Source organism: Chlamydotis macqueenii, chromosome 6, assembly GCF_036417535.1.
Source record: "Chlamydotis macqueenii isolate bChlMac1 chromosome 6, bChlMac1.mat, whole genome shotgun sequence".
Taxonomy (NCBI): Eukaryota; Metazoa; Chordata; class Aves; order Otidiformes; family Otididae; genus Chlamydotis; species Chlamydotis macqueenii.
This window is the reverse complement of record NC_141561.1, coordinates 31,092,514-31,380,871: the sequence shown is the minus strand read 5'-3', so window position 1 is coordinate 31,380,871 and position 288,358 is coordinate 31,092,514. Positions and strand designations below refer to the sequence as shown.

At 41.5% G+C, this 288,358-nt stretch overlaps 2 protein-coding genes across 2 annotated transcripts; one reads left to right on the top strand and one right to left on the bottom strand.

The window, feature by feature from the left end:
* Nucleotides 1-5,605: 5,605 nt before the first annotated feature.
* On the bottom strand, nt 5,606-45,691 carry BOLL (boule RNA binding protein). Its single transcript, XM_086751183.1, is given in 20 exon segments — nt 5,606-5,719; nt 8,678-8,752; nt 9,622-9,747; nt 10,000-10,047; nt 10,849-11,021; nt 13,177-13,252; nt 16,013-16,067; nt 17,822-17,913; nt 21,052-21,192; nt 27,085-27,159; nt 28,681-28,806; nt 29,846-29,893; nt 31,108-31,179; nt 33,167-33,294; nt 35,457-35,532; nt 37,226-37,280; nt 39,291-39,382; nt 40,995-41,135; nt 43,893-44,613; nt 45,651-45,691. Coding segments are annotated over 20 exon segments (2,475 nt in total).
* Nucleotides 45,692-58,163: 12,472 nt separating this feature from the next.
* Nucleotides 58,164-260,282, top strand: PLCL1 (phospholipase C like 1 (inactive)). The gene is made up of 6 exons (XM_086751488.1): nt 58,164-58,626; nt 216,998-219,469; nt 221,679-221,882; nt 232,448-232,523; nt 236,334-236,443; nt 258,521-260,282. Exons 1-6 carry the CDS (start codon nt 58,363-58,365, stop codon nt 258,701-258,703), a joined length of 3,309 nt encoding a protein of 1,102 aa, XP_086607614.1. The 5' UTR covers nt 58,164-58,362; the 3' UTR covers nt 258,704-260,282.
* Nucleotides 260,283-288,358: the final 28,076 nt, after the last annotated feature.

The window sequence follows — 288,358 nt, the reverse complement described above, 5'->3', positions numbered from 1 at the left end:
CCTATTTTACTGTAATTTTTACTGTTAAAGAACTATTTTACAACCATACAACTCACATTTTAGAACCATGTTAAACACAGAAAAACATTTCAAGAGAGCCATGTGTTCTGCTATTTTTTGCTCAGTTACCACTGGAATGCAGTTTCCTCATTGACTTAATAACAGCTATTTTGAAAAATGAATTTCAGAATACAAAGAACTGCCAATTTAATATGAAAAATGTAAACAGTTTTTCAGGGATGGTGAATGGATTTCTGATGCTTAAGATCAGAAGCAGCAGCAAATAAAAAACCGTTCGCAAACTAGAGAATTGTACTTAATGCAAGTAAATAGTCCTTGATCAAACAGAAAAATACAGGAGAGAGGTAACTTTTTCGGTAACTTTTCTGACTGTCTGCATGTTTTTATCCAGTGTTATCTAACAAAGAATGTTATAACTTGCATTTTGCCATATAAACAGAACACTAAATAGACATGGTTGCTAGAAATACTGTTAACAGCTAGCTCAGTAGAAAACAAAAGATACCAGCAGGGTATCTAAATTCTAGAGAGTGGAAGCCAGAAAATTAATTTAGTTTGCCAATACGTGAATGTGACAAGTAGTGCACAAAGACGATTATTTGCCGTTAGCTACTGAACCTCCACAGGGCACAGTCCTAACCTGATGTGTTCCCTCCTAGCACGTGCGTAAAGCCTTACAACTATCAATGGGAAGCCGCAGAAGACCAAAGAGAATGATACCCTTCTCCAGCCTCCAAAATCAGTGAGGGATCACGATCTTAATAGCTGCAGTTAACTAAAATGACTTCTGTATAAAAGCATAGGAATTTCCACATTATGGAAATTTTAAGTGTCAGGAGAATACTGTGTAGTTTAAGAGATTAAAAAAGTCATGAATGCTAGAACACTAAGATAATGCAATTTTAGGCACCACCTGAGGAAATCTACGTAGTTCTTTCTCAGTGTATATAATTTGTGTATCCCTGTAACGAAACTACAGAAGTCAGTTACTGTGCCTCAATTGTGTGTATGGAAGGATTCAACTACTGGAAGCTTAAAGGTTCAGTTACTACTGATTGATGTTATGCCATCATCCTTAGCAAGCATTTTGAAGAAAGATGAACCACAGTATCAATGGAGAGCCCTCAGTACTTCAACAGTGACCTACGGTTCCTGGACAAAAGTCAACATTCAGAGCTTTGTCTTGGTCTCTTCTAGGTTTCTCAAATCAAAACGGAGCATTCTTATGATCTGGTGATACAATCATAACCAACAGCACCTCCAGACTGATGTTACAGGCCCCACAGTAGAACACTGCAGGTATAATTCTGTGCCTAACACTCAATATCCTTCCAAATGATCACGTTCACGCGCAAGTGAAAACAAAGTAAATGTGCTTTGAAGCAAAGGCCATGTGATCAATTAATTATCAACAATCTAATATCTGTATCAATTAATGGAAAATAAACTACATTGAGTATCTGGACTAGAGCCACAATCTGATGATACGTAAATGCACAGTATTTGCACACTTTCAAGCAATTAGGTCAAAAGATTTTCCTGTAAGCATTTTTTTTTTTTTTAATATAGTACTCATTGCAAAATTTACTTCTTGGATCTCCAAAGCATTTTAAAAACAGGGAAGTCATGTTTGGTAAACAATCTGTGATTTCTAAAGACAAGGACTTGGGACTAAATTTTCTGAATCCTGGGTCAAATGTGTATTTGTTTAACGATACAAGAAATAAGGCTCTATCAGAACACACAACCTTTCTTCGGCACCTTCAGAGATATGACTTAATTAAAAAAAATTCTTACATAATAATTCTTCCATAGAAATGAATTTTTGTTACCATGTGCCAAGATTTCTGTAACATATTTATACTGATGAATTCTAAAATATAAAAATCAAATAGAACAACTGGACACATGTTTTTAGTGATCCGGACTGGCTAAGAAACATGACAATCTACAGCAGATGAGTATTCCCCCCCTCAAAAACAGGCTGAGATCCCCACATATCCAACAAACAGTCTATCTTTTTTTGATACTTATTGGTAAAACAATCCCCCACAGCTGCTATGGTAACAAGTTTTTAAAAACACAGACTATTGAATTATACTTGTGTATGTTCTTTTACCTAGCAAGAGGTGTAAAGTCACCTGAGGAAACTTGCAACCAAGACGGTCATAGTACGTGGCATCTCCTTTCACAACAATTTTAAAACAGGGTAAGAACAGAACCAGACTCCAGCTCTCTGCCTGCACAATAGGAAAGATGCTATTGATTGCTAGAACCTTTAAATACATTTACATCCTACACATGGACAATTTACTCACTATAATGCCTACTCCCTCAATGATTAAAAGAAAAAAACGCCAGAAGATATAAAAAAATTGAAAGGCTCAAGAACATTTTACACACATAAAGACCTCAGTGCTACATAAGCAGTAAGCCAAAGCTTGCACTCCTATTAACTACACAGGCTGTATGTTAATCTTTGAGGAATCTGACTTTTACAAAACACAGATGGAATCCTAGTTGAGATGAGAGAAGGGAAAAAAAGGAAAACATATTCCTGCAGTTGAGGAGAAAGTAGTATTCCATCTCAACTCGTGATACTGCCAAGGAGTTCCTAAATTTTGCACAGACAACAAAAGAGTCAAAGAAGCAAGAAGTCCTCAATGGTCTTGTAATGGTAAAAAGTCAGTTCTCTCCTTTTTCTATTGCTAAAAACATACCATAAAATCAAATTTATTGCTTACCATATGCAAGAAAAATGCCAGCCTCACATGAGGATAAGGAATTATTAAACTAGTGGTCCAAATTCTGTTTTAAAAACATATTCCCAAGCACTAAAATGACACATAAGTAAAACATTTTATAAAAGTAGAGAATATTGACTGCAAAAAAAAAAAAAAAAACAGTAGACAACCTCTACTGGAATTGAAACAAAAAGCACATAGATTTAAATAAGCAGATTTTAAAACACAGCACATGAATGCTGTCAGTATGTAAGACAACAACTTTTAATTTGTAGTTAACAGATCTTTTAAGTTTATGTAATCCAGAAATTAAATGCTAAATTTTCCCTTTAATAAAAGTATGCTGGTTTCCAATCTATGTTAGTAACCAAAGTTTATACAGTAGGTTATGTATCAGAAATCACAATTTTGTCCTGTAACAGTATTTTTATTAAGAAAGGAAATGCAGGATAAAATGGTTTCATGTGTTTCTACCTATCCAAACCACAAAATTTTATTTTATTTCTTTAGAAAAAGGAGTGGTATTTTAACTTAGGCATTTTTCAGGCAAATGTTAGAAGTTAAAAAGAACATATCCTCCATGTGCTAGGTATGTTAGCAAAGCAGATAGCTAAAAATCTGTTTTACAGAATCTGCAAAAGGTGGTATCAGAATTTTATCTTCCATTCTGGAATCTTCTCTAGGATGAAAATGGGAACTTCATGTATATCGAGGTTTCAGACTCACAGATGAGTGTTGTAAAAAATTTCTTCTCACCGAATGCGACCTTGATTCCTAAAGAGAGAAAAATGTTATGTTGTTTCCTCTATTTCAAAGTGCATCCCATTTCCTATAATAATGCTTCAGTGGAAAGTTACAGTCCATTTTGACATTGCATCAGCTAGACAGACAGTTCAAACAGCAAAATCAGATTTCCATGACATACACAGGTGAAATCAATAGTAGCAAGAAATATCTTCCTTTATTTACAAGTATGGAATCTTAAAATGAGTTCAGAAAGAATTTACTTTAAAAAAAAAAAAAAAAAAAAAAAATCAAAGTTATTCATTCATCACACAGCCTTAGTAAAGTATGTCAAGCTATTAAAGCAATTGCATCCTCCTTCCAATCAGATAGGGAAACTTTATTGTTATAATATGTTACTGTACACAACTATTTAACCAATTCTATTTTTTTACTTTTTCATTCTCTGTAATGTAGATCAGAGTAATGTGTTATTATAGGAATTTATACCAATGCTTACAGTATTTCTTCAGTAGCTAAAACTCAGATTTTTAAAACTAGAGCTGAATAACTGATAGATGTCATATTTGTAAACTAATAAATAGGCAATGGACCATGATTAAGTAACTTGTCAGTGGATACCACTAGCTGCTCACAAAAGGATGACAAGATCCAGAAAACAGGGCTATTATTTTAGGTGCTGGCAAGAAGAGTTTTTAGAATACTTCTACTATTCTGTTTATTCTTCATAAGATCAAAATCCCTTATAGTCTCCTTTTGTATCCCAGCTGCTCTGTATCCCATTTGTGGAACTCCTATCTCTCTACTTAACCAATCTGAATCCTTTCTTCCCATTCCTACTATGCCATATGACAGATTCAAACTACCTTTGTTTTCTAACCTATTTGCTTAGGGCAGGCCTTTTCAGCACTTTAACTGTTTTTTTTTGTTTGTTTGTTTTGTTAAACATACTGATTTTTTTACCCTCCCTTCTGGCTCTCTAACATCAATATCTATGAGCTTCACATCAAGTCGTGCATTGCTTTCCTAAATCTCTAGGTTCCACGGCCATCTAGTGTCAGTCTCCCTGCCCACTTTAGCTTTCATTACATCAACCTTACAGGACTTCAGTCCCAATCTATTTCTTTTACTCTTTCTTTAATTTTGAACCCTATTAAAATACAGAGGACACAAACACGTTTTCTCCTCTCTACTGCCTGTTCCCAACAGAAGAGCAAAGAACAACACTCAGTTTCACACTGGCAAACTTCTATTTTTTAAAAGGCACATCTGGAGATAAGTCACATAGACATGCACAGACAAGAAGTCCCGCCTTAACCAAGAGCAAATGCCTGCTACAAATCATTGGGCTGTTTAAAGGCTAGCAAATAAGAAACTGACATGTGTGGAAAACATGTATTCTTGTACAGCTCCATTTTATTAAAACACTAATTTTTAAAAGAAGTGTAAGCAACTAAAAGCAGCACATTTTTCACAATAAAAAACACAGTTAAGCACTTGCCAGAATATAACTCCATGAACTGTAAATCACACAAAATAGGGAAAAAGAGAAAAGGAGAATGTTAAGTTGTCAGTAAAGAAATTAATAGTTTCTGGGACAGATGTGTGTTTTGGTATTATAATGACATTATAATGAGCAAACTCAGCTACAGGACACGATTTCAACATCACCGCTGAGATAGCAGTTGCGATTCATCTTCTTTGATAGCAGCTATGTGATTACCTTTGCCAGTCTTGGTAAAAAGGATGAGCCGTGGTACCTCCACGCCACTATGTTCCCCATTTCAAGGATGTTGTACATCCTGTTAGGCCAGAGTCGGCTTTGCCCATGGCAATTACACTCTGTTCCCACAAGTAGCCTCTTACCTCAAGACTGTTTCATTTATGTCACGATTGTAAGCTGAATTTTGGGAAACAGTATTTTTCTATTCCTCCCATTTCTGCTGTTTTTCCACAACATGATTATCCCAGGAGTGAATGACATGGATTATATAAAGTTTGTTTTACATAATAGAATTGCTAGGAAATTTACAAACATGAAGGAAGTAGCTAAGTAATATTGCAGACTATGCTAAATTCTATCTGAGCATGTTTTATTATTTACCAATTTGTAAATAGCAAGCATTGTAATAAAACAACTGACTCCAAGTTTCACAACAGGCAGCTGCCAGCTGGAATGTTGATGATGGATCTCAGCCACATGGGAAGGACTGGACAAGACAATCAGTATAGGTAGACTAGAGTTGCTCAAATGGCTCAATATGAAAATGAAATGACTTCCACATACTCATTAACAAAAGATGCTATAACCCCCAAAAGTAAATCTTTAAGTACATCTTTAAGTAAATACAAAGGATCACTAGTAAACACGTGATCCAGGGGAGAGGATTAGTAATTTTGATTCAAACCTGATCTTAAATACCAAATTTGTATCTAAAAATAAATTATAGTTGGAAATTGGGGAATGTTTTCTTCTAATTTTCATTTAAAACTATTTTAAATTATATACTAGAAGTTATAGCAACAAAGTGCTATTGAGGTGGTCAAACAGAGAGAATGAAAAATGAATTAGAGAACTGCCAGAACTGGAGTTTAGTTAACTACTAAATGGTTTACCTGATTAATGAACTGAGTTCTCTTTTTATACACCCACAACAGCAATGGAAACACTGGCTTAGAAATCTGTGATTTTCTTCATCAATAAAGACTTATTTTATTTGCTCACCCTTGTGACTTCATCAAAATATGACTGCAATGCATGCTGTGTTTTAAGCTGGACTTGAAAGCTGCAAGAAGCCTAGAACTGTCAAAAATATCTGGATACTGGCTGTACTCATCTTACTCTCACCATATGGCTTAAATCATATGTTTATTCTTAATGCAATTCCTAATACAGGAGAGGCAATTAGCAAACTACTTTTAAGGTAAGGACCTTATTTTAGGCACCTGCTCTCTCTTCCATGGCCACTATTTGGTGATTTTCAAGCAGCAGAAACAGTAGTTGGAATATTTTAGCAAGACTCCAGCCAGCAGGCAGTATTTTTATGCAGCTGGGGAGCAGGTGGTAATGACACAACCACCTACTTAATGCATAGCACTTTGCTGTCAACATTTGCTTTTTTTTTTTTCTAATCATTGTTGAGTGCTCAGCCACAATGACAGACAGAATACAAGTGGATTGTATTAATTACATGTGGAATATATGCAAAATTCAAGTGGGTATGTGGAAAAGGTAAGGTGAAATGTGAAAAGGAAGAATTCTGTTCCAGAACTACTAGTTACTACTGAACAAAGCTAACTAAATTAATAAAAACTAAAACCAGTCAAAAATTACGCTGCATCATCTTGTAATGAATAAAATTATCAGAATTCAGTAAGTCTTTGTAAGGGTTTAACTACATCTGTGAATCTACCTGAGACCTGAACAGAGGAGAGTGTCAATTATGAGTAAAACAGAAGACTTCTGAGAAAATTGTTAAGAATGAGCAAGAAATACAGTGAAGGAATGGACAGGATTAGCAATCTCACACTCAGTTTCCTCAAGTTTAAATCTGCACTGTTAACACAAGTGAGTGTGAGAAAGTACACGATAAGAATAAGTAACAACTCCTTGGCCTTGTGGATGAAAAACCAGAAGATATGCAAGAGACAAGCGTTACATCACAGCAACTCCCTTGTTTTCGTCGTTTGAGCTCTGGCCAAGCTCTAGAGGGGGGGCCAACAGGGTCACTGAAACCAGATGATCCCGAATTTTGGAATAAAGAAAGAAAGGTGTTTATTTAGCACTATAAAAGCATGGACCCTCTTGCGCAGTGGATGCACTGCGCAGGACGTCCCAATTGCCGGGACAGGCTCTCCAAATCCTCACTGCAACTGGGGCTCCCCAGTCACTGTGGATCTGGATGATGGTCACGAATTAACAGGGCAATTGGTGATGCACCTTTCCTAATCACTATACTTATTTTCACCTAGTAATGGATTAGATGCATTACCTTTAAATGCTATTGCTGTTCATCTGTTGGTCATCTCTACTAATCCTTTATAACCTTCTCTATTTGAATAAATCTAGTGAAAATTTGGTGGAGTATTTTGGCATTTGAATCTTTTGTGCTGATCATGCTGTGCGGTAAAACACTGTGTTATACCAACTCCCTTTTAAGTATTTCTTGAAAATATGAATCACTCAGGATTAGTATTCTCAAATACATATTCAGCTTCTCTTTTTTTGTTATTGGAGTAATTGCATTTTATTCCAAGACAACACTTAATGTTACAGCCCCCTCTACAGGAAATATTTAGTAGATACTGTTACATAACAGTGGGAAAAAAAGTCTTCTCTTAGAAGAAATGTAAAATAAATGAAAATCACATATAAAAGAGCCTATAACATGCTTTGGTTCCTTCATATTTAGTCTGTTGTTTGTAGTTGAGTAGGCATCTTTTACAGAAGAATAAGCGCTGTAGTATCAAGTAAAAACACCGATACCTTTAGTTCTTTGTTATCAGGCAAATCTAAGCCAAATCTAGGTTAGACTTTTTTTTTCATATCTTGTGCTGAAAACCTTAGCAATTTAGGCAAAATGACCTTAATCTGGGACCCAAATAACCCCAACCAACTTGCATCAGGTGACATGGAAGAATCACATTTTCAAACGGCCGTCCAAAATCAGGACTGCATAGAAAAACACTCACAGGTGGGCCAACCGGGACAGTTTTTCATGCTCTGTCTTCCAGAACCCCACCTTGCCACAACATGAGGTGCTTATCTGAGGCTGCCAGTCATGAACTCAGCCTCTCAAGATCCAGAGACACAAGGACTTCTAACCATCACTTCAAACAACTGAACAGGGTTCATTGTTTTCTCTCAAAATACTTTTCTACTTAGCAGTTTTCTTTGAATCTCAAGTTTCACAATCAACTACTCTTTTTAATATGTTTTTTAGTTTCCCCAAATAGTTCCAAAACAAGTAATACTTATGTCCTCTGTAACAAAGCCTCAAGTGAAGAAAAAATTCTCAGTTTCTCTGTAATCTCTCTCTTTTTTATTAATGAATTGACAAATAAGGAAGACTTTTTCATCCCTGCCCCTCTTCTCTTACCATCCCCCTTCAAGAAAGGCAACAGTAAGACCACAGTGCTTATGTTAACAACCTTAGTTCGATACTCACAGGTGCAGGCATGGCTATGGCACTCTGGGTGTAAGGCTGGTGATGCACTGTTTGAACTCCATGATCAGCATACAGCTGCTATAAAAAAAAAACCAAACACAAAAAGTGAACCAAAAAGCTTGTTTCATCCTGCAAAAACATACCATAAATTTAGAATTCCTTAAACCTTCAAGCTGGGGGCTACTTTCACCTAAACTACTGACTTTTTAAAACACAACATTTCAATATTTAAATCTATATTCTCCCCACTGTATCAAATCTTGGTAAATTCCTGCCAAAAAGCACTTTCCTTGACAGTAGTGGCACACTTCTCTATAAATCCATTTCACCCAGCTCTAATCAACTTTATAGTAAGTTTTTCTGTAGCCAGTTATTTACGGTCATCTTCAATATCAAATTATAAAGAAATCATCATACCATACACACTAAGAATCTCTTAAGAAACATTAGAAATGCCATTGATAGAGAAGCAAAAAAAAATATTGTAAACAAAAACATATTCAGTCATTCAACTACTCTTAACTCATTCTGACCTTCAGAATATTTAGAAACCAGCTTCTACTCACACAGAAAAAATATGTGCCTCTGGGAACTGTTATGGCTTGGGCAGACTAATCCAGCGTTCTGAAGAGGCTGACTCTCGTTTTATTCAAATGTTATTTTCAAAAAAATCAAACTGACTAGTCTTTATACGGCTCTCTATCACACTACTTGTGATCTTATAAAATATTTCAGAATCAAAGCATCCTCCTAGAAAACTGCAAGAGATACTCTAGCTTGAGGACAACTGAAATGATCTAATAGCAGCAGCAGCGGTGTGGGGGTAGGTACACGGAACAATTGATATAAGTGCTCTGAACTGCCTGTGCTTAAACTAAAACATAGTATTTTTCAATTGTAGATAAACACTTCAAGTGTAAGTAATTTTTTTTTCATAAATATACCTCAGGAACTGCAGCTTCCACCAGGAGAGGAGGAGGTACACATCCATTTTCCTGTGGAATCCCTATTGGCTGATAAATGACTTCAGACGGTTGTAGATACAAGACTGGAGGTGAAGAGACAGGAGACTGAAATAAAACACATTAATTTCCTAAATTACATTATTTATGCACTATAAACACCAAAGCTTATTTTACAGTTGTCTTTGCTTTGAGGCTTTTAGCCTCAAACTATTCAAAGTTTGTCAACTGGCAAGATTTCCACATTAAGCTCCTCTGCTACAGAAATCACAAAACCGACAGTCTCCACCCAGAATTACTAAGTCAGTAATTTTAAGTGCTTCCTAACAGTAAAATGCTGCAACTATGAACTGTATTTACCTGTGGAACGGACCACTGCCATTGACCTGGAAGACAGTGCGCTGGTGCCTAAATTCAAACAAAAGATATTACTTGTGTGAGTAAGAACACATGCCTACACACACTAGAATTCCCAACATACTAGAATCAAGCCTACAATCAATTCTTAAATTCAGAAGAAGAAACATGATTTTTGTATGTCCCCAGATAATTCAGGAACATAGTTTTGTCTACTTCCACTCAGCCTCTGACTGTTCAGAGTCAACGGACACAGGCTGGAACACTGAAAATTCTACCCAGTTACAAGGAAAAAAAGTCTTCTACCATAACAAGGGTCAAATATTGGAAGATGTTGTCCAGGAAGGTTGTGGAATCTCTATCACTGGAGATATTTAAAATCCAACTAGACAAATTCCTGAGAAATCTGATCTAACCAGCCCTGCTTTGAGCAGGAGTTTAGCCTTGATGATACAAGTTAAGGATGGTACTAAGCCAGCTGTCTAGCAACATCAAATAAATGTTTAATTTATTACATTTCCACACAGTTACACAGGCAGAATAAATTGTATTCTAATTAAAAGAAAGTTCAGCCGAGAACACCTCACTCACGATGAAATAATAAATGGAGCCAATCAAGGGTCGTAAGCACCAACAACTCCTTATAAAAACAAAACTCCTCCTGGGGTAGGGCCCACACCGATTCTGAACTATCCTGTCCTATAGGTCACATCAAAGCAAAAGTCCCCTGCAGAAGAACAATAAACTTAGAGTAATAGTTTAAAAAACCCCACAAAGTAAAAGACTAATATAAGGAAGCCATTTCAACATACAGCATGAGGCACAGTCAAAGAAACTGAACGCAAGAGGGACTTGAAAACACCGCACTCATCCTACATACAAAAATAAACTACTTACTGGCCATGGCTGCGCAGCAGGGGCAACTTCAGATGTCTGAAAGTAAGCCACTCCATTATGGTAAGTATAAGGATAGCCACTTGAAGTAGTTAAGTACATTGTGCCACCTTCTGGTACTACAGGAGAACCTGGAATTAACATTTCACACTTTACTTACTAGTACATTTTATTTTTTTAGAAGAGATCACTTCTGATCTTCAGAGAAGCAAAATACTCAAAGAAAAGCACATGGGCCAGTGTGCCTACTGCCATCTCAACTCCCTCTCAAACACAAAATCAGGAAAGCAGATGGTCACAGGACATCTCCAGAGGAAGGGATGGGAAGGGGTGCAGAAGATGACATCCATACAATAAACAGAGGGAACTCCAGTTACCAGCAAATACACACATTTTTTAATCTTCCAACGTCCAAAGGTAACTTCACACTCTAGATTTTCATTGGTAACCTCACATATTCGTATTTAGCTGAAACAGGATCCAAGCACTAAAACCGGAATGATTTCATTATCAAGTGCGGTCTGGTTTCTCAGCACACATAGACTGTGTTTCTGTGACGGCACGCTGCCTGGCAAAGCTAAAAGCTCACACCCAGCTGTCAGCAACAGGGACACTTCTCAGCAATGCTGCTGCTGCAGCGGAGCACGGTCTGATCCCAATGCAGAGTTCCATCTACACAGCCCCCTAACGGGTACCGGCAGCAAGCACTGTACGAATAAAGGGAAACCTATCCCTGTGCAGAGGTTGTGTCTTTCTCAAACACTCCCTTTGAGATTAGCTAGGCTCTATTTCTATCGCAGTTTGTGTTTTGCAAGGGTGGGGATGGGAGAGGACTTCATGTTTCTCTAGAACTTCATGTGAAATGCAAAGCAGCAGCTTTCTCAAAAAAAAAAAAAGCTTTTGAGGTTTTTTTTTCCTCTGTTCTGCCAGGACTCAGAATTAAGAGACACGCCCCTCTTCTATCAATACACACATGCAGCTCAAGAGTCCGAGGAAGGAAGCACCACAAGTCAGGCAATGCAAGTGAGAAAGTCCAAGTCAAAGACAGAAAGGGACATGAAGCACAGTCAAAAAAAGTATGTTACCCCTGGATGATCACTCAGCAAAGATGATGCTGAATAATTTCTAAAGCAAAGAAACTATACAGTGGGAACAAAGCATTCCACTTCCCCGGGGCAAACGCTATCCTATGCACTTACAAGGGAGAAGGGCAAACCTACGCACAAGGGGCAGGTGATAGAAGGAAGTTTCCTGTCTGCAGAAAGTGTGTCCACACCAACAGCGTTGCTGTACATATGAATCACTTCTAAGCAATCCCGTGAAAGTAACAACTAAAGAAAGCTTTAAAATTAAACTAAAATTCTTCTGTATTGTCCCCAGATGGCAGATGAGAAAAAAATACTTGTTTGTTTTTTCACTCTTCCAAAAGGTACCATAGGATAAATACTGAAGGAAAGTTTCACTTCATGCCCTGCTGCCCTTACAAAAGGATTGTATTTCACAGCTCACACATAGCCCTTACTGAGGAATAACAAAACAGCCCTGCTATGCCAAATCTTGACACTTCTTGTCTTAAAAGTTGGAGATTTACATCCTACATTTTCAGTAGTGTATTACAGAAACGAGACAAGGTCCTGGTAGAAGGGGAGGGCATCTTCTCTAGGAGACCCAACTTCACGTCCCCCAAAAGAACATCCTAACAGCATACTCGCTCGAGATACAGAAACTATCATCTGACAAAATACCCCACATCAATACTCCTCTTATGTGCTCAGTCTAAACAGTTTTTTGCCACAGAAGAAACATACAGCATCTAGTCCATTATCGTACAGCAAAGAACTCTTAAGAGCCAAATGGTGACTGCAACCACCCATTCCTTATAGGTTCTACCAAAGAAAGCAAGATGCAACCGTCCTGACGGATCGTGCTAATATAAATAAACTGGTAACAACCCAAGCAACCACCACAGCCTGCTTCATCCTGTAGAATCTGCCTGAGGACAGTTTCAGTGTTTAGTTTGGAGGTTCTGCCTGGCAACTGAGAGAAGCTGCCATTCCATTTGCTCCCAGATCATCTTTTCCAAGAAAGAAAGTAACCAACATTAAAAGAGATAAAGGAACCTAAGATCATCAACCTGTTTATTTTGATATTTCCACGGGCATGCATTTACTTCCACTGCAAACCAGCCTGAGCATATTCCACACGCAGCATTAATGCAGTGCACGACCAGGCATATCTTGCTTAAAAACATTCACGTAACATACAAGTGTGCATGAAAATACATACCAGGACTCCGTATCTGTTGTTTTCTTACTGCTGGACCAATGTTCAACTTCTTACCCTTATAATTAAGTTTTTTAGCCTACAATTAAAGAAAAAAAACACTCACTGTTTATTTTCTACAGATATCTAAGCATCTGAGAAACAAAAATCAGAAGTAGACAAGGCACTTAGTAGGTTTCACCCTTCCCTGCTTTTTAGTTACCATGCATCTCAAAAAAACCCAAAAGCTATATTAACTCCTTTTATATCATAACCATAGACATCACACACAAAATTAATCATCAGTAACTTCACGTGTTACTTCCTCCGCGTGAGAGGAGTGCCTCTTGACTAAGAGCTGATACCTACAATTGTCAGGAGATTTTTTTTCCATTTTTTGTGTACTTACCCCTTTTATAAAAGCACATGTGTTCACTAACTGACAGTTTAAACTATAAAGATCAATTTTTTATTCATGATCATGACATGAGTTTACAAGAGATGAATGGAACAAATAAGTCTACAAAAACTGCCAGATTAAAATGACCGAATGTAAAAAACTCCCATATTCACTCAGGATTGCCTTAAAACTTGCTCACATCCAGGCTAACAAAACATAAAAGCATATTAAAACAGATATCCCGGTAAGGTTAAACTATTTCTGAATATTTTTAAAATAAAAAAAAAGTGCTAGGCACAGACAAGTAAAGCTACACTGTCTTTCAACTCTTTCGCTTACAACAGCAAGTGAGCATCAGGTCCATCAGGTCAACTCAAAACTTGCCTTTGTTTCTAAATCGACACTGAACTCACTACTTATTAGCATAATGGCAAGGAACACGGAAGATCAACAATTTGTTTTAGGTGTCGGCATCTCTTTAATATTGCTTTGCAAAACCTACACGGGTTCTGAAGGCCTGCTTCCCTCAACAGCTGCATAAGGGAGAACGCACACTAAACACTACCACGTTACATCACGTTTTCAGAGCTGTATCTTCTCCAGAAAGGAGACAATTACTTCTTAAAAGAGGGACATAGAAAGAAACACAGTTCTAAGTCACATTCAACAGAAGGACAACAGTCAGGTAGTCGACACATTTTCTTAATTTAGGCCCAATTTAGCATAACACTTGAACACCTGTATATCATGCAGAGTCCTACCTAAAAGATTTAAAGTTGGGAAGATGCTAAACTATTTTGTTGAATCTGGAACTTCATAAACATAATTATGACAAGCAGGCCTACTTAGGCTATTAAACACAGAGCAACTCCTACGAAACAGATGTGCATTTCAGTCAAACTGCATTCCAACACAGACAATAGGAAGATGACTCTTCCCAGTGTAATGTATTTCACCCATGTGATCCATCAGAATTTAGAGGTTTTTTTTTAATATACACCTTTTACAGTTAAAAGAAACATCTAATCTCTATGGACCTCTTCAAAGCATTTAATACAGCACTGCATGAAAAATTATACATGATGCTACAGAAAGAATAGACTAATAGGACAAAATGTGGTGAATAAAAAATTACTTCAGACAGATAGAAAGGTAGCACTAGTAGCAACAGCATATGGCCAGAAAGAGAATGCTGATGAAACTCCTCACAGTCTGTTCTTGATACTAAAGCAATGTAATACTTTCAAGGGCTGCAACATAAAAAAAGGAATTTCTGGAGATATTACTCATGATAGAAAAGCAGGATGCAAAAAAAATCAGTGCAAAGGATGATCAGAATATCATACAACTGATTTTTTCACTTCATATTTCAATTTTTTCTTATTTGTTTCATTCATAAATTATTAAAGCCTAGAAACTTTCACCTTAAGATGTCTCAGAAAGACCTAGATGATAACTGTCTTTAAGATGAATGTGAGAGAGCAGTATGATGGAAAGATGAAACAGGTAATAGAATTGTTAGACATTTAAATTACTTACAGTAGATATGAAGAAAAAGCATTAGCATTATTGAAGGAGACACCAGTAAAACGTCACACGGAACAGCCTCATTTTACAGTGATTCTCAGTACCATTGGTATTCTTCCTGTCTATACTCTCTTGGCTCCATATAAGCATATTTTTTGAAAACACTGTGAAATGTCTGAAAATGTCCTAGATGTTATTTACATTTTTAATACATGAATTTCCAACAAAGGATCAGTATTTCAATATTTTAACCACCTTTACATTTGGGAGAAGGCAATTTGCAAGCCTCAGGTACTATTTTCTACGATTTTTTTCCCCCCCACACTCAGATACATTCACAAGTATGAACAGATGCTGACCAACAGATCCCTCCAATACCAGAATGAGGAGCACACAGGTAAAACAAAACAAACTGAAGAGCTAACATACAGCTGAAGACCTAACCATGTCTCAAAGGAGGTTCTACAAGGAGTGCCAAGACAGCAGTACAGCTAAGAGAAAAAGCAAAAATGACATGACATAAAATGAGTTTCTCTGTTTAAGACTTCAAGGGAACCAAATTATTCCTGAAAAGAACTGAGTCAGCTCTGACAATCAAACATGTCAGAATAAAAGACAGCAGCTACCTTTCCCAACTTCCCACAAAATCTTGACAGCAATGGATTCTCCAGTAAAGCAAACAAAACCAACTGGGAAGGATATAGTCTTTATAGCTCCATACCAGCAACTCGCTTCCCTAGTTCCAGAGGATCTTACTATAAATCTTATCTTGCATCTCCCTAAGCCACCTTCTTAACTACACAGACCAAACTTAACAGAGCTTGAAAGGAAGCTGGCAAACAGAAGAGGAGCAGACAAACAGGGCTACTCAGCATCTAATATGAAATAAAGCATTTAATTTAAGAGATCATCATAATGAGGACTACCACTTACCTCTTGTAAAATCTCCTGTGCATCTTCTTGGGTTTCAAAAGTAATGAAGCCATACCTAAATAAAAATTACAGAAGCTAAGCCTTGGAAGTTCCTACTTACATACACTGCACATTATTACTTGATAGATGATAGTACAAGTGACATCAAAAGGTAAACTAATGGGGAATAAAAAAATCAATCGTAGAAATAAAGACTGCAGTAACACCTGAAATCTGAATTTAACATCCTTGTCACAGTCTGCTTACTAATACATTTAAGTACATGGTCATATATTACTGTGCAGTGAATGAGTAGCCCATGTGGAAAGCTACGCAAAACTCTCCTCGTTACTCAGCATACGTCTTTAACTGCATGAATGTTAAACAAAGAGATTTTGATCTGAACTCTCACTTGTTATTGGTGCCCAAGACGAGATGCTTGGGATGTTATTTTTTTTTTATTATACTGAACTTCACAGCATAGATCCCACCTACGTCAATGACAACAGTGAATGCTCCACAACTCCACAAGCACCATCCACCACATTAAATTGAGTTTTCAGAAAAAGCAGCAATGCAGAGACAGCATTTATCTGTAAATTATCCTTGTCATTCTTGACATGGCTAGCAATAAACATGAGTTCTGTGGTGACCAAGGATGAAGTATTCTCATACTTCGTGACACAGTATGTCTCCTTCACTGCACCTCCTCTAACTGCTGCAACAGATCAAATAGGCTTCCCGCCTATCCTAGTGGTCCGGTAAGTCTCGGACAAGCTATACTCTTAAATCCATGGGCTTTTCTATTTTGAAAAAAAATTCCATATTGCCTTCTCTAAACAATTTTGGAAACGTTCTCAAGTCCAAAGAACACAAAAACTATTTTCCCAGCTCGTGACATTACCTACAGACTTTTCACTCTACGTACTATCTGGGCAATAAACTAACAGATAAAGTTAATGATCACTTGTCAATGAGAAACAACAAAGGCTGTGCTTGGATTTCAACAGAAATCCCAACACCATCGAAAGTAATTATTTTCCAGCATATTTACTGAGACACATATATTGGCAATCACAACTGCATAACAACTGGATATTCCTGCGTTACCGTATTTTATGGACACAGGTACCACAAGTCTCAGCTGCTTCTTGAAATTCAGTAAGAGGGCAGGAGGTTTGGTGACTGACCTGTGACCAGGACCAAGCCCAACAAGCCATGCAGGTGTATACACTATGCTAACACCTGCAGCTCAGTGTGTAATTTGCTGATATATGTTAAGCGCTGATAGCATTACAATTCTGAGATATAGACACCACAGGCTTACTCCTCAGAACAGAATTGTACCCTATGTTCTTGTTCCAAAAATCTTCACAAAACCTCAATTATTGCCATGCACTCCAGCACAATCAGGTGTATCTCACCTCTTCTTCCATTCTTCTGCTCCCTTCCACACTGGCTTTCAGTAGTAGAAATACATACGTTTAACAACTCAATTATCTTTTTAGGATTATTGTTGTCATAAATTCAGTTAAATTCCTATTGTCGTTAAAAAACCTGAATGGACTATTGATTTTTCCCTAGTTCCACACAGCTTCACCTTATAAGAAGATGACTGTAGAGTTTTACAGTTACGGAAATTACAGAGACATTCATATGAAACGGTAAAGGGCAAGAGCAGATTTTTGCATACATGGAATAACTGGGAACATCAATGACATACAATTAGTAATATTCCAAGATATGAAAATAATAAGCAAGTTCACTATACTCTGCCAGCTTTCTGTTATCGTTTCAATTCCCACAAGATGCTTACGCTACTATACCAACCCCTTTGATACTCCAGCTCTGTCATTTACTATCTTCACTTCTTTCACACTGCCGTATTGAGCAAAAAACTCCCTCAGATCATTCTCATTAGCCTAGCAGAGTAAATCAAGAAAGGAGAAAAAAAAAAAGAAAATATGATTTGTACGGTTAGTTAATGAATATCTACCATAAGGCTTTTAACACATATACTTTGGATAAGTTTGCTACAAACTAGTTCTAACCCTGGAGAGGAAGAGAGAAGAATGAGCACATATGAGCCTCACAGCAGGAGAACAGCATCCCTGTTTCATTACTGCAATTCCACATTCAGCAATAAGGCTAGAAAGCCACTAAAACATTAGGATTCCTTTCAGTGGTTTTACGTAACAACTGTCCCTTTTACAGGTAAGGCCACTGAAGCAGGTTTACTAGATCTGAATTTTACTTTCTGTACATTACATACTGGAGTGCTCTTACAATATGAAACATCACTGCAATGTTTTCAAACTTCAGAAGGGCAGAGCTTGTAGGTTTCCATGAAGGATTTGCATAGGTCACATACAAAAAAAAAAAAAATTCCCACTAAACCACTGTGACTTAATGGTCAAATCCATCTAATATGCCATGATTCCTCTTTCTAAAGCATATTTAATAGAAGACTCTGCAAATATGCACAGACATACCATAGGAACCCCATTACAAATTCAGTAAGAAAAGGCCCTTTTACTGGAGAATCTTTTACATCCACTTGGAGTAAACTGTTCCCTACGGAGCATGCAGAAGACAAGTTCCTATTGCAAAGTAACAACAGATACAAGTGCACTGAACAGATAAGAAATACTTCAATGTTTTATTAAAGCTCAGTAATTGTGTCCTCTCCTTGGAAACTGCCTGCACGGGTTTTTGAGAAACTACCCACTGTGGAAAGGCTAAAAAAAATTCTGTATGGACTCCAGAACCACTCTCTCGAAGAGATGACCACACTTTGCACTTAAACAGAAGTGTGAAAGCCGTGTATATAGGAAAACATATTCAGCCAAACAACCGATAGCTTATAGAAAATAATTCTACAGCATATGCTAACATATTCTCACATTCTTGAGTAACAAAAAGCACGCACAAAGTACAAAAACTCATAGTGGAGATTTTCCTTTCCCTTAAAATTTTCTCCAATGAACATAAAAACGTATCTGCTTCGAAATGAAAAGCTTAGAGATAAAATTTCCCATTTCTGGGACATTATTTCCTCTAAGATCCACATGTGACATGCAGCTCAGTTGCTCCACAAAACTGGGAAAAAGAACCTATGACAAAACACTTGAAGGCTAAAACACACCAAGAAACAACCTCTAAGATTCAGAGGGAAATTTACAAGTATCTGGACAAACAAGGGAGCTAGAAGCTTTCCAGAAACACACTCAGGATTAGCCTTTTCCTGCTTATGACAGGGAACAAAGGGAGTAGACAAATTCTTAATAAAGACTAATGTTAAGTCTTCACCTATGTCAAAGACACATGGCACATACCATGGAAGAAAGAGCTCTTCAGACCAGTATAAAAATGTACCCAAACTGTAACTGCTCTTACTGAATTGTTTGTCTAAATTTAAGAGTCGAGGCCACATGTTTCCTCTTACAAATAGGAATCACCACTACGGTAACAGACCAGATGGAAGCGTCTGGCAAAATGATAAAAGAGCTTGCTAGAAAGCATGTAATGTTTTGTTGATTGTCTCCCTTGTCCACAAAAATAAATATATAGCTTTAACACACCAATCCCCACCTTGACTCGAATAAGACCTTTGGGAAAAAGATCAACAAAAACCAATGCTTTTTTCCCCCCATAAGATGCCCAATAAAAAACAATCCAAGACTGAGATATATCTCCTATAAACAGAAATTTAAGGCTCTACATGATATCAAAAGTCATAGAAAATGGAAGAGTAGCTAAAAAGCCTACAGAAGCTTCATTCCTTCTATTTCCTTCCCCAACAAAATCCATCTTCTTCATACTAACACATACAAACATGCTTAAATCCTCTGTTGTTCAAATTAAGGTTCATGAGAGATTCTGACCTATCAGCGACGGAACCAAAAAGTCAAGAGAGACTTCCAAAAGAACATGAAATACAACAATTAACAAGAATATTGATATGTTATGCAGAAAAGTGTTTTAACCTTTGAAATCGCAGTGAAATAAGAACATAGCGAGACAGGCCTCTCTACAGCTCAGGTAATTTGCTTACCGTCAATGCAAAAAGCTACTGTGCCTCTTTGCTAAAGCCCAAATATACTGAAGACCTTGTACAGCATCTCTTGAATTATGAATGCCTCCATTTGAATTATCTCAGCCAAATGAGACAGAATATCCTGGAATTTCTTGTATTTACTATGCAAAATAGCCTGAGTGAATTGTCATTCCTCCTCCTCTTCATCTGAACCAGTGCCCAAAGGGGCCTCAGCCTAGGAGGATTAAGGCAAAGAAGATACTGCTGGTGGGAACAAACAAACAGCTAAGCAGACCAACAACTTTTCGCAAAAGTCACTGACAACTCTTTACGTGAAGCGCTAAGGAAGAAAAATGAGAGCAGCTGGTATAAAGGCCTGGTGCATATCCCACCACAAATGTTCAAAGCGACTGCACAATGCAAGGATGGCTCCATATTCACTGCTATTTGAGGCTTTTAGGGCATATGCAAAAGCACAAGCATTCTAAGAATTAAGATCAGTACTGCAAATTGACCACAGCAGCTCTAATACTTGTTTTAAAACTAACACTTGCTTTAAGAAAACTATTACCATAAGCGAGGAATACATGCACTGTAGCTCCTTCTTTGTATGCACTAGAATAAAAGCACCAGAGGAACTGAAGGTACGGACACTTGCTCTGTTTGGCATCTATAACCCTGTCTTTACAGTTCATTACATTACGCTAAGCATTACACAAAATTAAAAAAAAACCTCTGCACACTTTTCTACAATAAGCTCTCTTGATTACAAAAGCCACCTTATCGGAAGAGAAAATTCTGAAGAACCAGTGCACCAAAAGCCTCTGGTAGCTAGGCGTACAGAGTCAGCTTTGCAGTACAGTTACGCAGACCAAGGCTTAAAGCTTTCCTCTCTGCTCTTGATCTGAATATTAACATGAAGAACACCTAAACACACACGCATGATTAGGTCTCATTTTTTCCTACTGATTTTTATAGGGCTACAAATTATCACTTACTAGTAAAATTAGGGAAAAAAAAATACCTTAACATCAATTCCTCCTACAAAGATGGAATTGGGAGTAACTGTTCCAAACCTTGGAGCACTGCTCAGATTATTTAACGCCACCGTCGACGCAGAGTTGGGAGATGAAGATAAAGATTCTGTTTGCGTCTGACCTGCGGTCTGTCAATTGAAAGAAAATATTCTCAGGCAGTGTCAGTATCTTACACGTTATAAGCTACTAAATCAAAAAAATTCTCAACAGCAAATACATACAGTTTTTGGGGAGGCACAGCAAACGCAGAACAACTGAACATTAACCATGTATTTTTATTCAGAATGCAGCTGAAAGTATTTAAACAAAAGCTTAGTCTTAACTAATTCAGAAACTTACTGAATACATGATGGTCTGAAGTTTGACTTTTATTTTAACACCTCTCTGAATCACACGTTTAGGGTCTAATCCCTCGCACTTTTCCAAGTGCAGAGCACCCATCATTCCATCACATAAAATCAACAAGCTCATGACAACTGATGAGAACAGCATTTGAAGACTAGTCTTTTAATTCAACACGCTCTTGGCCTACAAACACAGTGCACAGTGATCCCAACAGAAATTCTCCCTGCAAAACAGCCACCAGATTGCTCATGCCCCAGCAAAGGAAGGGAAGGCAGTATGGAGGGAACTTCACGGAAACCATTTAGTCAAGTCTGCCTGATATTTGAACTTCCACCATGCTCACACCCGTGGATTACGAAACAATACAGACTCACATTTCATTGGAGACCCTTCTCAGAACAAACTAATACTGCCTTGCAGACTCAACTTTAACTCTGAGATGACAGCTCTAAAGCAGCCACATACCACTGTCCCTAACTGCCCTTATAGGAACTGCACTAGAGGCTTCAAGACCACTTTTGCTGTGGGTTGGGGGTTTTGTTCCCCACACCCCCACAACTAAAGTTTACTAAAACCAGTCCAGGGCTACAGTGCCATGACAGTATCACTAAGGCTGCAGCCCAAAGCAAAAGACAAGCAGCGGGTGCAGGCTGCAGATAATAAAACTAATAGTAAGCTGAGCAGTGAAAATCAGAAGTAGGAATCTAGGGGTCTCAGCCTCCAACCTTTCCTTTGAAAGGATCACAAGAGAAATGTATCTTTTCTTACCATCGTGCAACTCTTAAAATTTGTAGTCAGGACCAACAAAGCATATGCAAGCATATTTTAAAAACAGAACGCTACTGAGCTAGTAGCAAGTTCTTTCACTTCTTGCGGTATCTGTATCTTCTAGACTCTCAAAAACTAGAGCAGAAAATTAAGTGCTCTTGAACAGTTCTCCTCACAGAATCTCTCTCTCATTTACACTGTCTGGTTTACTTCCTGATTTTGCCTCTCCCACTATTCACAGGACAGTACTTTCTCCACATGGACAGCATTTTTTCACCTTCGCCTTTAACCATTCCTGGATAAAACCAAATCCCTTATCTTTGCGACAACACACACAAAATGGAGGCTGACACGTAAAGTGTAGTGAGAAATGGAAGATGAATAATGAAGAAGACAGTCAGGAGAAAAGTTGTCTTTTTGTTTGCCCTGCAAGCCCTTCTAGGATTATTTGATATTTCCTTAGCTATCTGACAACTGGTCCCATTAATTCTGAGTAATGGGTTAACGTCATTGCTTTGGATACCTTAAAGACAATAAATCCACCTTAGTCCATCCCTTTTTAGTTTTAGGGAAAACTAAAACCCTTTCCAAATTTACTAAAATTACGTAGACATTAGGGATGAGGAAAAACCCCAGATCTTTAACCTGATCTATTCAGGAGAAAGTATGTGTTCTTCCTACTGGGAACACTACCCTAGAGTAGTGCCTCACCTGGAATAAAAAAAAAACAAAACCAAAAACACTTGCAGGCTAATTGCAATCATAATCCCTACAGTCCCAAATGCTTTAGAAAGGATCTTTTCTGCCAAGAACAACTTTTTAAGAACAATGAAACGCGTTAATTTCTTTATCTCTCACACCAAATACAATCCTTGTATAATAATCTGGCAATTGTATACAGCACTAAAATATCTAAATTTAAGCATAAAGTAAAATTTTAACCTATTTGCTATCCATATCTAACACGCATAACACACTTCATGTCTCACATGATATTAACACTAGGCATTGTGAAGCTGCAGTGACTATAGACACAGGGTGGACTATGTGGAACAATGACCGGGGGTGGGGGGATATTAGTTTCTCTAGGGTTTATCCTAATAGAAGAACTCCTAGGATAAAATGCAGTTGCTACTTCCAGGAAAAAATGTGGCTGGCAGGCTTGCTACAGCAGTTCCCTAAGCAACACACCCTGCCTCCCCCTTAGCACATGCTAAGAGGAGTGGAATGAACAGAATGGAGGGTGGAGCAGAGCGGAGACACTGTGGCCAAACTCTGTTACACTCCTGCAGGGACGGGAACTTCATGGTACCTGGTGGCTAGTAGGCTGTATAGTAGCTGATGAACTGCATTGCAATTGTCAAACAAGAAGAATATCAGTTGCCGAGACAAGAATTGTGGTGAAATTGTGTTCCTTAGATTAACTTTGCTCATTATGTTATTGTAACACCAAAACACACCTCCATACCAAAAGCTACCTGCCTCCAAGACCACCCCTCACTGAGTACGCATTCTGAACTTCTTTTTGTCTATACCTTTAAAAGCAAAGTAAAAAAAATTTACACCAATCCTAAGAAAGGTATGTATGACTAGAGTCACTCAAGCTCCACCTCAAAGTAAAAAACAGTATAAAAATGACTTAAGAGAAGAAGGATATTGAGGAAGACCTCCATTGGAACGTTGTGAACCAGTCAACAGGCCGACCCTCTCTTTCCTCCCCCGTAGGGAAGCCTATTGGGCAAGAGCTCTGTGATATGTGCGCTTAGATACACAGTCAGTATTTTATAACAAGCTATCTTTGAACCTTTATCCTGTCACAAACATATAATAAAATTTGTCTATAAGTTTCAAGAAACTTTAATATTTGACATAGGAGATATAAGTGATTTGTGTTAGTGTCCCTGCCCCTGAAGAGCCCTGAATAGGTTAGATGAACACCCTCCGACCTTGCAGGCTGCCAAGAGAGATTTGCCTCAGTGATGCTGCCAGCATAAGCCTGACAGGCTAGCCAAATTGCAAAGGGTTCCAGGAAACTCCCCTTCTCCTTAAACGGAGTGTGGCAGGCTGGTCAGGCACAAGGGTCTCATCTCTATTGGGAAACCAGCAGGCTGGTCAAACTGAAAAAGGTTTGAGGTAACACCCCTCCCTGTCCTCTATCAATATAGTATTATGTCTTATTGTGATACAACTGAACAAAGCTAACTAAATTAATAAAAATTAAGACCTATCAAAAACTATGCTGCATCATCTTGTAATGAATAAAATTATCAGAATTCAGTAAGTCTTTGTAAGGGTTTAACTACATCTGTGAATCTACCTGAGACCTGAACAGAGCAGAGTTTCAATTATGGGTCACAGAAGACTTCTGAGAAAATTGGTAAGAATAAGCAAGAAATACAGTGAAGGAATGGACAGGATTAGCAATCTCACACTCAGTTTCATCAAGTTTAAATCTGCACTGCTAACAGAAGTTTTACTTCTTCCTTTATCCTATCCCAAACTTCTTGTATAGGTACAAGAATTTGTGCAATTGCTTGAAAAGCTGGTCTGAAGAATTGATGTAAGGTTTAAGTTAGCTTTTTGGGTGGTGGAAGGGGGGCTTCATCTTTAACTACATCAGTTCCCTGATCTAGTTTACCATATTGCCTCAAAACCAACCTTTACCAGCACAGGAAATTGGTGATGTGGAAAAAGGAATGAATTGCTGGGTTATGCCAGCTTTGGCTGTGAAGTCACTTCTAAAGCTCTGAATAAACAGAGAAAACATTGTATCAGGAGATAAGTAAGAGCCTGAATTTGCAGCTCATTTCCTGTGCCATAGTAACCAGACATGGTTTTACCATGCATGCATATATTCTACTGTAAATTTACACATTATCACTTATTACAGAGTAAACTACTTTGCCTTTGCTATAAGGTAAAACATAGTACTATGGCAATTACTCAAGAATAGCAAGAGCTACCATGCTCTAGATCTACCTTGTAACTTCACACTATCTTGTTCATATAGCCTTGGTCCTAGGAAAGATAGTAAAATTCAAGTTTCAAGGTGAAAAAGATTGTTTCTCTATTTGATATATTAAGTAGGCACTTCTTTTTGATTCTGAGACTATTACTGCCATGGTTTTTCTGTTTTTTTTTTTTTAATTGTTTTCATACACTGTTAGAAAATGGAATATAAAATGGGCATTATGATCACTGTGTGAAGTGACCCGGCCTTACTAACAGGCCTGAGCCAGAGCTGACCCATGGATGATCTCTATCGCATTGCTATGGTCAGCAGGATTCTGCTGTTTTAATTGTAACTTCTTCAGTATACACAGAGTGTGAGGAAGTATACGATAAGAATAAGTAACAACTCCTTGGCCTTGTGGATGAAAAACCAGAAGATATGCAAGAGACAAGCGTTACATCACAGCAACTCCCTTGTTTTCGTCGTTTGAGCTCTGGCCAAGCTCTAGAGGGGGGGCCAACAGGGTCACTGAAACCAGATGATCCCGAATTTTGGAATAAAGAAAGAAAGGTGTTTATTTAGCACTATAAAAGCATGGACCCTCTTGCGCAGTGGATGCACTGCGCAGGACGTCCCAATTGCCGGGACAGGCTCTCCAAATCCTCACTGCAACTGGGGCTCCCCAGTCACTGTGGATCTGGATGATGGTCACGAATTAACAGGGCAATTGGTGATGCACCTTTCCTAATCACTATACTTATTTTCACCTAGTAATGGATTAGATGCATTACCTTTAAATGCTATTGCTGTTCATCTGTTGGTCATCTCTACTAATCCTTTATAACCTTCTCTATTTGAATAAATCTAGTGAAAATTTGGTGGAGTATTTTGGCATTTGAATCTTTTGTGCTGATCATGCTGTGCGGTAAAACACTGTGTTATACCAACTCCCTTTTAAGTATTTCTTGAAAATATGAATCACTCAGGATTAGTATTCTCAAATACATATTCAGCTTCTCTTTTTTTGTTATTGGAGTAATTGCATTTTATTCCAAGACAACACTTAATGTTACAGCCCCCTCTACAGGAAATATTTAGTAGATACTGTTACATAACAGTGGGAAAAAAAGTCTTCTCTTAGAAGAAATGTAAAATAAATGAAAATCACATATAAAAGAGCCTATAACATGCTTTGGTTCCTTCATATTTAGTCTGTTGTTTGTAGTTGAGTAGGCATCTTTTACAGAAGAATAAGCGCTGTAGTATCAAGTAAAAACACCGATACCTTTAGTTCTTTGTTATCAGGCAAATCTAAGCCAAATCTAGGTTAGACTTTTTTTCATATCTTGTGCTGAAAACCTTAGCAATTTAGGCAAAATGACCTTAATCTGGGACCCAAATAACCCCAACCAACTTGCATCAGGTGACATGGAAGAATCATATTTTCAAACGGCCGTCCAAAATCAGGACTGCATAGAAAAACACTCACAGGTGGGCCAACCGGGACAGTTTTTCATGCTCTGTCTTCCAGAACCCCACCTTGCCACAACATGAGGTGCTTATCTGAGGCTGCCAGTCATGAACTCAGCCTCTCAAGATCCAGAGACACAAGGACTTCTAACCATCACTTCAAACAACTGAACAGGGTTCATTGTTTTCTCTCAAAATACTTTTCTACTTAGCAGTTTTCTTTGAATTTCAAGTTTCACAATCAACTACTCTTTTTAATATGTTTTTTAGTTTCCCCAAATAGTTCCAAAACAAGTAATACTTATGTCCTCTGTAACAAAGCCTCAAGTGAAGAAAAAATTCTCAGTTTCTCTGTAATCTCTCTCTTTTTTATTAATGAATTGACAAATAAGGAAGACTGCCCCTCTTCTCTTACCATCCCCCTTCAAGAAAGGCAACAGTAAGACCACAGTGCTTATGTTAACAACCTTAGTTTGATACTCACAGGTGCAGGCATGGCTATGGCACTCTGGGTGTAAGGCTGGTGATGCACTGTTTGAACTCCATGATCAGCATACAGCTGCTATAAAAAAAACCAAAAAACCAAAAAAACCACAAAAAGTGAACCAAAAAGCTTGTTTAATCATGCAAAAACATACCATGAATTTAGAATTCCTTAAAACTTCAAGCTGGGGGCTACTTTCACCTAAACTACTGACTTTCTAAAACACAACATTTCAATATTTAAATCTATATTCTCTCCACTGTATCAAAGCTTGGTAAATTTCTGCCAAAAAGCACTTTCCTTGACAGTAGTGGCACACTTCTCCTCTGTAAATCCATTTCACCTAGCTCTAATTGTAACACTGTGTAAAAGTGCAGATGAGCATATTGCAATGTAATCCCAAGCATTATCACACTTCAAACATTTACACACAACTAATACACAGGCTTTTCTTGGAATTTTACACCACCCTCTGAATTTCCACATACTGCTTCCTTTAGCATCAACAAATTATGTACCTGTGAACTGACAGCATGTTATATCCAAATACTGCTTAACTAATTTCATGGCTTTTCTTAGGGCTCACAGAGTTCAAATTTCTCTGTATAAAACGATACTGGATGTATGAAATAAAAAAGGTAAGAATAACAGTAATAAGATTTATGATTACACAGCAAATACCCAGATTAATGCACATTAAAAAAAAAAACAAAAAAAAAAAGAAAAGAAAAAAAGAAGAAGAAAAATCTCAACAACCAAAATCTCATATTCCTCAAGACCTTTGCGGGGAAATTAAATTACTCAGATGTGTCAGCATTTCCTAACTAAGATGTTAGAAATACAATTTCTGGAACTTCTCTTGTAGCAATAAAACGTCCTTCAACTTCTGTAAAAATATTTCATTTGTATCCTAATGTACTAGTTATTTTGGTATCCTCATTAATGAGGAATGAATTACCAAGACGAAAAGTACCAATCCATCATAATACATTTTCAACTTTATAGTAAGTTTTTCTGTAGCCAGTTATTTACGGTCATCTTCAATATCAAATTATAAAGAAATCGTCATACCATACACACTAAGAATCTCTTAAGAAACATTAGAAATGCCATTGATAGAGAAGCAAAAAAAAATATTCTAAACGAAAACACATTCAGTCATTCAACTACTCTTAACTCATTCTGACCTTCAGAATATTTAGAAACCAGCTTCTACTCACACAGAAAAAATATGTGCCTCTGGGAACTGTTATGGCTTGGGCAGACTAATCCAGCGTTCCGAAGAGGCTGACTCTCGTTTTATTCAAATGTTATTTTCAAAAAAATCAAACTGACTAGTCTTTATACGGCTCTCTATCACACTACTTGTGATCTTATAAAATATTTCAGAATCAAAGCATCCTCCTAGAAAACTGCAAGAGATACTCTAGCTTGAAGACAATTGAAATGATCTAACAGCAGCAGCAGCGGTGTGGGGGTAGGTACACGGAACAATTGATATAAGTGCTCTGAACTGCCTGTGCTTAAACTAAAACATAGTATTTTTCAATTGTAGATAAACACTTCAAGTGTAAGTAAATTTTTTTCTAAATATACCTCAGGAACTGCAGCTTCCACCAGGAGAGGAGGAGGTACACATCCATTTTCCTGTGGAATCCCTATTGGCTGATAAATGACTTCAGATGGTTGTAGATACAAGACTGGAGGTGAAGAGGCAGGAGACTGAAATAAAACACATTAATTTCCTAAATTACATTATTTATGCACTATAAACACCAAAGCTTATTTTACAGTTGTCTTTGCTACACATAAACAAAGATAAACCTTTAAAAGAAAGCTTCGCATTAGCCTTCGATAACCTAAAGAAACTAAGTGACAGGGACGTGGGTAGGAAGGTCAACTAGCAGGATAAAAAAAAAAAAAAAAAAAGAAAAAAAAAAAGTCCTTTAATGACTTTTACATATTTTTCAGGTTTTATTTACATTTTGGAGACCACTGTTAGAGAAATCCTGAACTTTCAAGATCACAGAAAGATAACACATTTAATTTTCTCTTGCAAAAATGCCACAGTAAAAAACCAAGTATTTTTGTTTTAAAATAAACCCACAGTATTTCGCTAATTCAGCGCCCAGATTTCAAAGCAGCAGACTGACACCTACACACATAACTGGACAAGGTTGGCTGCTACTGAAGTAATGACGATGTACTGTAACAGTCGAAGCTTACGGTACTCGGTCCTGCTTTCAAGCTTCAAACTATTTCAAGTTCCTCGACTAGCAAGATTTCCAAATTAAGCTCCTCTGCTACAGAAATCACCAAACCGGCAGTCTCCTCCCAAAATTACTAAGTCAGCCATTTCAAGCTCTTCCTCCTGTTTCAAGGGTCTGCGTCTATCTCCAATGAAACATCACAGTTCGTACCAGTTAACGAGCTAGTTAATAGTAATTTTTCCTATCAGGCAAAACATGGCACTTCTCACCTGCATCTGAGACTTATTAGACAATTTAATACAAGCATTTAACAGAGGAAAGGCGAAGATGCTTTCTTTACACCAGACTTGTATCTGACGTTTCAATAAATGCTATTTTATGCCTTCTGTTGTATCAGAAAGTGTTGCAAATGCATTGTTAAAATACAGCAATGAATATTTATTTCAACAGTGTTGTGAGCAGGGGGAAATTTCACTGTTAGGTAAGTTCACTGTACCTTTAAACGAGATGCAAACTAACAGCATAATGCTGCAACTATGAACTGTATTTACCTGTGGAACGGACCACTGCCACTGACTTGGAGAACAGTGCGTTGGTGCCTAAATTCAAACAAAAGATATTACTTGTGTGAATAGGAACACATGCCTACACATACTAGAACTCACAACATACTAGAGTCAAAACCATCTCAAATCTACAATCAATTCTTAATTCAGAAGAAGAAACATGGTTTTCATAAGCCCCCAGATAATTCAGGAACATAGTTTTTTCTGCTTCCACTCAGCCTCTGACTTCGGCATTTCATAAGCTTCTAAAATACTGAAGCATCTAAAGAAGGATGCCTAACTATGGTTTTAAAATAGAGGGAGGTAGAGTTAGATTAGATATCAGAAAAAAAAAAAAATACAATGAGGGCTGTAAAACACTGGAACAGGTTGCCCAGAGAGGTGGCGGATGCCACATCCCTGGAAACATTGAAAGCCGGGTTGGATGAGGCTCTGAGCAACCTGACCTAGTTGGGGATGTCCCTGCTCCTTGCAGGGGGGTTGGACTAGATGACCTTTGAAGGTCCCTTCCAACCCTAACCATTCTATGATTCTACGATTAATTAGGAAAACAGAAGATATAAAATGCAGTTAACTTCCCAATACACATTAAAACCACGGATATACTGCACAAATCCAGTAATGGATTAGAGGACTGGAGAACAGACCTATCAGGATGCTGAGGGAATGGGGTTTGTTCAGCCTTGAGAAAGCCAAAGGTGGGAGAGGGTAATTATTGTTGGCTACAACCACCTAAGGGGGGTAGGGCATAAATATGACTGAGCCAGATTCTCAGAGGTGTGCAGAATCAATGGACACAGGTTGGAACACTCAAAATTCTAACCAGTTACAAGGAAAAAAGTCTTCTACCATAACAAGGGTCAAATATTGGAGGAGGTTGTCGAGAGAGATTGTGCAATCTCCATCACTGGAGATATCTAAAATTCAACTAGACAAATTCCTGAGAAACCTGATCTAACCAGCCCTGGTTTGAGCAGGAGTTTGGCTTAGATGATTCAAGTTACAGATGCTACAGTTGTCTAGCAACACCAAATTTATTATATTTCCATGCAGTTACACAGACAGAATAAACTGTATTCTAATTAAGAGAAAGTTTTCAATTAAGTTAAAATTTTGTTTTTATTATTATTTTGAATAAGTATTACTTTTTATTTCCCAAGAATAAACAGACCTGAGACAGTGCTGCAAATAAGAGCGCATGGCTAGAAGAAATACTGATGACCTGAAACCCATTTTCAAAGAGATACCTGATAGTGGTATGTAGGAGACTGATAAACCGGTTGAGCTACCATCACAGGGGAACTGGAAACAGAGCGTGACTTAAAAAGAAAAAAGTTATAAGTCTTAATGCAACAGTTTCATAAGTTGTCAATCCTATTAAGAACAGTTCTGAAGTACTACAATGTTGAACTACCTCCCCTCCCTTTTGAAAGTGGATTTACTGAGTTTTAACTTACACTTAGATTCCTCAAAACCACTGTTTCTAAGGGCCTACACTAGAAATGAAACAAAAGTCTTTGACGTGTTTACTCAGTCCTTTCCAGAAAGCATGCAGCCCATCACTATCTAGAGATGCCAAGGCCATCCACTATCCTGAACATAGGTTTATTCTTGTTAACACTTAGGGCAATCTGAGTTGTCACCATTTCCACAGCCCAAACTCCATCTTTCCTTTTCCATTCCCTTCCTCACATGAGCCCCAGCATTCATTTGATTTGACAGTGAGACAGTTTAGAGAGCTAAACCAGCTAAAAACCTGCCTGGGTTTTGCAGGGGCCCAGTTCACGGTCAGAGAAACACCAGTGAAAGAAAGTGGGGCAAGAAATATGTGGCCACGGTAGAGGACAAGATCGCACTGTGAATTTCTTAGTTCTGATTAGTGAAAGCTAGCATGTGAAACTCCTGTGTCATGAAATTCCCTCACTCCTGCAAACATTTAGGAAGGAACAGCTCCAAAATGAATTGATTCTACACTATATGAAAAAGCAGAATGCAAAATAGAAAAAAAAAAAAAGACCCAATCTGCACTGTTATACAATGCACAATACAGACAAAAAAGTATTAATACCTTTAACTTGATTAATGTTTTCTGTATCATGAAATTTTCACGTTTTTTTCCCTTCACTTCTTTATATAGGTACTTTCCTAATGACGAACATTAAGAATATGTAAGTAATTGAAAGCAAAAGAGGCAACACTATTTGTAATTGGAAAGTTTGAGTGATTTTTTGTTTTGAAACACAGTGGATCTGAGCTAGGGCACCAGAACCAAAGTATTGTTTTTTCCAAGAGGCAAAGTTCTCTAGAGGAAGTTCTCAAGAGGAAGTTCTCTAGAACTATAGAGCATGAACTTCAAAAAGGCTTTCTAAAATATATGAACAGGTGTTTATGTTTATCCTCTAAAGCTGAAAAGCCTCTGTTACAAGAGCAAACACCTTAGAAGTTAAGAGAAGTGATTAAAACAGAGGTTAAATACCAAGAAAGAGATTTTATAGTGCCAAAACAAACAACAAAAGAATCTATTACTGCTCTGATCTCTGATTTTGGAAAGTTTGTTTTTATTTATTAGTAATTCTTCTACTGAGTTTTCCCACCAATACATGAACGGATTTTCCATTCATTTATAAAGATGGTATGTATACCCTCTGTGAATGCTGCTTTTACAGAAATTCTTAAAGATGCATCCTCTAGGTAGGATCATTCTACATAGGCACACATCCTCTGTGCCTTACGCAGGCCCCATCAGTCTTGCAATCCTTCCCACTTATAAAAAACCTGAAGTGATTGAAAATTCCTTCTTTCTTCCCGAGAAATTCTGTCCAAGTGCCCCAAGCCTACTAAAGCCAAACAATTAATCTATTGAATTATTGTTGTCCTAAAAAAAAGCAGGATGCTTCAAAAAAAGTATGTGAATGACTACAAAGTTACCCAATTTCACTTCTGCTTTGTTGATCTAGTATTACATTCTCTTTTCATCCTCAGCATAATTGTTTGCACCCAAGAACATCTCACTGGCGATGGAATAATAAAGGGTTATAAGCACCAACACCTTATAAAAACAAAACTCCTCCTGGGGTAGGGCCCACACCGATTCTGAACTATCCTGTCCTATAGGTCACATCAAAGCAAAAGTCCCCTGCAGAAGAACAATAAACTTAGAGTAATAGTTTAAAAAACCCCACAAAGTAAAAGACTAATATAAGGAAGCCATTTCAACATACAGCATGAGGCACAGTCAAAGAAACTGAACGCAAGAGGGACTTGAAAACACCGCACTCATCCTACATACAAAAATAAACTACTTACTGGCCATGGCTGCGCAGCAGGGGCAACTTCAGATGTCTGAAAGTAAGCCACTCCATTATGGTAAGTATAAGGATAGCCACTTGAAGTAGTTAAGTACATTGTGCCACCTTCTGGTACTACAGGAGAACCTGGAATTAACATTTCACACTTTACTTACTAGTACATTTTATTTTTTTAGAAGAGATCACTTCTGATCTTCAGAGAAGCAAAATACTCAAAGAAAAGCACATGGGCCAGTGTGCCTACTGCCATCTCAACTCCCTCTCAAACACAAAATCAGGAAAGCAGATGGTCACAGGACATCTCCAGAGGAAGGGATGGGAAGGGGTGCAGAAGATGACATCCATACAATAAACAGAGGGAACTCCAGTTACTAGCAAATACACACATTTTTTGATCTTCCAATGTCCAAAGGTAACTTCACACTGTAGGAGATTTTCATTGGTAACCTCACATATTCGTATTTAGCTGAAACAGGATCCAAGCACTAAAACCGGAATGATTTCATTATCAAGTGCGGTCTGGTTTCTCAGCACACATGGACTGTGTTTCTGTGACGGCACGCTGCCTGGCAAAGCTAAAAGCTCACACCCAGCTGTCAGCAACAGGGACACTTCTCAGCAATGCTGCTGCTGCAGCGGAGCACGGTCTGATTCCAAAGCAGAGTTCCATCTACACAGCCCCCTAACGGGTACCGGCAGCAAGTACTGTACGAATAAAGGGAAACCTATCCCTGTGCAGAGGTTGTGTCTTTCTCAAACACTCCCTTTGAGATTAGCTAGGCTCTATTCCTATCGCAGTTTGTGTTTTGCAAGGGTGGGGATGGGAGAGGACTTCATGTTTCTCTAGAACTTCATGTGAAATGCAAAGCAGCAGCTTTCTCAAAAAAAAAAAACCAACGCTTTTGAGGTTTTTTTTTCCTCTGTTCTGCCAGGACTCAGAATTAAGAGACACGCCCCTCTTCTATCAATACACACATGCAGCTCAAGAGTCCAAGGAAGCACCACAAGTCAGGCAATGCAAGTGAGAAAGTCCAAGTCAAAGACAGAAAGGGACATGAAGCACAGTCAAAAAAAGTATGTTACCCCTGGATGATCACTCAGCAAAGATGATGCTGAATAATTTCTAAAGCAAAGAAACTATACAGTGGGAACAAAGCATTCCACTTCCCCGGGGCAAACGCTATCCTATGCACTTACAAGGGAGAAGGGCAAACCTACGCACAAGGGGCAGGTAGGTGATAGAAGGAAGTTTCCTGTCTGCAGAAAGTGTGTCCGCACCAACAGCGTTGCTGTACATATGAATCACTTCTAAGCAATCCCGTGAAAGTAACAACTAAAGAAAGCTTTAAAATTAAACTAAAATTCTTCTGTATTGTCCCCAGATGGCAGATGAGAAAAAAATACTTGTTTGTTTTTTCACTCTTCCAAAAGGTACCATAGGATAAATACTGAAGGAAAGTTTCACTTCATGCCCTGCTGCCCTTACAAAAGGATTGTATTTCACAGCTCACACATAGCCCTTACTGAGGAATAACAAAACAGCCCTGCTATGCCAAATCTTGACACTTCTTGTCTTAAAAGTTGGAGATTTACATCCTACATTTTCAGTAGTGTATTACAGAAACGAGACAAGGTCCTGGTAGAAGGGGAGGGCATCTTCTCTAGAAGACCCGACTTCACGTCCCCCAAAAGAACATCCTAACAGCATACTCGCTCGAGATACAGAAACTATCATCTGACAAAATACCCCACATCAATACTCCACTTATGTGCTCAGTCTAAACAGTTTTTTGCCACAGAAGGAACATACAGCATCTAGTCCATTATCGTACAGCAAAGAACTCTTAAGAGCCAAATGGTGACTGCAACCACCCATTCCTTATAGGTTCTACCAAAGAAAGCAAGATGCAACCATCCTGATGGATCGTGCTAATATAAATAAACTGGTAACAACCCAAGCAACCAGCACAGCCTGCTTCATCCTGTAGAATCTGCCTGAGGACAGTTTCAGTGTTTAGTTTGGAGGTTCTGCCTGGCAACTGAGAGAAGCTGCCATTCCATTTGCTCCCAGATCATCTTTTCCAAGAAAGAAAGTAACCAACATTAAAAGAGATAAAGGAACCTAAGATCATCAACCTGTTTATTTTGATATTTCCACGGGCATGCATTTACTTCCACTGCAAACCAGCCTGAGCATATTCCACACGCAGCATTAATGCAGTGCACGACCAGGCATATCTTGCTTAAAAACATTCACGTAACATACAAGTGTGCATGAAAATACATACCAGGACTCTGTATCTGTTGTTTTCTTACTGCTGGACCAATGTTCAACTTCTTACCCTTATAATTAAGTTTTTTAGCCTACAATTAAAGAAACAAAAACAAACAAAAAACACCTCACTATGAGTATTTTGCACACACATCTAGGCATCTGAGAAACAAAAATCATAAGTAGACAAGGCACTTAGTAGGTTTCACCCTTCCCTGCTTTTTAGTTACCATGCATCTCAAAAAAACCCAAAAGCTATATTAACTCCTTTTATATCATAACCATAGACATTACACACAAAATTAATCATCAGTACCTTCCTCCTCATGAGTGGCAAGCCTCTTGACTAAGAACTGATACCTATAGTTGTCAGGAGATTTTTTTTTTTTCCCATTTTTTTTTGTGTACTTACCGCTTTTATAAAAGCACATGTGTTCACTAACTGACAGTTTAAACTATAAAGATCAATTTTTTATTCATGATCATGACATGAGTTTACAAGAGATGAATGGAACAAATAAGTCTACAAAAACTGCCAGATTAAAATGACCGAATGTAAAAAACTCCCATATTCACTCAGGATTGCCTTAAAACTTGCTCACATCCAGGCTAACAAAACATAAAAGCATATTAAAACAGATATCCCGGTAAGGTTAAACTATTTCTGAATATTTTTAAAATAAAAAAAAAGTGCTAGGCACAGACAAGTAAAGCTACACTGTCTTTCAACTCTTTCGCTTACAACAGCAAGTGAGCATCAGGTCCATCAGGTCAACTCAAAACTTGCCTTTGTTTCTAAATCGACACTGAACTCACTACTTATTAGCATAATGGCAAGGAACACGGAAGATCAACAATTTGTTTTAGGTGTCGGCATCTCTTTAATATTGCTTTGCAAAACCTACACGGGTTCTGAAGGCCTGCTTCCCTCAACAGCTGCATAAGGGAGAACGCACACTAAACACTACCACGTTACATCACGTTTTCAGAGCTGTATCTTCTCCAGAAAGGAGACAATTACTTCTTAAAAGAGGGACATAGAAAGAAACACAGTTCTAAGTCACATTCAACAGAAGGACAACAGTCAGGTAGTCGACACATTTTCTTAATTTAGGCCCAATTTAGCACACTTGAACATCTGTACATTACGCAGAGTCCTTCTGTATGAACAGATCTTGACTGAAAGATCCCTCCAATACATTCCAGCCAGAACGTGGAGTACATTCCAACCAGAATGAGGAGCACACATGTAAAACAAAACAAACTGAAGAGCTAACATACAGCTGAAGACCTAACCATGTCTCAAAGGAGGTTCTACAAGGAGCGTCAGGACAGCAGTATAGCTAAGAGAAAAAGCAAAAATTACATGACATAAAATGAGTTTCTCTGTTTAAGACTTCAAGGGAATCAAATTATTCCTGAAAAGAACTGAGTCAGCTCTGACAATCAAACATGTCAGAATAAAAGACAGCAGCTACCTTTCCCAACTTCCCACAAAATCTTGACAGCAATGGATTCTCCAGTAAAGCAAACAAAACCAACTGGGAAGGATATAGTCTTTATAGCTCCATACCAGCAACTCGCTTCCCTAGTTCCAGAGGATCTTACTATAAATCTTATCTTGCATCTCCCTAAGCCACCTTCTTAACTACACAGACCAAACTTAACAGAGCTTGAAAGGAAGCTGGCAAACAGAAGAGGAGCAGACAAACAGGGCTACTCAGCATCTAATATGAAATAAAGCATTTAATTTAAGAGATCATCATAATGAGGACTACCACTTACCTCTTGTAAAATCTCCTGTGCATCTTCTTGGGTTTCAAAAGTAATGAAGCCATACCTAAATAAAAATTACAGAAGCTAAGCCTTGGAAGTTCCTACTTACATACACTGCACATTATTACTTGATAGATAGTACAAGTGACATCAAAAGGTAAACTAATGGGGAATAAAAAAATCAATCGTAGAAATAAAGACTGCAGTAACAACTGAAATCTGAATTTAACATCCTTGTCACAGTCTGCTTACTAATACATTTAAGTACATGGTCATATATTACTGTGCAGTGAATGAGTAGCCCATGTGGAAAGCTACGCAAAACTCTCCTCGTTACTCAGCATACGTCTTTAACTGCATGAATGTTAAACAAAGAGATTTTGATCTGAACTCTCACTTGTTATTGGTGCCCAAGACGAGATGCTTGGGATGTTATTTTTTTTTTATTATACTGAACTTCACAGCATAGATCCCACCTACGTCAATGACAACAGTGAATGCTCCACACCTCCACAAGCACCATCCACCACATTAAATTGAGTTTTCAGAAAAAGCAGCAATGCAGAGACAGCATTTATCTGTAAATTATCCTTGTCATTCTTGACATGGCTAGCAATAAACATGAGTTCTGTGGTGACCAAGGATGAAGTATTCTCATACTTCGTGACACAGTATGTCTCCTTCACTGCACCTCCTCTAACTGCTGCAACAGATCAAACAGGCTTTCTGCACAGAACGCCTGTTGTACCAAAACCCCTCAACTCATTTACAACAAAATCTAGGGTACTTAATGTGGCACTGCCTGTGCAAAAATAAGCATCTGATCTTATAACTAAAGTCTGCACCGTAATACAAATGAACAAAAAAATATTTTTTCCCCAAAATTAACTTCAGCTTTCTGAATTTTGACAATTTTTTTTTTCCAAATCTTCCAGTAGTTTTGTATACCTAATATCTTAAATTCATGACTTGCTTATCAGGGTCAGATTTCAGAAGATACAAAGATGACCTCTGTCATTCCCGCTGGTAGGTCAAATTTGGCAATTCAACATATCAGTCTTCGGAAGCATTTCCATGCTTATTTGAGTACAGAGCTCCAGGAAGTCTCGGACAAGCTATACTCTTAAATCCATGGGCTTTTCTATTTTGAAAAAAATTCCATATTGCCTTCTCTAAACAATTTTGGAAACATTCTCAAGTCCAAAGAACACAAAAACTATTTTCCCAGCTCGTGACCTTACCTACACAGACTTTTCATTCTACGTACTATCTGGGCAATAAACTAACAGATAAAATTAATGACACAAGCTTCTAAGTTCCTTAAATCACTTGTCAATGAGAAAAAACAAAGGCTGTGCTTGGATTTCAACAGAAATCCCAACACCATCGAAAGTAATTATTTTCCAGCATATTTACTGAGACACATATATTGGCAATCACAACTGCATAACAACTGGATATTCCTGCGTTACCGTATTTTATGGACACAGGTACCACAAGTCTCAGCTGCTTCTTGAAATTCAGTAAGAGGGCAGGAGGTTTGGTGACTGACCTGTGACCAGGACCAAGCCCAACAAGCCATGCAGGTGTATACACTATGCTAAGACCTGTTCCAAAAATCTTCACAAAACCTCAATTATTGCCATGCACTCCAGCACAATCAGGTGTATCTCACCTCTTCTTCCATTCTTCTGCTCCCTTCCACACTGGCTTTCAGTAGTAGAAATACATACGTTTAACAACTCAATTATCTTTTTAGGATTATTGTCATAAATTCAGTTAAATTCCTATTGTCATTAAAAAACCTGAATGGACTACTGATTTTTCCCTAGTTCCACACAGCTTCACCTTATAAGAAGATGACTGTAGAGTTTTACAGTTACGGAAATTACAGAGACATTCATATGAAACGGTAAAGGGCAAGAGCAGATTTTTGCATGGAATAACTGGGAACATCAATGACATACAATTAGTAATATTCCAAGATATGAAAATAATAAGCAAGTTCACTATACTCTGCCAGCTTTCTGTTATCGTTTCAATTCCCACAAGATGCTTACGCTACTATACCAACCCCTTTGATACTCCAGCTCTGTCATTTACTATCTTCACTTCTTCCACACTGCCGTATTGAGCAAAAAACTCCCTCAGATCATTCTCATTAGCCTAGCAGAGTAAATCAAGAAAGGAGAAAAAAAAAAAGAAAATATGATTTGTATGGTTAGTTAATGAATATCTACCATAAGACTTTTAACACATATACTTTGGATAAGTTTGCTACAAACTAGTTCTAACCCTGGAGAGGAAGAGAGAAGAATGAGCACATATGAGCCTCACATCAGGAGAACAGCATCCCTGTTTCATTACTGCAATTCCACATTCAGCAATAAGGCTAGAAAGCCACTAAAACATTAGGATTCCTTTCAGTGGTTTTACGTAACAACTGTCCCTTTTACAGGTAAGGCCACTGAAGCAGGTTTACTAGATCTGAATTTTACTTTCTGTACATTACATACTGGAGTGCTCTTACAATATGAAACATCACTGCAATGTTTTCAAACTTCAGAAGGGCAGAGCTTGTAGGCTTCCATGAAGGATGTGGAACGCTACGGTGACAGACCAGATTGAAGCGTCTGGCAAAATGATAAGAGCTTGCTAGAAAGCATGTAATGTTTTCTTGATTGTCTCCCTTTTCCACAAAAATAAACAAATAGTTTTTTTTAACATGCCTCTCCCCACCTCGACTTGAATAAGACAAGGTAATTTGCTTACTGTCAATGCAAAAAGCTACTGCGCCTCTTTGCTAAAGCCCAAATATACTGAAGACCTTGTACAGCATCTCTTGAATTATGAATGCCTCCATTTGAATTATCTCAGCCAAATGAGACAGAATATCCTGGAATTTCTTGTATTTACTATGCAAAATAGCCTGAGTGAATTGTCATTCCTCCTCCTCTTCATCTGAGCCAGTGCCCAAAGGGGCCTCAGCCTAGGAGGATTAAGGCAAAGAAGATACTGCTGGTGGGAACAAACAAACAGCTAAGCAGACCAACAACTTTTCGCAAAAGTCACTGACAACTCTTTACGTGAAGCGCTAAGGAAGAAAAATGAGAGCAGCTGGTATAAAGGCCTGGTGCATATCCCACTACAAATGTTCAAAGCGACTGCACAATGCAAGGATGGCTCCATATTCACTGCTATTTGAGGCTTTTAGGGCATATGCAAAAGCACAAGCATTCTAAGAATTAAGATCAGTACTGCAAATTGACCACAGCAGCTCTAATACTTGTTTTAAAACTAACACTTGCTTTAAGAAAACTATTACCATAAGCGAGGAATACATGCACTGTAGCTCCTTCTTTGTATGAACTAGAATAAAAGCACCAGAGGAACTGAAGGTACGGACACTTGCTCTGTTTGGCATCTATAACCCTGTCTTTACAGTTCATTACATTACGCTAAGCATTACACAAAATTAAAAAAAAACCTCTGCACACTTTTCTACAATAAGCTCTCTTGATTACAAAAGCCACCTTATCGGAAGAGAAAATTCTGAAGAACCAGTGCACCAAAAGCCTCTGGTAGCTAGGCGTACAGAGTCAGCTTTGCAGTACAGTTACGCAGACCAAGGCTTAAAGCTTTCCTCTCTGCTCTTGATCTGAATATTAACATGAAGAACACCTAAACACACACGCATGATTAGGTCTCATTTTTTCCTACTGATTTTTATAGGGCTACAAATTATCACTTACTAGTAAAATTAGGGAAAAAAAAATACCTTAACATCAATTCCTCCTACAAAGATGGAATTGGGAGTAACTGTTCCAAACCTTGGAGCACTGCTCAGATTATTTAACGCCACCGTCGACGCAGAGTTGGGAGATGAAGATAAAGATTCTGTTTGCGTCTGACCTGCGGTCTGTCAATTGAAAGAAAATATTCTCAGGCAGTGTCAGTATCTTACACGTTATAAGCTACTAAATCAAAAAAATTCTCAACAGCAAATACATACAGTTTTTGGGGAGGCACAGCAAACGCAGAACAACTGAACATTAACCATGTATTTTTATTCAGAATGCAGCTGAAAGTATTTAAACAAAAGCTTAGTCTTAACTAATTCAGAAACTTACTGAATACATGATGGTCTGAAGTTTGACTTTTATTTTAACACCTCTCTGAATCACACGTTTAGGGTCTAATCCCTCGCACTTTTCCAAGTGCAGAGCACCCATCATTCCATCACATAAAATCAACAAGCTCATGACAACTGATGAGAACAGCATTTGAAGACTAGTCTTTTAATTCAACACGCTCTTGGCCTACAAACACAGTGCACAGTGATCCCAACAGAAATTCTCCCTGCAAAACAGCCACCAGATTGCTCATGCCCCAGCAAAGGAAGGGAAGGCAGTATGGAGGGAACTTCACGGAAACCATTTAGTCAAGTCTGCCTGATATTTGAACTTCCACCATGCTCACACCCGTGGATTACGAAACAATACAGACTCACATTTCATTGGAGACCCTTCTCAGAACAAACTAATACTGCCTTGCAGACTCAACTTTAACTCTGAGATGACAGCTCTAAAGCAGCCACATACCACTGTCCCTAACTGCCCTTATAGGAACTGCACTAGAGGCTTCAAGACCACTTTTGCTGTGGGTTGGGGGTTTTGTTCCCCACACCCCCACAACTAAAGTTTACTAAAACCAGTCCAGGGCTACAGTGCCATGACAGTATCACTAAGGCTGCAGCCCAAAGCAAAAGACAAGCAGCGGGTGCAGGCTGCAGATAATAAAACTAATAGTAAGCTGAGCAGTGAAAATCAGAAGTAGGAATCTAGGGGTCTCAGCCTCCAACCTTTCCTTTGAAAGGATCACAAGAGAAATGTATCTTTTCTTACCATCGTGCAACTCTTAAAATTTGTAGTCAGGACCAACAAAGCATATGCAAGCATATTTTAAAAACAGAACGCTACTGAGCTAGTAGCAAGTTCTTTCACTTCTTGCGGTATCTGTATCTTCTAGACTCTCAAAAACTAGAGCAGAAAATTAAGTGCTCTTGAACAGTTCTCCTCACAGAATCTCTCTCTCATTTACACTGTCTGGTTTACTTCCTGATTTTGCCTCTCCCACTATTCACAGGACAGTACTTTCTCCACATGGACAGCATTTTTTCACCTTCGCCTTTAACCATTCCTGGATAAAACCAAATCCCTTATCTTTGCGACAACACACACAAAATGGAGGCTGACACGTAAAGTGTAGTGAGAAATGGAAGATGAATAATGAAGAAGACAGTCAGGAGAAAAGTTGTCTTTTTGTTTGCCCTGCAAGCCCTTCTAGGATTATTTGATATTTCCTTAGCTATCTGACAACTGGTCCCATTAATTCTGAGTAATGGGTTAACGTCATTGCTTTGGATACCTTAAAGACAATAAATCCACCTTAGTCCATCCCTTTTTAGTTTTAGGGAAAACTAAAACCCTTTCCAAATTTACTAAAATTACGTAGACATTAGGGATGAGGAAAAACCCCAGATCTTTAACCTGATCTATTCAGGAGAAAGTATGTGTTCTTCCTACTGGGAACACTACCCTAGAGTAGTGCCTCACCTGGAATAAAAAAAAAACAAAACCAAAAACACTTGCAGGCTAATTGCAATCATAATCCCTACAGTCCCAAATGCTTTAGAAAGGATCTTTTCTGCCAAGAACAACTTTTTAAGAACAATGAAACGCGTTACTTTCTTTATCTCTCACACCAAATACAATCCTTGTACAATAATCTGGCAATTGTATACAGCACTAAAATATCTAAATTTAAGCATAAAGTAAAAATTAACACCACCATAGCCAAAATGTATTCCTTACCTCAAACATCTCAAATTTCACCTTCTCCAGGCAAGTTGTAAGAGTTGTCTTATTAAAAAAAAAACCAACCCAAACCAAAACAAAACAACAAACCAAACACCAAAACCCAAAATGGAAGAAATGAGGAATTAAACACACCACTTGCGAATTCCCAATACAGTAAATCCCAATGAATTTTAAAACATTAAAACCTGTGTTCTGATCACTATCTCCACATCATTTCCTCTCTTTAATGCCAGCACAGCAGTAAGAAAACGGTATCCAGAAAACCTTTTGCAAGTTAGTCGCCTAACCATTTTTTGTTTCTACAGATTGTTAAACTGACTTTTAATCTTTTTTTTTTTTTAAACTGGTATGAATATATACATTCATCAGTACTTTTACAGGTTATTTAGTGTGTTTGACAGCTGCTCTTTACCAGAATTCATAACTTTTCATTTTTATGCTCAACACACCCACAAGCAACAAAACGCTACAGAGGCCTGGTGATTAATCCCACCTTACAGCCTAAACAACCGCTTTTTGAGAGCCTGTATTTGATCGTGTCACAAACCAAACACCCACCCTTCCCAAACATCCCATTCCACTACACACCCAGGACAACGGGAGCGCTTTATCAGCACCCTAAGCCCCTCCCAGCGCGACGCACCATAGAGGAAATGGCGGCCTCCCGCCAGGTTGGGGCCGGGACAGGGCCGCAATCGCGGCGGTTTGGCGGGAAGGCTGCGCTTCCACCCCTCTCTGCTCTCTCCCTGCAGCGGCTCCCCGGGGAGCCGGCCTGGTCACCCTGCCGCGCCCCTCACCGCGCCGTCGGGCTCCATCTGTCCGTCGCCGCAGCCCCAGCACGTTGCCGGCACGCGTCGCGCTCCGCGGCTCCGCCCCGTGCCCGGCCGACGAGCACCAACGGGAAGAGGCCTGCAGCGGGGGGAGACCCAGCCTGGCGCTGCGGGCTGAGGCAGGGGTCGGTGACGGGGGAACGGGACTGAGCAGTCTTTCTTCGTCTCGCTCCCCCGCCAAGGCGACTGCAGCCGACCCCCCGCTGCCCAGCACCCCTCCTTCCCGCAGGGAGATCGCCCCCTTCGCAGATATGCGCCCTCTCCTCGGCACACCGGGGGCCTTGTCTCCCCTCGCAGGATTCCTGCGGCGGGCGGCCGAGGGTGCCTCCTCCCCCGCCCCGCGGTGGCGCCGTCACTCGCCGCCCGGCGCGCCGCCGGGCCGTGGGGCGCAGCGGGCCTAACGTGTGGTGTCGGGACCGCTGCGCTCTGCCGGGGACCGGCCGCTTCCCGCCGGCTTGCCCAGCTGCCCGTGTCCCGGCAAATCACAGGCAGCCTGTCTTCCCCCCCCCCGCCCCTCCGCGGGTATGGTGTCACTGGCGAGCCCGCACATGGGAATAGCAGCCGGGGCCAGCGTCCTGCCTGCTTCGGATGGCAGTTCTGAGGAGGAGACTGCCGCTGCTCACCATAGGAAGGGTGCTGTGAAACCTCGGGGCAGCCCAGGAGTCTCTCTCTAGGCCGGTCCCACCACCTAAAGAAGCAGGGAATAAATCCTAATTAGGTTTTTATCCCCTTGACTAGGGAGTGAAACAGCGAGGAAAACTGGGTCATGAATTTCACCTGGCCTCAACAGGAGATATAAAAATGCCCAGTAAGGCTGTTCCCTGGGTCTGACTCATCAGGCCATACTTGATGGAAGCAAAAACATAGTGTAGACTTCATGACTGTCAGTGTGAAGAAGTGATAGTCCTTACTTCAGACCCAAGAAACTGAAGTAGGCAGGCTGCCCTGAAAACAGCTGTGCAATGGTAGGCCTGGCATGACCTTAGAGACGTAATTTGGGGTCTGCTAGCAGATTAGTCTAGAAAATAACTCACCTTCATGACTACTCCTCAAAATATTCCAACTCTTTTTTTTCAGCCCTTAGTAAACTGGAGGAGAAACACCAATAGTAACACTTGTGTCAGGTGTACTTCTGTGGTCATTCAATGAACAGCACTACAACCAGTTCCGTAATTTCATCCTGCTTGTAAATGCAGATTGCCCTGAAAACAGCTCTGCTGCTAAACAGGTCTGGAAAAAAGAGTGATTCAAATGTCAAGCTCATAATCACTGTAGTTACAAGGTACAACCTGACAAAAATCCTTGATTTGAGGATGGCAAGAGCTGAAATGCAGACAAATGTGTGCCAGGAGAACTACCCCAGTGGGAAAGCTGCTTTTCAAAGTGATCAAACATTCAGTCTAAATTCACAGCAGCTTAACTCTGAGATACAATGTCAGGATCACTGTAGTGTCAATTTATCATTGGCTACTCTCCTGTTTCACTTTTTTTTTTGGGTGCTTTAAAAAAACACTTCAAGGAAGATTAACTTGATAATGTCTACAGTAAAATATGTTTTAGTTTAATTCAAATATTTGTGTCTTGCTTAAGTTTGCTTTATGCAAATTATACCGATCCAACCTAAACCCAACAGCACTTTCCATATAAATTACATCATTTAACTCTCACTGAGTGTAGGCTGGGCACAGACCTGCAGTCCTTACAAGACCCTACACCGCTCCTTACTTTTCTGGTGTTGCTTCAACATCTACCAGCTTCTGCAACATTGTTGTTACTACAGGGAATAAAAAAAAATAAAAAAAATAAAAAGACTTTCTAATAATTCCGTGCCTCTTAGTAGTGACTTTTTTTGGCTGTCTGAGAAAACTGTAGGAAAATAAAGGCAATTTTAGCAGAACTGATGAGATTTTTAGAAATGGTTGTTTTGCAAGATTCCAGAACTCTGCTGAATTGCGTTCATTGACTTTTATGAATACTTACCAGAAAGCAACAAAGCTTATCCTAAGAACAGCACTACATTTTAATGATGTGAAAGGCAGAATAGGCCAAGCCTTTCATGTGCTTCCTGTCTTGAATTGGGGAATTTAAAGTCAGAACAGCTGAAGGAATATAGAAACATTCAAAGACATGAAAGTGCATTTTGCATAGTTTTAATTGTTGGATCTTGTACATTACACCTCCTCTTCAAGTTAAAAAAAAAAACTGCCTCTGGGATATATACATTTAAAATAAGGCAGTTACGACAAAAATAGGAGTTTTGCAAATAGACTAGAAAGATTGAGCTATTTTTTGTTCTAATAATTTAAAAACCCAAAAACCTGAAAATCCAACACATCTGTAAATTTAACAAGATTACTAGCAGAGCTGACAAAAAGTGTTGCCATGCATACAGGCATTAAATATTACAACAAAAGTTGCTGGGCTGCCCTAGCACTGTGTGGCTGCTTCATTAAGGGAATAGTATCCTGGCTGAGGAAGTCACTCTCAAAGGAAGTCAGGAGGGTATCTCTTTTTCCTGACTCCGTGTATCAGCAATATATGCAGCATGAAATGATCTCTCCTACTGCTTTCTCTCACAAGTTAAAACGCAGTGCTGGACAAGAACAAGAATCTGACCGTGCTGGTTCCTGTAGGCTCTTGCCTTTTGTCCTTTTTCATAGCATCAGAGAAAGTCAGAGGTTAAGTGAGGAAAGATAAACTGAAAAAAAAAGCAAGAGGGAAAAATAGGGACAAAAATTATTTGGGAGGAGAAAGGAGGAAAAGAATTCTCCAGGCACAAAAAGACAAGGATGATTTTATGAGCAATACATGGGCCTGGCAACAGACTATTTCACTGATTGGTTCCCTGACCTTGGAAAAGACATGCTACCTTTTTTTGCTTTTGGAACAATCAAAAAGTCAAGAGTTCTTATATATTGAAGGGTTTTGAAGAGGCCTTCTGAGAGAGTTAACAGTGCTTAGAAGAAAATGATGGTGGTCCCCTAATGAGTGCCTCTGAATACAGAGTGGGTACTGGGGGGCTCTGGCAGGGTACTGAATACTCGAGGTACTGCAGGACTCTAGAGTGGTAGTGGGAAGGCTCTGAGAGGTACTGGGGGCACTGAGAGATATATAGGAGCTTTAGGGGGTACTGGGTGGCTCGGGAGTCTACTAGGAGCACTACAGGGTACTGGGGGGCTCTGTTGGACTCTGGGGGGTTCTGAGGACTGGGTACTGGGTGGGTGAGTGGGGTTCCCATGCTATTTCCTATGGCTTCACCAAGCTGATCTCTCTAATCCTACCACAGTTGCTCATGTTTGCTTCCTGTTTCCCATTTTCCCCACCCTTCGCGATGGAACAGGAGACCTGGATGGTCAGTACACTGGACTACTCTCCTGATACATACCCCAGGGTGCTAGACTGTTACTACATAACAAAAGCATCCTCATTCAGTTCATTCTTGCCATTATTAAGGATGATTTCTGGCTCAAATGTATCAAGGCAACAAGCAATTTCTTTCAAATTTGAAGACATACTTAGATTTTGTAGCTTAGTTTAAAAATAGCTTACTTTTCAAAGGTAATGGTCAGCATGACATAGGTTATTGTAACTAAGACTGACTTGTTTTCTGTCTAACTTCAGAGTATGTATGCTATATATCAAGGCGCTTGCGTGCATTTTATTTTACATGTCTTCAAGGTGAAAAAAACATAGAGGAAACTGCTGCATAAAAGCTCCATTGCTGATGGAACTTGTGACAATTAAAATATGAAAGATAGTGTTAAAAGTGCCAGATCTGGAAAAGCATTTAAAAATGTAGTAGAATCTGTATTTGAACCGAGTAAAATTGTAAAGTTTATAATATCTTTAATAAATGTGCCTAGCAAATGGAAGAATTGTGTTAAAATCCTTTGTTAGATCTGATATGTAGTTATTAATAGGAAATACTACATAGGCCTACTGAGAAATCGGATTCCTTTTTGTATTATAAAAGCATAGTCCTCCAACAAAGCACCATAGATATATGTCACGTGGAAATATTAATAGATCTCCAGTTAGGTGGGTGAAGAGAAAATTATCAGACTCCTCATTTATTTTAACTCAGTGTGACAGCCTTGATTGGCTTTTCCTCTCATTTTCTCCCTATTGTGTTTCCTTTAGTCAAACAAAAATTTAGTGCTTACCCTGGCTTTGATAAATTTTAGGGTTTTCAATATTCTTTTGCAAATGTCATAATATTATGTTTTGCATGTTTCACTGAACTGAATCTAAAATTCTGCAGGCAGAAATAAATTAGTAGAAAATACTATAAACAATTTACATGTATTATGAAACAAAAGTGGGAAAAAATACTTGCAAGAAACATAAAGTATAAGGCTTTGCTTGCTCTGGAAGTGTAAAGCTACATGCACGTAAGTGCAATTTAACAGTATCTGTACACTGCCATGCTGTTAAAAGGGTCTTCTTATAAGGTAAACAGGTTCTTTTCCCAATCCATTTGATTGCCACCAGACAAAATGGCTCTGGGTTCTAATCCCACCTTTCACAACTTGATTCTTCAATTGTCATTATATGTCTAGGTGTAGATTCCAAATAAAAATTAAAAAAAGAAGTAAAGAAGAATCTCACTGTAGATAGGATGTTGCTGATCTGTTCCACATACTTGGGGAAATTTTTAAGAGTAATTTTGTAATTTTCTATGGTAATATTCTATTCTATTTTTTTTTATTGTGTTTTGGATCCAGTAGTCAAAAAGCCAGGAGCTTTTCTCTCTATTGACTTCAGTGATGTGAAGTAGAATGGCACACATAAATACAGTAAAAGAGCCAAGCCCATGACAATTTATTGTTGACCATGACAATTTTTTTTCTTTATTTATTTTTTCTGTGCATGTAATTTACTCTTTACATGCAGTTTTCCAGATTCAGATAAGACAGCTGATTCTGTTTTAGCAGCTACCTCATTTATGGGGGAATACTTGTATATATTCCTACACATTTTTGTTGCTTTTGTTCTACTATCTGCTACTTAAAATTTCTATATATAAAAGTGAAGGAAAAGTATAACATAACATAATTGCTATTTCTTAGAAACACCATTCTGAATAGTTCAACATAGCAGGAAAATGATCAACCTTTACTTCATTTTGTCTTGTCTTTTCCACACTATACTGTATAGAACTGGAATGGAATATATACCAACCTACCATCTACCTTTCTCCTGTGAATGAAGAGCTTCTGGAGTTGCAGCCCCAACTCCCATCAATTCAAGATGGTTATGAAGATATCAAAAATATCAACAAGTGTTGTCTTTTCCAGTTTTTTCCTTCCTCCTTTACATGAGTTAAGTACCTAATAGGAGTCAGAAAAGAACCGAACTGGGGTGAAGGCAGCTGAGTACAGGAAGAGAAGTTTATGCTTGGTCTTGATCTATGTGTTATGGTTCGATGTATTTTCCATGTCAGTTGATTGAAATGAATTCGGAATTTAATAGTGAAAAGGAGAATTGCAATGGTAAAATACCAGCGGCAGTGATGAAAGAAGTACGTTTTACAACCTCAGACTTTGATATCCTTTTTTAAATACTTGGTTTATGATATTTATTAATCAACTTCGGAGAAATAAGTCTGGCTAGCTTTAATGAGCAACACTACATCATAATCTACTTCTATAATGAAATAGAGTATTTTAGCTAGAGATCTCAAATAACTATACAAAGAAGGCCCCCTCCTCTGAAAAATTCTATTATTTTTAAAATATTATTAGATATGCAGGAAGAACAATAACTCAAAGCACAGATTTTTTTAAAAGGATTGCTTATCTTTCCCTACTTGACTTAACACTAAATTTGAATTGGTTTTATGAAACATGAAGAGATTTTTCCATATTAACATTGCAGTTAGAATCAAGCTTTACAAGATCACTTATCTGGCCTGTGTGAGTGATTGGGGGATTTATTCTTTGTTTCTTTTTTATTTTGATAAATTTGCAATTCACTCTTTTTCTGCATTTTGTAGAATACAATATCTTCCTCTGGCATTTGTGAGCTCTGCAACAGTTTTACCTTTTGCTTTCCATTCAAATCCAGGCTTTCAAAGTATTTGGACTCATATGTAATTTAAATGCAATTTGATTTACTTGTAGTGGCTCTTAGGAAATAATTCAGTGTAAATTTTGGCTCACACTATGGACGCAGAGATTTACAAACCAAGAGACATCATTCTTCCTTTCCTTTTTCCTATCCTCCCCAAAATCACAATCCTTTGAGTAGTGGACTGTTCAAGTATGGTTTACTGAGCCTTATTATATATAATATCTGCTCATAAAACCACTTATTGGCATCTTTGGACACCATGGTTGCAGAGCATATACGGGAAAAGTCCTGCTGTCTTTTGACAGCAGCATAGCCTGAAGAGTTAGTACACTAGTTTTTAATCTCCCCAAATCTTGCTACTGAGTCTGACTATATATCTGAGATTAGATGAAGAGAGGGTAAGTGGTTACAATTAGAGGATTCTTCCAAATCACAATGTAAATAGATGTCTTTTAAGTTTGCCCGGCACAGGTATAATTTCCACTTCTATTGTAGATTTGTCTGTAAATATCTGCATTTGGGAATAAAACTCTCCTAGCCTTTTAATTGCAGAATGCTTCGCTTTTGCTAATCCTGCTGTAAGCTATAGTGGGAATTAGTATAGGCTACGGATTTTAACGACCAGCTTATTTAACCCCACTCAGAAAAGATATCGATAAACAGTGGTTAACAAAGCTTTCAATTTATGCACATTAATACTCCCACAGTGGCAAACTTCAGGAAAATAACCTTACATAGATTAGTCACCAGCCTGTCTTTTCTATGTGCTTAGAATATCTTCTAACCTGAAATTAAGGAACAAGACATTTTGCCATAAAAGATTAAATATACTTCATCCCTGATGGAGAGTACTTTGAATCTTCTTAAAATCCTGTTCAATTAATATCAGAGGAATTTAGGTTATTTTAAGGATTACATTTTGATCATAATTATATAGCATATCTTTTTTTTTTTTTTCCTTTGAGATGACTCTCTCAAATGAATTGAGAAATGGGCCAAATTTGCATGCATGAGAAACAACCAAACATAAAAAGTTTTTAGCAAGTTTCAAATCCATCTATCTAGCCACTTGTGAGTTTGTATTTGGAAATACTATCAAGGACTAGGCCAAAATCTGCCAATAACTTTAGTTCCGGTATAAAAATAACAGACTTTACAGGGTACCTTTTCTCTGCTTGCATCTACTCCCACTTTGAGCCAGTGTAAGAGCTATCAGAAATACTGCTGGGAAACACTGCCTTGACTGTTTTTCCATAGGAAACCAGCTTTCCTTGAAATGAGGCAGATGTGGGTATAGCTTTTTACGCTCTTCCCTTGGGAAGCCAGTCAGGCACAGGAGATCTATAGGTAGCAATGTACCTCCAACACTGACGTACCTTGGGTGCACCTGGTTTAGCACTTTTGTTTGGATCAAGGTGCAATGTCAAAGCAAATCATTCAAACTTATCTACTTGGTTCACATCATAGAGCAGTTTCTGAGTGTGCAGACTGACAACTTCTCGGTTGAAACTAAAAGAGTTGTGCCCCAGGAGTGCTGCCACTGTACTCTAATGTGCAGTTATTCTATCCATGGGACTGGACTAGGGCTTTTCCCAAGTAACCCCCACCCAAAATGCCTATGGTGTGGATGTCAGGCTCTCAGCACCAATGCTTTCCCTGTACAGATCCACTTCTATTAGATTATTTGGTACTTTTTCTCACATCATTGTTAGGAGCATCCAGAAAGAATTCAAATGAGCAGTTTTTTCTCCTGGTTGAGCTAGTGCATAGCCCCTCAGTGGTTCAGGCTGCACATGATTAACTCGTTTAAGACCAAACCTAGCTGAGCAATGCAAAATCTTTCAAAGCATACATCTTAAAAATAAGCTTGTGTGTCTGATTAACAGGCAGAAGAATAGCCCAGATTCTATGCTTGATTTACTGACCAAATTGCCTCTATAGTCTTGAACTGCCAAGTTAATCTGAATATGGCTACTGCTGACCTTGCTAGCAATTTTCTTCTGAGGTGGCAAGATTACAGACCATAATGGTAGCTTTTTAATTAGGATATTACCAGAAGGCTTTCTAGCTTCAATAAAAAGAATTCCTGGCTAATATTTATCATTTAACACTAATGCTGCTTCCTCAGCAGCTGCGTAGTTCATGATAATCCAAGTGTTCCCAAAAAATTGCATGTAAGTGCATGGGAACCATGGTGCCACATATATTCCTAACACTGAAGATATCAAGGCGAGGACATGAAAGGCTGTGACACAGCATGCTGGCATGAAACTGTACCTGTTGGTAGGTAATTACCAAAGAAAGGGGGAAATGGCACACATCTATTGGATCATACTGTTCATTGCAGTTAACAAGTAAGTTCACATAGCCTGAAAGGTAGCAACAACTACAACTGGATTTCTGTGCACGTGTCACAGCCAAAGAAACACTAAAAGCAGTGATCAGAGGAGTTAAAAAGAGCACTGTGAAAAAGACAGTCATTGGTAAGTGTTCTCATTAAATGGAATTACCACCTACCTTACACAAGAGCCATGATTATTAAGTATCATTAGACGTGAATAAGAATTAATCTTTAAGACTCCTCCAAATCCTCAAGACAATTTGTGTTATAATGTACAGAACATGCCTTCTCTTCCCTCCCCCAAACTTAGTAACTAAACATGGGGAACTTGAGAAAGTTTCACTAGTTGCACAAATTAATAAACTATGTTTTGCCTAGGTTGTAGCACCACTTCTGGGATTATCTGATGCTGCCTATTAAAAACCTTATTTTCAATTTACTTGTTAACTTCCCAAACTTCGATCACTTTGGCCAAAAATTTGGAGATGGGTGTATGACTCAGGTTTTGATTCTTTGTTTATGAAAGGGGAGTGGATTATTGTCAAACACCTACCCTTAAAAATCAGAACAGGAAAATATTTTTTAATTATTTACAAAACAGAAACAACATGTGACCTTTTACCATCCTCTCTTAGAAAAATTCACCTTCTTTTACAACTGATGCTGAATTTGGTAGAATCAGAACCTTCTCTAGGTTGCCCAGAGAGGTGGTGGATGCCACATCCCTGGAAACATTCAAGGCCAGGTTGGATGAGGCTCTGAGCAACCTGATCTGGTTGGGGATGTCCCTGCTCCTTGCAGGGGGGTTGGACTAGATGGCCTTTGAAGGTCCCTTCCAACCCTAACCATTCTATGATTCTATGATTCTTATCAGGGATGTGCTCTTTCCTGTCTAAAAAAATTTTGTTCAAATGTTGCTACCTGCTATGGCTCTGAAAAAATCGTTTACAGAATCTCTAGATCTCAGTTTTACTCCCCTGTTCATGCCAGGCATTACCTAACCCAGGCTCCATTCAGTCTTCTCTGCAGCTGTGGAGCAGTTGTGCTGTATCACGGCGAAAGTCAACCAGCAGAGCCACGAGCAACGATGTCGTCCCTTCTGCTTGCAGCGATCCATCACTACACCCAGCTTGAGGGTGAAGGAAACTGTCGGTTGAACACACAGAGGTAAGAGCTGAGCCTACAGGAGAGGAAGTAAATGAATACAGCAAGTCCATGGAGGGAGCAATGAAAGAAGTACCCCCAACAGTGACAAAAAATGCCACAACCATTCTAGCAAGGGTGTCCAGTAGTCCTCTCAGGTCTCATGTCCAGAGTGGTCCAGGGCAGCTGGTGAGCAAAAGATGACAGTAGTAACTAGGAGGCTCCCAGTAGGGGAAGGAGGGAGGAGAAGACGACGCTGAGTGCCAGAACACCTTGCTGCAGCTCGGAGGACAAGGAGGTGGGTGATGATAAAATGTCATATTCCAAGGAAGGTGAGAAGAACTGGAATAGGGTTTGAGGTGAGGAAAGCAGTCTCATTCACAGGGATTATCCCATGCAGCGAGAGAAGCTGTAATCCCATAGCATTTTATGTGATTGCAACATTTGCACCAAAGGATATTAAACTGCACTGGGACTCCTAACCTTAATTCTGATGTTTGCTAACTTTTGAGTGGCTCTTTGCAGTGCTAATGATCTTTGCATGTGCACTGATCTCCATACAGAAATCAATACGTTCCATTCCAAGGGCTTGGGCCTGTGTCTATATAGTAAGCAGTGGCTGTAAAATAGAATTAAACGTGACCTAATTGAGGTCCTGGTTTTACCCTTTCTCATACTTAATTGGCATATCTGTTTGGGAAAACAATACTACTAAAAGAAAAGATTATTCCTCGGAGCTAAGAATTGGCAGGACTCTTCCATAATTGCAGTATTCTAATTACTGAAAACACTGGATTAGCTTGAAATTACTATCAGATACTGAAAAGAATTCATCAGTGACTTCAGCTGGGACAAGAACATCGTTAAGATAGAGGCATATCACAAAAGTACTTCTTGCTAACTTGGAGAAGACACAACATTAATTCTACCTAGAAAATAAAGCAGGATGTATAAGTATAATGAGACTTTTTCAAAGTAGGAGGCAAGAAAAAAAAAAAAAAGAATTAACAACAAAAATTGAGAGGCATTGAATCAGGCAGTGTAAATATTTTTAAAAATTTAACAAAAACTGAAAACCTATCCAGTATGTTTTAAATTAAAGATTACGACCTTTTGACTGTATTTTCTTTTTACTGACTCAAATTTGCTTTTTTTTTTTCACCCCAGCCTAAAAACTTAGTAATTGTTTTATAGGCAAAATATGACTTGGGCTTGTCTTGCCAAAACCTGAGGGAAGCTTAGCAACAAGTACATCTTGGTATAAATAAATTATAGCATTAGTATGCTTTTTTTGCCTTATAATTCCATAGTCAGGATATAACAGCACAAACAGATACAGTAACCACTGAGACTTTAAAAAACCCATTACTGTTCACTGCTTTAAGAAATATTGTTTTTTCAACAATAGCTTTGCCTAAGTCTCATCAATTCTAAAATGAATTACGATTTGGTATCATGGTGAATGCATACTTGAAGAAGTTACAACTTGTTCCCTATTGCTCTTGTGCAGTCTTGCAAATTAGATATTCCTGGCATAGGAAAAGATGTCAGTTTTCACACTTCATCAGCCATGGTCAATTGGTACAGGAGCACCACTTTCAGCTCCCAGCAGAACACTTAATTTTAAGAGTTTCCCAAAATGTGCTATCTATGTGGAAACTATTGGCTTATGTAAGCTATACTCCAGCACAGCTCCAAGATGACTGTATTTTCAGCTGGTTTATGATACAAAATACACCCACTAAGGAACAATTGTGTGCCTCGAGGATGGAGTAAGCTGAGCGTACAAAAACCCACATTAAAATAGATACTGCAGGCACTTGCTGACTCTTGTGTTCAAACACAAATAGAATTTTTTTTATCTATCACCTTGCCTTTCTTAGCTTGAGTTAATTTATTGACTGTTCTTGAAAGTCTGTCCCTACCTTTTCTCAAGAAATTGTAGACAACACTACAGTGTCATAGTATAGTGAGCTGCATCAGATCATCTTAAAACTGAATATGGATACCTGTTAAACACACTTACCACTAAGCAATCTTGATTTTTTTTTTTGTTTTACTTTCGATGCAAGGACTTTTAGTGTAAAGCTTCCTTTTGTTAACTTTTTTTTTTACTAGGTAATAAATGTATCAAAACCACTTGCTCTTTTTCTTCATAGTGGTTCTTCACATTTACAAACAGAAGCAGACAGATACAGATGCCTCAGAAGCATCCAGAGATGCATAGTCAAAAATATAGCACTAAAAAAATAGTCAACTTTTTATTCTCTTCTGGAGAAAAGTTTAACTAAACTGTCTCTTAGCTATACTATACATAACTCTAAAACCTCTGCATCTTGTGGACAGAACAAGTATGATTTGTTTTCTGTTCCCTGTAGGCCTGATGTTTATGAAACTTAAAATCTGTAGGTTCCCTGTAGACCCTTTTCAGTTAAAGACTTACAAAGTTAAAGGTTGCAATTTAAGGTGAGAATTCAGTTACTTTAAACTTTTGATCTCAGAACACAAATGCATTTGACAACAAATCTCTCTCTAATTTGAAATGTGTAAGAAGTTTCATAGAAAGGATGAAGTTCTTTAACTGTCCAGCTGTGTGCAACATGCTACAGTTTCTGGTGGATGCAGCAGATACAGTTATAAGAGTACTTTGCAGTTCTCAAATAATTAAACTGGTGATTAAACTTCATATGATTTTACTAAATATATGAAAAAGCTGCAGCATATTTCTACTGAAAGTAACAAGTCCCCCTAATAACATACTGCATGGTAATTACCTCTTCCACTGTCTTTAAATCAGTCTTTTTAGGTCAGTCTGTGTGACAGTATGTAGATATATAGCCATAAGCTTTTATTAGTTCTTTTTTTTTTTTTTCTCTTTGTTGCAATGACTCTGTATCATGTTCTCTCTATTGTACAGTGCAGGCTGGGGTTGAGTCCTCCACTCCCCTTACCAGACTTTTCTCTCCAGTATTTAAGATAAATGTTTCTTCAAAGTGAATATTTTGTATCTTCTTTTAGGGTTACTTATTTCGTAGCCTTTCTCACTAAAAAAAAAAAAAAAAAAAAAAAAAAAAAGAAAAGAAAAGGAAAAACCACAAACAAACCCCAACTGTTGTACACATGTATTATGACATATTTTTTACATCAAATTTAGATGGAAGCTCATGAAAGAAGTTCAGGGTATGTGGAGCTATCCCTCAATTAGCACTTTTCGTGCTGAAGATGATAAATGCCTTGGTAACCTTGACAGAAGTTCTGGGTTTTTTTATGTGTAATTGTAAATATTATACTGTGCACAAATAAATATATATATAAATTTAAGTGACAATTATGTCCTGTAGTCAGGCATTTGTTATTAGCTAATGACTGGTTGGGGTAAGCAGGTTACTTCTTACTCTTTCCTGCTTAATCACTGACTGCTGGCAGGTGCAAATTACTTTAGAAATCAGAAAGAAATGAAACTTTCCACTAAGTTATATTGCCTTTAAAGCCAGTAGCTGTAGTTTTTGAATAGTCTTACATCTCCAGTGACTCTTAGCCCTACCCTTCCTATTTTTCGTCTTTGTATATAACCTCTTGCTCACCTGTCTTGCCTGCTTTCCTCTTTCCCGCGCTTTTACCCTCGCCGCACTCCGCTGTACCGGGTCTCTGCTGAGGTCTCCACGCAGATCATCTCACTGTGACTGAACACCCCCTGCAGAACTGTGAGGGACAGCACCACCCTCGCACTAACCCTTCATGGCGAACCAGGGCTCTTGGCCTGGCTGCCGGGGGATAGATAACCTTTCCTGGATGGCTCCTCTCCTCCGCCTACACGGTCAGGCACCGCACCCGGGACCCCGCGCTACCTGCTGCCGGAGCCGCTCTGACAGCGGAGCGCGGGAACCTACCGCCGCTCTCCGCCGGCAGCGGCGGTCCCGGGCCGCCCGCGCCGCCAGGGGGCGGTGTTTGCCCCTACAACAGCGGCCGCCGCGCGGCTGTGAGGGGCGCGCGCCCCTGCCCCGCGCCGGCCGCCGCGCGCCGAGGGGAGAAGGCGGCAAAGCCGCAGCCCCGCGTGACTCGGCGTGGTCTGGGCTCGTTTTCAAGCGGCGGAGGGTCCCAACGCGAGTCTTGTCTCTCCCGTCTTTTGCCAGAGCCGCCCCCGTTACACTTCGCAGTGCTCTGCCGGCCCGACCTCAGCCACCGCGGCCTGACCTGGCAGCGCCCGGCCGCGCTTTTAACGTGAGTGCCTCCGCACCGACGCGGGCTGCGGGACTTGGGGGGGAAGTTAACCTCAGCCTCCTTCCCTCACACGCTGCTTTCCCTCTGACGTGGGCGCAGCCCAAACTCTCCTAAAATATAAAATACGCGCGGGGAAGCATTCGAGCAACTGTCCCGGCACGCACGCTCCCCACGAACCGAAGAGACGAAACAGGCCGGCTCATTCCGCGCCCCTCTGCTCAATGCTGCGATGGGGTTTTATAGCTCCCCCGCAGCCCTACCTGCCGCCGCGCGCAGCCCACAACGCCCATCCAGGCGTCCCGCGGACACGCCCCTCAACAAGTCTATTGGCCGCCGCCGCAGCCCTGGAGGTGCCACCGCAGCGCTGAGTGGTCCGGTGCCCCGTCCGTCAACGCCGCCTGTCAAAACGCGCCCGGCTCCTGTCACAACAGAGCGGTGCCGCGGCGGCGCTTTCTGCCGTTCCTCCGGCACCGCGGGGGCTGCCGAGCCCCCGCGCGGACACTCTCAGCTGCGGGGCTTGGGCATGGCTCCTCCGGGGAAACTTGGCGCTGCCGCCGCCGTGCCGTGAGAGGAGCGCCGCGGGGCGCCGTCTATTCGGTGTGGGGGTACGCGCGTGTGTGTGTCAGCGCCCCGGAGAAGTGGGCACCGCTCGGCGGGGCGATGGCAGAGGCTGCCGGCAGCAGGGAGCAGCCGGCGGCGGGCCGTGCCCCTCCCGACGGCGCTCACCGTGCCGAAGAGGAGCCCGAGCCGCCTTCGCTGGACGCCGCGGGCAGGAGGCGGGAGCGCCGCAGCGGCGTCTCGGCCGTCGGTACCGCCGAGCGCTTCCCCGGTGGCGGCAGCCTGGGGCCGGCGGCAGCCCCCGACCCCGACGCCTGCCTGCTGGAGGCGGCCAAGGCCACGCCGCGGAGAAGCAGCATCATCAAGGTAAGGGCGGGAACGTCTCCGCCGGTCCCGCCGCCGCTGGGTCGTCGGGGCTGAAGCCGCCCGCCGTGGGAAGGCGCGTCCCGGGGTCGGGGCGGCTGTGGGGGCCGGGGGCCGGAGGGATGCCCGGCCGGCCGAGGAGGAGCGGAGCGGGCTGTGGGGCTGCTCCTGCCGCCGCTGAGTGGGGCAGGGGTCGCCCCCGCACTCGCGTGGGCCCCGTGGGTTTCTCAGCGGGCAGCTCCTCATGGGGCTACAAAGTTTCTGTGTAGCAGCTCGTGTCTGTTCTTATTTTGTATTTATGAAGCATCTGGAGGCAGAATAAATAGCTGCTACGGCGATGGTTTTCTTGGCTCTGGAGTAGCCAGCTATGCCGTGTCATAAATCCACAGCACGCGTGTTTGGAGACTTGAGCGTAGTACCGACTGCTGGGGAACGGCACCGCGCGTGTAACACCCGTTAGGTGACATTAACGGGTCGAGCGTGATCCTAACACTCTCCGTCTTTCCTATAATCCGGCAAGGAAAATGGCCTTATGGTTTTGTTTATCTGTGTGGGCTTTTTTTTTTTTTCCCAGTTTAAGAATAAACTCTGTGGTTTCGAATTAAGTGGTATCTCCTTGCAAGTGCGTAGGCTCATCGCTAGTTTCTGGGGAGACGATGAATGAAGTCTCCTGGGCAAACTTCATTTCGCATGTGGTCACACGTGATCCTCCTGTAGCGATTTGCACTTGGAAGGCACCGGGAGAGCAGTGGAAAGTGAGACTTCGCTTCTGCACACGTGTGAAGGCACTGGGCAGAGCTGTAGCTTAAGGCAGGAGGCAAAGAACATGCTTAATTCTTACAGCTTGGTATATTCATTCAAAGGAGGAATGGATAAACAAAATATTTGCTTTTTGCATTTTAAAACTTTGGCATTCAGAGGAGACGAGGTAGTTACATGCAAAATAGCCTTTAGGATCCTTTGAATGTTTCACCTTGAAATATTAACCCATTAAGTTCAACGAAGCATTGAAGTGTGGTTTTACTCTTCTGAAGGCATCCACTGAATGTGATGGGAATGTTTCCAATCTGAAGTTACATAAATGCTTTACTAAATCAGGACCAACGTTCTGTAAGCGTTCTGGTATGGAAATTGTACCTTCTCTTGGAATTGTGTGAAGGTTTCAAAAATACGCAATTTTGGATTTAAATTAAAGAACATATCATTGTTTTTACAGACTATACCAGTGCTATGTGGTAGATATGTTTTAATGTCACAAATGGTAGGTAAGTTTTAATGACTGGGTTGCATTTTCACTTCAGGCTGATATTTAGCAATACTACTGAGAGTGATAATGATCAATGTTCCAACTGGAGGAAATTTCTTGAGATACCTCCTGGGATGGTGTTTATCAGCAAACAGATTTCTGGTAGAGATACAAAGTATTAATCTTGTTATATAAGGAACTGGTAAGGCCTTATCTGAAATACTAGGTAAACTCGGTTTCCTATGCTTAGGAATGGTGCATTCAAACTGGAGCAGGCACAAAGAAGGATAACTAGGATGGGCTGGTGAGGTCAATGGATTGAGTTTGGTATGAGGGAAAACTTGATTTCTAGGATAACATTGCCTTTAGAACAAAGGATGCCTGTGCATAGATCCAGTCTGGAAACTAGAAAATTATTCCAATCACTGTAAGGGTGTGGAATGGTTTTACTATAGAAATCGAATGAAAAAATACCATTATTCATCTTAAATTTAGTTGCTAAGCTGATTAAGTAAATTAGATAATATGGTTCTGTCTGATAGCAGGTATCTGAACTTGAGAAATTGCAGGCTGTGCATCTCTAAGGTATACTGTTGGGACCTCATACAGAGCATTACGTTTATTTTCCCACCAGGTTGTCTCAGTGGTGTATAAAAGTGGTTTGAATCACAGTTTTTCTTTGGCATTATACTAGTGAATGGGAAATACTTTTAACTTGGGATAGGAATTCAATAATTTATTTGTCTGCATACTTCAAGAATTTCTGATGTCCTAGCAAATGTTCCTCAGGTGTTGAATGCAAAGTTTAGATGGAATTAAGATAGAAAACTGCAACTGATTTTACCTTTTCTGTTTTTTTCAGGACTTTACCATGTAGTTCTGCTTAAGCATTGTATGTTTTGCAGGGGAATGATTTTTACCATTTTTTATTATATTTATTTTCCTCTAAGAAGCCTATATGTTCATATAAATCCATAGTTGGAATAGTATTCCATAGCTTTCTTTAAGCTGATCTTACCAGTTTAAAAAGGGGGTTTAAGAAAGCAAAGGAAGTTGTACAGTCAGAGCAAACTCTTATTCTGCACGAGTTGAACACTCTTGCCTGGAGTACATTTCTCTCCCAGTTCTTAGAAGTGTACTTTAAACATGAGTGACCTCACTGAATTAAGCAAAAAGTTTGAATTCTATAGATTTAGACGATCAAAGTATACTTTTAACAGCATTTTTCCACCTGTCTTTTAGAACTCTGCAGATTTCAGGGTTAGCATCTGAGAGCACAATTCCAGTGGAAGCCAGACTTGCTTACATTGGAGTGTTTTGGCATCCACAGTGTAACTGTGAAGTGTAAAGGACTGAACAGGGACTTTCTTAAAAAACCTTTCCTGCAGCAAATTACATTTGGCATATACTGCAAGTAAAATATGAACTAATCTTCAGTGCATTCATGTGCACTATATTTGGCCTCAGAAACAAGATAACTCGTTTATATAAAAAGAACAAAATGTAGCTGGAATATTTTTATTTCCATTTTGCTTTTCTAATGTTCACAGCTTTGTAGAGTGAGGTAAATTTGAAATAGCATTAATGAGAAATAGTTGTAGCTGCTTTTGTGCTTTAGAAAATTTCCCTAATACGTGTGCATTAGTTGTTGGTTTTCCTGTGGGCTTGGTGGATGGTTTTTGGGTTTGGTTTTTTTGTTTTTTTTTTTTCAGTGCAGGGAAGAGGTAAATGGTCTTACTACAGAACTGGAGCAAGAAAGGGTTTTTGCTGTGAGGAACCTGAAGTCAACAGAGTATAATGGCTGGGAGACAAAATTAGAGGAGGGGCAAGAGAGCACAGAACTTGACCCATTTTCAAAGAAGCCTAAAGATGGATCATGCATTGGCTAAATTATTTGCCAAGTGTTTCCTTTATTTTATTTTTTTTTAATGAATAATCCAGGGCCAATTGTTTGCAAATAAAATGCTAATTGCAACCACTTTTAGGTCAGGAGCATCGAAGGTCAGGAAGACAATGCTCGAAGAACTGGATTTCTTCTTTCTTTATATGTAATACTTTGCAAGCCTTCCTGTGTGGGGTTCTAAACAGAGTTGACTGTTGTTTTCCTTCTGGCATGTTCCTTCTGACATTGCCTCGTACAGGCATTTTAATAAACGGGTAGGAAGGCTGTGTAATTTGTTATGTAACGCCTACTGAAATATTTTGTAACTTTTAACCAAAATATTTCCCTGCCAGTTCTTATCAGGCTTCTCTCTCTGCTTTGTTTGCATGCACTACAAACTTTTGGGACCATGGGGGATTTTTTTTTTTCCTGGATCTTTGTGCGAAGATACTGTAGCAGGTAATGCAGCTCTGTATTCTGTTAGTAACAGCAGACTATGCCCACGAAGTGAACTTGAAGTAGGAACTGCAGAGTCAGACTTGAACTTCAGTCACGGTAGAACTATGAGACCTTTCACTGAAGTTCTTCCAAAGACTATTTGCTTCTGTTTCATGCACAGATTTTTTTCTTTAAAAGCCAGTTGAGTTGTCCTTGTTTGTTATATACTACAAGTCTAAGAGCTGCAAGGATTAGGGATTTGCAATTGAATTCATCAGCGGAAGTGTATCAAGATAGCCAGCTGTCTTGTTTCAAGAAGCTGTATTTATCCCAGTGACATTTTTAGCTTTTAGAACCCCCCCCCCAAACCTACAATAAAAAAGAATGAAGCTTTGTTTCTTTCAGCCTGTGTTCTGAAATGTGGTGACAAAATTTAAGTGTTTTAAATACATGATACATCTCTCTATGCAACATGACAATTCAAGAATTTTTTTTTCAGAAGACAGTGAAGTTTTTCAGGACTGTAATGATTCTGCAGTAACTCTTACTTAGCTTTTTGCTTTGTAAGCTTACATTTGGATACTTGCTCCTTAATAACCTAAAACTATGACTATGTAAGATTCATTAAAGCTGATTAATTAGTTGATAGCCCAATGGTGATTTTACCACAACTGTATTATTTGGGTTATTCATAACTATCCTAGAAAAAGAGGAAAATATTTAGGTAGAGAATACATTAATGAATGCAGTAGAGCCTGAAAAGGTATAGAGAAAGGCATGAGTGCCATGCCTAGCCATAGAAATATTGCCGCAAAATGAGAAATTAATCTTGATCTGGAAAAAGGTACCTGGCAGGTGTATTTTAGATGTATATAAGTTCCCAAATATTGTGGAGAGAGAAACAGGGAATTGATATTCATTGTCTTCCACAGATTGTGGAGGAGGGGAAACCCAGTGATAATTATATAGCAGCATGTTTAAAATAAATGAAAGTATTTTCTGATGCAGCATGTGATTAAATCATGCACTTTACAGCCACGGAAAGCTGTGACAGTCAGAAATGTAAATGGGTTCAAGCAGGTTCAAAATGACAAATTGATGGAGGAGAGCTTCACAGTGCCCCAAAAGCATCTGGCTTACAAAGCCCCTAACTTGCAGGCGGTTGAACACTGGGAAGCTATAGCAGAGGATTGATGACTTTGTACTTTCCTGCTTCTTATCTGTCTCCCCATGCCTGTACTCCTGTATCTGGGACACCAGCCTAGATTGACCTTTATCTAACCCAGTATCTGCTTGTTGAGAGAAACTTAAATATACTGTTAAGGACACAGAAGACTGTTTTTCATTATTGCTAGTGTAAAAAATTCTTAGATATGAAAATTATCTTGTCTGTTAATTAGTTATTTAGAATTAATTATATATATATATATATTTGCCAGCTTTAGAGAGAGAAGCATCTTGGAGATACTTTTTTTTGATTGCTGTGGCACAGCTGTTTGTAGTCTTCACAGTATTTTCATAACACTGCACCTGTATTCCATACACCACTGTTTTTTCATAAGCACCTACTTAAGATGGGTTTAAACAGAACCTGTACTGGTTGTAGACCAGCTTTTGTCAAATGAATTATATCTAGTAGTTAGTATCACTCAAGATGGATAGGTTTCCTATGAAACTGTTGCATTTGTCGCTAAGATACTGTCTGATGGAGGGCAGTAGGAATTTCAGACCAGGGTTTAACCCCCACCTCTTCCCTGAAAACAAAGCAACATTGGTAGGTCCAGTATGATTGTGCCTAAGATGACAACACTGTAGTGAGAAGGATTTAGGTCTTGTGGAATTTTTTTGTGTCAAGCTATCAATAATAATTACCTGTAGCAATGGAGACCACAATCCACTGAAGACTTAAGTGTCTAAAATGGGATTCAGGTGCAGATTTAGGCATGTGGGTCCCATGAAGCTGTCCTGAGAGGTTACCTAGCTACTTATACCTTTCAGGGATCTAAGTTTTGCCAGAAAATTTTCTTACAGAGATTTTTCTCTTGTGCAGGCCCAAAGTCACTTACGCTTGCTCCTGAGCATCTTAGTATGTACCTTGTACCCAAGTCAATCCATCAATAATAGGTGAAGGTTTCTTCCCATTCAATTTCTTGGAATTTTTCATGTTTAATTTAGACTTCTGGTTTCTGATTATTTGATTTGCTACAAAATACAACAATTCTGATTTCCAGCCAGCTCTCCACTCAAGTAAAAAGTTATTTAAGGTAACTTCTGCTTGAGGAGAACTTGAGGCCTGGCTGAAAGTCTGTGAAAAATCACTAGGAGCCTTTACACTGGCTTGTGTAAACTTTAGTTAGTGCTTTCAAGAAAAACGAAACCCCAACAACTTACATCCAGGACAAACTGCTCCTATTAAAGTTTATTCCAAATTTTTCTGTTATGCTGACTGCTAAATCTGGAGTAGTTTTCTTGTCAATTGGCTCCATATAGCACATAATGTAACACAGGCCTAGTGATCTCATTAAACACGTGAGTGAAGGATACTAGGCACTGTGTTTGTAGTATCTTTCCATACAGGATCATAAGAGTTAAGATTATTTGCATATCTTCCACTGAAATTACCTAAAGGTGACCTTCTTCAAACAGGTGGAACAATATCCTTTCTGTAGGATACCAGCAAGTCCAGTGATCTGCAAATACAAGTTCTGGCAGGTCTTTTCAGGAAGTTGCTTGATAGGTTTTCTAGGTAAGAGGCAGGAGCTGTTATGGTCCTGAATAAGAGATGAAGTTGCTGATACTGCTTGATTTGTTTTTAGTCTGCTATGCGCACAAAGCCTATTGTGCGGAAGTACATAGATAACGATTGAAAATAAAGTTCTGTTGGAGCAACGGCACTGGTGGGTAGAGCAGCGGCAGAGAAATGCTTTCTACTCTTTTCCAAATGTGTTAAGCAGCTGTTAATAAAGCTAAGTTTTCATATCTGTGCAGAGATGCAAATCGTGCTTCTTATGATAATATTTTATTCATTTTGTAGTTCCACTGAGATCAACTCCATCTGTAACAAAAATGTTTTGTTTGAGTTAATGGTATATATTTTTGTGTCCTTCCCCACAGTAGATGTGCAAATGCAGGCAGTTACTGTAGAACCAATATGGCATCCTCTGGTGAAACATTTAGCTGATCATGCTCATAAACATAATGAGCATACTTTTTTGTTTCCAGGATGCATGTGGTAGGTGTAATTTTTTGTAATACCTTGGCAATTTTTCTAAGAAATGAGGAATGATGATTAAGGTAACTTTTTAATCAAGTCTGAGTAGTTCCTAAACTGTCATGTGTGTCAAAACCTCCGAGTCATGTTGGCAAAAAAGAAAAAATAAGCTAGAATACATGCATACTAAAAGGTTAAGTTCTGCAGAAGGCTAAATACCTTTACCAAAGACTAACAAGTTCTGCAGAGTGATATCTTTGTATGTATTGATGTAGAAGTGTATTTACAGTCAAAGCCTTGGTCTTAAATCTTTCTGTATCATAAACAATTTTGGTTTTGAAGCCTAATTATCTACAGTACTGTCTTCTGGTGGAATTTTTTTTTGCCAGAAATTTGCAGTTTAGTGATTATTGAGCCACTTCCTGAAATGTGTTTAAATTACTGAGATTATTGCAATGACTTATTTAGTTATGGTTGATTGTTGACATGTGTATTTATTAAGTTGAAAGTCTCTGACCATTGAGATTGTGTACAGGCCCTAAATTAAATTATTAACTGGAATCAAACTGAGATAAAATATTGCCATTCCAGAGCCACTTATGTAAACAAAATGCGTCAAATAATGTTATTGTGACATGGCTATTTAAAGGCGCATCAGAGTCTAAAAGGTGACTGACACGAAAGTATTACTACTTCACTACTGTACTGAGAGGATTTAAAAAAATATTCTAAATATTCTAGCTGTAAATGTATAGCATGGGGGTTTGATTCTCCTCCTGAGTTGCATGCTCAGGGGAGCACTGATACTCACACTGTGTCTTGGATAATCCTAGCAAAAGGAGCTACAGAAAACATTGATTGTATTCATACTGCTTATCCCCTAGTGGTTCTCCATCCTGCTAGATCTCATCCCTCCTGGTTGACCTATGTCATGCTGCTTTGCTACATCTTCAAGGGGCAAAAGGAGCACGTCGTTGCTGCCCAGCACCTTGTTCAGAGATTAATACAAAGTGGAAATGAGTTTGAGTACTATAAAGTTGTCGTGTATGGATTTGCATGGGTGTGAATGACTACAGAAGAAGCAGGGTGGTGGATAATTATGACTCCAAAAGCATCATTCTTTTCGGAAAGTTTGTTTTGGCAACTTGGATACAACTTCTGAATGGGCAATAAGAATCTCTGTTTGGTGTCTACTCAGTGTGAAGCTGGCTACTTAATTACACACCTTTCAAATAAGTCTAGAATCAGATAAAGTACAGTGCTCATGGTTTATTATTTTATGGACCCAAAGTCTTTCAAGCTATGTTGAGCAATGATCCTCCCAGTGTAATTTGTATCTAATTACCTGTATTTATTATAGGCAGGCATAGCATGCTTTTAATTCCTTAGGCTGTTTTGACGGTTTGCTGATCTGTTTTGATTGTAAGCTAGAAAAAGTTTTATTTAGCTCTTTCAGATAGTTTGAGGGGAAAACACAACAAAAAAGGAATTGCTTCTATAAAATGTGGGGTGTATTCATGGTCTGAGGGGCCTGCTGCTTATGCAAACATAGCTATATCCACTTTGCTTTTGTGTATGCTGGTGGACCTTTCTCTGCGTTTTGTGTTGATGCATCTTCTAGAAAGTGTATCGGCTTAAACAACCAAACAAAGCAAACCTGACCAAAACCAAAAGAGCAACCAACCAAGCAAAAACTTCTGCCAGGAGTATAGATGAAAAAGACGCATGAATTTACAAAGTTCTGTAACATCAGCTTCTGCTACAAAGTAAATGTAAAAATACATTTTGGGGAGTATGTGTGCTGTAGTGACCACGTGAGAATGCTACTCAGTGGTTGAATCTTATCCTCTTCATTCCTCTCTCCTAAGTGAAGCTCACCACCCATTCTGGAGCAACTCCAAAGCCATTTGGGCATCTCCTATTAAGCTTTCCACACCCCCATCGTGTTTAGGCAAGTTTTACCATTGTAAATTAATATCACAGTGGTTTTTTAATTTTGTTTTTGTTGTCAGTATAATTTTTTTTTGAGAGAAGAGATATTCTTGGTGGATTCTGTCTGTTCTAGCCTACTGTTGCTATTTGCTTAGAAGAATAAAAAGCATCATGTTTTATTTAACATTAGATTTTCTCTTAAATCAGTGTAGGCAACTCTCATTGAAAATGTAGATGAGTTCTGAGTTCTTGCATTGAATTTTTTTATAAGCTGTACTTTTGTTTGGAAGAGTCATGCAATTTGATTTTCTTTGTTCTTTTAATTTAATTTTATATCAATTTTCATTAATATCTGATTAGAAGTTGCATTTTGCTCAGCTCAAGTAACTGCTGATCTCTTCAAGCCACAGCTATCAGAAGAGAGCACTATGAATGAATTACGGTAAGATCTCTTTTCTTTTTCCAAATGAGATTATGTAGGAGCTTATTAAATTAACAAATGTAATAGTTTAATAAAAGAATTATATTCCATTGGAGTATGACACACCTCCAGGCTACCTGATACAAATACTGTAATAAAAAATTCTCTGAGCACTGGCTAAAAAATGGACATTGGAATTCATTTAACGTATGATAAAAGACTTTATGCAAACATTTGGTGTTCTGCAGTAGATGGAGCCCAGTTCCAGAGACTGCTGGGAAGCTGTGTAGCCTTCAGTGGGAATGCTGTGTGTGAGGTCTGCCAGGGCTGGCCTCGCTCTGCGGGTACCAGCTGGGTCTTGGCGCTGGGGTAAATACAGATTTGTCCTGGGAAATAGGTGTGGATGCGTCCTGAAGGAAGTCTCGTCTCCTAGTGTTATGTAAAATCGGTTGTACTTGCGTATGGTTTGAAAATGCAAGTCATAGTATATATAGCTTGTGAATTTCTTTCTCAGAGTGTTATGATTCACAGCGGAAGTTGCTCTCTAAAGCAATGCAGATTTTGAATATAAACATAGTTTCTGCTGTCTCTGAAATCAGTGGCAATTTCCCATTGTAATCAATGGAGGAAGAATTGGGCTGAACACAAATACCCAGTCACTAAACCCAGTTATTTTACTTTTTTTTTTCCCAGGCTCTTAAAGACTTAAAATGTTATTAATTTTGTTATGCTGATTCAGCTTCTAGCTAGATGCGGTTTGTTTGGCAAAACTGTATTGCTTTTAAACCTGAACAACATTACTACTGAGAATAGATTTTAGGGGATTGTTTCCAGATAGCAGTTGCTCTTATTAGAAACATTAAAAAAAAAAAAAAAAAGAGAGAGTTGCTATTAGAGCTGAGGAAAAAAGATAGAGCTGACTTAATAAACAAATGCACTTACTGTGAGTTATTTGCTCGGCAGTGCTGCTGCAGGGTCTGTGTGCTGAATGCATATTAACAATTCTGCTCATATTCAATACTTTTTTTTTTTTGCTACATCTTTATGGATGAGAGGGAGGCACCTTCACACATAGTGGTGAGATACACGCGTCTAATGGGCAGGAATAGTGCGTACAAGTAATTCATTTCAAGGGACTAGTCCAAGTCTAAGTGAGATCAAATCAGACCCCATTCATCAACTTCAGAATATTCTCCCGGTTCTCTTGGTTGCCAAGGGGAAGTGTTCCCTGCAGCAATACTTTCCATCTTTGGATACTTGCTTTTTTTTTAAAAAAAAAAAAAACAACTATTCTATATTACCTAAATTATGTTTTATTCTCATACTGAGCATAGATTACATAAACCAGGACTGTGTTGTCTTTCTGCAGAAGAAGCTGGGTTGCAGCAGTAGAGGGGGAGGATAAGTAAATTTTTGGGGTTGGGAGAGTGAAATGCAACTGTGCTAAGCAGCGTGCTTTGCCGAGGATCAGTAGCCTTGCTGGGAGGGCAGGGGTGAAGGGAGCAGGTAAAGCTTACGTGATAGGAAAAAAGGTTCATTTAATGAAGGGGTTAATATCCTCATTTGCTTTGACTAGTGTAAAGACTGTAAGTATATTTAACTGTAACAATGTCCCATGTGCCATGAAATGCTGACCTACAACACTTGTGAGGAAATCTTGCAACTGTTGAAGAGTCCTTAAGAGGACTGGTCCTTTGCCTGAACAGCTCACCTTTCTGAGGGCTAATGCCCAGACTCACGCCTAGATGTCAGCTGATGCTGGACGGATGATGAGACAGAGAGCAACAGAGAGTGTGTTAAGCGGGAGGACTGCGGAGCAGTGCAGAAGTGAGGTGCTGGGAGGCCGCACCTTGTTGGTGTGCACCGGTGGCACTGCCTATGATGTCTGGAGAAGGGAGCAGTTTGGTTGCTTTTCAAAGAATCAGGACTTACATTCTGTGAAGTAGAAACCCTGAAACTTGGATCCTATTGCAGCACCTTGCCTTCCAAGTAGGAGAGGACCACACATTTTTCTTAGCTTTCCTAAGAAAATTGTCATATAGCTGGTGTCTGGCTTCTACATATCCATTCTCTGCAAAGAGGGAAACTGCTTATTTCCTTCAGACCAGCTTTTAACTTCTCCAAAGATACTCAGCTCTCAGCTTGAGTAAACCGAGCTATATCCTACTGCAAATGCATTTGGCATCATTTTTAGAAATGTGAGGATTTGAAAGGAACAGTGTGGGCACAGTGTTCCATTCACTGGGTGAGGAGAGGAAAGGCTGGCTTTCTAATGTAAAAAGGCTGCAGCATTTTCTGTCTTGTTTGAACAGGTGTGAGGCAAAAGACATGACCCTGCTGTGATGCACCATTTATGTGGTGCAGATGTGGTATAATCCAGAACTTTTTATTTCATTTGAAATGCCATTTACATTGTTTACCTATCTGTACATCTACTCAGGGATTGCAGAATGTCTCTAACTTGTGTTGTGGCATATTGCAGCCAGAAGCACATATTGCACAGTTCTCCAAATATCATTCAAGGAAAACACTGAAGTGTTTACATGTCTGGATATCTGTATGTTCTAAAGAACATCGTTCCACTTGCTCAGTTTATTATCTTCCCATCTATTTACCTACGTATGTATCACATATACTTTGCTTGCTAATAGAAATTCACAGAACATGTTAACTTGACTTTTTAGGCTAAACTTTGCATTATTACACAATTTTAGCAGTGGGATATGGTAATGTTGTTTCCTTTAGTGAACCGAAGAGCTAAACTTCATAGTTATTGCAAAACACAACTTCTAATCAAAAGGAAAAAAAGTCTATTTTAATTCAACATTGCAGCAGATACACATGTATAAGAAGGCAAAGTATGGTTTACATTGCCAAATAACTTGCCTATATTGCAAGTACTTTTTTTTTTTTTTTAGTTATCTCCTACACTTTTTGGCCTACTATAAATACAATGGTTTATTCAAAAGGATTTTCTAAAAATAAATTGTGTATACACAAGTCTCGATTTTAAACTGACAGTCATCAGGATTTAGCTAAAACCAAAGCTGGTGTTAGGTTGTCTATATAGAGATTTGCATTAATTCTTAATTGAAGTAAGGTTCTATGTGGACAAAGGCCAAGGGCCCTTTTCTTGGAAGATGGAGATGAAGGAGTGTCAGAACAACCAGTGGACGCAAAAGAGCAAACATCTCATCCATGGGGCAGTGGGTTTACTTGAAAACTGGTGTGCTTACCTTCAGCCTGAGCTGGCAGTTTATGCAAAAAGCTGCCCTTTGTATTGCTCTCTGAGGAAGAAGTGATGTGCAGGCTGTCCTGTGCTGCTATGGCAAGCTGCAACACAGAGCCCTTCCCCGTGCCAACAGAATTGTTTGCACACAGGTATTGCAGGCCTGAAACTTCATTTATTCTTATTTCGGCCTGTTGCATTGAAGTAGGATTTGATCCATACTGTATTTAGGTGGAAAAGTCTATTCAGGAGTCTTTGACAAAACTCGTGGTATCAGAAGTGAACGTTATCTTCATGAGTGGTGAACATTGGCAGTGATAAATGAATGGCATCTTTCAGGATAGGACCAATGAATGCCTCCTGTGGAGAAATACAGTGCAAATTTGTTTGCGTTTGTTCAGAAACTTTGTCCATTTCCAGTTATGGGTTGATATCTGAATCCATGGGCAGTGTTTGGGTATAACATTACATTACCCCTTTGGGTTTATTATGCTCCAATAAAGTAATTAATGGATAAGTGCAAATATGGAAGAAAATTATATGAAAGAGAATAATATTGTAGAAAACATGTAAACAGGCTGCGTGTTTGTATAACTTGATATCACTAGTTATTCTCAGTTAGGGATCTTGGCTGCTTAGTAATCTGTACACTAGATTTTGCTCTGTTGCAAAACTGGAAGAATTCCTCCCTCTTCCATGCTTTTGAAAATCCTATTTTTTGTTTGTTTGTCTGGGTTTCTTTTTAGTGTTTTGCCACTGCATGTATAATGCATGTTTTGGTTGCTGTATAAGAGATTTTACTATGTGAAGAAAGTATTGGGGTACCTGTCACACCCAGTTGTATTGTTCGGTTGCAGTTGCACTGCAATTATAATTTTAAATCCTTTCTAGAAAAGGCTGGAGAAGCTCATTTCACAGGCATTTAAGACCCCAGGCATCGCGGAGGTATTAAGCATCCTTCTGGAAGGACCTGAGATGGCTGGAGACATTACAGAGCTGTTAAATGAGCTTCTAATGATGTCAGATGAGCTACTAACAACCAAAGAATGCCAAGCTTTTCTCATCAATAGCAGTAAAATAAGCCAGGCAATGCACTAGGGAGAATTACTGCTCTTCTCAAGTGGTTGTTTAACTTTTAAGTTAAGATAAGCTTCATGGTGTTTCCAGTGATAATAATGATTAATGCTTCCTCTGCTGTTAACTGTTCTAGGTTTGTTGTTTTTTTTTTTTTCTTGGTAGAGTTTGTATACCTCATGAGAAGTTTATCACTATCTCTCTCAGCAGGTGATTCCAGCCATGCCTAGCTGCTTAATTAATTGACTCCTAACAAATTACTCATTATTGATTGATTGATGAATCCATTAATGATGGATTAGAGTTGGGTTTTACAGATCTGTCTGAGTGCCTTCTTCCCTGAGGACACCACTGCACTTTGTTCTGGGAGATGTGAAAAGAAGAAAACTTGAACTGCCAAATAACTGCACCTAGAAGCATTTAGAGAGTTGGAGGAGAACAGTCTAGGAAATAATTCCCTTCTTTTTCTCGCTTTAAAGTATGTTGTGCTTTGTGCAATAGTGTCTGTGCTTGTAGGGAAAGGGCTACTTGGCCAGAAGAGAAAGTAGAGCTTGTGGAGAGTTAACGGCAGGGATCTTTCTCATGTAATTTCATGTAAATATTCTGCTGGAGAAGATGCTGCTTGTATTAATTACTGTAGTGTATGTTTGGAGCCAAAAGAGATACAGGATGGTGTTAGAGTATCTATTATTACCAAGGCACAGGGAGATTCAGGATGGTATTGGAGTATCTGTTAATATACACTACAAAGGGTATTGTGGACCTACAAAATCTTTCCCTTGGACTGGGGCACAGGGAATGGGGAAATGTGTCATGAATCTAGTTCAAATTTTTTAATAATGATCCTCCTTATTTTTTTTTTCTGTTAGCAAGGATAACTTGTGTGTGAAAGCTTCATCTTGTTTAGCCATACTTTGTCCATTCTGCGAAGGCAAGGTCTGGCGTTAGAAGTCGAGGACAGAGGAGGAGGGCATCATTGCATGTCTCTGCCAACTCGGGGGAACCAGCTGGATGTGTAGAGCAGGGGAGCAGTGGAGAAACCTTGCAGTGTAACTTAATGAGGCCTTGATTAAATATTTCTAACCTTTGCCTGAGTCTGACAGCCATTTTTAAATAGCTGCTTTACCTCATTATACAACCAAATGCTTCTCTTTCCCATTTTTTCCATCTTATCTTGCCACTTAAAAATAGAACATTTTATTGCAAAACAAATGGTCATCAGTTAATGGTGAAGATCATTAATTACATTGTCAAGTTAAAAAAACATACATAAGCAACCATAGTAATGTTTTTTTTTCCCTGTATGTCGGAATTAAAACTATGCTGCTTTGAAACTATTGGGAATGTGCTCTGTGTTTTCCGAAGGGCTGCCCCTTGATTTTGATCTGTGGCCTTGCCTACGCTGGGAAATTATTGGGAAATGGAAGACAAATGGACTAAAGATGTAAAAACAACACCTAAAACTCCAGATTAAATCCCATTTAATGACTGTCAGAAAAAATAGGGCTTTTAGTTTACCGTCATTGTGATTCCCTGCTAGTGCAGGTTCAACTCTCAGTAACATATGCTTTGATTTCATGCATTTAGCCATATTTCTGTCATATTTCTGTGCTGTTCCTGAGTAGTTCAAAGTTAAGTATTGAACACGTTCTTTCACTGCTCTCAGGGTGCTGCCTGAGATCACCTTGTACCGCTGTTACCATATCAGGGTTTGCCAAAACTTGTGGGAGCCGTGGCACTAACGCTGGACTAGTAAGAGCAACAACATCATGTTCTCAACGGACCTGTTGAGTTTGTTTTTTCTTTTTTTTTTTTTTTTTTTGATTGTGCTTTTTAAAACTTGTGTTATATTTGATAAAAGTATGGAGCTGTGATTACTCTTTCTGTAGTAGGCTCTACCAGTGTCCCAAGACTTCAGAATATGGACTGAGAGTTTATGTGTGAAAACTAACTTTGGATGATGTAGGAGCTACTGTACATATTTATTTTATTCACATACTACTGTTTAAAGCGATATTATTTTTGTTGCCATAATGACATAGTGGTGAGTCTTTAGTTCAAGTGTGTAACAATAATTTCAGAGATGAAAACCCCATCGTTTTTCTCTTTGGGTAGAAGTACAAGGTGTTGGACAAAGAAGATAAAGTGCTTTATGTGCATTTAACTTTAAGATTGATGGTAAGAGAAAGACAGGCAGACACTCTCTACTTTTAACATTTACAAGGACACTGTGCAGCACAACAAAAGTTCAGGGTTTTTTTTTTTTTTTTTAATAAGCTTCTTCCCAAAAAGCAGTATGGTCACAAAACTGATTAAAAATAGAAGACCACAGAAAGAAATGAGAAGACACAGAAAAAGCAGCAAAGAGATTCTTTTATTGAATGAGAAAGGAATCTTTATGATGAAGGAGCATCACTCTCCAGAAGGATGAGACTTTGAAACCACTGCATTAGAACAGAAATGAAATTCCTTTTCTCTTCTTCATCCAGCTTTAGGGAGGTCAGATTTTTCTCTCTGTTTTTGCAAATAGTGAGGACGCAATGTCTCTTGTGCTGGGCTGCTTGGTGGCAGCCCCAGCCTGGATAGCCAGTCTCCCTGCTGGCCACGGCCGTCCAATCCGCCTGTCTGGAGGGGAAAGCATTGCTCCCTTCAGAATAGCTTTTACTGAAATTGATGGTAACACCTTTGTCACAAATATTACAAATATTGCTTGTGAGGCAAGTTGTTAGTTACTCTTATAGCAGCAGTTAGTTTTAAATCTTAGGATATTTATGTCGTTATCTTTCTGCAAATGATTCTTCCTTTTTGCGTATAAGGATGGAAATTATATATACGTTACTCTCGTAACAAAAGTAAAAGGTGGAAGAGTCTTGGATGCTGATCCTAGTTAGTATTCAGTATTCATGTTTTGCTGGACTGTTGTCCTGAAGCTATTTAGGTTTCTTATTTTTCTAGACTGATATCTTTAGCCCCAGAATTTTCCTTTTTCAGTGCAATAATGACACTTTCTCAGCTTCATAGTTCGCTACTGTTTTACTGAAGTCAGTTACTGGAAGTACCTTTTTTTTTTTTTTTTTTTTTTTTTTTTTTTTTTTTTTTTTTGGCAAAGCTGAAGCAATTTCACCTTGGGATTTGGCTGGCTTTGCTGGAATCTGTATGTTCTCGCTGGGTTGGATACCTTCCCTTTGGACTTCCCTCCCCTCCTGGAGCGGCTATATACAGCGTGGCAGTGTGACAATCCAGTCAGGTCATAAATAACTCTTGACAGAGGCCTTGCTAGAAACTTAATTTCTTGGCTTTTTGGGAATCCCTCACTCAGAGAACCAATCCTCTTCCTGTCCCATGGTTTTGATTCTGTTTCTCAAGTCTTAACTACTCAGTTTATTGCTTTTAAAGGAAGCCTTCTCCTCCCTTCTTTTACTTTTTTCTTTGTTTGTTTGTTTTTTGAGGTTTTTTTTTGTTTAAAGATTATGATACCAGTGTACAATCTCTCTCTCTCTGTGTGGAAGAGGACTTCTGCAGTTGTGCTGAAAACCACCCAAGGAAAGGATGGAACTGAGGGGAAAAGACATTTCACAGACATGCTCTTGATTGCTAGTTCCTGAAATCGAGACCCCCTGCTGCAGTGAAGGGGATCAGAACTACCCATCGTTTCATTCTTTCCTGCTCTGCCCTGTCGAGTTGTATCACAAATCAATTTATTTGTCTTCCTACATTCCCTTTGGAACTTGCCAGCATTATTAATACTTCATTATTTTGGAAAGAAGCCTCCAAACTGTGTTATATTTTATGGGTCCTACAAATTATAATTTCTGACTGTAAATAAAAATACCAGGCTCAAAATATTTTCACATTTAAATTATCCATACTTAAATGGATGAGGAAAATAACTGAAGGATGCAGGTAGTATTATGCTAATCAGTTTTATATAAAACAATAGCAAGAGCTGCAGTGATTGAACAATGTAATGAGTTATTTGAATAACATGTTTGACAAGTGATTAAAAAAAACTCAACCTCCAGTTTTTAGGAGGAGAAATAAACTTTCCTAGGAGGTTTACTTTGGATACAAATTGAAAGGGATTTCAGAATGATCACTTCTGCAGCCAAGCAAAAATATCATTCCTTAGAGGCTACTGTTACCAAAAGTCAGCAGGTTATTATTTTACTTAAAATCTGTGTAGTTCTGTTTCATTTTTTCAAATATGTCTTGTTTTATAAGGTTACAACCATGGGAATGGAAATCTGCTGTCTATGAAATAGCTATTTCTGCTGCTTTTGGAAAATATGTTGACATACATGTTTCTATAGAAAAGGTGGATTACTTTCTCAAAACTCTTGAGACTTTCTGGGTGGTGAAACCTCCTCCTCCCACAAGAGAGACCACCAAGAGAAATATACTTGGTGTTAGGCAACAAACTGCCATTATGCTGGATGTTGCATAGAATGTATTGGGTATAAATTTACATATTGCCAGAATATACACATTTTGAATTGGTAACCTGTTTTATTCTTCAAAGATTCTCTTATCTATGAGAGGATCTGATTTCCTGAAAAACCTGAATTTTAGTGGGCTGTCACATCTAAATAACATCTCATTGAAAAATAATCTCATTAAAAGGTGTAATTACAAGGTAAACGAAAAGGATTGGGAGGACTCAGAATTAGTGTAGTTCAGGTTTCAATGGGGTTTGAGTGTTGAAGTGATGCTTTCATAGAATGAACTGCTTGATGAAAGAAATAACTATCGATCATATTCTTTCTCGATCTTAAGTTTTCTTCAGATCCATTAATGATGTGATCCTACAGGCCTGTCTTTTTCCTGCCATGTATCAGCAAGATCCTTAATAATGGAAATTTAAGCGTACATGTAACTAATTGCAGGATTGTGGTTGAACATCACTATGAGCCAGGTTCTGCCTGGGCCTTATGGAGATTCAGTGCTGTGTTTTCACTTGTATCACTGCTTCCCATAGCACATAGGGGACAAGTACACAGTCTGGCTACTCTGCCTGAAGCCACTGTGACCTACAAAAAGGGGAGTGAAGTGTCACACACAATATGTGGTTCTTACTTTATTTTCTCATCTCTAGACTTGTTTGGAGCAGAACTTGACAGAAGTGTTAACTGAGGCCTGTAGAACCAAGCACTGAAATGTTTTTACTGTAACAACCTAATTCCTCCATATTCATCACCTTGCTTTGCAGGTTTATTTCAGCTCTAGATGGCCTTCAGTAGCAAGTAATCCTCTGTATGTATGCAGTAGGCCAGCATGAAGAGAAGTTTAAGCCTACATGCATTTGCGACACGTTCTTTTTTTCTACCCAAATCAAAACCTGGGACTGAAGGTTATAGTTTAGAGTGAGTAGAAATGAGAATTGAAAATTCTGCAATTTACCCTGGTTTAATTGCTTCCTGATGCTCATTCTCCTGAGTGTTTTTGCATGTAAAAGCTGTCATTTCTTTTTTTTTAAGGTGAAGAAATATCAGCTAAAACAATCTCCTCCCTAAAACACCCCCCTAAGTCAATTCCAGTAATGACATATAACTAGTAAAAATAGAAGTAGATTTCTCAGTTCTTTTTTTCCTTTGAAGAAGCAAATGGTGTAGATATGAGCTTAGAACATTTTAAAAAGTTTTAACTGATGCTTTAATTTGAGCGATGGAGCTGTAACTGTGTCCCTTCTTATGAAGATGAGTTATTCATAACTAACTTCCTATTACTAATTTTTGCCACCAGCACGTTATTTAAGGCCAAGAAATTCTCAAGTCCTAACTGCAATTTCTAGTTACACATTGACTTTTTTTTTTTTTCCCTTCTTCCCCCTGAGTCGCCATTAGAACAATTCAGATAATCAAGGGGACATATTTTCTGGAGGCTTTCATTTTGGGAACTGTATTTTCTCATTTCTAATTACCATACTTGGATTGTGTAAGGAAAAGCTGTGCAAAATACATATTGCAGAATATTCTAAGCAGGATTTTCTTGCTGACGTCCAGTTGCTAATGCTGTTTGTGACTGTCTTTTTGAACTTGCTGCCAGAGAGGCGGATGCTGCGGAGTTCGTAACTTCTGGCAGAGTCTCTGTGGCTCCACACTTGGGTGGGGAGGCTGTTGAGGGAGCTGTGTTGGTGCTCTCCCTCCCGCAGTGGGATGGTCAGCCCTGCTGAGCGTGAGGGGACGTGGCAGTGAGTTGAGGGTATTTGAGGAGCAACTTCAGGCTCTCAGGGGTAGGGATTTGCAGTTGTAAGCCAGGAAGGATGCGGAGGATGTTGTTGTGGAGCTGTGGGGATATGGGGCAAGGCATATAGGACGCTCAGTTGTGTTCATTCCTAAACTTGTTGTTGCGCACAATGACTTAAGTGACTTCCACCTCTAATTTTCAGGATGTTTATTCAAAAGTGTCATTTCTTATCTTTCTCCTGCTAATTTATTTTGCAGTGGTTTATAATGACCATCCCAATTGCCTTGATTTTCTTCTCATGCAGAGTTGCTATGGTTGGCCTTGCCACAGAGTTTATGCACTGAAATGTCCTTTTGCTCACTGTCCTTCCAGATGCTTTCTTTTATGGTAGCTATTTTCTGATGATCCAAGCCTTGTAATAGTTAAATCTGTAAATATTATTATTGCATCTTTGTTAAGCAACATACTACTGAAGAACATTTTATGACAGTGTTCCAATTCCAAATAAAGGAAGGTAACATCCTTTCCCTTTTTTCCTGGGAGCTACAGAATTTCAGATGTCAAATATACTTCCAACTGTAAAGCATTATTCTAAAGCAATGCACTGCTTTCCATTAATTTAACAGAGTGTGATGGTTTAGAACAAATACCCTCCCTTGGGTGAGTTTCCTGGCAATTCTTTTCCTGTCCAATAGAAACCATTGGGTCAAATTAAGTTTAGATGCAATTAATAGTTCTCTTACACAGTTACAATTTGGGCAAGGCATATTTTATGCTTATTATTCCATATTAAGATATTTTAAAAATCCAATTAACTGCAAACACAAAGAAAATGTTTTATTTCTCAGTTTATCTTGTAAATATCAGTGGAAACGGATTGCTTCCTTTTCTTTAGCTCTGTTTTTAGAGGGGTTGAGGAGGCCAGCTTTTCTTGTGCTGGGTGCGACCTTCCTCTAAATACTGTCTCAGTGATTCTTCCAAGGTCTAGAGAGGTCTCAGTGCTGATAGATGAATTATTATTTCCTCTTCCTGTCTTCATTTTGTCCATTTTGTTGTGAAAGTAGGAAGTAGAGATAACTGCAGGCTTGGTTACAAATGAAATCCTTGAGGCTTTTTATGGATGTTGTTTGTATTAAAATACTCTTATTTAGCAAAACTTTGGTTTTGGGCTGTTAATCCAAGAAAGATGTCTAAAAGGCTGGGCCTTCTGAGAGTGTTTTAACAAAATGTTTCTGTATTTTCATCAAGAGGAATTAGAGATTGGGTTTAAAGGATAAGTTTTCTGGCATCAGTGAAGGATAACTGCTACTGTGCTGAAGGAACCTCAGGATAACTAGCTGCGGAAGAAACTGTGGGATCCACTCATTGTAATATGCTTCTCATTGGCTTTCAGTCTCCTCATCACTCTCTCGATAACAATGCTAATAGTTTTAAAAATGTGTGAAAGAAAATAGTATAATGTAGCAAAGATCTCACTGCATTGGCAGGTGATCATAGGCCCTACTGTAGTAGCAGTGTTGAGCCTTGGAAAGAAAGCTAAGCCTGGGGCATTAAATTCCTATTATATAAGTTTCTATAAAAGTCAATTTAAAGGATAAATCTGGACTAGATAAACCTTTTTGGGAAGGCAGCTATGTTATAAAAAGAAGATGATGCAGTTCTCTCAAATGGTACTTCTCTGAAAAATCCTGGTTCCACATAGATTCAGAATTTCTCACAGCTGTGCATCAGGGATATGTGAAGGAGGAAACATTGTCATTGGGACACAGAGGTGTTAGTCTGTAAGTACAAAAATAGCTCATAAATATTTTTATTCCTACCCAAGCAATTCATGTGATGTAAACAGAAGCTTAATATGTTCTGCTACAGAGTGATACAATGTGGACTAGAGTACTTTGAGAAATGAGAGGCTTATCTCTTGGATTACTCATTCTAATCATGGCAATGGACTTCTAAAGCACCAGTTTTGTATGCATGGGTCCATTCTTTGCCCTCAGTGTCTACCAGACTACCTCCCTCTGAACTTGTGATGTAAATCACTATGGAAGTAGACTGAGCCAGATACTGCCTTCCTTTATCCACTGCAAACTTGTGGATGCTTCAAAGATATTAATGGAGGCAGCTGCTTTTAAAATAAGAGACAGGGCATTGAAACAGTTTGCCCACATGGAGACTTAATGTCATCTTTAGGTTGCTTACACGTAAACTGTCTTTTGGCAGTTTTACTGATCAATTCTAATGTTGGATTAGAAACATTTCGTAAGTGTGTGGCTCTAGTGTCATGATAGTTCAGGTTCCAAGGAGAGTCTTCTCTGTGCTCTGGTGAATGTTTGAAAAAGAAGGTACGTCTTTGATGCAGAATCTGCACACTCAGTGTTTGAATGCAGAGGTTATTCTTGGGTGCTGCATCTTTTTCTGTTAATGTGTGCAAAGATCTTGTTTTCAATATGTCACCTTTGTAAAATCTTGTCACTTACTATTCCTAGAAGCTAGAAAAGTCAGCTCTGATGTATGCCATCAGCAACAAACACTCTGGATTCAGTAGAGCTGGTTTGTTGCTGGCCCATAGGAGTGTTCCCAAATGATCTACAGCCTTTGTGTATATAAACAAGAAGCAAAAGGACCCCCCTGTTGTGGGTGGTTCCCTTCAGAAAGGGGAAGTAGCAGAGATGGGACAACTTCTTTTCTATTTGTCATAGTGGGACAGATAATTTCATAAAACAAGCATAAATATTTGTATTTTAAACCCAATATATTATTACGGTTGGACTAGATGATCTGAAAGGTCTTTTCCAACCTAAATCATTCTATGATTCTATTTAGACATATCTTTGTGACACTCATTTTCTGAGTTGGCAATTTTCTTGATTGGTCAAAAAAGTGACTGTATGTGGACAAATACGTATAGAAAATGCCATTGTAAAGGATAAAAATCTACATGTTTTCATGCAACTTTATAACCTTGATCCTGCACATATTTGGTAAGAAGCCTCTTTTTCTAGAGGTAAAAAGTACATTACATGCTCCAGTGAAAACTGATTTGATTTGAGTGAGTTAATACTCTCAGGATAAAAACCACAACACTTTATGTGAATTTAGCTACATATAGCACCCATTCAGCAGTGAAACTGTTCTCTGTGTGTGATGACTATATGAGATGTGCAATAAGTAAAGAAAGGGTGCGAGATTGATCTGCCTTACACAAACATTCATTTAAAACCCAATGTCTTTAGATCTAAAACAAGCAGATGCATTTATTTAGCCTTTTTCTGATATCAACACAAATGATTTAACAGAAAATAGAAATGTGAAATGCTGTATGATCTAAAAGTGTCTTTGATGTCACTTGGGTCAGGACTTAGCTTGGAGCCTCTGTGTTGTGAGCCCATATGTAGCAGATCACTTGTTTATGATTCTTCACACATCCAAAGTCAAATGGCTCAGTATGAGACTAAATGAATGAGCGTGAAGAGTACAGACTCGATCAGCATTACAGAAATTATTGGCACTTTGGATACACAGACTGCATAAGTACCTTTTGGCCCAGCTTCCAGGGTGTACATGGGCCTCTCGTGCTTCTACTGAACCAAAACACAAGGAAAAGATGTTCAGTGTCACTTGGGGTGGGACCTCTGTGGGAGGGTGTGTTACCCTTACGGTTTTAATGAGGCTTTGCAACAAGCAAGAGCCACAAGAGAAGTATCTTTTTCTTTACAAATAAAAATAAATATAACGATTACTTCAGTGTTAGAACTGTTTTCCACTGAGTGTCAGTGGTCTTAAGTGTGGAATAGGCTTGGTAAGGAAATTCAGGCTTATGAAAAGTTACTTTGCCCTCTTTAAAAAAAGAAAGCAAACAACAACCCACTTCCTTAATCTGTTTCACTGCACACTCTGAAGCCTGCAGACAGTTTTTAAGTTCACAACTTAATATTGCATTTGGGAAATTCATGGTTAGTTGTGATAAAGGAGTGTAATTTTTTTGGCTCAGTGGCAATAACTTGAATTTGTGAAGAAGTGGCATAGCTTTTAGGAATAAGCAGCAGGTTAGAATTTGAATTAACTATTTGACTCATCTCAGCCATTATGTGTCTTTGCCCAATTTTCGTACAAACAGGTTAAGGGTGAAGTACTGCAAGAGGAGCAGTTTTGCAGCTTGTTAGAAAATTGAGTACTAGGCAGATAGCAATGTTTTCCCAAAGGGGAATTTTTCTCAGTCTCAAATCACAGAGTTCATCACATATAGAAGTAGCACCTGGGTGCATGCTTCAGCTGATGCATGATCTGCAACATTGCTGAGGTTACCAACTAGCATAGATGTCGAAACCTGAACGGTAAGCCACCATGGCAGATGCAGCTCTGATAAGGATGTTGCAAATACTTAGAGGAAATAATTTTCATCAACATTAATGATTAAAGTATAGTAATGGGATGAGTTTAGTAGCAGCTGCGGGCAAACAGGATTTGTAGATTTCTCTCCATTTGTGGGCATTGTAAAAATAAACTGGTTTGCATGCAAGACTCACGGTTCAGTAGAAAACTTACTGTAGTGCTAGCAGGGAGGACTTGCAAGAAACTGCCAGTAGTTCTCAGAAGAGCTCAAGGTTCATGTATCCTGCAAAGCTAAGGAGGGATGCCCATAAAGCTCTTAATTACGGAACACTCAGTTAATCCTAATTGTTCTGTTCCTCAGGCTGTGTTCCAGCCTTATCAGCGGGGAAGCAAATCATCCTTGTCTCTAGACAGGCAGAGAGGAGAACACGCTATGTCATTCTCCAGTGAGAAAAATGGTGGCTTTACTTACCCTCCAGCTCAGTCTGTAATGCTCCAAAAGAGAAAAACCAGTGGAGCTGAAGACTTCTCAAAGACACTCATGTCTATATTTGAGGACAAATCTCAGGCTTTTCTCATGCAGTTTCTGTGTCACTCCCCAGCTCAGGAGGTGAGCCTGCAGCTCTCCAAATGCAGGGGCTGTTCTGCATGCACAGCTCCTGCCACAGTACATACATGACCTGGAATAAGTCCTGAAGGAGTGACCACAGTATTGATAACAACTAGTAATTCCAGGCTTTGCCTGCCTGGTCCATGCAAATTTTCAAACAATTCACTTCTGCATCAGTATTTGGATGGGTGCAGGGAGAGGTTATATGTTTCTAAAAACGTAAGTACAAGAAGTTTAAAATTTTTGCAATTATAACAGCTTTAAGTCTGAAATCCATTGTTTAATATTTATTTGCCATTTTTATCACATTTCCAAAGCAAAGTGACAATTAAAATTAGGGCTGACACAGTAAATACTGCTCTATGACAAGCTAGGAGAATTTCACTCTCCCACTCAGCTGGAGTGAGTAATGGGTTTTGATGGGTGTGTAATATACATCATTAAGGATTTTTTTCCCCCTTTACTATTGCTGTAGGGATGTGTTCTGAGCTTGGATCAGTAAGTTTTCCTACTTTTCACTAAATGTTGCTTTACTGTTAGTTGCAATTCTTACCTATGAGAACCTGCTTTTCAATGGCATTAATGACAGAAGTCGCGGCCTCTTTGTTCACTATTACTAATTTCCTATGGCAAAGGCTTTTTTTCCCTTGTCTGATTGTAGAGGTGCTTTTCGCTGTCATGGGCACAGCAACCAGTTCAAAGCTGCAGCCTCCAAGGGTGCTTTGCTCTCCCTCTGGGTCAGTTCATGCAGGGGGTGCACGGCCATGGACAATCTGCTTCATCCTCAAGTATGAGGATACCGTGTCTTTATCTACTGTTAGAGGAAAAGACAAGTTCAGTGACTGCCATAAACCTCCATGCCAGCTTGAACCTCTTGAAGCTTTGGCTGAAGAGAATGCGTACCGTTTTTGCAGACATCCCGCTGCAGTGTCTCTTCCTGCAGGCTGATGCTTAGAGTTTGCAGCTGTAGGACCAGGCTGCTGCAGGCACCCTTGACTGCAGAGGAGTCTGCCTGCGGTGCTGTCTGGCCTTGTGGGAAGGCACGGTGTGTGCAGGGGCACTGTCTAGCAAAGTCTCTTGCTGTGTTCTTTTACTGGGTACGATATGCCATGTTCTGCCCTCCGCTTTGCTTTTTTTCCTGCTCACCCAGGTGCAGAAACTTTCCTACGCTTGACTCCTTTTCCTTTGATTAAACCAGTTGACGCATATTGCCAATGTAGCCAGCAGTGGGGCTGGTGAGACCCTGCCATGGTGGGGGGCAGAGAGGAGAGAGTTTTTACAGATGCTCTCATGCCTTTTCGGGCCATGTGGGGTGATTTTCATCTGGCTTTTGCACCAAGAAGCCCTTCTTTGAATTCTGCAAGTTACAGTGAATGCTATCTCCAGAAAAGCATTTTCATTAATCCTGTTGCCTTTACAGGAGATAACAAAGATTAAATAAAAGAAGTGGTGGAATGTGGTTATTCCAATGTAATGCTGGGCTTTAACGAGGAGTCGGAAGGATATTATTATAATAGAGGCTACAACTGTGATTAAGAACCCACAGAAACCTCTTTGATAACACTGTTATTAGTCTGCTGCTGTTGCTGGATGAAAGGTTGGTGCAGACTGCATAGTGAAGGAAAAACGGTAGGGGGATTGTTTCTCATTTGTCATATTCTGTCCAGCCAAAAAACTTCACCATTTTATTTCAGATCTGAAAGCAAATGTAGCCGCAACAGATTTCATACAAGAACCCTTGCTGTCATCAGGGTTTTGTGCAATATTTCCTTTTACATGTGTATGTGCAGACTGTTTTGTTGAACAGCACGGCAAGAGTTTTGGAATAAAAATTTATAGTACAAATTAAATACATTTTGGGAAGCTGACACTTGAAATGGAAATAGTGGAGGAAAATGAACATATTGAACCACCCACTTACTGCTTACTCATTCTGTTTCTTGACACACTCAGCTTCTGGTGGGTTTGCTACAGCACAAAGATTAGGAGAGTTGATTTTTCAGTTTCTGTCCCTTGCGTTGCTGTTCACGCTTGGAGTTTCATGTTGAGGATCTTGGAAGTCTGCAGGGAAGGGCGGACATCACAGATGGACTTCCTGCTTTGCAGTTTTTGGTCATGGGATGGTATCAGCTGTGTAACTTGAATAACTAAGGAGTTCTTTAGCTCTTGGCTATATGTGTAGTATTTTTTTTTTTTCAATAGAAACAAATTCCAGAAAAAAAAGACATGCTCCAGGGCCTGATTCTTACAAGCTTTCTACAAGTGATTGCACCCCTTGTCCACTTCTATGGGAAAAGAACTTGCAAGAACAGCAGCATATATTTTTCACATTTAAACAAGCTGAGCTGAACTTAACTAATACATGACTCCCTATGTAATAATGTGTTACACACACAAAGCTCTTTCAAATGCACTTTGGGTAAGATGGCAAAGTCAGGCACTCAAAGTGTAGGTCCTTGTGTGCAGTTGTGCCTTTTAAACATTCTCCTGACCTCTCTCCAAAGGCAATTTATTTTTTATCCTAGCTTTGCTCTTGGAACTGCCAAATTATTTTAATACTTTTAAGTTTTTTCTTCTTTGAAAGCAGGCATCTGATATGGAAAATTACAGCGCAAAGAGTTGAAAGCTGGCAAGTGCATAAGCAACTGAAAAAAGGCAAGCTCTTGCTACTGAGTAAAATTAGCAGTAGGTGGTTTCATCGGATTGGCCTTCAATGTGCATGACTTTTGAACATACAGTTCAAAGAGAGCTAAAAACATTTCCTCGACAGTCTATATTTAGTCAGCATTTACCTAACAGCAGTCTAATCTACTGAAAAAATCTTGATGACAGTCTCAAGAAAGTCAGCATCCATTTGTTTTCTCTTTCAGTGTGCTCACAGCCTGTGTAGGTCAGACTGATACCCTTGGATTCTCACTTTCTTGAGTAATGTATTTGCATTAACATTGTAAAGCTTTTGCATGATGAAAAGAATATGAAATAAAAAGCATTTAAACTCAACTGCAAAAGGCCCCTCCATCACGTCAGCTTTAGGAGAGTATTTCTCATTCCGTTCAGTCCTATTGTCTCTGAAAAATTCTGTTTTCTACTGAAGTTTGAAGGGTGAGCAGGGTAGTAACTTTGCTTACATGCATACATGACTTTCCCATTTCCTGCCTGTAGACTACAAATCAAATAGCAAATAGAAAACTCGGTGTGAAGAATACAAAAGAAACATGCTGTTGAGCTTCTGAAGTCATCTTTCTCTTCCAGAACTTTTCTGGGAAGCACGGCTCAGTCACCAACAAGCACTGGTTTACCGGATCAGACAAATGTAGGCCCTCAAAGGTAGCATTGCCAAGAGAAGCTGGGTGGCTCTGGTAGCAGTGCATTGAGAATCGGGATGATACTTAGACACAACTCAGTTCTGTTGAGAACAGAATTTCACTCTCAAATGATGCTGTCTTTCTTTTAAGGCTAGAGCTGATTCTTTTTAATGGTTTGGGAGCAAAAATAAGACTTTTATACAGTACCTACTCTGCATACCCCAAGGGTAGTGTATTTTCACAAGCATGTATCATTTAGGTGAAGTAGAGGTATTGTGAAGTTCTTACAGAACTTTCATAATCTATATACCAAGGTAACTTTTAACATAGGGACAATACATTTGCTTAGCACTAACACCTTTTAACAAATTTAAGCAATCGGATTAAAAAATAAGGGAGAATGCATTCACTTTTTCACTTCTCAAAGCCCTAATGGTTTGGTTAAAAAAACCACCCACAACTGGTCAATATTTCTTCACCTTGATTAATGTTGTGCTTAGCTTGTTTCAGGGAAACAATTAGCAGCTTCTTCTGGGTGCATCTATCTTAGCATTTCAGCTCAGAGCGCGAGTGAGCATGCTGTTGAACCGAGCTTCCGGGTTGTTTGCTGTTGCTGAGCCTTGGATCTCGCTGCGGGGTGGTCTAGGGGAGCAGAGCCAGGCTCCAGGGAGGGCAGGGGGGTGCGAGGACGCTCTGCTCCCTATTGATTGTCCAGCCTGGGACCAGATTAGAGCTAGTCCCAGCAAAGCCCCTGGAGTGTGGAGGTGGGGCGGCGGGCTGAGGCCTCAATGCACTACTTTGCTCTGCAAACCTGTTCTACTTGGCCCATGCTGCTTTGCTGATGTTCATGTTTGCCTTTTGAAAGGGTTTTAAGGGTAAGCAGAACTAAGAGGGACTACTGCAGTATAATACATAAAGGAAAATCTTCTGTCCTGGTTCTGGCTAGGACAGAGTTAATTTTCACCTGAGCTAGGAGAGGAGCTGGAGCAGGTGTCACCAGTGGCTGGGCACACAGCTGGGACAGGTTACCCAAATCAGCCCAAGGGCAGTTCCATCCCATGGGACACCGTGCTCAGGGTATAAAGTGGGGGTGGTGTCGAGGGGAGGTTTTGCTGCTCAGGAGGGAGCTGGGCATCAGGATTCCCTGTGAGTTACTGCACTGTAAATTACCTACTTAAGAATATTCTGTTATTGGTTTTGTTTTAGGTTTCTGTTTTCTTTTTCTCTGTTGTTCTCTTAAACTGTTTTTATCTCAACCCAGGAGTTTTGCCTTTCTTTCTTTCCTAATTTTTCTCCTCATCCCATTGTGGGGGGAAGTGGGTCAGTGACTGCGTGCTATTTTAGCTGCTGAGTGGGGCTAAACCACGACATTTTCAAAGGATATTTGTGGTACTGTTTCGATCTTGTGTGCACAATTATTGGCAAGAAGCTATTTTTATTTTTCAGTATAGATACTTGGTAATAATCACTGGTGTTTTAAAGAAAAATAACACTTTTCACTAGTAATAAAAATCTGAGGTAATTTTGCCAGAGTGCTGCTGAACAGCTAATTTTTCAAACTTAGTCATTTGAATGTAGTGTAGCTATTTCTTCTTCAATTATATAGAAGTTTTATGATGAAGCCTGAGTTATGCAAAGTTTTAAAAATGTGTTTATTAATAGATTTGCTTGCTCTCTTTGGCTTAATGCAAGTAATTAGACTGTTATTAGGCTGCTAACGTAGAAGAGAAAACTATTGTGGAGTGCAGTATTGCTTGAGGAGATCTTAGACAAGCCATGCATACAAAGTTAAGGGTACCTTGGGGACGTCAGTGCTTTGCAGGATATAGCTGTTGCGCAGCAGTGTCTTGAAAAGAAGCAAAACCAGGAAAGCCAAAATACCAATAGCTTTACTCTGTGTTTAAGGTCAGCATGGAAAGAATAATCAGGTGTTGAACTTTCCTGGTTTGGGACTTGGTCCCTGGGCAGTCACCAAGGTCTGAATTTGAGCAGTTGGGTGAGCTTAGTTTGACTATGAGCACTTAGACATCAAAAACATAACCTTGTCTACTGCCCTCACTGCAGGAGCTTGGGGGAAACTTATGCCACCATTTCGTCTGCTGAGGCATAGTAGGATTTTGCATGGTCAGTTGGGTCGGTATTGGGCTGTTTTGCTGAAACTGAGGTTGAGTACCTCAAAGCAGCTGCTGAGATAGCGCTTCAGTGTAGATTGTGCCCCAGTGCCATGCCTTGCAAGGCAGCTGGGGGCACTGGGAGCCTCCCATTTAGCAGGCTCTAGCTCTGCCCACCTCAATGAGCCTTGAAGACAGAAAGTGTAGTAGGGTATCACAGTGCTGCTTGACCTGGATGTGTCCCTTCTCCCCTGGCCTTTTCTTTTCTCGTAAGAGGGGGGAAAAAAAAAAGTAATTGCACTCTTCTACTGCTCTTTCTTCTAAAATATAGTTGTACCCCGACCTTTACCTTGCCATGTCTTGAGACTGTTTCTTGGATAGCGACTAGCTAACTGAGGAGATGTGTGTGGTGGCTGCAACTGTCTATTTTTTGATGCATGAGGAATAAATCTTCAGTGTCAGGGAACTGTTAGCTCCTGCATGTACCTTGAGGCCATCTGCCGAAGGAGGAGAAAGGAGGTCGATAGTGAAGTGAGCAAAACAATCCCAGAAATCTAGATGAAGATAACTTGGTTTTCTGGTGTGTGACGGGGGGGAGGTAGCTGACTGCTTTGGTGCAGACATCAGATGGTCTATTACATACTTTTATTTGTTCTGCAATGCTTCACAATCACAGCAGAATTTAAATTAAAATTTGTTATAGTGGGTTAAGTGCTAATGTAGCATAAAGCCTGGTTTTTGGTAACATGCATTCTTTTGACTTACTTGTATTGTACACACAGGCAAGAAAGCGATTTAGTCAAGTCTTTTTTGAGTGTTCTTGATGGGGGAAAAAAAGCCTTTAAGAGACCTATTTACTTTTATTATTATTGGCCTGTCTTAATACTTTATAATCCTTCAAAAGTGCTGGGATAAAAGCAAATTGGTATATAGCAATGTATTGTCAAAGGTTTCATTCCTCATACTAGGGGAAAAAAAAAGAGGTAAAGCATCTAAGTTATTCTCTCTGATTTTTGTGGGTTTTCTTGCAATAACTTTATCTCATTTGAAAATTTTTTTTTTTCTGCCTGCAAGCTGTGTGAAAAAAACATATACAGCAAAGGAAATTGATTAATGCTCCTCAAGGGAGTAGTTCTGGCTATGAACAAACTTGTCAAATGCAGAATGTAAACAAACTGAAAATTTAAGATTTCCACCTGTCTAATCATTCTTTGATGGTAATATTGGAAGGAAACCTGTGATAATAATGATATCCTTCCCCAAAGAGGTAGGAGTTTAAAGCCGCTACAGTACTGTCTCCTACCAGTGCTGCACTAGCACCCTGTTTCTCCTTTTCTTATTCCTCCAGCCCCCACCTTGGATATTATAAGGTTGGTAGGATGCAGCATGGCCTTGGAGAATTTACACTGGAAGTGAGGCTGATTTCCTCTATGAACAGTGGGGTTCAACTCTTCCTCACCTGCTTTCTTGTAAGAAGTGTGTCCCATGTCTCCATAAGGATTTTGTTATGGTTAGTAGGTTGGGTGTAGACTACGGATCCAAAACGTTGTGTAGTCAGACCTCAGATAATTGTTTTTCTTTTGGTATTTTCTCTTTCCAGAGTGGAAAGAGACTTTTCATCCTGCTCGAGGGAGGGAGGGATCTTTGCTCCCTCCTCACAGCAATGTGGAGTTGTGGACTGGCTGCCAGAGCTCTGTGCAAAGGTGCTCCGCTGCATGGTGGCAGCTCTGCCAGCTTTCTGGACCTGATGAGAGCCTCTGGGCAGAGCAGAACACCTGCTGTGTTTTGATTTTTGTATTCCTCTTGGCTGCAGAGGCTGAAATATTAGTATTTTGTTTGCAGCCTGGCAGAGGGAGCATGTATATTAAAGCATAGTGGTTTAGGACTGGCTCCAAACTTGAGTGCAATAACTATCCTTCATATTTTTTTTGGCTCAGGATATCTGAGTTAAGACCAGTGTTAAACCCAGTCAAAGATCCATAGAAAGCATTTCCAGTTCTATGTTTGTTAAATCAGATGTGTTCATTTGCAATTCTAGTTTTTCTTCCTTCCTTGAGGGCAGCCAACATAGCAAAGGTGAGTGATGAACAGCCATTTCCTGAGACTGCTGTTGTCTTCCTTGGGTCATTTGGCAGCAAAGATGTGTTGGCCAAATGGTTGATATTTGTGGAAGTAACTTGGAGCCACCAGGGCTTGGGAAGCTAGGCAGTCGTGAGATCCTGGCTGCTTCTGTGCGTCTGCCTTCCTGACTGCGTACACCAGGCTCTGTATTGGCTCTAGCACAGAGATTAACCTTAGAGTGGAAATTGCCTGTCTGGACCGATGGCGGAAGCATCACGGCATTTGGATGTGCAGAAGCACTGCCAAATGAAGATCCAATGAAGCGTGGTACTTATGTGTCCACTGTGTAAATCTGTATGGTCATAGTCAAGTTGTTTACTGAAAATATCTCTTAAAAAAACCTCATGATAAAAATCTAAAGAAGCAGTGTCTGCAGCTGTCACGCATATATTCCTAAGGAATAAAGTAATCATTGTATACCTTAGGAGGTGCTGTTTATTTCTCCAATTTAACGTGAACTGTGAAGGACAAAGAAAGCTCTTTGCTTTCTTGTTTTGTTTTTGTTTTTCTTTTCATCTTGGGTAAAGGAAATAGAGTTTGCAAACATTTTTGGTTTAATTAATAGCTATGAATAAGAAAGATAGTGTGGCACTGTCACCTCTGCAGTCCTTGTGACTTCATCTCATATTTACAAAGGACAATGTTCAAACCTGTGTTGCTCTATAAGTTGTTGTGAAGGCAGTCAGCAGGAACTGACACAGGTTGTTCTTGGTGGTGAGGGAGATGGATGGGAAACTGAGAATCCTTTTGTGGTTGCTTTGCTGCTTGAAATTGGAGAGACTGAATACTGCGTGCTTCCTAATGACTTCTGCTTCCTCCCCCCCACCCCTACAGGTTTTAAAATATTTAACTTGCTGAAAGACTTTGGTTTGAACTCCTTGAAGTGGGAAAGCACTGATTGTTGGCAAGTTCAAGTGTAAAATTGGTTGTAAGTACTCGTGGGGGAACAGTGCAATGGAGCTGAACAGTACACTGAAAATGAGAGTACTCTAAATCAAAACACATTTGTTATTTGATGTTCAGTGCTGGTTTCTAAGAGCACAGCTAGTAAATACTGGAGACAAAGTCAATTTAAGTCAATAAAAAAAAAATCTAATTGTAATTAATTTGGGCTGGATTTTGAATTAATTCCTTCTTCCAAGGTACTTTACCTTAAATTTCTATTTTAAGGTATGGATCACTCTTCCTTGGATGTTTCATTAACATGATTGTATGGTGCTTTTATATGGCTGAGGTGAATCAGACTCGGATAGATCTTAACCACTACATAATATAAACTATGGGAAACTATAATTAAGTAATTTTGATTCTCAGAAAGGAACAGGTAAATGTGTATTCTTTTCTTTGTGTTTACACACATTTGAAATAACTTTCTTTGAAGCTTTTAAAGAGAGGAATTTAAAGCAATGTTTTGGGAGAGCTAAAAGTAAAGTTAATATTACTGCTTAGGGCTTGCTTTTGCCTGGTCAGGATTACCAGATGCTCAAATTAATTTCATTTATTGCCGCAGCTTTGTCTGAACCCTCTTTAGAGGTGAGGGTTAATCCACTGAAAAAATTAGTCTGGTCTCTATTGTATGCCATTAAGTCTTGCAGAACGGGTTTGGGTTGTTGGTTATATTCCATCATTCCTATTACATTAAAGAAAAGCGGTATTTGGGGTATGTAGTGGAACAGTCTGATTCCGTGCCCCCACATCATAGCATACAGTGCCGAGGCATTTTTCTATTTGTGTAAAGCTGTGCTGGGAGCACTGTCTTGCAACGCTGGAAGCTTGTGGCAGAACTGTTTTGCATCTTTCTTTACAGCTCTGCACACAGTGCACCCTCTCTGGCTCTTCTCCCTCCCTTGTGATCTGGAACAACATGCCGGATGTTTTTCCCCTTACTATTTCCATTTAATTTCTGTTTGCTTTGTGAGAGCCAGGAAAGAAGTGCTGCTGCTCCATCTGCCGCGTGAGCAGGTGCCCTCCTTGGCCTGGCTGGGGGATGCTGTGCCGGGCAGGGTCCTCCAGGGCTGGTCCATGGCTGCAGAGCAAGCATGGCTGTTGTTCCTGTTTGCTCAGGGAGGCAGCTCTCAGACTTGTGGAGGGTTTGGACGTGGGATGTTTTGCCATGTGTGTTTTTTTTTTCTTTAAAAAAAAATATCCATCCTCCACTCTTTAGGTGAGTTTTAATCTCCCATAAAGATACAGCTTTCCCTACATTAAAGGACCATCAGTGGGGTGATGAAGTCAGCTCTTGGAAGGGAGAAAATGGCAAATTTAAGATTGCCCAGGTAGTCACGCTATGGCTTATCATGTGTGTACATTTTAATGTGCTCTCCTTTGTGATCACATTGGCCACATACAATGTTTTCTAAGACTCCTATTTACCCAGCATATGGGAGGGACTCTTTACCTAATGATCAGCTCGTCAGTATTTTGTTTGTCATTGTTGTGTATGTACCCCAGGCTATTTTTACTACATGCTGTTGAAGTGATGTTTTCAGGGTAGGATTATTAACTAACTCATGAGCTTCCCTTTCGTTCTCATTAGTATAATAGCTTAGCATTGCTTAGGCAATAATTACTTTGCCTTCCTCACCTGCAAACTGAGGGGGTATCTTTAATTTTATAGACAGAGTAACTGAGGCATGGAGGACGTAAGTGTAACTTAGAATGCCTGATCTAAAAGGCTTTTATTTTGAACAGCCCTTAGTATTACATGTCTTCAGGAATGGATCAAAGAAAGGGTCATCGCATTTTTGACTCATGCAGACAAAGAAGTGGGGGCTGGATTTCTTTTTTTTTCCCTCTAATGTAATTTTTGTGAATTGCAGATCTGTCTGATTTGAAATTCAGCTGGAGAAAGGCAACATTTAATTTAAACAAGGTCATATAGTGGAGAGTGTTAAGGAAGCTTAAAAGTAGTTAGTCCCATTGATATTTAGGTCTCTGTTTTATCAGGAATGTGTTTGTGTCAGCTCTGAGCTAGCGATGCTCTGCACGCTCACTGGGGACTGTGGAGTGGGCTGGCTACTGCCCCCTCTGAACCAAACCAGGCCAGAAGTACAATCCTTGCAACAATGAAGTCTCAGAGACGGCATGAGGATGCTTCCTACTTTTCCCTACTCTGAGTGTTGTTTGCTGGAGCTCCTAGGCCTTTACAGATGCATGGCACCAAGCAAGGCTGGCTAGCCCATGGTGTGGGAGTGGGTGCCTTGGGCACCTCTCTGGGCAGCCTGGGCTCTGCAGAGTGTGGTGCAGGGTGGCACCGTGGCCTGATGTTCCTCTGACCCACCTCGGGGGAGAAACGGCCTTACCATCTCGGTTTGTGTGATCTCATACTAACTCTTCAGTTCAGCCAACCAACCGTAGTATTGTTCTCCTAGGACCTAAATTGAAATGGTAAAAATTACACTTGACTGTGGGGATTTTTCCTTACAAAATGTTTTGGTTTGTTTTTTTTAAGGGCATGAGGACTCAGTGAAGGGGGCCATAGAATGTCTCAGTCCAGCCTTGTGGCTGTGACAGTGTGAAAATGGATGTAGTTAAACGGGGACCAGTTAGATTTACAGTTGCTTTAATTTTTCTTTTTGCAGCTAGAAGAATGTAAAGGGCTTCAGTGTAAAGAAAAGCCATGACCAGAGTGATCTAGCTTGCCTAGTTATGAACACTTTCTGACTTACAATATACTGCCCATCCAATGCAGAAACATAAATCATAGTTCTCCTTAGTGAACCATGTTGTGAAGGCCAGTGTATATGGTATGACTGTATTAGCATGTGCCCTTGTGAGTAAATTGAGAGATGTGTATTGCCATGACATAAAGAATTGTTTTTGTATGCATTAATAAGTTAATCTTTCATGTAGATTGGACAGGTAAGGACAGCTGTTTGCAGGGCAAAACAAATTAAGCATAGGTATTTTGTTCCATTGATTTCCTTCCTTATATCCTTGATTTGTATCTTGTCAAGATTTCACAGCACCTGTACCTATGCAACTGTGTTGGATGTGTACTTAGCATCTGTTTGTTTGGTGCCAGTTTTTGTAACTCAGTGACATTTGTTCTTTCTATTCCTTTTTAAGCAACAAGTACAGAAAAATAAATAAGTTGAAAAGATCACAAACATAAAGAAAAAGTACAAAATTCAAAGATAAGAGAATCTAAAGTATAAGTATTCACCTGAGACAAAGCAATGGGAAAGGGAGTGGGTTTTTTTTCACTACACTATACTTTACTGTAGTCCATTCACTGTTTGAGAAGAAATAAATTAAACCAAGTGTGAACTTGATATATCTTGTTTTGTTGTCAGTGGCAAGGCTGGACCTGATGGGAATCTGAAGAGGTACCTTGTTTTGGACTCCAAAGCTCGTTTTCTACGAATCCCAGGACAAAAAAAGCAGCAGTGTATGGGTAGTGCCAGAGTTGCAGTTCCTGGTGGAGGGGTGTGATTCTATGGTGTTCAGTTTCGTCTTGGACAACAGCATAGGAAGTGTGTACAATGGCAAGCACTACTGCTGGTCAAAACTGGCTTTGCTCTTCTGGTAGTTGGGTAGAGTGATGACTTTGCAGTCAGCCTCATCTAAGACTTGGAAGATAGGTCTCCTGAGGGGAGCATTTAGAATTTATTTTCCCAAAATGATGTAGGCAGGCCTCCAGCAGATGAATTAAAAAAGATTTTTTGACAGATTAAATAGGAAATTAAACATTGTATTTATTAGATAGTCTTTTAACATCATGAATTTGGGCGTGTTGTTCTATTATTCTGCACCTTTCTGCATAGGTACCTTTGTGACAGCTTTGAGTAGAGGATTGGTGTATAGAGGAAAACTGTTATTGAGGGACAGTCACGAGTGAACTATTTCACGTGGCAGAAAGGAAGAAAGACATAAATTGCCTACCTACAGATTTCCAAGTCAGCAAAACATAGTATTTGCTGCAAATGCATAATTTTTTTAACACAAATTTATTTCTGAAGTGCTGTCTATGAGAGGGTGAGATAATGAGTATGTTAAAATATAACTTTGTCTTGTGTTCCCTCTCAGCATTTTGTGCTCTGTAAGTGGCATTTCTATTCAGTGTTACCAAAGCCATGCTGACCTTGACAAGGAAACTCAAGGAAAGAAAAACAAAATATGTGAATGCAAAATGTAGACTCCCTTGCCTGACAGGTATATTGAATAACAGAATCCAGATATTTTAAGAGATTGTGAATGAATCAATTGTGCAGTGCTAGTGGGGCTTAAGAGAAGAAAAAATTTCTTCTGGGTATTGGCAAGAGTTGTGTATGTAAGGTTTGGGTGTAGCTCTGTGTGTAGTATTGATGGAACCTCACCAGAGAGTTGTGTTCAAGTTTTGGGCATGGTTTAAGAAAAAGCAGTTTCAAAGTTGTTGAAAAAGAGGTTGCTGAGGGGACTGGAAGACTTAATTGTGAGGAAAATGGGGAAATTGCTGGATTTGAGTTGCCTCTGTCCTGAACTTGTGTGCTTCTGGCATGCAGTGACCTTGGAGCTGGAAGGCTGCTGTTGTGTTACCAAGGGTTGCGTTTCCTCGACCTTTCTAAGGATGCTTATAAGGAGGTCAAATCACCTTCCCTGCCTGAGGTGCTATCTGCCTTTACACTTGGGAGACCTCTCACTGAATCACTCAATTTTTAAGGTACTGAACCTTTGGTAGGAGTGTTGCTTCTGAAGTCACAGGCACCTTGCTGTGAGGCATTTGGGAGGCCCAGTTCGGTGGCTTTCTTCAAGGTGCTGCCTGCTGTAGCAGATGGCACGTCTTCTCTTCGTAGGCAGGAATAAAACTCTTCAGTGAGTCAAGTCACTCATTTGCAGGAATACATCTCATTTTGGAGATCACAAAAGACACACAAATTGCAACTATAAGTATCAAAATGAAACAAAATACACTAATATGCTCCTGCAGCCACTGATTTTAATAGTAATTTACAATTGTTTTTTCTTAAGTCCCCATTCCACCCACCTGATCCTCAGGCTTACAGTTCCCTCATGGCCCCAGTTCAAGAAAGCAGTTAAATATTGTTAACAAGGTTTGTTATTCAAGACAAGCCTTTTAATATTTTCCTAGTGTTAAACCTCATGAGAAGGGGACTTAATCCCCTGTCTGAACTTTAGCACGTCCTTTTCTATTCTGCATATGGATGCTTTTTAAATTGAAGCCGGATTGGGTGACTGTGTGGGGAAAAAAATACTACTTTAGACCTCCTCTGATATTTTGTATAAAGAAGAAAAATTAACCTTTAACATGAAGGCTGGTGTTCCCATTTCCCAGTTTTACCTTTTTATTATTAATGGTGTTGTTGATAATAGTACCCAAAGATCTTTGCAGTACAGACAGAGGTTACAGTGCTAAAAAAAAAAACCCACGCAGTCAAGTGTGCTTTGTCCTTCTCCTAAGAAATCCCTCTGAAATGCCCTGGCCTGGGCGCAGGAGGGAGGTGGCAGGGCTGGAGGGGTGGGTGCGCAAGGGAGCTCCCCATGCCTGCTGTGCACCCCAGCCCGGCCTCACTGCCCCCTGCCACGCTCCCCAGGGCAGCCGTCCCTTCAGGAGCGGGCTGCTGTGGACCAAGATCACAGTGTCTCCTGCTCCTAAATAACTGTGTGTTAATTAGGTGGGTTAACAGTCAGTCCTGTTGCAAATGCTCTCCAGTCCTTCTAGCTGTTCTGGTTTTTTTTTTTTTTTGAAATGAAGATGGAAGTATTTGCAATAATTTTTCTCTTCCAAAGATACTGTTTATGCAGTAGAGCTGCAGACTGTGCTGTTATTTTTTAAATAAGAAATCACATACCTCAAAGTTTCTTAACGCATTGCGTACCCAGTGAAGTGAACCAAGAGCATGTAGTTATACCATTTGTTAGCATTCAGTGCTGTTAGGAAGATGTTGCGTACAGGTGAGCGATTGCTGTGCAGTTGCTCACATTTTGATTAATGTACATATCCAGCTGGGAATATTTTCCTGCCTTGTTTTTGCACTGCTTTCCTTTTATTTTAGATTCAAATATCTGAATCACGAAAGATACATGCTGCGGTGTAGAAGCCTGGAGTTCCTAAGACTCCTGTGCTGTGTGTTGTATGTGCTGTGTGTTGTATTTCCAGTGTGGGAAAGCAATGAGGACAGACACTGTGTTTTGCTCTGCTGCTGTCACCCACCCAGGCACGCTGTATGGGGAGAAGGAAACTGTCCTCGCAGATTTTAAGCAACCTTATGTTTCATTTTTTTTTTCTCATTGGTTTTATTTCTCAGAAGAAAGGGCAAGAAAAAGCAGAGAAGAGATGAGAGGGTGTTGGAAAAGCAGGAGAATGGGGGCAAACTGACCAAGTGTCTGTTCCGTTAATGTACCCAGAAGCCCCATCAGAGTGGCACACGAAGCTTTAGGTGAGGGTGGAGAGCTCTGTGTCTCACTGTAGGCATCCTGCCATTTGAAATGAGGAGGTGCTCAGCTAGGTTGCTGGAAGGGGAAAACTGCTTGCAGTAAGGAGGCAATGGGGTAGAGGAGCTTTGGAAAGAGATTTGAGTACTAAGGTAGAAAAGCAAATAACCTGGAAAATAACTTTAGCTGCTGCTGTCCAAAGAAAAGAAGAGATTTTAGCAAGGAAGAGGTATGTCAAAAGATGACGTGACAATGAGGGTAGTCTGGAGAGACAGAACTAATGCAGGAGATAGAGCTACAGGGGCAAGGGCTCTTGCAGGTTTGATATGTAGGGGGAGAAGGAAGGCACTACAAAATGAATAAGGTGGATTTACCAATTCACAATTTTTTACATCGTGTCCCTTTTAAGTTCTACAAGTCTTACAAAACATAAATCCAGAGGGAAATTGATTTGTAAGGAAGAGCGTGAATGAGCGCACATCACACTCTCTAAACAATTGTCAGGGGGAAAAATGCAAGATGCGTTTGATTTATAATCTGCAGAGAAGACAGTTGTCAGTGGAGACCTTGATAATTCTCTTACTAGTGTAATAGGAAAACTATGTGTTCATCATCTAGGGAATCAATGCCTAAAGTCCACAATAAATGAGGCTTTTGCTCACTTGAGAGACTGCTAAGTCTGTGACAAACTGGCAATTAATGTCATTAGTGATTAATATTTGATTGTTAGAAGCTGTATTTAATGATTAATAGCAACATTAATGTATAATTATAAACAAAGTTAATGTCTGTAGAACAATTTACTGGCTGAGGAGAAAATTGGTTTCTTCCTGTTAAATATCAAGTTAATGCTGCTTTAGTCAGGGATGTATTTGCAAGTAGGCAGCATTGTTTACTTGTAAAATCAAGATGAATTTGAGAAATTGCCATAAACACATTTCACAAAAGTAAAGCTAGATAAATAGAGTGGAAAGAGAACCTGAAATTTTTGTATTACCTCTCTCAATATCTGTAAGTGAACTTAGCTTTGTATTAATGTTTTTCTCATCATGGCTCAATGAAAATGAGCATTAAAAAGTTCATTAAGAGGGAAAATTGCTTTCAAGTCAAATACTTCAAGTGTTTTGCTAGTCTGTAGTGAAGAAAGACACACACTCTGATCTGTGATTTTTTCAGCCCATGCAATTGCACGTTAGTTTCTTTCATGTAACTTAAATTGTAAATTTCCTACTCTTAGATTCTTTATTTTATTCACAAAAATATTATTTATGTAAGGATTATTTTTTGATAGTACAGCACAAAATGAATGAAATCATACACATTTTGAGCTGATTTTTCCAAAGCTGTCATTTCAATAATCAAAATTGGATTGCTGTCCAAGGGACCCTAATTTGTTTTTCAAACAAAAATACTGAAGAAGCACAACTCTATGCAAGAGAAGGCGGTGCCATGGTGAAGAGAATATTGTGTTTGCATATTTGTTTAGCTTTTCAATACACAATCTTATCCCAGACAGAAGGAGTGTCTCTAGATATGTCTACCTGGTTTAACTTGGAAGGACAGGGTTTATATTACAGGCACTCTGGAAACTAGACAGGCAGGTCACCTTTTTGAATTTAGATTTAAGAGTTTTTAAGCAAGATTTAACAATCTCTAACTTGAGTGTTACGATGGGTTTGAGACTGCATAGTGAGCTGCTGTAGGTATAGAGACTGTCCTTTGTTGTATGTATTTTTCTGATCTTCATAAGGCAGCCAGGCAGTTCTTCTCTGCATTGTTCTCCATATACGAAGCTGGATGTTGCGTCGTAGCAGTGCCAGTGGAAGGGACAGTTGATTTCTTTTTCTCAAAATTTCTCAGATGTAGTCTTTGCATCTGGCATATTTCTTCAGGCCTTCCCAGGGAAGGCATTTAGGCTCAGCATGTGTCAGTGCATGGGAAGTACAACACATAAGCTTTATCTTGGGCACTTCCAAAAAGTTCAGGTGACCTTGGGTAAGTTGCTCTTCAAGATTTTCTTTCCTCTCCCGCTCTTTGCCCTTGTTGTTTGTTTAGCTGGGATGGTATCTTCTACTAACCACAATGGAAAGCTCATCTTAAATTGGTCGTTAAAAAATTACTTTAATGCAAATGAAAAAGAGGTGTTTTTTTTTCTCCTCTTTAGTTGTAGAACATTGACCATGAAAGGTGCTAGCATTCTTTTGTTTTCCTTCTTACTTCAACTACTGTTGGGCCTTTCCCTTTATTTTGGATCAGAAAGCATCTACTTTATGCAAATGTGTGATACTTCCAGTTGTTGATTCAAGGGGGAACAGGGGGAGAAAAAAAGAAAAAGCGAGGTTGAGCTAGTCTGATAAGCATTCAAAGGTGTTTTCTTACTGAAATGAAGAGAAACTGAATTTTTCATTTTGAGTCAAATGCAGTGTTTCTCATGTGTCAAAGTAGTTTATTCTGATGTATATGAAGCTAATTGTGTTGACATTTGCCAAAATGTATTGGTTTCCCTTTCAAAGGGAAAGTAAAGTTCTTAGGACAGGGCCAGAAGCAGGACAAAGTGGGTCCTTCACAGCCAGGGAGGGCTGGGGTCACTGGGTAAAAAAGGGAACAGTGGTTTGCAGGTCTATCATTAATTTGAGGATGGGCAGGTGTTTATTACATGAGCTTGAAAATTTAATGTTGTGGAAATGTCAGTAGAGTTTATTTTGGAACTGCTGGAATAAACTGTTAAGGTTTTTTTTTTGTTGTTGTTGTTTTTTTTTGTTTGTTTGTTTTTGTAATGTTTTGCTGAACTTGAACCAAATAAGCTCAACAGTTTTTTTTTGTTGCTGCCAGAGTGTTTGGCAAAATTCACCTATATATGCCTGTTTTTGTTACCCTGAAGTACCAGTCCTGACAAAATGAATTGCCTAAAAGAAAAGCTGAAAAATATTGTCTGGTTCTCATCTTATAGGCAAATGCCAACTGTCTTTTCTACCAGCTGTGCATCTTATAAATTAATTCAGTGGTTACATGAATTAAAAATAAGACTCTGTGTTAGCATAAAGCTTTGAGTAATATTAAAAAAAAAGCTTTTCTTCTCCATTGCACTTCCTTGCTTGTAGTACACACAACACTAGTCATTGAACAGTAACAGTACTGAACTGATTATATTCACAAAGTAGTTGAGACTGAAGAGTTAGAAATATGGAGTGGGAATGACATTTATAGTGTTGGCTGTGAAATACTCATGGAAATCCAATTCTTTCATAAATATTAATTTGACACTGGTTTAGCATTTAATAAGTGGAATTGATCAAGATGATAAAGATGCTTTATTACATCTGGATAGCCTTAGGAAATATTTCTATCTGCCATTTTTAAAAGAAGTGTGAAAGATGAAAAGGTTTTAAGTTATAAAAAGTAAAAGAGGATTGAATGTTAAGTTAATTGGGGTTTAGAGTATATAAAGTAGGGCCAAATTCTTCTCTATATTTGCATAAATGGAGTCAAACCCCATTCTGAATGAGAAGGGAGCACAACTTAAGTTCTTTCTAAATTTGTCAGATGTCTTCAAGGCTTCATTGCCCCAAATTTGAAAATGCTGCAGCACGCAGTCAAATCTGCTGGTTGTTTGTGTTGATGTTAACAGTTCTCATTATAAGGTAGGCTACATAGTAAGCCTTTGTTATATGCTTAGGAGTGAATCAGATGGTCACTACCACTAATGGGCTGCTGAAAGGGGACCTAAGAGTATTTAAGAAATGTTAAGCTGAGTTACTTGTGTGTCTTTGATAATTCTTGGGTGCAAAATAATCCAAGTACATGAGTTGTGCAAGCATAAATGTCTTAGGCTGTGAGAAAAGATAAAACCAAGAAAGAATATTAAGGGTAGAATAATACTATTTAATATTCTTACTGTATTTTCGATATCCACAGCATTCCAGAAATGTTGATCTTTGTAAGCCCCAGAGAGATTTCTTGAAGTAATACTTTGCCCATTTTAGAGGAAGGGGAGATGTTGACTACCATTCTGTCCTACTTGATGGGTCTCTTGTTCTGAGCAGCAAACCAAAGTAGCTTCAGTGTGAACTTCCTTTGGTGATTTATCTGCATACGTGGCTTCCCACCCTGTTCCCACAGAATCAGAGGTCTGCTTTCAGAGGTTTTTGCACTGTTGTGAAGTGCAAGCCTGGTCTGGGGTGAAATCTTGGTCTGTACTTGGAGTCTCTATAAAATTTAATGAAGTAACTTCATCTTTGTTTCCTTGTTAAGTGGACCTACAGATTTCCTGAACTGAGTTTCCTGAGAGACGACTATTTCCAGAGAGAGGAATGCTTCCAGAATTGTTCTTAATTCTTTGTTTCCTGTTGTTACTTTTTCTTGCCACATTATTTTATGGTATTCTCCAGATCATAGGTTTGTTGTCATAGTGATAACAGTAATCTTTGTAAAATAATAACATGATTTAATTTTTTTGACAGCAGGAAGAGAAAGTAGATCAAGTTGTTGATATGCAATATCATAAGCATTCTGCTTGGCAGGAAACTTGTACAGATGAGAGGACTCCTAACAAAAACCAGACTTATCTTCATGGGGAGATTTTAATCAAGTTTTACATTAATAAAGGCTAAGACTGTTTAAAGCTGTTGTTTACTCATCTATTCTAAATCCATGCCTCCTTTTTTTTTATGGCACATAGTACTACATCTCCTTTAAAAAACAAAACAAATCTCAAAAACATCCAAAACCAAACCCCTAAAAATCAGAAGTTAAAAAGATGTTCCTGCAGTGTTCCTTGGTAACTGTTGCAGTTTAACGTTTTAGTTATAGCCCAAGAGCTCAACATCACTTCAAACCTGGTACTTCTCTAGTAGAGAATGGTCTCTACTCCCAAGAGCTTAGAGTCAAAGAGAACAGAGAAAGCAGATGTTTGAAACAGGCACGTAAACTGGGGTCACTTCAGACAAACCTGCACGCTCAAAGCTCGCAGTACTGGCTTCTATCGTAACTTCCTACTAGTGCAAGGGTCAGTTGGTCCTGTTATAGGTACAGTGGTTTAATCTTATTTTCGTATGAGTAGTCTGTTCACTGTACAAGGCAGGCAAAGCTACCTCATCCAGGAGATAAGTTTATCTGAAAATTCACTGTTTTCTTGTTATGCTTTAGTTATATATATCTTTTTATTTATTCTGAACTTTAACCTCTTGGTTCAGTTTCTTCTTCCTGGGCTTACTTCAGGCTAATGACATTTAAGAAAAGATTTTATTTAAAGTCTCAAATAAATAGCACAATCTTGTGAGAATGCACAAGAGAAGTAACAGCTGCAGATTGATCCATGAGAAAGATCCTTCCAGCTATGCTGGGACACTTCTAGTATGATGGGAATGCCTGGAGGGGTCCTCTACAAAGAGAGTCCTTTTCAGCTTGTGAATTTGTAACCCCTTTTGGCTTCTTAGATGTAAATGCTGGGAAAAGTTGATTTTCTTTAAAACCCTGAGAGAGGTTCTTCTAACAAGGTAAGAAATGTGATGATAGGAACCTCACTGTGAAGTTGCAATTTAAGGCAAACCATTTATGTCACCACTGAAGGCAGCTACTAAGTTAGTCCTGAACACTCTCCTTACTTAGTTTACCTTGAAATAAAACTGATGTGACTTGTCTCCACAAATGTCATCTTGCAGGAAAACATACTCTTGCTGTCAGTGAAGAGCAGTGGTCCGTTCCTCTTCCACCAGAGAGCCCAGGGCATGCTGTGCTGTTGCACTGCAACACCCAAGTCGTTGCAGCAGCTTCTTCCTGAGAGCATTTAGCCAGTGAGTTCCAGTTGCTGTGTTGTCCCTTTACCCCTGAGGATAGTATTTAGTGTTACTAAAGTGAGAGAAGGGATTAGATGGTTTCTGTTTCACTATGAAGTCTAATAATGTTTGGGTTTTTTTTCATTTAGGAGGAAAAAAAGGTTTGAGAATTATCTGAGTTGTATTTCGAGAAAAAAATGAGCCTCTTGCATATTCCTCTCAACTGTGAAACATAGTTGGCTGGTACCCTGTGCTTATCCTGGCTTTTAGTGCTAATGGTCTCTGAAAACACTGAAGAGTAACATTTACTGCAGGATCAGAAATCCCAGACATGCATAGTTTGGTTCTTGACTGATTGTTATAAAAAGCATCTTTGTAGGAATATGAGCAGACTATATGCCAGAATGCCTGTTTGTTGTATTTCTTTATCACATTCTTTGAACGAATGCTGAACTTGATAAATTTTTGTTTAGTGTATTGTTTTTGTTCCCGATTTTGCTCCCCCTTCTACCTCCACTGAAACGTGGACTCAGTTATATTTGAATTTAGCTATTTAGATAATTTATTTCTCTCAGAATATCATCTTAACATGAAAATGAAAGTAGAAGCTATTTAGAGGTAAATGTGGATAAACTAACTATAGTGCTAAATTTGATCACATGGCCTTGAAAATAGAAGAATTGTCAACTACTCATTCTTTTCATAACATTGCTATTCAAATGTTCATGTGCTACCTTGAATTTGAAAGCGAGAGAAAATATTCATATTCCTTAGATTTTCTGAAAGTTCTTAATGTAACTGATAGTTTTCTTTTGTTGGGTCATGGACAGGAGGTGGCAACAGGCAGGTAATTCCTTGTTTGGGCAAGGTATAAAAATAACCACAACTGCTTGTTCTTCTGGTTAAAATACACTGTTAAATGACATTTATATTTATTGTCCTTTTCATGATCCACTTAAGATACACATGAGTGAATTATTTACAAGCGGAGAACCCTAGGGACAATGTGGCTCAGAAGCAGGCCTTTTATCTCTAGGTTGAAAGTTCAAATTCAACCCAGTTTGGAAGGCTGTTTTAGCATATGGTAAACTGGATAGTTAATACTGTCATACGGCTAAAGCTTAGACTTCCAGCAGGGTTCCCAGGCATCTGAGAGAGAGCTGAGAATGGCCAGGGCACTGAACACTTTGCTTCTCTTTTCACTTGGGATGTAGTGCCTTGGAAATGAGACCAGGGCAGTATTTAAGACAATTCCCACTGCTGTACCAGTGTATCTTGGTCATGAGTCCAGACAGACCCCAGCAGCTGGAGAAGAAAGAGAGGCTTGAACTGTGATCACATTAACTCAATCCTTGTTTCTATGAAGTAGCAAAACGGTATTTTAACTATAACTGAAGGTGGACTTTGCCTTCCCAGTTGTACTGCTCTACTTTCCAGCCTGCAGATTAATTTTAAGTTTTAAAAGTATTTCTGAAGTGAAATCTGAATATGAAACCTCCTTTTAAGGGCCTCCATCTTCAGGTAAATTGGCTGAGTACTGTGTCCATGCATGATGCTTTTAGTTTTTTCCCAGATAAGGCTTTTTTTTTTTTTTTTTTTTTTAACAGTTTTATATAAATCTTTGTGGATGCAAAAAGTATATTGAGAGGTAGCAGAAAGTGACTGTTCAGTATTAATCTTCTGGTTAATAATTAAAATAACAGGGAGAACCATTTGAAATAAACACTTGTTTTTCTTCCTGTTATGACTAGATAAAACTTTCATAGTATCAAGCAGTACAGAAGACTACAGCATTCAGAACTTAACCACTCGTCAAGGCAAGACCTTGTTATTACTCAGACTGATTTGCCATCTACTAGATTTTAATCTGTAGGTGTTCATGTAAGAAAGCCATCAATAATTGGCAGTACACTGGTGATTACAGGGTAAGGTCTTTTTTTTTTTTTTTTTTTTTTTTCTTCCTTCTTTTGTTGCAAATTAGCTCCTTCAGAATAAAACCTAGTTAAAGTAATGCTGGTGTACTAGTCCAATAATATCAGTTTACAATGTAGTAATGGATTAATTCAATTCTTTGGGTTTTGTAGTCAATACAACACATACTGGTTTCCATTCATGCATGCTTTATGAATGTGTAGCTATGTGTGTTAATGGGTTCACATAATTGTACGTCTTGTTAAAACCAGGTACACTAGAATTTGCTCTGTTGGAAGGACAACTGCCTTGAAGTTAAGACTCCAAAATCAAGAATTTAATTTAAAAAAGCAAATGTGTTATAATTTTATTTAATTTAAATGTAAATGTGAAGTGCCAGATTATGATAGAAAGTGTCTTCTTCATTCTTCTTGTTCTGCTTTTATAGAAAGTAGGCAAGAAAATAGGCTAAAACATTCACTCAGCTCTTAAAACAAACAAAACCTGACCAAACTCCCCCTAAACAAACAAAAAACCCCAGACCTTTTGAAGACTTTCTCGAAAGTACTGCTGTTTGAGTAGACACCAGAGAAGAGGAAAGCGGTTCGGAACACATCTAAGATGACCCGTATCTTGAGCATGGAATTAAAATGGTAGTCTTGACATCTTGTGCATTTTGAAAATCCAATTAGTGGGGAAAAACATGGTTTGAGCCATGCACATAGTTTGTAGGCTTGTCTGATTTAAAATTGTGTGCACCTGTTAAAATAACTGAGAACCAAAAAGGCAAGGATTTACACAGGTTAAAAGGCTTGCAAAGTAGAAAAATCTCTATGGCTTTCCTTATTGTAGAGCTGAAAAATAGTAGCGTTGAGATAAAAAGAGTTTACCTACTGCTGATTTTGCAATGGAAGGTTTATTGACTTTTCACAGGCATCAAATAAGTGTTCACATGCTTTTTAATTTATTGTCATGCAGATGAGCCAAAGGGGTTTCTGTCTCTCAATGCAGAGCCTGCTCGTACTATCAGAGTTCTTCGCAGTGCTCAGCTCAGTCAGCAGCCTCACCCAGACTGATTCAAGCCCTGATTATTCAAAATTCAGCCATGGGCCTGGGCTGCAGTAAGGTGTGGACTGCTCCAGGAAGGACAATTAACTGTCTGTGACAGGGCTCTGGTTGTTGGTGAAAACCAGACTCAGCAAAGGCATTGGCATTTTTCCTCGCCACGTGTATGAGCTTTGAGAGCAAACTTGGGATGGCAGATTTGCCAAGCTGCGTGCCTGTTCTACAGAATACCAAGGAACTGCATTGGCCTTGGTGGAGATTTGAGCATTAACAGTAGAAGCAAAGTCTGCTGTGGAGAAAAACTTTTGAAGATCAGTAACTGCTGGGATGCTTTTGCTGTTTAAATATTTTTTTTCATTTCTCAATACCAGTAGTTTACTAATACTTCTGTTTCATTTAGGAAGACAGCTCACCAGCATCCCTTACATAAGTCTATCTTTAAAAAAAAAATCATATTTGGAAGATGTTTTGAAGAATTCCTTTACCCATTTAAAAGGAAGTAAGTGGAGACCAAGGCAGTCAAGTGTATTTTGCAGGATGACAGCCCTGCTTTTGCAGCTGCAGCTGCCTGGTCCTTTGAGCTACCTTTTTTTTCTGGTGAAAGTACGTGCCATACTGACACTGGCCTAGCACTTTGAGACTAGTATAAATCACATGTAGGAGAGGGCTCTGAACAGAACAGAAATGTTACAAGTAATCCTACTGCTGCACTTCGTCTGCAAACTTGTCTTGTGCAGGACTGGCCCTGCTGGTTCTGGGAGAAGATAAAACTGAGAAATTTCTCAGAAATGTGTGTGCACTCGCTTGTGTATACACAGACCTGCATCAAATGTTTTTTCCATGTTTGGTGATGGAGTTTCTGCCAGACCATTTGGTACACATTTAATCAGGGGTTAGAAGAGAAAGGAAATGTCCTTGAAAAAACTTAAGCAGTTAGAAAACACTTTGAAGTTACGTTGCTGTTGCTTTCTTCTTTGATCTCCAGATGTACCAGTCATTTCTATTCCCATGCATGCAATTATTAATTGCTTTTATATTTAATGCTTTAAGGGGGAACACTGTTTTACCTTTAATCAGCAATACAAGTGCTGTGATCCCATCGGTTCACTCTAGAGCAATAGAACTTACTCAGGTAATAAGATAATGAGCGTTAGTTTCCTAAAGAATTGTGGCCCTGTTGCAATCACTTGTAACAGTGAATCCTCTGCTTGCATGCTGTTCCTTCTGCAAGGTTTAACCTTAAGATTGTACATTACAGTACCTCATTGTAAAATACTACAATTTGTATTTATTTTGTCTATGGCAGGGACTTTCCCAAAGTAAAAGAGGAGTACTGTGGAAATACCCAGATTCCCCATGTATGGTTAAAAAGAAGGGGCGGAGGGGGGAAGTTGTTACTCATGCCCTCTGTTACAGTGATTTGTTTCCAGGATCCACCATAAGCCACACTTGCAGTGTAATTCTTAAATATTTGCAATGTAAAAGGATATACACAAACAGTTTAGCACAAAGACCCAATTTTATAAACAGTTCTAGAAACTAGACCACCAAAGTGAAATCTAATCATTGTTTCAGTCTGAACAGTGTCTTCTGTAGAAATCGCCCAATTTCAGAGAAGGGAATAGAGCTGCCATGCAAGCCAGTAAAATTCTCAAGAGGCTAATGATTTGTGAAACTCCCCACTGTCACCCAGACTACTGACTCAAAGAAATACTGACAGATACAAATACAATGCCCTTCATTCTGCTTGGAACCACTTTCAAATGGCTGTGGACTTGGGCAAATATTGCTGAAGGTATTACACATAGGTCACACTTTGAAATTTGCTAGTTTGAGGGCTACAGCATCATGTTAATAACTAAAAACTGAGAATTTTTTTTAAGTCATTACATCACTTAATGACCTGTGCTTAGATTTGACCCCCCTACTCTCAATTTACAGTTCTTTGAAGTGATTTCTCTCTTATTTGGAATAAAAGTGAAATAGTCTAAGGATATTTTTTGTACTATTTTTTTCATACAAGCAATGCGGTTCACTTTGTGGTGCTTAAAAGCCAGTAAATAGTACTGACTTTTCTTTGCGACAGCAGAATGCAGCAGTCGAGGCTGTTTGCCCTGAATTATAACATAGACTGTGGGATTTGATAAGAAGGGACTGTGTGCAAGCAAGATAAAATTATGTCCTTGGGATTATACTAAAAATACGTTTGAAAACGGTGTTTTCATGGCATGGTTTGATTTAACCTGTCCTTGAAGACATCACACCTCTTATTGCCTGGTACTGCTTTATCTTGCTTCACAGAGGGCATACGGGGAAAATAAAGCACAGTGATAATGGTCAATGTCCTGTGTATCTGAAGCTTTGCAAGCAGCAGTTGCACACTGTGTTTATAACCTCAGGCACTGCATGATTTTTATACTTGTCCCTGCTTGTCAGACCAGGATTCCCACTGGGTGTAAGGGCTTGTTTGGGCTTCTCTCGTAGGAAGCATAGAGGAAATGATGTCTGTTTTTTTGAGCACCTTGCTGGAGTGTTGCCTTTATACCTGTATTCTAGAAATGACAGTTGGCTCAAAGTTAAGGTAATTTTACTGGAAGAAATAGACACAGGAGCACTCCAAAATAAACATAGCTTTTGATTTGCATTTAAAAAAAAATAATTGGAATACTTGCTGCTTGTAGCTTAATGAATAAAAATCAGTATGAAGTAAGAAAGATTTGACTCATTTTAATCATAAATCAGGGGGAAAGATTGTTTACTCTCTTGTAATCACCATTATACTCAGGCTGTGGGTTCCTATATATCTGAAGTCTTTCCCAGGGTCTTGGGGCATGCGTAAATTGGCTTACAAATGTTGAGCCATAAACTAACATCCATCTAGTCAGGTAGAGGGAGGAGAAACCTACATATCTTGCTCTGGATATGTGAGATGTTCCAGACATGTAAAGCCAGATTACATTGTTTTTCTTGGTTAGAAATTAATTGTCTCTTTTTTTAAAGAAGGGCATGCTCAATTCAGCTGTGTGCCTGGAACTGAATTACTGTTAGTACAGAGAAGGATTCAGTATCATAAATGTGGTGTGTTGTTGCAATCAGAATCTGGAGTACCTGAGAGGAGGAAAAAAAGCACCAAAAGTTTGTGCTTCCAAGGGTATTCTAGAGTGAGTTTGTGGTAAAGATGATTCTGTTTCTGGGTGTGCTGTTATTGCATCTTTGAGTCTTCAGGGATTTATGTAACAACACTGTGAAATGAATAATTTGAGACACTTAATTTTTCACTGCAAAACTTTTTTTTTTTTTTTTTCCTTGGGATAAAATTGGGTAGCTAGGGTTATGTGATGCTGCACAGACTTCAGATGGTCATGTCAGATGGACCTTGTGCATTTTAACTAGTAACACTGAACATATCATGGCCTATGCTTGGATTATGTGATCTTTGAAATGGAGCTAGTAAGTATTTTATGGACAGCAGAACTATTTTAAGATTATTTGAAAAAAATATACTTAGTCTGTGACAGGAATTAGATATTACTACTAAAGCACATCTTGTGCTTAGACAACTGCAATAGAAATGGACCTACGGTCTGGCAAGCATTCAGAGGTGGTTGTGATGGTGACCAGCCAGTTTGACTTCTAAGAAATACTGCTGATGGTAAGACAGAATGACAAGGAGTCCTATGTATACATCCTGCTTCTGTGGGGCTTCTCAGTCGCCCACCCTGTGCATGATAATGACTAGGTCTAGCACTAAATGAGTATATAGTATCTTTTGATCTGCAAGGAGGGAACAGTGTTTGATCTAATCTGCATTCAAGGAAAGCTTCCCTTGGCTTCATCTGGCTTTAGCTCAAAGCGATGAGGTTGGAGGGAGACACAACTGTTCCCTTCCCTAAAAGGTTTACTCAATTAACAATCTCTTATTCTTTCACTTTATCTTCTTGTCAGCTAATAACATTGTTTGCTGTTCTGTAAGGGAAGCTCTGTTGCTGTTTAAATACTTCTGCAATGCTAATAGGAAAGAGTAGGATTTGGTGGTGTGTCCCTTTTTCTAGTTTCATTTTGAGTTACTCCCCATTCCTATTCATCTTCCTTCCACCTCTGCCAGTTACTATGAAACAGTCAGTCTTGTATGAAACGAAAATTAAAGATTAGAGAGATTAGTAGGCAACAATTATCCAAAGCCTTTCTATGAGAGCCATAATAAAATTGAAAGTCTTTTATGTAATGCTCTGCATCCACTGAAGTTATTCCCTTAAATAAGGAAATGGAGTATTACTGTCAGCATTTGTCGTGCATGGTGAAATGCTGTGAATTGGAAGGAGTCCAAATGGTCCAAGTCTGTGATGCAGTACTACCAGGGCCCTGTAACTCGTGAGGACTACAGGGAACAGATTTCCAAATTTTGTCCCAGAGTCAGCAGAGCCCGTATTCATTAAATGGAGATGGAAACAAACCTTTCAAACTTCCTTTTATCGCTGAGCTGCATTATTTTATTCTGACTTAAGCAATGTTTGTCTTGCCTGCTGTGGCAGGAAGGGCTAGAGCAGGAGCTGGTGGAAATGAGGAGCGAATGGCCTGAAACTGCTTTGGGGAGTGAGTGCTTGTTGGGCTTGACTTGTTTAAAAATGTTGTACGTGTTGTAAAGAAACAGTCAAATGTTGCAAGCGTTATAAAGAAACAGTCAAAGCAGTATCCATTTAGGATAAACTATTTAAGAAGCGAGTCTTTCTGGCTTCAGCATCTCCAGAGTAGCCTGGGCTGCAAGTTGGGATGGCAGTAGCCCTGTGGGACAAAGGTGGCTGAGGGGCTGGCAGTGGTCAAAAGTGGGCAGAGAGTTGGAGAGAGAGTGGCAGGCCAGGAGCTACCTTCAGCTTTCCCAGAAGAACAGAACAAATTTGGAGTGAGGGAAAGACCACTGCCTTGTTGCCTCAGTCTTCTCCCTGCTTTTTCTCTTTGCTGCTCTAGGTGGATGAGTTGCTCAGACTGAAGACCTGATGTCAGGCAGGGTAGCGTGTGGACCAGACGCCCAGTCCATGGAATATTTCTAAGGGATCTGTTGAAAGGAAAAGCAAGTTTCCTAGTCAGACTTAAATATGCTTCAGAGCATTCACACTGCCACTAGAAAAAGCATAGGAGTCTAGATGTTAAAAAGTTTGAAAACAACTGTTTATCCACAGCTGTTTTGCCTGGTTCTTTCCTGTCAGCTTCCAAGAAGTTCCCTTTTCTGCCTCAATGAGACGTGCCTGTGGGAGATGAGTGGATACGCCATTTCTGCGTGTTCCCTGCTACTTGTTGTCTGAATAAATCTGTTCCTCTTGCTGTGGGGCTGAGTGGGGCACATGCCAAGATGCAATCAGGGTTTGCGTCACTGGAATAAAAGATCAATCTGACTCAGCATTTTTTCTTCTAATGATGTGCTTGCTGTCTCCATCCCCCTCAGGCTTGTGCTCTGAGCAATGTGATAGCATGTATTTAGACTTAATTTCTCTTCTACTTACTTTAGCATTTAAGATGTTTTTGAACGCCTATGTCAAATGTAAAATTGCTCCACAGGCTGAGAGTGACTGGATTGTGGATGTGGCTGTTGTGACTAGCACTGCCTTCACTTCCCTGCTGAACACAAGTCATTCAAATGCTATAGTAAATGTTGAGAAGAGGTCTGAGCTTTAATTCCTGACAGATTTTCCCCTCCCACACTCTGTGCCTTTTGAGATTCCAGTTTTGCTAGAAGTCATAATTACTTACAAGCTACCTTTATTCACCCCAGGAAGCAGCAGATGAACTGAAGTCGGAAGGTGGCTGCGTTCAGACCACTGTCCTGATCCTGGAACGGCTCCCCACGTCAGAGGTACTTGCCTAGCTCCTCGCACTGGCAGGCAGAAATCCCCTGGGAGCTCTTAGGTGTGCAGTGTTCCTGAGAAACAGGTTGTTCATCTGGGATCCTACCTTAAGTTTTTGAAATATCCTCTCTTCATCCTAAATTGTCTTATTGAATTCCAAGATGAAGTTGAATTTCTCTCAGCAGCTTCTCTGCACTGTAACAGAAGAGTCAAAGGCACCGATAGGTGATAAGCAGTTCTGTCTTTTGGGTTTTTTGAGGAGGGGAGAAGCAGAGCCTTTTCAGAGAAGAATCAAAATGAATTTAGGTGGTTAGTCTGTAGTACAGCTTGTGGCTTTTATCTCTACTTATTTGTCTGACTTCCTCATCGTCTTGCTGGTTTGGTTGTCTTGATTTTGCAGTTTCAAAATACAGTAAACTAAAATGACCCCATTCAATGTTTACTTGGTTATAACAACAGTTTGTCTTTCATTCTAAAATCCCCATTGTACCATAATATGCAACCGAGTGCAAAAGAATTAATCATGACAAAGAGGAGGCAAAACAAAAAGCCCTGGAGTACACAATAGGCCTAAGCAATCTATGGTGTGGTTTTTCTTTGCTAATTTTTTTCTAGGTTTTTTTTATCTTTCCTTTATTATTTTCTCCTTGTTGGCTTGACAGAAGAGGCTAGAATGGGAAGGATCCAATTTTGACAGAGGTCTATTTAATTGTCTCCTCTGAGTTGTTGTCTCCTCTGTTTGTAAATATAGTGTAGCCAGCACTTGTGGTATACTTTACTCAAACTCCGTACCAACTATCTTTTTGTTCGTGTTCTAGCCCTTGGTTTTCGGAAGTCTGCCTCCTTTCCTAGAACTGCTAATTTCATTTCACATGCTGTATTAAAAGCCTTTTTTTGTTTAGAACTATCTTAAGGGCTTAAAATATTCCTGTATTATAATTCTGCTTATACATTTTCTGAATAATGCATCTCTGACACGGGTTTGTTCAGATTTGTCTATGAAGGCAATCAAAAAACAACATTTCTTAAGAGCTATTGTAGTCTAGTTTAAACACAATATATAGCAATTTGGCATTTCATTGAATTATATGCAATCATGTAGTTGAAGCTGTTTCTCTTGTGTGTATTTTTTCACAGCCCTCTGAATTTTTTTTTTTCTTAGAAAATCTGCCTCATTCATTTGCAATTGCAAATAGCTTCACTGCAACAGCACCCAGAGGTGCTTTAATAAAACCAATAGCAACTTATTAAAAGATGACCATAAATCAGTAGCTATCCAGAGTAGAATTAGTGGTTTGGAAATATTCCAACTGAAATTAAAATCACAATATTGCCATTAAGTTTATTAAGAAAGTATGTTGTGGAGATGAAAAGCAGAAAAATGAATACATATAAAATGTAGCCAAGATGTGAGAAACTGCTATTATTAAAACATAAATGCTTTGTGTCCTACATTGGTAAGTAATTATTCCCCAAAAAAGAAATGCCAGAGGATTCCACTAATGCGTCAGGAACTTCCCTACAATTGATTTTTACAAGAAGATACTGGCTACTTCAGTAAGGAGTGACTGTAGAAAAGAAAGGGAAAAGGTAATGCATGTTGTATTGTGTGAAACATGGATTGCTAAGCATTTATGGATAAAATACAAGAGGCAAGGCTGCTGACAGCCCTGTGCTTCAACCAAAGTCTCAGGTGCATAAGCGGCTGGGCTGGACTAACAAATTTCCTTACCAAACTATTACCCTTTTGAGCGGCAGATCCTCAGCTGCTTGGTCCACTGGAGTTGCAGTTATTTAGACCACACAACAATCTGGATGGAATTTCTCTCCATGCTAAAAGGAAAAGCACAGCAAAATGACTGGGAGGGATTTATGTATTCTGGGTAGTAGTGTTGTAAAGAATTCATCTACTTGCACTTGGCTGTTACTACACTATTACTGTAGTAATATAAGTGCCTCATGGGGAGGGCGAGGGAACCCAAATTGTTGGAATACTACTGTCCCCTGGGTTCTATCATATGGATGTTATTGAGGAGGTGCTATCACTGTAGAGGACTTCTGCACAGGTCAGTGAAATATTTTAAGTTGAGAATTACCACCAGCCTCTGCATTTGATGCCTGATCTCTGCTGGAGGGAAATGCAGACATCTAGAGTGGGAGGAAGCTATGGTGTACCTTCTCCATGTCCTCAGTCTGGCTGAGGTTTCCCACCAAGCCTCAAGCAAGCATAGATACCTGTCTTCCAGGCTGGTGCATCAGGAGCAAGACTGTTTGTAGACCATAGCATTACTGACAGAAATTGCAAATACATTTAAAGATGGAGAAAATGGCAAAATATGGCAACTTGAGACATGAAGAATGTGAATAATAAACAATGAAATTCAGCCTCGTACGTAAGCAAGTGTATTTGGTAGAAGTAAACCAAAGCAGACACTTAACTGGGGCAAGGCACTTGGCAAGCAATAATGCCAACAGAGACTTAGGTGAAAGATAAATGAGAATCTGCCTGTAGCTTATAGACCTGCTTTGTAAAGTTGTGGTACCTGCATTTAAAATGCTGTTTTATTTCTGTGCTTTTTCAGTGTCAGAATGACATAGACTAACTGGAAGGAGTTTAGATAAGAGAGCAATAAATAATTAAAATGCTGGAGGGAAGTCTGAAGAAAGAAGCAAGTACAGATTAACTTTGGCAAAGTGTAGACTATGGAAAGCTATAAATCTACACTCCTTTGAGAGTGATAGCAAGGAATGGAGCACAGCATTGCTGCTGGGTATGTGTGAACAGATTCTTCTCGCTGTTGGGTATGATGAAGCTCTGTAGGCCTGGGTCTGCAGGGCTCTGCCTAAACAGGTCAGACAGCAGGAGCGGGGCCTACGTGAAACAGGAGGATAGACAATCATCAAGGCTAAGACAATGCAAAGCTCAGGAGATACCAGCTGCTACAGAGTGAAATGAGAGTAATTCCAGTGTTTAAAAATGGTTTAGCTTAGAATTAGACTAGAGGAAGCATGATAACATACCAAATATTGAGAAGAATAATGTACAGGGGATGAGGATTTTTTTATTTTGTATTTTTAAAAAAAAAAGGCAGAAACTGGGAAATGCAGGAGATGGACTACAGCTTTTCTTTCTACTCTTCTGCATGGAGACATTTGCAGATATTCCCCATGATACTACAGGAAATGTTACTTGGAGATATTTTTGGGTTTGGGTTTTTGTTTGTTTCTTTGGGTTTTTTTACAAGCTGGAAAATGGACAGAGGTAGATTGAAAGTACACAACTGCAATTTCATTACTGAAATGAGCTGTGCTCCCACAGATTGAATGGGCTTTTCCTTAGGAAAGTAATTAAGGAAAGAAGCAGACTTGATAAAATAGCACAGTGATTTAAATCTGCTTTTAAAAACTATTACATTGCAGTAAATCTTGATTGAAATTAGCAATGTAAGTAATCCTGATGTTAAAACTCTTTCTGCTGTGGAGGCTGAGAGTCTTGAGGCAGTCTGAGGTTTTCTGTTTTGCATAAAGTTTGCCACTAGTAAGGTTTTTACTTTTTTCCTAACAAAACAAAGAAAATATCCAACTCCAGAGCAAACAAGCTTTTCTGCTAGCTCAGATGATGTGTGTTGGCTGCCCTGATGCCTATCTAGGGTACAGCTGAGGGGTCCCTGTGCCACGCCTGGGGAATCCCACAGTGGTCCTGCCTGCGCCCATCCACTTGACAGCCAGCCGTCTCTGGAGACTGCCTGTGAATGCCTGCCTTTCATCGAGCTGGGTGACAGCCACATCGTACCTCCTTCTTGCAAGACACGGGGCTGGCATAGTCCCTAATGTTGTACCCATGTGGCAAAGGCACCCCCTACTTCAGTAGGAGACAGAGGAAGCAAGATCTCCTCCACAATCTTCAGATGACCTGTGGTGTTTTATTGTGTGTGGCTGGTGCTACCCTGCTCTTACTTTTTATCTAATGACAAAGAGAAACAAAACCAGTGCAATAATCTTTGGTCTGCTAATACTGTACAAGGTCTGAGTAATGCTGCCTCATCTGTAGCTTTCTGCGATCCCTTTTCTGCTCCCCAGAAGGATATGTATACCTCAGAGAACCCTCCTCTTGCCTGCAGTCAAGGTTAAGGCAATAACCCACTTCTGTGATTGAAAGACATATTCTAGGACAGCTGCAGTCCTAGGCTGGAACTGAGCTGTTGAAGTGTGTTTTCCTACCAAAGGCACTGACCACAGGCTGAGCTACCATACAAGATAAGATTGAGTTGAAGCCTGTCCATTTTTGGAGCAAACTGAAACACTCATCTGTCTGTCTGCCTGCCACAGCCTGTACACTGTTGGCATCAGTGAAGAATAAAGGAAAACAGAAGAAAAACAAGAAGCGTTTTGGATGAACAGAGAAGCACTATATGAATCTGAATACCTACATCAAGTACTTAGCTGCACAGCCTGAGATTGTACATGTATCTGCTGTCAGACATATGTAGAAATGAGAATTAATACTGTATGTTGACCAATTCAACTAAAAGTAATGCAGTCCACCGCTACCTGTCCTTTCCTGGGTGGATGGAAGAAGGAGCAGAGTTAATGACTTTGATCAATTATCTGTCCCTTTGCTGAAACTGTGAAAGAGATGCTGGTTATTCTAGGCTCATTGGAACCTGACTCATACAAACTGAAGTAGTATTACCACTGAAAATGTGTCTTAGGGTAACAGCGTTGCTGGGATTAATCAGGGGACAGTGTGAATGGGATCTTTAAAACCGATGGTCTCTCCACACCCACCCTCCTGGAAAGGTTTACAGTGAATGGCACGACCTAAAATGCCTCCTCTTCAGATCATAAAAATGGGACTGCCGTGAGAATGCTGCATTGTTTTAAATGCCATTAGCCACTGGGGATAGTTGTGTGTGGTGAGGATCTGGAGGGTCTTTGGTGGGAAACCACCTCTAGGTAACCTATGGATGTCTTCTATGTCTGTGATAAGTACAGTGACAGGTTAAGAGTGAGAGAAAGGGCACTTGAGGACACTGGGACACAGCTGCTATAAATCTCAAGCACCTCAAGGTATTTGTGGAAAGACTGGCAAAATCTTAAGTATGTGGTATTTGCTGCCACCATCTAGTCATTCACAAGAGAGCTAGCAGTTCTGAGATAGATTGGATCAGGTCCTCGTGGCTCATAAACAAACAGGACTTTTGGCTGTTACACAACATGGAGATCCAGTAGTCCACAAAGTTCACTGGAGTATTACTTGTACTTTATGCATAGAGGAGAAGTTACTTGGCCTTTTCTGAAAGTGGTTTGCTTTTCTGACCTCCAGAGTTAACACTTTTTCAGTTTTCTTGGCTGATTTATGTACATAGAGATTCAATAACCAGGAGCTTACAGAACTGTGTATCACTTATGCTGATAAATGTTACGTCATTAATGGCTTGGGTTAAGAGTTTGTGTTGCTAGTTACCATTGTTTTGGGTTGTTTTGTTTTCCCCTCCACTTCTTTCTTTTTAAGAGAAGTAGCATGTGCGTGCTATACAGGAGGTACTCCTGTTGTTTGTTCATACATTTTTCTTCACATTCCTCAAAAATGGAGCAGTTATATGACCTCAGGATGTTGTTTCACCCTGAAAGACTCTGTTGAGACTTCCAAATATGTTTTGCTATTTGGCAAGCTCTAACTTGTTTAGTGGGTGTAAAAAGTTCAAACTGATGAAACTGCCGAGAATAAACTCAAGATTTTGAACATTTTTGTTTACTATAACTTCCCATGTTAGAATCAGCTTTGTTCAATTTGGTTTGCTGCATATTGCCAAGGAAAAATCTAAGGATGTTGGATTGTGCAAAATGTGTACTTGGAGGGTATATGTTCCAGAAAGGTTAGGTATTTATAACAGATGTGTGTGTGTTTCAGAGCATAAGAAGATTAGTGTGCTTTTCATTTAAATACTTTCTTCAGTGAAAGCAAAATAGCAAAGGAAGATAATGTTGGCAGAGACCAGAAGTGAACAGGATTGTATCACATCAGAATTATACCAAATCTGGATTGGCTGCCTAAACAAATATTTGCAATGAAAAAAAACTTGTGCCTGTTGGAACAGACTGTATTCAGGCCTTTTTTTGGATTTGCAAGGTGATTGAGGAGATGGTTTATGTACTTTATTTTACAGTTGTTTTTACTGTTATTGGACAGTGCAAGAAAAAAGCTTCAATGTAAAAGCTTAGGAATTTTGCCCAAAGCAAGTACCACAGAAAATATTCCATCTGTGTAGAGGCAAAGGCATAGATACTCATGCCGTGATCCAAAAAACTAAGCATGTGCATAGTTTAGAAACTGTTGTAGATTATTTTAAAATTATGTGTATGCTGAAGGAATCTGCTGGACTGGGGATTTCTGCAAGCACGGAGTATCGAAGGGGGCCACATGGAGCGTAGCCCACCCACTGCTTCGCATTTGTATAGGGGGAACTACAATCCAAATCCTTTCATGTGAGGGTGCAGACCCCTTAAAAGTCTGAAGAAAACACTCTAATAAGAACAAGTTTGCCATAGCATTTGCAGGATCCAACTATATCACACACTGTCAGGGCTGTTCACTGTGACTAAATGCCACCAAATGCTCCAGGGCTGCTGGAGGCAGGCAGAGCAGCTCCAAGGCTTACTCAAGGATTAGCCCTTCCCATCCTTCAGCTAAGGCTGTTAGTATTAAAAAATCACAGAAAATCTCTTGCTTGCAGTGCCAAGTTGGAAAGGATAATTTATTAGCACTTATTATTTATTCTTTAATAAAGGGAATTTGTTAGTTCACAATTTGAATTTGCATAATTCAATTATACTTGTTGCTGAGATGTTTCTTATGGTGTAGGTTTGTTTTAATTAGTGGTATCAAGTCAGAGTTCAGTGGCCTGAAGGCAGGAGCCAGTTACCTCATTTATTTGTTGTTTTGAAAATGTCAAGCAGAAATGATGACTGTTTAACTTTTTTCTTTTTTTTCTTCCTGAGGCAACAAAATTCTCTAGTTGTTGTGGGAACTCAGAGGAGTGCGTATTATTTCCTTTGAATCCCTTTAAAAGAGAGAAGTCACCAGAAGTTTTTTATACAGGCAGTTCTTCCCTTATGATGCATGTAACTTTGTTTTTAAATGTAATATTCAAGTTACCATTATTAAACTACTGGGAAATGAATAGTGATGCATTATTAAAAGAAATTTAAGTGTTAACTTTTTAGGTGAACATATTATTAGTCAACTGTAAGCCATTGCTTCAGTTACTGCTGGAAAATGTAATAAAGATGCTCATTACCATTGATGAGCCTTTAAAAAGATTCAAGTGACTGAAATTTATGTCTCTGGGGTGGTTTACAGGGATGCTCTTGTCTGAGCCTTGAGAAAGGCTGTGCAGGGGCTAGGAAAGCTGTTCTAAGCATTAGAGCTTAGAATGTGGTCAGATAGCTCCTTCCACAAAATGGCTATGAAATATAAAATTATTGTTTCAAAGGGAAACGTGAGTGACTTCAATCACATAAACGACTGGTGTTAAGTGAGGCTAGTAAGGACTAGTTACTCTGGTTGAAAACTGCACAGGAGTCTACTCCCTCAGTGAACTGTAACTCAGCAAACGCAAGTCCTGTTTCATACAGGGCAATGCTATGGGTAGATGTTACTTTGTTAATGCCATCGTTAAAATGAAGTCCTCTGCCTTGGAGAAATCTCAACTTTGTAGCAAGAGACTTAATAATTTTTCTGGCCTGGCCTGCGACTCCAAGCTAGCCAGGCCATGGCTATTGCCCAGTGATGGAGTGGATGCTTCAAAGTGGAGAAAGGCACAGCTGAAGCTGTGCAAGAGCTGTGGTTTTGTTGCTGGAGCTGTAGTGCTGAACCTTAGGAGCACCGGGCCATTGACACTGCTGCCTGGCCCCTGGGTGCTCCCTGCTGTCTTGGGCAGAGAAAACCCAGCTGAGGCAAAGCTGACAGAGCGTCTGGATTGGTTTCAGCCTAGAAAATGTGTTAGCTGGTTTTTCATCTCCAAAATTAGCATGAAAGGAACTAATACATGGCAATGGAACCATTTTTTCCTAACCGCAGAGGTTTGAGAAAGACTTGACAGTTTCTATTGCAATTTGCTCTGGCACATTTCAAAGTGTTAGGGTATGCCAGTAAAAAAAATAATGAACAACACTGAGGCTTTAAATCAGGTTGCAACTTCCACATTTAAATAAGTCACTCAAATGTATGTTTAACATAAACACTGGTGTCAAAAAAAAGAAGCCTCCTTTCACCCTCCTATTTAATACTGCTCTTGACAGTATTATATTGTAGAAAATCCTAGACAGACATAGCACATTTGTCACATTGCTTAAAAATGGTGCTAGATTATTTCTGTTTTGCTGGTGGCACAGTCCTCTTACATGGCAGCTCAACCAGTGTGAAAACAAAGACCTACACTACCCAGAAGACAGTGGGAATGGAGAAGAGCAACAACTCCTATAGGATAAAAAACATGTAAGATAAGACATGTTTCTGTCTTAGAATCATAGACTGGTTAGGGTTGGAAGGGACCTTCAAAGGTCATCTAGTCCAACCCCCCTGCAAGGAGCAGGGACATCCCTGACTAGGTCAGGTTGCTCAGAGCCTCATTGAACCTGGCCTTGAATGTTTCCAGGGATGGGGCATCCACCACCTCTCTGAGCAACCTGTTCCAGCGTTCTACAACTCTAATTGTAAAAAAAAAAAAATAATCTTGCAGCTTTGTGATTCTCCAAGATAAACATTGTGTCTTTCCCATCATGTTTGATATCTTTTGATATACACTTCTTCCATGAACTTGTCTGATCACTTTTGAGCCATTTTATGCTTAGGGATCTAAAGTACCCAGGCAGTACTATGGAAAAGCAGCAAGAGACAGGAGCTGACTCTTGTGCTTTCCAAGTGACTTGTGAACAATAGGAGGTAGTTGTTAGAAATAATGCCACTGACTGGCAACAATCAATCTGTGATGCTGTTTTCATTCTAAGACATGAATCAGTGAAAAATGGAAGCCTACAAAAACAAAGGAGGTAACGGACTTATCCATCACAGATGAGACCTCAGCAATACAGCGTAATAGGTGAATTGGCTTATGCTTTTTGTTTGGAAAGGAGAAAATTTTTTTAGGATATTTGGGCAAAAGGTGGAATGTTACCTTATTAATAATAGTCCTTCACATTTCCAAGGGTGCATTTCCACTCTTCAAACTCTCTTCTCCAGAGAAGTACTGGATCAGATCTTAAGAAAAATACTTTCTGCTCCTCCCGCCCCTAACATGGCAGTCCAGCAGAGGTGGGGTATAGTAGGCACACAAAGGTTTCTGCTAGAAAGTGATGGTGCTTGCTTTTAGCTTTCTTAACTTCTGGGTTTTGGTTTTTTGTTTTTTTTTTAAAGACATTCATAAATGTAATTTTCAGAAAGTTAAAGAATATTTAAAGCCAATGTATGCTGACTGAATTTCATGCTGAAGTGCAGAAGTGCTGTGATGCTACTTGTAGCACAAACAGCTCATTCAATTTAAGAAGCTTTAGGTATTTTTACAACTGTCTCGTTCATACAATTTTCCCCAAGAAATCCCAGCAATGCAGACCTGATTATTGAGAAGTCTTTTTCTGCATGTTTTCAGACAAACAGCTAAGCAATGACATCCAAGTAATTCTGTTTGTGGAAGTTTATACAAACTAAGCTGTTGCTCTTGTTATGTGGTGAATCCTGTACAGGGCTTAAATGACAAATGTGTTCAAGTCCTCCTGTGGTCACTGTCCCCACAGCCCCCAGCATTGCCTCACCATGACTGCAGAGGAGTTGCAGAGCATTGAGTGGAGGCATCTCCTCCTCGTTGGGCCAGGCCTGAGATGTATGCACATGCTGAAAACCCGAGTGCACTGCTATCCTGGCCCAGAGATCGAGCTTGGTCTACCGCAGCGCCACGTGTCCCTCTGACTGGGCTGCGTTCTCGGGATTTGGTAAGGTTAGCAAGCCTTCCTTTCTCTAATGCTCCATTCTTTTCAGTGGGCCCTCTGGGGGATGAGGAGTAAAAAGAACAACTAGACTTTGTTAATGACTGAGCGACCTGCTGTCAGTGCTATTGCTCGCTGGATTAAAAAGCAAATTGATAAATACAGTAGCAAGTCTGATGTGATCACCAAATGTACTTTATCTGACAAATATAGTTTGAAGTGTTTGTGTAGTTAGTCTTCCTAAAAAAGTTATTTATGGCATACTGCGTAGTACCATAATTAAGGCAAATTCACTCTTTATTTCTCTGCGTTATTGAAGTTACCGAACTGTGAGAGCTTATCAAAGCTGTGGGTGCAGAGAAGTGTCTGCTGGCTGCATTTAGATGAATCCTGGAACAGAAAGCCCTGAGGAACAAGGTCTCTGAGAAGTATTTTGGGGCCTTCTCCTTCCCCTATTTCTGCCTTACCTCATATCATCCCCTTGCTCCCATTTCTGACAGTTGCTGCCTGCAAGGAGAGGGCTCCTGCAAGGAGAGGGCTCTGCCAGCACCCCACTGAAATTCTTCCGATCTGCACAAAGTCATGGTTCTTGCTGAGGTTCTCCAAGCACGTAAAAGTACTTAGTTATTCCTGCTCAAGAGCTTACTTTGCTTTCCTTTGGGTATTTGTTATATAAAACAGTGGGAAAGATACTCACCTGAGTAGTGATTTTTCTGAATGGTGTTTGAATTTAAATGCTCTGGAGGCAAATGATAAAGTTTGAAGAAGAAAATCCAGATCTGCTGAATGCATGGCCATAGCAGATTTGGCAGTGACTTTTATGGTACAATAGACACTGTAAGCATAGCCTATTTGTCCAGTGCAGTTTCTATATTTTAAAAAAGGAAAAAAAAAAAAGAAAAAAAATGCTCTACAGTGCTTTTAATACAGTCTGCTTTTTAAAAAATTTTGTATTCATATTGACAGTATTTAAAGGTGCATTTGAAACTGCACCGAACTATTTACATTTTTGTTACTTTCTGATTTGTAGTTCTTGCAGATACTTGTTGATTTCTTTTCTTTGCTCCCAGTGATTTTGATTTATGCATGAAACTGCAATTAAATACTTAAGCTAATGCTTGCAGAGCTTGGCTTAGAGGAAAAGTACAAATATTACCTCAATTTTATTTTTAAAGGCTTTCAGGATCGTTTCTTCTTTGAGTCTAATGTGTTAAAAATGGAATGCAGCCATTGAAAAAAGAACAATAGTTTCTTCTAGCTACAAAAATGAGGCATTGATTTTGGTTGGTTTGCCTTTGCCCTATAAATTTTACTTGTAGACTCTTTGAATAATTATTTATCCACTTGATGCATGGTATTCCATTTCAGTGACATTGTTTAAAAATGTGAATTCTTGTTTATGGCATATTTCATTCTGACAGGAGTTTACAGAGACTTCTGTAGATATTTGTCAGAAAATATTGACATAGAGGTGAAATAGTCATTGTCAGCAATTCTTTGCTCCACTGGGTATTATGCATTGTTCTAATTGCTCCTTGCTTATAAAATTGCATGCTTTCCTGTATCAGAAAGCACGATGCATTTCTGAGATCTGTTGGTTTGTGGCTGTTCCCATGACAATAGGATTTTTCCTCATCCTCTTTTTGCCATGTTCTGGCAGGCTGTGTTGAGAAGGCTGAACTGGGGGTGAAAGATTCTCCCCTACCCACGTGGCCCTTTCTTTTTTTTCCTTCCCTCCTGTGAAGATTGCCCTATCCCCTCTAGTGTGTTAACAGCTAATGACAAGCCCTGATGCTGACAGAAGCAACGTGATCCCCAGCCTGCAATGCCAGCTGCTTTGGAGTTGGGAAGAGATCCAATTGCTCGGAGCAGGCAATTTTGCAACAGCAGCAGTAGTATTGGATTGTTTTGGGGTCTGTATGCAGTGGAGGCTCTGCTCTGTTACTGGTTTCATCTTAGATGTCTAGAGATAAAAGGGCCAACACATCAATTTTCATTATCTCTCTTGCTTGAACGTGGCAGGTGGTCATAAGATAACTGGCCAAGGAATAAAATTAAGTTTCCACGTTTCAGTTTATAACTTGGAGCACCCCAGAACCACAGGCTGCTTATTGAAAATGCAGCCTTCTGCAGAGTCAGACAGGCTCTCCAGTTCCTCCCAGATATGCATGGAGCTGGCATCCGGCGGCATGAAACAGCATACAAAGGGAGAGCACGTCAGGCTGACATGCTGTGCTCATATGTCAGTGACGACTGTGTTGAGGGGTTAATGAGTTAATGGAAAGCTGCCCAAGCTGCAAATCAAGGGACCATGTTCACTGAGATTGTGGGAAAAATGTTTGATCATGCAAACAGTGGCACACAGGTTGGACTTCTAGATTGTATAGTTTCTATCACATGGTAACAGGAAAGTGCATGTCTTAGTGGAGAAGTGGGGAAAGGGAAGGTTACACACAACCATCTTCTGTTTTTACCACTTCCTGGTAGCATTTAGTTTGATTTTCATACTGTATATATTGACTGGTTAGTTATCTGGCTGTGATTCAATCTATATCCTGATACTGTTACTAAGAAATAATATCTTTGTGAATTTGTCTAAAGCATTTTATGATTGTGGACATTGCTCTGTTTTACAGAGAGGGGAAGTTAAGCAGAATGAAAATAACTGACTTTTTTTTAGGTCATACTGAAGCTAGAGGCAGAGTTAAGTTTCCCTGTAAGCTGCAGTTCAGTGCACTGGCTGTTTTGGCTACGTGACCTCTCGGAAAAGAGGCTTGCCAAGGCAATAGAGGCAGTCTGGGAAATTAGAGCTGCAAGCATAAAAATTAAAAAGGTTTGCCACTTTTCCCCAGCCCCTGAAGAGTGGATCCCACCTGGCATACAGTGTGGTGAGAGATAGGGGAGAAGACAACCCCCTGCTCAGGAAACAGCTCTTCCTGTCAGCAAAACTTCAATGCTAGTTTTTGTTTGCTCTGGAAACGTTTGGCTTTCCAGAAGCCACTGGGTGACTGAAGGCAAGAAAGTGGTGTGTGTCCGCTGCGAAAGATTACCTGTATTCAGGCATCCAGAAGATCTAATTAGGTCTTTATTTCTGGAGTAAAAACCACTCAGTAGGGTTGTCAGGTGGCAAGGTGAGGACAAATTATAACTTGTTACCTTGTGGTGAGTCATGTCATGCATATCACATCATGCTGCAATAGTGAAGAGCACAGAGAGGCACGCTGTATGTCATGGACTTGCCTTGTGTGCTGAACTGGATGTGAGTTCACCTTTGGTAATCCAAAAGGTTCTCTAAAAATGGATCAAAAAATGTTCCTTTCTTTAGGGGGGTGGTGCAGTGGTGATGAGAGCAGCTCTGTATGTGTTTGGTAACTGTGATATGATGATGTGGCTTATTGGTAAAAAGCAGAAGTAACAGGTATATAAATGGGGATTTCCAAATTCCAAGAGGCTATAATTTTAGGGTTTGTGTACCCCTGAAACTGCCACCTCCTCTAAGTTCTGTATTTTTCCAAGAGATGATGTCATTTTATAATGTATCTTGCTGCTAAGTGAAACGGTTGAGACTAATGAAATGATTGCATAATGCCATTGAGAATGTGCTGCAAAATACTTGGAAGATATGCCAAAAAATGAGCAGTCGATTGTGACTAACTCTTGGAGCAAGAGCATTGGTTATTAAAAAAAAAAAACAAAAAAAAAAACCCCCAAACAAAAAAGAAAAACAAAACCACAAACCAAAACCCATAAAACAAAAAACCAACCCTGTAGAACTTTCCTTTGAATTATTAAAAAATAAACACAAAAGAACATGGAATCCAAACAGCTGAAAGATTAAGGCAGCTTTTGATAGCTGTAAAATGGAAGCAGCCTGCAGGACTGTAGAGTAATTGGAAAAGTGATGGTTGTAGCTCTGCTAAGAATATATACAAGATTAGGCTTAAGCCTACTTAAAACCATACATGATTGCCGTGGGATTGGTTTTGAGGTGGAGAAGAGGTTGTCTTCCTCATTGTGAACTAGTTCAACTGCAAACAACACACTTAACTTGAACAAGAGCTTCTGTTTCCAGAATCTGGCTGCTTCTATGAAAGCCAATTTAGATCATGTGTCAGCTTGTGTTTGTAAGAGTAGCAGCACTGAGTGCTTCTGGAGCAACACAGAAGGGCAGAATCTGTAAGCAAACGATCACTGAAGAAGAGTGGGTTTTGCTCTGCCGCCTTGCAATGCTGTGTGTTTCAGCTTGCTTTGTGAATAGACTGAAATACTGCCTCAGGCTTGCATTTGTCAAAGTGGGTTGTATCCTCTAGAAGAGCTGTGGGAAAGTTTAAAGGAGTGCATAAAGTGTTTAAATTGATCAGGAAAGAGCAGATTGTTGTTAACTGGCTTCACCTGCTTGGTCTGGTAGGAGCTGGTGAGTAGCTGCACTTGCGGCTTATAACTGCAGGTGGCTTCTGGTTCCCTGCTCTGGAGGAACTGAGCTGCTGCCATCTCTTCTGAGCCAAGGAAAAGGGAAGAGATTGCACAGGGCAAGGAGTGGCTCATAGGCAGAAAAGCAGGGGAAAGAGTCAACTTTGAAAACAAAATAAAGCAAAAAAAAAAAAAAAACAAAACAGAAAAACCCCAAACCCACTGACTTAAGCTACTTTGCATGTGGATGTTGCATGCAGGCACACACTTATCTGGAGTGATGTTTGATGTTGGTACAGTCATTGAAAGTTTTTTTTTGTTTGTTTGTTTTGGTTTGGTTTTTTTGGGGGTGGCGGGGGGGGGCTTGCCCCTCAATAGTTACATTTATCCCTTGGGGCAAAGGCGTATGTGGTTGGCTTGGTTCCTTACTTGTAAAAGACATTCTTACTCTGTGTCAGTAAGCTTGCCTGATAAGGTAAACTGATAGTAGGTGGAATGAACTTATGGATGGTTTACTGAGCATTTGAAGAGAGTAGTCATAAGATCATTAGTAATTATACTGGCTTTGAAATAATTCCTTTCTGAGTAACTGCTATCAGCAGGTATAAATTGTTAGACTGAATCTTGTGATTCAGATAAGTGTGGATTAGAAGAAATTAATATTCCAGAGAAAAGATGGAACAACTGTATTTATATAGAAATCACAACATTTCATGTGATCCACTTTACTGGATAGCATAAACCAATAAATGTGGCTTTTATATGTTGTTAGAAGAAAATTACCATAACAAATGCTGTGAGTTAACTCTGAGAAAACTATATTATCAGTAGAGCTATGCAAAAGGGTTGAGATGTTTAGCACGTGTAACAATGTATTTCTTCATCCTGTTTTGATGTGATTAATCCAAAGCAATACAACACTAACCAATAAAATATATAGCGCAGCTAACGTGGGAATTTTAAGTGGAGTAAAGCTGTATAGTTCCATTGGCTTTTACTGGGGTTATGCCAACTTTCTGCACTTGGGTATGTGGCCAATGATATTTTCAGAAACAAAATAGAGCTCATTTAAAAATGAGTATTTTGTGAAGAAAATACATTTTCTGTACTAATTTTGGTCTTGGAAGGTGCTACAAGATAACTATGGAAAATAGTCCAGCTATTTGTTGAAATATTCCAGCTACTAGTTCGGGAAACTTTTGCTTGAAATTACATTATCGTTTACTTAAACTGATAAATGAGTCTTGGCAAGAAGAGATGTTCAGGGCTCAGCTCAGACAAATGCAAATGGTTCTTGTTTTCAGCAGAGCCATGACCGACAGGGAAGGAACGGAGCAGTGCTCCCTGTAGTTAACACAAAGCGTTACTGGCATTGAACAGTCTTTCACAACCTTGTTCATCAGGAAAAATAAAAATGTGACATAGATATCATAGTAACCTGACACTCAGAATGAGACATACTTAATTAGTACTAAAGCTGTGTGAGTACTTCGTGACATTATTCCTGGAATTGTCCTTTGCAGAGTTTGTAGTTTCTCTATTAGTTAGCTTAGTGTACGTTTTTTAAAGAGCACTTTTAACCCTCTAAACAAGGTCACTTTTCCTTTAAGTATGTGAGCAATAACACTCATTGTCATCAGGAAGATTTATGTGCACAGTGAGAACAGACTGTGCAGAGTGTAAAAGTTTATGTTTTAGAGTCTTTCCCACACACAAAGTAAGTTTTAACCAACTTAAAAAAAATAATTTTAAAAATTGCCAGTGCAGTGAAAAGTAGTAAAAGTTATCACTGTCTCTGCATGTAGTTACATTGTGAACCCATCTCAGAAAAACTCTAGGAAAAATTCGATCTGTACCAGAAAACCTCTTCTGCCAACAGTGTATGAGCCAGTTTTTAAACAATGCATGCTATTTGGAAAGAAGATTCTGGACTGTTTCGCCACCAGTTTGGCCTACCTGTAGAAAAAAAAACCTAGAAAAATCATTAGCTCCGGCATGTGCCAGCAGCAGCTCGCAGTGGTGCCCTGCCTGGAGGGGCGGGGATGCAGTGGGGGAACAGGCCTGGGGGCAGGCCATGGCCTGGCAATGGCTCAGCAGGGGTAGGTCCAATGAGCCGGAGGTTTCCTCACTTCTTCACGCAGGCCAAGGGGCAGTTTTGTCCCTTAAATGCAGATGCTTTAAAGCAGCTCTTAACAGACCCTTGAACGATCTATAACCCAATAACATTAACAGACTGGAGAACCCCTCTTTTCAAAAATGTGGGGAGGGCAAAAAAGGCCTTATGCAGCTGCATTACAGAAGTGAGTGTTAAATCACACTTCATATACAGAGACAGATGAGAATTGGGTGACAAGAAGGAAGAGGTGCTCAGAAAGGAGGATCTCGGGGGGGAGGGGTGGGGGGAATAAAATCAGCAGGCCTCAGAGTCATTAAATATGTATAGCTCTGTAGCAGTGAGACAGTTCCTTGGCTCTGAGCTGGGAGGGGAAGTCTGGAGAAGATCAAGGAGCAATAAACAGCATCAGTTTATAAAGGACAAATTCTGCCCGACAGATGGGCTGATGGCGATTTTATAAAATGCCATGTGCTGTTTAACACCGTTATTCTGTGAAGGCAGAGGTGAGCTGCAGAGGTGGTTAAACTCAGCAGTGGAATTAATTTGCTCACACTGCTTGGCAAACCAAAGAAGTAATGTAAATGGGAGAAAGTTTCTAGAGAGCTTAAAAACACACTCGAGAAATAAAATGAGATTTGTAGTGGAAAAATACAAGCTGACACATTTAGGGGGAAATAATATAGAACACAAATATTCTGTGAAAGGAGAAGACCCTTGGAAAGCAGTAGTGTTGGAAAGGGTCTGGAATTGATCATGGGAAGGAGAAAAATAGGAGTTTGGTGTGCATCAGGAAAGACAAGCCAGTATCTCTGTCAGATTGCCTGCAGGACTCTGGATGACCCTGCTGTAAGCCAGACACTTTTCCCAAGATTAGCAAGGAAGTATAATTTTAGAATCAGGATTTTTCCATATTTCAATGTATTTTTTAATGAGTGGGCTGTTGGTAGAAAAATTTCTACCAGATCCATTTTAAAAGTGTTTAAGTTGATATGTCTGAGGAGCTTTGTGGGTAAGGTCTTTAAAGTTCAAATGTTGATCCATAAGTACGGAACACTTTCTAAGTTTTCATTTTTATAATGGAATTTCTTTCAGACAAATGTCTGGTCTACAGTGTGTGACTGTCTTTGTGGAAAGGGCCTCAGCTATGTTCAGTATAGCGCAAAAAAAAAACCCGGATACTTGTGGTTTTGCATCCAAATTGCATACTATATGATTAGTGTGAAACAGGCATTAAAATAAAAGCATGAAGTTGAGAACATAAGAAGCTTCTGCTTGAAAGACTTTGTTATTTTAGAGCTGTAGCAATTCTAATTAGCAGACTTGTCCTTCACAGAGAAGAATATATCCAAAGGGCATGGCTGCAATCCAGCTGTAATTGCGAATGTTTCTTATATTCAGCAATCACAACTGTTGCCATTGAGAAACAGAGAATGCATTCACCGTGCAGGGAATCTTAGTGAACTCAGCCCTCTAATGAACACTTCACTATGTAAGTAATTTTACTACCCAGTGTTAAGCAACATGTGCAAATACATTTCCAAGGATCAGGCACTTTGCAGAAGGAGGCAGGTGTGGTGTTGACTTTCTCCCAGCATCTCTGTGCAGAAAACAGTGTTCTGTCTCAGTGGTCCCCCAAATTCTACTTAAGTTTATGAAGCAAGTCACATTGTCGCAGAACAGCGAATATCTGTACTTCATAATTCTGATAGTATTTGAGGGGATTCCCAGGGTAGTGGATTTTCTTGTCGACTTGCTAATATGATTGTTCTGAGGTTGGAGTTGGGTAGCGATGAGGGCTTCTGTTCAGCAGCCCAAAGCCAAATATTTGCATCAGTAGCTGACTGCTGTTCATCCTGCTGGGAGAGTGGAGGGTCTTTCACATGTAAACTGGGGAATGCCGCTGCTAGGTATAACCTCACAGAGACAGCTCTTGCTAAGCACACACATTTGGGAATAGAGTGGGCTAGATAATCCACACTTTTTTCCTCCCTCTTCCCTCCACTTTTTTTTTTTTCTTCCCACCCTGTTGCTTTCTCACAGGAAAGAACCCGTCTCCTGCCCGTGATCTGATTTTGGAAAGAAAGTGGTTCAGCCCAAGCAGGATAATCTCTCTGCATTTTTTTTGGATTGTCACTTAGAACAGTTTCATCATGTTCAGACAGCTTTTATGAATGTGCTTGCAGTCTGAGAGCATTTTCAGAGAAACGTTATGCAAACATTCAAGTCAAGATATAAAACATCTTTAAGTTAGATTTTTAGACATTACAATAAATATAACTATTTTTTTTTCTTTTTTGGGGGGTAAATGTAACTTGAGGAGATAGGACAGGAAACTCTATTGTCAGTATGAGCCGTCATTTAAGTTCAAAAACACCAAGTCGACAGCTCTGCAATACAGTAGGAAGAGGGTTGTGTTCTGAGGGAGGCATTTCAACTGCTTTTACTTCGTATTTGCTAGTGAGAAAAAGGGAGTTGCCTTAAACTACTGATGAAGGGTAGTTTTGCCAGCCAGTGTGCTGATGCTGGAAATATGTCGCAGCTTTAATCCTGGTAGTGAAGTTGCGGGCACATCCAACTGTTTGTGGAACTGGACGGTACCCACAGTGCAGGTACTGCTGCGGTGTGTTTGCTAACTGTCTTGAACTGTATTAGAGAAAAGGGTCTGTGACAGTCACAGTATAGGGCATTCAGAGCTCTCCTTTGGTATTTGTGTATTTGGCATGCGCAGATTTTGTAGCGACATGTCTGTTAGAGCCCTGCGACCCCTGGGTTATACCCGCAGAGTTTAGATCCCTGGTGTCTGCCTGCGTGCTAAAAGGGCTTTGCCTTGGCATAGTCAGTGAACCGTAGTGCCACTAGATTATGTGATCAGAAGAAGGGGATAAACACAGGTGAAGCATTTTACTGTGTCCAGCTCTGGAGCCCCCAGCATAAGGAGGATGTAGACCTGTTGGAGCAAGTCTAGAGGAGGCCACGAGGATAGTCAGAGGGCTGGAGCACCTCTCCTGTGAGGACAGGCTGAGAGAGTTGGGGCTGTTCAGGCTGGAGAAGAGGAGGCTCCAGGGAGACCTTATTGAGGTCTTCCAGTTCCTAAAGGGGGCTTTATAAGAAAGATGGGGGAGAAACTCTTTTTAGCAAGGCCTGGTGTGATAGGACCCAAGGGGTAATGGTTTTAAAAGAGGGTAGATTCAGACTAGTTATTAGGAAGAAGTTATTTACAATCAGGGTGGTAGAACATTGGCACAGGTTGCCCAGAGAGGTGGTTGATGCCCCATCCATGGAAACATTCAAGGCTGGGTTGGCTGGGGCTCTGAACAACCTGATCTAGTGGGGGATGTCCCTCCTTCTTGCAGGGACCTTTAATGGTCCCTTCCAACCCAAACTGTTCTATGATTCTGTGATTTCAGATTGGTACTTGTGGTCAAGTTTAGTTCTGCAAGGCTCTTGTGCAAATAAATTAATGACGATGGACTTGGTAAGTACTACATAGAAAATGTTTATAATATTGAGAAGGTGATTGACCATTTGCATAAGCATGGTTACCTTCCCAAGGTAACTGAACAACTCAAATTATAAGTCCTGCTAGGGCATGGCCTGTAGCAGTTTCTCAAAATATGGAGGAAATACTTCAAGTTATTCAGGCTTATACTTGTAATAAAATAAGATAAAATCCCATACTTCTATCCCAAAACCTCAATCTATGTTTTCCAACTAGCATGTATTACAAGTGGTTGTCTTTTGAGGCAAATGTTTTATCTGTTTTCTGGGGCTGATGGTCTAACTTACATGAAATGGAAAAAGATAATTCCATCTATTGACTCTGTGCAGCATTTTATCAGACTCATTAGAACTGAATTCACCATCTGTGCCTTTTTGTCAGGGTCAATAATAGCTTTTCCTAAGCATTTATTTGTTAGAGAGCTGTTTTTCCTGCAAGGTGGGTAACCTTAATACCTATGCGAATGTACATTTTGGACAAAATTATGGGCTAGTTGTTACATTTTTTTAAAAGGCAGGGTTACATTTTTTCTAGTTATGTCTTTGTAAAGAAGTTAAACTAATTTTGTGAATGAATTACTTTAATTATTTTTTCTTTGCTTCTGTGCTGTCTGAGAGAGATTGTTCCCAGAGCACCTTGTGCATTGTGAGGCTTTCTTAAATAGACTTTGTTAAAGCTGGTAAACCAGAAATGTCACTTACGAGTTGTATTATGGGCTAGAGACACCTTTAATTGGAGCACTGTGTCCCACGTTTGCATCAGATATTGGATACAGCTGCCTTGTGGTGTACTACAAAAGACAACTTAAGATTCTGCTGTGTGCCCGTTTATTCCTGCTTGAATTTGGCAGCTTTAAAAAAAAAAAAGCAGCAGTTGCTTTTGGTCACTACGAAAATAGCTCTTTGGTAGAGCAGTGGGGGTTAGCATTGAGCCCTGGATGTACCTGTCAATGTTGCACTTTCTCCTTCACTGCCTCCTTTTAAAGCTCTTCTTATTGTAATATCTTCGATGCACTTCCTTTGCCCACTCTTCCCAATTTTGGGATGATTCTGGATGTCCTTGAGGCACAGGTGCTTCTGATGAACTTCAGGAAAAATAATCTCTGTGGTCACGTTCCTCCTCCCCAGCTCCAGCCAGATCTGGCTGCTGCTTTTGCTCATTAGAATGAGGATGCAAACAGCAGCAGATGCCTGTTGGTGGTAATTAGATGAAAGAAATGAGTACTGTGAATGCTGCAGTGAGAGGGGAGGTGCTTCCCAGACAGGTTGGAGAGGGATCATTCCAATTTTTAAGAGCTGTTATTAGGCTTTCCATAGCCCTGCTTTTCTGATTGTTTTGCCAATTAAGAAAAAGCACCTCCTCTCTTCTGTCCTAGTGTCTTTCTGTTTCTTTCTGACTTTTAGATGTCCCACATTCCCCTCTCTTCCTATTTTTATTTCACGTGGCTCTATTAGGCATTAGTCAGTTATTAATCTGCACTCTTGTGTAGTGGCAATCACTTGGAAACACCAATTTCTTCCTGGCTTTCAGTTCTCAGAGCATGGCCTCATCTGCCTGGGGCCACAGAGGCGTAAGTGACCTTTATTGCAGCCTGGGCTGCAATAGCTGTGTTTCAGGGTGACTCAGCTCCAAACTCGTCGGCTGGCTCTGGCTTTTGAGATAGGCTGTCTTCTCCTGTGACTACAGGAGGTAGGAGATGGCTGGGCAGAGAGACAGGGAGGAAAAGCTGTTGGTTAAGAAGGAGCAAAGGATGGGCTGCCTTACACAGGTTGCTTTGCTGGGCTCAGGGAGGGCAGTGGCCTGGGTATTGCCGCTTCACATCCTCAGCCACAGAAAAGTCATTCTTGGATGTGGAGAGGCTGTGGAAGAGTGAGCCTGGGAAGGGGAAGGACATAGTGATGTCTTGCTTTTTAGGCCTGGTAGCCTGTAAATAGGCAGAGGTAGTCATAAATGGCAAGATGACTGTTACGGCAGGGCTACAGGAAAGGGATGCCATAAACAGTAGGGAGCCTCAATGCCATCCTCTTCTGCTTTATCCAAATTGACAACTAACCTGTTGGGGCAGGCTTCAACCCTACTTTATTCCTGTCTCAGGATGAGATGGGAATAATTTGCATTTAAGATGCTTGCTTTTTTTTTTTTTTTAAACATGAAGCTACAAGTAAATGCTCCATTGTGTATTAACACTCAGTTTTTTTGAAAACTGTGAATACAGTGAAAATTCTTTTTGTGTTTAGTGGGAGTGCGCAAATTCTACTCTAGCCAGCTGGTTTTGTGTTTTGCTATTACTTTGCAAGTTTCTTAGCCCTCAAGTGGACTTTATCAGCAGCTATGTGTGATTGCAGTGTTTAATTCCAGCTGTGGAAAGCCCTCCTAATAAGCATTTTTGTGTGGTGTTCAATCCTAGGCTTTTCCTCTTGTGCTCTCACTGTACAGGTTGGAAATTCCTCATCTACGTGACCAGTTTCCTATTCCAGTTTGCCTGTTACAAACTGCCTGTTTATAACAGGAGTGCAAGCACTCCTCTTTTTTTCTGTGCTGTTACCCAGGAGTGTGCCCAACCAACACAGCTCACCTGACAACTTTTCTGCGTACAGTGGGAGCTGGTGTGTCCCATGCTGGCAAGTGCAGCTTGGATGAGGATGTGTGCGGCACTTCATAGGACAGCATGGGATTCCTGGCCACTGAGAGGCTATTTCAGCTTAGATTTTAACAGCAGCCTTGTCCAGAAGGCAGAAGGCTTTGTTGGTAAGCAGAAATCAACTCCCTCAGAGTAGCTAGAAGGAAATACAGATACTTATTTATGAGTATCTGTACAGGGGGACAATGCTTTTACAAAGGCTGGGATAAACAGAAATTAAAAAGGCTGCACAATAATCCTGTTATCTACCTTTGTGTATTTGGGTTAGATCTCTAGGCTCCTCTCTCCTGGCAGCACGTTAAGGGCTTCCTGGTGGAGGCTTTTATGTTTTTTATTTTCATCGAGGTATTGTGCTTGCAGAAGATGATCTGGATCTGGGGAGACTTGGCTCCCTTCTAGGCTTCCAGGTCAGCCGTGAGTTTTTTCCAGATGCAAAACCTTCCCTTGGGAATTTCTTAATCCTTATTTTGGTTGGGAAGATACTTTGGTGTCCCTCACAATAGTTAATTGGCTGCCCTTTTTTGCTGGGGGAAATTATGAAGTCCCTTGGATGTGGCTGGATGAGATAAGACACTGCCCAGGCTGTTAAATAGAGTCTGTTCAGGGTGTAGCCAAGCAGAAGAGCCCTCCTTAGCAAATGAAGCAGAATGACAGTAACTTTTTCTTTCCAGGCTATATGATGACCAACTCTCAGAGCAGATCGTTTTTGTGTTATGAATCCTATGTCCCCTATAAACACTTAACTTGCTAATGACATTTTAGGCAGTTATGTAACTGGGCTGAAAGCGGCAGCTTGCTTTGGGCTCTTGCCTGAGGAAAGGAAAAGTACAAATCAGTATGTTGTGAGCCACAGCTTTCAGAAGAATGGTTATGTCTTTCAAGGAAACTAATTGAGAAACGCTATTGGGTAACTGATCTGTCTGATGTATTTAATGTAAAGTTCAGTAAATAAAGATGCTGAGTAGGACAGTGTATCATTTTATAGTGATAGTAATAAACCAATCCAGCAAATTCTTTCTGCGTTTTTAATCCCACATACTTGGTTTGCAATACCCTACACTCACAGGATTTTCTTTTCACAATAAGCCATTAAGTGCTAGTTATCACAGAGGAGTTAGATCTTCCCACAAATTGACTTAGGGGAATGTTTTAATGCATCCATGGCTGTATCCTTGACTGTCTCTCCTGATGCTGTAAGTCGAAAGCAGATGACAGCTGCAGATAAAACATGACATAGTGTATGATTCACCTGGGACTAGAAGAGGAACCTCTGAGAAACATACTCCCTCTTCGGAGAGAAAGATCAACATGTACCGTTGAGTTTGTCACTTAATGAGCTTCCTTCGTCTGCAGGTCAGACCTGACATTAACTGAAGTGACTTGGAATAATTTTGATCGGATGGCTAAAAGGTCATATGTAAAATGAGTTTTGTGGTCACAGATGACTTTCTAATGGATTACAAGCTTTATTATGAAAGCATAGCGTACAATCAGTTTATACTTACAAGGGGTTCTGACTAAGACTGATTAGGTGAAATTAAAAAAAGCAGAAGGCCAGGTTGAATTTCTATTAGGGTTCATGGGGCTTAATTTTTTCTTAGACACTGAGACTCCTTCAGTTTGGGGATTATCTCCTAAGCAAAATAATCACATTCCATCTAGGGGCGTCTGAAACCATATGCTGGAAAAAAACCTCTCAAGAGCAATCCAGCAGTAGTAGCAAAAGAGACTGAATAACCTGAAACTGTTTGAAAAGGCCATGTTTACCATGTCAGCAAAGAGCACACTGCAAACTCTGGCCTATTGTAATTATTTTGCTCCTAATGTACAAAAATACTGCAATGCATCAGATATCTCCTGATAAAAGCTGATGTGGCTGTGCTATGTTTCTGTCCCTTGGACCTCATATTAACGTAGAGGGAGACAATTTTCACCTTTTATTTTTACCTGAGATGTTCTTGCCAGTTGTGCAGCTGACAAGGACATGGGGGTTTGTTTTCTTTGGTCAGAAAACAAGACTCTCTTTTTCATGTTTGAAAACCCATCTAAATCGGGATATACATGAACCTCTTCCTTCTTACCACTAGTAGAATTAAGGCAAAATAAGTGTTCAGACAGAAGAATGTAGTATTAGCATAGTAAATAAGTGTTCAGACAGAAAAATGCAGTATTAGTGTAGTAAAGGACACGCAATAAAATCCTGTGGAAGGGTTGCAGAACCTGGTTAATGGCTGTAAACATTTTACATGCATGTTAATCCCACAGACACTGCTGGCTGGTTAGCTGCTCACATCTTTGCAGCTGGGTGTTTGTGGAGGGAGTGACTATGGGGGATTTGCAGTTTTATGAAAGCTCATTCCGGGGAATGTGACTGCTCTTGAGGATCCAGTTGATGTAGTCTCACCGACCAGGGAGTGAATGTAGCACCAACTTGAATGGAGAACTGCGTTCTTGAAAGTCAAACCTGAGTCTGGTTCCCTTTGAAGCTGTTTCAAATTAATATTTTCAGATTCCAAGGTTGACAGTCTTTGTTCTGTAGCCTTTTTTGAGCCTTTAGGTCCTCCTGACTATATAAAAGGCTGTATAAAAGCACATATGTTTGCTCAGTGTTTAGTCCACAATTGCTGAAGTAATTGCACAATCTATTTCGTGTATTTATTCAGATATGATATTTATATTTACTATTTGGTGTTCCTGCAGCACTTAGATCTGAATTAAAATTATTTCATAATTGGCTTGTATTACTAGGTAATGATGAGATATGGGAATAGCTGTATTTTAATCTAAAGGATATTTGGGTAATGTTTTAAGAACAAACAATTTATTGTCTCGCACTTTTTAGAACAAAACAGCTAATTAATGTTCATTTGAAAGTGATTTTCATTTGTTATGGTAGGTCATGCTGAATAGTGTGTGACAGCATGACTCAAGTTTTTGTAAATTGCACCCATATGGTTGGCTTGTTTTGAAAAGCAGTTTGAAAAATGATATGGACCAAAGCATAAGTGTCTACTGCTCCTTTTTCCTTTACACTCTGCAGAGTAGAGGGCTTGTTTTTGGAGTGCCTTAAATTAATTGTTATTTAGAATCAAAAGTGTAAAAGGTTGTGTGTTGTTTATACATTGTAATTTGTTTGTTTATTTCTTATGAGTGCTAGTGAAAAGCATGAACCAGACATTGAAAGCAGGCAGTTTCTGTAGAGGCTGATCATGGCTAGTGAGCCTGCATTAAGAAACAGGTTTGGCTTTAGAGAATAATTATAGGGTACTCAGTAAATGTTCCACTCTTCCCACGTGCAGTACTCGTAGATCTGGCTGGTGGATATTTACTGAAAGAGTTTAGGTTAATAGAGCATAGTAAATGAGACGATTAATCAGAGGATACAATGAAACTGTAAAAAAAAAAATGAAAAAAGCAAACATATTTCTAATAAGCTTTTCAAACTCAATAGACATCTACTTTTGACTCAGTAGACCACTGTCATAAAACTGAGAAGCTGCAGAGCTGCCTGGGACATGAGGTAGAGGAGACGGTTGACAGTCTTTGGGTGAACATCTTTAGAAAAAAAAATTAACTTTTTGCCTGAGTAGATGTTCTTAGGAGACAGTTCCCATCTGTGAGTTTTTTATTCCCACCCCTCCCCCTCCCTCCCCAGTTTGTTTAGAAGAGATGAAAATTTGAACACTTTGTCTTTCTAGTAGACCAAGAACCAGACTGTTCAGGATTTGGACATCAAGGACTGAAAAACTTTATCGATGAAAATGAGTGATTCTGCCAAGCAAGTGTTCAGAAAAAAAAGCTTCATTTTCAGATTCTTTGAAATTTGCTACTCAGCAGTGGATACATAGCAAATATTTCCAGACATTTTGTGTCACGAGCATGGCAGAGCTTGTGTATCAACCTCTGAGGAGTGCTGGAGAGAGTAGCTGGGAGAGGACCCTTCAGTGGTGGCTGTAAGCAGCAGGCTGGGAAGAAATGCTGTCAGCCTCCCAGGCCTGGGAAGCCCCAGCCATGCTTTCCTGGAAGTAGAGGTCTGGACCCTTGGCATGCTTGTGCATAGAGCATTACAAGGGTCTTAACAAGCTAACTGCTTTGTGCTTTAATTTAGGGTCGAAATGTGGAACAGTCTAGCATGTTTCTGTTGCAGTATGGCATATAACCCTGAAAACAAGGTTTTAAAACTTGTTTTCAATTTTCTTTAAAAAATAGAGTGCAGCAAATAAAAAGAATATAGTGGCCTGTATACAGAGCTTTCTATAGGCAAAACCGTTTGCTGCTCTGACCTTCATTTACAGGATTCATTTATCACATTAGTGGGAGGGCTGGGTTTGGGTCACCTTGTGGGATCCTTCAGACATTCATCTTACTGTAGGTAGTACAAGCCATATAAAATGCTCCTGGATTACAGGTCCCATAATAATTGCTCATAATCTGCATATGGTGTGAAACTCAAGATGCCTTTCTGAGCTGACAAGCAGTGAGGGAGGAAACAAAGCACAATAGCAAACAAAAGGTGAAGAGAGTCCGTGAGCACAGCCTGCAGATCTGTGCAGGTGACTCCTCTGTTAGTTCACAAGTCAATTTGACCTGTTTTAGGGCTAGATCACAGCAGAGCATGTGGAGAACCTGTGGCTATTTCTCAGCTGTGGTGCTGCCTATTTCCTGTGTTGTCTCTTTTTTCCACAATAGAAATTAGCAGTTATCTTATAATAGTGAAACAGTTATGAAGATTGACAAGCAGACTTTCTGTCCCCTCTCTTACGTGCTCTAGCTTGTCCAGCTGTTACCTCGTATTAGTAGGACAAGATCCAGGGTCTATTAGACTGGGCTGTGGGGAAATTGAAATCTATATTTATTATGCCCAAACCAGCCAAAATAGGCCAATAAGGTAGAGACTGACTGCAATAAAACCTGCAATGTAATATGATGACAGCAGTGGAAAACAATTCCACTTTAATTACAGGCTAAAGAAACATCCTTATTTCTGGTTTTGAACAATGTAAAACAATTTCCAAATTTTCTCTGGCTTTAAATACTAAATGGAAATCCGATCAGTAGAGGCTTTCACAAATGTGACACAATGTGGAAACTTGGAATATTTTATGCGTATAATAAGGTTGGTTTGTTTTATATGGAAAAAACATTCACTGCTCCTGCAGTGGCAATTTATATTACTGCAAGACTGCTCTCTGGATGAAGAGTCAGTTTTGCTTGCAAGTGGAAGCAAGGGCTTAAACTGCCATACTATCTTCTTTGTATTACTCTTACATTTAATTTATTTGTAATACCACATGTAGTGATTTAGACACAATGTAGATCTAACAGCACTTCATTAAGAATTTGGAATCTAATCCGCTAAGAGTTTCATATAAGACTCCCACCATATTTGCAGTGTTTCCATACATAACAAGCAGAGAGGAACAAGCTGTTTGGCAGTTCAGTTGTATTCCCCCTGTGATGGGGCATCACATCTTTGCGGAGCGCTTTTGTCAGCTGTGGCTGGAGGTGTTGGGGTAAATGGGTCTTGCTCTTCCTCTGTCCCATCTCTCCCTGGAAAACAGGCAGGTCATCTGGGCACCTTGTATGCCTCTCCGTCTCTCACAGCCAAGCTGGGGAGCTGAAGGGAGAGGGTGCTGGAGACCTGGCTAAAATAGTAAGGGTGACGGACAGATTAATGCCAATTTTTATCCTTGAAAGGAGGAGTATGCATCTAGGAGCAAAAGTCTGCCTTATGTTGGTCTGAAGTGGTGCAACCAGCCTGTCTCCTGTAGTGCATCTGCCAAGATTTTAAAAGATTTTATTTTCCTTCTAAAATAGAATTATCCAGAAAAACTTATTTCTGCCTTTGCAGAAATTACTCAATAACCATTTTAAAGCCTAATGCTTTGTGCTGTTTCTCCGCAACTGGATTTTGTATTAACAAAGAGAGAAAAGACAGTCTCCAATTTACTGCATTTTCAGCTGAGACTGAGGAGTAATGGGGAGCTGATTTATGGCGGTGAGATGTGTGGAGAAATCTTGTGCTCCGTAGAAGTCAGCCCTCTGTGTGCAGAGAAGGTGCTGTGTGACTGGCTAGTGCTCCTTTGAGGGTGCAGCTGTAAATGGGGATGGCTGGCTGGGGTCATCCCTACTGTGATGCAGTCCTTGAGACAGTTTATAAAAATGTATGAAAAATGAACTCTTGTTTCAAATGAAAATGGGAGGAAAAAAGGGAATAAATGGCCGATTAAAATGATAGTTTTTAAAAGCTGGTTTTGGGGAAGATAAAACCCCTTGAACTTGACTAAACATCGTTTTAGTAAAAAATTGTATTGTAGTGGGGAAAGAAAATATGACTTAAACATTTGTAAATGTCCAATTAAGCTTCCTCAATTCATAATTCTATAAAATTGGTGAGCTTACTGGGAAAACTCTCCTTAAACATGCTGGCTTTCAGGTAGATTGATACTTCTTTCAAATAGGAAATGGAGACGTTAAGGTTGAAGAAAAAGTAGTAAAGAAATGGTGCAAATATATTCATCAATGTCAGTTCAGATGGCACAAAAGGTATCATTAAATTGACCCTGGTGAGTAAAACCCCACTGTTATAAGCTTTGACTAGTCCCAATGCATCTTGCAAAATCGGGCAATCTTATGAGCACTGAGGCTGGACTTCTCTCTGGTTGCTGGTATTTATGTGTAGATGTTGCTGCCCTTGGGTACGTGAGGACGTTGGGATACCTGCTGTTGTCTGCTGAAGATGCTACCACTAGAAAAATGCTCTTCTCTCAAATAACTGTTTTCCTTTAATGTTAGAGCATCTACTTTCTGCTTTGCTTTTTTTTTCCTCTAGCTGTGCAGTGGGTTGCACAGATGGCCCAGCATAAGGAAGAAGGAAAGTAAGGATGATGCTTTCTGATGGATTTATTTGTGTATAAGTCCCAACGGAACTAAGTATTAAATAGCTTCAGTTTTTTTTTTAAGTTGCCATGAGTATGCAGAAGACTGGGCACACATCACTAAAGCTGGATTATTTTTTTTTAGTAGATAAAGTGGATTTTAGTCTTAAAGTGGATTTTTAGTAGAAGCTTGTAAATGACTGAACTTGAGTTTCTGAAAAGCATAACATATTGGAGGAGAAAAGGAAATGTTGGTTGGGTAGGAAATAATATTTAAAAAGAAATCTTGAAGCTGCTGTTGCGACTAAGAGATACAAATTGCCTCTACCTATGACTTTTTATATGCAGAGGTGTTTGAACAGATGATATGAAGTATGATTGGCTATAAAACCTACCTGTCTCTCTTGTGAGCAAGTGATGAAAGTCACCAGAATGCTGGTGGTCAATACCCGCTGAAAAGCAATTGTCTGCTAATCCTCCGTTATAGGCTTTAGCTGTCTGGTAAATGTCAGGAGGAATAGGCTGGTCAGAAGGAGGTTAAAGAACTCACCTCACATCAACATAGGTTATTATACTTACATTTTTCACTTCATTTTTGTTTCCATTGGGGTCAACTGCTCAGCTATCACAGGGAGAGAGGGGGATATCTTTCTCTCCAGTTGCTTTCACCGGCATTTAAAATGCAATCACTGTTTTTATATGCTTTCTAGTGCAGATACATCTTGGCTGAAAACTCACCTGAAAGCAGTATGTTTGCAAGCAAAACACTGGAGATGGGCTCTGAACCTTTAAATATACAGAGCTAGTCAATATTTTTGGCATTCTTACAGTCAATGAATTACCTCTGTCAGTGAGTGATAGTGGTTAAGACGCTGTGGAGTTGCAGCTACAGGGAAGAATGACGTGTTAGGAAAGCGTGACCTTCCTGGCATTGCAATTTGGGCATTTTAACTTCCTCCTTCAGCTACTGGAGGGGATGAAATGATCCCTCTTTTCTTTGTTCTTAATTGCTGATCTTGCAGACTCCATCCATAGTAACTTATTGTGTACTTGGGTTAGTCTAGCTCATTGTACAGTTACATAAATGCTGGAAGAGTGCAGGCAGTGGGAATACATTGCTAAAGGACTGGGGGCAAGGCAGAGGTCCTTTCCTTCCCCTGCTCCTGTCAGCAACACCAGCTTCAGTGGGAGCTGGTTTAGAGTCCTAGAGTTTGGGAAAAGGTGCTGCTCTTCCTACTTTTTCTTTTGTTTCTTGTTTCTGGCCTCACCTACCACTCTGTGTTCTCACAAGCCACAGGTTGAAGTTGATGTGTGTTTTATTTATTTCTGTGTATCGTGTGCCCCCTCAGTGTTGCTGGATCCTTCCAGATCTGAATTCTAGATGTCCGGACTTTATTGATAAGGTGATAGGCAGCACTGGAGGTACCAGAGATACCAGCAGTCTCTGGAAGAATCCCACCATTCATTAACATTTGTAAATTGCGTGTCTTTTACCTACCAAGATTATTAACTCATGTTTTGTAGAGAGAGTTTAAACTCTGCAGAAAAAAAAAAACAAAAACAAAAAAAATGTGGGCTTGCTAAAGGAAGCTTCCCAGGTGTAGGTAGTTGAGAAAATTGATTTTTTTTCTTTTCATACTTAAGGAAGATTTCTATTCAAGGGGAACTTTCCTGAACATGTCCTTTCTTTGTAGTCTACTTTGGTTTTCAGAGTGAGATAGTTTAATTGCAAACTGATGCTTGACAGTGGAAGCTACTGTAACTGAAATCACCCATCAGTAATGTAAAGAAGACATTGCAGTCTTGTCTTTCTGGGTATCTTAATGAACTGAGGCACAAAAGCATAATCTAGTGGTGTCTAAATATAGAACATAATTTCTTTAGAACTTGAAATACTGATATCCTCTAGAGACGTGTTTGGCTGTTGTCAAGTTGTTCTACAGTTGTACGAGCATGTAGGCAACTTGGTTTCTGTGTAGTGTCTGCAGTATTCTCTCATATTCTTCTAGTTCAAGACAGAGGTATATACAGAGGAAACTGGAAACAATGGCAGAGAGATTTTGGTCTTGTTTGCAGAAAAACAGTCTGGTTTGGAGCAAGGAGAATGAAAAGACTTCCTAAAAAATCAACAAAGTATATGCTACGTGTGGGAATGTAATTAAGTGCTTTGAATACAGAAGAGGAAGCTTTAAATGCCTACTGACTCCCAAACAGAATGGAATTGGTCCCACAGGTTTGCAAATAGATCAACATCTTTGGGTACCAAGTCAAAGAAGTTGGTCAGCCCTTTAAGAAATGGAGAATGCGTGGTATGTTTGGTGGGACTGAAGGTGCAGCATGCGAGAGGTGAGTGAAGAGCTCTAGCTCTGGAAAAGAATTATGTGAGTTCAGTGCCTGTGAGAAGGCTTTTGTGGTTGCCTTAATAATGAACTACAAAATAAACCCTGCAGGCCATTCAAAGATGGAAAACAGTTGTAAAGGATGTGCTAACCTTTACTTACAAATATATGCAAGAAAGTACATTCTATTCAAGCTTTAATTCTAAGAGATGCTAATAAGAATGAATTATATATGGAAAATATTTCTATCTGTAACTGAATCTTCTTTTTATTATGTATGTGTTTCCACATGTGTGCATCTCTCATACTGATAAGCATGGTCTGTTTGCATGTGCACCTTATGCTGTTTAAAATCACAGGAACATACGTTTTTAAAAAAGTGAATGTGTGATTTGCTACATAAATAGCCTTATTGTCCCAGTAATTGTTTTGTTTTGTTTTTTTTTTCAAGTTTAAGTTGCTTATTTTAATAAAGCATTCAATTCAGAATGATCATTTTGCACAGCTAAGGTGTAAGTATGGTCAAACCTTTGCTAGTAATTAGCTTTTCTTATTACCAGCTAGGAAGCTTGCCTGGGGACCTGAGGCACTAAATTGACATACTTGCCTTATGATACAGAGATGGATATTTGTTTTTCCACAGACTTACCTTTCACGTTGTTGAAAATATATTATTGATCCATTTCCAAAGAGTGAGCAGCAGAAAGAGCAGAGAAATCAGACAGTATGGGGCTCTACAACTTGATAATAAAAGGCTCAGGTCAAAGAATTTGAACTCTAAATGCTGTTAGTTTTCATCGAGTGACTACCAGGGTCATGATGCAGGATGGTGGCAGGGAAAGAGGAAGAAAGAATAAGATACCATGTAGAATTGCAGGGATGTATATTTTTGTATTTGGTGTAAGCAGTTGACGTGAACAGGGCTGTAAAGCTATGGTATATGCAGCCGTTATGTTTTACTGAGAGATGTCAAGCAGAGCTCTGGTGCAGAATACTGTGAAATGATTAAAATTCTCACGTGGTGGTTAATATGCTTATCATCAGTATCCTTATTTGAGCTTCATGACTGTTAATCACAGGAGGCTGCATCGTGATTAAGCCCACTGCATTAGTTGTGAATAGCTCTCCTACTTGAAACGGGAGGAGATGAAAAGACATGAAGGGATAGCTGGCTGGAAAACATAGCTGGCAGAGGGATGAGGTGCCAATTGAAGAGTCAAACTCTTGGTTAATCTAAGCAGGCACAGAATTAGATTGTTGTCCTGGAAAAAGTCAATTAGATTGTTAGCATGGCTGAGTGCCAGGCTGTTTCTTCTCTCCTTGCTTCGAAAACCATGGTAAAGTGGGAAACATGAGTGAAATGTTAAGACCTGTGAATAAAATCTCATTCTGTCAGCTCCTATATAGCTGGTATTTCCCATCTGGAATCAGAATGAATGGGTGAATGGTTATTAATATGTAATGAGATCTTATGGAAACAATAGCATTGCAAGCAAAGGAAAAGAGTGATTTAGAGAAAGGAATCATTCATGCGAAAGGTAAGCTTGCCATGCTGGCATGTTAGTGATAATAGGTCAGGCATGGTCCTGAAAGCTTGTGCCAGTGATTTAAAAGATGGAAACAGCAGGATGTTTGGATCATGAAAGCAGATGCCCTCCTGACATTATGCTGTACCGATTCTCTTGTTACACTTCTCTAGCTTTTACCATCTTTTCTCATCCCACTGTAAACTGCTTGGGACAGAGGTCATCCCTTTTATTTGTGTTTATGCAAGAGAGGTTCGGTCTGTACTCAGACTGAGCGGTGTGCTGCTGACCATCCGGTGTCTGGGCTGGATGAGTGTTGAGTCTGACCCATTCATTGCCCTTGTGCTGTGTCACATTGTCAGAGCAACCCCATTAGAGCTTGTGTCCCTCCTGGGCGAGGGAAACGCTGGGAAACCACCTTGCTCCATGGAACATCACTCTTTCAGTGATTACACAGTATTCAGTGCACGCTTTGTGTTGTACTGTACTGTTTATTGAACAGCTCCATGACTTTGGCTTGATCACCAAAGAATTTAGAAGCTGATCATTTCTGATGGAGCTCGCCTTTACTGTAGCATCATGTACCTTAAACTCCAGTGCACAAATAACAATACATTGTGGCTTTGCTTACTGGAAAATGAATAATTTCTTTTAAATACAATTTAACATATTTTTTCCAAGCTTTTATCACCCAAGGACTGTACAGTGATGGAACCTGAACTTGCTGTGCCCAGTCTTAAAATGGTATTGTTTCTTGTTAGCCACTGAAGCATATCAAAATGGTCGAGCATCCATAAAACCAAATAATAAATCAAACAAGAAAATTTAAAATGTACATAATGTGAAAACAAATAGTAGGCTATCAGTGCAGGCAGTTCCAGGTCAGTATTTACACACAGCAGCAAAAAATGTGCCTGATCACACTGGGTTTTCAAGTCAGGGTGAACAAAGGAAGTGCAGCAGCTGTAGGAGAGAGGCCATGACGAGACATGAAGTTCTGTTCTGGGCCTGCCCTCACTGGGGATTTGAAGAGGTCCAAAGATGGTGTTTTGTCACAAAACTGAAAACTTTGAGGCCTTCTGACCACCTCCCGTGGAAGCATCCATCATAAGTTGCAAGTAGTGCCTTGAGGAAAACACCCAAGACTTGCAGCTTCTCCGCATGTGTGTTTTTCTCAGTTACCAGACAAATGTGGTGTTCCTTGGCACGCCACAGTGCTGGCTTAGCATACAGATGTGTCCAGGTAAAAATCTGTCACTTGAGGAAGCTGCAAAGACTAGGCAAATGAAGAAAAGGCAAATTAAATTGTTAGGTATTAAGCTTAGGATATAAAAGGGACAGGGTTACTTCTTAGTTTGCCAGTCTTGCTCAGATGATTTTGCCATACAAGCTTTTCCAGTGCTGTTTCATCAGCAGCATCACATAGTATCTGGGCTATCTGCAGATTGTGCTAAATTTGTTTCTTAAATCACTTTTGCTGTTCCATTATGGACACAAATAGTCAACTAGTATATACCTAGAAGAATATGTTAATGATTCTCGTAATTGCCTCTCGCTATACACTACTGCATTACTTGCATGATATCTTCATTTTTCCAGCACTTTCACAGGTGTCTGCCCCGTTCTCCATCTGCACAGCAACATTTCCCTTGCACGCTTGAACTATGTGTGAGGGCACTGGAGGCTGAGCAAAGCTGCAGGTAGACAGGAGCTCTAAATCCATGCCCAAATAGAAAGGATAGAAAACACACACAAGTGCTCATTTAAAAAAAAAAAAAATTCTTTTCATACAACTCTCAGATTTCAACTGCCCTGCCCTCCATCCCTCAATGTGTTACCTTTCAAGTTTGCATGAGCTTCTAAGGTCACTTCTACTCCTAAGATCCAAAGACTTTTCACAGTTCTCAGGTGAAACTATGGTGGATTTCAGGTATTTCAGAAAAGCTTCATGGAAAGGGATTTCAAGCGCTGGATTCTGAATATAACAGAGCAGAAGGTGGTAGGCTGGGTCTTCAAAGTGTTATGTGTGTGTCCTGCCCCCAAACCAGCAAGTGAAACAGATTCAAATGCATGATGTATACTCAGAAGCAGAGGAAATATAGATGCATGACTGTGTAATGAGGATTGCTTCTTGTAAACAGTGTGGCACGAGGGCAGGGATGCTAATTAGGCATGCAAATTGAATTTCCAAGGATTTCAGAGCAGGGAAGATATCTGAAAGCAAGCCTTGATTTTCTAGAAGATAACACGAATGTTTTGCCTTTATTAGTTATCAGGATGCCTCTAGGAATCTAGATTTAGTAGAGTTTGGAACTTCTGAGGAGCATGGGGGAATGTGCCAGGGAGAAAGTGACAGGCTTTCAGGCCTTACTGAAAGGGCAGATATGTCCTACATGCTCAAAAGTTTATAAAAAAAGAATTTAAAAAAATAGTTTCTTTTTTTTTTTTTTTTTTTTTAAATGAAACATTTATGACTTGATGACTGACACTCTCTCACCCTGATCAGTGCTTTGCCAGACTGTTAAAGGATTTTTTGCTCAGCTGAGATTTACTTGCATGAAGCTGTAGTGGTGGGTTCTAACTAGAGGCAGAGATGCTGACACACCTTACCTGTGGTTTAAAGAAATTGCAGCATTTGTAACTTTCCAAAGGCCTGCGGCAACTGGGAGAGCCTCAGCCACAGTGATCTGTCACTGTCATTATCTTCCCGTTGGTACAGAGCGATGAGAGAGGGCTATTAATCATCCTGCCTAAGGCCTTGGAGCATGTGGAAATGCATGGAGAATTACCACAGCATCTAAACAGTCAACATGGCAGGCTCTGACAGTAGCTCCCTGCTTTAGGCCTGAAGTAATGACAAATTCATCAAAGTCTCTGGCTTCTTTCTCTGGCCCCCTTTTTCCTTCTAGGCTGATGTTGGAGCTGCCACGTTTTCTCCTCTTGAGAAGATGACAGTCAATTTCTTGCTGAATCCTCTCCAGGAGCAGTTAGTGTGGCATGTGGGCTAGTTTTGGCAGGAGGGACTATGGGCTGTTTAAGTTTGTTGTAGGCATGGGCATTGAGGCAGTGCAAGTGAGGCAACAGCAGAGGCACCTTTCTTCCTCTGTCTTTAAGGAGCCCCAGGGGTGGGATGAGAGCTAGTGCTGGGGGTGAACATGCTAGGTTATCTTCAATATAGCTGCTGGTGATCCGAGTAACTTAAGGCTGGAGTTAGGGTTTGGTAAGGCTAAGTCTTGAAAACACAAGAGTGGGACTTTGTTTCTTGCTAAATCTTCTGTGGTTCTCAGGCTTAGAATACGGGTGGAATTGGGAAGAAGAGTTGTGTTAAACTTTGTTGGTGAGGTCGGCGACGATTAGCGATTTGGGCACTTATTACATTGGCATTAGTGTTGGTGCTAGGGCTTGTTAAAAGAGGATGGGCAATTGTAAAAGTAGCAGGTCCCAGAGGTGTGGGGTGGGCTGGCTTTGGCATGTTCGAATAAGCTCTTTTTTTTTTTTTTTTTTTTTTTTTTTTTTTTTTTTTTTTTACAATTTTGGGTGAGAGAGGTTTCTGTCCAAGTCTTACGTTGTATGCTAGGGTGGGTGAGGAGATGGCTGACAACTATGAATGCCATATTTATATATGAATGATATTTGTTTTCTTATTCCAGATAAAGTTCAGAGTTGTGGTTGAGAAGACGAGGGCTTGCCGAGTAAAAACAGAGAAGCAGTTCAATATAGTTTTGAATCCTGCATGCATCACATTGATAATGTGAATGCTGGTGACATCAAACACAAATGTCTCGTATCATTTTGCAAAGGTATTGGTGATTTAGGTATATTTAGGAGTAGGATTCATGTTCAGGTAAGAGAAAAGGTGTGATAAAAGAAGCAAGGTGAAGTTTGTGTTTCTGGAGGAACTTTCACGGTTTGCAGGGTCAGGTTTGGGGGTGCTGTTGGCACTGGTGAATTTGCTTGTGCTCAGACAAGTGTGCAGAGACAGCAAGGGCTAGACTTAAGCTCAGGATGAGGAGAAAACTGTATTAAAAGGTTGGTTGATCACAAGGTTCTGAGGAGGTGATGGAGTTGAGATTAAGCCTGGTGCAGATCTCACTGGAATGGGAATTAAAGTTTAGGAAAAGAAAGATGGAAGAGCTCATGTTCTTGTTGAATCCTGTTGGGCTGCAGGATTAGGAAAAACACTTTTGTGAAAGGTGTATAGATTGTGATTGGTTTTGTTGCAGGTTTTGTTTCACCTATTTGGCAGAAGGGCAAGAGATTTCATAATGAAGGGCCAATTTTTAAAACATATGGAGTGATTGTGTTCATTGCACATTATGAACGGGATTTCACTAATCTTGGCAGAATTTAAAACATATAAACTACTGTGAAACAGTAGAAACTGTATTGTAAGTGTAAGCTTTACAAACTGTAGATAAAAGGTGCCAGAAATATAAAGAATTTCATATTAAACTTCAACATATTTTATGTTTCTGTCTGTTCTGAATTGTTGTTCATATGGCTGGATATCCATGAAGCTCTATATTTCCTATAAACTTTTGTTGTATGTTACTTTTTCATAAATAGTACTCACTCCTGGCAACCAAGCATACATCTGAAGCTTTCTCATAAAACCAAATTTATTCCTTATACTGCTGTATTGATTTAAAGATATTTAAAAGTGAGTACATGAAATGATTAACAATTTAATTGAGTGTAATAGGAAGCCTGATGCTTTCTGAGCCTCATTGCTGTTTGCTCTCATGCTTTCCAAGGCTTTTTAGTTATTATTGTAAAGATCAAATCATACTTATTGTTTCAGCAATATCCATTAATTTTGCTTTTGTGAAAGCTTAAAAAAAAAAAACAAACTTGGAGCCTTAATGAATGTGTTGAAGTGAAATACTGTGGACTGCTTTTAGGTCAGTACTGAAAATTACTCATCTTGGGTTTTTTAATATAGCTGATTTTTACAGCATTACTGCACAATTACTTGTGCTTTGTTTATGTAGTTTTGATATTTTTGTGTATGTGGTGTCTTATTTCCAGCATGTAGCATACAACCAATGTCTGCTTTGAAGGCCCTGACTTTCTTTAACATCTACAAATCAGAGGACAATATCTTTCTTGTGTTGAAGGGTTTCAGAAGAGGAAAAAACAGACTTTCCCCTATCCTTTTATATAATTCAGAAAGTTTCCTACAGTGCCAACTAGTTTTGTTTTCCAGTGTGGTTTTTTTTCTGAAAAATTCATGTTGATTTGCTGCTAATGAATTAAAGTATGAGAAAAATCTAAAACTTTCTCTAAACCCAGAGATGATGAGAAACCATATTTGAGCTAAGCCATAGTGAAACCTGCCCATGCACATGCCTATGTGTTCTCATGGGATTTTTTTCTGCAAGGAGGGACATGTTATGTCTCACCTCAAGGCTGCTAGAATGAAAGATTTTTTCGCTGTCGCATACCATGATTTCGTAAGATTTGAGACCTTGGTTTGCTCTATATTGTAAACACATAAAATGGCCTTTTGTCATTCCTGTCTTGGGGCATGATATACAGCACAGTGCAGAAAAAGAGGAGCTTTGTCTCTGTAGAGCCCTTGGCCCTTTTTCTTTCTTCTTTTTTTTTTTTTTTTTTTTTTTTTTTAATATATAATAATAATGTAATAAAATCTATAGGCTGAATCTGATGACTGCTAAGGATGATGGCAGTTTTTGCTCTAGCTCAGAGCCATGCCTTTTGGCACCTTCATTGTTAAGGGATACGCAAGTTCTGGCTGAAAATGCAGAAGAATCATCACAACTTATCATCTTCACAAAACGTGTGAAGCCTTAGACTTTCTGGTTGATTCCAGCTACAGAGTTTAAAGTTCATGTATCCATGCAGAGTGCACAGGTTAGTGCCAAAGGTTTATGTTCAGGCATATGGGCTCTTTTGTATGTTCTGTTTGGTCTGTAGACAAACAGCAGAAGAAGGAAGGTGCATTAGCGTGTATTATGTATTAGTATATATGTCCATTAGTACAGCAAATTGGATCTTGACTCCAGAGAAGTAAGTTGGATTACTTTACATCTTCCATTCAAGAAGCAATTGAATTTATTCTCTTGACTTTCATGGTACTTTGGTTAACATGTCTCAATTTTTGTCTTATGGGAGATGAATGAACCAAAAGAGTGTCTGCTGTCATCACAGACACAAGACAAAAACTTTTGTTTCTAACAGGATGCTGAATTTCACAGTTAGAGACTCTACTGGGCAGAATAAGCTCTGGCAGGACCCTTCATGCTCCTCTGCCATCTACTGAACCACTGATGGCAAATGAACATGTGCTGTTCATTGGGCAGCTCTTGCAGGTGTGAGGTAATGGGAGGAAGATAGCTATGAGTAGGAGCTTTCCCAGAGAGACTTCAGCTTTCTCTGTTGGAAGGTGTTGGGTATCTCAGTGTGTGCGGTAACCAGGGCTTCTGCAGCACCTTCTGCAAAGCTTGCCCATTAATTCCAGAGAAGCACTAACTAATTTTTGCTCTTCATTAGTTTCCAAAACAGTAATTGGCAGATAGAGCTTTTGGAAAGGAACCTTTGGAAGGTCCTTTCATTCTGTAAAGTGTACAATAGCATTTCTTCTCCTATTAGCCCAGCCTGGGACTTTGGGATTGTGTTGAAACACACATGGTGTGAGTTTACACTTCTTTCTGTGCTTGCTATGGCAAGACACAGAGTGGCTTCATGCTGTATTTCTGAATTTATCTTGTAAACTGGTAGAGTATAACATCTTCCTGGAGACTTTCTGCTCTCCTACTGTGTGTACATGTTTTGGTTTTAAAGAGGTTTATGTATTTTGAAATCTATGGTGCCAGGGTAATTTCTGCTTAAATAGAGGTAAGGCACAGTATTGGGCTTATCTGACTGTCACATCTAGCTGTTTAGAAGACAAACATGTTGAAGGCCATAGAAAGACAGTTGCATTTATTTAAAAATAGGGATGGCTCTAAAATGCCAGAGGTATCAGAATGACTTATGTTATGCTTATCTTGAAAAGGTCTTTGTTGTAATAACTAAAGTTTCAGTCCTTCTCTACAAATGATGTCTGCTGGAGCTAGTGTAGATCTGACTTGAATTGTCTGTTTGAATTTGACAACCAGCAGTGTTTAATGTTTTCCTAATAAATTTAGTAGGCAAACTGTAAGCAAGTTAAACCATTTGAAGGACTGAAGTTCCCTCACAGCATTGCAAATACTAGGTTACGATTGCTTTGTAAAATTTCTTCAGCTGGTGTCAGTACTGATGGAAATGCTTATTGTAGGTGTTCCTGAATTATATTTTACCTAAATTATGGTCTCTTTAAAATAAACCAAAAGATAACTGAAATGAGGAGAGCAGTTGTGTGTGCCTACAAATTGAAGGGGCCAAAGCAATCTAGAGGGTGAAAATATTTGAATTCTAGACTCTGCTTTGTTGTAGGCAAGTCACATAATTTCACTGGTACTTCCTAGCTTATAAAAGACAATGAAGTAGAGGAGATAATCAATATTTCACTGACTATCCAAGTATAAGAATGTTTATTGAGTGAATGTATGTGAAGTCACTGAGATGGAAACCATATGGAAGTGACTGTGTTATTAAGGTTGTCGTTATTAATAAGACTGACTAGAACTGCCCCTTTTGATGATCTGCTCCTTTATACACAGAGAAGGTTTTAACTGGGAAGAGTGAAGAGAACTGGAATTTATATCCACAGAGACGTAATACTAGTGAATTTAAAGAAATACTGTCAAATTCTGGGCAGGTAGCACTGCCTGTATACGCAGCTTGTTTGGGGAATGTAAGGCCATTAAATTCTGCAATTACTCCAGAGATTATTTAGCAGAGGTAATGTTCAGCTTCCACAGAGCATCTGTCATAGCTAGAATTAATAGGGGAAAGAAAAACAATAAAAATTTGCTAGTTTTGAGTTATTATGGAAATTAGGTGAGGGGAGGAGTGGTGCTGCTGAAAAGAGCACACTACACCTTCCTGGACCAAGTTCTGCAGCACTTACTCAAGCAGAGATCCTTCCCTAAACAGGATGAAATAATGATCCCACCGGAGTAAATGACGGTCTTCCCATTGACATTGGTAGAGGCAAGATTTCACCCTGTGGCTTTTGGAGAAGGAAGAAAGGAAGGAGCAGTTCTTGTAAATAGGAAGTTGTACTGCATGGAAGATAATAATACCTACCTTTTCTCTGGGCAGAAAGTCTGTGTTACCAGCAGATGTAACTGTAATGGAGATTTCCCCCCCCCCCCCCCCCCCCATGCTGTTTTCTTTTATGCTGCAGGACCTAGCTTTTCCGAGATAGTCCAAGTGACTCTGTACTTGACATGATTATGCTGCTTCAGCTCTGGGTGACTTCATGCAGACATGGTAAACATGAAACAGGTTTTCAATCTTTTTCTGTTTGCGCACCTGTAACAGCTCTCCAGTGGAGAGGCAGATGTGGATAGTGAGCTTCCTGCAGCAAGTTTGCTTTTCTTAGTAACCTCTTGTGGACTCACAAGAAGTAGTCTGTGAGGTCTGTAGAGCATGCGTGGAGAAAGACACCAAGCTTCCACAGCTACTCCCTCCTGTGTCAAGCATGCCCCTGAGACAGATTGTCAGACATATTACAGCCCAAAGCCTGCAAACACCAAAGCTGGATAAAGGAGGGGTAAATTATGTTAGCGTTGCCCCTTTCACGACAGAATTATAAATTACTTCTATGCAATTCCTAAATTCAGATTTTCATTTGTGCAAGCAGGAAACTGTTTAAATCATCACCTAAATTGGACGCGTACGTTACTTAGTGTATACATGATTTAGCAGTGTTAGCATGCCATCAAGTAACTGGCGTATAAAAGAATTATTTTTATGCTATTCTGAATATTTGTAACTTGAACAGGAGAATATTAAAGAAGCATAACATCCTTATGTAGCCTGACTATAAAAGAGGAAATAGGCTGGTGACAAAGTTACATTCACAGTGCATGAACATACTAAGCACTGGCCTATCTTCGTAGTGTGTGTTTTATTTAAAAGCAATAACTAACACAAAACCCCTAGATAAATTTACATTTTAGTTCCTCTGTGCTATGGAGGACGTGATTTTATTTTGTTGGTTTTTTTAAATGGCAGTTTTTGTCTGGCAGTGTTAGTGCCTGGTGGAAGATGATTGAAGGAGGCTGGGGCATCGCCCAGATGAGGTGATAGGCATGAAGGTGGTCAGCTCCACAGGGTCAGGCTGCAGCAGGGCTGTGAGCAGAACCCATTGCTTGTGTCAGCAGGAGTTTCTGGTTTCAGGTTTATATCTAATGGAAGAATTTTGCACATGGGAATGCAATAATGTTCTAAAAACTGCTTTTAAAACTTCCAGTATTTGATGGGGAGCATTGCTTTTTCAGCTATTGAGTACTGTGTTGTAGAGCTCTGCTGGCTGGCTTAGATTTTCTTTAAACTTTTTTTAGAAGGGTTATCATAAACTGTTAAATTCTGCAGAATTTTTCTGTTGCAGAAGGACTGCAGATTTTGATCTAGTCTTCATTAAAAGGAAGTATATTAGTTCATGACTTGGAACTAGTCTTGTATTTCCATAGAAATAAAAGGATCCAAATAGCATGCTACTGAAATTAAAAGCCATAGAAGGACAAATTCAACCAACTTATTTTCCTGAACATATTTGGAAAACAGAGGGAAGAGATCTGTGAATTTTTAAATTTGAAGCAATGTGACAAGAAGCTTGAACTTTCAGTCAAACAAGCATGTAATTAAATTTCTCCCTGCTCCATAATTTTCTATTGTACCCTTGTTACCTTTTTTGTCATATCTATTTGCATCTTCACAAATCCAAAATATCTTAATTTGAATAAAACAAAAGCCTATTCATGCTTGTACTATTCATGTGGTTTAATTGGTTTACAAAATACAAATGTTCTTTGAAAGAAACTGATTTGATTTCAAGAGGCTGGTAGCTGTCTGTCATATGTGGTCCTTCTGCTCACAAAAGGCGAAGGGACAGAACTAAACATAAATGGGCTTGCTTCAACTTGCTTTGTTTCTGCTCCTGTTTTGGCTGAGCTCTTGCTGTTGCTTAATGAATACAGTAGAAAAATATTCTTAGGGTTGTAGCTAATTGCACAAATGAAAATAGTTTTCCACATGTTAAGTTTAAATGGAGAACTGAAAATACTTTTGAAATGCTCCGCTTTCCCATTCTAGGTAATATCAGCGTGGTCTTAAAGACTGCAAAAATCATGATGCTCTTGGAACACCTGGATGGACTGTTACAGTGGTAGAGGTAATAGTGGCGTATACCAATGTCAGATGGGATTAGAATGAGATTTCAGATTATTTTGATATTTATGTGATATGTAAGAGAGATTGAGTAGCTGGGAAAAAGTTCTTCTTAATTCCAAATTAATTAAATTTGTATTTAATTAAAAATAAGAATCAGTTGAAGTTAACTTCTGATATTTCATATGGAATAATCTGTTAAGTAACTATTTGTTAATGTGAACCAAGGTTTTTCACCCCATGTGTCTCAGTAGAGGCTGGGTGGAGCAGGTGACAGAGACGAGTGCTGGGCAGGAACCCCTGTCACTCCATTGTGATCAGGGAGGTATTGCAGTTCCTGAGCACAAAGGGAGGATCTGTGCAGGGTGACTGGGAGTAGCAAAGACTTTGCAGAAATAAGCTTCAAGTCAATAGGACCAATGGAAATGGAAAATCTGGCCAGATAAATAATTCCTTGTCTAGGAGTGGGTTTCTGTTTTGGAAAATCACGTTCTTTCAGTGCATTGTAATATCATCATTGCAGATGTCTTCAGTGAGCCCATTGCAGATGTGTTCCTGGTGGAGGGGAACTCTTATCCCTCAGAATACACTTCTTGGCTGACCCCAGAGCATCCTGCCATGCAGTTGCCCTGCAAGCGGTGACGGAGCCTCTGTATCGGTCCCCAGGCATGGTGTCCAGACACTCAGCCTCCTCTGGAAGCTGGGAAGGTGTTCCCACTCACGTCCCCTGCGTCTGCCCAGGTTATCTGTCATGGATCTCTGCAATATCTTATCTGCAGCTGCAGGTGTGGGAGGAACAGCCCTTGGTGTCTCTCTGTAACAGCTCTTCCTTGGCCAGAAGAGGAAAATGATCTTTCTTTCAGTCCCTGCTCCCAGCTGAAGTCACTTCTTGGGGTACCTGCAAAAAGGAGGAAAGGGATGCAGCCCTGCAGGCTTTTCCATAGAGGAAGGTACCTTCTAGCAGTAGCTATATAACAGCAATAGGGCAGTACAGGACAGGCTGAACACCTCTGTGTGCAGGATGTCTGGAGCAGTTTCAATACAAAACAAGGAGCTGATGTGGAGACATGTTAGTCAACTCATTAAACTGATCCAGGAGTCTAGCTGCAGAATTATATTTTCTTCTCCAGCAAGAACAGCATTTTATGGTGTGGGTAGTTACTAGTCTGTTCAAATTTGTTATATGTTCTCCAATGCAACTGTGCAGGGCCCATCAGCAGACTAATATTCATGTTGTCTTTGGGGCGCGTTTGAGAGTGTGGGAATATTTGCAGAGTCTTTCAGGGAGGCTGCCTGCCACTGAGCTATCTTTAGTGATGTCATCTCCTCATCTATGTGCCTTCACGAGACTATACCCAGCATTCACAGGCTAAACTCAGACAGGGAAACATGGGGAGCTGTCAGTCAGGTCTCTCTAGCTGTCAATATTAGTTTATGTTTAAGCACAGACTGAAGGGCACAAAAAGGGGCATTGCTGGCAAAGTAAATCGAATCATGGTTGGTAACAGGTTGCAAATGCTGTAGAGAACTGAGAATGGATGGGCAATGGAATTATAAAGCAGAGGGGAGCCTCTGAAGGATACAGAGATAATAAAAATGGAAAATATTGGATATTGGCAGCAATAATCTGAACTCATACTGTGTTACCTCAATGGGAAAGTACTTACATGCCAAAAGGAAGTTTTATGCACAGCCTAATACCGTGGTAATAGGAAAAAAAAGAAAAATATATTTACACTGTCAGTTGTTGCTCTGTATTTCCATAAATTCTGAGGCTACTTTAAAGAAAAGATTACCTCTACTGAACTGCAGATTAATTAGTCAAGCTAATGAATAATTAAAGTCTTGAATTTACCCAAAGCATCCCTTCTCAGTTTATATACTTTGCTAATAGGAAAGAGCAGACCAGCTTCTTGTTGCAATTGGAGTTTTTTCAAAGCAAAAGTCCCAGTTTATGCTTTACTAACTAGATCAGGAATTCGTGATAATGGATTTGGCAACCTGCTGAATTGTCAACCTTTTACCATCTAGTGCTTTTATTGTACAAGAGATTTATTAGCTGAACCTTAGTGAACGTGTTTCATCTCTTGACTTTCACAGAAGAAAAGAGATGTAGCAACAATTATTTTTTTAATTTTCCTTTGCTTTTATTTGCCATGTAAAGCAGCTTGCTTCACCTTTTCTCTTTCTATAAAGCAGAAATCAGCCTGGAATATTTGATCAGTGTAGATTTTGGAAGTACTTTACAAAGATGGAAGTAGAGTTGCTTACTGGATACTTACTGATGGTAGTAAGAGCTGCTCACATCTGGTCATCTGTATGGATGTAATAAATACTGTGTATGCCTATGGGAGAGAGAACTGGAAGGAAGCAGGTCTGTACCCCACCCAGTGATGCTAAGAAGGCTCTGTATTATGCAGCTGCTGATAATCTCTGAGCACCTTTGTGTCAGTTTTCCCTTTATATGCTGCTAACTCACACAAGCATAAGAGGCAGTGAGTCAGGGGGCGAGTGCTTTGGGGGTGAGTCAGCCTGCCTGTCTGACCCCAGGGCTGACCGTGGGACATGTCCCTCTCCTTGACACCAGAGCACTTCCTTAGGTGGTGAAGAAAGGGCTCTAGCAGGGTCATTTTCTTGTGGTTGTGAGTGAGGCTGCTCTGACTTCTTGGGAGAAAAAGAAATGGGACAGCTAGGTGGAAAAAAAGATCAGGTTCAGCTGTGACTGCTGAAGAGAAGCCAATACCATGTCTAGGACTTTGTTGAGCCATGGAGGCTTTGATGACCTGAACCTCTGGTACTTTGGGTCAAAATTACGTTCTAAGAGAGGTAATGAGTGTAATTAGTAATTCATGCAATCAAATAATTCTGTCCCTGGACCACCTCCATGCCATCTCTTCTGCAGAATGAGAAACTTCAGAGCCCGCTATGCAGCTGGAGCCAGCTGCTGCGCAAGTTCATCCTGCAAAGGATAGGGATGGCTGGCACTGGCAGGATAACTTAGTTTTAAGTATTGATCTGGAAGGGTAAATTTTGCTTCTGAAAAGCTGGTAACCACCCTGGGTTCACTGGTAACTTGGTGAACACTGCTTTTTTGGGGGGTGGAGGGGAGACTTTGGTAGTTGGAGTGGGCTGGTGAAAAGCTGTCTTTCTGCTTCTCTGAATGCAGCATGTACAGAGTAGTGCTCTGCAGAGTGGAGGGGAGTGGACTCTGCACATCTGAATTTGATTTGACCACTGCCAATGAAAAATGGTTAATAATACTGCCACTGCTCAGTCTTTTATAAGACCATTCAGAGACATCTTCTAAAAGCCCTTTTCTGGTGCAGGCAGATTTGCAGGAACATAAGACTGTCTTGTTCCCTAAAGGTTTTCCTTCACCTGCTTAGATATAGTCCTCTGATGTTACACAGTTGCTATGGAAATAAATGACATCACAGTTTGGGGAACATGGATTCATATGAGAAATCAATAAACTAGAGCAAATGAATTGTCAGACAGCTATATTTCCTTCCTGTCTTACATGGAAAAAAAAAAGGAGGTGGATGGATAATGAGAAAGTTTGGGTTTTTTTTTTTTAATATATATATATATATATTTTTTTTTTCCCAAGGAAGTATGTGTCTTCTAAGCCAAATGTCTGTCAGTTCTTCTAGACTTCAGAAGAGCTATCAGTAATCCCCTGTACAGGGGGGGGGATGTACAGGGAATTAAAGTCAGGAAGTTGGTAATTTCCCACTATTTGCATCAGGTCTTTTGTTCCAGTTATTTCTGTTTCATTTTCTGTTTGGTACCAGCTGGACAGTAGAATACGTTAAAAGGGACTGGGAGAGATGCAGTCAACTCACTCTGGGAGATAATTTGGATTCTTGCAAATACAGCATTGCCGCTGACTCTCAGCCTGCCTCCTGTTCCCTTCCTCATTATCCTCCCCTCTTTAGATGTCTTCATCTCTGCTGTCAGAAAGCTAGGTGCCACTGCTACCCCCCTTATTTGGGGAATTCAGTACAGCCCCTGCTGAGCCTGGGGTGCTGGAGATCTGTGGCACTTGGCAGCCCTGCTGGGGCCCAGGCAAGTTATTGTGGGGATTTTACATGTAAGATATCTCTTCCTAAGAATGAAAAGGCCTTCCGTCTTCCCAGGGTAAGTGTGGGTGGAATGCTGGAAAATGTAGGAGAGCAGGTAAAATCTGTGCTGTGGTGTCATCTAAGTAGTGTCAGTGCAATAGTCCTCAGGAAGAACACAACTGAATGAAGGTTCCTAAGGTAAAGCATGTGTCCTAAATAGCTGTTTCTGACACAGCTCATAAATTAAGGAAATTAAATTGCAAGTGCTTTAACTACCAGAACACCACCTCTAGAGTAAATGTTAAATCTGTAGTTAAAATAAAACTCAAAACTGTTTAAAAGCCTAGATAAATTAAAGTCTATTTTGTGTGTTGTGTATGAAAACAACTATTATAATCAGAAGTCACAGAACCAATATTTTGCAGATGGCAACATTTTTTATTGTAACACTGGATCATACTAGCCAACATGTGGTGGACAGTCTTAAAAGGATTAGCAGCAAGTTCACTCCTTCATAGGAAGGTCGAGCAGGGAGACCGTGCTGCCTAGTGGATTTCCTGTCACTTTCTGAGGAATTAGCCAGCTCTTGTTGTGACTGGAGCGCATTTGAATCCTTGGATAATTTCTGAATGAATCAGCCGCACAAGGACAGCGCTTTAAGAGGTGGAGTATACCCATGTTGTATGTCCCCATCTGTGCAGCAGTGGGCTGTTTTCCAATATTTGCTTAAACAAAAAAGCAAGCTTGGACTAAAATATATGTAGAGAGGGAGTCCAGCTCTGACAGGATGTGGCATTACAGCTGAGTTGTCAGTATAGGACTGCTGTGGTTTACGGCTGAATGGAGGAGTTCAGCACTGCTTAAGGTGTAGTTAATCTTTGTAAGCATTAGATTTATCACTTACCAATTTTATAAATGCAAAGGAAGGAGTGAGAATATTGCCTGAGTGTGTCCATTGCGGTAGCGTGAGCTGGCAGCAGAAAGGAGGTGTTGCGTACATGTAATTTTGAACTTAGTAATTTGAAAAACTGCCAGGAGCACTACACAATGGCGTGAGGGTTTGGTGTGAAACCTGGCTTTTGTAACACCCCTTAAGAGACTACAGATTTTCCAGCTGGTGTGATTGGGCTCCCCTTAGTTTCCCTTCTGCGGTAACTTCCCACCCCATGTCCCAGAACAGCATAGCAATGACTGCTGTTCACTAGTCCCAGACTGGAGTGGGGAACCCCACATGAGAGGGCTGAGTTTGTAGCATTCTCCTATTTTAAGCACTGGGAAGAAAAATATTATTGGGAGAAATTTATTTGTGCAAAACAGGCACTGAAATGTTTAGAAACATTTTGCTAAGAACAAGGTCTTACACATTATTGCCTGCCGTTCTCTCCTCTCTTCTTTGGAGTTGCATAAGATAGCAGGAACTCATTTTCTTTAGTGTCTTTCCATTTAAACTGCTAGTACTTTAAAACTTCCGTCTGCAAGATCGCCAAAGTATCAAGAGCAACCTGCAGGGACGTGGCACATAGTTATTGGCAGAGGTCAAGTCCTGTCTGCTTCACACAAATAGTTCTATTCAAGTCAATAAAACTACTTGTGTGACCAAGGCAGGCAAGATGTGGCTCACTTGGGAGATAGCTTTTAATAGCAGATGTTCACTTAAGAAGCAATGATCTTGTTGTCTACAAATGTCCTTTGTAATAAAGAAGAAGAGAACAGAAACTGAGAAAAAGTCTTGAGGAGCAGAATAGCTCCCAAAGTGTATGTTTTTCATGAAATATCAATTATTTATGAGGGTTTTTTTTCTGTAGCATCTAACTAGTCCAGATGAGGAGCACTAATGCAAATATGATCAGTGAGTTCAGAGAAACTGCTTAAATAAATAAAATGAGCACAGTTTTGCTTATTAAATACAGAGTGTTTTTCAGCTTTTTTTTTCTAGAATGTCAGAGTTTGAGTGTGCTCCTCCAAGTGAGAGGAAGGAAAATAACAGATAAGGCTGGAAAATGCGAAGGATCAGAAGGCACAGGTTTAGCTAATGATAGCAGTAGGTGCAGACTGTGTGCTGTCTTGGAAATGACAGATACAAATACCCCTAGGTTTGTAGGCGAGAGCAAAGATTTAGAAAGTTTGTGCTGCAACGCTTCAAATTTAATTGTACACTCATTTCTGTTTTGGTTTCGAAGAGAGACTGGAAGTTTTCTGGAACAAGAAAGGAGTCTTGTTGCTTACATGATGCAAAAGATGGGTCTGAAATATGGTACATTGTTTACTTTCTTTTTCCTGTGTGTCTGTAAGACTAACAGAAGGGCATCTGATGCCTCTTCTAGCTGCCTTTTAGAATTTTTTTAGACCACAAATGACCATTAAAGGCACCAGACAACATCTGTGAGCATATATAGCAGTAGCTGGTGCAGCTGTATCCAGGGGAGAAGGCACAATCAACTCAAAATAGTTGAGCAGGCAGCTCTCGCTTAGCCAGGCAAGGTCCTCCATCCCCTGGGGGAGATCAGTCCCCAGCCCCATGCTGGGTCAGCTCTGCCGGGTGGTAGCCCAGCCAGGCGCCTGGCGAGCCAGCACTGACAGGCCTGGCAGAGGTGGAGCAGTGATTGCAGTGCAGTGGCTTAATGTCCTTTATCAGGTTACCTGTTAATGCATGCAAACGCCTCTGTAGGATGCGTGTGTGTACACACGCACACACGCTTAGAGATGAAAGCTAACTTGTGCAGAGAGCAACTTTCTGATGTTGGAGGAGGAAATGATGTTAATTAGATGTCACATTTTGGAAAAATTAGATGCCAGGTCATTGAGTTAAAATACTGGTGCTATGTAAAACAGAAAACACGAGTCTCACGATTATTTCTAGGAACATTACCTTTATGACTTGTTTATATTCTGGTTGTTTCTGGAAGCCCTAGTCAGGATGCAAACTGCATTATGCCAAGTATGTTTATGAAGTACTTCAAAGCGGTCCCTTATTTAACGAGTGTTGGGTTAATCTCTCTTCCATATCCATATGTCAGAAGCCACAATTGCTTGTTCATATATGCACAGGACTATATATACACTCCCAGATTTATGTGCCTACACAGAAGATAATGTGCTTGTACAGAAGTAGCTGTATCTCTGAGGTAGTATTTATAAAAATTACATCTTGAAAACTATTTTGTCTGATGTATATTTAAGTAAACACAAGAAGGAGATGGGGATTTGTTATAGGTGACTCAATCCCAGGAGAGAACAGGCTAAATGGTGCTTTCCAGAGAGCTAATTAACATGGAAGGGAGATGCTTGGTATGATTATAACCAATGTACAGAAGCAGCAGAGACGCGCAGGGGCTATTTCTCCTGGGCACTCGAGCCGAAGGACAGGATGTCTCCGCTCCTGCGGTGGTGTGCGTGGCAAGGGAAGGTGGCCCTGCGTGGGAGCAGAGGTGGCGGGGCAGTGTCTGCTTAGGTGTGTTTAAGTCCTCTGGTGCTGAGAAGTAACACCCAGGAGAGCTCAGGGAGGTGGCTGTGGCGCTCTCTGAAGCAATAATGCTGATTTTCAACAAGTCTTGGGAAACTGAGGAAATTCCAAAGGCTTGTAAGACTCTCAGGCTCTTCCGTTGTTTAAAAAGGGCCCAAAATTGTAACCCTAGTTAGTAGGTCAGGCTGATTTCATGTTAGCTACAGCCTGACAGGGGTCAGTTTGTTTGGGACTCTGTATTAATTTAATACTCCAAAGTATTAAAGGCTAAAAATATAATTCCTACTTAGTATGGTTTAACCACTGGTAGATTTGTCAATTTGTTTTTTCTTTTGATAGGGTTATATGCTTTAATGATTAAAAAAAACCCAGCGATTATATAAGATGCTTGGATTTCTCTAAATCGTTTGAACTAGTAATATGTGTCTTTTTGATTAAAATAAAAATCCAAAAACCTCCCATTGTATCGAATTAACCTTCTAAGTGGGCTTAAAACCCGAGATTCTGAAATGAATTTGTTAACATGTACATATTGAATGATGAGACCCATTCCTGTCTTCCCATGCCTATTGTTGATAGTGCAGGGTCTTGTTGGTAGAGTTTGCATATGGAAGTGCAAGCAAGTAATGTAGATGTCAGGTTGCAGAATTATGTAAATCACTTTTGTTTTCATTCAGCCAAAAGTAAAGGAACTAAGAATGCCATTTCTATAAATAAGGTAAGAAATACTGTAATTGTCATACATTAATATTCACCAAGCAGGTTCTAGATCTAACTTGAGCTATTATAAAAAAGAATAGCTGGGTGGGGACATCTGTGAAGAGTGTATGTCAGCATCTGCTCCAGAACAGCTACGTGTGCCAGTCAGAAGGGCAGTGGGTAGATGCTGGGCAGGCTCTCCCCAAACCACCTGCCTACTTTGGCAGCTGTATGACACCAGGGACAGCAATGGAGTTTCAGTCATGGGCAGCCACTTTAACTCTAGAGTGCAGAGCCCAGCATGCTGGTGGGCTGCCATGGATGTAGTTGCAGCTCAGTGGGTAATTAAATCTTCCATTCCTAGGCTCAGCACTGACATAAAAATAATAATTAAAAAAAAAAAAAAAAAACGGCCGAGAGAGAAGAAAAAAATGGTAATTCTACCCTGTCAAGACCGCTACATTGAGCACGAAGTACTGAGATGTGCAAACACTCTGACTCTGCACACTCTTTGCAGGAATGAAAGTTTAATCAATACTCTTCTAAGAAATTGTTAAATAGAACAAGCCAGACTGTCATGGGTGTAATTTTATTAATTGAGTTGGAACTTTAGACTGGGAGAGAAATGTGTCCCTCAGGTGCTGGTGGATGTTGATTCCCTCCAGCTATTATGCCACAAGGCATTTACTAAATATTGCTTTGAGGGATGTGAAGTGAATTGTCAGCTCTTACTGTACTTCGAAATCTTCCCAGTCATTGACTCAGTCTGTGACCATAGCTGGCCATCTCATCTCAGTCAGGTTGGACTGTTCTTAGTGGTACTAGAAGGGCACATTGTGGGTGACAGAAACAGTCCCAGGTATGGAATGGCTTCTAAACAACTACAGAATTCCAAGGTCAAGGTTCTTCATACCAGAAAAGAGACTACAAAAAGTAGATGCATAGCTCTACAAACAGTGAGTGTCATGAACAAAATAGATTGGAAACAACCACTTATTTTTGCTGGTAATAAAGCTAAGGTACCTTAAATGAAACTGTTGGGTGGCAGTTTCAGGACTGAAGAGTGTACATTTTTTTCGTACAAGAAGTAATTAAGCTCAAATGCATTGCCAAATATATTTTGACAAGAATGCCAAAAGCAGAGCTGGTTCCAAAAAAAGGAAAATCATGATATAAAAATTGATTTGGAGCTATTAAACACAAAAATGCCATTGCTAGCCCAGGAAGTCTCTCAGTCATAGACATCAAAAAGTTGTCCAGAGAACCTGTACTGGAAGAGTGTCACTGGCCGCCACCTAATGCTGTCCTGTAAGGCTCCCATGTTAGCAACTGTCAAAGAAAGCATAGCAGCTAGATGGACCTTTTGTTTAACCTGCTTTGGCCATTGCGTTGTAATCATACAGAGATTTCTGAGCGCTTGAGAAGCTTGGGTAGGGCTTCTTTTTCTTTGGTATTGACTTTGTCCTCCTGAATGTGCACTGTCATTAGAGAAGAATGTTCTCTATTTGCTTGTGTGGGCTTACACAGACATGAAAAATGAAATTTATCTCGAGGTGTAAGCATCCTGCCCTCAGGAGAAAGGAAGCATCCTTCTCTATTGCGAGGTCCCGCCACTGACTTCAGTGAGATGATCGTCATGACTAATGACTTAAAAGCAAACTATTTGATGCACAGATATTGGAGGCTGAAGGGGATATATCTGAACAAAACACATTTTGGTTTTTTTGCCTTATCAGCTGGGTGAGTACAGATGTTTTGGTCACAACAGGTGGCCTGAAAAAAGACCCTAACTCTAGGAGGTGAGCATTTAGATTGTTGAAGGAAGAAAACAAAGTGTGACACCAGAGAGACTTGGTATGGTCGTTCTTTTTTTAATACAGACTTTTCTTTTTTTTTTTCCCTCTCTCCTTTCTGGCTGCATACTTTTAGAGAGGAATATTTTCTCCCCTTTTGTGGAGCTGTATTAGTTTTTCAACAAAAGGCACATGGGGCCTGACAACACAGAGATAAAATCATACTGAGCTGTGCTTCCTGGAATGTGGCACATCAAACAGGGCTTTGTTGGGTGGTTAAAGAGCCTACTTCATTTGGATGCTATTTTGACAGAACACATTGTTTTCAAAGACCCTGGGAATTATGCCCATAAAATGCATTCAGCGGTTACATTTATGAGGCTCAATTCATCACTGGTATGGGTGTTGTCTGGGGACCTTTAAAGGCCAGACACGAAAGCAGCGCTGTAATCCTCACGTTGAATCTCATCTGTTGTACCGGGCTCTCTCTCCCGGTACAGCACGTCCACTGCTGTGCGAAGAGGGCTGGAGGTGGGCGGGGGTCCAAGAAGGGGGTCCCCTTTGCCTCGTGCTGCTGGAGAGAGGGAGCTTGTGTTCTCTTTGGAGGGGGGTTGGCCAGAGGCTTAGGGGTGGTGGGCTGTGCTGGATGCCCATCAAGAGGAGAGGCTGCGGTGGTGGGGAAGGGTAGAGGCTGCGTCCCCCTGCATAGGGCAAGTTGACGGGCAAGGCACTAGCCGGGACTGCAGCCATCTTTTTTGGCTGGTGCTCCGGGCATGATGCCTGGGACCTCTGGCTGAGGACAGCAGGTCTTTCCAGGCTGACAGGGCTCAGCGCTTCTCTTGAACTGGCTGTGTGTTTGTTGGGTGGATGGTGGCAGACCTGACCAGCAGGGCCAGTTCCTGGGCAGGAGACGGGAGGAAAGAGATCAGTCTTGCATTTAATTCAGAGTATACTCCCTTTATGGATGGTATTTTCCATAGAAATTTACTCTATTGTCCACACTGCCTTTTCCCCTAGCCTGTGGTGGGGTGGGCTTGAGGGTGCCAATTTAATATTTCTATATAACACTTCACAACAATACTTACAATTATCAAAGCCATGTATAGTTGTGCAGCGTGACATAAATATTGTGTAGCATTACATGTGTTCTATGTAAGGCTATAGATCCTTCCTCCTGTGCTTTGCCTACCGGCTCTGCTGAAATGAGGGCCCCAGCTCAGAGTGCTATGCATAATTACTTTTATATTCCTTAGTACTAATTCCTAAAAGATGACAGTAACAATATTTGACAGCTTTAGGGAAGAACTGTCATCTGATCTATTGGTAAGTACTGGTGATGTGTTTCGTGAGTATTATTAAGTAGGAAGAGAAGTTAAATGCAGATGGACAATTTCTGAAACTCCTAGAGAGGTTCTGTTGGTTCTGTGGGGCACAGTGTCCCCTGATGCTCCTTCAGGGATGCTGCTGGCTCTTACATACAAGTTTGCACCATCAATAATTTTGTATATTGTAGCTCACAATGAACTGCCAAAGATGAGCTTTCATGTGGATCAGTCTCCTGCTTTATGATGCTGCTGTAGGGTTCCACTGCTGACGCTAGAGAGTGTGTGGAAGTGTTTGGTTTGGGGCTGGGGGAGATATGAGTGTGAGAACAGCTCATGCAGGAACAGTCTGGGCTTGGATCCAGTTTAAGGCCTCCCATGGAACTGCACCCTCTGCATTTATGGTGTGACTGCTCGCTTCGGGCACCACCAGCTGTTCAGAGCCTGGGGAGATTAAAGCCTTTCCCTTTTTCTCTCCAAGATTTCAGAGCCTCTAAAGTCTAGGGAAGCCCTGAACTGAAGAGTATCACAGACTTCTGAAATTAATTGACACTCTCCTAGGTTATAAGTGGAATAGAGAACTAGCAGTATGTGCTGATGTATTTCTTAAAAGGCTTTGACGGTATGAATCTGGTTATACCAGATGAATCTGTATTGCTGTATTGAATCTGTATTGCTGTATTGAATTTGCTGTATTGCAGCTGTTGGTTGCATATGTGATGATTTTCTTTTTACTTTTAACATCTTTTGACTGGCAAAAATGACCAAAAAACCCCAAGTTTAGCTAGAATGGAGCTACCCTTTCAAAGAAAAAAATGAAGTTGTCTTGTTCTTGGCATAGCTTTTTTCATTACCTGAACTGGTACAAGCTACACAACTTGTTTGCAGCTGTACACTGTATCTCCAGCCAGCACAGCTTTAATGGTGGCCCTGCCCAGAGGTATTTCCCTAGTGTACACGAGATGTAAGTTTTCCTTATCTCTCTGTCTTTGCAATCTGCCTACATGATTTGACTAAAATTCATGTCTTCCTGCTTGCATTTCTTTTTCTTTCTTAGAACTGGTTTTTGGTTGTTTGGTTTTTGGTTTTTTGTTTTTTTTTTTGTTTTGTTTTGTTTTGCTTGTGGGTTGTTTTGTTTCTGGTTTTGTTTTCTGAAGGCAGATGATGTAGTATAAAACCTCAGGGTTTCAAATCTATACAGCAAAGTCTTTTAGCAGTGGTGAGAAATCCAGCTTACTCTCTTGGCAAGGGTGAGTGCCCTTGGGCTCTGACACCTGGAGATGCTGTGTGTCAGGGCATAGTTTTCCTTCCAGGTGTATGCTATAAAAGGCTGTAGCCTGGAAACTGACTGTCCTCTTGTGAACACTGAGGATTTGGTATCTGTGCTCCAGCCAAAAGAGGAGGAGAGCTTTCTGGATGCCACACACTGTAGCACAAGGTAGGCTTGTTATATGGTACAGCAAGCCAGCTTCTGTGCTCAGAAACACACAGTTGAGAAGGAAACCAGTTGGTTGGGATTGGAAGATAAGCATTGAGCACGCAGGGTGTCTGGCATCGTGCACCTCGTGCTCTCCAGCGTGACCCACGGTTCTGGCTGGCTCTTTTGGGTCACAGCAGGAAGGCATCTCCTGGAGAGAGGGTGGGTGGTACTTCGTGAAAATCAGGCCCCTCCAGGGTGTGGCAGGGAAGGTATCTGAAATAAAAAGCTCAAACTTGTCCATCACTTTTGAAGTTAAGGAACTTAATGAGTTTATATTAATTTGGCCCCACTTAAAATGTGTAAGCATAAATATGTTATGAGAAGCCTTAAAGCTAAAACTAGGCACAATGTTTTGCAGTGCTAATTAGTGAATGGCAGCATGGAAGGGCTGTGTCTTGTCACCAGGGCACATCTTAATTCTGGTTTTACAGTAGAGTCTCCTTCCTTTTCTGCTGGTCCCCTTACTTTCCTCAGTGGTGGGGGAAAAAAATACTTCTTTCTCCCATCTGATGCCGCAGTCTGATGGATCTGAGGTCGAGCTCGAGGTATGCCTCCTTTGTGTGTGAATTAGGTCTTGCCTGGAGCTTACAGAGTAGCCTGGAGGTTTGAAGCACTGTTGCAGCACTTGGTCTCTGGTGATGTGAACACAGGCAAAAATACTGAAGTTCTTCTAACTGGTTCCTCATGGCACTGCTGTTCGCACCACCACACTAAATGGCTTCTCTTGCATAGAAATCCTGTAAAATAACCAGCTCCAAAATACTTTGACACTTAGCAGTCTCTTTACTACCAGTGGGTCAACATAGTGCTTCTATTTGTTGGTTTGTTTTGAGCAGGGAGGTAAAAGATTATATAGTAAGATGGAATCTTTTAAACATAGCAAGTAGGTATTAGGGAAAATAAGTGATGAAGTCTATAGCAACCTTGAATTAAAACAGTGACAGAGTATATTTACCACTGAAGCTGTACTGGGCCAAACAGATTAAGTCAGCTTAATAACTTGCTTTCCAGAGGGCCTTACTTGTAGAATTCTTGCTTGTCCAGGGTTTTTGTTTCAGTGCTGTACTCGGATTTAGTGTTACTTCATGTTAAGTGTGTGATTTCAGATCTTCTGAGCTGTTTATTGTGTCCTTTTGGCTAATAGAAACAAACTGAATCATCTTTATCTATTTTAGCAATGCTTTCTCTATCTTAGCTAATGAGATTTCCAGGTAGATAAATCTTGAATTAATTAACAGTGTTTACAAACCACAGACCTGGGTTGGATACCTGAGAAGATAATGAGAGGAAAAGGAAAGGAAAAAAAAAAAAAAAAAAACCAATGTACTGAAAGACAGATTAAACAACTCCGTGTATTTTGCAACACGTATAACATGGTCTGCAAAAATGTTGGCACTGCACAGCAGAGCATCCTATGAATAAGGAGGGCCTGTGTAACTAGGAATCACCACCTCTGCACTTATATATTATGGTACTGTTGTTATTTACATAATTACACTTTTTTTTTTTTTCCAGTAGGAATCTCGCTTATAGTTTTATGTTGATTCCTGTTGCTTTAAATACTTCACTGTCTGCTGTGGTACTAATGATGGTACAAGTGGTAATCTGATGACTTTGGATAAACAAATTGATTTCTCTGGCTCAGCAGATTTATCTATATGAAAAGTTAATCATGTTTCTCAGTGATGTGATGTAGTTTACTTGAAAGAGCTCTCCCAGAGGGATCGCTGTGAGCTTACTGTCACCTCTGACTGGAATGTGGACATCTGGAGTGGCATGAGACACCAACCTGTGCACAGAAACCTCCCAGGTTTGTGGAGAAGTGAGAGGTGGAACACGGTCTGATTTGCTTTGCTGAAGGAACTTAAATTGCATAAGGAGATGGTGATGCCTTGTGCCTGCATACAAGAGACTTGTAAAATTAAAAGTAGAATCTATTAGCATAGGGATACCAGGAGAAAACAAAGTTATTTTTAAAGCTTCCTTTCATTTAGAAACTATTTTTGAAATGCTAATGGTGGTATATTTGCCTTGTGCTGCTGTATCATAAGCAAAACTTGCAAATGCTTAAATGCTATCCTATTTTGACACTTGGCAACTTCAGCTCAAATTCTGCTGACATGTTTTTACAGCTTGTTACTACACGCATTGAAGCTCTAGCCTGGATAAAAACTTAGCATTATGAATACATAGGTGTTTGGTATATGAAGTGTCTCTTTAGAGCCCAACAGAATGGTTCACTTGCCACTGATGCAAGATGCCGGTGGTCTGTAGTCAGAATTTTGGCAGAGGACCGTTGAACTGTACCCTGCGGTATTTATTCTGAGAGCAATTAAAAGGCTTTATGTTGAGCTTTTGCTTGGAAGAAGATTTATAAAGATGTAGTGATTATTTTAAGAGGTTTTTGTACTTTGCTGATTCTGGGTTGAGTACAGGAACGACTCTGAACTAGAACAACCTAAGTCCCTGTGAACTTACCGCATACTTTGGAGTGGGATGTTTTGCTAGGATGGTGACTTCCTGCACCAGGGAATGACAAGAAGTCCTCAAGAGGGAAGTTTTGTTGCCTGTTTTAGTGTCCTTATTGGAGAATCTTTCCCTGGCAAAGCCAGGAAGTTTTCAGTCTCTACAGAGCTGGGCAAACAGGAGACTCACTCTTCCACTCTGGAAGTTAGAGGCTGCTTCTGGAGAAGCACTAGCTTGTAGGAGAGCAAGCAGCCCACTGAATTGCAAGATGCTGAGTGCATAAGTACTTCACAGAGTTAGGGCTTAAATAGCCCCGACTTGGACTCCGAGGTACATTGACTCTCTTATCTACAGTTGCTTCAGTCTGCTGATTTTGAATTTGCACAGCTGAGGCTTCCATTAAAATGGCAGGAAAATTGCAAGAGCTTTCAGCATCCTATCAACCTATCAACCTCTGAACAGTGGCACAAAAATATCTTTTTTTTTTTTTTTTTTTTTTTTTTTTTGAACTGCCCTGTGCTAGCTAAGTCCCTGGCATATTTTATGACATTACTGCCAGCATTTAAGCCTTTCTCACTAGGAGAAGGCACAGACAGATGTGTCATAAGGCACGTCATGTTTTCCCAGCTCGCATGGCCTTCTCCACCAGGAAGCTGTAGTCCTAGGAAGAGGATAAGCAGAAGTGTAGCTTAAAATGATGATAACTTGATGATAATAGTAAGTCAATCTCTAGTTCAATTCCATTTTGCAGATCAGAGTTACCCTAAGGAAGAATCTGGCCTAAGCTAATATCAACAGAAAGCTTTTCCTGTAAGTGACCATTTTTGCCATATATCTGTCATGAATGGTGCAGGGACTTCCAGTGAACAGAGATATATTTGGGCTGCAGTTCCACCTCTACCTGGCAACTCTGATATCTGCCATCTTTGGCTACTGTTGAGCTCTTGACAGTTAATTCAATAACAGTAATAAAGAAAAATTTGTGTGTGGAGCTGAGGCATGGTGATGGGGAACCCAAGTGGCTTTTGAAGAACCATCGCTGCATGGCTCAGCTGATAGAGCAGTGCTGTAGTTACAGGAGCATTTATTGTATAAACCTGTTGTGTTTATGTATATTTGTATCTTCATACCCTTTAAGGAGCAGCTCCTGAACCCATCTCTTGTCTGCCCCAGGGATGTGGGCTGTGAGGTGTTTGTATCCCACCCATAGGTCTTTCCAGCTCCCTTCTCACTGTGGTGGCAGCTTAAAATTCTGAAATGTTTCCCTGTACGGGGCTTCTGCACATATGCAGTTACTGAGCGTTTTGCAGATATGAAAAACTTGAGTAGGTGAGGGGAACGGGGTGAGCATTCATGAGCTGAGGTTGAAAAGGGCGTACAGGAGATTTTGTATGTTAAGCTGCAGTAATTTTTGTGGAAACCTGGGGAGAGCCAGGCTGTGTAACTGTGGGCTGAAGGATATGGGAAAGGCAGAGGAGTATCGAGTAGGGTGAACAGAGGAACCAAGAGAATTAAGTGCTTGCTGGTGAGTATTTCCTCGTGTGTAAGATCTAAGGAAAAGGGTGGTACAGATGATGTGATGGGGAGGCATCTTCTTATTTAGTTAAAATATGGAATTGTTCAAAATTCAAACTGCCACTGGAAGGTGAGTCATAAGGTAATTGCAGTTGATCCGCAGGATAGCCAACACTTTAATATAAGCAAAAGTTCCTGCCATCTTTTAAAAATACTGATTTCTGATATGCTAAAATGTACAGCTTGGATGGTCTGACCAGCTTTCCAGCTGTAACAAGGAATATGTACTCCTCATATAAACACATGGGGACCATCGAAAGGCACTTCTGTCCTTTGGCATTACATCTCCGCAGGTGGGCTCCCTGCCACAAATGAAGACAATGCTGTTCCCCTAAGGAGCAGGGAACAGGGAGCAGCAAAAAAAAGAGAAGCAAAAATTTCTCTAGTGTCTACTTGTTCTGAAAAGCTTTGCCCGCTCGCAATGCTAAAAATAAAAATAACTCCCTCTTCTACTGAGCACAGTAGTGTCTGCCTGCCGCAGATAGACAGTGTCAGCATCCGAATTATTGTGAGCGCTCATTTGTTGGGCCAGAAGAATAATTCAAGATGTTCTTAATGTACATAATGTAAATACGGAGGAGCATTTGCAGATGATCAGGAAAGCGCAGGACTGCTAGGGCTGACAGTTTGAAAAATGTGGCTTTGTGTGTGCGTTTACTGAGGTTTGGAGCCAAGCTCTGTTTATAATAAACTGCAAAGTGAAAAGCTCAGGAAAGGATGAATGTGAAGCATTTAGCATCAGGATGCTTTGTCAGTGATTAATGGAACTTGGCTGCTTTTGCTGCTTGGCAGTTTTACCTCTGCGCGATGCCTGTTACCCTATGGACCATCTATAATCGCACTGTCTATAGCCGTTTGGACCCACAGCACAGACCAGGGCAGAGCAAACAATTCTGGTGCGCTGCTGGTTGGTCAACTTTTTAATCAAGTACATATTAATTGTGACAAAGCAGCAGACATTTTCATGTTGTGTTTTGGGTTTTTTTTTAATGACTTAAAAAGGCATCTTTTTGGAGTTTGATGTCCTTTTGAGCTGTTATTAATCACTGTCATTATCTTGCATGAAATGAGTTTTGGAGTTCTTCATCCTCCTGAAGGACACCATTTATTTATTGTTATCCTGAACCTTGCCTCCATTTTTAGCCTGGTGTCAGCCCTGGTGTAAATAAGGGGAACCGCAATGGTTTCATTCAAATTGGGCGAACCTCCAGGGAGGCATTTTGAAGAAGCCTGCAGCAGGACACGTGAGCTGTTGGGGTGCTTGTCATGGCTGTGGCTGGAGGAGCATGCCAGCTGTGTAGGGAGGATGTGCCTGGGCACAGGTAGAAATTGCCAAGAAAACTTCAGGGGCCTGAAAGCTTGGCTGGGCTGTCAGGAGGGCACAGGCTCACCATGCCGTGGGACCTGCCGGCCCTCGCTTCTGTAAGGGGAGGAGCAGTGCTGGCTACCAGCTGGCTGGAGAGGGTAGAGTGCCTGATGGGAACAGCCGTCAGCAGGAGCCAGGGTAGCATCATCTGCCAGTAATTTGTTTTCCTGGGGCAAAGGGATTCCCCAGTAATGATGGCGGCATAGTCCCATGCTTCCATATCCCCACCCGGTCACAGGGGCTTTCCTGAGTTTCCTTGTTTTCATTTAGTCCTTGCCAGTTGTGACTGTTAAATACAGATGAAGCTTCGTTTTGGCATAATTTCTTGACAAACTTTTCTAGGTCATGAGAGAATCACTTTTTTCTCAGTATTTCTGGCCTTGGTTACCAGAAGCAGTGGCAGGATGTGGAGGACCAGTGAGATTTTGCACTCCTGCCTGAAACAAAAGCAGCATTTTTGCAGGCATGCATCTGTGGGAACAGCTGTATTTGTACTAGGAGAGAACATTTTTTCCTCCTTGCTGGCTCCCTCCAGCAAAGCTCTCTGCAGCTCTGCCAGCCTTCTGCAGAAGAGGAAAGGCGGCTGCTGGCAGGCCGCCAGCTGGGCTCCCTGCTGCCTCCGGAGGTTGTGGGGATGCTCCTGCGGCTCCGGGGGAGCGGAAGGGTGGCTGGGAACCAAATTGGTCACTGCTGGTCGTTTCTGGTACGTGCCAGAATAAGTCTCTCTGCAGGTTTTGGGGCTGTGTGGTTTCTGTGGCTTTCAAAACTTTGCGGTTCCTCTGGAGTATGGAAAATGTGCATAATGAGGAAAACCAGACACTGCTTGCCGTGCTACCTTGCAAGATGGTTCATCAGTCATGCTCGTGTTAAGGTAGCACATGAAATTGGAGAGGACAGACATGCACATCTGCTAACACTCCTCAGCCCCAGCTAGGAGACCAAAACGATCAGCATTGTATCGTCCTTGCCATACACCAGAGCTTTGTCCAGATGCTGGAGGACAGCTGGTGTCTTGGGCGTTGCAGTCCTTTAGGGGAAGTTTGTCTTTCACGCTCACCCTGTGTCTGTCTTATTTGCCTGGGAGCTACATTTTGCATTGTCCTTATTCGACATGTATAATGACAGGGTTGAAACAGCATATCAGATAATTAGCTCTGAATGCATAATTTCACTCCACTGCTAGGAGTATGGGAAAGTCCCTTGCCCTTGGTTAATTTAAGAGGTGAAAGGCTATGTATTAAACACAGCGCAATGAAATAAATGTCTTTGTCTCTGTTCAAGTTCATATGAGTATTGCTCAGAGTTCGCTCTGCTGTCACCTGCCGGTTTGTACCATACTGGTTATAATGGGTTTTGCTACAAAAGCTCCTGTACAAAAGGAATAGCAGATCAAAGCCCTGGTTAGGGCTCAGTTGTTCCAGTTACTGCCTGTAGTTGTCTGAATGGCAGTAATGGCAATAGATGTATCAGCATGTGTAAATTTTACAAAGAACCCTCATGCAATATTGAATGGTCTAAGAACGGGTGCTGGCATAGGGTCAAGCGTATACGGTGTGTCTGTGCCTGGGGCACTGGTGTGCTGGAGCCCAAATGTGAAGCTACAGGCTCTGCTGACTAAGGAGGAGCTTGGTGATTACCTCCTTCCATTACCCTGGTGACTGAATAGTTTCCTGTAGCATCATTTGTTTCAGGATGAAAGTGTTACTCTTTGTTCAGTGATGTGAGACGGTGAGAAAATACTCCTGTGTTTTGTTTCTAAGCTGATAAACGTGGGGGAGAGGCTATTCCCTTCCGGTTTTGGCAGTTCCAGAAATAAGTGGTTGAAATCTGCATGACTTTCATGTTGCCTCTTTGAGGTTTCATTGGCTCAAACACTCGAGAGCAGTAAAGATGCTGCTAGGGTGTAAAGCCTGCCGGAGTATGAATAGCTGTGCTTCCCGGCCAAAGTGGCACACGGCTCCTTTCTGAAGAGACATGCAGCTATTATACAACGTAGTGCTGCAGCCATGGTTTTTTTTAAGTTCAAGTTGCTTTATTTTTGCTCCTAAATCTCTGGACACAATAGGTCCTCTTGACTGGTGTACCAGCTTAGAGGCAGCAGAGTTTAATTTGCTTCCATTTGAGTCAAAAGCTGTCCTGACCTCAATGAGAAGAGGATCATGTTCTGTACAGGTTTGTATTTCAGTGGGATAAATACAACATTTGAGCACTTGCAGGCTGTACAAATCCCATCACTTTCTTTGTGAATGAAAAACATGCTGGCTTTTTGATTTGAGGCCAGAGTATCTGAAATTATCACTTATTGTATTTACAAATGAGTTCTGCTGTCTTCATCAGCAATAACAAGTTACCATTTACTGCTCTAGGCAGCAATTTTCTCGTTAGATGTTTTAATGAACACAGGTTTAAATTCATTCTTATTTCCAGCATTCTTGTGGCAAACACGGCTCCTAGATATACAGGAACCGTGGCTTCTAGAGCAGGTTTTGATTTTGAACGTAGACTGCATTATGAGTGTAAGAATTACAATATCAGACTCATCAGTTGAACTAAAATACCATGTAGACCAAATGGAAGCTTTATTTCTAAAGCTCCTTAAAAAATAAAAAGTTATGTAGCTAAGAGATGTCATGGGGATTTGTGATTAACTGAGTGATTACAATACCAGAACAGACTTGGCAGCTGCTCTGGTGCCATGCTGAAAAAATGCTGTTGCTTCACCATGCTTGTGGGAGAGATCTTCTGGGGATGTGCTTTGGGTCATAGGGAAGACCTCTTCTTACTGGTGTCTTCACAAATTAAACTCCTTTCCACATTAAGTTAAACTTAATGAAGATTTTCCATGTCTCATATTTCTTTTTAAAAAAATCTCCCTTCCTTTCCACATTCAGTCTTTCCCTGTCTTCCATATGAGAGTTGGAGCCAAATGAGAAATTTTTGTCAGGCAAATAAATGGAAATCACATAAATATTGATATTTTCTGAAGAATAAATTGCTGTCTTGCAACCCCTTGGTGTTTTCGATGCCTCTGAGCCAGACGGAGGTGTCAGGCTGCTGGGGTGGATGTGGAAGGGTAGAGGTGTGGGGTCAGATACCTGCTGATGTGCTTATGTACTGTAGCAGAGAATAGGATTTCATGACCCAAGGGAACCTGTGAAGGCCCTGTGTTCTTAACTTCACCCAATGTATGGGGAGAAATGCTTGAGAAAGTGCTCTGAAGATGAATTTCTTAGACCTGTTTTTTCAGAAAAACCTGAGCTACATTGAGTTGACTGGAAAGTGACTCTGATGTTTTGTACCAGCTAGTTCTGGTACAGTCTCTGTGATCTAATATTCCGGTACTGCTGTCTGTGCTGCACCGCGTGATGGGACTAGTGATGTTTAATTACTTTGGTTCTCCCAACTGAAATGCATGTGCACTTTCTTAATCTTCGTTTAAATGCCTCAATGCCTAATGCAACTCACTCTTAATCAGCCAGCGTCATTCCGTTACTCTTAATCCAACTCAAATGCTTTTCAACACTGCAATTTCACTTAATTTCTGCAGGAGATGAACAGATTGTCCTTATTGCTTGCCAGCTGAGTTAACTGAAACTGATCACATTGACCCTCTGTGCTCTATTGAGGGCTTCCCTTGCCTTTCGGTACAGCATCAAACTTGTCCTGGTTTGTGAAGGTATGTGTGAGTTCGTTCTGTCCTACCTCTGCAGTACCTCTGCTGCTCACCTGCCTCCTCAGTGCTGCTGTCTCTCTGCAGCGCTATCACCCACTGGAGCAAGAGCCATCTCTGTGCTGCTGCTGCCACCAGGAAGGGGATTTCTGTATCACAGAGAACTTGATTGCAAACTGTGGTGTCCATGCAGCAGTGCTTAACCATCATTTGATGACTGTGCTGCTGTCCCAGGAGCAGCAGGGAGAGCAGAGGGGTGCAGTCCCCGCTCCTTACATCCTTCTGACTGCTCTGTCCCTGGGTGATGCCTGCTTGGCCGCATGGGCTGTGAGTGGCCTTTGTCCTTCTGTGCTCTTCACCACTGAGGCCAAGGTCATCAGCAGTTTGGACAAAATGAGGTTTGAAATTTGACTGCTGAACCAGCGCCGTTCCTCTGCCTGGGCAAGGCTTCCTTTTAGTGCAGAGCCACTGACATCAGGGCATTGCAAGTTGATTGGGGAAGAGATTTGGTCCTTTTAGTCTTTGGTGTCTTTGATTTTTCATGCGTATTGGATGAAAATTAAGGTTGCTGACAGCGAAGGGCAGTGGACCATGAAAGAGGAGAACAGTGAATTCATTGTCATTTTACACCCTTTCTTTTTCTGTGTTCAGGATGGTGGAGGAAAGGGGAGGTTGCATGGCTTCAATTCTGCTGAAGAGTACTAAGAACATTGCAGGTGATGGCTGCTAGACACAGAGGTTACACCTCTGAGATAACCTTGCTGCTTTCATATCATTAAGCATTTTCCTGCAGCAATTTCAATGTACAACATATGCAAAATTAGTAATGCATATTCATTTCATGCTGGTTTTAACAGAATACATTTTAAAATATCTGCCTCTGTACTTTTGAAACATTGAATATGCCACCATAAGAAAGTGAGGCCGTCCCTTCTGTTGTCACTTGGCCACCGTGGCTAGGGGATTGTTTAATCAGGATTGCTCAGGCACCTGATGGTGTAGAGCCTTCAAGGGTAATACTGTCATTATTTATTGTCCATTTTTGTGGTCTTTTTAGGGGAGGGAGGTGATTGTCAGTGAACAGGAGCCTCATTATGCCCCTCGTAATAAAGACTCAGTGATACTTAATAAGTGAAAACAGAGCTTTTTAAGAGATGCATATGAAGAGATTTCATCTTTTCAAGAGACCACATCAGAAATCAAGTTAGTGCCGCCACCACCGCTGTCTCACAGGTCCCACTGAAGAGATGCCTCCTGGATGTCCTGAAATCCACTCTGAATCTTCCACTGGTTGCAGTGAGGTCAGAGCTGCACTTCAGTACTAATGGAAATTTCTGCCATAATCAGGCATGTGATTTTTGAGGTATCTTTAAACACTTAAGATCCAGTCTTAGCTTTCTGTCACCCTTTCTGCCTTTGCTGGGGTTGCAGAGGGTGGCTGGAGCAGAACTGAGCTCTATAGATCCAGGTAATTGCGATGTTTCCAGCTTATTCACCTTGTTGACATAGTAAAAAAGTCTCTTTTCTTTAGGCTAGAAGAATGAATGAGGTACCTGTCAACTGCAGAATTGCTTACTGGTAGCTATTTAATGGCACATTTTTGTTTACCAAGTGGTGCTTATAGAGTGCATCCTATAAAAAGCAAACATGTTTTAAATCATTCCTCTCTGTTGACACAGGCTTTTGTTTCCTTCCAGCAGCAGCCTGAGGGGAGGCTGGATGCTCAGCCTCAGTGACTGGTTAGAACTGCAAATTTCAATTATCTTCGTGCAATTTGAATAAAAATTGGCTTTGCGGGTTGCTGTTTGGGAGAGTGATACCCAAAGAAGCCTCTTTAACATGAACCGGCGAGGTGCTATGTTGCTTTGTAGGCAGATGTTGCTTTGTAGGCAGATGCATGGCTTTAATGGGTTATTAAAAGTGGTTTTAAAAGATTCCACTGAGGGAGGGAGAGGGGAAATAGAGCAACATCCTGAGGGTGGAGAGGTTGCTGGGGCATGATACCTTTGTTGGTGTACAGGGGGCAAAGGAGATCAGTAAGATTAAGCCCCTTTTTTTTGCCTTATGTAGCACTCCTTTAGCCAAAGGTGTTAAAACTCCTATGGATAAAGCCTCTGTGAGACCACAATAGGTGAGGGTCATGGCTTGTGCTATGTAACAATCAGTTTGGTATCAGAGAGGCCTGGGGGTCGCTGTGCTGTGAGGGATGACTCCCACTATTTCAAAATGATGACAGGGAAAATTTACAAATGCTGAAAGAAGCAAAGAAATACTGGCAATCTTTCCTCTGGGAAAAATTAGAAACCAGTCCGCTGTCATTTCAGAAATGTCAGCTACATGTTACAACCAGAATACTTTTTATTTTTTCCTTTTGCATATGTTGAAAATCAGATACTTAAGCTAAAATGAAATTTGGAAGACATTCTTTACTGCAGCATCAATCACCATGCTACTTCAGATAAGGCTTATAAATTAGAAGAAATGTTTTATGCCAGACGAATCATTTCGTGCTCCTGGATGAATTGGCAATGGGATGCACAAATTTTGAATCGTTCTGTAGTCTTGAGTATGTGAGCAGAGTCTGAAGTCAAATCTAATCTTTGCTGGAACAGTTTTTTCAAAATAAATTCTCAAGTGTGTGTAACTTTGGTAAACCACTTAAAAAGGGGTTTTAGAACATGAAAATGTGAAAATTTGGCTCTGTGAATAAGTGAACTGATTTCTTAAGGCTGAGTATTTGCAGCTCCAGCTATAGACTGTGGGTTTAATATGGACACATAACATGGACTAAGATGCATGGCTTTGGCTTTCCAAATGTGAAAATGTCCCTCTTAACTATTTTTCCACATTTGTATAAAAAAAAAAAAAACCAAACCTCAACTAATACTAATTTTTGTATTTTTTTTTTTTTTTTTTTTTCTCCCCAAAGCTCTAGTATTCTATGTAATGAACTACCTAGTTTACCTACATGTCAGTTCTCCGGAAACAGAGTTAGGCAAGTATTTGTGGTTGACACTGTGGTGTTCCTTGTTAACTGAAACATGGTTTTTGTTCCTTCCTATTTCTAAATGGATGGGGTCAAGAGATTAATTTCCTATCAGAAGTTCACATGAGTGAGCATGGGAGAACAGGCTTTTTCTAGTCTTCCTTTTTCCTGTGTGTGGGTTACTCTGTTTTAGAAGAAGCCCAACAACATACCATTTTCCTCTTCCATCTGCTCAGGATACAAGTTGCAGCTGTCCAGGAGGTCCCATCCATCCCAGGCCTGGCGAGGAGCCTCGTGCCACTGGCAGTGTATCTGAGAGTGTGGCTGGCTGGATGTTGGTGACCCTGAAGACACCCATTACGTATGCAGAGAGCTGCGCTTATCTTGTGTTTATTCTGTGCACTGCCACATCTGCATTTGCCTGCGTCTAAGCCCTCCATGGCGGTTGCTACTTTATGACCATGTGGCTGTCTTTCTTAGCAAACGCTTGGCTCATTTTACACAAACTTTTCCTATGCATCCATTAACCTTCCAGGAAGGTTCCTACAGATCCAAACTATATATATAAAAAAAGGCTATGCAAAATGAGCGACATTTAGCTAATCAACACCTCTGTGCAAGATTTTACACCAAGCACATTTCCCTGAAAATAATCTATTTGCAAGCAATGAAATTCGTGGAAAGAAATACTAATAATGTACTAACTAGGGGAAGTGCTGTGTGTGCGTGTGCTTTGGAGGAGTGAGAACAGTCTTTCTAAATCTTCCTATTCTTGGAAATTAAAAACATTTTAATGCCTCAACTTGAGCTCAAGCAGAATTTAAGTAGGTGAATATGTCTGAGTCAGCAGTGATGAGAAGGTATAAAAGAGGAGGAGAGGTGTATCTGTGAAGTGTAGTTCTGAGCCAGTAGTGACATGAGCCAACCCTATTAGCATCAAGAAAAGCTTTTCTCTCTTCCTTCTATAGGCATATCCTGGAGGGTTGCTTGCAGAGAACAAGAGGAGCTTGCAGCATTAATAGCACACAGGGAGGCTGTTCTGGCATAGAGAAAACATTATGATGTTGTTGTTTCCTGTAAAAATAAAAATGGAGGGAGAATATGCCACAAGAGTAGGGAGGAAAAAGCCCAAACTACATTTAATGGAGGTGTTCCTACAAACAAACAAACAAAAAAATTTTCAATCTCTTAAGTTTTAGGTTCAATGATACTTTAATACTTCATATTCTCCTGTCTTTGAGAGGGAGGCTAGTGGAGCAAGTTCATTTTAATCACTGAACATCTGGAAAATGATCACATGAATAGATAGTTTAAGGGTAGTATGATGACAGTGTAGATAGTGGTGAGAGTTAAGTAAAAAAATTCTAAAAGCTCATGCTACTTGGAAGGAAAAGCTCTGATTCATTTGTTTTCTTTGTTGTCTGCCATATGGGTGTGGAGTAGCAGGGCACAAACATGGTAGAAGATTTCAGACATCAGAGTGACCTTTGCCTTCATCCTACTACAGCAGTATCACAAGAGGAAGGGGAGCAGCAGCCACCTGCCCGGGTGGAAGCCCCTGAGGCCAGGACGCGATGCTTTCCAGGTGAGAGGGTGGGAGAAGGGGCCTCCTTCCAGACAGCTGGAGGAGCAGCGTGAGCAAGCTGAGCTCTGGAGGGAACCATGGTTTCTTTGCTTTCTGGCTCCTAAGAAGGTTTCTTTGACATGAGGGCTGAAGATATGCATAGGAGAGGAAAATGTGATCCTAAGCAGAAATCCCTTGAATTTTTATTTTCCATGAGATATTGAGCAAAGGTCAGAGGTTCTGGGAAGAAATGTCCAGTGTTTTGACCAGTAACTGAAATACAATTTATTTGTGGGCTTTTGTTTCATTTCCTGTTTTTGAGATTACTAAGGGATTTGCCATTAGAAGATGCATATTCCAGCTCACTGCATGACTTCAGACCCTTGATGCTGGAGGTAGGCTCTGTTTACAGAACTGCAGTCAACCTTTTTTTGAATAAACTAAAAGCACTGGAAATGTATTTTTGGCTTGCAGAGTTCAGGATGACACATCTGTAACATGCAGTCACTTCAGTAGCCTAACAGTTGTAGTAATAGCTGTTTTTTCAGCTTGCAGTAGACACATTCTTCTGAGAAGGGTTTTGAAGGAAAGCTGGACCTACAGAACATGCTATCACACACACACACACACATACACACACACAAAACAACAAACAAACAAAAAAACCAACAACAAAAATCACAAAACCCCCCCAAAACACCAGCAAACCATTACTTGTCAAGTTTATGCCTCAGACTTGAATGTCTCAATGTTGGAGTGGTTGGGGGCAGGTGTTGGTTTTGTATCCTCATGTTGGCCTGGATAGCCCAGGCCTGCAGCTCTTCTCACAAGGCTATAGCTGCCTTTTCCAAGGACAGGCAGTGGGTTGGAGGCAGGCAGAGAAATGGGAAACTAGGGTAAGCTTTGTGACAAGCACTCTGTGGTGCTGGCCCTGCCTTGCATGGTAAAAACTGCATTTGTAGATTGTTGACTGTGTCTCAGCAGCATTTGCAGCTGTGCCCCGTGAGTCCTTAAGGTGCCTGCTAAGGCACCCTGAGCTAAGGGGACCCCATGGGTGGAGAGGGAGAGGAGTATCAGAGTGTCTGTGTGAAAGAAGCAGCTTACAGCTGTGTGAACCAAAGCAGACCCTTTGGCAGGGTGGAGAACAGCCTATGGGAAGCTGCAGGGTCACCTGTGGGGTACAGGTGGCTCCCAGCCACCAGCGAGTGCTGGGCAGTGCTCCTGCCATAAGCCCTGGTTCATGCGGTGCCCTCAGACCTCCCTTTCCCCAGCACTGGGTGTGTGGGGCTTGAGGTAGCGGGTGATTGTTTGGTGTTGGCTCCTTGGTTTTCCTCCTCTTTCAGTGAAATCCTTATACTGAAACTCGTAAGTGAAGTCCTTCTACTTTGTAGCTTTTTCTTTTTGAACAGCCTGTGTTAGAAAGTAGTTTGTGGTAAAGCAAACTCTTCCATTTTGTTTGATGTCGTCTTCCTGAGTCTTCTGTTCCCTCTGCACTCGGCAGAGGAGCAAAAAAGTCAATTCAGAGTGTGGACCTTAGGTTTCTGTAACTGGTAGGAATTATCTCTTCAGCAGATTATCAAGAAATGGATGTGTAGTTCATAGAGGTATTTATTGAGTGCTCCTTCCTTTAAATATTCCCAAATAAAAAAATAAATTTGTACAAAGTTGGAAAAATAATAGTAAGTTGCCTGATGGAAATTACTTGTTAGAAGAAAATTAGTGGTGCAGTTTATTTTTATTTACTTGAGAAGCTTAACATGAGCAGGCAATGCGCCCTTGCGGCCCAGAAGGCCAACCGCATCCTGGGCTGCATCAAGAGAAGCGTGGCCAGCAGGTCGAGGGAGGTGATTCTCCCCCTCTACTCTGCCCTGGTGAGACCCCACCTGGAGTACTGTGTCCAGTTCTGGAGCCCCCAGCACAAGAAGGACATGGACCTGTTGGAGAAGGTCCAGAGGAGGGCCACGAAGATGATAAAAGGGCTGGAGCACCTCTCTTATGAGGACAGGCTGAGAGAGTTGGGGCTGTTCAGCCTGCAGAAGAGGAGGCTCCGGGGAGACCTGATAGCGGTCTTCCAGTACCTCAAGGGGGCCTACAAGAAAGATGGGGATAGGCTGTTTAGTAGGGCCTGTTGCGATAGGACGAGAGGTAATGGTTTTAAAATAGAGGGGGCTAGATTTAGATTAGAAATTAGGAAAAAATTTTTTACGATGCGGGTTATAGAACACTGGAACAGGTTGCCCAGAAAGGTGGTGGAGGCCCCATCTCTGGAAGCGTTCAAGGCCAGGCTGGATGAGGCTCTGAGCAACCTGACCTAGTCAGGGATGTCCCTGCTCCTTGCAGGGGGGTTGGACTAGATGACCTTTGAAGGTCCCTTCCAACCCTAACCATTCTATGATTCTATGATTCTATGATTTTGGTAGAAGCAAAACAAGTAATTCTGCTGAATTTTGACTGCTGTGCGCTTTCTGAGGCTCCTGCTGCCCTCACATATTGGGGTTTTTCTTAGCAAAGCTTCTGACAGCTAGGTAGGAGAAGAGTAATTCTCCCCCAAACTTGAAAGTAAAGGACTTGAAGACATGTTTTTAACTGTTTGGTTTTTTTTTTTCCACTTAAAAGGGTTATTGTTGTATGCTGGTATGTTGAAATCAGCAGAACTATGAAGATTTGCACCAGCTTAGAGACAGAGCATTTTCTCAATGCTTTTTTAATTGCAAACTCTTATATGTACTTTTTTAATGGAAAGGAGCCTTTCATTTCAAGGTGTAGTCCAAGACTTTGTGTGGACAGTCAAATAATCTGTAGTCACCTGGAATTCCTTTCCTAGTGACATTTTACTTAACAACTTACCACATTTTAGAGAAAAATTGTGTTGCCTGTAGATGAACAGTCTGTTTCCACTCCCCTTAAATTCTATGTGGAGGTGTGAGTATATGTCATTAGAGACTTGAGGACAGGCTGTGAAACAGAAAATGAGAGAGGAAATTCCCAAAACCATCTCAGTATCATCCACTATTTAAAGGACATTCTTGTACAAGGGATATTTTGCAGCTGTGGGAGCCTGCAGCAGCTCCAGATAAGCATGGGGCAGACAGACCTTAGGGGAAAGTCTCTGCTTTTGACTCGTAGGAATGGAGTGGTGAAAGATTCACGATCCAGGAGTTGCTATGGCTGGCTTCAGTGAATATTAAGTATAATAAGCACATCAAAAACACTATAGCTCTTCCCAGAAGGTGCAGCTGAAGGTGAAGTACATGGAAGAAGACAAGGCTTTTAGGCAGAGGTTAGGGTAAGACAGCCCTTTATTGTTGTGGGGTGAGGCCAAATCCACTGTTTCACACCTGTGCCATTCAACAGGAGTTACTTTTTTATAAAAGACTGTTTGTCTGCAAACTGTTGATCTTAATTTCAAACCAGCAGCAATATGCTTAACAAACTAAATAAAACATGAATGGCCACTTGACAGATGAGAAAAGCACTTCTGTTGTGTTTTTAATTGTTCACATAGACTCCTGCTGTCAGCTGATGCGTTCTGTTACACAGAGTCTTGAAATAAATTTTAACAATCTGACCTTAGGGCTCAGATGTTGTACTTAACGGTTATGTGATAGAAGCTTGAATCAGATCAAGAGATGAAAGTTTCTCTACAGGGAACAAAGTTCAAAATTATGATCCATAAAGAACTTACAGTAAATTCAAAACCAGGTGTAAATATGTTGAGGCACCACACAGGGGTATAGTAAGCAGCAGTTACAGTAGAGATGCTGTAGATAGGAGAATGTAGATTCTTATCTTGCTGTTCTCTTGAGACTCTTGGTGCAGTAACAGAAACCTCAGACTGTGCTAAAGGAAGTAGGGGTTCTTGGGGGCTATGAAGCAAATATTTTTAATGCATTAGAGGTATTGACCTATCAGTTATTCATCTTGGAAAAAAGAACTGAATGCTTTTGAAGAGAATCCTGCAACACAGTTTTTCATTATTATGCTGCATTTCCCTGGAAATGTTAACTAGCACCCACAAAATCTTGACTCATTCAGTTGGTTAGCTGGGGTGTTGGTGTTTCTGTCCTGTTGTAGTTATCTGGTATGAAGCACAACACAGGCGTTAGGCACATGGATGTGAGAGTAGGTTTGTCTGTTTCTTTGCAGACCTCCATCTTTTAAAATGTTTGTGCAGATCCAAACCTGAGACTTGGTCAATGGATTCCCTTTGCTAGGTGCCCGAGTGCTTTTAGTTGATGTAGGCTTCAGTTGGGTGGTGCTCTGCAAATTTTAGGGGAAAGCATAGCCAATATGGACTTCATGTACAATCAGTAATTGTATGGCTGATACATGGTGTTACTCTGTCTCTTCTTTTTCCTCTTTAATCTGTTTTGGTGGAAAGGTTTAAGGGACATTGAGCCTTGGGGAGCTAGCTTTGCCCTTCTTGGGGAAGGTGGAAATGCTGACATGATAGATGACCATCCCTGGAGCTTGAGTAGGTCATGGCTGTCCTTGGAGGAAAGCAGCATGTTCAGCCCCGATCAGGCCCAGACTATGCAGTCTGTCTCTCACTCCCCCCACCCTTCGAGAGAATAGGGGGAGATGATATAAGAAAAACGGCTCAAGGTTTGAGATAAGGACGGGGAGAAAATCCTTAAAGTTACCTTTACGGACAAAACAGACTCAACTTGGGGAAAACTATTCATTTATTACTAAAAACAGCAGGAGAATGAGACGGAGAACAAGACAACCTCCCCCCCCACCCCTCCCTCTTCCCAAGCTTAACATTATCTCTACTACCTTCTCCCCCTGAGCGGCACAGGGGGGAAGAGAGAATGGGGGTCGCGGTCAGTTCATCACGTGATGTTTTACACCACTGCTTCATAGTTGGGGGAAAAACTCCTCACATGCTTCCCCTGCTCCATTGTGGAGTCCCTCCCACGGGCCACAGTCCCTCATGAAACTGCTCCGGCATGGGTCATCTCTTCCACGGGGTGCAGTCCCTCCAGAACAGCTGTCCCAGTAGGCCCTCCACAGGCCACAGCCTGCTTCAGGCCTCCACCTCCCCCAGTGTGGGGTCCTTCATGGGCTGCAGGTGGATCTCTGCTCCTCCGTGGACCTCCATGAGCTGCAGGGGGACAACCTGCTCCACCATGCAGGGGGATCTTGGCTGCAGGGGAATCTTGGCCAGGAGCCACATTACTCCTCCTCCTCCTTCTTCACTGACCTTGGCGTCTGTAGCTGTTTCTCTCGCAAGTAAAGTTCTTCACAACAGACTGGCAGACGCCTCTCAGAATCTCTTCACGTCATCCATCTCCTCTCCTCTTCTCTCCACTTCTTGCAGCCAGGCCGAGTTGGGCCCAGTTGGCCGCCTGGCGAGAGGCCAGAGGGTGAGGCCTGCAAGGCCCACGAGGTCCGTGCCTCCCAGTCTGTGCCTCTGCCCCTGCTCAGCTTCTTCACATCTTCTTTTCTCTTTTTTTTTTTTTTTTTCTCCTGTTTCCCCCTTCTTAAATACTTTATCACAGAGGCATTATCACAGAACATTCTGCTACCAATTGGCTTGGCCTTGGCCTTTTCCAGCAGCGGGTCTGCCCTAGGCCCAGCCAAGTCCACTGAACAGAGGGGAGTGACTTCTAGCAGTTTCCTACAGAAGCTGCCACCTTAGGACTCCCCCCCACTTTGCTAAACAAAACCACAACACAGCATTATCTTGGCAGAATCTCCATCTGTCATTCTCAATCTCAGCGGTGTCTTATGGCTTCCTCGTTGCATTATTGACAAAGTTTAACAAGGCATGTCACTAATGCTTGTCTCGTGCTCCCTCGTCAGTCAAAGCCATGCTTGCAAAGAGCAGAGAAAATCTCCCAGTCAGATTGGACCTCCACGGTCAGTCTGGATGAACTCTCTCAATGCCATGGAAATGATTGTTTAGTTATGTGTCCACGAAATGCTTTTAAATTATTTTTATAATCACTCATTAAATTTGCATTGCAGCCTATGGGTCTGTCTCGCTGCCTCAGCAGGAAGCACACTCATCCCACAGGAATGGTCTCGTGCTGGGAGTGTGAAGGGGGGATGTGAACTCTCTGGCTGTGCCCCTCTCCATTCTTCTGGCTGTGGCTCTCCCCTGCCTCCCACCTGGGCACCCTGGTGCCTCCCCCTCAAGGCCAATTCACAGCCACCTCCACTGAGTAGGGGAAGGCAGAAATTAATCTGGAGGGGAAATTGTTCTGCTTGAGCGGGCAAGTAGAAGGAAACTGTCTCATTGACTGTGTTGCTTTAATCTCTTTTTATGAGCTACCTGGAGCGCAGAGCTCTTTATCTGACCCACCATCAGATCTGGCAGGGGCCCAGCCAGGATCTCTGCTAGCTTGAGCTGAAGGATTCACTGGCTTTTGCCAGCTGCCTTCCCCTTGGCAAATCTCCCCGTGAGCAGAACCAAGAGCAGGGTGTCTTGGTGCGTGCAGCTGGCTGCAGCCCCCGGGAAGCCCCGCAGCAGCTGTTCCCTGAGTGCTGCACAGCTCCTGCTTCTCCTTCTGGTCTTCGAAGGCCCTGCACACTCCACAGCAGATGGGTGGGAGCGATGCCCGCATTTCCCAAAGGCGCAATCCTGCAGGCCCTTCTGCAGGCCAAGCACTGCCTTCCCCTTGCTGCGCCCTGGCAATGCACCTGGTGAAACTCGGCTTTGCATGTGGGCTTGGGCTGCGTTTCATCCTGTATGAAGGGAAATGGTACATCCTTGTCTTCCTTTCACCTCTTTTGGTCCTCCTGCAATTGCTCCCTCATCGCTGTTGAACTGCAGCCCTTGGGCTGGGACTTGCCATCGCTCCGGCAGGGATGTGCCTGCTGCGGCACGAGCAGCTAGCAAAGTCCTTCCCTTCTGTAGCCTCACTGGATTGATAGGCTTCCTGCTCGTTCCCTTGATCATCCAGGCATGGAGTTTATTTTGGGTAAAGAGGCTTCAATGTCCTTTCTTAAAATATTCATCTTATCCTTGACTATAACCACTTACAGCACGTGCCTAAGCTGTGCCATTTGACCTCCATGGACGATGTGTGTGGCTGAGTGAAGGCTTTCTGTCTGCCCCAGAGACTGGCTGTGGGCACACTCAGCTTGCTGAAGGTTTAGTCCATGATATAGTGGGTGCATGAAAAGACTAAAATGACATAATGGAAAATCAATTACAGGTTAATGATCATAGCTGAAGTCATGGTTTACGCTCTTATTTTTTGTATCTTGCAAACTAATATGAAAAATTGCATGTAGCAATTGATTTAAAAGGAGATATTGAACAATCTACTTCAAATGTTAAATTCAGTGCAAACTGTGTGTAGAGAGACCACTGTGAACAGTCACATTAAACACACCCCTATTCAGATGAGCTGCCTGCGGTGAGAGTGTCTTGGCTGCATGTCCCCAGCCAGCCGCAGCTGGGGTGAGGCAGACCACCGTGCTCCCACAGCCACAGCGCTGAGAGCAGAGAGGGGTTCATGGGAAAACTGAGGACACGTGCCCTTCCTGAAGTCCTGGTGGGTTTGTACTCCTCCTGCAGAAACCTTGAACCTTTTGTTTAGAGTACATCAGTGGGAAGCTTAAAGGCACTTTAAACGGCTTCCCACCCACTTTCCATTTTTGTTGCTGGTGAGAATTGCAGATGAAAGGAGCCTGATAAGATTCATTGATGTAATGCACATCTTGAGTCCATTTTGCAATTAAATATATTTTCATTTTTCACAAACTCTTTTATAGTTCAGTTTAAAAATTACTCCTGGCTAACATGGGAAATGTCTTAAACTGTCTGCCCCATTCAACAAACAGTGCATGTAGTGATATGGCTATTATTAGGCTTTATCTCAAACTATACCATTTACTGTTACTGCTCTGAGTAATTTGTATTTATTATTGACATAGTATTTATTTATATTTATTATTCACATAGTTATTCTGTGTTAATAGCCTAACTGATGAGCCAATGTATTTTCTGAGTGCCGTTAGAAATATCCTTCTGAGTAAGATCCTCCCCCTGCCCTGAAACCAAAATGATGTAAGTAACATTAACAAGCTACCCTTTAGGCCAACTGTTGCCTCTTTTTATTCATACAGTACCTACCCAGTGCTGTCCAGCTCACCATTGTGACATCTGGTCGCTGCAATCACATAACTATTTACTAACCACTAATCATAGCAGTAAGCAATAGAGAAGAAAGTTTTAAGCATGCTGTTTTGGTATTTTTAAGGGTAACTAGCTGGTTTTGTTTCCTACTACTCCTGTAGTTGCATGTTAACGAACTTGCACTCCAGTGTGTTCTGCCAAAGGTTGTTTATTTCTCCCACGCAGATGTCTTGTCACTCTGTGGTTAATGTTATGTTTCTGTAGACAGGACTATAAATTCATTTTGGATTGGACAGCTCTTGGAGACAAAAACCCCACATGTAAACAGTGGTCCATAAACAGATGAAGATTTGGGTTTGAACATCAACCATTATTTGCGGGTTTGTTTTTAATTTAATAAAACCACAACAGAATAGGATTGAGCCTCACGCTTCTCTGCGCGAGCCACGTTTCAGCACAGGTGACTTGGGGCACTGGAGGTTCATGACTTGAGTATGCAAGATCTCTTGGATTACTCCTAAAACCCACTGGGCTGCCACTGGGGAGAGCTGGCAGTATGCAGCTGGGGGAGATGCAGCCTTGGTGTCTGAAAAGCACATCTGTGCCAGCCAAGTCATTGTGTTCTGACATATCAAAAGTTTGCCAGTGGATCCTCACAACGGTGTGCCGAGTTATGTGCTCACACGAGGGACCTCTGTGGTTTTGTGGTTGTTTGCACCAATGCACCATCTGGCAGGTTAGCACGCAGTGGCTGGGGCTCACCCCGGGCTGGAATCTGGTGTGTGTGATTTTTGCCAGGCTTCCCCTCCTGTTTCTGCATAGAGCAAGGAATTCACACACGGAGATCAATAAAGGTTTAGTAGTTAACTTTTGTTACTGTCCATTTTTGCAGAAGCCAAGGGCTCATTAAAAACAGAATACTCCCTCCCTATACAGCACTCCCTCAAAATCCCTTGAGGACTGAGAGACAGCAGCAGTCCAGCTGTGAGCCCTTGGGAGATAACAGGTCAGTCCTGGTTTCTAGCAGTGGCAGCTACCATTGTATGGCGTTATGTTATGGTGCTTCACCGAACCCTGTGCCTGCGGACCTGGAGTGAATCTTCCTGTGGAAGTTGAATGGAACGGGCCTGTGCCCAAGTCCTGGGCTGCCATGTCTCTTTTTTCTATCTTTCTTCTTAATATTTTTATAGAAGAGAAAGACTTGCTGGAAATATCTTTCCTACAAAAAGGACTTGTGAGAAACATTATGTGCTTTCAAATAAAGCATAAAGAGTACTCACTGATCAATTTTCTGTCCTCATTAAGTCTCTCAGAGTTGAGTTCAAGGGAAAAAAATGAAGATGGGAAGAGCTTAGAAATGAAGTATCCTTATTTAAAACAACTACAAAAAGAATACTGAAAAAGGCTGAAACTCCGTGGTTTGAGAGTTGGAGAACAGACTCAATTATCATAATGTTGTGCAGCTGCACTACCACATATATTATTTTTACTTTACTATCAGATATTTAATATATGGGGGTAGCCAGTGTTCTCTTTTTGTTTGTTCTAAATATTTCCTATGTGGAACCACATCTTATACAGCATTACCAGTTGTTACAGCAAAACAGAGACTGTTATAGAGAAGAGAGTCACCCATCAGTGTTTGCACACTCTGCAATTTTAATGACAGATATAGAGCAATAATAGAAAGTTTATTCCTGTAATAAAGGAAAGGGAAGAAAAAGCAACCAAACTCATATCTTGAATTTGGAATGACAGTTTAAGGAAAAAAAAAAATCTTACAGTAGCAATCCACTTCAAGTAATTAGTTGTCTGGAAAATTTGCATTAAATATGCAAGGTAAATAATTATCTCTTGTTCCTGGAAACACATTCTCTATTGTGTTCCTGGAAATTACAGGGGAGCACAGAATAGCATCTTTCTAGCTTCTAGAGTGCAGGGAGCGTATCTGCAGCCAGCAAGCTCCTGGCTTCTCCTGTGTCCCGGAGGTTCAGAGCCGAAGCTCTGAAACTCAGTTTGTCACCATACAGGGTACTCTGATGTGGGGGCCTGGGGTCTTGCACAAGTTTTGAGTCTTGAAGGGAGGTTAAGCTACATTGCTCTCTGTTGGAGGTGAGATTTGTGTTTCGGATTTGAGCTCTGTCACGGTGAGACAGGCAGAAATAGGGTTAATGCACAGCTGTGTATTGTCAGTGCGTGTTTCCCATTTACCTGACAGATGAAGCTCCGCTGGTTAAGTTTAATGAACAAATGAATGAATCGTGCGTTATTCTGTGATGTAGTCCTTGTGAGAATTAGTACATAAATCTACAAACCACAGAAAAGAAACAAGATGGGGGAAAGCAGCTGGATAATTCTGCTGGTTTTCCACAATGATGCACTATTTGCTATTTTCTTCTTCCCTGGTAATGTTAAATTTAAGGATACAACCTTTGTTAAAACAATTCTTCTTCCATTAGCAGTTTCTTCTGTTGATGTTTTGGAAAATGTGTAAGATAATGGTAATTGAGTTTAGGGAAGAACAATTTACTTTCTCCCAGTTTATTGTCTGTATTTTGACAGACATAGTATACATTCATTTCACTCTTCTTTCTTTCTTAGGATTTTCACAGAGCAAGAATGGACTGGCTAAACATGGGAGAGAAAAAAAAGAACATGGGATAAAAAAATCTTTTACAGTGTTCATTGTTGAGGGAGGATAAAAGGAGTATTCAGTATAAAAGGCCCCAATTATGTACGCACTACTGCATGAGCAATTTAGTTTTAGTTGATTGTTTCCCGTGGTAGGTACCTTCAATGTGAAGAAACTTTGCAGGTTTTGCAGGTAGAAGGCAACAGCCATGTGCCAATCCTCAGGGCATGGGAAGCACAACGCAATGACTGTACTCTGCTTTCCACCTGGTCTGCTGAGTGTGCTCAGACATTTGGAGACAAGTTTAGGTTGACCATGTCCCTGAGGTTTTTCTCAACCATGGCAGAGATGAGGACAAGCCCTGGCCACCTCCAGAACCCAGGAGAACATTTATCATGATGCACAGTCATCTTTGCTCGTTTCCTTGCTCTTTACCAAGCTCAGGTCTCCCTAATCTTGACAATGGCACCTCAAAATACAGGTTACGCCCACTCGGTTATGATCATTTTTCTTTGTCAGTCAACATCAGGGAGGTACAGAGCAATTGGATCAATCCTTAGGCTGTATGTGCAATGAAATTAAAAGTCTACACCTTCCCTTGTTTTCCTCTCTCAGTAGGCCTGTGGAGGAAGATTGGTGTTTATGTCAGGGAGGAGTGGGACTTTTTGTGAGAGAAGAGTGATGGCGTATGGCAGAGCGGGGAGGTAAATGCTGCCTTAATTAGATCCTTGCTGCATGTTATTTGTTTAGAGTTAGCAGTTTGGTCTGTGGGCTGTTTGCATGTATCTTACACATTGGAAAGTGCAGAACAGAAGCCATTTGCATTGGGGAGACAATTACAGGTTGAACACATTCATTTTTCCATATACTTTGTTGTAAGTATGCACAGAATAACACTTGCTGCATTTTTATTACAGTAAGTATCTCAATGTTTGTTGGAGCTCAAGAACTAAGTAATTTTAAATAGTGATTAAAATAGCAGATAGCTGAAGCTGTTTAACCATGTGGATTGTGGTTTCGCTCTCCACAGTCTTTGTCTTCTCGCTCAGTTTTATCCATTGCAGCATGGCCAATAAAGGGCTGGTGTCATGTGCTGCGTGGTCTTTGTCTCGGCCCTTAAGATGCTGACTTCCTCCCTTCTATTTCAGGAGGTCATTAGTGCTGATGAGATTAGAGGTTTGTATCTTTAGGTCCAAGTCATTATTCTGAATTTAATCAATGCATTTGAAAATGTTTCCTCTAATAAAATTGTAATGACTTTACATTATTTGTCATGCTTATCAAAAACATGGTTTTAACATTTTCATATTTAGAGGCACTGAGCTCCTGGAGAGGAGTATACATTAGTACATCATTGCTGGGTCCATTTCCTGCCTCTACATCTCTCTCTCCAGTAAATGAGAATAACCTAGTCTGTGTAATCACAGTGATGTACGGCCAGCGTGGCACTGGAGTCAGGGCTTTGCAAACAGCTTTAAATCCTGGGAGAGGTCCCTTGCGCAAGCAGGATCGCTTCTCTGCCGCCACCTTCATCATTCAGCTGTGCGCTTTGCCACCATGTGAAATAGACTGTTACCGGGCTTATGATAAAAGAGAAAATAACCATCTATAATGTAGAGGTTTGACTGGAGAAATGGCTTTTGTGTTGCAAGGGGAATGAGACAAATAGCCCCCCACAGTGGGAACTGAATTACTAAGGCGAGTCAAGAGCAGCAGTGTTATAGCAGAGCCTGGGTGTTTGTTTAGAGGCTTTTCAATAAAATTAATCCAAATGTTTGGTTCTCAGGAATGTTGCTGGAATGAGTAAGGACTACTATTTAATTCAAATTACTTCTGTTGTTAAACAGAAGTTGTTAAACAGTCTGCTGTTAACATTTGGGTTCAGGCAGGTGAGGAAGGAGTAGGGGACACAAGCATACAGCGTGCCAGGTGGGTTAGCCCCCTGTTTGAACGCTCTGCCACTGCTGTTTCATGTGCTGCTCCCCCAGCTCAGCTTCTGCAGGGGGGAGGCAGGGCTGGAAATGATGCGAGTTATTTTGATCTTTCAGGTGACACACTTATGCAAGGAGGGAGAATTTGGCTGTGTCTGAGGTCAGATGTGATGGGTCTGTGGGAGGGCTGACATGTCTATTAGCTCTCAGGGGCCTTGCTTGTGTCCAAAAAGCAGGGGGGAGGAGATGCAGGGGTGGATGCAGTCACAGTGATGGAGGGGCCGATGCTGGGCAGTCTCTCTGTGGTGCTAGCAGAGCGGTGTCAACTCACTGGGATTACCTGCTTGGACATTGGGGCTGTTGATGCTCCTCGCTGCTCCTGGAGAGGAAAAGCCTACCTGTATGGCATTGCCTGGGGTATAACTGACTAAGTTCTCCTGCCCTCTGCCTCTAACCCGAAGCCACTCGATCCTCCTCAGGCAGCAGTCCAAAAGCAGCTTGCGGGTGACACCACTAAGGGAGATTTTTGTCTGCGTTGTAGTAGCACGGCGGCAGCAGCACGGTGGCTGGTGATACGGCAGCGTAACTGGCAAATTGCAGTAGGCAGATGGCAGGTCTCACACTAAAAGAGAGGATGTGTAAACGACCAAAGATAGGTTTTAACAGTCTTTTTCAAAGCCAGAAGTTTGTCACTGTATGAGCTCTCAGTCTAAACATCCCTGTGAAATTTCAAGCCTGAAGTCTACTAGTGGTTTATTAAATAGTTTTGGCAACTGAAATGGATGCTGTGAATCACTGTGTGCATGCTTAAGCATGAGGTGTCTTGGACATCTCAGGCATTTGCCATTCAGCACAGGCCAGCCAAGCTGTGCCCGCTGCCTCTGTGCTGGCTGCTGGCCAACACTTAGCATCGGGTCTGCAAAGGATGAGCAGTAGGAGAAATTCGTGCACAAAATGCTTGGGTTAGTTGGCAGGTTGGGGCAGAGCCATTGCTGGTGAAGCAGTGACATGTTGTGTCTTGCTGTGCTGCCCAGCTGTCCTTGGTAGGTCTCTGCCTTTGGGGGTCCTCTGGGGCCACATGCCTCTGCTGCCACTGGAGGGGTTGGTTCAGTCTGGCCTTTGGTCTCAAGGATGGGAACTGCTGGTCACCTTCTGCATCCCGCATCTTTGCCGTGCACGGCTCCGTGATGTGTACCATGGCACCCCGGCTGGAGGGGTTAGTGCAGGTTAGTGCCTGCGCTCTGCAGACGGGTGGAAAGATCAGGCTGGCTTTTTTCCATTCTGACCTCTAGTCTTTTCTTTTTTTTTTCCTGGCTGATCTGTTTTAACAGCGAGACTCAGTTAAGGAGAAGAGTATTTCCTGTACAGTGCAAATTGCCATGTGCAAATATGTAATGTAATTCAGCCTTGTGGAACTGTCATATCCTGTACAAACAGCAGTGCTGGAGCTGCTCATTAGTAGTATCCTTCCCCCCACCCCCCACCCCCAGCCTATTTAATACTGCAGAGAAATAATTTTCTGTTCCCAGCACCTGACAAGTACAGTGATGTTAGATGCTTCAGGAGTGAGGAAAGGGTGATAACTGCAGTCACTGAGAACACAGAAGCAAATGGTCAGAAAATTAGGCTCAAACCATTAGCAGCTTGAGCAGCAGATCCTCATCATATCGGTAGCAACCCAAAACTAGCTCTAGTGATTAAACTGCCCTCCTTTTATTGATGTCAGTACTGCAACTCTCAGTAACATTTGTTGAGAAGTCAATGTGCTCCCTGGAGAGCAGAGGTTTCCTTTTTCAGGTGCTCTTTTAATGAGGAGGGAAAGTTGGACTGAGCCATGTGTCAAAAGCTCTTTAGCTTGTCCACTTCTGCGGTATGCTGCCCAGGTCTGAGAGCCATCTCTCCATGGGCCTCTGTTCATGACTTTTGTGTTTATAATTTCTTTTCCCCCTTTGTGTATCAATATTATTTCCTTTTTTTTTTTTTTTTTCCCTTTGACTTGCTCTCTGTGACTCATGCCTTAATTTTTGTTTATGTTCCTACTCTGCTTAAGGGCTCACCATACACTGTAAAAATACATTGCAATATGCAAAATTTTATTGTCTCTCTTATTTAATTTGTAGCCAGAAGATGATGTTAAGCCATGGAATGGGCTTTATTTGTGGAATCGGGGAAGGTGTTCCTGCAAATGTCCAGCAGCATTACTAGGGCCTGGTTACCTATGATGATGGGGCCAGCCAAACCATGCATTGGCTTAGAAATTCAGGGTGAAGCTGATGGCTAGTTTGAGGTGGATGAACAAAGTTTGTAACTCTGACTCCTTTGAACCAAACAGAAGAGCCTCTGGAAACATCAGAAACAGTGGCTTTGGAGAAAAGAGCTTGCAGGTCTCACTTAATGCCAGTGCTCCTGCAAACCTTGGATGTAGATTGTTTAAAATAGTTGTGAGTTTCATGGTAGAAGTAGGGCCAAAGGGACCTTGGGGAACACCCCTTGGAAGCTGTTGGTAAATGACTGCTGGTGTGTCAGACCATGTTGGCTTGTTTGAAGCAATTAGCAGTTGCAAGAAGTGGAGTTTGGTTTCATTAGAGTAGCAGCTCTGCAAAATGGATATTGTGCTGCATGGCTCCCCAACTGTCACTTCTCCTAGTGAAACTCATTGAGGAATGTTTTTGGAGAGGTGGAAGGTAGGTTCCAACCATTGCATTTGAGTCCCACCCAAATGCAGGGCTGCAGTGCCTTGGCTGGGGGGAAGTGGCGGCGGAGGAGCGTGCACCGGTGTGTGTCTGCGTGGGGTGACGTACCAGCGGTGGACTTCAAGGCTCTGGTTTTCCTAAGAGGCCAATCTTTTTTCTGATAAGGGAAAAAGCTGTTTGGAGTTTCTCAAGTCCTGCATTGGGCACACGCTGTACCGGTATACTGTGTTTAAGAGCTATTGGCTTTTACATTCCCTTGCTATTTGAATAATAGAGTTTAGCTGGGTAGTCTCTGATCCTGCAAGCATGTGACTGGCAGCAAGAGGTATGTTTAGAAAGAAAATACAACCCTGGGACTTAATTCAGTGGTGCTCAGTTCCTGATGCTGGCTGAAGAGAGTATCGCTTGGCACTCTTGCTCTTAGGTATTTCCTCTTTTTTTATTATTTATGTTAGGGAGAAGATAAATCTGTTCAGCAGCATCTGTGCATCACTGCTGACATTTTAATTTTCAGTTAAAAGATTTTAATTAAAATCTGACATCGTTTGGTGTGAAAAATGATAGCAAATTAAAATCATACATGCAGACTGAACTAATGTCAATGTTATGTATTGGTTTCAAGAACAGCTCTATCTGATTAATACAAGCAGTAGCAATGCATGCTGGAAGGTGCTTTAGTTGCTCCTTTTGTATAATTCTGCCATTATTCTACTGAAGTAATTATAATGAGAGAAGTTTTGTGCTGATTTTCCCAGTTTCTCTCTGCTGGAGTTCTTCCTCTCTTGGTCTGCCTCTCTTTCCCCTTCTGGATGCTGCATAATCATCCTGGCGAGACGTGATTGCTCTCTGGGCTTCAAGGAGGTATTTGTGTGGGAGAAAATGGCTCTTGAAATGTCTCCTAATGTACCAAACTTTTAATAATTTCACAGAATGCACTTAGAAAGGTGAAGTCCCTTCATGGCTCTGTCCTAGGTGTGTCAGTGTGTGGTGTGTGACTACATAGCTTTGTGCCCGTGTGCTCATACCCAGGTGTTCTGACTCAAGCCACAGGACTTAACACAGCTTTGTTCCAAATTCCCTATGTTATTCACAAATGGAGTATAAACATGTCCAGGATGTGTATTTAAAATGCATCTATTTGCCAAACATTGTCTGTCTCTCTGGTTAGGCAACAGTGCACAGGCTTAAATAGGAAGGTGAGAAGATTTTCCAGGCCTTTTAGTCCCATTCTTCCCCGTAGCGTAAACACCCTCATCTTGTAGACTGAGACATTTTCTGTGTCTGAAAAGTCTGCTTAAACTATGAGCAGCGTGTCATTTTCTTAGTGAGGCTGTGCATAAAGACTGCTTGTGAACCTGTTTTTGCTTTTGCATTGAACCAACTCTGCACAAACCTGCTGAAATTTTTTTTTTTTGGGTGCCATTGCTGTTGAAGCATATAAAAAGGAAATGGCGAAGGTAATGGAACATGTCTGTGTACCTTTTCTGGTATTGCATGAACAAGAAGATGCAAATAAAAACCAAAAATTGCATTCAAACTTTTAAGTACAAAACCAACATTTGGTAGTATCCAAACTGAACTGTCTTTACATCTTGCTTAATTATTCTGGAACTTATGAACAAAGGATATGCTTTAGGATAAGAGGTTTCAAGTCCATTTCTCATGCCTGCCCTCAGATCATGTTTATGGGCAGAAATGAAAAGGATTATCTTCAGATACATAGCCTCTTTTTCTGAAGATATGTCAAGCAGTCTAGTTGAAAAAGCATTCAGGAATGGTGTGCAGTGACTTTTTTGCACTTGCAAAGAAATGTGGCGTATTGACAAGACAACTGTTTGACTTATTTTTACTGTGTGCTGATATAATTCTGTCATGAAGATGTGATTCGTGAAACATGTAGGTTTGATACAGAGTTAGCGCAATCTCTGAAAACAGAGGAGTGGTTTTGTGGCTCAATATAGCAGCGTGTCAGCAGCCTTCACGGTTCCTCAGCCCTCCACTTCCTGCACAATGATGGGTGAGCTCCGAGATCAGCAAAGATCTTTTAAGGTTCAGTGAATGCGGTCGATCTGTGTTTACGCATTCCATTGACTCAGCAAGAGCTGGGGACGTGTCATCAGCTCTGTGCTTCCTGCAAAGCCAAGCAGCTGAACTTCTGCCTAAGTGAGTGTTACTCTGGAGTTGCATCAGTTGCTTCAGTGGTTGATATATACATACCTGTATCCCTGTATACAATACATATGACATCTGTACTTCAGCTTTTCTGCAATTGGATGCAAGGAAAACCTTCTTCATACCCAGTCTTGTATGTTCTCCTGCTTGGATTTCAAAATTCAATTTCAAGCCCTGTGTTTTCAGGCAGCAGAGAAAGAGAAAACTCTCCGAGTTTAGCATTAAAGTACCCAGAGTGAAGGTGTGCCACCTCAAGTAAGCTATAAACCCTGGAAGGTAACAGCCCAGCTCAGTGAAGACTCTAAAAATGCTCTTCCCTTTGGTTTTTCACAGGTTTAGTTATTTCCCTTCTACCACTTCTGATAGCTGTGTTGACCCTGAAAGCACAGGTTATATTTAGAACCCTTCCAAATTTATCCTTTGTAATTTTATATTCTGGCTAATTTCTGGATGGTGTATTTTTTGTAGTTTCATACACTTTTCTAATGTTACATGTGAGTTTATTCTGGGGCGTGTTGTCACTGATAGAATAAAATCATGTTTTCTGTCAGGGTTTAGGAAGGAACCGATGATTGAGGTTGGGTTGTGCCAGCCTTTTAACACAGAAACAGCACAGCTGAAATCTGCCCATGTTGGTACAGTGATGCACAGCACTCACTGAATGATCCCACCCCGCTTGGAGCACTTAGAGCAGTGTTTGCACTTTCAGATACCAGCAAATGGTTACAGGCTGAAGCATTCATTTTTCATGAGGGCAATAATTCTATTTTGGTTTATTGAGCTACAATAGTGTGCTTTGATCAACAGAGAACATTCAGCAATTACGCAGTATCTGACATGCCTCAATTTACCTAGTAGCTGAAGAACTCATTGACAGATAGTTTACTTGGCTTTGGAAAATGAGTTAGAAATGTATTATTTTCCAAAGTACATAGTGTAAAAATGTTTGCCACTTTATTCCATACAAAGAGTTGATAATTTTTCATCTCTCAGTTAATAATGATTCCAGTTGAAAACATTGCGTGGAAAGAAACTTCGATTCATTTTGTTTATGTGTAGACAGGAGGAGGAAAATATTTTACATATGTTTCAGTATTGATTCAAGGTCGGAAAACAGCAGAAACAAAACCCACTGAAACTAATGTGCTACGAAGTTTACTGTCTATGGTAGTTCTAATAGATTTTTTTTTTTTAATTTACCTGTAAATCATATGGTGCTACTAGTGTTTTATACTTTATTCTTGACTCCAAATATACCTTAAAAGAATGTAGCCTGTAAATGTGGTATAATTAAGAGTGAGATTTCCACGAACCTCAGACATTGCTCCTGTGGGCTAGACTGTGCTTTCATTACATCCCGGTAAGTAAAGAACAGTTGCTTTGTGTGAACTAAGAGAACTTCATCCGATACAGATGAACAGTAGCATTAGGGTATTCATGTTTCCTGCTGCCCTCCTTGCTGAACTACAAGACTGAAGCGTGTGCATACCATTCAGTATATACAAATATGTCATCCAGACTCTTTTCTATGTTTTCTATATTTTTGCTTTAAGAAGCATGATAATAGTGTTAGAAACTGCACTGGAAGATGATGTATGCAGTAAATTGAGCTGTTGTGCAATTACATAAGGTAGTTCAGATGAAAGAGTCGCTATGTTCTGCATCTGAGAGAGGAGACTTAATTAAGACAGACAAATTCTCCTGGGTACAACAAAGCAGTTCTCTGGATACAGCCCTGATTATACTGTAATTCTTTTAAATGCATTACTGAAATCTTCATTATTATAATTAAACAGATATAAAATATGTCTGACCTTCATTGCATACAGCTTTGCTTTAGGGTTAATACTGGAAATTTCATTAAGAGCTCTGAAATTGAAAGCTGACAGACAAAGCAAATTAATTCTATAATTTTCTGAAAACGATATAATTTTTTAATTACTGTCCTTTTTGATCTTCCATTAGGAGACAGACACATTAACAAAAATAGCAAAATGGCATATTTACAGCAATATGATTTTCCTGCAGCCACCAGCTAGAAAAAAAACCGCACGCTGTCATCTGTAAAACGCTCAAAAGTTGGCTTCTCCCAAGTCTGCTGGATTTGGAGCGGTCCAGCCTGAGAATGAGTGCGTGTCCCCTGCTCCCCCGGGCGTGGGACACTCGCTGCTGCCAGCTCCCTGCCAGGGCACTTCCTTGCCACCTCCAGGTCTCTCTTTTTTTTTTTTTCCTGAGGAGTTAGCAAGTCCTGCAGCTCAATGGAGGTGTATTCTTTTACCCTTCCTTTACCTTGGAGCCATGTGCTGGGCAGTGTTCGTTTCTCGTACATCCGCCTAAAGGAACTGATGAAAAATAGCAAGAAAGAAGAAAAGAGGAAGCTAATGCTTTTAGAGCAAGAAAAAGACTTTTCCTTAAATTTTATCTTTTCAGCATATCTGCTTATATAAAAACCACACTAATAAACTTAGAATCTGTGTTTCCCTGGTGGGAGGGATTAGCTCTAAAAGTCTTGAAAAGCCAGAGCACTGATGTTTAAAAAGGACTTGAGGAGATGCTCAATGAACAAAAATGCAGAGGCACACCTTTTATGCTGAATAACAAACGAACAGTGTGACTGTGGGGACTAAATGTGTGTATAAGTGTTTGTAAGATTAAAGCTAAACATGAGCAACTGCTATATCACGGTTGTTGCAAATCATGATCTATTTTAAAAGGCCCACTGAATGGACTGTGAGTTCTGAGCTGATTTTTGTCCATGGAAAAGTGGTTCCTAGTGGTTAGTAGCATTTTCCTGAGAATCTCTTTCCTTTGGGTTTTTATACTTCTTGTCAATAGCTTCCATCCTTGTTGCGACTCTGAAGGAATGTAGAACATGTCGTGTTTGCTTGGCACGCATGGCTTCTGCTTAATTCTCTGCAGCATAATTACGAGTCACAGATTTTTGTCCCAGCTTTTGAGCCATAGCTCATTTACACCACGCGGCCCCCACTGTTTGTGCACGCTTGCAAAACTAAACATTGCTAGTATTTAGCAGATGTCCTCAAGGTCCTTCCTGAATCCTTCCTGAATTGCTCTGGGGACCATGCCTCTTGGTGTGAATGGCAACCGTGCAAGACGATAAGGGAAGCAATGGGGCCTGTGGCTTTCCATCTTCAAAAGGCAGATACAAAACTTGGACTTCCCAAAACAAAAAGCCTCTCAAAACCACTGGCCCACCTGCTCCCATCGCTGCTGCTAGATGCCCTGTTTTCTGCCCTGCGTATCACTCCCAGGCAAGGGGAAGGATGGGGACCCTTGCAGAGACTGCCTTGTCTCGAAGGTGCTGAGATTTGTGCTTCAGACGCATTTTTGAGTCTTAATTGTGAGTCCAAATCCAGAGCAGATTGTGTTTCCTAAGGGGTCTTCTTGGGCTCATGAGCAGATCTAGAAGCCAGGGGGTTCCCACTTTTCTGGTTGCAAACCCAACATTTTTATTCATGCTCAACATTTGCTAAACATTGCAAGTATGCAGAACTATTGGTGATTTGAGGTGTTATTTTTTTTTTCTCATAAGTTATGTTGCAGTTACAGTATAATTGTACTGTGGTTAGATTATTTTTTTTAATACCCCTATTGCCACTAATTCATAATGTTTAAATATTAGCTGGATGGAAGCAATTATGCCAGGTTGATGATATACTTAAACCATAAAAATGCATGTGCTGTGTGAAACCCAAGGGACCATAATATTCAGGCATGTAGCTAATTTACTTGTGAGAAAAAGGAATTGTAATTATTTAGCAAAATGTATGACTAGAATAAAATTACATTACAATTGCAGTCCTATATTCATTAAAAAAAGCCGAATGACCAACTTTTCTCTCCCGAAGACTTGAGCTCTGGGAAGTAGGGGAGAGCTCTGCCTTTGAAGGTGGATAGTTTTGAAGAAATGTGATAAAAACTGTAGTACATCACCATAGCAGATCAGTTATTCTTTAAATAAATTGCATGTTTGTGATGCTGCAGTTTGCTGTGAAAGCTTATCAAAGCGCTTGTGACCTGCATAATTTACTCCTGATTTTGATGAGTAATGCAAACATTCAGTGTCTGCATTGGTAAAAATTTGGAATATGCCTACTGATTAGGTTTACATAATACGATTTAATGAGGCTACCACAGATGTCTCTTGAGTACTTTTTTCCTTTGTATTAATGGGGAAATCTGTATTTTGTTTTCAAGGGAGATGTTTAGCGTGTTATGCTGTCACTAGGCAGACCATTTAAATAATTGTTGCACTTGTATGTTGGTGTTAGCCCTGTCAGCTCCTTTACCAGCGGAGCAGCATGTTTCATGGCTTGACACAGTCTGCTCTTGTGTCAGCAGGCATATTTATACCTACAACCTAGCTTTTCAGCCTGAGAATGTTGAAGGTCACTGTATTGTATGCACTGTGCATGTAATTGTAAAGCTAAAATACTGTAGATGGGAATAAAATACTTCAGAAACTTTGGAGTGTGTGTACACCTGCAAACATGCCTCGATACCCATGTGTATGCTCTGTAGAGGAGGAATTGGAAAGTTTTCCCTAAGCCTGGTTTTGTGATGAAGCTTGTTGACAAGGGATAGTAAAGCACAAACAGGACAACCCAAGTCCATGGGTGTGCCACAAGCGCGGGGAGGTGGACCACGCACACACCCTCGCCAGGCGAGCTGGGGAGCGCTGGGGCTGCCGCAGGGATCTGTCTGCCGGGTTCCCATGGAGGTGGTGCGTGTACCCCCATGGAGAGCCTGCACACCAGCTGTACAAACTCCTACACCTCGCCTCGAGGACGCTCTCCTGAATTGATGAACGATTTCCTTGAAGGAGCTAATGCATTTGTCGGGTATGCTGAAAGCTGCTTTTCTCTCTCACAGAAAACTGGGGCCTTTAGACTTGAGGCAAAATTTCACTCCCAAGGGCGTTACAGACCAGCTAAAACAATACTGTTAGCTTGTCAACATAGTTCATATTTGGCTTTATGTATTCTGTCTCAACCTATTTAATAGTTCAATTATGAGTGACAATCAGAATTTTAAAAAATATTCCTACCAAAACAGTTTTATTACCTTTTTCAATTGATTTTTGGAACTTAATTGCTAAATTTAAGGATTGGGGTTTATCTGAATCAGCATAAATGTGATTAATGAAGAAATAATTTAAGTTGATTAAAAAGGGCTTAAAATAATGTGATTAGACTATGGAGATTTGGGTGGCTTATTGGATTACACATTTTATTCCTGGAGGATTGTTGTAAGATTCAGAATGAAATTAAATTGGTCATCCTATTTTGGACCACCAGTGCCTCATAATCTCCAGTGCCATGACACAAGACAGCATAGTCACGTTCTATGGTTTTCTCTGGAAAAATACAGGATCAAATTTTTGAGCCTGTACCTAAATAACCAGGCCAGAAGACACCACTGAAATCTGGTCTGCTCTCCATTATATATATATATATATATATATATATGACTTAAACGAAATCACGTTTGATCTCATGAGACATCCATTTGGAAGGAGTGCATCCATTTGGTGCTGATGAATGCCTTTTCAGTGAGGAGACTCTTCTGCTGTCCTTGGGAGTTGTGACCTTCATCAGCTACCCTCACTTTGGCTTTTAAAGTGGGGGGTTTTTTTGGGGTTTTGGTTTTGTAGGTTTTTTTTAAGTCTAGGTTTTCCTTCAAGTGTGTCAACTTCTAGATATTGAAAGGATGTATCCCATGACACTACTGATCTTTATGTAATCATCTATAATCTGTGACAGTGTCAGTCTACATCTTGAGTTTCTACAGGGTCAATAAGGTAACTTAATTTGAAGGACTTCTTAAAATAAATTTATTCGCTCTTTAATTAAACTACTAAGTTGGAACCATTACATTTTGAATAGAATGCCCAGATATGCCTTTATTTTAGGACATAAGAAGCATCCTTTAAAGTTATTCCTCACATTAATTTGGGCTTCTGCAATTTCTTGTGACCAGACAGTATGTGTATTGAACTAAAAGAATCTGAAATCTTTTACTCACACATGTTTTCCAAAATCTTCCTGATTCTTGTGGCTTTTGTGAACTCTTTCCAGTTTTCAGGTAATTTCTAAGCGGAGGATATCATATGATGGACAAATACAAAGATATTAGAACTTCTCTATCCCTAGCAGATATTATCTTTTTACATATATATATATACGTGTACCATTGCAATCATCTTGTTACATTCTGTGCTGATCATCTGTGATGACGAAGTGGAGATTTTTTCCAGAATTACCGTTTCCTGGATCACAATCCTGTAAATAAGGCCTGCCCCTTATGTTTCTAGATTTATGACCTCACATTTTGGTCCTTATGGGAACATGGGTTTCTTTGTTTATGCCTTGCTTGTCAAGCAGTGTTTTGACTTCTCATCACTGAGCCATATTCTTTGTTATTCCTAGCTGATCAAATCTTGGCTTTGTATCATCTCCAGACTCCATGTATATTGATTTTATGCTTTCTTCCAGGTCACTCTAAAAACAATAAGTAGCATTGGCCTAGAACAGGTCCCTGCAGGATCCCATTTGAAGCATATCTATGTGATGAGTATTTCACATTTACTGTTGCATTTGAGAAAATCATTTATCTCATGTTCGATCCGTTTAATGTCTTCTGAGTTTCTTTTTATTGCTGTATCTTCTTAATCAAAATGTCATTCAGTACCAAGTCAAATGCATTGCAGAAACCATAATATATGACAGAGTCTAAGTGTATTGCAATTACTTTATTACATGTATCAACCAAACTTCTTATCTTATAAAAGAGATAACAGGTTAGTCTGACAAGCTCTGTTTTCCATAATGTTGGAAATAGTTAATGCTAATCATGTTTTTATTCTTTTTTTTAATCAAATCTTTTTCAGTTCTTCCATTACTTTGACAATGAAAAATATCCACTCAGATACGTTGCAAATCCAGCATTCACAGGTGTAATGAGGGGGAGTATCAGTTGGGCAAGTTTTTGTTTAGCCAAGTCTTTTAAAACTCATTTGACTTTTTCTTCTGAGTTATTACTGGAGTTCTCTTACTGTCATTTAGTGGATAATGTACCTTTTGTACTACTAACACCACCAGTGCTCCTGCTCAGTGATAGACTGCTGGTGGGATTCTGCCTCTTGCTAATATTTTTCAAATGAACTCCCTGGACCTTCTCTGCTATAATTGCCACCTGCCCCCAAACCCTTCTCCTGCTTGTATCAACTCCTCTGGTTGCTGTATCCTCCTTTGTTTTCTTCCTTTATTAATTTCTTAATTTTTCTTATTTTACTTTATAAGCCACACCAACAACTTCTCTTATTTTCAGTTTGCAATGTATTGCTTTCTTGTAGCTGTTTTTTCTTTCCTGTTTAAGAGACATTTTTAACCAGGATAACCACCTTTCTGGCTTGTCTGGCTCAGGTAGTGTTTTCCATGGATTGATTGAAGGAAGTCTAGATTATTTACCTACAAGTCATCCTCTTGTGTCATGTTTTAAGGAAGACTTCCCACAGATGCAATGGAGATCTCTTTAAAATAAACTTAAAAAAAAAAAAAAAATCTTTCAATTTCAACTAGGTCAGATTCTTGCAATTCACTCTCAGTGAAAGTCCTTAATTTTAGTTGGTTGGTTGGGTTTTTTTTTCCCTCTGAACAAGGGATGTAAAAAAGGTCTTTCTGTGATTTGATGTCCATATCTGAATAACTAATTTCTTCAAAATGTGCTGTTTTGAAGAGATGCAGAAGTAAACAAAATCATTGCAATTGACAGCCTGCGGGAAGGTGTTGAGCATAGTGTGTTGTGTTCACATTTGGATTTTTACATCACAAGATGTAGTGTGTGACGCTGTTCTCTCAAGTGCCCAGGTAACATGGAAGTAAAAAGCTCATCTTCTCTAGTTTCAAAGGCTTCAAGCCCTGCAGGTTCTTTCTGTTTTGACTGCTAGCACTCTTTGAGTCTTGTGGATAGCAAGGGTTACTGCCACAGTTTATTCTGCGTGTGTCTGCAACCAGGGGCTCCCAGGATCGCGGTCTGTGCAGTCCCACCAGGACTTGGGCACTATGATGGGGGGTGGCCATGGCAGCACGCACAGTAAGTTCTGGCTTCCCTGCTGGCAGGACCACGGGTGAGGACCTTGAAGCTGGGTCAGGTATCTCTGTGTTAGCTGGCAGGTGTAGGTGTGACTGCACCTACCCATGATAACGTACAGAGTAGCTTCTAAATCTTGTTTCAACTTGGGACAGTGGGAAGTTGTTCTGGTTTCTGTGCTTTGAAAGGACACTGTGGTAGTGTCCTCTGTGATCACTGCAGAACTGACATTTCTCTGACTAGCAAAAGAGATGAACATTAGCGCTGTGCTGAGATCTGCAGATATTGCAGTGCTCGTTTTCCTGTTCCCTGGGGCCACAGCAACCCTTATGTCAGGGTAATGCTGTAACTTTCCGTGAGCCTGCAGAGTGTTTGACAGCAATATTTTTGAGTCCTCCTGGTCATGGCGCTCTGAGCTGTTGGGAAGATGCTTTGGTGTTTGCCCACTCTTGATCTTGGATCTTCATTGTTTCTGTTGCAGGTTCAGGCTGCTTACATGCCCTGTGCATTTGTAATGCTTTGGCTCCATGTCTGTATGAAGAGTGGATGTTTATTTTTTAAATGCAAGGGCTGTGTATTTTGAAATGCAGTGTTTATTATACCTGTAGAAAGAATAATCCAGCTGCTGGTTTAGGTTACCCAGGTGCACGAATGAATGGGATTCACATTCCTTGCAATGCAGCCCCACGAATCTGTCGACAGAAAAAGTATCACTAAGCATTAGGGAACATCCCCTTACTCAGTTTTACAAATACACCTCAGAGCAGGGCTCCCTCTCGGTGCACCTTGTTAAATCAGATGGCCTCAGCAGTGGCCAGAAGCATGGCTTCCACTCTGTCCCTTCTGTGAGGTATCTGGCCATTCTCTTCAGTTGTAGCTCTTTCTACCGTGATCCAAGTTTCAGTTAGTACAAGGCCTCATTGCTGCAGTCACCTCTGTAAACCTGAAATCAATCCAGAAGTTTTAAGTATATATAAATGGGGGAGGGTCATGTTGCCTAAACTCCACTAGTTACTCTTGGTGGTGGCTTGTCTCTAGATTGGGTTTAAGGCGCGGAGAGGCTCTATTTTGCTGTGCCATCTAGTAAGAGTGGTGATCAGCTCAAATACTCAAAAAGGGTACTTAATAAGGACCCCTGGTTTGGTTACTCATCTCTCCTCCCTGGTCAGAGACAGCGCTGATCTATTGGACTCTGGCACAGACTGCTGAGTACAGCTCACTTATCTGCAGATGGGGTTGATAGGAGCTGGGGTCTGCTTTACGTGCAGGGAGGAGCTCTGTAAGGCAGGCCTGTGATTGCTATAGAGTTAGCTGTTTTAAGCAGATGCGTCTTGTAATTTTTGCCTCAGACGCATTCAGAGGAGACTCTGTAAAAGAACAAGGGTTTGTAGGATGGAGGTCTCCTGGGAATGCTGCAGCCGAGATCTCATTTTCCCAGGGCTTGCTGCTACTGCTTCAAGTTGAAGACACAAAGTGTCTTTTTGTCTTTCTCAGGTTCATATTCCCTTAGAGCATGGGGATAAATTCAGTCCATGTTGAAGGTGCCCTCAGGGACTCATAAGCATTACAGCCTGCGAGCAACCCAAGTACTTGGAAATAACAGCACTTGGGAGTGGCAGTGGTTGGAGACATGATGTTCAGCAGGCTGTGTTAGCCCCTTCCAAACAAAAAGCCTCCTCCCAGCTGAAGCAGATCTGGTACTTGGGGTGTCATAAGCAAAGGTTTTGTTCCACAAGGAGAATGAAGAGGACCCATGGAAAATCTGCGTCAGATAGGATTATTCCATTGGGTCATATGGAGGCATCGTGTGTATGTAATGAAGTGTCATACAAGAATTAATTTCTCACTGCTTAATGCATCAAGTGATAGCCATTTGCACCTTTATTTAAGGGATGTCCTTGTGGAAACCAGTTGGATGGTGAAGTGTAAAGAGAACTTCAGGAACAATTATGGCAGAAGGAGCCATGAAGTTGTAGCCTCATTACAGTCATTGAATGGTTATTCATGTTCTTGTGCTTTTGGAAGCTTGACTTTGGCTTCAAGGCCCTAATTATTAAAACAAGTTGAAGTAGTAACTTCAGTGTCATACCATGCCAGAAATAAATCCCTTCTTGTATTGCATGGATTTCATTTCCAAAAAGTGTTTCCAGGTGGAGTCTTTACGTGCTGTCGCTTTTCTTTTGCTCTCATTTGTTATTTAAATAGCAAAAGTAAATCTTCTTCGAGGTAAAATTGAATAAATTTGGCAATCCTAGTGTTTTAAGAAAGAAAAGAAGATAAAAAAAGCAAACACAACAAAGCATTCCTTGAACAGCAAATAATTTTGGTTCAGATGTTTCTCAAAGATCTCCTCCAGACATTCTTCTCTCTTCTCTCCAGCCTATGGTCCAGTATTTGAAAGGGAATTTTAGCAAGGGAGGGAAAGAAGGAAGCAGACAAGCCATTGTAATCTTGTCTCCTGTTGAACTTCTCCAGTGGGGACTATTCAGCATCCCAGAATAGTTAAGCTATTGTCTTCACTCTGTTTTCCTGCCGTTGAGGTGCCCCTTTTGGGGGGTAACATTTCCTCCCGTTTTGATGAGAAGCTGAGCGTACAGTCATTATTACAGCTCTTGGTGAGAGTCCACTACCCATACCTGATGCCTGGGTAACCCTGGGGAGTTGAGAAAAGCCCACTGTAAACACTGATGTTACTGTTCCCCGTGACACTTTTCTTTTCCCCTGTGCCTGAGATCCCTTAGTCATTGCTTTCTTGTGAATGATGATAGTGCTTAGGCTTCTGCATGGAGCTTGAGCTCGAGTTAGTGTTGGTTAGAGACAACTAGCTGGATTTGCAGACATGCCGGAGTGACCATTTTGGTATTTGGAAAATTGTTGGACAGTGTGTTCTGAAGCTATTTCTCATGTATCTGTCCATGTTGTGTTTTTGGTCTGCCTTAAATTTTCTGTTTATTCCATTACGTGTGTATCTCAGCTTTTAAGAGTCCATGTGTTAAACTTTGGATCCGGTCTTTATTCCACATGTGCTCAGATCCCTGAATTAGCAGGAATTTTGCCTTGAAGAGGCTACCGAGATCAATCCCACAGCATTAACATCTGCTCTCGCAATCTGTTGAGCTGTACGGTTAGCCCAAGTGCAACTGGAGGCATCCCCATGGCTGCCTGTGCCAGGGAAGAGGTGGTTTGGCTGTTCAGGCCCTGTGCAGAGGTAGCTGCTTTGTGCCGTGAGCTGTCAGCATGGATGAATTTTGAGTAGGTAACCTTATCGTTGTTGTCTTGTGAGTCGTCATAGTGGATATCTGATAGTTGCATCCTACAGGCCTTGCCAAGAAAGATTGGAGGAAGTTCAGCTCATTAATTTCTTGTGATAGTGGAAGCTGTGAGGAGAACCGATAAAATCTGCAAAATGGGCAATCCTGGGATGCGCTCTGAGGGTGACCAGAGCATGACTGAGATTCAAAGAAGAAATCTATTTGTCCTAGTAATGAATACTGGTGTCCAATGATCATTGCTACATGTAGTAATCACATACTAACACTGTGGGTTCAGGCTTTAAGTCACGTCTCTGACCAGATGGACTAAGCCTCACACGCGCATGAAATCTGGTTGCAGCCCTGGCCCCAGTGTTGGCCTTCTATGTTCTCTTGGGTAGTTTATATAAAACTTCCCTACTCTGACTTACTTTGTTATAGGAAAATTACACTAGCACGTCGTGCTTTGAGTGCTGCTAGTGACTCACTGACTTCTTTATTTAATGTTTAAAGGTACATTTTCCAACCATGGGTACTGTAAAGCTTTGAGATTTTCAGGGACTGAGATTCTGTCTGTGTATAACGGAAATATCTAGAAGCATCCCAAAAAACTTCACCCTGTAGAGATAATTAATTTCTCCTGGAAAAAAAAAAAAGTAAATCAGGTAATCACTTGGCCGATTAAGTGGCTCATCTGGACTTTCCAGAGTGGATAGCTTTTAGGATGCACCATTTATCACAATCTATTTGTGAAGACAGACTAAGCTGTCTGTTATTGATTTCTTAGTGCTAGGTTCATGGGAAATGGCAAAGACCAGAATAAAGCTTCTCTTTTAGCAGCGGTGATGCTCGCTGGTGAAAATGTGAATTGGTTTTTGGGGGAATGGCTCTTAACTGCACTTAACAAGTTTAGCTCTTAGCATTATTACTGAATTTCACATACTTTCACGGAAGCCCTGCAGCTCCTTTTGGGCTTTTGGTGCCTTAGTATAAGTGATGCTTTTTGCCCTTCTCCTCCTTAGCAGAATCCTGGATGGCTGTCAATGCTTTAGAGACCCTTCAGGTAGCTTAATGTCAGACAAATAATAATTCAGGAGCTTGACTTCATCTGCAGGGTTACTATACAGATTTTATTACTGCCCTGTTTCTTCAGCTCAACAATTTATGTCCTATAGTTTTGATAAAGGGGGTGGGATGAGGTGGAGAGCATGTTTATTCATATTTTTTTAATCTCACATATTTATTTCTATTAGCTTTTTGATTTAAACAGCAGAAGATTGAGTGGTCAAAGGTCAGGGTGGATGGGGTGGAGTTTTCCCACAACTGCTGATGGCTTACTGATCCTGCTGTTTACATATCCAGTCCCTCTGACGAGGATGATGTGTTCAACAGGAGAGCTTTTCCTATTTTGGGAGCGTGCTTAGACTGGAACTCTGAATCCCTCCATTAGAAACCTTCAGAAAACAGTTGTTTGTGATGTTAGAATGCAGTCAGGCCAGCACTCAGATCTGTCTCCAAAGTGTTAACTGATTTCAGAGCAACTGTGTGTCCGCTGAAAGCTAAGCACATGTTGAAGTGGTCTTGAGGTATTTTTGCATGATGGATATTATGCAGGCTCAGGAGCAGGGGATGGAGTCAGCCAGTTAGGTCACCTTACAGGAGTGCCAAAGAACAAAAGGAAAACGCAGTTTAAGTCACTTGGAAAGAAGTGTTATTTCAGCTGAGCCTATGGACTTAGGTTCCTAATTTTAGTTTAGCTGTTGTCTTTAAGTCTCTACCTTGATCCAGTTTTCCCATGTAAGTAGGGTTTTTCTTTTGTATGTGTATATTGCATGCAAAATGGTTTTATTTGTTTCCAGTAACAGTGTTTTGTATAGAGCTAGGTTATCTTTGGTGGAAAAAGCTGTAAGTTAGTTGCTTATTTTCACACTGATGCAGATTTTCTGTCAAATGTCATCCTCCATCCTGGAGGGAGGACACTGCTTGCATCTGCTCTCCAGTATGATCCCTTGGACCTGAAGGTGTGTGGCTTGACTAACCCTGGTGTCAGGATCTGGAGACACTTGCTCAAGCAATGTGACTGTGGCAGAGCAAAGGCCCGTGCTGGGCTTGTCAGGCTAAGACAGCATTTGAGCTTACAAAACACATGTTGAGTTTTTGCAACACTAGAATAAATACCTTCTTGATAATTATGAATGAAAATGGTCTCATTAAATCTAAATGAGCAGCTCTCACTTTGAAAGACTGAGTATGTTCCTATTCTGTAAAGACCAAGAAGGGAACAGCTGATGCAGTAATAAGCTCAGTTAGCAACTGCAGTTTTGCAGAGTTTGTGTGCATTTAACAGTAGATTGGGGGGATTGTTACTATCAGTTAAAATAATCCTATCAATGTCAATAATACTAAAATCTGGTTAATTTTAAGCAATTAACCGGTGGATTAGACTTGATTTTTATTCAATTGATTAAAAGATATGGGGAAATCCTACTCAGAGATGAAGAACTGCTGTTGTACAATTCTGATGTTCCCTATATACCACAAAGTACAAAAGTAACCATCACAAATAAAAGCAAGGAAAGAGGACACAGAGGATAACCTAATTCCCTCCGAATCCCTGAAAGGTTAACTCTGAATGTTAAAAAGCAACAAGGCCAATTAGGTTGTGGGTTTGTTATTTGTCGTTTGTTTGTTTTTTTTTTTTCCCCACCTTAATACCTGAAAAATAGCTGATTAATTCCCTGGCTTATTTCAAAAAGCATAGATATCTTGGAACTAAAAATAAATGGCTTTTATTTTTCTGCAGAAAGAAATTAGTTACATAACCATTCCCACCTCTCTAGCAAATATAAAATGGCAGACCTGTAGCTAAATCAGTTATGCTGCTCTGATGAGTTTTCCAGGTCTGGCCCTGAGGAACCACTCTCCTTCAAGGAATTAATCACTACAGAGTCAAAGACCATTAATACATCTTCCTATATAAGAAAAAGAATCTTAATTAATCATCAGTCTTAAATCTAAATATTGCTCCCATAAACCTAAAGAAGTAAGAAAGGACGGACTCTGCTGGTAATCGGCTGCATTCATTTATATTAATTAGCATCTATTGCTTGAATGACCATCTCTGGCCATAGCTGTGTATCAAAACACAGTATGTTAATGCAGGAACATTTTAGTGGAAAAGTGTAATTAAAAAAGTAATTGACCCAAGGCACTCACTTCATTGACTTTCTTCCTTTTTTTTTTTTTTTTTTAAGACCAATTCTCCTAATAAGTACTACAATAAATGGCTAGAGTAATTCTTGTCAGTAGAAGTTGCTGTATCAGTTTAATGAGAAAACTTTACCATGAGGAGTTTAGAGGTTTTGATTTTGTTCCCAGCAGATCCCATGCCTTTAAATCCAGTTATTGGGAGGCTGGGGTTTTGGAAATAATTTGGATGTTATTGAATGAAGTGAGCAAATGACAACAACAATTTTGTAGAAACATTTATACTGACTGATTTGCTGGAAGTATCTATACGGATGTGCAGACAATGAGCAGAGATGTTTGTACAAACACTGAGACTGATGCTCTGTGGCTGGGAGAGCTACACAGAGTCCTGCTCAGGCACAGGCAGCGTAGAGCAGCAGCAGGACAGAGAGGGGTGGATGGAGGGCACTGCCAGAGCAGGGGTTTTGCAGGGGAGTATGACTTGAGGAAGGGTGAATAATACAGCAGGATAAATGGGAGCTGCAGGGAACCAGGTCCTGGTATGGGGAAGGGTAGTCCAGCCTCCCAAGGTTTGGGAGTCAGGGGATTTGGTGTCTCAGAGCAGGTCCCCAGGGGCTCTCGGGAAGTTGGACTCTGGTGCACATCTCATGGCAGCGTGGTGGAGGGCTGTGTGCGGCGTCAACATTTCCTCACCTTGGGATGCCTCTTCTACTCAAAATCCAGGGAGCAAAAGTCCCTTCAACAGCAGAAGGCAGAGAACTGGGAAAGTATTGCTAGTGGCTAGGGAAATAGGAGGGAAAGCAATTTTAAGTGTTTCACTATTAATTACAACCTAGAATGATGTTTTAAAAATATTTTTGGTAGCTGATGGATAGTTTATATATTAATGGAGTAGATGGAAATCATGCAGAGAAAAAAAGATTTACAATTTATAATTATTGTGAAATGTTTTGAATAGATAATACATAGGAAAATATTTAAATTTAGTTGCAGCACTAAAATTACAGAAAGCTTTGCAGGCAGCTGGATTTACATTTAGCAGCAAGTAGGTAGTTGATACTGAAAAGACAGTCACAAGCGGCTGGTTAAATGTTTTCTCAAGAGAAGTTAAAATATATGCCCTAAAGAAAAAGGCTTAGAGTTTCTTGCCTAATTGTCCCTTTTCTCACAGAGCTTTGTGGTCCCAGTACAAGGAAACGACCAGACGACTTTTCAGAGGAAGTGGGGAGACAAGAGAGTGTGAAGTAGCTTAGGGCTGAGCAGAGGGGTACGTAGGGCTCCCACAAGAGCAGCCATGAGAGCCGTGTGGTTGTGCATGCAGCAGAGATAGGCTTCTCAGCCTAGTGAGAAGGCCATTTGCCAAAGGAAACTAAAACATACAAATAAGAAAGCCCAGACTCTCCTGGGTGTGTTTCTCAGGAGTCTGACTCATGACTGTTGTTTGCTTTTGTTTTAGTTTTGCTTGAGATGTCCAAGGTTGCAGAATAGAGGCAGAATTGAGGCAGGATACTCATCTGCTGAGCCCCAAGCTGTCACATGTGCGTCACAGGCATGCTGATTTGTCCCAGGCTCCCCTAGTAGTACTGCTTTGGAGACTTCTTCCCCTTCCCCTCCCACATAGGCTGAGACTCTTTTCTTATGCCTTTTTACCCCTAAGTTCTTCCTTTGTTCATCATATCTCTTAAATCCTGGTGAGATCCACTCCACTTCTGGTTATGCAGACCTTCGCCAGGTGCTGGAGCTTCCCCTGAAACCACACTTCCCATATATATATGTATCTGTTTTGAAAATGTACGCGCCACTACCAGATTCGCCTCCTTACAGCTGAGTTGCTGAGGAAGGCAGTTTAATAGCTGCAAATGTCACTCATGAAAACTTGGTATCTCTAATGCTGCAATGAGTCAAGCCACTGTTCAGCTCAGTATATTTTATAGCTCAGTAGGGAACTGAATTGTGGGAAGGGATAACATGTCGTGTTTTGAGGTTCACAAGAATGTGAATTATCTTTACATAAACATGTCTTCTCTATTATTTATGCACTTGTGGAATGGCCAAAGAAAACTTACTAATTCATTTTTTAATGTAATTATTCCACAGGATCCTTCAAACCAAAAATGTGGAAGAAAGAAAACGGTGTCCTTCAGCAGCATGCCATCAGAGAAGAAAATAAGCAGCGCCAGTGACTGTATCAGCTTTATGCAGGCTGGGTGTGAATTGAAGAAAGTTCGTCCAAATTCCCGGATTTATAACCGTTTTTTTACTCTGGATCCTGACCTGCAGGCTCTTCGTTGGGAGCCTTCCAAGAAGGACCTTGAAAAAGCCAAGCTTGATATTTCTGCTATAAAAGAAATCAGACTAGGGAAGAACACAGAAACGTTCAGGAATAACGGACTTGCAGACCAGATTTCTGAGGACTGTGCGCTGTCGGTAATTCATGGTGAGAACTATGAGTCCCTTGATTTGGTTGCCAATTCAGCTGATGTGGCCAATATTTGGGTGTCAGGATTAAGGTACTTGGTTTCTCGTAGCAAACAACCCTTGGATTTGATGGAAAGCAGCCATAATACCCCACGGTTTGCCTGGCTAAAAACTGTATTCGAAGCAGCGGATGTTGATGGCAATGGCATAATGTTAGAAGATACGTCTGTGGAGCTAATAAAGAAGCTTAACCCCACCTTAAAGGAATCAAAGATTAGATTAAAATTTAAGGAAATCCAGAAGAGCAAAGAGAAACTGACAACGCGAGTAACGAAAGAGGAATTTTGTGAAGCGTTCAGTGAACTTTGCACAAGACCTGAAGTTTATTTCTTACTTGTGCAAATATCTAAAAATAAAGAGTATCTAGATGCCAATGACCTCATGCTGTTTTTAGAGGCTGAGCAAGGAGTGACCCACATAACGGAAGAAATGTGTCTAGATATTATACGCAGATATGAGCTTTCTCAAGAAGGGCGGTTAAAAGGTTTTCTTGCAATTGATGGATTTACTCAATACTTGTTGTCCCCAGAATGTGATATATTTGACCCAGAGCACAAAAAAATTGTCCAAGACATGACACAGCCTTTGTCACATTACTACATCAATGCATCCCACAATACATACCTAATAGAAGACCAGCTCAGAGGGCCAGCTGATATCAATGGTTATGTCAGAGCTTTAAAGATGAGTTGTCGGAGTATTGAACTAGACGTCTGTGACGGCCCAGATAATGAACCCATTATTTGTAACCGTAACAACATGACATCGCCACTTGCCTTTCGAAGTGTTATTGAAGTAATAAACAAATTGGCCTTCTTTGCTTCAGAATACCCCCTTATTCTCTGCTTGGGGAACCACTGCTCAGTACAGCAGCAGAAGGTAGTGGTACAACACATGAAAAGGATCTTTGGAAAGAAACTATACACAGAGGCACCTTTATCCTCGGAAGTCTACCTCCCATCACCTGAGAAACTGAAAATGAAGATCATTGTGAAGGGAAAGAAGCTGCCCTGTGACCAGGATATATTAGAAGGAGAAGTCACAGATGAAGATGAAGAGGCTGAAATATCCCGGAGACTGTCAGAGGACTTCTCAAGGGAACCGAAGCTGATCTGGCTCTGCAGGGAATTGTCCGACTTAGTGTCCCTATGCAAATCTGTCCAATACAAAGACTTTGAGACATCCATGAAAGTTCAAAATTATTGGGAAATGTGCTCCTTCAGTGAGGCAGAAGCGAGTCGGATTGCAAATGAATACCCTGAAGATTTTGTTAACTACAACAAAAAATTTCTGTCCAGGGTGTACCCAAGTGCAATGAGGATAGACTCCAGTAACTTAAATCCTCAAGATTTTTGGAATTGTGGTTGCCAGATAGTGGCAATGAACTATCAGACCCCAGGGCCCATGATGGACCTACATACTGGCTGGTTTCTACAGAACGGGGGATGTGGGTACGTTCTCAGGCCTTCAGTGATGCGTGATGAAGTGTCTTACTTCAGCGCAAATACCAAGGGCATTGTTCCGGGGGTCTCTCCCCAAGTCCTCCATGTCAAAATAATCAGTGGTCAGAACTTTCCAAAGCCCAAGGGTGCATGTGCAAAAGGGGATGTCATAGACCCCTATGTCTGCATAGAAATACATGGGATTCCTGCAGACTGCACTGAACAAAGAACTAAAACTGTTCAGCAAAACAGTGATAACCCCATTTTTGATGAAAGCTTTGAGTTCCAGATCAACCTACCGGAGCTGGCCATGATCCGTTTTGTTGTTCTGGACGATGACTACATCGGGGATGAGTTCATAGGGCAGTACACCATCCCGCTAGAGTGCTTGCAGCCCGGATACAGGCACATACCGCTGCGTTCTTTTGTTGGTGATATTATGGAGCACGTTACCCTCTTTGTTCACATTGCAATAACCAACCGAAGCGGAGGCGGGAAGGCCCAAAAGCGCAGCCTCTCGGTCAGGATAGGAAAGAAAGCAAGGGAGTACACCATGCTGAGGAACACCGGTCTCAAGACTATTGATGACATCTTTAAGCTGGCAGTGCATCCGCTACGAGAGGCTACTGACATGAGAGAAAACATGCAGGTATGAGACGTCCGTCATGTGCGTTGATGTGTCCTGCATGTGGAAGTGAAGCTTCTTGGTGATAGGATTTGCTGGTGGTAGGGCAGTTTTGCTGAAGCTGGTGTAAGCTTGGTGTATCTTCACACCCACCGCTGTTTTCAGCCTTTACCTGGATATCGGAAGGCTGATAGTCACAGGTGTTAACTAACAGGCAAGTGTGGGATTAGACAGAAATGTTTCAAAAATCAGTATACCCTCTCCAAACACATGCTTTACTGGTTGATTTTGTCTGAGAAAGCAGAACTGAGGGTACATTTGTGTCCCCAGGCCTCAAAGACTTAATTTCCTCGCTGGTCCTGGAAAATGTCAGCAAGCTTTTGTTTTGCTAACTGAGTGAGGGTTACGCTCTTAATTTTCTTTGTCTGGGTGAGTATAAGAAACACTCAGTGGATGTGTCATTAAGGTCTTGTCTACACCAGGGAAACCCACTGTGCAAAGAGCTGCACGTTGCCCTGATTGTCTGTTGCCACCGTTTGCCCAAGGGCTGCAGATACTCAGCGCAGGCACAGAGGGCCACTTGGATTGCAATTTCCTCCCTGCTAAATAGCTGTGTTGTCCCAGCTGGCTGAGGGCTGGCACAGACACTGGCGCTGTGTCTTGGCTCAGAGGGTCTCCTGGCATCGTGCCCGCCTACGCATGCTGCTCCGAGAGCGGCTGGAGCCTGCTGCAGCCAGAGATTTTGGGGCTCAGGTGCACAGCAGTGTCACAACTGCCCAGGTTAGACCTTCGTGGTCGGCAGGAGGTGAAGGGGCAGCGAGGCCGAACAAGAACCAGCCTGCCCGCTCCCCTCCTCCACAGCAGGAGCAACTCTTGGTTCGGTGAGGGGCAGCTCAGTTCTGAGGTCCAGGCGCTGCCTAGAAACAAAACTGAGCAGCATTAAACAATGAGTTTTCTTTAATAAATAGCTGAAATCAGCCATAACGATCTCCTTGGTAAAGATACAGAAACAATTCATTTTTCTGTCTTGAAAACAGGAGAAAAACGCATAGCACTTCATTGACCCCGCTCTTCTGGACAGTCTAAAGCAAATTACATGTTGGCAGCTGGAAAAGTTTACAAAATGACATAAGTTTTAAATCACTCCCAAAGGAATAGTCTAAGCATATTTTTAAGAATGGGAAACTCTTCCCAGCCTTTCCTTTCCTGCAGGCCTTGAAAGTAACTAGTTTGAACCTCTGGCTCCATCCTTCTGTCTAGGTCAGGCTTATATACATGAACTTTATAAAAAAAATACTTTCTGAATCTGACTTGGAAACAGCATTAACATATTTTCCAAAAGAAGTTTCAGTACAAGATCTTGTCCTAGGGAATGCTTCGCAAAGACACAGTCGTTAGATTTAACTGCATGCTAATATATTTGATTAATGAGAAAAGCCTCTATTAATTAGCTGGGCGTTTTCTGATGACTGTTTTTCAGCAATATGTTGTGGGGGAACATTTGCAAGATATGAGTTGTTATAATACTGTCTGTCTTAGGTTTTGAGCATCTTGGTCACTCATCATGTGGCTCAAGAAGCTACATGATGAGGGCATTTCAGCTGTACCTTCACTGACTTGATAAATAAATAATCCTGGCATGTTAGTTTGGTTTGACCTGTATATCCAGTATTGATTTTCTTACATGTGACCTATGAAGGGGAAAGAGTGTTTGTATTTCTTTATGATATGGTAATGCAAGGCTGAAAACAAAGTGGTTTTCTTCCTGCTTGCCTTTCCCATGGGAAATATGAGGTCTGTCGAACTTGTTCTTGCTGTAGGATGATAATGACATAAGAACGAGGCGATTACAGCATCAAAAGCTATTGGAGTCTGAACAGTTGGGAAGAGAAATAGCATTTTAGGCCTGATGGTTTAATATGCTGAGGACCAGAGCTTGTCCCTGTTGGGGCTGGATTTGCAATGCAGAGTAGCTGCAGAGATGGCAGCTGGGATTCCTGGGCCTGGGGGAAAGCTGGAGCTGGCAGCAGGCTTGGGGAGCCGAGAGTGGGGCTGGCTGGGAATTCCTAAGTGTGCAGACACATTGGGGTCCATGGGGGTCCTGGGGATGGTGGGTTAGTGCTGCCCCACGTCACGGGGAGAAGCAGGCAGGCGCTGATGAGGTACTGGCAGGCAGGGGGGACAAAGTGGCAAGCAGCAATGTGTGCTCAAGTATTTCTTTTCCTCCCCCCAGAATGCCATGGTGTCTGTCAAGGAGCTGTGCGGGCTGCCGCCCATCGCGAGCCTGAAGCAGTGCATCCTGACCCTGTCCTCACGGCTCGTCAGCAGCGATAACGCACCCTCCGTTACTCTCTGCATAAAGGACACGTTTCCTTACCTGGAGCCCCTGGGGACCATGCCTGACGTGCAGAAGAAGGTCCTGGCGGCATATGACCTGGTAGGTGCTTACTGCTTCCTCTGCCTCTCCTCACCTGTGTGAAACTGGCAGGCCATACTCCCTGGCTTTCACGCACCCAAGCATTTCGGTTAAATGAATGAGGCTCCTCAAATGCCTGAGCTATGCAAAATTGTCTTGTAATCACCAAAATTGCCACACTGGGCTGTTCGTGGTTTGACTTGAGAGTTGGAAGGGAAGTTTTAAAATGCCTGGGTTTTGGATTTTTTTTGCATGGGGAAGGAGATGGCGGTATGGCACAGAAATTCTTACAAAAATGTAGAGAGATGAGCCAAAAGTCATTCCAGGTGAATGCTGCTGCTCCGGCTTGTATGATGCCATATGTCACTGCTGGGGGTGACTGAGCGACAGCTGTATGTGACTTCCAGCCGCAGAAGCTGCTGTCACTTTGTGCCTCTTGGGCTATTGAGCTGCCCCATCGCTTCCTGGCCTTAGTGGATGGTCTGCAGCAAGCGACAGCACATTGCATAGTTTTGCAAACCCTGACTTAAATATTACACTGTGGTGACCAGACTAAATGACGGTGTTCAGTGTGCAGCAGTTACTTTTGCAGCTTATGTTTGTAAAGGAAGAAAAAGATTAATAACTTTGGGAGTGTCAAATTGCTTTCAGAGACCCTGAAGTATTGCAAAGAGTGATCACATCTTTTCTCTATTCAGCGTGCCAAATGCTTGCCTCCTTCCAGTCTCCTTTTTTGCAGTTATAACACACTTCTCAGGAGAAAATCAGCTTGAGGGGAAGAGGGAGACACTGATGTTAATTAAAAGGAAAATACTAAAAATACTCTGAAATAATTTTTGGGTTCCTTCCAAAGTAGTTTATATTACTTGAAGGTTATTAAGTTAGGTAATAAAATACCAGCTGTATCAATACCAGAATGAGGATTTGTAAATCCTGTTGATTGCCATCTTTTAGATTTAGGACTTTTCAGAGATAGATTTGTTACACGGTGTGATGTCTGTCTGAGAGAGCAAATACCACATAAATAAGAGATTTTCCTGTCTTTTGAGGCCTGCTTAATGGGATTTTACCAAAATGAATGTGTCACCTCTTATCTTTGTAATTATACACTGAAGAGTACACATGGGACATTTCAAGGCCTCCTTGTGCTTTGGAAACAGTTTTTCAATTTAAATAGGTGAAAGGCCTCTTTCGAATGCAGACAAAAACACTTGTCTAACTGTTTTAAATAATATTTGCTCTCACATTTGTCCCTGGTGGAAGAAGGTGTACATTGAATGTCAAGAGACAGTGCAAGGAGTTTAAAATCAGAGGGCTGAGAAAGAGGAGGGAATTCTTCTATGGCTGTGTATGGTTGATTTAAGAGGTAATTCTGGTTAATGAAAATAAGATACTTTAAATTATTTTGCCTGCTTTATCTGGCTTTGGTATTGCTTCTTACTTTGTTAAAACTATTTGCTTCTGGAAAAGGAAAAGCCTAATTTAATAAATGTTTTTTGCTACACTTTGAATGTTTGCCTTTTGAGGCAATGCCAGCAGAACACTATTGAAATCTCTTTAGCATTTTCTGTGTTTAAAAAAAATGAATTGTCTCATTGTCTCTATCAATCTTGATATTTGAAAATACAATGTGGGAAGAAGTTTGCAGTTTTAATGTTGAGGTAAGGGCTCTTCCTTGCTATGATGTTTGTAATGACTTGGTATAATCCAGGGTGTATTTCTCTTGAATATTTTTTTTTCCCTTTTTTTTTTTTTGATGCAAGTGAAAGCATAAGGAAATGTTGGTGGAAAGCAATATAAAATACTTTAGCTTTTTATTTATTTTTATTCAAGATATATTACAATTTGAGCTTTTAAGTTGTTGATAAACATGGTTTCAAGGAACTATATCCACAAGTGCTTGCTGCATGTCTTTAATTCCCTGGAAACGTCTCTTCACCTCGGAGCACTTTGTGGGTGAACAGGCCTGACAGCAATTTCAAATGCGTAAAATTAAAGCTGTTGATTTTGGCCTCTTCCTTGTATGAATGGGCTGTACTTCTTAATTCCTTTTATGGTAGAATGGAAAAGAGTTTGGCCCTAAATCTCATAGTGAGAATCTGTGATTGTAGGTCTGCCTTACTCACTGGGCTCCACGGCACAGGTAGTGTGAGTGTGGGGCAAGCTCTTCCTCACCACCTCCAAAAACACTACATATTTCACATTCTTTAAAAAGTCTGCTTTGAAAAACAATCTCTGATAAAATCAGCCCTAATGTGTTGATTTTTTTTGCCTCTACTGGAAATTGCCAACTGAACGTATTTTTTTATTTTTTTCCCAACGAAAGCATAAACTGTGCCCGTGTGTTTAATGGGGCATAGACAGGGCTGACAGTCCAGGCAAATGGAGGTGCAAATACTTGGAGACCTGCCGCAATGATCTGGAAAACAATTAACTGTCTGTTCCCTCCTGCTTGGCCTTTGTCAGCAGGCACGATAGACAAAGACCGATCTGTGCAGTTTGTTTGTTTTTTCCTGGGCAATTAATTTTACCATTGTGTTCCACACTAAATGTTTTCTTCCAAGAGAGGCCCTGTTAGAATAAAATTTAATGTGCTTTGTTTAAGGAACCAGAATGATTCTTCAAGGCTCTATTTATTTTTTTTTTATGGTCACATTGCAGTGGTTTAGTGGAACTTGACTGTTGCTATGTCTCATGGAGGAAGTATTGATGATACTGGGTTGTATGGGAGTTTCTGCAGAGCAGAGCAGGGAAAGAGATTTGCCAAAACCCAAGAAAATAAGGTGGACTGTTGGCAGTACACAGAAAACACTTTTGAAAAGTATGTCAACTGCCAAAAATACAGTTTAGAAGGCTTTATTTCAACTTGCAGCTTTGGTTGATACCATATATAGAGTATGATGACTGGATTCCAGTAATGTTGTAATTGATTCCCGCAGATACATCCTAGGATAGTGTAGCTTGTCACTTACAGAGCTGTGCTTCAGAACTTTCCTTTCTCGTGAAGGAGGACTCTCCCTCTTCCCTTCCGCCTGTGTGCTCCCCGTTGTTGGTGGCCAGGCGTGGGAAGATGCTCTCTCAGATGGTCAGCGTGTGCAGTGCGCCTTACAACCTGTCAGATTGATGCCGGTGTTCATTGATCACACCTAAAAAAATGTGATATTCAATGTGAAGAGAGGGGACGGGACCCAGCTGGACATGACAGATGGTTGAATTATTCACTGCAAAGAGTTATCCTGTGGAGTTAGGATTTTTTTTTTTGGTTGAGAATTGTTCGTAAACAGATTGTGGTTTCTGTGTCTGCATGATATATTCATTTGCTGATGCAAGCATGCATGAACCGAGGGGCACTTGTGCACTTTGCTTTTCAGTTACTGGTTCCGCACTATTTTTCCTCCGTGATCAAATGATTCAATCACTTGCAAATCAAAAGCAATAAACAAGTAATGATAAATGTTTTTACTCAATCTCCTGGCTGTTGTGCATGTAGCAGTTTTTCTAGAAAAATAAGAGACTCCCCAAGTATCTTCACATGTTTTTGAATAATGAATAACAAAGAATGCAAAAAAAGGTTGGATGGGGAAGTTATTTGTTATATAAATTCATGTTGGATAGAAAAGTTATTTCCTATATAAAGTCATGCTGACATTTTTCTCTGTATTCAAACCTCTTTACTGGAACTGGTTTGATTATTTTGGAACAGACAGGTAAGGAAGGACATCATTGTGTCTATAGGTGCTGCTGAAAGAAGGCAAGCTAGAGTTAAGAACTTCTCAGCCAATATGGAGATGGATTGGGGGATTTTTGAGAAGTAATATCTGTGACACTGCTGGGATATGAGTCCATGTATTTAATGGCTGTGTTTTTGTTGATACAGCTATCGGTCCACACACACTAGCAGAAGTTGCTGAGGTGTGTCTGGAGAGGAACTGTTCTTTGTATGCTGTTCTTCCAGATTCAGTCTTTCTGAGTTTCTTTGTCTTGATGCAGGCTTCAGAGCTCTTTATTCCCAAGGAGAAAGCCTATTTTCTCAGTTTATGTCAATGTGAAATGACTAAATAGATTATTGTGAGCTTTTCCACTGAAATTCATATTTCAGCTGGGACAGAGTCATCCCCAAAGGAACACTCTTCACAATTCTCTGAGCAGCTGAAGACAAGGGATATTACAGAGCAGAGCATCCACTGCCAAGGAAGTGTCATAATGCACTGACGTCAAACACAGTCCAGTACATGGACATTGTCTTGAATTCATATCTGTTTTAAAGAGTTTTCCATCCAAAATTGGACATAAACTGGGAAAGCAATTATCCTGTTTCTTTCTCCACTTCTTAGAATTCTCTCATTTACCCACTACTCTCAGTTTCTGCCTCTGCTAGCTATGTCCCTTAGTCTTTTCTAATATGGGACCTGAAAATGGTCAGATCAGGACTTTACCTTCAGAACAAAGTTCCAGTTGGGTACTTCAGTTGCTCTATTTTAAAATAAGCATGTTGAAAGCTGACCCCTTCCCCTGTTCCTCTGCTGCTCCTGTTTTATAGAGGACTGGTTTTCATGCACCAGATCACATCCTGCAACACTCTGACACTGTATTTTCCCGGAAATATTTATGAGCAAAAACATGAAACTGGAGTTTAAGGTGAATTTTATTCCATTTTTTTTTTTCTGCAGTTTATGTTTATAAGGTATTTCACATGTTTCCAGCTGATGTAACCACACCTGATTACTGTTCATTTTACCGGGCTGTTGCAAGAAAAGGCTCAGATACAGAAACCCGGCTTGGAGCATACTGGGACAGAGACAAGGCAAACTGGTGGCCAGTGTTCCTTCCCATGCCCCTTCCCACACGATTGCCTGGCTGTTTCGTGTCCCAAATGTCTGCAAGGAATGCTCGGATGCTAAAGATGGAATCCTGCTCAAATTTACATGAGCTCGATTTGCACTTCAGCTGGTTTTCTAAATTAATTGTATTTTTGTAGCCTTTTTTATTTAGGGGTTTCTTGTGATTTTTTTGTTTGTTTGTTTGGGGTTTTTTTTAGCAGTAGAGGCATGATATGGTATCCTTACCCAGATAAAACACTTCATTGTCAATGAAAGGTGTAGGAGATTGGGACAACAGCAATGAGGACCCACCTGAGAGAAAGCTTCTTTTTAGTTTGATGTTCAGCTGGTTTCTATTCTAAACTTCGGAATATTTATGAAAGGATTCTTTGAACTGTCCCTTTTGTATTATTTAACTTCCCAGCAGGAGCAGTGCTTTAATTTGCCACCAGGAGTTTTTCCTGTCTTTTTTTTTTGTCTTTTTTTTTGGTGAGACTCTGCTGTGTTAATTTCCTCTCTGCTTTTCACCTTGTAGAATAGTTTGTAATGAAAAGAAGAAATTGGTCTCTAGCACAGGGGTTCATTAAAATAAAAATAAATAACATTTTTTGTTCAGTTTGTACTGATTCTACGATTAAACTGCTTTTAGTACAGATGAGAAATAAGCCTGTTAATTTCTTGTGAGTAAAAAATATCATGCCCTCAGCATTAAGAAAATTTAAATTTCACTTAAAATTTATTTGTCTTTGTGATGAACACTTAACAGAAGTGACAAAGTAAAGCATCATTCTTTCTGCCAAGCAATGAGATTTTAAACTTGACATTGCATGCTATATTTAGGCACTTAAGTAAGACAGGTTGGTTATATTTTCAGCCCGTGATCTGTTCTATTTTCTGGGTCTTGCTGGACAAGAGAGAGCTGCTAGGTTTGTGCCGGCTCTTGCTTCCCATGCTTTTGTGAGAACCCAGCAGGATTGTAACAGGATGCTTCAGGTGGATTGAGAGAAGTCATGTTTAGGCTTCTTACCTTCAGCATTGCCTAAGAATATTTAAATTAAATAAGCTATTTTGCAGGAAAAAAAAATGAACCTATGCAGATGAGGCTTTGTATTCCTCATTCCCTTTAGTTTATTAAATGTGACGTATACTTCTGGGATTCGTGCCATGTGTGTCTTTTGTCAGTCTGAACAACCCCTTATTCACTTCTTGTTGTGAGAGCATTTCTGAGGCTGCAGCCTCTCCAGGAGGGTTAGCACCTCCAGGACTCGAAAAAATCTTTGTGTCCCTGCTCCCATGGAAACATGGCAGGGGTCCCCAGCGGAAGAAGTGGGACGTCCTCTGTTCCCACAGAGCTCTTCGCCCCTGCAGCTGCCGAGCAAGAGCAGGAGGGGCCTCACACCCTCCCCATGGGTCTTGGCCCTTGGGACACAGAGCTCGGTACTGAAATTAGCAGGATCCCAAATGACGTCAAGATGTGTGGTATTTTCTCCTATTCAACCTTCTTCCTTTCTGCTTACTCTAATAGGTATGCACTGTTGGTCAGCAAGGTAGCTCTCTCAGCCCCTATACTAGAATCGGATTTTGTGGTTTTTTACTTCTGTTTTTGTTTATTTTCCTCCCCCTTAGTTATGTTAAACGCAGTTTGTAATCTTCTTTCTGATACGGGAAACGCAAGTTCTCCTGAGCAGTTCTGCCAAGCTTCAGCAGCTGCTAAAAGTTCCCTCACTCTCTCCAAGTGGATTCAGGTACTGGCATCCTCTAAAGGTTGCTTTTTAGTATGCTTTGCTTGGAGGTTCATCCTCTGAAGCTCAGTGTTCAGGAGTTAACACTGTGGTGGAGCGTGAGTTTCCTGAGGGAGTAGGACCTCTCTCGCTTTTTGAGAGGCACTCATTGAAGCGAGTTGCCCTGTGGGAGCTGACATTAAACAGGAGCCTGATGGGCTCCAAGCAGATGGCTGGGACTTACACAACTGCCCGAGAGCACTGCTCAGCCCGTGTCTGAGCAAAGTAAAGGTGCGTGGAAATTAAGGCTGCGAGCATCAGAAAGCTCACTCTTCACATTTGAGACAGATTGGTGGATTTTTGAAACACTACTGCCAAAACTGGGTTTGAAAATCTCAGACTATAGTGTGATTTATAGGGTTACCTACCCAGCAGAAAATCTCACAGCCCTCCGTGTTGTGTTTAGGGCTTCTGGTTCTTGTCTTGGCACCGTGAAGAGCAGGTGACATGCCCAAGCAGGGTTTTGGATGTGATACCAGCTGGAAAAGCAGGGGACCATTCAGACTGGGAGACTGTGGACTCGTTTCAGAACCAGTGCCAAAAACCAGAAAGGATATCCAGATCCCATGACATAAGACCATGAGCGGGAGCTGTTGACAAGCAGAGCCGTGGTAGCAAAGTCTCCCAGGGGCTGATGGACGGGGACCAAGCAGAGGTGTCTATGGCCAACATACTGCATCCTTGGCCAGCATCTTCCACTGCAGCCAGGAACCCTGCCAAAATTGATGCCTACTGTCCTGTATCCAGCACGAAAGGATGTGCGGTGCACCAGTTTATAGTTGAGGCACTCACCTGCTTTTACCTGCATTAGCTTGAATACTGACCAATTGTTAACATTATTCCAGTAAACAGTTATGAGTAACTTAGCTTTTTAGGTGGCCTTTACAGTGTTTACTTAGTAAATGTCCCCCAAGGTGCTACCTTGCATGTGAGAAAATTTTCTCCTTGCATAGGAGAAAATTAAAGGAAAAAGTGGATTTTCAGATTAGTTTGGCTATTTTTTGAGGGTTGTATTAGTTCTATTGCCAGGATTTGCACAGAATCCTTTCAAGAGCATATATTGTGATGTGCTTTAAGGAAGAAAAAAAAAAAAGCCAAACCAAATCAACAAACCCACACACTATGCTGCAATTTTATTCCTGGATAGCAGTTACTTGCCTGTGATACTCTTATCTGTATGAATCAGTCTCTGGTTCTTCAATGTGAACACCCAGTCTTCATCCTTGCGCTAGCCCATTGTTCCGATCTTTTACTCCAGCACTGGGAAGCAGGATCTCGTGCTCCCTGAAATTGCACATGTGGTTTTTGTTGGGAGATACTGGGTCCTGCACACTGTATTATCATAGGTGGCAAGGTACCATAGACTGGCCAAAATCATATGTCATAGCTGGCCCAGGGTGTATTATTTCTACCTAGAGCATTATTTTCTAGAAGAACCTGTGAGGGGGGATGCCAGGTGATGCACTAAGGGCATCCCCTAACCCCAGTCACTGAGCTGAGAAACTCTGAATCCACTCTCAGGATTTGTCATGAGACAAAAGCTGCTTATTTTTATCAAGATTACTGCCAAGCAGAAAGACAGGAATAGGTTAAATTGTACTATATGATCTGGTTTTAATTGTTCTTGCTGAGCTGAGAGTAGTGAGGCTTTGATGCCAGCATCAAAGGAGTGGAGGGCTGCTATACCTACTCTGCAGTAAGGGAAAATTGACATCCTATTGCCACTTTTCTCTTAAAAAATGAATGTAATACCTTCGTGTCTGAGAATCCTAAAACAGGCGTGTCAGAAAATCCTGGGAGTGGGTACAGTAGTTGCAGGAAGATATGCTCAAACTTAGATTATCAAATTGCATGATTCTCAAGCTTGCTTTTTTTTGTGCGTGGTAGGATAACATCCTGTGGCCGGTATATCTATGTATGCACATATATATATAAAACTCTCACAAGTCAGGTTCTGCTTTAGAGATCTGAGCACAGGAGAGTCAGGCACTTTGGATCTACTGTCTCAGCTTACATGCGTTGACCTCGCTGGGGAAAACTTTGCTGCTGGGTAGGAAGCACAGGCACAGACCCATGAGAGGCCAAGCCCGGGGTGATGGGTGCACGGGGCCCAGTGGCTGTGGAGATGCTGGCAGCGCCTGGCTGGACCGGGCAGCGCGGGCGCTATCTCGTGGCCCCCATGCCTGCGTGTGCAGGAGATGCATGTTTGACCTCTGGCTGCCTTTGGTATTGACTTGGGGGTTTTATCGGGGTTCTCGCTGCCTTTACTGCTCAAACCAACTTCTGCTTTTGTAGTTGACAGCCGAACAGCTTCTTCAGCACAAAATGACTACGTGCTGTGGTACAGAAAAGCCAGAGAGTCGGTAGAAATTGTCATTTCTTTCTAGATGACAAATGAAAACATCAAAGAGGACAAAATCAACATGATGCACGAACAAGCAAGTAATAAGAATGAAAGGCAAAGGATACTGTAGAAAGTAATTTCAATCTCAGGTGTATCCACTGGGCATGTTCTGTTAAAAAACAATTTTGCACTCTGTAGATGTATCAGTCTTTTTTTCTGTCTGCCTATGAAGCTGGTAATGGATTTTGTTTTTCTCAAGTTCTTGTTTATATCAAAGCAAAGGCATAGGTATTTTTATTAAATGCAGCCCATCTTAATAGGCTTAATTAGAAAGGAAGATGGCATAAGGAGCAAAATTTGGATCTGAATTTCTCCAGAATTTGGAAGTTTGACTGTGACAAGTAGAAGCATCTCTCCTCCCTTGTATCTAATTAAAACAATACAACATGCTAATTTGCAAGTGTTAATTTAATACTATTATATACTGTCTTCTACTAAAATAATCGAAACCTACTGGTTGTGTTTTCATATTTAGTGTGTTTCAAAGCAGGAAAGCTTTTAGCAGTTGTAGCACTTTGGCAAAGCTTTCAGATGATGCTTTCTGTAATTTGCGGATGTAACATTAGGCCGCATTCAGTTTGCTTTGTTTCTAATTGGCACTGCTCTCATGCTGCTTAGATTTGATTGGGGTTTGTGGTGTATGTCCTGGGAGAGTGAGCTGATTCTCAGACATGGTTTGTTATACAGCATGTTCTTGCCTTCTGTAACAGATGTATGTGCCACCTTTTGCAATCTCGCAGAATATAGCATTGGAACAATTTGCTTGCTCGCCTGAGCTAAAGGGTTTTGGAAGGTTTGTGGCTGTCAAAGGAGAATAGCATTTGCAAGAACGGAGGCTCAGGAAACTTGTCACATAATGGACACTTCATCTGTTTGCTGTTAATGGGCTACTCTAGGAAGATGCATAAATATGGATATCTCTTGAAACTTGTGAGCAGACATGTTGAAGCTACCTGCCTCTCTTGGTTTTGGTTTTGTTGTTCATTTTCTGGGTTTGGTTTTTTTTTTTTTGTTTTTTTTCTTTTAAACTTCAACAGAAATGTTAGGGATAGGATTTGGATCCAAATTTCTCCAAAGAGAAACTCAAGAAATACTGTAGCTGTCTGAATCGCTGTGGGTGCATAACATTCAGCAGAGACTTAAGTATCTCTTGAAATCAGCACTATTCATGACTTGTTAACATTTTTGATAACCACTTATGTCAAGGACTATACTTATTTCTCTTTTTGTTTCAAGAAAAGTACTAATTAGGAAGAGCTCAGTTTCGCATAGAATAAATTTTGTTTGTCTGTGAACTCTACTTTCTCCTGAAATAACTTTTGTTTCCTTTGCTTTATTTGCAGTCGTGTCTCGCTGCTGTCAAACAGCTGTTCTTTAACTTCCAGAGCAAAATATTTTCTGAGCCACTATCACTTAGTTTGATAGACATGTGGGACCCCAGATATGAAGGAATGATCCATCTTTATAGTGTGGCTTGTGAAGCAGAGCTCTTTTTTAAGTTGGAACATTTGTACTTTTCTGAGGACTAGATGTTGCAGGAAACCCTAGTAATGCTGCTTTTTTCTATTTATTTTTTGACAGATGATTCAAGAGAGTAGGGTTCTCATCGAGACGGCAGACATGACTCACGACAAGATTGTTCAGTGTCAGAAAGCAGGTAATCCTTCTTTATTGTGCAGTTCTGGATGGGAGATGGGAAATGATGTGCCATAATTTACTTATGGTTTATGACTAATGCAGCATTTTTCACCTGGTATTTAAGTGAGCATCCCAGTCTTTTCCTGGCAGACTGCATCCTCCTGAAGGCGCATCCTCCGGTAGCAACACAGGCGTGGGATCAGGGAAGAATCCTCAGCTTTCACCTTAAAAGCTATTTCTCCATCTGCTCTGCAGCTCTGAAATGTCTGACAGCAGCTAAATTAGTCAAATGAACTAGAAAGGCATTCAATTAAAAAGAGGGAGTGAGAAGACGTGCTGCCTTTACTGAGCTCCATTCTATACCACAATCATTCCCTTAAACACAGAGTAAGCAAGAGGTTTTGAAACCCACAGGGCCAAGCTCTGTTGGTTGGTTTGTTTGTTTTAGAGCCTGGAAACTTATGCCAGTGTAATTCCATTGCGTCACAGTGCATCTGCATGGCTGTGCATTATGTGCATCAGTTATATGGGTGCAAACCACTGTAAGCAGGCTTCAAGTAGATCATATATTGCTGTTATATTGTGCTGGATGTCTTTATCTGAACCAGGGCTCTGTCTCGTGAGCCTGGGTAGAAGGGGAAGAGGTGGTTTCAGAAGTTGCCACCTGCATGCTGTCCACACTGCTACAGGTTCGCACTCCTTTGTCAGGGTGGTAGAATTGATCAGTGTGATTCACAGGTCAGCTTATTCATGCAAACCCCTCGTCATCACTTGTTCAGGGTAGCAGGCTAGACTCTGAACTGGGATGTGGCTCCTGTAGTTTCCATTGATACACAAGAATAAGCCTTGCTAAAGAGATAAGAGTCCACATTTGGTGATGGTAATAAATCCATCAGCTTTCATGTGTCAGAAACAACACTGAATACGTACATGCGGTGTATTTCTATTAAGGGTTTACACTGGTGAAATGAAATCTGCTTTCAGTTCATTTAGTTGTTCACAGCTGCAAGTTTCCTACCCTGTAGCAAGCCTTGAAGGTCAGTAAGGCAAACACTTGCTACTGCATTTACTTTGTGTTCTTGAACATAGTCTTCTGGGACCACAACAATCATAAATGCTGTTGTTTCTAATAGGCATGTTTGGATTTGGCAAGTGACACAGGCTACAGTCATTTGCTTCTATCAAATGTAAATAATGAATGAAACTGACACTTTGTAGTAAATCCTTTAATTCATCTTTTTAAATAGAGGAAATTTGGAAACTATCTCAACAATAGCATTTAACTGATTTTTATGTGGTGCAAGAGCAGGATGGAACCTTGTCTCCTTGCTCTGTGAAATTCAGAGCTCTGGAGCCATGCTGGCCCTGTGCTAGCAAAGGGAGGAGAGGCAAGCAGCTGTGTCTGGCTGGATTTCATGGGCCTCATCTTGTGTCATGACTTGGCTTCTATGTATCTGCATACGTATTATAAGTGTTGTCAGCCCAAAGCCTTCATCAGGTGTAGAGGGTTTAGGAATAGGACAAAAAAATACAGCACTGGAGGTCTTTCTGGCTGGTATAATGTAGAAGCAATACTTCGCACTAAAATATGCAGACCCTAAGCAACATCAGCCAGCTTTCTGCCCACCCTGCTCTGTGCGCAGGCAGAAGAACCCGTGACACTGGCATCTTTGTGAGCAGAGGGCTGGAGATGTGTGCAGAGAACAAGATACAGGACCATGCCACCATGCTGATGTCCAGAGTTTCATGCAGTTCCCCTCTCCTTCCTTCCTCCAGCAAAAAGATGAATTTCTCATGTTTGTTCTCTTTACTGCTGTATGTATCTGTATTTTCATTTAGTTTGCTTTGTTAGCCTTAAAATATCATTTCTGATTGAGAAGAAGGCTGGAGAGGCATGAAGTGCTCTTCTGAAGGCTCAGGATTTAGACAGAGGAGAGGAGGAGTGAGAGGATCCCTCACTGCACTCCATTGCCAATTAGTTTGTTGCAAATGTTACCCAGGCAAATTGTTCAAATAACATTTTCAGTGTGGCAAGATGAAGCACTCAAAATAAAGAGGTGTCAGAGGTACAATTGCCTGTGACATTGTCCTTCATCTCATCCCAGTCCTGTTCCCTTTAGAAGTGTGTTCCCACCAGACCTCTGCTTCATTTCATAGCCTGTTTTGCTCTAGGTTCCCTGTGCCACAGGGCCCTGCCCGGTCCCCCAGATGGCTTCTCAGGTGCCTGGTTTTTAACATGTGCAATCTTGGCCCCAGTCAGCAGCAGCTTGGAGGACCAAACTGATAAATGTTGTCGTTGATGCTCCTGCCCGCTGCCTAACAAATGTTTGTGGCTCCATGTCTCCAGGGCAGCACTGTCTCCAAGTTATGGGTGGGGAAGTGAGGGGGAGGGAAAAATAACTAAAAGGGTGCTGCATAAAGGCAGGGCTGTCCATGTGGAGCTGAGCACCATTAGCCTTCATATTTTTTTTCAGGACAAAGCAAGTTATTTGAAGGTTTTCTTTCACTTACTGAAGTGAAATTATTTGTAAGTCACTTGGCACAAGGCACACCTGCAAGGGAATCTTGCTTGGGGTGCAATTATTTAGACTGTTTTCCAAAGGAGTGCTGCAGGAGTTCTGTTACCCTAGATAGGCAAAACTTGTGAGTGGGTAAAATTTTGGAAAATAAATGGTAGAGAAATCTTGCATTGTGTGAAGTGGAACTGCCTCAGTGTTATCGAACTCCTGGAGTTGGTGTAATGTGAGAAGCAGCCTATTGTTAGTCTTCCAAGAGTGCTTCAGGCAAGCTATGCCGAGTGCAAGCCTGCCTTGGGCTGCCAGAGGACCGACTCCCTCAGCACCCACTGAACAGCCCTCTGTGTCTACTCTGTGCAGGTGTTCTCTCAATGGGCATTTCTTTGATGTCATTTCAATGAAGTTCAAATTTGTGAGTGACATTTGCCGTAACATTTTAAGGGAGGAAAAGCTGTGAAACAACTGGAAGTGGATCTTGGTTTGTTCAGCCAGGATAGGCTTCAGGCGTTCTGGAGTGAGTTAGTGCCAACTTTGCCTTTGTAAGGTACAAGTTAAGGGAGCACAAGCAGCTCTCTCTCAATTTTGACTCTTAATACACACCAGACTCAGAAATGTTTGCAGACACTGTACAAATCTTGTGGAATTGATGGGCTAATTGGACTTAAGGTTTTTAATCTGCTCCCAGATTTCCTGAATTCTTGTATCCAGCAACAGACATTTGTCACAGAAACTGGCAATGAAATGCAACAATTCCCAGGGCTGTGGTTGGAAGTCTCAGTTCTCCAGGCTGCAGGAACAGCAATCCTGTGATTAGCAGTATGCGTCCCTTGACATAATTGATCATGGTGAAGTACAAGGGCTTTTCTGTATGACTGTGATTAAGATTAATGAGGAGGTGTGCATTTGAGTCTGTATTTGCTGTGCTGAACAGGTATCTTCCACGTCTGTCAGATTGCCTTCCAAGGTACAAAAGCATCTGTTCAAGGAGAGTGACAAACGCTTGCCTTTTGTCACAATATTGCCAGCAGTGCAGGCTGCAAGCAGCAGCACTGGAGGAGTGCTTGTGCAGGGACCAGGCGCGCGCCTGCGTGGGACGCCAACACTGGAAAGGATAGTTATATACAAAGTGGAAGCACCACCTCAAGATTGCACGTGACCCTTCTATTCTGGAAGATGCTCTCCAGGATGGGATCATAACAGGGAAAGTGGGGAAACACAGGAGGAGGTTGTCGGAAGTACCAGCTGTGAGACTGCTCTTTTTATATATGGGAAATCAGTCGTGCTCTGGGTGATCTATCAGTCTATTCTTTTAGGAATGGAATTCCATGAAGAGCTTCATAACCTTGGAACAAAGGAAGGCTTGAAAGGAAGAAAATTAAGCAAAGCCATTGAGAGTTTTGCATGGAATATCACAGTGCTGAAGGTAAGGACAGAAAACACCACCTTGTGTCTCCTATTAATGCTGTAAGAAAACCTTTGCTCTTTTAGCTCACCTGTTCATACTCTCTGACTAATACTGAAGCAACATTTTGTTTTAATGGGATGTATAAATTACCCCCAATTATTGAGATTTATCAAATATATCTAATTACACCTCTGGTTTGAAAGGTGTGGAAGGGAGTTTATTGAAGCCTGAATAAAACAGGAAAGATCTTGTGGTTTGTATGCCCAGGGACCTGGTTTTGATTGTCTATTCTACCCCACACACCCTGAATGTGACCTGTCTGGGGTCACCGTGTCTCAGATACTTGTTTTGTAAAATGCGAGCTAGAGCATCTCTAGGGACAGGGATGGAGGGAGTGTCATGAAAAAGCACAAAGAATATTGTAGATCCTGCAGAAATGTCAGGGTTGTTTTTCAAAAGTGGAACATTATCCAAACAGGTGAAAAAGTGAGGGATGAAAATCCTTTCATCCTGGCTGCACAGTGAGCATGTTATTCACCAGGCTTTAGCTACCAGTTTGGCACCAGCCAGCCAAAAATTGCCACAGTAGCTGGATGTTTGAGCCTGGGACAGCCAAAGATGGGAAGAGGAGAGGAGTTGGTGCATCCATAGCAAACAGCAAGGAGAGGACCTGAGCCAAGCTCAGGTTGTTAGCATTCAGTTCACGCTTTCTTTCACAGGCTCATTTCCCACCTTTCTCTGATAGATCACACTTTGATTTCCCCTTTCTCTCTCCCTGCTGCTCCCTCGCTCCAGCTCCCATTAAGCAAATTGCTCTCTCTGACAGCATCTCCTTGTGACACCCCACCCCCCCCAACTCCCCCCAGTGCCTTTCCTTTTGCTGACATCCCAGGGCAAGCCAGCTGGTGACAGGGAATTTTTACAAAGTTCCTCGTCAAACATACACCTAAACACAACATGCAACAGCAGTAGCAAAAGTAGTAGGAGATGCATGCTTCAGTGTTGTGGAGATGGAAATAATACTAATGTGTCTTGAGCAGGAGAGGGAAAAAGGAGATGGGAACAAAGAGGCTGAGCAGCAAAAATGGGTGGGAGAGGCCACTGGTAGTAGAGAAGGGTTAGAGAAGACCTGGAGGACACCTGTCGTTCTTTGTGTAAGAGAAAGAGGGAAAGTGAGTACTGGAGTCAGTGTAGGCTCAGTTAATAGGACCTCTGATGAGAGAAAAGGTGACCAGTTCAAACATGATGGAAGGGACTGACCCTCTGCACACAGCATAATTGGGGCAAGTAGGTAAAGATGACAAAAAAAAAACCACTAGGCAGTTCTAAACATTAATCTGAATACCTTTAGCTGTGCTAGGTAAAATAAACGCTTCATGCTCAGAGTCACTCTAAACATGGTCAGGATTACTGTAAACTTGTCCATTTTTAGATGTTTGTCACATGAGAAGTTCAGGCTTCTGAAGGTGACCTATGATTAATGAAGGTACAAGTAGGGTATCAGAGAAACATTTTCCATGAAAAATAATTGCTGCCTAGCACATATTATAAATATGCTGAAGAGCATTTCAGACATCTAGTCAAGGTCAGGGAATAATTGACATGTTTCATTTCTAAGCCTTTCTCACATAATAAAATACTAACAGAGTTTGTGGCAACTACCCAGGGGTATAAATGCATGTGAAACACCTTTTCATTCTGACTGAAGTCCAGCTCAGCAATGATGTTAGACCACTGGGAATGTGGTTGTACCTCAGCTGTCCGATACAAGACCATCAGTCATTGTTCTGATTTCAGTGGCCCTGCCCATAACAAACCTATTTGCTGGTTACAGCTGCATCTTGTATTTGGCACTGACTCTCCCCCCTGTGCTGGTAAGAGCTCCTCACGAGGATTTGGTGAGGACAGACCAGCAACCCTGCCACACTCAAGCCATCGCTGTGCTCCGTGTGGCTAGTGTCAGGGTGATCACTACAAATATATTTCTCTAGATGTTGGTATAGTGATGTAAGAAAAGAAAAAAATAGCCCTTAACATGTCACAAATGCATCAACTGCTTTACGCTAGCTGAGGTGAGTGAATGGCACACCAGCGACGGGAGAAAGCCTCTTTGTGTGCTTGGGGCTGCTGGAGGCAGTTACATCATGGGGCAGTTTGTGTGAGGTGCCCGTGAGCAACAGCAGGTATTATGCTGTGCTTGTGCCTGCCAGGTGATTAATGGCCTTTTCCTAGGCTAGTGAAGGAGAGGCATATTTAATTAATGTATTTCTTTATAAAGACTCATTGCAATAAGCAAGCTTTGAATACAAGAAGTGATGCAATAAAAAATTGCTACTGGCAAAATCATTAAATAGTTACAGAGTGCAAGATTAAAGTATATTTTATAAAAATCATAACTATGGGCATTCTTCATGTTTAAAAATGCCCTGGGGTACTTTTAAGAGGTACTTAATGAGAGTGAATCAAAAAAATACGTCATTTTCTTCCTTAGTTTATATAAACTTAATTACGTATTAGTAATACCCACTAGAAGGACAAACTGTCAGAACATAAAAATGTTAGTAAGAACAGGGATGTTGTAACTTGGTGACAGTCAACTTTGACGTATATTTTTTTTTTTTTAAATGTCACATCTTCCTATTTGGTCCCAAGTCGTGTAAAATACTGTCAGGCTCACAGTTGGTAATAATGGGAGGCGCAATGCAAGTACATCAGATAGAAGAATCATGTTCTCACAGGGACATTACAGGAATGATTATAATCCCAACTTTAGTCTTGCCTTCATTTTTATTTCCATGCACCACTGTCTCTGTGCCTCCGTTTTGCTTTCTGTATTTAATTCAGTGCCAGTAAAACACAAAGGTAGCAAAAGAAATTGTGTTTACCACCTTTATGGGGACCATGGTATTAGGAACCGTTCATTTCATCCTAACAGGCCTGCGAAACTGCTCGACTTGGCCAAGGTAGCCATTCTGGTCTGACCCTCTCTTTTGCTGTGGAAGTTCATAATTCACTTTCATGAGATATTTCTTGCTTTTAATATAGGTGACTATCAATTTCATGGAGTGAAGGCTTTCACGTGGGTGCATGGGCTCGTGCTTATTTCTCCCCAGATGCTGGTGTTCCTCTTGCCTTCCCCTGGCGAGGTCACCTCCACCTGGGTACGCGTGGCTGCTTTTGCAGGCAGGTGCGAGCTGCTCCAGCCTGTGCTCAGGAAGAGGAGAGTGCTGGGCTGTGTAAGGCAGAAGCTGAGAAGCCTCATTAGGGCAGTTCTGGCCTTCAGCTGATGAGATCTCCTGAGAGCTGGGACATAGCCACTTACACTGGCTGCCACTGTAGAGCAGTAGATGGCTTTCAGGTGAGGTACGCTCACATACATGTGGGTGACCTGTGTGCAGGGCCAGCTTGGGTCTGCTCCCAGCCCTCTCAGCGTGAGGCAATGCTGGCTGCCGCCCCTCCTGGGGCCCTTCTGCCTCTCCTGCAGGGTGTCGTACCAAGCATTTTCCAGTAACTGAGGCCCTCTCAGCACATCCCATGTGCCAAACACTGATTTAATGACTGCTTTATGAGCTTTTGAGAATGTTTGGAGAAAAAAAAAGTTGTAGCCTGCAAAACTGTTCTGCTTGCTGAGGCAAAACGGTCATGGACTACCAGGAGGTGTTTACTCAGAGGAGCCGGCATCCTGCTGAGGCCCAAGAGCCCGACGAGTAAGCCAAGCAAAGTTTGCATGTGTTGACTGTGGTTCAGGTTTGTTGCTCTCATGTGGACATGCTTTGTCTGTCTGCAGACATTTTCCTGGGCTATCTGTGCTTTGGTGGATCAGCACATACAAAGTCTAGGAACAGTACCACCAGATACTTGCCTGCGTGTTGATGGTAAATACCTAGATAGTTAATGTACCAACATACTGACTTATTTATAGACAAAACATGAGAAGAAAAAAGATAAAATGGCATTTACTGTTTTGGCCTTCTACTGAAGGGGAAGACACCCAAATGTTTGAATTTAATCTCTGCTCTGAAATGCATTCATGTTGGTTTTGGGTTTTTTTTTAATATTTTTTGCTGTCCATGGTAAGATTTTGCCTCCGCTGCCATAAGTGTGTTCTGTCTTACTAGGACTCCAACAGTTAGTACATGATACAAGACATCAAGTGGTTAAATTTTCAGGGATCATTTCAGCACCTATCCCATGAGTGTATCTGCTAATTATCCTGCATTTAAATTAATGCTGATTAGATGTATAAAGAGAGAGGTTGCTAAATGCAGAAGGCGTACAATTATTAAATTGCTAATGCAGTTCACTCTTCGGGGTAGAAATCCACAATTTTACTATGTAGTTGTGATCAATGTTAGCGCTGGTGTAAGTGGTTTTATGCAGCAGGCCCGTGCACAAATAGCACTTTTTGAGAATGATGTCCATAAATGACCTGTTTCTTCATCACAGTCCTTTGTGACAATCAGCCTTCAGTTGCTTGGGAGACGTGCAGCATCCAGACCACTCACTTGGGTGGTAGAGGCCCAAATGCACACTTTGAGGCTACTTGGAGAGATAACAGTCAGATTTCTGAAGGATGTACATACAGATGACCTGACTTCACCTAAACTGAGCTGACTTTAGCATCAGTACAAGGTATTGCTTTTCTTTAGGAAGAAAGGCAATGTATCGGACAGTGATTGTTATTCTGAAGGACCTTATGCACAATGATGCATAAGTTTCTGCTGATCTTCGGAAGAACTAAGTCCATTCACAGTCTTAATTTATGTATTATTAAAGTGCACTATGGGAGTGTTTTTTAATAGATACTATACAGTACTGTAAAGCCATCTTATAAGATTTATTTGGGTCTTTTCACATCAGTCCTTTTTCCTGCAGTTAGGCAAGAACCATGGCTTTGCTCCTTGGCAAGCTACAGAGTGGACAACAGAGCAGCATGGCAAAATCTTAGGGACATTTCGTGTAATGAAGCACAATGGTAACAATATGGTCTACCAAATGTTGTATAATTGCTGCCTAGAGATTTACATGACAATTTATACTATCTAGGTCTTAAGCAAGAGCATGGTGAATTCAAGAGCCCCCGTAAAGCTGCTGCATTTTGTGTACTATATATTTCTTTCCCTTAAGTGTCAGTTAGGCTTCCCCCTGCCCCCTGAAAAATTCCTCATATCTTATGTCCCTCCTTTTCCCAGCATATCTCTATGGACATAAGTGCATCGGAGCTCAATTTGTGAAATGGCAAAAATAGATGGAATACAAGCCATAGTGTCTTAGCAACAAATTCTTGTGATTTGCTGTCATCTTGTGACAGTGATAGTCCAGCAAGAGCAGTAGGCAGGAGTGGTTTGTGTGGCATGGAGACTTCACGCTTGTCTTTAAATGCAGGGCTCATTGTATTATTCCATGTCTACTTGTCTCCAGATCTCCCTGGATAAATATGTTTTGAATGTGGTTACCCCAAAGGCTCTTTTCCTGGAGAGGAAGAAGGTCTCTCCTGCTGTCTTGTCCCCACATTGTTTGCATTTCCTTTGTTGATGTAGTTCAGAGTGGTGTTTCTAACTTTTAAACCTCTCCAGACTATGTGCCCTGGCTACTTTTGAAGGATCTGCTGCCTTACTTAGAGACTGGCTCAGCTATAGCTGAGACTGGCTGAGCCAGTCAGTCTGTGATGGAGTGACAGATTTTACAGACATACGAGGAAATGGAGAGCTGCTCTAATTTTTTATGTAGTTACTAAATCAGGTTGGTGTTTTACACATGAACAGAAGGACAAAAAGAAAAAAAAAAAAAAACACAAAACAACTGGTGTTCTGGGAGTGTACTAAAAAGAAGGTGAAAAGTTCCAGCAAGGTCAACATCCATTTGGTCTTGTAAATACCAACCTGCTTAGCTTGAAGCAGTTTATTTAAAAGTAGAGGGAAAGATGAGGAAGGAAATAGGTTTAGGTTGTTCTTTAATGAGCATGTGAAGAGTCTGGCGTAGCGGCATGGGAGCGCAACTCGTTCCTTGGCCCTTCATGTGCTTGGAGTGCAGTGGTGAGTGCGGTGGAGACTCCCAGCTTGTTTGGAGGGCAAAGCTCCTGGCCCTGGCCGTGCTGCAGGGCTCCTCTGTCTAGGGGGATGTGTTTCAAGATTTTTCTAGGACAGGGGGATTTAGAGTCCTCTAAGTTATATTGAGTTACAAGATAAGGAGATAAAAGTGTGTAATTCATGTGCAAAGCTGTTTTGATCAGTGTATTTGTAAATCAACAGAACCCAACTGTGTAATTATTAGGTAGGCAGATTCTTCTTGTATGTGGCAGAGCACTGTTCTCTGCTGATCCAGTTGGTAAATGCCTCTTCCAGCTCTCCCCCATACTACTCACTGCACTGGCTTTTGCCTTCCTTGTCCAAGCCGGAAGGCAGGAATCAGAGCTCTTTAAAAGACGCTTACTCTTGGTGGATTTTGTCAGTTGTATCTGGTGATGGAAGCTTCTCAAGTTACTTCAACAGTGTGTATCAGGGTAAAATGAGTGTAATCCCAGTCTCTCTGTGGTGCTCGTTAATCAGCTGGGATATCCTGTTCTTCTTGGCCGTCAGCCACGCTGGAGCGTTGCTCAGGGGAGGATGTAGTGAGCAGTCTCCAACAAGTACAGCATGGCCTCTCTGGGTACCTGACTGCTCCCTGTGAGCTTTTGAAACTCTAATGGTGTTTTTGACAAGGTCTCTGTTTTCTTGGCCAAGGAAAATTTCAAGACATGAATTGGATTTAGAGCAAATTAAATATTCACATCTGTTTAAAATATACATGAAGGCCACGCAGGCAATCTTAAATCTGCAAGTACCAAATGCCGGCAACAGCAGGGACTAATGGGGGAAGGGAGGGCAACAACTGCCAGGGTTCACAGCTCTTGCTCCTCCACAATCCAGAGAGTTTCTGAGGAGATGTGTTAGGGCATGGAGTCCCAGGATGGCCTGACAAAGAGGAGACACTTTGGCTTGTGTTAGTCAATTATTCCTGAGTTTTCATCCAGGACTGGCACAGCAGAAGGATTTCGTTGACTGGCAAGAAGCAATTGCCCAGACATTGGGATCAGAGGATTGGGTGCTTAACTCTCCAGGTGCTTAACTGCACCTGCCTGCAGCGCTGGTGCTTGTGATGAGCAGCACTCCCCTCCCCGTCTCACATGGCCCCCACGGGACCAAGCCCCACTAATAGTTTCTGTTCATTCAGGGAGCACACACCATGTTCTGACTCTTCTCCAGCCTTTTACAGCTATTTGAGTGCACAGAAAATAGAACTGCAAGGGCATATGAGAGGCTATGTAGTTCCTCCCGCTGCCCAAATTCAGGATCAAACTGAGTATTTAACTGCTGTGGATCTAAGCCCTGCTCAGATCCTTGGCATGGAAGGTGCTTGGCAAGAGGCTGTGGTCTTCTACGTGGTGACACCCAGTGTCTGGGGAACCCGGCATCACTTGGCACTTGGGGAAGGAGCTGATGACCAGAGTCCTTTGAGAAGAAATGTAGATCTCTGCCATTTTTCTCATTTCCCTCTTCCTCCTTCAGCACCAGAGCTCTGCAGCTCTAGGTGTTTCACAACAGTGGGTTTAGGGACAAGACCTCTGGCAATCAGTGTGGAGAGTCATCAAAGTTCATCCAGAAAACAAGTGCTGTGAGCTGCCTTCCTTTAGTGTAAATCTTTTTCCTTTTTTAATTTTTTTTGGACTGCCATCCAAAGTTCTGCATTTCAGATGTAAATATTTTTCCTTTGGTTCCGCTGAGATGGGTTTGTATGTGTGCAAACACACATGCGTGTATGTATATAGGAGGCGAGACAGGCCATCAAGTGTATATGCAGAGTAATAGTAACTTTGGGACAAAAAGAACAGACCAGAGAAATGAAAGACAGTATGAAAAGCCTTGGGGGATATCTTGCTTGGCCCATTTTCCTTGTATTTGACTAAAATAAGCCAGAGATCAAGCAATCTTATGATGTGACTTTTGAGTGACGTGACAAATTGCTAAAAAACATGGATCCAATGCCAAGCTGTTGGCTGTACACGTGGGGCGAGGTGCATCGCATTGCAGCGATGGCGGTGGGAGACAAGGCCCGGACCATGCGGGTTCACTGTGCCTGGCACCCCATGTGCCAAGGCAACCTCAGTGGCGTGGATATTGAGCCCAACAGAGGGTTGGCACACTGAGATGCTATGTGTAGAAAATCAATTTTAGTGTCACTTCATGAAGGGTGCACTGTCAAGATGTTTAAATAGCTTTAGCCTACCAAAATAGATGTCTTAACTCTCTGCTTGTGTAGGCTGGATGCTCAGTGAAGCCCCCTGCTTGGTTGGCTGTCCTGTCTGAGGTACCCTCTGTGCCTCACTGTCATGTCTGTTTTTCCGGTCTATTCTCCTCAGCCTCAACTCCCCTTTCCCTTTGGGTCACCTTCATTGTGCATATCATCTAAGTCACGCTAAAGCAGTGGGAGAACCACCACACTCTGTCTTACCAGTGAGTCTGATTCTCCCCCACCCTTGATCTGGATTCAACTTCTCATGACTCTGAAGCTGTCTCTACCCGTGATGCAGTTTGCATGAGTCTATCGCTCCATATTCAGCCGACCTTAGCCTGGGGTGGCTGCGTGGGATCTGGCTCTCTGCTGTGCTCCTGCTGCTGGGGCGGACTCCGTCACAGCCTGAGCCCCAGCTGCGCTGCTGTTTTCTCTCTCCTCTGCCAATCTGGCTGGGATGTTAGCATCTGGGTGTGAAGGCCAGCTTCTCTCAGGGGTGTGGGTCATCCAGTCCAAAGACTGTGCAACTGGAAAAGTGATCAATAACACTCAAGTAATGATGCATGAATACAAAAAGAGTTTGTTCTCTAAATGCTGCTTCGAGCAATAATGAGATTATCACCTACGAGGAGATTATTTGAAAAATCAGCAGGTAAGATTATGAGTTCCTTGAAGGTACTCATCTTTTGAGGAAAAGGAGCTACTGCAGCACGTCTGTGTGCCTGAGCAGAACTGAGCTGGAAAAAGGATAAGTACTAAATGGGGGGAGTGGGAAGATGGCTGAATGGAATAATGTTTGTAGATGGTTCCCAACTAAAGATTGCTTGGGTGTAAAAACTGGGTCAGTATCATTTCCCATCTCTTTGAGGAGGAGGGGGCAGTGAAGGCAGGAACTGCAAGCGGCGAAGGAATTTCAACTTCTGCCACCATCCCCTCCCCTGCAACGGCGGCGTTTTCATCTGAGACAGATATTGAAGACTGTCATACCTGGCGGTGAAGTTAATTAACACAACCTGGAAGACATGGAAGTTGGGAATCTTGTTTGTTCCAATCTGACAACGTGACCTCATTCGGAGGAATTAAAAGGGCTGTAATGAAAGCATAAGTTTCAGCAGAAATTCACATATTTTTTGCTTTTATCTGTCAATGGCTGTACTAACAAAGAAAGAAAACGAGCAGCTGTCTCTGTGAGGTGTTAAAGATTGCATTACAACCCAAGTGGAGACGCCAGCCCTGCCACACGCAGCTCAAGCAGCAAGGCAATGTGCTGGCAGGGCGGGAGCCTTTCCTTCGGGTCCTTTCCTAGCCTGTGGGGTGGCGGTGGGCTTGTGCCCCGGGAGGGCTCCTGCCCCAGCGCCTGGCACTGCGGGTGGACTTGGAGAGACCTCTTCCTTCCCAGATTGGCAGTGTCCTGTGGTGCTTGCCTGGGTGATTATTCACGACACTGAAGACTTCGATGATCTTTTCCTTTGCTCTTTTACATTGACTGCTGATGTTGTTCCAGAGCGGTCAGTTATGCAACGCAGTGTTTCTTATGTGCAGAGGCACACAAAACGGATGTTTTTTCTTGGACTCGGGGGCTGACTATTGCTTAGAAAACTCCAGTTATCTCTTTAAGCAACTTGGAGGATTCCTCATGTTCCTTAAATAATATATGAGAAGAGAGATTCAGTTGCATGGTTTTTTATTGTTGAAAAGACATGATACATTTTTAAATAATTTCAGTGGTATTTTAATCTCCGTTATTTAGCAAATTCACTTTACCACCTAGGATTTGCTTTTGCTGTGCTCATCCCATCCCTCCCTGGCTAGCACACGTTGCCGCTTCTGGCCCGTGTAGAGATGACACTGATGGTGCCTGCCAGGGTGTTTTGTCTTCCTCATGTTTTAAACTATCAAATGCTGTTGTGAATCACTGTTGTGTGTCCTGGTAGAGATCTGGCGGAGATGTGATTCCTTCAGGGCTAACGAAATATGGGTAGAGAAAACTCCCTTTGTTTTCCTCCAAATGTGGTGCTCATGTTTCAGCTCAGCGCCCTGCCTGTGTCAGGGTAACCCACGGACTCTGGGAGGATTTTTACCCAAAGCAGTCATGTTCCTGCACTGTTAAATTCCCCAGTTTGTTTAGATACAGATCTTTGTGCCACCAGAGGAGGTTCTCCTTTCAGCAAGCTGTGTGTGCATTGCCGTCATAGGAAGGTCCGTGTGTGTCTGAGCAAAGGGCTCTGTTTCGAGATGGTCCATGGTGGGACAGAACAAGAGGGAATTGCTGCCTGAAGCCTCCACCCACAGTCACTTTTTCTAAATTTGTGTAGGGCTGTTGAGAGAGACTGGGGTACTGATTTGTACGTGGCGGGAACATTAAGAGAGGATTGCTTGTACATTGTTTTTTCTCCAGCGTTTGCTTATTGTTAAATCCGAATTGTGCTGTTCTCTGGGAGCTGTAAACTGGCGCTGGCCTGAAACAGTTATGTTTGAATGTAAGCTTTGGTGTGTGCCAAGAGGGTTTAACATATTCTAAAAATTACCTTTGTGGTATAGTTTAAACTCTTTACAGTCAGTGCATCACATACAGTTTCCAAGAGCTTATAAGTGATGGGAAGTTGACTGCCCCTTTTGTAATGTGAATTACAAAACCCTGCTCTCTGTGTCTAATTGAAGTTTATTCCCTGGGGGAGCTCAGGAGGCGATGAAAGCTGCCGGATGCTCCATCGAAACTTCCTCTTCTGCCGTTGCCAAAATGGTGGTTGGATTTTCCCTGGCACTGTCAGTGTCCTCAGTCAAATCTGGTAACGTACTTGATAGCTGAGTGATACCTGGCCCTTGGGCTGTACTGAGGCCTAGGGGCTAGCATATGTCTGTATGAATGACAAGTCCTCCCCAGCTCCCTCCCAGGCGTGGATGGGAATCCTCCCTGCAGGTGGGGTGTGCGTAATACCATTGCTAGCCAGGACCTTTGTGATTTTTTCTGCACTTGAGTGAGTACAGGAGTTGGAGGAGTTGAACTCTGAACCTAGCAGGCAGCGAAGTGCTGGTGTGACTTTCCCTGTTTCGTTGTGCCAGTCCGGCTTCCGTTACTGCCCCGAATTTGGATTGAGAAAATATTCTCCCACACTGCTAACATATTCTGGAGGCTGTGGTTAAAGTAGTAAAACATTATTTAACTCAATGGTGGTATTGATTAATTTTGTAGTCTGAAGCCACAAGCAGTAGAGGGCTGCAGAGTGGAGTTCTGTGTTAGCATCTATGATTATTGGCAATATGGATCCGCAGGGAGGGCTCGGACAGCTAGTTGAAAGCCACAAAGTGCATTAAACAGATGTCCTAGGTGTTCAGTGGACCAGACATTTGCTTTGCAGTTATTCTTCCCCTGTTATCCTGGCAGATCCTGTGAGCCCTGTGGCAGATGTTCCCAAAAATTTGCACAGGAGCTAGGGAAATCGGAGGCCCAAGTGCTCGTGGGTCAAAGTAAACTTTACAGTGCGAACAACAGGTTGGGTAACCGTGACCTTTTATGCCATGACCTTGACAGCTACAGGTTTCTTTTCCCTGGGTCATATGAAATAAAGTGCAGGGTGACAAACCCTGCAGGAGCTCAAAGTGATTCCCTCTCTTCCAGGTCACTTCCCCAGGTACAGGTGGGATCTGTTTGAGGAGACAAGCTGAGACAAAACCAGAGATTCAGTTGCTGTGGCAGCTGTTTATTTTTAGATCACAAAAAGAAAAAGATGGCATTGCTTATGTCAGGCTGTGTATGTGAGAGAGCAGGCTAAAAAGACACAGCAGTCAGACTTAGAGGAGTGATTTTAAAAGGCCTATGTAGTAAGTTTTTTTTTTTCTCCAGCATACTGCATGTTATGGATCAGAAATAGATCCTGTATTGGCAGGAGGAGCCTTACAGATACACTGCCATGGCTCTGAACTGGCAGAGCAGGGAGTGACAATAATTGCAGCCAAGTGCTCTACTCAGTGTCACCTGGGCTCCTGCTCTGTTGTGCCACTGACCTGGCGATGCTGCTGTACCTAGGTAAGAAGGGTCTGAAAAGCACCAGATTTTTTTACATTTCCAAGCAGTGATGAAGGTGATGGGAGTTGCGCAGCTCAGCCTGAGCGGCCTAATTTAGCAGTCGGATGAATGGGCTGAGACTGGAGACTGCCCGCAGCATCAGGAGGAGTTTCCTTCAGAGGGTGGCTTGGTGCTCTGAAGCTGGGTAGTCTAAATTCACCCTTTCCAGCCCTCACCAGTAACTGTGGAGGTATTAGCACAGTCCTCTGCATCAGGCTGAAGAATTGAGTTCTATTTTGCCAAAAAGTTTCTTATTTCCTGTGGTATGACATTGTAACAGGTTGGAAATTTTCTTTCTTCACTTAACCTTTCCTGTGATTTGGCTTTTTTGGTCTCACCTTAAAGCTTTCTGCTTCAGGATGAAGTTGTCTGTGCTGCTTGTGAACAGGTTGGAAACTGACTGCCCACAGTACCTCGTGTGAAGGGAAAAGAGCAGCCAGACCGGAGGGGTGTCATGTCCCCAGGTGGAACAGGGAGCTCAGGTGGCTCCTGCATCCTAGTCAGTGGGTGATGTTTGCCAGCCACCACCAAAGCAGAAGGATTTGCAAACCATCTAGTTGCTAAGAAATTACTGCTTGTGCCAGGTGGTTACTCAGAGACAAGGAGAGCATAAGGAGCTGTACACAGGAGCAAGCATTGCGTGAGTATGCTCCATTACCTGTTCAGAAATGCTGCCCTCTGACTGGAGTAATTTCATTTCTTCTTAATTAGATTATTTCAGTTAGCATTAAGCACAGACACATGTATTTTTTTTTTTGTTATTGCCCTAAGCAGTGGTCTAAGGAGAGCAATGAGTATTTGTGCTACATTTCCTGTAACTCTCCTCCTCCCCTCCAAAAAACCCAAACCAAACAAAACCCCAAAACCACGCAGATGCCTGTTGTATTCAGTCAATACAGAATCAGCTCGGGGATGGGCAGTAGAGTCTTTCCAGCTTCTGATGAAGTTAATGGACATTTTGCTGTCAACGCAAGGACGTGATTTTGATGTTAAGTGTGCGGCTTGCAGCCGGGGCGGCTGTGAGTCAGCGCGGAGGGCAGCAGGGAGGTGGGGGGTGCCAGCTATTCCAGCCAGGTGTTTTGCTCAGGGGATGCTTCGCACAGGTGTTTTGTTAGCTGCAAAACATCTTTTCCCACAGCTGGTCCTTGTACTCAGAAACTAATTCTGTCCTTTCTGCCTCATTTTTCTTCCCCTTGTTTTGTTTTTCTGGGACTCTCTGGACCTTACTGGAGTTACCAGCTGGTGCTGGAACATGTGGGGAACTAGGTTTTTTGACCAAAGGAGAACTAAGAAATAAATGCCTGGACGTACAGCTTTGATTTCCATCTCATGGCTGTGTATCAAAAATAAATAATACCCCAATTTATTCAATAATGTGGGGTTTTCTTAGTATTGATTGTGCGCTCCTGGGCTTCCAGCCAACCTTTTAATTTCAAACTTATCATCAGAAAGAAGGCAGGCTCCTAGAGTGGAAGGGTTGACAGCAAAAGTCCATACATTTGTGTCTGTGCTTGGAAACTGTCTGCTAGATGCAGTGCCTGAGAGACACAGGCGGCTAAACTGTTCAGCACATGGCTAACATCAAATTAATGGCATTATTTCTGAAAGCAAATTCCTGCTGCAGCACAGTTAGACAGTCAATGCTCACATTCATTGCTTTTGACAGCCTGATATAAGGTAATTTAATTTAAATGCCCAGATGAGAGAGAAGCAAGAGGCATTTAAAAAAAAAAAAAGAAAATAAAAGCCCACTCTTTTTATACGTAAAATGCCTGCTTGAAGAAATAAATTAGTAGCTGTTCAGTGTGATTGATTTGCCAGAGCCCATGGATTTCAGTGGAGAGCTCTGTTTAAGGATCAATAGGAAACGCTATAGCATGAGTGCTTTTGCCACTCAGGCATTCAAGCAAGTGCTTGACGTTAATTCCTTCTCAGACTTTGGTCTAGGGCCAGCAGGGTTTGGGAGGGCACTTGACTTTGTTTCAGAGAGCAAGCTGGGCACGTATGTCCTTCACCTTTATTTCACTAGGCAAAACCTGTGAGAGGATGACAAACACAGACCATTGTCCCTAAGTTGCCATGGCTGCACAAGGCAGCGACATACTCGTGCTGGCAAGGCCAGCAGCCAGACTCAGAAGTTTTTCCAAGTGTTTTCTTTTTTGCTAATTGCATGACTGTTTTTGAGGTTCTCCTTGAATGACAGAGGTATTTTGTACATTTCCAGTTCCCAGGCTGCCCTCAAGCTCCGTGTTTGGCTGTGTCCCACGATTTGCAAATATCCAAGTGACGGACTGGCAGTTATGTAGTAAACTGGGGAGCCTTGCGTGGCGCGGTCCAGAGACCATGGTGCGTGTCACTTGCTATCCAGAGATTTTAACTCCACCTTTCCAACAGCTGGAATAGAAGGCAAAAAATGCCATGGATGTTTTTCAAGGAGATGCCACACCAGCAGAGGCATTTCCCTCTTCCCAGCCATTTGTGTCACTGCCTTCTGTTGTGGGATTGCTTTGCTGTGCAATGAACCATCACTAGCCTCCTAGAAAACTAGCCAGGCTAATGCTGGGCACTTCTGTAGATCCCCATTTAATCATCTTCATCCAATTTAGCCCTTTGGAGTGAGACCCAAATGGCAAATGGAATCACTTAGGAAGTTTTGAGACTTGTGTGGGACAGCCTAGTAATGAACTACTGTCAGATTGGTCTAGTTTGGGAGTTTAAATGTAAGGGGTTAAAATCAGATGGAACTGTTTTTCAGGTAAGCTGGATGTTGTTCTTAACAGTTACACTGCATTTACAATTTTAGCATCAGGCTCCACCCCTGGGTCAAAGTGCTCATCTGCAGCCACAAAACCACTGGGTGTGTCACCAGAGTAGTCCAGCCCGTGGCCGTGATGAGTAATCACACCAGTCATGGGTGAGGTTAAGATTTGATCTGTGACAAGTTAGGGTCATTCTGAATCCTACTGTACTTTATTTGTTACTTATTTGTTCTATTTATTATCATTTATTTATTAACCTCTTCTGTGTCCCTTTACTGTGGTATCTGAACATCTACTCTGGTTGCAGAGATCCGTGCCTCGAAGAGGACTGGGCTGATATACTGGAGCCTGCTGGGTGCTCAGGGCCAGCCAGGGCCGAATGGGCTCGATGGAGGGGCAATAATTCATATGCCTGCCTGCTCTCCCTTGAACTGCTGTGAGCCCCTTCTGCTCTTGAACGGGGAGCTCCTGGCCAGGTTGCTCTGGAGTTGCCATGTGAATTTTACCAACTGCCTGGAGTAACGCTGGGGTTGTTCTCTTGCTCTTAGTGGACTGCACTGGAAAAGAAACTGTGCTTTGTGAATGGTTTTGGCAGAGACAGTTACCCCTTAGCTCCTCACCCAGCGCTTGTCCTGAAGTGAGGCGCTTGCTGGCAGCAGGCTGCTGGCTGGGCTGTGGGTCTTGGCAAGCTGGGGAGTGCCCTCCAGGCTGCCAGCGTTGCTTGCAGGTGTGGTTTCATTTCTGAGACTCGCACAAATATCAGGTGCAAAAAGGAATTTTTTCCCCACATAAGTAGTAGAACAGTTGGGAAATACAGCGCAGCTGAGGCCGGTTCTGCACTGCCGTTGTTTTTCCTGGGTTTTTCTTGAGTTTCTTTCTGTTCTCTGAACCCACTCAGCCCCCTGTGTAACAAGAGGCAGGCAGGAAAGCCTGGAGCCAGCATCCATGTGGCTGGTTCATGAAGCAAATGGAGAAAGGATGAAGTAAGGAATAACCTGGGTTAGATAAAGAAATACTAGGAGATTGTTCCTGTTAACTATTACTCCTTCTCCTCCTCTCTGTCGTCTTTTTCATCTTTGCTGTCCCAGGTGTCCCAGCTGCTGGCTAGGATGAGTTGAGTAGATCAGCCCTGGAGCTTCTGACCTCATTGCTTGGCACAACCATTGATTCAATTTTAATGCTTATCTAAAAGCTCATGTTCACCTTGTCTTTATCATGTAACCTTGTGTCAAAGCTGCACACGGCAATCTGTTCCGCAGTAGTTTCTCTTTCCTGATTTTGCTTACAGAGATGTAACACTTCATATAATGATGACTGCCTTTCCCTGACTGGATATTTTCTTTTTCATACATCTCAGATTGGTTCTCTATGTGATATAATGGATTCTCAGCTCTGTTTCCTTTTCACAAATTTTTGCTAGACTCTGCTTTGGGAAATGGGAGAGAAGGTCTCTGTCTGTTAGTAACGTGCTGATACACAGAAATGAGATGCTCAGTTTGATATCTGAAATTGCTAGCAGTGACTCAGGCCCCAGCGAGGACTCGGCTGGCTTCCCCGGTTTACTCAGTGGCAAAGCTGGTGCTGGCTTCAGGACAAGTTAGGGTCATTCTTCAGGAACAGATTTTTGCATTTGGTTCAGAATTAGGTATGTCGGAAGTTACCCTCAAAACCCAAACTTAAATGATACGCCAGTGGTACAAGGACTGCCATTTAAGTGCCATCTTTTATATTCATGGCCTTTTAATTGTCCTGACAGGAAGTTATTTTTTCCTATGCAAGAGTTGAAAATAAATTGGCAAGTAACAGTTGGTCCCTGCTTTCCTGTGGGGGAGCTCATTTTTGCAATCCTTTATTTTTCAGTGCGTGAGAAGTGATTATACACTTTGTGTATAATCTTTGTGTACGGTAATTTTTCGTGCCAACATGCACACTATGATCTGTATCATAGAGAATAAAGCAAAGCTCTTGACAAACAATACACAGTAATAATGGAAAGGGTGGGGTTTTCAAGTCTGCATTGATGCAGAAATAGTCTGTATGTTTTTGGAGTACTCTGTTCTGAAATGTGGATGTATCGTAATCAAATTCATATCAATTGTTCCCACATTTAACTTTGAAGGAGGCATGGAAAAATATCTGCTTTTCATAATAAGTTTAACATGTCTAATCATTTCATTAATTATTTCCTTTGCAGGACAACATTTTCAAAGCCATGTGTGATCATTTAATTGTGTGCCTCCTTATTAATATGAAACACAATTAAAGTCCCACTATGACACATCAAAAATGCACCCTTTGTGGTAAATGCCGCCTCCACACAGAGAATCCAAATATCACAGCAGCTCTTCAGCATTTCTGCTTTCCAAGTCCCTCAGTGCTGGTACCTTACCTGTGTTACCTCTGAAATGCAGAGCGACACAAAGCTTGCGGTTGTTTTATTTGGTTGTGTCTGGCTTTTTCAGCCAACCACTGTCAGCCTCTGGAGATTTTACTTTGTGATTAAATAATAACATAAGAGCTTGTTTCCTTGTGAAAAAGTTAAAAAATAACAGTGATGTGACACGGGCGGTACAACCTCCGTTATTTATTGTTTGTTTACTCAGCCCTTGAGAAGTGGAGAGGAGAGCTCCTGTAATGTGCTGTCAGAGAATGCATCTGCCAGGAGATCAGCAACCCTCTGCTTTAGCAAGCAGCAGATTACAAAACGGCGTTCGCAGCCACTGTTTCAGCCTCCCCGAGAACACGGCCAGCTTTGAATGCCGGGAAGGCCCTAGGGCTCAACACGGGGTTTTCCATTTTGCCGGTAGTAAAGCAAAGCATTTGTGTGGGGCAGCCAGTTGGTGCAGGTCACTTTTACGTGGGCTGTGTGGTGGCCTTCAGGGTCCTCCTGCAGCCCCCTGATGCTGGTGCTGGCAGCTGCCAACACAGGGGCTTTGGATCCTGCCTGTGTCGTCGACAGGGTCCCCATTACTGGTGGGTACCCAGAACTAGCAGTGTGTCACGGCATACGTGTCACAGGGTGTTTCCTAGAAAGCATAGAAATAGTAATTATTTGTTAATGTACATATCCGTGCCCATATATTTATATTTATGTAGAAATTTACATGCAATGTACTAAAAAAAAAAAAAAAAAAAAAGAGTTGTGGAGTCAAACACAAAAGAGTGTCACTTACCTAAGTCCTCCTCTCATTTCTCCAGCCTCAGAGTCTGGGTTAGTGTTGGATATAATGAGCTGTCGTCTTGACTTATAAGAACTTAAGAGGTTAATTTGGCAAAAAATGAAATAATAAAAACCAACGTACAGAATTCATCCTGTCTGTGGCCATTGCCAGTGTCTGTCCAGAGCCACTTATGCTTCTTAAAGCTTTGCGTGAGTTGCCACTGAAACTGAGCAATAGTTAAAACCATGTCAGGTTATCCCTGTTTTCGAAGTAGTATTTACCTGTCAAGGTAAAGGCTTATAATATTACGCTTGCTTGACAAACTGTGTTATTTGTGCTGTAATGTTAATTTGTGCTGAGGCTCCGTAGTTAGGTGTATGAAACATGACACTTAATGTTCCCTGACTCTAAATAAAAATGGGCCACTTGATCAGTTGTTCAGGTAGAACACTTGATTCATCTCTTCTGGCTTAATTTAGTGTTCTGCCAAATGGAGAGTTTAACCTTTCTCACAAGTATTTATTTTCAGGAAGGCTGATGATATCAATAGCAGAAGGGAGATGGATGGATAGATGCCAAAGTGGACCGTCATGATCTCTCTTTGTCTGGAAGAGAGATGCTTTGTTTGTAAGGGCAAAGAGGATCGTTTTGTGTGCAGAGATGATCACAATGACTGATTTTTGAAGGTTGTTTCAATGCAATCATACTTTTAAAGTTTACTTCAGCTTCTATCCAGTATTTAGTTTGTTAAGGTGTTGACACAATTTTGCTGACATTTTTCTTAAGTGGGTTATGCTCACAGCCAGTTTTTCAAAGCAAACAGATGGCTTTTCCAACAGAGCATGCCCACAGATTATTTTTTTTATGATGTCTGGAATTATGACAGTTCTGTCAGAGGGGACTGATTTGTCGTTAATTTTCTTGTGACAGATGACTCAAAATCATTTTTGCTCCTTCAGCTTGCTCAAATGAACCAGCTGCTTAAAAATAAAAAATACAAGGAGATTAAGATATAAATCAATTGGTCTGTACATGAATGGAATTGCACTATTTTGATAAGTCCATTTCTGTTTTTAGATCACTGTAAAATAAGAATGTCTTCAAAATACTGGAAGTATGCTTAGGAGGAGTGTTTTTCTTCTTGGAACCCAAAGACATGTTATGAATTGCATCAGATGAAATCTGTAATCTGAATTGCTTTGTTACTTAAATGTGAAATCAGAATATGCATAAGGAAGAGCGGATGGCGCAGCACCGTCACATGAGGTGTGAAGTCCCTTGGCTTCTGGGGACTTCATATAGGAGTCTTGGCAGGGCGAACTCAGGCTGTCACCCTGCAAGTGGGAGTGCATCAAATCCCGAGTAGCTTCCCTTAAATGAGTGTCTCAGAGACTCCCTAGGCAACGACAGTTTGTGGGCCACCCTGAGAAAGATTTGCATGCTTTGCCTTCGCTCTGAGAAAGAACAGGACATGAAGAAGGTGACACAGGCTCAGCTGAAGCTCTTTGTGTCAGCTTATGGAGCTGTATCCATCTTGTGCTGCTGCATGACAGGAAATCCTCTTCCTCCTCTGCGCACAGGTGGGTGACTGTTCCTGCAGCCCAGGGAGATGTTGGCCATGCCACAGCAGAGGACAAGCTCCTAGAAGTCCCTCCCAGACACCCTGACAAAGGGGCTGCCAGATGCTTCAGGGTACTGGGCCTTCATCCTCATCATTTTACCCCTCTGTGGCACTGGCTCTCCCAGGTTTTGAGCTTAGTTGTTCTTGGGGCTGTAAAGATGTCTATTCTTTGTTGTTTCTTGTGCAAAGATTTTTCTGGTCTTGTGCATGAATACTTACTGCCAGGTTTTGACTTAGGTTAAGGCTGCAAAGCATCATCACACTGATTTTGTCTGCACATTGGTGCAGCCTTTGGTGTCTTCAGTCCTGTGTGCATGATAAGAAAAAGCAGCAGCCGTGCTGCAGCTGGGTCTGTATCATCCTAAAAGCTATTAATTTTAAACTGTGTTTGTGTAGTGAAGAATCTACTGCTCTTTTTGATAACATTATCCTGTCATTAATGATGCTGCTGTTGGATCTCTTTGCCCACGCCACAGTCTGGTGTCCTTGTTGTGACAACTCCAGCATGATTCCTGTGCCATTTTGCAGAGAGGGAGGGGGACTGAGGTGTGCTGGGAGCTCAGGGCAGCTGGGGAGCTCCCGGGTTCCTGCCTACCACCTTTAACCATAAGCTCAACCTCTGTCCTAAAAGCAGGATCACAGCTATGTGAAATATGTGCTGCTTAAATTATTCTTGTTTTGTTTTTTCAAGCCATGTCTACTCACTGGATCCCAAGCTATTTGTCTGTGTATTCCCATAGCTGTCATGCTGGTGAGATACAAATCTCTTGAAAAGAGCTTCATACCAAATAGCACAGAGCCGCTCGTGCAGTCCCAGTGCTTTTTGTTATTCTTGCATTGAGTTGGATTCCCAGCATCTGGGTAGCGATTTGCATTGTTCAGCAGGGACAAATTCATGTCACCAGGAGATGAGGCAATCACGTTTTCGGGTGCGGGCTGCCATCCCTGGCTGACGTGGTTTCCCACGTGGTGTTTACCAGTGCAGCAGGACTTGCAAGCCACCATTGTTTCTTCATTGTGAACATTGTTTACGGGGCTCAGGCGGTGTAAGTCTGGTGCCAGGCACTGGCGAAAAGGGAACTGTGCTCATTGGTGTGGGATAAATCCTTCCTCTTAGCTCTGGGGAAAGGGAGAGCAGAGAGATGTTCCCACTGCTGGAAGGTGTCATACTGTGACTCATCCAACACATCTGTTTTGTATCAAAAACTGAAGGAGGGTCACTCATCAGTCACCCCTCCAGTGTCTCCCACTGTAACATCTGTTGTCTCCTCTGAGACCCCACAGGAGGGGGGAGGTCAGGTTAGGCTGCAGGGGTGTGAATGTGACGTTTCAGTCAGCGGAGGTATTCCTTCTGAATACACGTATAAGCAGCTGCAGCAGGTGGGGTACTTTACGCTGTACTTCAGGTGACATTAGGAGAGCAGCTCTTAGTGATACTGAATTTCAATAGTCGGATGCATCTCCTGATGTTTATTTATTTGTATCCTCTATCACCAGAATCTTGTTGCTTTGTGGCACTTAAAATATCAATATTGCCTGCTGGAAGGTTGAAAACAAAATGGTTCAGATGGATTCGGTGTGGCATGCAGGGTGCTGTGCTTCTTACCAGTGCGCGGTTTGGCCTGCCTTTGCTAAAGGAAGACCCAAGCCTGGGTAGCAAATCCAGGTGCAAGGAGGGGTGGGTAACCAGGGTCTCAGAGCTCACAGGGGCCCGCCGACTGGAGACACGCTGTCATCGCTGTGTGGGGTCTGATGCCAGGGGTGTTCCCGCAAGGATGGAGCAGTGGCACAGGGAGAGGGGGGTTCCATGTGCCATCACTGCCCCATTCCCAGCAGGTCCTCACTGTTGACTGTGGAAGAGGAAATGCTTTCCCCTGTGGGGTGGGCTCCTGGGAGTGATGGGCTCCTCAGGGCCAGGCTCAAATTACTTCCCAGGGAGTGACCTGGAAGGGGGTGGGAATCTCGTGCCTGTCCCTCTTGCCTTGCCAGCTGCTGCCTTCCTCACCAAGCCAGGTGCCAGGCTGCAAAAGGGGCTTCAGACCATTCCCTGGAGGCAGGCATTCATGAGGGGCAGAGGAGATTTGAGACAGGATCCAGATCCTGTTCCGTGGCACTAAACAGTATGGCAGAGACATGACAGCAGTGTTGCCGCTTTCGGTCCTGAGCAATGTGTGCGATCCCTGACTCACTCCTGCGTGTCTGTCTGTGCATCCTCAGGGCCAAGGAGATCTCCTGAAGAATGCCAAGAACGAAGCCCTGGAGAACATGAAGCAGATCCAGCTGGCGTGCCTGTCATGCGGACTGAGCAAAACTGGAAGTGGGCCCACGGACGCCAAGTCAAAACGGTGCCTGGAGGCAATACAGGAGAAGGATACTGGAGACGAGAACGGGAAGCTGTGAGGGGAGGCAGAGCTGTCGCATTTGTCACAGATTTCAATAACTCTAAACTATTTTTTTAAAGCATTGAAAAATTCACACAGGAATGCCCTCTACAGGGTGTTGATAGTATTAAAATCCTCACAATGTCAGTATTTTAATGCAGGTAATTTATCTAAGTTAAACTCTGGTAGCGAGATTTCTAATGAAGCCAAGCTGTCTGTATGCAAGTGCGTGTGTGTGTGCGCACGTGCAAATCCTGTAGACGCCCTTTCGTGCATTACATTAGCCATTTGCTAATTTATTCTTTTGTCTTCTTCGAATAAGCCTGTTCATTCTGAAGATCAAAACAAATAGAGAGTACTTGTATCAGTTTTGTGCTTTATTTTACTCTCCAGCTTTTATCACTTAACTTATAGGTTACATTACTGTTATGCTGTTTAAACAGACAAACAAAATACAACAACAAATATCACCGACAGCTGTTTTTGTGAGGGCACAAACAGTGGTTTGCTGCAGATCATGAACTTGATTTTTTTAATGAATAATTCAAACCAAGTAAATGAGATTAAGTGGTCAGAGTTGCTGGATAGATTATGATTAGATTTGAGGTGTATATTTCACTGAATTTTAGCAAACTGCTCTTCAAGATACACCCAGCTAGTAAGTACTACCATAACAACCTGCTGATTTATTTTGTTCCAGTGAATCATTGCTACCTTGTAGATCTGCAGGACAGCTACAGTCTTTGCTGACAGGCGTTAATGCGTGTAGTAATGAACATAGCTAATCAGCCCTGTAGTTACCAGGAGAGCTGTGAATATCATTTGGTGATCACGAACGCTGAAGGTGTTTCAGACCGTTCTGAAACACCCAGTGGTGCCAGTATTGGAAGGAAGGTTTTACAGATTTCACAAGCTGTGAGCTTTACTACAAGAGGCGTGGGAGGTCAGATCTTGCTTGCTGCCTTCTGCTTAGATGTTGAAGCCAGTTGGGTGAAGCAAGTAGGATCTGGCCTTACGTTGTTGTGGCTAAGAATCACGCTTTGCTAGAAATCTGAAGCAAGGCTGCATAGTTGCTACAGATGTAGTGTAGAGAAATAGCTTGGGGGAAAAAGCAGGGTGCCAGCATTTTTGTGCAGCAGTTACAAATATCCTGACGCATGTCGTATGTTTAGGGTAGTGCTGAGAATTGGATGCCTCTTTGTGCCGCTGTAGAAAGGAGACAGAGAATGTCACGAAGCAATGCATCCTTGTCCCTCCCCATGTCCAGCTCATGTATGCTCACAACATTCATTTCAATCGTTTAAGTACTGTGCTTGAGTGTAGTATTTGTGTTAACCTTTAACAGGACTAAGTGTTTTATGGTTAAAAAAAGACTATATTTATTTAAAGCATTGCTTTTATTTTGAAAAGCTACTTTTTAAATTAATTTGATTAACAAATATGCTAATTTTCTGAACTTAACAAAAAGTAATTGCTGGAAGTTTGACCATTGAAGAATCTTATATAGCTATTGTGTTAAGTTATTTTTGACTTCTTAATAACACTATGATGTTCATGTTGCACATTACTGAGAGAGTAAAGCTATGAAACAACTTTGACCCATGTTTTTAAAGTGATCTAACACAGAAGGTAACCGGTGAGACTTGAATAAAGGTGGGTTAGAGTGGGTAAGTTGCTTGAAAGAAGGTTCTGCTCTAATAGGAACTGTGTTACTGCATAGGTTATAACTCAGATGCCTTAAATACCATTTCAGTAAAACTTACTGTACTTGTTCAGATCCAGCCCTAAATCCTATTTATCTCTCCATTAGATTGAGTGTGTACTCTGCCTTCGTTGAGGTTTGGAGAGCGGTGTCTTTTGTGTTTCAGGCCAGGCATAATGCCCAGATCAATGGTGTAAGTGTGCATATTCACATTTTGCCCTCCTGGGTTACCTTCCTGATTTCATCATGAGTTGTGTTTATATGAAAAACAGCACTTGGCCTTCAGTATTTACAGTTAGGGAGGATGGAAATTGTTCACCTAGCACCACCAGTCATGGAGGATCAGCCTTCAGAAAGCATCTCTCTCAGAAGGGAGAGGTTGCTTCAGGAAAGGTGAGTGGCTTGCCTCTTGGTGCTTCATTTAAACCTAGAAATAGCTTGATTTTCTCAATTTAAAAGGCTATCCTAATGTCTGTCCAGGAACTACTGGCAACATACCTTTTAGCCCTCCTTCCTTCTCTGGTGTTACAAACAAATGAACATAAAATTACATAGAGAAGGGCTTGCTTTCTTTGCTCACAGGGAATGGGGTACTACATAGCTCTCGCTCTGTGTGTATTTGCAGAACCAGAAGATAGTGGCTGGATGGAAATCCCATAGCATGCACACACACAACTTTCATGCCACGTTTAGCATTCATGTTGTGTCTCGTGCCAAGGTCACACTGCATGGCTTTCTGTGCCAAAATACAGGGAGTAGAAAACCTCAGGCTTCCTGGATGGCCCAAAACAGCTGGGGCTGCTCCTGGTGCTGGTGCCCACAGCCCTGCAGCTGGAGCAGCTCCACCCTCCCTCCTGCACAAAAAGAGGACTGGCAGCAAAAGCTCATCTCACTTTCTTCTGTGCCCCTTTGAAGTCACTGGGGGTGGAAGTGGATGATACAGCAGCAGTCAGCATAATAAAAATTCAGCCTTGAAGGGGAACACATGGAAAAATCATATCCAACATCAACAGCAACAACACATGGGGGGCTGACTGCCTGGCCTTTTGGGAAGCGTTGCATGCCATGCCTGGCTTCTTGCAGTGGCACAACCACCTTCTCTGGGCCTTGTGCTGGTACGATTTGCTTCATGCCCCACCTGAATGCATGGATATTATCTGTATCACTTCTGGGGAAGTGATGTCAGGAAAGGGTTACAGGTATTTGCAGTTGTTTACAGTGTATTTGAGCAACTAGAAATCAGAGAAGCTCTCAGGGACTGGTGTGGGGAGGTGTCTGCCAGAGGGAATACAGGAGTGAATCTACCTGGGTTCTGGTTCCAGTTCCATCAGAGTCCTACATCTTTACAGGATTTACTTTCCCTGTGTCACTGTCTCACCTGTAAGATAAGACTGATGATGTTTTCCTTCCCAGGCACAGATTAGTTTACATATTTCAGAAACACCTTTGAGTGTGCTGGTGCTCTCAAGGAGAACACCATGCAATTCTGCTACTTTCTGTATCATTTTTCATGCATTTTATTCTGTTTTTTAAAGGGATAATGCAGCTTCCCACTGCAAACAAGGCGAGATTTTTGAATGTTCCTCTTTCTGAGATTAATCTCCGAAAATAGATAATTATCAGATAATTGTATGCATGGAGAGAGCTTTCCTGTATAATAATCCATCTCTTCCATCTATCTGTGCAGACTAAAATATTAGGTCGTGGCCTCCTTGGCTTCCGTCCCACTCCTATAGCAATAAGACAGCAGGCTCACACAGGAGACTCACTCTGGAAGCTTCAGAAAAAAAAGGTGAGGGGGTCGCAGGAGCAACCTCTTCTTGCTTCCACCGCTTGCTGTGGGATTGTGTGTGGTGGCCCCAGCTCATATCACAGCAGCAGAAGATGATGTATGTGTTCAATAAAGCTGAGATTTACTTCTTGTAAAGTGCAGTGCTGAGCAGGGGAGAGGTGATTGTGAAGGGTGAAAACATCTGGGCACAGTGAATGTGCACTTGGGAACAGAGCAAACACCAGGCACCCAAATGCCCTTCCCTATCAGCCCCTCTCACCTCCCGGGGCAGGCATGAAAATCCAAACATTTCCATAATATTGTACCTGTAAAATTGTCTCCAAATTGCCACACCAAGTGCACAAGGCAATGCGTTTCCCCGGTCCGAAGCACAAGTGCTGTTTCAGGCTATTCTGGCACGGTCCCTTTGGGTTGCTTTTACACAGACTCGGGCTGAGCAGTCTTGCTTTCCACAGCAGGTCCCTGAAAAAAAAATGTTTCCTTTTTAAAATAACATCGAGGAATCTGTGAGTTCAGTAAGCGAGATGTGGGCAGCTGGGCCAGAAATGTGATGCAAGCACTGTCCCACCAGCTGTTCCTCCGCAGCAGAGAGTACTGCGTCAGCATGCCCCTGATCAAAGAGGTAATGTTTTAAATGAGGATTTTCTACTGTCTTTGATTATTTGAAACAGTTTATGAAAAAAATTGCTTTTGCAGAAAGTACTCATGGAGTAATTTTAAGAAATTGTGCAAAAATCAAAATCTCAGCAGACAACACATGAATAGGAGGCAGTGTTATGTTTGACAGCTGTTTGTTGTGCACAGTCCACACCACTCTACTCTGAACTGGAAGAAAAATGAATGACTGCAAAGGCAAGTTTGACATATTGGTGATGTTAGAAGTATTTTCCCTGTTAAATTGTGCAGCAGGGATTCATTAATTTATTAAGACATGAATATAGTAGGGTTGGGAAGCAAATGTGGTACTTGAGGCCAAAGTAAGTGAGCGTGGAGTGGAGGTAGCATGTCGCGTGTGGGGACGGATGCTGGGCTTTGGGGGTCTGTGCGGGTGAGCACTGGCTGAGAGCCCCCAGGAGGAGCCATCACCCTCGCTACGACAGCAGTGAAGGGCTGTTTGGGCAGGGAGCAGGTTGGTAACCCGTGGGGTTGGTTTCCACCAGCAGGAGTTGGCACAGACCTCAGCGAGGGCTGGGAGCATGGTGGCTGTGGCAACTGGTCCCATCCCTGACCCATGGATTAGTGTGACTGTGGGAGAAACCCTCAGGGGATGGAACAGTCCATGGCTGCAGCCCCACAGCATTCCTACCTTTGGAGCTCTCCTGGAGCTGGGCAGGTTCACAACATCTGAGGCTGCAACACTGATGGCACTAGTTGTGAGCAGCTTGTCATCTGTGGCCCGGTGAGCAGGAGGTGCTGTTCAGTGCGGTTTCTGGATGCAGGTGTCAATCAGTTTTAAGTGACATCTCGTTGAATCACTTCACTTGACTCTGGCATGCAAAATCAAAATTATTGTGCTTCAGTGATATAATGTGCCACCAAGAACATCGTAGATATTTCTGCTTGCTATAATGTATCAAATATTACATTATAGTTTTTTGTAAGACAAAAACTGATGATCTTTTTTGACCCAAAAGTATTAGTCCTCAAAGTCAACCTGACTGAATGCCTATGGTTCATCCTCAGTCTCTGAAGTGAATTTAATCAAGAGTTTATGGGAAGAGATTGAATATGCCAGGTGAAGCATTAATTTTGGATGGCAGCTGAAAATGCAGCTAAATAAGATACTAGGTGTATACTAGGATGGAGATGAGATTAGAAGTAGACAAAGACCAGTATTAATCTGGCTTGTCCTGAAGCACATATGGGAGAATGGAGGAATACATTTGTATGCTTCTTCAGATAGTGTCTGGTGGACCAGCTACACATAATACAATTAGAAATGAGACACAAATTATGATTTAGACAGCAGGAGCTGCTATGATTATTTATGATGCTGATGGATGGAGAAAGGTACTGGCAGCAGAGTGCAGCAGGAGTTTGCAGCTTCACGGTTGCAGCCTTAGGGTGCCATGTGCAGGGGAGAGCACAAGTGGTGCTGCTGCTTCCTCCTGTGCAAAGCGAATAGCCCACAGTATCAGTTACTGCTGCAAAGTGAAAAATGCAGAAATAGCGTGCTGGAGAGGCAGAAACAAAGTACTGAAGAACATATTGAGGTTGGCAAGTCCATTGCTTGCTGGTGTTGATGTACTGTCCTTCCTACCTTTCCCTTTGGGATTCATGGGCCCTGACTCTGCCGTGGTTTGCAGCCGCGTTCCCACACCAGGTGTTTCCAGAGCCAGGGCAGCACAGTTACAGCTGAGCCGTGCCACTGGCTCTCCCTCAGCTCCGCAGGACATCTGGTTTGCTCCTTTCCTGTGCACTCCTCAGTGGTCTCTAGGTTTTATGGAGTCCAAGTGGCAAGAAGGAAATTATTTGTGCAATGATTTTGTGCAGGACCAGTGGGCACCCAGCCCAGGGCCACAGGGAGCCTTCTCTCGGATATGTGGGGCTGCCTCAGGCTGGTGGCAGCTCGCTGCAGGTCTGCTTGCTCGGAGACCGCCTGGTGAGGCCAGTTTTTGGAGGCTCAGACAAACCACAGTATGAATGGGTCCAGCTCCCGCCAAAGGCACACTGTAACTGCCTGTCACCCGTATCTTGTCTGTAAGTAGCCAGGCACCCACACAACCCAGCCTGTTGATTCCTGCTGAGGCGCATCCTGACCTCCTGGTGCTCACTGCCTTGCCAAGGCAAGTGGTACATTATCCTGACTCCTGAGCGGGAGGGTGGCAACACCAGTTCAGGACTGGCATTAGACTGTGGTTTAGAAACAGAGTTATTCTGAGGTATTGGATGTGACGACCAATAAAACAATCTAGAGATGTACAGCAGTGGGCAGACAATGATGTGGCAGGATACCTGCTTATCACATCAGCCAAAACATTTTGTAACTGATTGAGTGCAGAGTTGAAGAATTGTCATCAGAGTAAACCCTAAACTCCAGCTCCATGAGATTGGCTCCATTACGTTTGAGGTAGGCTAGGACATGCTGTGAGGCCTGTCCCTTACAACAAGCAGAAGCTGATCCTGTGTTTCGGGAAAGCCTGCTGTGGTATTCTGGCTCAGAGTGGAGACAGGATGTGTGAGTGACTGCCTGCCATCCCCCATGGGCTGGGGGGATCAGCAAACCCAGGTGTATCTATGGGTCAGGAGCTGTGAAGACTTCCAGCATTGCCATGCCCTGACCCTCTCTGGTGTTTTGGTGCCATATCAACTGTTTTGCAATAGAAAGCTTTTCCCTGGGCCAAGGCCATCTGCACCCTGGGGCGGTGCAGCAGGGCTGACCAGGGAGAGCCCACCAGGAGCAGCCTTTGGGTCTCGTCTGTGCTGCTCCCCTCTGCAGCCGGCGTGCTGAGATGGAGGCATTACCCTGAGCTATTTGTCAGTGAGCTGGGCACCGTCTATTGGCACAGTCGACCTCTGCTAAGAATTGGAAAACCACATGTAGACTTGCATCTAAATTGTTTGCCATTTGATACTTGCATGTCTTGTTGTGGCCTGCTTGACCCCTGCCACTGGGCAGGGCACTTTGGGCACGTTGAAAACATTGTGGCTTTCATTTTGGCGGTGTTCTCCCATCACAGGGTGCATTAAAAGAGCTACAGTGAGTGCAGAAAATTAATGCCATTGAATGCTACTACTAAGTGCGATGTTGCTGCTTGTGCTGGGATGTGTCAGTTCCACAGAAGATAATTATTTTTTTTGTTATTGATTCTAACTTGAATTTCCTAGCAAGGTGATTGCAATAAATCTGCAGCTGTGATTCACTTGGAATTGTCTCTCCCAGGTCTCGAGGAGAGGTGTTATGTGAAAAATGACACCATGGTCTGTCATACTCTCTTTGTGTATAGAGGCTGTTGCCAGGGGATTTTTTTTTTTTTTTTTTTTTTTTTGTTAATGCTTAAAGGTCATAATTAACATGAAATGAACACAAATGTCCACAGGAAAAATATTTCTACCAGGCATCAAATTAAGGACAGATGAAAGTCTCTGGTGTGGAGTCAGACGACAGCATTAATGAAGACAGAATGGCAGCAGTTTTTATTCCTCCCATTATTTATACAACTTGGATATGAGAATTGACTAAATAGTATTTAGTAAGGATGTGCATGGGAAAGAGCCTTAGGCCTGGTGAGGAATTTTTATTGCGTAGCCTTACATGCGAGGGCCTCTGAATCCCAGCTATCCAGTGAGAAAAAACAGCTCGTGTGTTCCTAGTACCCAAGGCAGCAGGTAGCGGTAAGACTTGCCTTTTCCTAAAAGGCAAACGGGACGCAGATGGTGCTCTCAGCCATATCCCAGAGAGGCTTGGTGCTGCGAGAGGCTCAGTGCATCCCTGTGGGTGACTCTCTGACGACCGAGAGCTCCCCATGGGGAGGCCAAGGGGCTCCACTAGGAGAGGCAGCACAATTAGAAACATCTCAGCCTGACGGGGAGATTAGGGTGGGCTCCTGGGAACATCGGGTGCCAGTCACTGTCTGTAGCAGCTTCTCTGTGCGCAGGGCTGCCAGCCACCTCCTGCAAGGCAGATTTTCCTGGGCAGCTAAACTCTCTTTATCATCAGTGCTGAAATAGGTATTTTTAAGCAACAATTTGTCCCACCTGTTTTAGCTGTGCACTTAGGAAAGGATTTAGTTTTATCCTAACAGTGCTGCTTCATCCTGTTTCCTGCAAGTGTTTGCAGTAAAAGCCCTTGAGGAGAAGCCAAGCCTTTATCTGCATAAAAGACAGCTAGCTGTGACTGCTTGTCACAAGGTGTACACTTGTACAAGGCCAAGCGGTGTATCTCTGGTCATTTTTTTTGTGTTATTTGACCAAGAAAATCCAAGAAAGATGGTGGTGGGGTTGTGGGGATTCAGGTTACCCTGTAAAGACACAGGGGCAGATGCTGCCATTGTTGTTTGCTGAGAACAGTTTTGTGATACTAAATGGTTTGAACTCTCACACCTGGAAAAAGTAAAGCATAAAGAGAAAGGGCAGCCTTCAGCTCCACAGACCAGCCAAGAGAATTTCTTGTAGCAAATGCTAGACACCCTCGTCCCAAGCAGAGCAATGTTTCTGGAAGGAGCAAAGCCACAGGGAGGAAATGGAGACCTGTCAGGAAGGTAAAGTGCCACATCTTGTTTCATATGCTACTAACATTGCAACCTGATGGGAACACAAAAATAATCTTCAAGGGACTGAAACAGGCACGAGGACAGTGTAATGAAATTTGGAAGATTAGCATCGGGGATCCTAGGGTGTCTGTACTGTTCCTGGATAACAGCTTTCTGCCCCTTGGTGAGGAAAATTAACCTTTTCCCTGCAACTGGCTGTGCTTTTACAGCACATCATGAATTTCCTGCTGCACTGAAAACAGTTGCACCTTCTCCTGGGAAAGGCAAATTGATTGTAGGGAGTTCAAGGAACAAAAGCTGAGCAGGTGGCTTTCTAGATTACAACGTGCCTGCCTGCAAGAGAGAAACGGAGAGGACTGTAATTCCCTGGAAAGAGAGCAGCAGCAGCTGGAGTGAAGGCTCTGCAGAGTGAAGCTGAAAGGATGAATCTGTTTAACTGCACATCCTATTAAAACAGGCGGCCGGACAGAAAATTGCCTTTAACGGCATCCAGAATGGCTGAGACGTCGGACGGGGATTTAGTGCCATTGCCCGTGTGATTGTGTCTGCCAGAGCAAACCACAGCCATGCCTCTGCCTCCCACCCTGGCAGAGGATCAGCCCTTGTGCATGGGCAGAGCAGGGCAGTGGAGCCTGGCACACACTCTGCTCAGCACTGGGGACGGTGCATGGTCACAGGGGGCTGCAAGGATGCGGGGAGGAAGGTGTGCAGCCTCTGGTCTCTTGCTGTATTTTAGTAAGTGAACGTAATCTTCTTGGAGAAGGCACCTCAATCCTGCAAGGTCCCTGCTTGAATGGTCAGTTTGTGCCAGATGGCAGGGAAATAGGCCATGAACTCACCATTTTTTATAATTCCCATTCAAGGAGTGGAGAGGTTTGTCCTCTTTTCCTGGAAGGGCTCCCGCGGGACTTCTGGACTCCCAGAGCTGGGACTGTTGCACCCTGCAGTATTTCTGCTTCCCATGTCCATCAAGCGAGGCAGCATGCCCTCACTGTACACGAGAGTTGTGGAGACAGAAAGCACAGGGGATCGGCTAATGGGGACCTGAGGTCTGTGGCAGAACCAGACTTCTCCCTGGGGATGCGATGCGGTCCTCGCCTTCCTCATGCAGGCCACGATTCTCCATCATCCATGAACCACTAAGTCCAAGGAAAACTTTTAACTGAGGAATTAAGCTTTTCCTTAAGATGGATGAGAGAGATGTGATGAGGCATAAAGGGAATTGATGGCATCAGTCTGTCTTTTGAATGTAGATTGTTTTGTAACTGATTTAACAGAAATTTTTGAAAGCAGGGTTTAAGCAGGCATAAGATGAGCCAAGATTAGTAAGGATTTCTGCCTGGTAGCCTAAACTCATGTCTTTCAATTAGTAATCCTTCTTTCAGGTCAATGAATCTTCTTGTAAGAAGGAAAAGAATATAGGTTATACAAGAGAGTTTTGGGGTTTCACTTGTCATGTGAAGGTGGCTTAGAGCTGTTTCCAGCACCTGAACTGCTTCCAAAATTTAAGGGAGCCTATACTGGCCTCTCAGTGGAAGCCACAAAGACATCATCTCTTCTGCTATGCTGATGCTTGTATGAAGAGTAGCCCAAAAGCCTTCAGTTACAGAATTTTACTGGTCCCTTCATATAATACCTGAGCCCATCATTTAGGACAACAGATCACGGGTACTTTTTTTTCCCCAGAGATTGTTGTACCTGGGAACCTTGGTCAGCACAGCATGAACACAGGCTGCAATTCAGCAAAACCTGTGGGAGCCGAGCAACACCCGTTGCTTCAGTGGAACTACCCATGTTCCACTGCTGATGGTGAGAGTTTTGTGCTGAAAAATCAAGGTTTCCTGCAACCAAAGCACTTCCAGTCTCCCACCACAGGTAGAATATCCTTACAAAGGGCTCTGCATTGGCAATGGTGTGCTGCGGGTTGGGCTACATCAGCTGCATTCGCACCTTGACTCAGGCTGAGGTGTCCATGCTGTGCCCGGTTGCAAGATGTACAGCACAGTCCTTGCTGTCTCATCATCCCTCCTGGTTTTGCTTATCCAGCTTCTTCCAGCTCATGATCTGCAATAGTTCTTGAGCAAACAAACTTTTTTTGGCTGTGCTGGTGCAAGTTTGTCCTTCTCAGCTGTTTCTTTTGGCAGAGGCCTCCCCAAGGAGCCTCTCACTTCTTGTTGCTGCTGTGCCACAGTCCTGTACCTTGTCTCTGGCTCTGTTGGTGAAAGGTTCCCATCCTTGGCAGTGCCCAAGACATCAGCAAATGCTGAGCAAACTGATCACAGAAGGGTTTCCAATAAGCATGTCAGGTCTCTTCAGAGGGCTTCTCCATCTTTGCTTCCACCTGGCTTGGCTTGAAGAGCCGAAGGGACTTTACACTTCTTCTGTTTTATTATTCACTTCAGGCACTGCAGTGCGCCCAGGTTAAAAATTCTTTAAAGTGCTGCATGAAGGGGAAAACAAAGCCTTTCTGCAATGACTTCAGGTGCCACAGCAGAAGGACAACTGAATTGTTTAGAAAATAACTGCCTTGAAGTCCCTGCTTTGCTAGTCTGTCCAAGTTTGTGCTCAAACTGCTCCCTTGGCTGCACAGCGTGCGAAGAGGATGAAGAGGCTGTGCCTGTCCTCATAGGCAGGGCTGGTGCTCCTGAGAAAATGATGAAGACTTTTCCCTTAATGCTTGGGGCACCCCTGGGTATGTGTGTGGGACACCAATTATGAGCTGCCAAAGCTGCATGTAACCATTGTCATGCTGAGGCTGAGCACATCTCCATATGATAAATATGTGAGGTCCTACATGTGACCCTGTGGGGGGTCCCACAGAGCTGCCTTCATTGATCATGTCCTCCTTGCCAGGGGGAGGAGGTCAGCCAAGCCTGATGCCATGTGGACAAGTGCTGAGCTGGAGAGCTTACCCATGGGTACGGGGCAGCTCCCAGCAGGTTAATGCATGGCTGCTGCTCAACAATCAAAAACTGGCAGCAAGGTGAGAGAACAGGTCAGTTAACCAAAGAGCTCTGAGGTAAAGAAACCCCAGTTTGTGAGGCTGTGTTTTTGTCATTATAATCCCTTGTGCTTTGGCTGAGCCATATGGCAGTAGTTCCTTTCACAGCTCATCCTCGGGGCATGGGTGATGCCAATTTCCCACTTGTAAATTAGCTGGTGTGTTGATAAATTGGACGGCGATGTGAGCCACAGCAGATTGTTGCACAGTTACTCCCCAGCAGTCAATATGGTACCATGCTTTCATCACTCTTGTTTTGCCAAAAAGGAAGCAAGGAGTGCAGAGGTGCTGGCTGGCAGTTGGAGCTCTCTCAACGTTCGCTACCAACCACCCTTCCTGCTCCCATCCTCTGGAGAAGCTAAGGAGACCCTGCTCAAGCCTGGTCCTCATTTAAGGGCAGCATCAATTCCTCACAGAAAGGCTACCACTGAGGAGGCTGCAGCAGCAAGGACACAGCTTGGGGACTTGAGCCAGCTCACGGTCGTGTCGAGGCATGCAACTATCTCAGCATCTCCATCTCCTCTGGCACCAAGGTGAGGGCAGTATCTCCCATGCCTGTGTCAGGCAAACCTGGCTGCTTCCCATCACCTCTGGGGAAAAGTTTTTCTTGCCTTTGTCTTGGAGGGAGATTGGGAGTCGTATAGATGCACCTCAGTCTGGGAAGCCTCACTGTTAGGTTTCATGGGGAAGCACATTGTTCAGCTGGGAGTTTTGAGGTTTTGTGTGTTGTTCAGCCTGGAGTAAGTCTCCGACCTGCTGCTGAGCTGGCAGCCTGTCCTCTGTTTCCATGAGCAGCTGAGAGATTTTCTGTGCTGAGTGGATGCCCTTCTGGCTTGGAAGGGGCTGTGCTGTTAATTCCTCTGCTTGGCAAGGCTTCTGCACTCATGTTTTCTGAATTACAGAGTTCAGTGGTGCAAACCACTCTGTTGCTGTAACTGAAACTCAGGCAAGCTAGAGAGCATGTACCACATACACAGGTAAGGTTTTAAAATGAACTCTTGTATTAACTATGTAAAGAGAAGTCCCTAGGAAAAGTCTTCCACTCTCTTTCAAATCATTAGGGCATATGAATGACTGCTGATGAACAGAGATGAGTAGAGACAGGAGCCTCCTGGAGGCCTGGAGCAAACATAGGATGTTTCCATTTTGGGTGGAATAACTTATGGTGCTGTGACTGCTTGGGAAGCAAGGAGTGAATTTTCCACCTTGACTTCCAGATTGTACAGAATGAGGCGTTCCTAGATGAGGGAAAGCTGAACAAATGTGGCCACTTGGAATCAAAGCTGCCTTTTCATTGTACTCTGGTGCAAACATGAAACAAGTTGTACAGCTTTGGTATCATCCTCAGCCTGCTGGTTTTCAATATTGATTTTACATTTTCAGATGGATTTCAATGAATATAATTTATTCACCACCCATTCGGCATCTTTATATGAGCTTAATATTCATCTGTGGCTTGAGTAAAATGAATTTTTCAGACCCTAAATTATGTATGCACTGCAGCACTGCTGGCATCTAGGCTTAAAGACCTTCGTGCAGTTATTTGAGTCTCACCCATTTTTTTGTGTCCCCTAGAAAATGATGGGGAACTCTTGCTGGCCTGCCAGAGAGTGGTGCTTGGCTGCAGCAGACTGTGTGCTGTGGGCTGCAGATGCAGAGACTGGTAGAGCTGCCCCCATGCCGGGAGCTCAAGAGCCTTCTCCTTGGATGCCAACCTTTGCTTCTCCTCTTCAGCAGCAGCAGTCTGCACTGCTCCTCTCCCACCTCTGTTTTTCCCTTTGTTGTGGATTTCTCCCTGCTAAGCATTTTCTTGGTATCATGATTTAATCCCAGCTGCCAGCTAAGCCCCACACAGCCACTTGCTCTCTCCTCCCCAGTTGGATGGGGGAGAGAATCGGAAGGGTGAAAGTGAAAAAACTCATGGGTTGAGATAAAGAAAGTTTAATAGCTAAAGCAAAAGCCATGTACACAAGCAAAGCAAAATAAGGAATTCATTCACTGCTTCCCATCAGCAGGCAGGTTTTCAGCCATCTGAAAAGCAGGGCTCCATCACATGTAATGGTTACTTGGGAAGACAAACACCATCACTCTGAACATTCCTCCTTCTCCTTTCCCCAGTTTTATATGCTGAGCGTGGTGCCATAGGGTGTGGAATGTCAGTTGGGGTCAGCTGCCCCGGCTGTGTCCCCTCCCAGCTCCTTCTGCACCCCCAGCCTCCTCACTGATGGAGTGGGGTGAGGAGCAGAAAAGGCAGTAAACAAAACATCCCTGTGTTATCAGCACTGTTTTCAGGACAAATCCAAAACAAAGCCCCGTAGTAGCTACTATGAAGAAAATTAACTCTATCGCAGCCAAAACCAGCACACTTAGCTATGCTTCCTCGGTTTTATTCTCCCCTCTCCCTTTCTCCCCTTCTCCCGGGGTGAGCATGGTGCAGCTCCCTGCAGTTGCCATAGAGATGACAGAGCCTTATCTCTACCTCTGCCTTTCTCTCCCTCTGTGAAGGGCGCTCCCACCCCTCTGTAACTTGCTGGCTGAGCCAGCTGCCTCATCACGTGTGCCAGCCTGCTCTGCTCCCCACCGCATGAGCAGGCTGTCCTGCAGACTGACGAGCTGCGTACCTCTGCCTTGGGATGGATGGCCAAGCCATTACATCGTACTTCAGGCTCCCAGTAAGTCGCACTCATTTGTGCACAGTAATGGAGGACACTGAATCTCCAAGTAGCCCCATGGCATGACTGAACCCAACAATCCTGCTGACCCTTCCCAGCTCTGTGCCCCTAAATCTCAAGCCACCTTCTGCTTTCAAGCTGACAAGGACCCTGGTCCTCCTTGGTGCGATGGCCGGAGCACTGGCGTGCCACAAACCTCTGCTCGCCTAGGTGAGATGTGCAGGAGAGATGCAGACGGGCAAAGAAGGGGTAAGAGACTTCACAGTTGGTCCTTTCATTTCCCATTGTGTCCTGGCCATGACTTTAGGTTGCTGCAATCTGTAGCTGGTTCAGTAGCGGTGCTGCAGGGTTCAGTGCTGACGGCTGGTTGGGAGATGAGAGGTAACAGTTTTTTCTCCCGATCTAATCTCACACCCCAGGGGGAAGAGATCATGTGGAAAGTAAGTAAAGTGCTGAGAGTTAGTGTCCTCTGCTGACCTCATGAATATAATTATCTGAAAGGATGACTTTTGCTTGGCAGCTTTGTACATGCTGTTCCAGAGCTATTATCTTGTACATTGATTCAAAATGGTCAATATGCCTTCAAGAAGCTTGTCCTAAATCCTTCTGACAAATTATTAATAGAAGTCATTTGAGCAGTTGGACTATTCAGAAAACTTTGACTTTTTACTGTTCAAAAGCTTGGCTGTTGGGAATGCAGTATGCAAAATATTAATTTTGCTTTACACTTTTCTAAGAAGAATTTCTGACAGAAGAGGAGCTTTGTTCTTTTGAAGTGCAGTAGAAATAGCAACACAACCACTCCAGACTCAGAGACTGGATTTGATCAGATGCAGACAGAGGTACTTGAAGAGCCTGTATTTTCCTCCCATGCTCACAGACATTTAGAGGAAATGTTGTGTCTTTATATGGCAAAAATGAACAGAACAGCAGAGAACTTTGAAAAGTTCAGAAAACGGAGCGTATTTGAACTGTTTCTCAAGCACTGCAGGATAAAACTTGTCCTGCTTCCCCCTAAATTGGAATAAAGGAGGGAGATTATGAACTAAATGATACTCCTTGTGTGCAGTATCAGTTAATTGTTGGATGTTACAGAAAATGTCTTTGTCACCTTCAGTAGGGAACAGGGGATTTGACTGGAGGTGGAATCACAGGGAGATGACTGTCTTCCCTGCAGAGAATAAAATGGAAGAGACACTTTGACAGGGTAAATTAGATGCAGGACAAAGACCTTCTGTTCACAGCTGGTTTCAGTGGGCTTATTTTAATAGGAAAACTCTGAGCTGAGGGCAAGCTCCACTAAATGACTCAGAGCTGTGTATCGCAATGAAGGAGCTGTAGGGTTTTTATTTTCAATACTTCTGAGACTTCCTGTTCCCTACTGACACCACTACTAAAATGTAAAAAGATCTGAAGGGATGGAGAACAAGCCCACTTGTAGTCTTTGCTCTCCTGCCGAGCGGCCACTAGCAGGGCAATTTTACCAGTCAGAACCCAAAGAAAATTTTGCTGCAACTTTGTAAAATGTGCTCGAGTCATTCAAGGGAGGAAAAATTGCCCGTAGAGAAGGTGCTGACTTGACCCTCTGAAGCCTAAAGCTGAGTTTAAGACACCCCAACTTGCTTTGGGAAAGTGCCTAATCCTTGTAGCTCTTTTAAAGTGTGATGGATACTTTCCTAGCGAGACTGAGCTGTTTCTGTCACAAGCAATTCCTGGCAGTGACAATACTGTATGTGCAGAGTCCTGCCACCACAGGATCCTGATCTCGTCTGGAGACTTTTGCTCCAACTGAAGGATAGCTATAAAAATCAAAATGCAGGATATGGAAAGCACAAAACTAGTTTATATAAAAATTGCTTCCGTCATCAGATTACTCACCAGTACAGTGGATTGTGGGCCAAGGTTATTCAGCGATGTGCTAACTGACACTACCTCTGAGTTTCAGGCTCTTACTGCTTTTGAAGAAGACTGCTGCTTGTTCTGTGGCTGATGGATGAGTGTTCTAGGCCTCAAAACTGTTCCAGCATCACTTCTGAGCCACTGGGATTATAGCTATGAAATAGTAACAAGAAAAAAAAAAGTCACTACTTTCTCCCTGTGCTGACTTGAGAAAATAGATCAAACAGATAACAGCTTTGAGGTAACCCAGATGTGGATAAGTTTACCCCAGAACTGGAGCCTTGCATGTGTTTATGATCGCACCAGCTGTGTGTGCGCACGTCCCCTCCAACCTGTTATCCAGTGGAAGCAGCCGTCGCCTCCAGCAGCCTGTCTCGCAGCCGGTGCTCTGGCTGCTGTAGCAGCACCAGGGTAGGGAGTGACAGGTTTAATACTGTTACAGCTCTGCTGAACAATGTTGCTGGAGCTGAAATAAAACTGCAGTGGCTGAAGCCAGCCACTGCTGGCTGGGTGAAAGATGTTCCAGCTGTACCGATCACTGCACAGTTTCCAGAAATAAATCTGCGTTTCTTCTCCCAGAGCATTCTGAAAAAAGCTGCAGGGCAGCAGCAAGGGATAGAGGTGGCCAGCGGCTCCACCACGGACTAGTCTAAACACATAAAAGTCTGTCTGTGTGCAGCAGTGTCTGAAGCAGACTGTGAATTTTTCACTTCTTTCTCATGCCACAGAGCCAGAGGGGCTGCCTGCTCGCCTGGCTCACCATGAGCGCTAGGCCAGCCTCTGACACAGCCTGAGTGCCAGCTTGTTGAGGGCTTGTTTTAGGAAACTTGTGGTGTCCTTGCCTTTGCAAGTTGCCCCATTATTCGTGCCTGTGGTGCTTATGGACACTGCCCAGCACAGCTGTCTGTGGTACTGTTACCCTGGCTGGATGTGTACGCACAGTGTCTGTTTCTTCCAGAGGCAAATCAGAAAGCAAACAAGATGAATACGTCCCATATTAACACATCATCAGTAACCAAGCACACAAAGGAAGAAGATGGTGGCCTCAGTGGAAATCATCTGAGGGAAGCCAAAGGTGCCTCTGAATTTCCACTACTTCTTGCCAAGTTATTCTTCGCAAAAGAAAGTTGTGTTTTGAGCATAAGCTCTGCCTTGATTTAGGGTTGGAGAATCCGGGGGGGGGGGGATTGTTTGTTTATTTTTTTTTCTTCTTGCACTGATTTCCTGGCCTTTCCTGCTTGAAAGCTTTACTGGACAATGACTGAATCCTTTTGTCTGGCCTGCCAAATAAAGCAGATTGTCACAAGCTAAACAGGTTATGTATCACAATTTGCAGACAAACTGAAAAAGAACTTGGATGTTTCACTTCCTCTGAACTTGCTGCCAGATCTCATGGGCTGTCATATTCAAGCTATATGGCAAAAGCCTGCTTTGCGGTAAGTCCACAGGAGCCTCACTGAACTGTCTTTAACAATTGGGGCACACTCCAAGCAGTAACCTGAGCTGTGCTGTTTCATGCAGAAAGGTTGTGGTAGTTCTGTTTCATGACGGGTCCCACAAAGTTCAAAGGGCTTGTCTGGTGAGTAGAAGGGTTTTTGTGACCTGGTGGCAAGACTCAGCAGTGAAGTTAAATGCACTCTTTGTACATTTTATGCCCCGAGAAGCAGCGTATTCAAATGCCTAGTGTAACAATAATCTGTCTTCTGCAATAAAAATATTGGACAAGCAATTGGATTAAAGACATCTTTTGGACTTAAAATTTTCTTTCTTTTGAGACTACTCAGTCAGAAACAAGGTTTTCCTGGGCACCCTGTGCACCAGGCAACTGGATGTCCATCACGTGAGTACAGATTTTAGTGCTGTTCCAGGAACTTGACTCAGTGCTTGTTGCCCAGGAGAAGGCCGAGGCAAGGTGTTGGTGACCTTGAGGTGTGACCTAGCTCTGAAAGCTGCGGTCTCTGTATTATCACAGTTTCTACTGGAATATTGCAATGAGGTATCTGGAAATGAACCTGCTTTAATTACCATGATCCATAAAATCTTCATGTTTGGCATTAGGCATTGCTGTGCACTTGGTTGGATCACCACGACATCTAAGCCTGCTCTCTCAAGCAGGCTTGCTCACTGTCTTCCTAGAGCAGAGGAGGCCTTGTGCCGAGGTGTAGACCTCTCTGGAGTCCTGACTGTATTTGACCTCAGCCAGGTTTGCCTTTGTGTGTGGCTGGGCAGAGGTGTGGCCTGGGCAGCCCCATCTGTTTGCAAGTATCCTCAGCTGAGCGCTTGCTAAATGCAGTGTGCTCTTGTGGCCACGGTAGAGCTGGGCTACTAGCCATTGGCCTGGGCAGAAAGCAGGCAGGATCTAAGGCTCGGGGAGCTCAAGAGTGCTCTTGACACTGCTCTTCATCCTAGAGCCTTACACAACGCATCACTCCACACTTCGCAAAAAAAAATGTGTTGCATCTGCCTCCCTACTCAGTGCGGAGATGAGGAGTTTGGGTTTTGAGGCTACTGGAATTTGAGTATGAGGCTGGTTCTTCAGAGGCAACAACTTTTCTTAGCTCTATCTCAAAGCTTTGTGCAAATGCTCTAGGTAAAATTTCCTGAGGAAAGTCTAACCACAAATCAGCAGAAGTGGTGAAAGGAAGTGGGTAGGAAAGAAACTTTCTCCCCTCCAGCCAGCCTATTTTAATTATATATTGTGAAATAAAGGGGCTCTAAGTATGCCAGCCAAGTATTCTCAGAAGAATAGAATGATCTGCATGTTTTATCTTCAGTAAGACTGGGGTTTTTTTTCACCCTTCTATAGGGAATTAAGCTGCAGCTTCACGAGGCAGATCTGCAGCACTGCGTGCTTGCGTCCCAAAGTCTCATTAGAGGGGGAGGAGTTACGTTACTGGCAGGAGGAGATCAAAATTCCCAGTATGCTGGGCTCACTCAGTAAAAATGATATCAGGAAAACAGACATGCCAAAGGAGGCTTAAACAAATAGAGCAGAGGGAATGGACCTGAATGCCATATGGAAGGGTTATGGGGAAGAAGACCGTAGTTTTAGTTGTGATTTAAGAGTTTAATGGGACAATGGAAGATTAGGGGGAAAACCAATTTTCATTTGTAAGTTGCAAACAGTTGATTATTGAAAAGTTTTTCTTTTACTTTTGTTTTTCAATCCAGTTTTAGCAGTCTATGTAGGATCAGAGCCCATTCCCACTGAAACCAGTGTAAAGGCTTCCACGGGCTTGTCAGTTTTCCAGTCAACTTTGCAAATTTTATATTAAGCAGATGTGCTTTTACGGTAACTGATTTGAAATCATTGAAGTTATTTCTTGGAAAAGATAAAATTTGTTAAGAAAAAGAACTTTAAAATACCTAACAAGTAGCACTCCAATGACCACTAGCCTCCTAAATGACAAGAATATGGCATTTGATTTCCTGAGTGCTAAGAAACCAGTTAAAAACATAGTCCCTGTTTGGTTTGAAATGGAGCCATGCACATGCTGACGCTCCTGCGTTGTCACTGCAGTGCTTTCCCACCACGCGTCCAGCCTTTGTACAGGCAATGTGTGTGTGTGTGCAAGTATATATATATTTGGCATAAAGCTTCCCATAGGGGTTCACACTGCTCACCTTCCTCCCGCTCCTGATGTAAATAGAGATGGACTGTAGCTTCTTTCTAAGAAAATATATTTGGTTTTACTAGGCATTTGAAGAGGAACTCTGTTACGTCTGTAAAACAAAAGAGGAAAACTATAGCCTCCTCATATTATTGTTTGCGTATTATTGCTTATTCGTGTGCACTCTACTTTCTTGCTTTCTCAGAACTTGGTGTAACAGAGCTACATTTTCATTACTCAGATTCCCCTCTCCTTCTTAAGCCTAATAAAAGCTAGCTATAAAGCAGCCATATAGTGCTGCTTTATACACTCGGAGAGGAGGTCTGATGGGCAAAGGCAGTCAGAAAAAAAGCCAGACTAACTTGAAGGAATTCCAAGTTAAACAGAGACCCCTCAAAAAATTTCCACTAGCCTCTGAAGAGGTTAAAGCAAGATACATGAAGGGCAAAATCATATCTCAGCACTCAATAGGAGCAGAAAGTCTATAAACCCTGGAGGATCATTGACATTTCTTGCTCTTTGCCTCCCTTTTCTGGTCTGAAAAATCATCAAGGGCCTAATTTCTTCAGAGGCTCATCAGTGCAAAAGGCGCTCTTCTCTGACAGCCTCAACTGGCTTTGGAGCAGAAAGATCCCCTGGAAATGCCCCTGGTGCACCTCAGTGGTGATACGTTATTACACACTGATCCCAATTTCTTAATGTCCTCTGCCAAAAATGAGAAAACACCCACCTTCATTAAATGTAAATGTTTTCAGAGCAACAGAAAGAGATACCAAAGGATGGGAGGAGATGGGAAAGAGAGTGTTGCTCACTTTCCTATTTGGGCTTGGGATGGCTGAGTCTCACTGAGATCTTCCAAGTCCTGCCCCTCTGCTTGCTAATGAAAAGAGGGCCAGAAACAACTGCTTAGCTGTAGCAGCACTGCAACTGGGAACTGCTCCTTACAAACAGCCTGTGCCAATATGATGTTGTGGAAAAAGTCTGCAGTACCTCTACTACCCCTCAAGCATTCCTTATTTTCCTTCCTCCCTCTCTGCACGTTCTTCCAGCCTGCTGCTAGAAGGCCTTGTGCATCCTGCTTTGTGTTTGGCCTCCTACTCCTGACCCTTGGCTCTTCCATCAGCTGTTCTCAAACAGTCTTTTGTGCCAATCTAATAAACACTAGATGTCTAATTTTAGAGAAGGAATGATCCCAGATGCTTTTCTGACTTGTACACTAATACATTTTTCATAAACAGAAGCTTTGTTCTTAATCTTCTAAAAGTGATATAGCACTTGGAAAAGCAGCCATGTGTGGGCCTCTCTTACCTGCTGTTTCTCATTTCTGTGAAGAGAATTATAAGTAAAATTACATGACAAGGTCTTTAATCACAATCTGAAGGTTAATACCAAGGGTTTATGCTCTCTATTTCCCTCAAAGCTTAGCAGAAATACTTGATCCCTGTGCATGTCACAATTGCTGCGCTGTGCCAGCTATTGCCTGGTTATTACTGACTTCATAATAAAGAATGACATGGTCGGACATAAAGGTGAGCTGTGATATGGCAATGCATCACTATGGAGTTTTGTAGGGGAAGCCTTGATAGAAAGCCATGTTCAATGATGTAAATACTCTCAAAATTCACATTAGGACACACTCTTGTTTTCTTTTTGTCAGCCTGAGAGGAGACACCTGATGAGGACTTTGCAAAGGAACTGGTTCTCAGCTCAATAAATATGTGCATGCTCCCAAGTAAAGGAAACTGGTATTTGGCTGAGGGGTTGTATGTGGCAGGGACAGAGCTGTGCGGTGTACTGGGCTGCTGGTGTAAGAGCAGGAGGCCTCAGCTCTGCAAGGCGTGCAGTCTAGCTGGGCAAGCAAGTCCTGTTGGCAGCTGGGCACTGGCATGGCAGAACTACCTGTGCTGTGTGGTGTGTAGCTCAAGGAGTCACCAGTTGGGCTGAGCTGATGAAGCACATTTTATTATTATATGAAGACTTGAGTCTGTGACTGGCTGAACATATTAAACTCCTGATAGTAAATGTACGTGTAAACACCATGCACAAATGGCCAATGACTCCCTTATGTTTTCCCTGGAGGTTTCTTACCAGAAGAGAAAACTGGAGACTGTTCACTTGTCCTTCCTCAAAGGAGTTTGATCCTGTGCATCTGATCTGCTTTTTTAGAAATGTGATGTTCAAGGAGATCACTTGTCTCTAGCTAGATCTGTATATGCCACTTCTGTAGCTATTTTCTATGCACATTTTTTAAATCAAGAAGCAGGAATACCAGCTTTTTCTCCTTACACCCACTGCCCAACAACAGATTGAGAAAGAGACAGACAGACATACACACGCTTACAGTCCAGTGCTTCATCTGTGTCTTTCTACTATCAATAGTGCAAGGTTTTCCGTGAAACAGAACAACAGTTTACTTACTAAAAATGTATTACTCCTGTTCTTTAGCTCTGCCCACTCCATTGTAGATTAAAAAATAATTAAAGCCCCTGGCATAGGTCCCTCCTGGGCCTGCCATGCCAGTTCATTATAAGTTTGGCTGCTAAACATGGTGGAAGAGCGTTGTAGCTGAAATAAGGCCAACAACAATTAGACAAGCGGTGTTGCTGACCAGTATTACTCATTGTATTGGCTAATACTTCTTGGCTATATCTGCAAGATGTGTTGGAGGTGTCCAGACGAGGTCTGAGAAGAGCAGCTCGAGCATTAGAAGCTGTAGCAGGAGGCCAATAACACCAAGGGATTGCTCTCTCTTGGACACCTAAGCTAGTTAATTGGGAAGCAGTACGACCCTCTGTCCACAGAATCGCCCTGTCTCTGTAGGCACACAACCTGTCTTTCTGCTTGCCCTTTGGTCTCAATCCACTTGTTATCTCTTATTTTACACTGAAATTGCAATATTTTTAAGCAGGAATGGTCTTTAGTTCTGCTTATGTCTCAATAAACAGAAAGGGATCCTAGACACAGGGATGCTACTGCAATAGCCATAAACATTCTTATGGGAAGCCACAGTTAAACCAAAGGTTTAGAATGTGTTTGAAGTGTGATTGTCTTGCCAAAATGATAGATTTCACATGCTTCACTGGCTTTGCTTCTAGGACCTAACCTGGTTTGAACATGGTTTGAAACTAGCCACCAGAGGCTCTCTTATGTGGACTCCAAGAAAGTGCGTTGCTCACTGTCTTGAAATGTGAGGTCATGATGGGAAGGTACAATGCAAGAGTTGTTTCGGTACTGTGCACGCTTCTGGCAATGAATCCTAGGGTTTTGCCTCACTTAATCACAGGCTAAAGTGGAGTTCATCCTCATCAGAACTTCGTAAACCTTGCTGGTAGTTTCTTTATTGTTCCCACTAAGTGGCAACATGGAGTGGTGGCATAACACTATGAAGTTTTAATTCCTTTGTACATCAGTTTTTACTCCCCATCAGTAAAAAGTTTGAGCCACCACCAAGCAAAAGATACCACTTTCATGTTCTGTGAAGGCAAAAGATTTCAGTAGCTGTGAAAAGCATATTTGGTATTTCATATGCAAAATGAAATAGTGATAATTATTGTGATAGCTGATGCAATAGTGATAGTGTGGAGGAACAGGTTACAATCAACAGAAATGTATAATGTTCGTAAGTTGCTGTTTTGATGGTTACACACATGCAACATCCATTGGATGCCAGTAACTGCTGAACATCTAACTTCTACCTGTGCCTAAGGTAACAAAACTTTCTGTAACATCTAACTCCTGACAGTATGGAGAATGCAATTGGAAGCTGGCCAGGTCATGGGCTATTCACGTTGTTCATTCTTGTCAGGTAGAAGCGTGAGCCTGAGATCTGACAAGAGTGATGATTTTATCCCTTGGATACCAAAGCCAAATATTCCAGTTTTGGAAAAAAATTACACCATTTTATAGCTGTGTGGGATGGAATTGGTACTTTTTTTGGTCTTCTTTCTAAAGTCATGCACCTAAAGATTATATTTATGTTGTTGGCTCCTTTTCTCAGCTGAACTTACAGCACCTGTGCTGAGCTCTTAGGGCTTGATCCAAAATCAGCACAAAGGGATAAAATCTTTTTAGAAAACTTCTTCTTTATTTTAATGTCTGTAGTGTCTTTTCACAGAATTTGCAATGATTTAGTAGCATTCTTATAACTAGCATGATCTAGTTAGCTTTGTAGAGAGATGTAATAGAAAAGACAAAACTGCGTAGTCTCGGGGAAAAAAGAAAATAGAGGCTTTCAAGTACACAAGAAGACTGAGAAATTTTTGTTTCTTCCCCATTATATCAGCTGGTTTAATAAGAGGCATAACGTCTGTAAAACCTCTGTCTTGGATATAATAACTGCAACTTTACAGAATAAGACACATGTTCCAATAGGATGTCTTGGAAAGTCTTGTATTTCTTTCCAGAACTAGAATTTCCCATTCCTTTGTTTATATGCAGTAGCCCTGGGAAGGAAGAAGCCCGACCTTCATTTGCAAGCTAATCATTGATGAAGTATCTGAGCAATAGTTTAAAAAAAAAGTTAAAAAAAAAAAAGAAATAAGGAAAAAAAAAAGGTACAGTGCATGTTTTGATGCCTAGTCAAACAGCAAATCCAAGAGTCTCCCTTGCCAGGTATGCATTGTTCTAATCTCACTCTGCTGTCACCCCAAAGGATCAGTTGGGTTTGTAAATGTACACAAATATCAGGCAGTGGCAGACTCTCTTACAATATACAGCTCCTTTAAACTCTTTGTTCTCAGTGCCTGTCAGCCAGGATCAGCACAGTATAACAAGCCCTTTCATTACTTTCATTTTTCTCTTCCTTTTCAGGGTCCTCTTTTAAAGCTTTTTTTTTTGGTTTTGCTGTAATGTGAGGCTAATTCTATTATAAGTCAAAATGTTGACAGGCATATGCTTCCTCTGTAGGTTTAGAGTTTGTGGGTGAATATCATGTCTCTGTGCCACATTTAGCTTTGTGCTTCGCTGGAACAGACTGTTCCAACACATCAATTTTTTTTCTCCTAGACCTCACCTTTCTGCCCATATGAAATGCAAGCTGCTTGCTATTTCATATCTTGCTCCTGTATAATGAACAAATTATTTTTCTACACTGTCTTCCTTCTACTGTCACATCTTTTCTACGCTGCAGTGATCCTTCAAGCAGGAAATGGCTCTCTTCAAGCCAAGTGCTGTGCTTGGTTGCTTCTGTGTATTTAGGGTAACTATGGTGCTCTAGTGGCCTGGAGTCTCTGAAGGAGATGGTCATGGTTCCCAGGGAACTGAGAGGCCTTGGATCTACATCCTATGTTTTCATGCCGAACTGTGGAAGGAGATTCTAGACATTTCCTAATGTCTCTGTTTTCTTGTAAGCAGGAGCTGCAGTTGCCATGGATATGTGTTGTGATCTTAAATGGAATGGGAAGTGGATGAGAAGGCACGTGCCATGGTGCAGTCCATGCATTCAGACAGCAGTCGTTTCAGACTGTTGTAGCCAGTTAGACCCAAATTCAGCAATGTGAAGTCCAGACTCATCTACTAAATGGACAGAAAAAATCTGGACAAACAGCAAAGACAGACTGGCTGACCATGATTTGTGAGTGCTAGCCGGCAGTGAACGCAGCTCAAGAACCGGGAGTCAGTGGACCTGCTACTCAGCAACAACATGCAAAGCTCCTTCTGTAGCAGTTCTGTGCTGGGAGAAGACCCCAGTCAAATAGCTTAAATCACACCCAGTGTGTGCTGCTACTGAAACAGAGAGCCCAGGCGTGTAAATGAACCACACATCTGAATTTCCTCTATTTGTAATTCTGTTCAGAGGGACAGAACACTTTTTCTGGAAGTGGACTGTCTTAAAACTTAAAACTGGGCAGAATAAGAAAAGTGCACATGCACTTTCCAAACCATCTCCAGATTCAAGTGCTGATATGGGAAGTAGATTTGGACTAAAAATACCCAGGAATTTAATTTTTGGCTGGCAAAATGCAACCAACTGAGGGACAACATAGGAGTTAGGGCTCTTGAAAAAGTGTCTGCAGACTTGATTGAGAGGAGGTTTGTGCAGCTGGCTAGACCATCAGAAGTGTATACATTACTACGATTTTCCCACTAGCACTAGACTTTTCAGTGCTTTGTGCTCCTTTGTAACCATGTTTACAGCTGATGTTCTTAGAACAAAAAAAAAAAATGTTCTTTAAAGAGTTAGACCTTTAGATATGTTTTCAGGCATTGAACAAGTGCTTGAGTAAATAGCCATGATTGTTTTCTCAACAAGTGTATTGATGTGCTAAGAGTTTAAGAATTTTCCTGTTTTCTCCACAGAATGCATTCACATTTCTTTGTCTAATTTTGTATCCAAGTACCTGCCTTGCCTATTCTCTTTGTGCTCTGAATTGGGAACACATCTCTGCAGGAAACACAAGTTTATACAGAGGAACTTATTGATACAGGTGTTTCATGGGAATTAGATTCACATTCATGTTCTTAAAAATGAGAGATTAAGGCTTTGGGTTTTCTGTCTCCCCAAACATGAAATGAAGCATTCATTTCTCACATTTTTTCATCTGTCAAGAACAAAATCTTCATAGGATTTGCAGTAGTCTTTTTCTTTTATTTCAATGGTGTTTGATGCCCTGTGAGAAATTCTGGCTTTGCTAAAATCATTGATGGACTCCCATTCTTCACTGACACTGGGATTTACCCCTGCTGTGTTGGGATTTTTAGATGGTAGCTTGATAAACAGGCTGTGTAATTCTGAGTTGCCCAAGCCCTTGCTACCACTTAAAGCTTCAAGTTTATATGGCTATCTTCTCTGCAGGTGTTTTTTTTTCTAGAGAAATACAACTTCATGTCGTGACAGTCGTGCCTTTTCCATCTCTGGACTCCTGTGGATGAGCAGTGAGGCCTGGCAGGAACATCCCGTGCCAACTGGTAGGGTCTTTTTAATAGACTGGCTCCAGTTTCCCAGTACTACCTTTAAAGTGAGGCACATGGTCTGGAAAGCCCACCTTCAGTGCCTTGCTAAGATCTTTTTTTTTTCAGTGAGTGGGTACCATTTCACCTCTGAGGTACCCCAAGTACCAACAGTGGCTCCTCGCTTTGGAGGGTATTGACTGTGAGCCCTGGCCACTGATTTCAGATGAGCCTGGCAGATTTTCTGTGTTTTAATTTGGAATGGTGCCTGCTTTGGCACCAAGCATTACAAAAGACAATTTTCCTTTAGAGAAACAAGCTGTCCCTAGTACACTCTCCTGCAACTGCGCTCATGCTGATCTTTCTTTTCCTCTTTCATTACCATGGATATTTGGCAGGCCCTTGAAACCTCTGGGTTCTCACTAATCAACCTGTCCTGGAACACTGCTTCTTTTAGGGTTATGGTGCTTTGGGAAGGACCAAAGCACCCAGGGATCCTATAGACACCAAATGTCCCTGTGTCCCTGTCCCTCCCTATCTCCCCAGTGTTCTCCCATGACCCCTTCTGTCCCACATCCCACCTACTGCTCCTTCTCAACATGCTCTATCCACTGCTGCAACATTACCTAGATGCCCCAACCCCACCATGTCCCTGTGCCCCCCTCGACCATGCAAAGGTGACATTGAGACTGGGCTCATCCCACAGCAGTGACTGCAGCCACAGCTGGGTCGGCACGTCCAGCATCACCACCACATCCTAGAGGCAACGACTCTCTGGGAAGGCTGAGGACCCTGGCAACTGGAGTACTGCTGACCCATAGAGACTCCCAGGACCAAGGCATTTGGGGATACCAGGGACCTTGCTATCTGGGGAACCCACCAACCCAGAGGGACTGAGGTGTCTAAGAAACCTACTGACCTGTGAGGACCCCAGGGACTCTGTCATCTGGGGCACCAACCCCACCCCTGAAGACTCAATTATGCCGCTCATTAGTGTGTCTTTTTATAGAAAAACTTGGTATTGCTAAGATCAAAGGGATATTAGTAAATATTGAGTTGAATGTGTGTGCCATATACAGTATATATTTACATTGACTCATTGCATTCAGTAACAAGTTTTGCCAGCAAATGGACAAAGTCTTCCGTGTGAAATAGTTCAGGTCTAATAGTTAAAGATCTGCCAGACTTCCATCAGATGAATAGTTATTAAATTAAGTGAAAATATATGCACTGCACTATTTAATATATAATGAAAATCTTTTGATGAATATGGGAGCTGAGATTAAGTCTGCTAGTTTAATCAGTGACAATAGAGTCTCTGTGTATGGAAAATAATGCTTTTGCACTGAAACTTTCATTGCTGCTAATTTTTCCATGTGGTGGTTGTACATGCAGGGATCCAAAAAGGGCCATTTTCCTGGAGGAAGAAATAAAACTGCAAAAGCTTTGGAGGCAACTGGGCAGAGTGCTGTGGGTCTGACTTTGCTGACAGAAAAAAAAAGTTATTTTGGAGGGGAGCACAGCTTGTGACTTTTTAATGGAAAAATCAGCCAGGTGGAAAACTCTTGATCAGTCATACACTAGTGTTGCCTCAATTGGTTCTGACCATCTTATTTCACAGCTCCCAGTGCCAATTTCAGGTGTTTGGAGGAGAACTGCGGTTCCTTGCTGGGAAACGGATGGCTGTCATGGTGCTGCTGGATGGTCCTCCACCCCCAGTGCACTGATGGCTTTTTATTGCTGATTTCTCAGGAACAGATTGTGTGGTTTTGTATGAGTGCTACATCTGCTGAATGTTAAATAAATGTTGTGTGTACCGGTGTCAGGAGACAGAAAGAATAAATAGTGCCTAAGCAGAAAAAGACTATATTTAGGTTTAGGCTGAGTATGCCCTCTGCCTGCCAAATGCAAAAAACCAAACCAAAATGCCTCTTCATTTCCTGCTGGAGAGTTATATATATATATTTTCTTCACTGTGTTTTAAAACTTTCAAATATGGATACAGTCTGGTGTCAGACAGCTGCATGGCCCTTCCTCTGTGACAGCCCCAGGAGCACATGGTGTTACTTCCATGCTGTCAGGGCCACGGAGCACTAACATGCACCCTCACTGTTCCTGCTCAGCCTCCCCTGCGGCCCCCTCTCACCCCTACCGATGGCTTAGGACCCCACTTCAGTCCTTGTCCCAGCAACACCATAGGAAGCTGATCTCCGGCTCTGCTGCAGCCCTGCCCTGCCCAGCCATGGACTGACTGAGCCTGGCCAGACCCGCATGCCGACATCTTGGCCTGGCCTCAGCCAGTTTACATCCCCCAGGCCCTGCCCAGTCATCCTGGGGCTCTATCTGATCCTGGTTCTCTGCACCAGGCCTGAACTGGATCCCCATACATCGGAGTACATCCTGGCCTGACCTGGCCACTGTGCTGCCAGCCCTGGGGAGTCCCCCCTGTTCCTGGGCTTTGCACTGCCCTGGCACGTGTGGTGTCCAGTCTTCAAAACACTACTCCTGTAAGACCTCATTCACAATTTCAGCTACTACGAAAGATTAATCCACAAAAGTCTTAAGCTAAAGGGGACACAAAGGACTTCCATGTTCCTGCTTTATGATTTTCCATCAAAAGCACAAAACTCGCTTTTTAAAGTGGCATTGTGTCTTTGGTACAAAGCCTGGGGGTGCGCCTGCGTTGCAGTAGAGTATAGAGGTTCCTGAGCTAGTTTTGAATGAAATGCAGTGGGTATCACAGAAGAATCCAGCCATGGGACTCAACATGGGCCAAATTTACCCTACTTCTCTGCACTGTGGCCATACTTTGGTTTAGAGGTTTGACAAATGGTCTGCAGGACTGAAAGCTTCAGGAACAGCCTGGCATTAATCCCAGGTTCAAACAGGAAGCAAA

Excerpts from the sequence above, each read along its gene's own strand:
- PLCL1 (XM_086751488.1), top strand. The coding sequence starts at position 58,363 with ATGGCAGAGGCTGCCGGCAGCAGGGAGCAGCCGGCGGCGGGCCGTGCC. Across the intron at positions 221,883-232,447 it reads TCCTGGCGGCATATGACCTG|ATGATTCAAGAGAGTAGGGT; the intron begins GTAGGTGCTTAC and ends ATTTTTTGACAG. Across the intron at positions 236,444-258,520 it reads GGAATATCACAGTGCTGAAG|GGCCAAGGAGATCTCCTGAA; the intron begins GTAAGGACAGAA and ends GTGCATCCTCAG.